A 210,131-nucleotide genomic window follows, 5' to 3' on the forward strand; every position below is an offset into this window, starting at 1 on the left:
TTCATACAGTAGTTGTCTACTGGTTGCTTCTAGAACATCCCATTATCTTAATGTGACAATAGCAGGATTTATGCCTCTATGCTCCTGCCTACCCCTCATGTTTCGGAGCCCTGGTGGCTTAGTGGTTAACCATTGGGTTGTTAACCTGGAAGTCGGCAGTTTGAAACCATCATCCGCTTCTTGGGAGTTAGCTGAGTTGCAGGCTCAGAAACGCACAGGGATGGCCAGTTCTACCTTGTGTCTATGAGGCAATTGGTGGTGGTGAGTGGTTGGTTTTGTTTTAACGCTCATGTCTCTACAGTTTTCCCTAGTCACTGCTATGTGATACTTCTAATCCTGCTTCCTTAAATTTCATTAAAGACTTCACTGTATCAGAAGCTCAAATTGAAATGCAGGGCCCCTCCATGACTCCCTTCTTGATCTAACACATGCAGTGTACCAGTAAAATTTGCTGGTGTTAACTATGAACATACCAGTAGGTCATGATTCTGACAACTTCGTGTGTTTCATTGCTACCTAGTCTAAGCGCACATTCATAGTGGCATCAGGGTGTGTTATTTCTCTCTTGTCCAAGCTGCTTCTCACACTTGCCATAGTTAAAGTAGGGAGCAGCAGACAGTTGGCTCCCATAACTGGAGCTCAACTAAACACAGGACGGGGAGGGTCTTGCATGGTCTTACTGTGCTGATCCAGACTGTAGGTTTGTCTTCTCTCACGCATTGTCTTCCAGCCGATACCAACTCAATGACTCAGCACAGAGCAGAACAAGGTTGTGACTATGTACAGGAATGGAAAGCAGTTTGAAACTCCTGCAGACTGCTGACCACGTAATCAACAGCTCTGCATATGACCCACTAGCCCACCAGGCTCTTTCTGAACCCATGCCCATGTGGAATTCCTGCTGCCGCACAAGTAGCAACCACCTGGTTTGTGAGATAGCATTGAAGATCTGTATGCAAAGCTCCGAGATGCACCCCCCAAACAGTGCAAAGAGCACAGGCTTTGGGACCAGATTGACCTGGGGTCACGTGCAAGGTGTTCTCTCTACTCTCCCTTAAGTTCCAGGCCCCTTGTTTATAAAACGGGCATAATGATAGTTATCTTGCATCATCCTTAACCTAAGAGTTCATGTAAAGTGTTAAAAAACCAACTTTTCATCGTTTCCAATTTATGGCAGCCCTGTATTGTAGAGACTGTGTTGTCTAAGGATTTTGTAGCTGTGACCTTTCACAAGCAGACTGCCAGGCCTTGCTCTACAGGTAAGCTCACTCTAGATGAGCTTAAACCACCAACTATGTGCTTCATTCCAAATATTGCTTTGAACAACGGTCCACGATTGCCTGTCTCGATCCAGTCCAAGACCATGTCGATTCAGGAAACTTTTAAATGTATCCTGAAGCAGGGCACAGAAGGAAACGGCCTTGCTACTTCCAAACTGCTTTGAAAATCCAGATAAAATCAAGGAAGTTACATACATAACTTCAACTATGTGACACAAGAAGCAGGTTTTCAGTTGATCCCCCTCTGATGATGCGGGATCTGATTTGATTTTCAACATTTTCTGTAATTTTGTCTTGTTCTTATTTGGGTGTATCTCAGGTGTTTTGTCATTGGAGCTTGCCCTCTTGAAGTTGTGTTATATATTGTTCTTTGTTTTGGTATATGAAACCCAGGATTGATGAACCTATAGGAACAGCAAGTAGAATAAGGTGTTTTTTGTTTTTTTTTTGGGGGGGGGTTGTTTAGGTAGTCAGAACAGGGACACTAGGGTGTCCACTGGTCACGCTCCAAAATTCAGGCTTCAAGCCAGGCAGGGGCAGTGCACCCAGGTGGGCAGTACACCTGAGTGGGCCCCAATCTGGGCCAGGTGAGCTTAATTCAGCCAATGGGGTCAACCAGTACAGTCAACCACGCCCCCAACCCAGGGCTGAAAAAGCCAGAATCCACGTGCAGGTGCGAAATGTCCTGAGGGTACCTATGTAAAACCTGAAACTTCTATCCTGTGTAAAACTCACTTGTATCACAAACCAGATTTCGGAGGAGTGAATCCTATCTCGCAGGAAGCCAAGGACCCAGGTATTTCCACCCGAGAAACCCAACAGGGGTGGTGGTCCAGTGGTGAAGGAGTGGGGGTAGCCAGGGAGATTATGTCCAGGAAGAAAAGAATGCTTGCAAACTGATGGCGGTAGCAATTGTGCAATTCTGCTTGCTGTGATTGAACTATGGAATGATATACGTATTAACTCCCAATTAATAGTAACTTGAAAGAAGACAAGAAATGCCTGATGTACACAGGGTAAAAACAGAAGCAGGTTTTGCATGATAATGGGGAAAAATAAGCAAGTTTTTAAAATAATCACAGGAAACAATTGATAACCTGTACTTTTCCGGGGGTTACAGATCTCTGTCCCTGGAAACCTTGTGTTCGATTGTAAGTCTAGATGGGGGATGCGTCCCACCTGACCACTTGTCTTAACTGGCTTTGCTTATCACCTTCCAGAGTTGGAACCACCCTACTGATGAGGCTTAAAAGGAATTTTTATTGAAAGTGGAAGGGGGCGGGGGAATGGAATATTTTGGACTTTCAACAATAATCTTAATTTATGTTCGTGGAATTTTGGTTAACAGTAGGCTAACTCGCCCACCTCCTCTCTCTCCCTGGTACATTCTAGATGCTGAGAATATTTTCTGATACTAGTATATGTGAACTTAGAGTTCTTCTGGCCTAATCTAATTTCACAAATAGGCCTTAACAACCCAAAGAAGTGCTATAAATTGAAGGCAGTTATTACACAACAAATAAAAACTAGAGCCAGAAGCGGACACCCTATGCCTAGTTCCCTTTTCACTAGCTAGCAGCAGGCAGCCCACCGGCAGTACTGTTGATGATCAGATACTGTCAACCTGCTTTTAACAGTATACAAGGCTTTCATGTTTGTTTCTGCAAAGTACTCAGTACTCTTCTAATCAACTCCTTTTCTATTTAAGCAGAGTTGGTTACTGTTATTTGCGATCAAAAACTTATATGTATGTATGTATGTATGTATATATATATATATATGAAATAAATTTGGGAACGAACCCACCTTTAGTACGGAGTTCATATGAAATGGTTTATTAATCATGCATAGGAGTGTGTGCTGCACAGCTCAACAGGTTCGTGCTCAGTTACACATCTGCACAGTATGCAAACACTTTCACATGTATCTATTGAGTAAACATGGTTCTTCTTTTTCATCTTTATTCATTTTTATTTCATATTTACTATATCACACCAGAAAGCATATCAACTGCATATTCAGGGAAGTCAGTTTACAGCAAAAGTGAACAAGGTAATATGTTTTCAGAAAAGTACCTCAGTAATTCAGTCAACCACTGATTCAGTGTTCATACTCCTTAGGTATTTCAGAAAACAGAAAATAAAAGTTCTTGGCTGTTCAGCAAGAAAAAATCAAGTTGAAAAGACTTAGGAGGGAAGAAAGAGGAGCTGATAGCAAGGGCTCAAGTAGAAATAAAATGTTTTGAAAATGATGCTGACAACATATGTACAAATGTGTTTGTTAGAATTGATGTATGGATTATTGTAAGAGCTGTAAGAGCCCCCAATCAAATGATTTATTAAACAACAACACCAACAAAACCACAAAGATGATGAATAGAAATCAGACACCAAGGATCTGCTTGGTAGGGATACACATTTACATTTATCGTCCCACGTATAGTCTTTGAAAATGAAAATCTGTACACACAGTAAGGCATCACCAAGAAGGAAGAGCCAAAGTGTCAGAAAGTGCTAAGGCCAGTAGGCCTGTAACCACTGGTAGAAATGTTACAGACAACTATTCACTGTGGACTAGAGTGTTGTAATTTTGAGGCGAAGGTAAACCCAACAAGAGTGAATACGTTGGTTTAAATGATATTTCACTTTTTTGTCACTATAACTGGTTGATTTTAAGCAAAACTCTAGAGATGATAAGGCATGTTCCCTTACGAATAATCTTTCCTTCCCCCTTTATCTTTAACCCGTTCTTCCCATTAGACATCATCCTTCTACAACTAACATCAGCTAAAGCCGTAGTAGCACGTTTCAAAATGAGTTACACTTGTGGCTGGCTAATAACCTTTCAGCTGTATTTTAGGGCGTGTTGTTTTCATTGTTGTGGTTAGGTGCCATGGAATTGATGCCAACTCATAGCTACCCTATGTACAGCAGAATGAAATGCTCCCCAGTCCTGTGCCATCCGCACAGTTGTCCTCTTGTTTGAGCCCGTCAATGCAGCCTCTGTGTCAATCCATCTCGACCAGAGTCTTCCTCTCTTTTGCGCCCTCTCTGCTTTGCCAAGCATGATGTCCTTATCCAAGGGCTAGTTTCTCCTGACAACATGCCCAAAGAACATAAGATGAAGTCTTGCCATCCTTGCTTCTAAAGAGCATTCCGGCTGTACGTCCAAGACAGATTTGTTCGTTGTTTGTTCTTTCTGAAATTCACAGTACTTTCAGTATTTACCACCACCACTGTAATTCAAATGTAATGATTCTTCTTCAGTCTTTTTCAATGCCCAACTTTCTCCTGCATATGAGGTAACTGAAAATTCTATGGCTTGGGTCATGCGTACCTTAGTTCTGAAAGTCAACTTCCTTGCTTCCCCCCATCCCGCAACAGTTTCATTGGCATATAACCAACATATCCAGTTAAATACTTCAATTACGTCAAGGAGATTTGTACAATCAGCACCAAAATCAGTTTTAGAGCATTTTCTTCATTATTGGACTCATTGTTATTAGTTCCCCGCTTCTCCTCAACCTCCCCTGCCATATGCCAAAGAACCATTACTCCAGTTAATATTTCTATAGATTTACCTATCTTGGATTTTAGATACAGGAAAACACTAAAAAAAAAAAAAAAAACCCTTACAATGACAAGGTAAAACATAAAAACCACAAATGAAAAGAAAGCAGAAATTATTAAAAACTAGGACAAATTTAAATGGATCATAAGCAAGAATAAGTGACAGTGTGCTAAATTTTAGCCTAACTGTATCTGCAACAATCCACTTCCCAGTGTGGACCTTCATCTCGTGGGCCTGTCCACGCACAGTCTGTCTGCCTTGGGGCTGGCTCTTCAAAATCTGAATACATACCCCACACCCTAACTAAATGCTGTTTTCATGTTTTTAAATACACCTTTCAAAATGTGCTTTATATACAAGGAAAGTGGCTCTTCGCCATAAATTCCCAGTTTGTACAATTAGGGGAACTTTCCTACACTAAACAATCAGACCAATTGCTGTGTTGTTGATCAACACAGCAAACCCCATGCGTGCCAGCGTGGACGCTGCTCCATGGGGATTTCACAGTGCAGACTGCCAAGCTTTTCTGCTGACACACTTCTAGGGGGGTTGCAATGCCAACTTTTCAGGTAGAAGTCAAGCTCAACCATTGGTGCCACACAGGGACTCGCGAACCCTGTGTATGGGGGTCTCGCGCGCAAATCTTTGTCGTAAAGTGCTGCCTCAGAGCACTCCTTTGTACAACAGAACAAAGCACTCCCAGTCCGGTGCTATCCTCGCAATTGTTGTGCTTGAACCTATTACTGTAGCTACTGTGTCGATCCATCTCCTCGATAGTCTTCCTCCTTTTTGCTGACTCCTGCATTAGCAAGCATAACATCCTTGCCTAGGGACCAGTCTCTCCTGATAGCATGTTCTAGTATGTGAGATGAAGTCTTGCCATCCTGGATGCTAAGGAGCACTCACCTGCACTTCCTTCAAGGCAGACGTTTTGTTCTGTGGCAGTCCATTTACCTTTTGGCGTTCTTCCCTAACTCCCATGCTTCCTCTGTGTTTCCCACTTTGGTCCTCAGTAATTCTCAATATATCTCAGTTGCATGAATCATTAATTTCAGACTGAGGAAGTTAATTGGGAGGTCCAGCCCCACATCCGGATGGGTCCTAAGGGGGCTGTTGTGTAATTGAGGAGTACATTAAAAAGACATGAGATGAGGCATACAAGGGCTCACCTCTTTCGATGGAGACTGGAACCAGAATGAGACAGCAATGTACTCTCTCATGAGCTTATATAATCTCGGGCATGCAAGTCATGGTAAGCACACATGTAAGAGGAAGGGATTGTATTAGAGGAATGCACATATCAGGAGGGGGACAAGCTAGGGGTGTACACATAACAGGAAGGGTTGGTACTAGAGGCATACACGTGACAGGAAGGTACGTACGTAACAAGATGGGCAGGGTCTAGAATCAAGATGGTAGTCTAACCTTCGTCGTCTCTGAGCTGGCTTGACCTTACGTGTCTTTGAACTCTTCTCCAGGGGAATAATCTATGATCCTTATCAGAAAAGAGTGGGCCAGACTTAGGGTTAGATGGTTTGGTTTCTTTGGATGGCAGGGAGTAGCCTTCAAGCACTTGACCTTCAAGGGTGTAGTAAACGATGGGGGCACCTTGTAGGGAATAATTTTTACTTAAGAGAATGTGACTGGGATGCATCTCCAACCCACCTATGTAAAGGTCTCCCTGACAGGAGCCCCGGACCCCCAGACTTCTTAATGAGTTAGTGTTGAGTTTGTGCACATCTGCTCTCCCCGGTTCTGTTTACCACAGTTAATAGAGTTCTTTAATTTTTCATCACTAGCTTTCATGCTTGGTGCGTACATGTGAACAACAGCAGATCTTCCTCGTAAGTACATAGCTACTGTCCTATCACGCACAGCGGTGTAGGTTTGGATAAGTCTTGAGACCTTCTTTTTGACAGTAAATGCTCTGCCAATCTGCTTGAGATTGTCTTTCCCAGCACAGTAAATCATGTGAGTGCCTCGTTCAGAATGGCCCGAACCAGTTCATTTCCGCTTACTTACAGCTAGCGTATGTATCTTTTTGGGTACATTTCATTTTTGACGGCTTCCAAGTTTCCTAGGTTCTAACTTCGTACGTTTCATGGTCTGATTAGTAATAGATGTCTGCAGTTGTTTCCTCTAATTTTGACACTCCACGGAAACCTGTCCCCCACGGGTGTCCCTGCGGCATGTGAAAGACCAGTGCCATCGTTTCCAGCACCACAGCAGCATGCAAGCCATCGCAGTGCAACGACCTGACCGATGTAGGGTAGTGTTCTCAGAGGATTGAAATGAAAAGAGATCGCTGAAAGAACTTATTCAGACAACTCTTCCCCATGGGGCAGAAAGAAATGTTTGGAAATACAGTCTTGGATGAAGGGAAGGAGAGAGAACAATCGTTTTGTCAGGATCCAGTACTTTGCTCATTTCACACAGCCCAAGGGTAGTTATTTTTATTCCCATTTTACAGAAAGGTTGACTTTGCTTTAGATAGACCAAGGAATTGCCTAAGATCACCTAGTGAAATAACAGTAAAACTTGCCAGGCTTGTCAGAGTCTGGTTCAGAGCCCATCGCTTGCATAACCAGGAGGAGGTAGGTCCCTCCCCTTCCCACAGAATCAGCTAAGAGGCAGCCTGCTCCCTGGCTTCTGCCCAGGGAGGTCCTTCTGGAACACTTATGTCTTCACCACTCTCCACACTCACCGCTCTGAAGAGACGGGGGAGCAAATAAACCGACTGCTGGGACCTTGATAACAAAGCCACCCTAGAGCGCGGTCCTGTGCCCACGGGACCAGCACGGTGTTCTGTTATGGCTCTAACAGTGTTAGGTTAACCAACGTGAAGGGAGAGTGTACACTTCCAGAGCGGGGAAACGACCCTTCTTGTTGGCCTGCAGGAGGATGGTGTACGCTCAGTTCGAATCACCTCTCTGCTGATAAACCTCACCATGATGGTGGCTTATTCCCATCAGAGTTCCCTAATGCAGTCAAAGTGACCTCTCTTCTGAGGGTTTCCCAGCAAATGCAGCAAAGATATAGAGACCCCGAGCCCAGGGGGGCCTTGAAACACCTCATTTTCATTTTTAAATTTAAGTGGGTGAGCGTGGTCGCCCAGATTGCTTCAACTGCCTACAGGTAGAGAAGTCTCAGGTAGCTTTCCAAGGCCACTGTTGCAGCAAGGGCACCAAGGAGAGAGTGATGGGAGCAGTCTGCCCTGGGAGCTTCTGCAGGTGGGAAATGGTGGCAGGGAAGTGAAGCCCAAGACTAAAACATTTGGTGTGCTTTTTATTATTACCAGGTGGTAACAATATCAATTATGACGCACACATCCCTACCAACACACACACACACACACACACACACATATATATATATGTATATGTATATATATATATATATATATATATATATATAGAGAGAGAGAGAGAGAGAGAGAGAGTAGAGAGAGAGAGAGAGAGAGAGAGAGAGAGAGAGAGAGAGAGAGAGAGAGAAGAGAAGAGAACTCATTGATACCCAGTTGATTCAGACTCATACTAACCACCCAGGACAGAGCAGAATTGCTCCTCTGGGTGTCCCAAGCCGTACATTTTCATAGGAGCAGGAAGTCTCTCCTGTGAGTTCAAACTGCTAACCCTGCGTTTAGCAGACCAGCATGTAACCTGCTGTGCCGCCAGGACTGCATCTTCTCCCTGTAAGGGGAAAAAAAATTAATCTGAGTTCTAATTTCAGGTTTAATTGCAGTGGTTACTGTTGAGTTTTAATAAATATATATTCAAGTAAGCACACTTTTGTTGTTTGTGGTGTTAGGTGCTATCAAGCAGGTTCTAACCCACCAAGGCCTCATGGACAACAGAATGATGCGCTGCTCACTTCTGACAGTCCTCCCAAGTTGTTGCTACTGTTGAGCCCATTGTTACAGCCACAGTGTTAGTCCAGCTGGTTGAGGGTCTTCCTCTTTTAATTGACTCTTTACTTAGTAGAAGGAGCCCTGGGGGTATAGGGCACTAAGCTTTGGGCTACTTACTGCAAAATCAGCAGTTTGAAACCACCAAATGCTCTTCAGGAGAAAGATGAGGCTTTCTACTCCTATAAATATGTACAGCCTTGGAAACCCACAGAGTCAGTTCTATCCTGTCCTAGAGGTTTGCTATGGGTCAGAATGGACTCATTGGTACTGAATTTCATTTTACTTACTAATCATGATGTTGTTTTCCAGGGACTGGTCCCTCCTGATATCATATTATGGTAGTTACAGAATCTGTTGTCAATTTGAGACTATTACAAGTGAAGGGGTGGATTTAGCCTGTCAATCAGGTTACAGCTGATGATCTCCTTTGGAGGTGCTAAGGAGGCGGGGCACACACTGGCTAACTGAGAGACATTACTGGTGATGGGTCTGATGGAGCTTCGTAGATACAGCCAGAGCCCTGGAGCTGAAGGAGCCATGTGGAGAGCCACGCCAGTGCTGAGATGTTTCCACCACCACTTGGTCCACAAGACTTTCTCCCCACTGACCTGTGATCTTCCTGCATTCAGCATCATTGCATGTGTTTCCTGAGTCTGAAGTGGAATTTATAGATTGGTATCAGACTTATGGGCTAATATCAGATATATGGACTTAATCTGGACTGGGCTGGGATGTTTTCTCAATATTCAATTGCTCTTGTATATAAAGTTCTTTTTTTTTTACAATAAGACCTTTTATTTGTCAACATTAAGTCTGAATTTTAAACAGATTCTTGAACTGGTGGCCCATAGCCATCATCTCGTTCCACGTTTGCACCTGTCTCATCTCCAGTAGTTTCTCCAGAACTTCCACCTTCACCTTGAAGCTCCACGAGTCTTCCCAAGTCAAACTTGGGCTTCTTCAGCATCCTTACCTTTCTGACAAACACATCATGGAGAGGAAAAAGAGACCTGTGAGCCTTTTCTGTGTCTTTCCCAATGCTGTCTGGAGTCCATATATTGACCACTTCTTTCAAGTTACTTGTCTGCACCTCTCGGGTCAGGATTTCCATAATTTTCTTTCTGATTTGGTGGACCTGCTGGTGCTGAGCACAAAAGTCTTCCGAATCTGATTATTGCGGGTTTGTTTTTTTTTTTTAGTAAAGCCAACACAGAACAGACGCAGCATACACCCATCGGTAGTCTTGACATCAACATGAGCCTCCATCACGGTCTGCCATTTTTGGACTGTGGAGCGCACCTTGTTCCGAGTAAGATCCACACCAGGGGAGTTGTCAGGCAGTGTTTGCCCTGAATGTCCTCAGTAATTAGCTTGAATTTTCTAAAGGCAACTTCATCATTTTGCAGATCAGCAAGGCCCACTTCAAAACTCGACCCTGGAGGCCATCAGATGCAATTGTGGTTCCTTGAGTCCTGGTGACTAGTGTTTTCCGAATATTTCTTACACTGAACATAGCGGGTGCCTTCACATCATACCAATCTTTCTTAGAAAATGGATTGACCACTTTCTTCTTAAGGCCTTGTGTTAGTCTGGGTACTTTAGAGAAACAAGTCTACAGAAACTCAGGTAGAAGAGAGAGTTTAAAGGTTAAGTGCACATCAAGAAAACATCCCAACCCAGTGCTGCCCAAGCCCGCAAGTCCAACACTAACCCATTAACCCATATGTCCGACAGCAATCCACAAAGTCTTCCTCCACCTCACAAAACACATGTAATGATGCCAACTGCAGGATGAAAGCCGAGTCAGTGAATGTGTAAGCATGTCACTGCTGACGGGTCTCTACACGGGTGATCCAGCACCCATGGCTGCATCAGGGTAGGTCCATGTGGCTTCTCCTCAGGGATGTCTTGTAGGAAGTGAACCTTGCCAGCTGAAGCAGGGAACTGGCTAAGGCAGCTGCACCCTGGCCCGACCATCAGAAAGTAATAGACCTGAGAACTAGAAAGGTGAGGCTCACTGAGCCATTTATTCCTCATCCTTCAATTAACCCCACATGTGTTTATCAGCCAGGTTGGCACAATAAACTAACTGCCTCACTCCTTTTTGGCCACCTTTTGTAAGGCTCTTGGTCTTGCTGACCGCCATGGTGCCGTGAAAGAGCCATAAGGGAAAGCTCTTTTTCATACACATATAAGTGTCTACGAATTTGTTTCTCTAGTCAGTCCAGGCTAACACACACACACACACACACACACACACACACACACACAAAGTATGTGAGATGAATTCTCACCATCTAAGAAGGCTCCCTGGTGGTGTAATGGCTTACACGTCGGGCTGATAGCCTCAAGGTCAGTAGTCTAAAACCACCAGCTGTGCTGCAGGCGAAAGAAGAGGTTTTCTGTTCTCATAAATATTGACATCCTTATAAACTCAAAAGGGGCAGTTCGACTTTGGCCCATAGAGTCACGATGAAGTTGGAACTAACTTGATGGTCAGGAGTTTGGCGCCTTGGTTTTGGAAGGAGCAACACAATCTGTTCATTCTTCTAGGTGTGCATTCTGTAGTGAATAGTCTTCACTCACACCAGCAGTCAAAGTCACGGACTCTTCTTTAGTCATTGTACAACCCACTGAAAAGAACATGGCCTGGGTCATCAGGGGCTCCTTAGTCTTCAAAGAGTGGCATCTTCAAAAGTGACATCTTTGCTCCTTAATACTTTAAAAAAGATCTTTCGCAGCTGACTTGCCCAATACAATATGTTGGCCGATTTCCCCTCTGCTGCTTCCAGAGGTCCTGAGTGGGAATCCAAGTACCTGCAATCCTGGACAGCCTTCACTTCTTCTCCATTGGGCATGACCTTCCTTATTGGTCCAGTTATGAGGATTCCTGTTTTCTGTACATTGAGTGAGATCCATACGGAAGGCTTTCTTCTTTGACTTCCATCAGTAGTGCTGTGAGCTCTCCTGACTTTCAGCAAAGAGGGTTGTGCCATCTGTCTGTTGCAGTTCGTTAGCGAGACTTCCTCTAATTCTGATGCCAAGCGCTTCTTCATATGAACTCAGTTTCTCAGATTATCCGCTCATCCTACAGGTTGAATGCAGATGGTGAAATGATACAACCCTGACACACGGGAATGAAAGGCGGGGAGATTTTCATTTCTTTCAGTCCGAGAAGTGCAGAGCATATGCTTCCCATTGGGTTTGCTAACTCCAGGTCTTGGTACGTTTCATGACTGTACACGCTTTGTGTTCTCGAACTGCCCTGTGAAATCGTCTCCCCAGTTCTTCAGCACTTCTTCCTTGCTCTTTGGAGACTCGATGTTCAGTGTTCTGTCCTCTTGAACACAGGGGTCAGTCAGTCAGAGCCGCCTCGACAGCGCCTAACAATAATACGTTCAGGGGCAAGTTTGGGGGGCTTTCCTGACATCTTCTTTCTCTCCTGTCTTTGCAATGACATATTGGTCTCTCTGTGGATGATCCCGATGTCATCCACAACTCCTCCGGTCTTCAGTCATAGTGCTCAGAAATGTGCCAAGCCTGTGTTTGAGATGATCTTTAAATTTGCTTCTCTCAAAGGCGTGTCTTAATTTTCTTCCAGTTCCCCTTGGGGATGCATATGAGCAATCGATAATCTGTTCCAAAGCTGGTCCTTGGCCTTGTTTTGACTGATAATATTGTGTTTCTCGACTGTGTAAGCAGGTGATTGTATTCCTGGGCAGTTCATCTGGTGTGGTCCACATGTATGGTCACAATGCAGAAAACTTACATCATCTATGGAAATAGAAATCAGGACAGTGCTTGCTTCCATGGCGGGAGATTAACTGGACAAGGCAAGCAAAGGTATTTCTCAGGTAATGAAAATGTTCGACATCTTTGCGGAGGTATTGGTTCATTTAAATGAACACTTAAAATCGATGCATTTTTCTGGAAGCAATTAGACTGCAATTAAACACGTTTAAGTGGAAATGATTCCTCCTACACCCGCATGTTCTTTGGAAGTGGTTCAGAGTTGCTCACATTCCCTCCTGACTCAGCTCTGGGGGTAGCATCTACTTCGGTATTAAAACAGTAGAGTAGAAAGAAATATTTGGAGCATGTGGTGCCGTGAGTTACTTGATATGGCTCCTCTAGCCCTGGTCTTTGTAACTCCCACAAAATGGCTTTTCCCTGATGGGTCGGGTAAGAGAAGGTGGAGGAAGATGCGGACATGTGATATGATTCAGGTGTGCAGAATTGTTAACAGGGTGGTGATTGTAAGCACTTAGAACTCTAGCAGGGGGATTTGCCAGTCTGTCATCCCACTGGATTTAAAATAGCCAGATCGGAAGTGGGGTGGGATGGGGAATCTCACCACCCTCAAGAAAGAAGAACCTGTAATGCAGTGTATCCTTAGGACCCAAGATCCTGGCACATGGAATCTTTTAAATTCAAGAACAGAAAGCTGTGACATCGGAGAAGTGGCAGAAATAGAACCACGAGCCAGGACATTTCACAGAGCAGTGGGCTTCCTGACCTACAGAGTGCGTCAAACTGAGGGCCTCTGGGCATGAGGCTGGCTTGTAGAGTGGAGCACACACACACAGCCTGAGGTAAAGATTTGTTGACACATAAAGCTAGAGAGGAGGGCCTTCGGGCTGAGGATGATGGCAAAGTGGCTAAAAGAGCATTATAATATTGTCCAGGCAGAGCAGAGGCCAAGAGGTCATGGGGACTGAGAGCCAAAGGCCAAAGGGAGGACTGTGTGGGCCTGGCTGGGAAGAGGCTGTCTTGACTGAAGATCCGTGTCTTGAGCATTTGGGATGCTGAATCGTTACCTGTTACCTTCCCTAATGAAGCCTGTAATTATAAGTCCTGTTAAAGTTCTGTGTGGCAATTTCAATGAACTCTGGAACCCTACTGAGAAATAGAGCATATTGTGGATGTGATAACTGGTATGAGAATTGGTAAGGAAGGGCAGAGCGTGGAGGAATGTCTTACCTCAACTTTATAAGAACTGGCCTTGGGCCGATGCTGATGCTGTTCCTCCTTGCCCTCTTGTGAATTCAGAGGGGGCCCAGCACCACTGCAGTGCAGGCTTATAAGAAAAGACACCGAACTGGAATGATTCAATTCTGGACTTTTACATGATTACTACGTGACATTAGTCATTACATGGTAGAATTATTGCTTTTTATGCAAGTGATCCAGGTTTGATTCTTGGCCACTTCATCTCACGAGCAGCTACCACCTGTGTGTCTGTGGTGGTTTGCGTGTTGTTATGACGCCAACTCTGTCTTGGGGGAAGGACAGCCAGAAGGTTCTTCAAAGGCAAGGACGGTGAGACTTGGTCTCCTGTGCTTTGGACATGTTGTCTGCAGAGACTGATCCTTGGAAAAGAACATCATGGGTCGCAAAGTAGCGGGGCAGCAACAAAGAGGGAGACCCTCAAGGAGGTGGTTTGGCGGCAGCAGCCACAGTGGGCTCCAGCAGAGGAGCAGCTGTGAGACTGGCCCCGGACTGAGCACGGCCACACTCTCTTGGACATAGGGTCCAGATGATTCAGAACCTCATGCTCTGTTCTGATAAAGGAAGAACAGCTATCTAAAACAAACATAACTAAAAGTGAACAGTCTTGGGTCCTCTACGGGAGAGATTGGAGAGTAGTGGTTTAATCCATGCAATAGGAAGGATCCTTGAAGACATTAATGACTGAGGTTGTCATGTCATATAATGATCATGTATGTTTGTCACAGCTTCATTTGTGTTTGGGGTTGGAGATAGGAAAAAAGGAAGTGTTTTGGGTGTGCAAAGGCATCTTAATGTGTTTGGGGTAGACAAAAGTAGACCTGTAAGATAAGGAGTGGAGAGAGAAATTACTCTGGTGGTGTGGTGGTTATGCATTGGGCTGCAATCTGCAATGTCACCAGTTTGAAACCACCAGCTGCTCAGAAGTCGAAAGATGGGGCTTTCTACTCCGGGAAACAGTTACAGCCTCAGAAACTCACAAGAGCAGTTCGACCCTGTCTTACAGAGCCACTATCACTCTGTGGTAGTTACATAATCTCATGTCAACTTGATGAATGGGGTAGAGTCTAGTCTTTAAATTAGGTCACAGCATGATGATGCCTCCTTGGAAGAATGATCTTCTCATGAGAATATTTGAAACTTCCACGCTTTCTCCCTGGAGGATGGTTCCACTCTCTGATTCACTTTCCAGTTGAGGAACCACATAGAGACCCTTGCCAGCGCTGAGACCACTGCCACTGGCTCCACAAGACTTTTCACCCACCAGCCTGTGATATTCCTGAATTTGCATCATTGTATGTGCTGCATGAGACTGAAGAGGAATTCATAGACTAGAATCAGACATATGGGCTAATATCAGACTTATGGACTTGATCTGGACTGGGCAAGGATGTTTTCTCAACATGCAATTGCTCTATGGTATAAAGCTCTCTCTTACACATACATGAGTGTCCCTGATTTTATTTCTCTAGTCAACCCAGACTAACACAAACTGACTGTCAGTGTGTTGAGTTAAGTTTGAGTTGAGAAATGGCAAGAGGCAGGGGAGAAGAAAAGTAATGTCTGATCCTGCAGCTGTATGGCAGGAGTATGGAGATTCCTGAGGAAAAGAGCCATGAAGAAGGGGCTATGATGTGAATGGCTGAAGGATTTTTGAGAACAACAATATGTCATATTTAAAGACAATGAGGATATGAATCTCTGATCACAGGTACTCCACCTACCTACATCCTTACAAATCTCCTTCACTCTAAAACTTAAAAAAAATTCTTTGAAATATTTAAAAGGCTTGCCATCATGGTGGCAATGATGCCATGCAAAGAAGAAAATCTCAAAAATAATGAGAGGGAAAAGTCCACTTATGCCAACTGGAACTCAACAGCAGATAGCAATTGTTAAACACATCTCATGTCTCTGGCTCTCTTAGTCTATGACTCTTTAAATAACCCAGTGTAGTGTCCTTCGGATTTTACAGAATGGAGAACTGGATCACAGAAAGATTGTGTTTCTTGGTGGAATCCGATTGGGCCCAGTCTGATTCTAGAGACTTACCATTTAAACAATGAGAGCAGATTTTCTTTTACATAAAAATATGAACAATGGCCTAGTACAGTCAAAGAAAATAAGTCAACCCAGAAATCACTACCCAACTAACAAGATTACTTGAATGAGATAAAGTTGTTTTCAGATAAGACACACAAGTGTTTACCAATCATGAGGTCCTGGTTGAGAACTATTAGAGTTACAAGATTTTGGATCCAACAAATCAGAAGGAGGATGAAAGGAGAAATGGAGATCCCCCCTCAAAAAATATCAGTAAATGTGGCTAAATTTAAATATTGAATGTAAGAAAAAAATTAGTGTGGAAAAATTTTTAAAATAATTTTATTAGGGACTCTTACAACTCTTATACATCTATTGTGTCAAGCACATTTGTGCATTTGTTGCTATCATCATTCTCAAAACATTTTCTTTCTACTTGAGCCCTTGGTATCAGCTCCTTATTTTTTTCCCTCCCTCCCCCACTCTCCCTGCCTGCTTCATTAACCCTTCATAATTTATACATTTCCCCCTGCCATGTCTTACACCAACTGCTGTCTCCCTTCACCCACTTTTCTGTTGTCCATCCCCCTAGGAAAGGGTTACATATAGATCATTGTGATCAGTTCCCTCTCTCTCCACCCCACCTTCCTTTTACCCTCTTGGTGTCTCTATTTTCATTGCTGGTCCTGAAGGGTTTATCTGTCCTGGATTCCCTGTGTTGTGAGGTCTTATTTGTAGCAGTGTACATGCTCTGGTCTTGTCAGATTTGTAAAGTAGAATTGAGGTTATGATGGGTCGGGGGAGCATTAAAGAACTAGAGGAAAGTTGTATGTTTCATTGGTGCTATATTGCACCCTGACTGGCTCGTCTCTTCCTTGTGAGCCTTCTGTAAGGGGATGTCCAATTATCTACAGATAAGCTTTGGGTCTCCACTCCTCACTTCCACTCATTCACAATGATATGATTTTTTGTTTTGGGTCTTTGATGTCTGATACCTGATCCCATCGACACCTCATGATCACACAGGCTTCTGTGCTTCTTCTATGTGGACATTGTTGCTTCTCAGCTAGATGGCTGCTTGTTTACCCTCAAGTTTTTAAGACCCCAGATTCTATATCTTTCGATAGCTGGGCACCATCAGCTTTCTTCACCACATTTGCTGATGTACCCGTTTTGTCTTCAGTGATTGTGTTGGGACAGTGAGCATCATGGAATGCCAGTTTAATAGAAAAAAGTGTTTGTGCATTGAGGGAGTATTTGAGTAGAAGCCCAATGTCCATCTGCTACCTTAATACTAAGCCTATAAATATATGCACATAGATCTATTTCTCCATTGTCATACATAAATATATTTACATATGTACATGCCTGGATTTAGACCTCTATAAGTTGCTTTGCCTCTAGTTCTTTCCTCTATTTCCTTTTACTTTCCTCTTGTCCTACTATCATGTTCAGCCTTCTTTTGGGTTTCAGTAATTCCTCTCGGTAGTGGGGACAACCTTCTGGTCCTCTCTGTGCATTGGATGCTCTGAGCAGGAATATCGTCCTCAGGGGCTTGGTGGGCCAGGATATGCTCCACTCTCTCTTCCTCCCCCTTCATTTGCTCCTGTGTGCTCTGATCAGACATGTCCCTCTCCCTGAATTGTAGTTTCAGTGCTGTCCTCTGATGTAAATTCTTCTGGGGTGGGTGGGAGTGGGGTGGGGTCCATGTAGTTGGGTTTGGGGCCTGCCCCTCAGACCTCTCCACTGGTTCACTGCTTCATGCTGGTATGTTGCATTCATATCTTGGAGCACCAGGTCGAAGTCTGGTCCTTCTTTCCATGTGGAGATATAAACAATACCCTCCCCTTGGGTGGGTTAGTGCCCTCTTTCCTCGCTACCCATGTCTTTTTTTTTCTTTTTCCCCTCTCCCTTTTAGTTGGCTACCATATGTATCCCTGGATTTGGTCTGTCACCTTCCATACTACCTGGACCTCACCCTAGGAATGTTTGTATACAGTAATTTCTTCCCTATGCCCCTTTGCATTTTTTAAAGCTTACCTCATGTTGTATTTATCTTTTTGTGCTTGGCTTACTTTGCTTAGCATAATTTCCTCCAGTTATTTCCATGTGGCAGTGTGCTTCATGCGTTCATCACTGCTTTTTAGGGATGCATAGTATTCCATTGCATGTATGTACCACAGTATTTTAATCCATTAATCTGTTGATGGAGATTTGGGTTGTTTTCAATTCCTTGCGGTTGTGAACTGTGCTGCAATGAACATTGGAGTAAAGGTATCTGGCCATGGTTTGTTTCTTGCCTCTTCTGGGTTTATGCCCAGTAGGGGGATTGCTGGTTCTTATGGCAGCTCAATTTCTATCTTTTTTAGATATCACCAAATTGATTTCCACAATAGCTGTACATAACCAAAGGTCCACCAGCAGTGGAGGAGAGTTCCTATCTCACCACAGCCCCTCCAACACTTGTTGCTTTCTGAGTTTTTCAATGGGACTATCTTTGAGAGTGTTAGGTGTTATCTCATTGTTGTTTTAATTTGCATTTCTCGTATGACTAATGATCACGAACATTTTCTCATATGTTTATTGGACATTCGGATTTCTGCCCTTGTGAAACTTTGGTTCAGGTCTTTTGCCCACCTCCTCAGTGGGCAATTCATTTTTTTTCTTTTTGGATGCTAGCAGAGTTTTCTGGATTTTAGTAATAAGGCCTTTGTCTGATGTGTCATTGCTAAAGATGTTTTCTCAGTTGGTGGGCTCTCTGATTACTCTCTTGGTGAATTCTTTCGATCTACACAGGTGTTTTATCTTCAGTATATCCCATTTGTCAATTTGTAACTCATGTGTATTTGTGTCCTTCCCTATTTCTGATAGTCTGTATACTCCCTGTGTCAAAGTTCTCAGGTTTGTCCCAATTCCCTCACTTATGGCCCTAATGGTTTGGCATTTTACCTGGAGGTCTGTGGTCCACCTTGAGTTTATCTTGTGCATGAAGTGAGATAAGGGTCTTGCCTCATTTTTCTGCAGCTAGATATCCATTTTTTTCCAGCACCACTTTTTGAAGAGGGCATCTGCTTCCCATTTGATATTTTTTTGGCCCTTATCAATAATCAGTTGTATGCTGATTATTTTATTTCTGGGTTTTCAGTTCTTTTCCATTGATCTGAGATCTGTCATTATAACAATACCATGTAGTTTTGACCACTGTGGCTGGTAAAGTCTGGTAAAGAAAGCTCCCCTACTGTGTCCTTCTTCTTGAGGAGTTTTCTGCTAATTCAGGGCTTCTTTTCTCTTCATATGAAGTTGGTAATCCGCTTTTCCATTTCTTTGAAGAAAGATGAGGGTAATTGTATCGGAATTGCATTAAACTTATATAGTGCCTTGGGCAGAACTGACATCTTGACTCTATTGAGTCTTCCAATCCACGAGCATGGGATATTCTTCCATTTGTTGAGGTCACTCTTGGTTTCTTGTAATAGTGTTCTGTAGTTTTCCTCACATGGATCTTTTGTTCTTTTAGCCAGGTGTATCCCTAGATATTTCAACTTGTGCTTGGCTACTGTGAAGGGTACCGACTTTTTAATCTGCTCTTTTATGGTCTTATCCAATGTGTATGGCAGTCCAATTGACTTCTGTTTGTTGATCTTGTATACTGCCACTCTGCCATAATCCACTATTGGTTCCAGTATTCATTTTGTGGAGCTTTTGGGATTTTCCATATATAAAATCATATCATCTGCAAATAACAATAGTTTTACCTCTACCTTACTCAGGTGAATACCTTTGCTGTCTCTTTTTTTGCCTTATGCTGTTAGCTAAAACCTCCAGCAGGATGTTAAATAAGAGTGGTGACAAGGCTGGGGTCTTAAAGGCTTGAAGGTGAACAAGCGACCATCTAGCTCAGAAGCAAAAAAGCCCACGTGGAAGAAGCACACCAGCCAGTGCGATCATGAGGTGCCAAGGGACCAGGTATAAAGCATCATGCAAAAAAAAAAAGATATATGTGTGTGTGTATGTATGTGTATATGTATATATATGCATATGTGTATGTATGTATATATATATATATATATATATACCATATTAAATGAAGGGGGAAGTGCAGAGTGCAGACCCAAAGTCCAAGTGTCGGCCAATGGAGATCCCCTCATAGAGGGGTTTAGGAGAGGAGATGGGTTAATTAGGGTGCGCGGTAGTACCGATGAAGAACGCAGCTTTCCCCCAGATCCTGGATACTTCCTCCCCCCAACTACCATGATCCGAAGTCTACCTTGCAGGGCTGGATGGGGCAGAGGGTGTACACTGGTACATATGAGGGCTGGAGGCACAGGGAATCCAGGGTGGATGATACCTTCAGGACCAAGGGTGTGAGGGGCGATGCTGGGAGAGTGGAAGGTGAGTGGGTTGGAAAGGGGGAACTGATTACAAGGATCCACATGTGACCTCTTCCCTGGGAGAGGGACAGCAGAGAAGGGGGGGAAGGGAGACTCCAGATAGGGCAAGATATGACAAAATAACGATGTATAAATTACCAAGGGCACATGAGGGAGGGGGGAAAGGGGAGGGAGGGAAAAAAAAAGAGGACCTGATGCAAGGGGCTTAAGTGGAGAGCAAATGCTTTGAGAATGATTGGGGCAGGGAATGTATGGATGTGCTTTATACAATTGATGTATGTATATGTATGGATTGTGATAAGAGTTGTATGAGCCCCTAATAAATTGTTAAAAAAACAAAAGAGTGGTGACAAGGAACATCCTTGTCTGGTACCCTTTTCAGTGGAATTGTGTTTGTCTTTTCTCCATTCTCACATTGACTGTTGGTTTTTCATATATAGCTTGTATTATCCTGAGGAAATTTCCTTCCATTCCTGTCTTCTTTAGTCTCTTAAACAGGAATTGGTTTGGATGTGGTTGAATGCTTTTTCCGCATCTATCAATATTATCATGTGGTTCTTATTGTTTTTCATGTCAATGTGGTAAATGACACTAATGGTCTTTCATATGTTGAACCATCCCTGCATCCCTGGTACGAATACCACTTGGTCATGGTGAATGATTTGTTTTATATACCTTTGTAGTCTATTGACCAGTATTTTGTTAAGGATTTTTTCATCGATGTTCTTTAGGGATATTAGTCAATAGGTCTCGATTCTTGTGGGATCCCTACCCGGTTTTGGTATCAGAGTTATACTAGCTTCATTAAAGGAGTTTGGGAGTTTGCCGTCTTTTTCTGTGTTCTGGAAGAGTTTGTGTAGCATTGGTGTTAGTTCTTCTCTGCATGCTTGGTAGAATTCTCCAGTGAAGCCATCTGGTCCAGGGGATTTTTGTTGGTAATTCCTGGATAACCTTGTCTATTTCTTTTATTCCTGTGGGTTTGTTGAGTTTCTTGGTATCCATTGGGGATAGTCTAGGGAGGGATTGTTTTTCTAAGAATTTGTCCATGTTTTCCAAGTACTGTGTAATTATCCTTTGAATTTCATTAGGGTCTGTTGTAATGTCCCCTCTTTTACCCACCACCTTGCTATTTAAATTTGTTCCTTTCTTTGGTTAGTTTGGCCAGAGGTCTATCAATTCTGTTTATCCTTTCAAAAAACCAACTCTTAGCTACATTTTTTCCCACAGTTTTCTTATTTTTCCTCTTCTGAATCTCAGCCTTGATTTTTATTATTTATTTTCTTTTGCTATTAGCAGGATTATCCTGCTGACTATGCTCTAGTTGCTATTCTGTTGATATTTAGTTGATATTTTGTGCCAGCATATCAATCATAAGTCTTTCTTCCTTTTTCATGCGTGCATGTATTGCTATGAAACTTCCTCTATAACCGCCTTTGCTCTGTCTCATAAGTTTTGGTACATTGTGTTCTCATTCGCGTTGGTTGCTAGAATTTTTCTAATTTTTTCTCTGATCTGGGCCAGTACACACTTCTTTTGCAATAGAGAGTTATTCATCCTCCAATTGTTTGATTTTGCTTTGTTCAATTTCCTTTTGTTGATTTCCAGCCTTATGGCACAGTGGTCAGAAAGAGAGGTCTGTATGATATCAATGTGCTTAAATTTGTGTAGATTCGCCTTATGCCCCAGCATGTGGTCTATCTTTGAATATGTGCCATGTGGGCTTGAAAAGAATGTGAACTTTTTTGTATTTGGGTGAAGAGCTCTGTAAATATATACCAGATCAAATTGTCTAATTGTAGTGCTTAGATCTCTAGCCTCCTTGTTGAGTTTCTTTCCATGTGATCTGTATTTCTCAAAGAGCAGTGTATTGAAGTCACCTACTATAATTGTTGACCCTGTGAGCATGTTCTGGGGGTTAATCAAAGACTAAAGCCTTGAGCCTGGCTTTACCTGAGGAATCTTGTGGTAAGAGCATTGGGGGCTCTGGCGTGCCAGGGGCAGGGCTGGGCGGGTCATGCCATGGGGGCAGGGGTGAGCATGTAGCCACCGCTGGCGGTGGCTGGGCTCTGAGGGGCAAGCCAGGTGGGGTGTGAGGGGCCACATGTGGGGGACATGGAGGAGGAGGGCAAGAAGGGGAAAAAGGTAAGAGTCGGTGGGCCCAGCACTGTGGGCCCATCCTCCAGGGGGCTGGGGTGGTGGAAGTGGAAAACCTGGGCAGGCGAGGGCTGGGGTCAGAGGATGGAAGAGGATTCTGGAGGCAGGGGCCCTGGAACCCCGACAGGGAGGCCGAGGGATGGGTGGGTTCCGAGGGCTGGGTTCGCGGTCTGATGCCCCCCAGAAGAGGCTCGGAGATGCTGGTGGCTTGGTGATGGGTCCGTTCATATGTTGGTGAGAACTTCATGGGTCTGTGCATATGATGGTGCACGTTGTCGAGTGGCTCCTGGGTTAGATGCACTGCCTGTCTGCACGGGAGGAGGCAACTACTGAGATGGTTCCCAGGCAAGCCTAGAACCGCCTTGGATTTTAGAGGTGCGGGGGGGGGGGGGATAACGTGGGGCTAGATGGCTCGAGGAAAGAGGAATGTATGACTCAGTTTCCAAAGAGTACGAAGAAATTCAGGAACCAGGGAGAACGGGCCCTGGACAATGGAATTCGGTGGGCCTGAGTTGAGGCGCACTTGGGGCAAGTTGCTAGATGGAAGAGAGAACGCCTTACCCCAAGCCCCAGTCAAGTTCTTGGGTTTGGTTTAAAAAATTTCTCCTTAAAACAGTAAATTACTCGCTTCTAAACCAAGGAATCTTAAACGACCTCAAAATGAACCCTGGTAAATAAATAGACAGGCAGCGTTGTCAATGACAGGCTGCAGGAAGGGGTTGTGTGACTGAAGGGACTGGGAAACAGAGATGGGAACAGTTAGTTCATGCCGCCCCCCTCCCCACCTCCACACTTGCTGATATTACCAGTTGAGTTACTCTAGTGATTTCCATTTTGGCTGTTAGATTTAGAACGTAGTTCAACAGGCTTGTCATGTAGATTTTAATATGTGTCTTAATTACAGGCCTAGAATAATCAATAAAGAAATACAGCTTTTAGAAGCAACTAAAGATATATGGGATAAAATATAATAGAATGCAAATTGATTTTTAATAAAATGTATCCTTTTCCAAAAAAAAAAAGAGAGCATTGGGAAGTTCAGAGGGAGTCCTGGGAAAATCAAATGCTTGATATGCCCAAAGTAAGTTATTAGGGCTACAATAAGCACCCTTGTCTTGTGTCACTTCAGCAATTTCCGCTCTTTGCCTGTGGCAGCAGGCCTGGATTCCGTGGTCTTGTCCCTTTTTAGAGAGGCGGCTTGTTTTCAAATCACCTGAGCAGTTGTGTAATGATGGAAACAGGGTGCAGTACATCATGCCCCAATTCAACCCTCATCTGGTAGAATACACACTCTTGGAGAGCTTGAACTGAAACAAGGCACAGGTGTGTCTCATAGAACGCGGGGAAGGCGGTGTTTTCTCAGACCACGCTGGTCCCTGGAACACACATGTGCCTGACTTATAATTCTACTATGGACTGAGGCAAGAAGGCAAAGAGGCGTAACCGAGTTTTAGGCCCATGCACTATCCAGCTGCTGTTTTGTATTTGCTGGTCTGTGAAATCAAGGCTGTGAATCCAAGCGTTTAGTATTAACATACAGTGCAGGGTGAGAGGCGGATGTCAAAAGTGAGGGACACAGGAGCCATGCTAGTAATACTCGGGGACGGCTGCGGAGTGAACCTTCCTTATGCTCCTGGTGTACAGCTGTTAGAAAGAGGTTTCATGTGTGACATCAGTCGTCTGTGAACATGTTATGAGGCCCCGAATTCTTGGGCAAGAAGAAAGGTGGAGAAAGGCCTGTTTTTAAGCCATTCTAGGTTGGAGGATGTGGTTCATGTCTCATCTTAAAATAACTTACCCTCTTTCCTCCCCCTCCTTCTCTTTTTGTTCCATTGGTTGACAAGGACCCTTCTGTTTGGCAAGCGCTTGGTCTCATCCATTGACCTGAAAGACTTGCTGAGTGTCTGTAATAAGCACTGAGTGACTCAAGTATATTTCATTAAATTCTCCTTCTTTAGTCCTAAAAAAATGTCGTGTATATCCGGTAAAGAACAGAGGAGCTCTGGTTTGAGGTCACGTTAACCTTTTCCACTTTTGGAAAAGAATTCAGACCTTGCCACATCGCCGAGCCTGAGGCTGCTGGATCCATTCCATGGTACTCTTGTAGCAATCATCTGCCCAGCAACCAGATTGACCTGGGACACAGGTGAGAACTAAGATATACAAATAGGACAGGTAACTAGGTAAGGTAGCTCTCAATCTCACAGGGAAACAAGGAAAAGAGATGCTCTTGTACTTACTCGACACATCATAAAAGTAGTTTCCTGATATCAACACATGCGGTGTTAAGCTGACCATGAAGTGACACCTCCACATGGAGATGTATCTGAACTTCAAATTTTCTGTTTCTTTTCTTCTCCTAGTCTTCTCTTTCTTCAACCTTGGGATGCAGGGCCTTGATTTTGTTCAGGGGTTGGTACTATACCTCATGGTTAATGCCATTGGATTAATGGAATCACTAATCATTAATGGAGTCAGCTTAGCTGGTGCGTGAGCCAGTTATAGAAGTAAAAAGTAATGCTTCCCTCCCCCCACTATCATGATCCCAATTCTTCCTCACAAGTCCATCTAGACCAGAGGATGTACACTCATACAGATAGGAGCTGGAAAAACAGGGAATCCAGGACAGATGAACCCCTCAGGACTAATAATGAGAGCAGCAATACCAGGAGGGTTAGGGGAAGGTGGGGGAGAAAGGAGTAACCGATCACAGGGATTACCCACCCCCCTCTCGGGGAGAGACAACAGAAAAGTGGGTGAAGGGAGATATCAGACAGTGTAAAACATGAGAATATAGTAATAATTTATAAATTATCATGGGTTCATGAGGAAGGGAGGAAGGGTGGGGGAGGGAGAGGAAAAATGAAGAACTGATCAGAGCACAAGGGAGCAAATGAAGGGAGAAGAAGAGAGAGTGGAGCGCATCCTGGCCCACAAAGCAAAAGCATTGAGCATGATATTCCCGCTCAGAGCAGCCAGTTCACAGAGAAGATCATATGGCCGGCCCCACGGCATCCCTCACTGACCCATAGCCCTACAGGAGACAACACTAGAGACACAGTGTGGGAATTCCGCCCTATCTGATCCCACCACACTGAGGCAAAACACTAAGGACGTGCAACACAACAGCAAGGGAACAGAGCAACGCAGTCCCCAGGGAATACCAAAAATAGACTTTGGGGCCAGGGCTTGGTGCCCTAACAGACTGGACTAGAAAACACTCCAAAAGGCCAAAAAATAGTCCTTGAACTTACTACAAGCTTTTCTTTCTTGTTATTTTGGTCATTGGTTTGTTGTTGTTTTGTTTTATTTTGTTGCTTGGTTTTGTTCTGTCTTGTTTTTGTTCATGTTATTATCTCCACAGATCTGTCTAAATAAGATAGGCTGGATGAACAATCTGGAGGAGAAAACAATGGGACTGACAGTTGCCAGGGGCATGGGAGAGGGGGAGGTGGGAGGAAAGGTAGTGGTGTTAAACCCAGGGACAAAGGAACAACAAGTGATCCAAATGGGTGGTGAGGAGAGTGTAGGAGGCATGGTAGGGCATGATCAAGGGTAATGGAACCAAGAGGAATTACTGAAACCCAAATGAAGGCTGAGCATGATAGTGGGACAAGAGGAAAGTAAAAGGAAATAGAGGAAAGAGCTAGGAGCCAAAGGCATTTATAGAGGTCTAAATAAAGTCATTTGCAAATGTAAATATATTTATATGAGGATAGGAAAATAGATCTATGTGCATATAGTCATAGGTTTAGTATTAAGGTAGTAGATGGATATTGGGCCTCCACTTAAGTACTCCCTCCATGCAAGAACACTTTGTTCTATTAAACTGGCATTCCATGATGCTCACCGTCCCGACACAATCGCTGAAGACAAAGTGGGTGCATAAGCAAATGTGAAGAAAGCTGATGGTGCCTGGCTAGCAAAAGATATAGCATCTGGGGTCTTAAATGCTTGAAGGTAAGCAAGCGGCCATCTAGCTCAGAAGCAACAAAGCCCACATGGAAGACGCACACCAGCCTGTGTGATCACGAGGTGCCAAAGGGATCAGTTACCAGGCATCAAAGAAAAAAAACTCATATCATTATGTGCTCACCTCCCTGATATGATCGCTGAAGACGAATGGGTCCATAAGCAAATGTGGTGAAGAAAGCTGATGGCGCCTCCTATCAAAAGATACAGCATCGTGGTGTGATTCTGTCCTGCGTTGCCGTGTATAGCGATGGCAGTGATCTACTTCCGTTTTCTGTCTCTCTCACCAAAGTGCGTGTCACCATCCCATGGAAGATTTGATGAATATGGACATGAGCCCCAACATGATCCTTTTGGTTGTGAACTAAAAGCTGATAAAGATTATTACTGTAAAGTGGATAATGATGAAAATGAGCACCAATTATCTTTAAGAACGGTCAGATTAGGTGCTGGTACAAAGGATGAATTACATATTGTTGAAGCAGAAGCAATGAATTGTGAAGGCAGCCCAATTAAAGTAACACTGGCCACTTTGAAAACGTCTGTACAGCCAACGGGCTCTCTTGGGGGCTTTGAAATTACACCGCCAGTGGTCTTACGGTTGAAGTGTGGCTCAGGGCCTGTGCACATTAGTGGACAGCATTTAGTAGCTGTGGAAGAAGATGCAGAGTCAGAGGATGAAGAGGAGGAGGAGGATGTGAAACTTTTAAGTAGATCAGGAAAGTGTCCTTCCCCTACAAGCGGGAACAAGGTTCCACAGAAAAAGGTAAAACTTGCTGCTGATGAGGAAGAAGAAGATGATGATGAAGATGAGGATGATTTTGATGATGATGAAACTGAAGAAAATGCTCCAGTGAAGAAATCTATACGGGATTCTCCAGCCCAAAATGCACAAAAATCAAACCAGAATGCAAAAGACTCAAAACCATCAACACCAAGATGCAAAGGTGAAAAATCCTTCAAAAAACAGGAAAAAACTCCCCAAACACTGAAAGGCCCTAGTTCTGTAAAAGACATTAAAGCAAAAATGCAAGCAAGTATAGAAAAGGGTGGTTCTCTTCCTACAGTGGAAGCCAAATTCATCAATGATGTGAAGAATTGCTTCCGGATGACTGACCAGGAGGCTATTCAAGATCTCTGGCCGTAGAGGAAGTCTCTTTAAGAAAATAGTTTGAACAGTTTGTTAAAATTTTCCATCTTGTTTCATTTCTGTTGCTATCTGGCCGTCCTTTTTTATAATGCAGAGTGAGAACTTTCCTTGCCGTGTCTGATAAGTGTCGTCCAGGTTCCTTTACCAAGAATGTGTTGTCTGAATGCCTGGTTAGTTTGTGAAGATGGCACTCTACTGTCTGCTGGGTTCTCAGTCTGAATGGAAGGTTATGATAGGACAGAGTAGGAGCAGTGTCAGACAAATGGAAATGGTGGGGAGACAAAAATATACATGTGAAATAAAACTCAGTATTTTAATAAAGTAAAAAAAAAGATATAGTGTCTGGGGTTTTAAAGTCTTGAAGGCAAATAAGCGACCATGTAGCTCAGAAGCAACAAAGGTGTCAAAGGGATCAGGGATCAGGCATCATCAGAAAAAAAAATCATATCATAGTGAATGAGGGGGAGTGTGGGGTGGAGACCCAAAGCCCATTTGTAGGCCACTGGTTATGATAGGACCCTTACAGAAGGGTCTCGGAGAGGAGATGAGCCAGTCAGGGTGCAATGTAGCAACGATGAAACAGAAGTTTCCTCTAGTTCATAAATGCTTCCTCCCCCCACTATCATGATCCCAATTCTACCTTACAAATCTGGCTAGACCAGAGGATGTACACTGGTACAGACAGGAACTGGAAACACAGGGAATCCAGGGCAGATAATCCCTTCAGGACCAGTAGTGTAGGTGGTGATACTAGGAGGGTGGAGGGAGGGTGGGTTGGGAAGGGGTAACCGATTACAAGGATCTACATATAACCTCCTCCCTGGGAGATGGACAGCAGAAAAGTGGGTGAAGGGAGATGTTGGACAGTGCAAGATATGACAAAATAAGAATTTATAAATTATCAAGGGTTCCTGAGGGAGGGGGGAATGGGAAGGGAGGGTAAAAATGAGGAACTGATGCCAGGGGCTTATGTGGAGAGCAAATTTTTTTAGAATGATGAGGGCAATGAATTTACAAATATGCTTTATACAATTGATGTATTTATGGATTGTGATGAGTTTTATGAGCCCCTAATAAAATATTTTTTAAAAAAAGAAAGAAAAATGAGTTGCTGATACCAAGGGCTCAAGCAGAAAGCAAATGTTTGAGCATGATGATGGCAACAAATGTACAAATATGCTTGACATAATATATATATGGATTGTTATAAGAGTTGTATGAGCTCCCAATAAAATAAGTTAAAATAAAATAAAATAACCCCTCCCATCCCCCACTCCCCAAAAGAGTAGAATCTTCAAGGGGCATTGTAGAAATGACCCAATTGCCATGAGATCTGGGTCTCATCAAGATGGATCCTGAGGTTCAGTAAAACACTGGAAGTTCAGGAGGTATCTCAGGATCTGAAGCATTAGTTTGGCTAGTGTAGGAGATTAAAGTACTGAGGAAAGAGCCAGTCAGTGGGAAAGATTCCCCTCAGGACTTGGCAGTCCACTTCCCCGGTCAAACGGCTACAGAGGAGAGCATCTGACAGGAGACTGAGAAAGATGCCCAGAAGATTTCGGTATGCCCAAATAGAGTAAAGTATGAATAAGCAGCCTTTTGTAAGGCTGGTACTTGAGTGATATTACTTTCTCTTGATTTCTCTCATTCCATGAGTTTTTAATGAAACTTTCTTTAAATATTCCTGATCTTGGCTAACTGCTGTTGTACCCTAATGCTAGGCTCCACCCTGTATCTGATTATTCAGTAAACAAGGCATTATAAGTTTTCTTACATGTACCAATCGTTAGTGAAATTTTTCTCCATCTCAAAGATTCTGCTTTAAAATATAGCTGGCAGCGGACTCTCTCAGCTCATAATATCTTTCTACAGAAGCAATGCCTCGTTTCAAATCGACGACTCCTGACAGGAACAGGATTCCCAGGAAGCAAAGTCAACCTGGCTGACTTGCTAATCTGTCATGAAGAGTTTTGCTTGACTTTCATCACCGCTGGGGCAGAAGCCACGTGGAAATGTCCCACAGGACAAGGAAGTCAGCACAAAGGAGGCCATGCTTACCTTGCTTGTTGTGCAAGCCATCCATGGTAACATCCATCTAGAGCAAGGGTGCCTTTGAGCTGTGTGCTGGACCAGTCCCGTGGATTAGCCGTGACCTTGGGAATCAAGAAAGGGGTCCCATGTCTGTGACTGGGCCAGAGTGTTCCAGGAGCAGGCCCCCTCTGCGAGATCCTGAAGGAAAGGGGATTCTTGTGCAGATGGAATTTAAGATAAAACTTCACAACTAGAGTACCTAGTTAGCCCTTAACCCCAGGGAAAGCTGAAGAAGATCTGAGGCAGCCAGAGCCTCAGTGGCAGTCACCTCTAGCTGACAGCCATATCCATTTATCCGCCTCTCCCCCAAACCCATTTTTAGTTGTCTTTGATTCATGGTGGTCTCATGGGTTACAAAGCACCACTGCTCTGTAGGATTTTCTTGGTTGCCATCTTTAGGCAAGCCAATCACCAGTCCTTTCTTCCACAGTGTGGGGTTTAGTGTTAAGAGTATAAATGTTTTGTTTCATCTTCCTATTTACATATTATCCTTGGAGATATGATTAATTTTTCAGTGTGCTGTGAGTTGAACTAGTTTAGAGGGCACTGGTATAAGGTATTCCTTGTCTACTCCAAACCTTGAATGATCTGGATTTAATTTCTTTAAGGAAACATATTAAAGTCACCCTTGGAATTGGGTATCTGAATTCTAGAATTCTTGCAGATTAACATCAGAAAATGAAAATAGGGTCAACACTAGAGACACTGTGGGGGGGACAGCACTAGAGACACTGTGCAGAAAGTGTGCCCGGTGTGCCCCCAACACAGCAGGGTGATACACGGAGGGAGTGACCCAAGACAGCAAGGGGAGCAAAGTAACAAAATCCCTGAGAAATCCTGAAAATAGACTTCTGACTCAGGGGACAGTGCTTGGCACCTTATCAGATGTGATTGGAAAACATTCATAAGGATTAGCAGGCAGACCTGGAACAATTTATAGGCATTTTTTGTTTTGTTTCCTTTTGCTCTAAATCTGTCTAAGATATAATAAGATGGGCAGGATAAACAATCCTGAGGAGAAAACAACAGAACCGGCAGTTCTGGGAGAACATGGGAGATGAAGGGGCAGGGAGGGGGACCTGGAAAACTTAGGGACAAGGGAAAAACAAGAGATCTAAAATGGATGGCCAGGAAGGCATAGAATGCCTGGTTGGTTTTGATCAAGTGCAATGTAGCCAAGAGGAATTACTGAGAGCCGAATGGAGTGCTAGCATGATAGTGGGACAGAAGGAAGGCGAAAAGAAAAAGAGAGAAGAACTAGGAGGCAAAAGGTATTTATAGAGATATAGGTATAGGCATATATATGTAAATATATTACTTTAATGATAGGGATATTGGTCAATGTACATATGTTAAGTATTAATATAGCAGGCAGACTTTGGGCCTCTACCCAAGCCCCCCAACCCCAAACACAAAAACACTTTGTTCTAATAACCTGGTACTCTTTGATACGCACCTTACCAACATGATTGCTGAAGATAAGACAGTTGCATAAGCAAATGTAGTGAAGAAAGTGGATGGTGCCTGGCTGTCAAAAGATATATCATCTGTGCTCTTAAAGGCTTGAAATTAAACAAGCAGTCATCTAGCAGGGAGACAACAAAGCCCACATGGAAGAAGCACTCCAGTCTGTGTCATCATGAGGTATCCACAGGATCAGGTATCAAAAGATCCAAATGAGGGAGGTCAGAATGGAGACTCAAAGCCCATCTGTAGACAATTGGACATCCCTCACAGAAGGGTCACAAGGAAAGGGTGATTCAACCAGAGTGCAATACAGCACTGAGGACACACAACTTTCCTCTAGTTCCTGAATGCTTCCTCCTTCCCACTATCATGATCCATTTCTAACTTGCAAATCTGGCCAAACCAGAGTACGTACATTGCTACAGAAAAGAGCTCTCGACACACAGAGTCATGACAGATAACCCCTCAGGAACAGTAGTGGGTGTTGTGATACCATGAGGGGTCGGTGGGGAGAGGGAGAAAGGGGGAACTGATCAAAGGTTGGATATATAAGTCCCCCCCACTCCCCACCAGGGGAATGAATAATAGAAATGTGCATGAAGAGAGACAAGGGATGGTGTAAGATGACACAAAATAACAATAATAATGTGTAACTGAGCAAGGATTCATGAGGGTGGGGGAGGGAGGGAAAAAAAGAGCTGTTACAAAGGGCTCAAGTAGAAAGAAAATGTTTGGGAAATGATGATGGCAACATATGTACAAATGTTCTTGATACAATTGATGTATGGATTGTTATAAGAGTTGTAAGAGCCCCCAATATAATGATTAATAATAATAATAATAAAACCTTAAAAAAATTAAAAAAAATGAAAGTGGGGAAACAGCTGCTAAAGTACCTTGAGTTAAAATGGTTTTCTCAGCCTGAGGGCTAGTGGATCGCAATGTGCTTGGATACAGGTGGCTGCAAGAGAAGAACCCTGGAGCGCTGGAGAGAATGCCTGCTTCTTAATTCAGAACTGAAAGTTCTAAATGTCTGTAGGTAAAATGAGACCACTTCTACTCTCTTCAGTTGGTAGTGTATGCCTAAAATACACCTCATGATTCATTGCATGACCGTCTCTTCCTTTATGCTCTTTTCATCACATTACTCCCTTGATTAAGTCAGTGCCTCCACCTGAAATTGAATCGTGTGTAGGCACACCAAGGCCGGAGGACGACGTCTCTGCTTGGAACTACTAAAGCACAGAGAGGATTGTAGGGTTGACAATAGCTCCTGACATGTTGCCCCCTTACTGGAGCATACTGCAGCAGAGGACAATACTGGGGACACAGCGCAGGGAGAAAGTGTGGTCTGAGTCCCTGCAGTGGGCCAAACGAAGAAGAGAACATAACAGATTAGCTATGGGAGCAAAGCCAAGCCACAAAACCCCTAAAGAGCCCCCCAAAATAGACCAGTTTAGGAGGGGCAGCTCCTGGAATTCCCAGGACCAGTGGGGAGATAGTCATAAAGGTCCGCAGGCAGAAGTATGCTTTTTTGTTTCATTCTTTCTTCTTGTCCTTTTCTTTTTTCTCAATTGTTTGTTTTCCATTTGTCTGGTGTGTGCCATTGTGGGTATGCCTACACATAAGACAGGCATGGGAAGCAAACTCAAGGAGAAAGCAATGGGACAATGGTCCTGGAGGGGCTTGGGGAGAGAAAGGTGCAGGAGAAGGGTGAGGTGGACAAACAATGCCACAGACAGGGGAACAACTAGGGAATAAAAATCAACCAGGAGGATATAGAGATCCTGGGGGTGCTGGCACAATTACAATCTAGCTGAGAGGAAGTACTATGAAACAGAAGTAGGGTGAGCATGATGGTGGGGCAGAAAGAAGGGAGGTAAAAGGAAACACAGGAAGGATCTAGGAAGCAAAGCTATGGATAGAGGTATAAGCATAGGTGTGTCCATATGTAAATACATTAATTCATAAAATAGAGGTATTGGCCTATGTACATATATTTATATGGTAATACACTGAGGGAGTAGATGGACTACGGGTCTCTGCTCATTCCATCCTCAATACAAGAACACTTTGTTCTAACAAATTGGGAATCCGTGATGCTCACCCTCCTGGCACAATAGCTGAAGACAAAGTAGATACAAAAGCAAATGTGGTGAAAAAGGCAGATGGTGATGGCTATTAACAGATATAGTAGGCTATTAACAGATATAGTATCTGGGTTCTTAAAGGTTTGAAGTGAAACAAGCCACCATCCAGCAGAGAAACAACAAGCCCACATGGAAGAAGCACACCAGCCTGGGAGATCATAAGGTGTCATCAGGACCAGGTAACAGGCATCAGAAGACCATTAATGAATAAACAAGCAAACAAACAAAACCATATGGTTGAGAATGAGGGGGATCAGAGCAGAGACCCAAAGCCCATCTGTACAATGGAATATCCCCCACAGAGGGATCACAGGGAAGGGGTGAGTCAACGAGAATGCAGTAAAGCACTGGTGAAACACACAATATGCCTCTGATTCCTTGAGGCTTCCTCACCCCCCCATTACCATGACCCCAATGATGCCTCTTACTTTGGACTAGACTGGAGCATGTACACAGGTGTAGATAAGAGATAGGAGCACATGATACATGCAACCCAGGAGCAGGAATGGGAATAGTGATACCAGATGAGTAGGGACAAGCAGGGGGAGAGGGGGGAAGAAGGGGGAACCAATCGTAATAATGGGCACACACCCCTCCAGGGGGAAGGACAATGGAAACCATGGGGGAAGGGAGACAGTGGTTGGTGTGAGATATGACAATAATAAGAATTTATAATCTATCAAGGGGTCATGAGGGTGGGGGGGAGAGGGTGAAAAGGGGAGTTGATACCAAGGGTTCAATAGAAAGTAATTGTCTAGAAAAAATGATGGCAACATATGGACAACTATGCCTCATACAATTGATGTATGATTGTAATATGAATTGTAAGAGCCCTCAGTAAAATGAAACAAAACAGTTTTTAAAAAATTGAATAATGTGCAATCTATACAACTTTATGCTAAATACTTTGATGTTCTTGATCGTGTATTGAAATTTTCTGCCTGGCCTGCAAAATCCCGCTGTGATCTGGTTTCAGGCTACCTGTATTTGTCCAAGGTGATGGTAGGAAGCAGATGATTTAATCAAAGGTTCAAAATTAGGAGAATTTAATGACTAGATGATTTACAGAACGGTGAGTCGGGTGAGCGAATCAACCAGATGGTGAAACACCCAGGCTTTGGCCACACAGAGCTGCAATTTCAACCCTGTTTGGAAATAGTGTCTTTGAAGATGTCATCAATGAACCTAAGTTCATACTGGAGTAAGAACAGTCTTAATTAACCCTATATGACTGGCGTCCTTGTAAAAGAAAAAAGTAGATTGAGACAGAAGAAGACTGCTGTTAGATGCTGCGGTTGTACACCAAGGAACACTTGTCGTTAGCAGGAGCTAGAGGAGAGGCATCGACAAGCTTCTCCCTCACACAACCAGAACATGGCTGACCCCTAATCTCAGACTGTGAGTCTGTAGAAGTGTGAGGCCATCCACTTCTCTTGTTTAAAGTCACGGGCGTGGTGGTCTTTGTGTTATAACACACTTGGGAAACTTGTGATGCCCAGGCCGGGGGTCTCCAAACTATAGCTCGTGGATAATTTCCAATACACTGTCTGTTTTGTTTTTGCGTTGTTTTACTAAGATAGAATTTTTGTTGCATAAAAATAATCTTAAAATCAATTTTTAAAAGTCATTTACATTTTATTTTAGTATTATTTTTGAAATCATTTTATTAGGAGCTCTTACAGATATAGCATTCCACAGTTCAATTACATCAAGTCATATTATACAATTGCTACCACAATCAGTTTCAAAACATTTTAGTTCTTGAACTCCGTGATATCAACTCCCTGTAAGCCATTGGATTTTAATATCCTTAAAATGTTGTCCAACAACTGTTATTTGTATGCTAGTATTTACCACTACCCCATTTGTAATGCTGTGATGGCTTATACCACTCACACGCCTTATATTCAACTTATATGCCACTCGTGTGTCAGTTTGTAATGCCCTGGATCGCAGTATTTCAAACCACACAGTATCCTCTTGTTCTGGTCACAAAACACTGCGGATCATAACAAACTATGAAAAACCTTGGGAAGCTTGAGAGTTTCTGAACTCTTCATTGTGGTCATGCGGAACCCGTACATGGATCAAGAGGCAACTGTGTGAACAGAGCAATGGACACTACATGGTTTAAAATCATGAAAAATGTGTGCAGACTTGCATCCTCTCACCATACTTATTCATCTGTAAGCTGAGCAGATAAGCACAGAAGCTGGCTTACATGATAAACATGTAATTAGAACATCAGGATTAGAGAAAGGCTTATTAACAACCTGCTGTACACAGCTGCCGTAACCTTGCTTGCCGAGAGTGAACAGGACTTAAAGCGCTTGCTCATAAAGATCCAGGATCGCCGCCTTTAGTAAGTATTGCAATTCAATGTTAAGAAAATAAAGTTCCTCACCACTGGACCAATAGAGAGCATCACATTAAAGAGAAAAGACTGAAGTTGTCAAGAATTTCATTGTGCATGCAGCCACAATCCACAGATTTGCACTGAGCAATATTTTGCACAAGACCTCTTTAAAGCATTGAAGAAGAAGGGTGTCACTGTAAGGACTAAAGTATACCGGACCCAGCCCATGGTATTTTCAATCACTTCCCATGAATGTGAAAGTTGGTCAATGAATAAGGAAGCTCGTGCAAGAATTAATGTATTTGCATTTTGGTGTTGGCAAAAATATGGAAAGTATATGAACTGCTAGCAAAACAAATCTGCCTGGGAAGAAATACAGTCAGCATGGTCCTTCAAGTTTCAGGTCAGCAAAAAAGAGCAAGACTCTCAATGAGATGGATTGACACGGTAGCTGTAACAACGGGCTCAAACAGAACAATTGTGCGGGTGGCCAGGGTTTCGCTGTACATAGTGGCACTATCAGCTGGCTCCTGCGCAAGGAAACCACGTCACCACCATGATTCCAGTATGCTCCTATCGCTCAAAAAAGAAACGCCAACCTTGCTAACAGCAACTCACAACTCCTCCTCTCTCCCTCATCCCTTGGAAACCAATAATCCACCTTCTGTCTCTCTGGAGCACCCCAATCGACCCGTCTCCAAGTTCTTTGCTTCTCTTTCTCTATCAGCTCCAATCTGCTGCTGTCCCCTCGCATGCATTTTTCACGTCAGTTATTAGACTTGGTTATTTATCATTTTTTTCTATCTTTTATTGATAGTCTATATTTTCTGAGCTATTTTCTCATGCTTTAATTTTTTTAGTTCTTTTGCTTTTTGAATTAATTTAAAAGAGCTGATTTAAAGTCTTTGTCCAGAAAGCCCAAAATCTGTACTTCCACAGCACTTTTTTTTTTTACTTTTCCCTTGTCTTTTATTTATTTTTTAAAGATCATTTTATTGGGGACTCTTACAACTCTTATAGCCTTGTATACATCAGTGGTAGCAGACATATCAGTACATAAATTGCCATCGTTCTTTTCTAGACATTTACTTTCTATTGAGCCCTTGGGATCAGCTCCTCTGTTTCCCCCTCCCTCCCCCTCGTGGCCCCTTGATAGCGTATAGATTATTATTTTCATATCAACACCGACTGCTGTCTCCCTTCCCCTCTGGTTTCTGTTGTTCTTCTCCTTGTGTGTGGTTATGTGTCATTCATTGAGATCGGTAGCCCCTTCCTCTCCACCTCTCCCCCCCTTCCCCCTACCCTTTTGGTATCGCTGTTCCCATTCCTGTTCCTGGGTTCCATGTGTCGTGAGCTTTATCTCCTGCCTATACCTATGAACATGCTTCCATCTAGTCCAGTGTGGGAAGCAGCACTGGGGTCACAAGCGTGGGGGGTGAGGAGGCCTCAAGGGATCAAAGGTATATTGCGTGACCCACTGCACCCTGATTGATTTGTCCCCTCCCTGCAACCCCTCTATGGGGGGATGTTCCACTGTCCACAGATGGGCTTTGGGTCTCTGCTTCAACCTCTCATTCTCATCAATGCGTTTTTGTTTGTTTGTTGTTTGTTATGAAACTTCTGATGTCTGTTGCCCAGTCCTGATGACACCACATGATTGCACCGGCTGGTGTGCTTCTTCCATGTGGGCTTGTTGCTTCATTGTTGGATGACCGCTTGCTTTGCTTCAAGCTTTTAAAACCCCAGATGCTATATCTGTTAATAGCAGGGCACCATCTGCTGTCTTCACCACATTTGCTTATGCACCCATTTTGTCATGTGTATGGGTAGGTGGTGGGGTAGGTGTGTGAGCATCACAAAATGCCATTTTGTTAGAACAAAGTGTTCTTGTATTGAGGGATGGTATAAGCTGAAGTCAAAGGCCTGTCTGCAGCTTCAATGTATTGCCTTATAAATATATGTACATAGGCCAAACCTCTATTTTTATGGATTCATGTATTTACATAAGTACACACCTCTGTTAATACCTCGATCTATGGCTTTGCTTCCTAGAGCTTTCCTGTTTCCTTTTGCCTCCTCCTGCCCTACCATCACTTCCCCCTTCTTCTACCTCTTAGTACTTCTTGTCAGCTAGAGTGGGGTTGCGCTAATACTCACAGGATCTCTACATCCTCCTAGATGTTGGTTTAAATTCCCTTGTTGTTTCACTGTTCATGGCGCCAACCCCTTGCTCTACCCTTCTCCCCGTGTCCTTCTTCCCACAAGACCCTCTGGGGCCATTGGTCCCATTGCTTTCTCCCCAGCTTCCCTCCCATGTCTGTTCCATGTAAGTAGGCAAACCAGCAATGTCCTGGTCTGAACAATAGGAAAACATAAAGTTGAAAAAAGAAAAGGGGAGAGAAAAACTCCAAACCTACATTAATCCAGGTCTGTGGTCCTGGAGGCGATCTTGGGACTCCCCCTCCCAGCCCGAAGTCCATTCTTGGTGCTCCTCAGGGGCTCTGCCACAGGCCCGTTTTTAAATTGATTTTCTTTCCTTCCCTGTGTATGGCCATCCTGTTTCTTTACATGTTTTGTAACTTTCTGTTGAAATCTGTACATTTTAATTAATTTATTTTATTTTTAAAATTTGCACATTTTTATTATTATGTGTCAACTCTGACAATCATATATATTTTTTTCCTTTAGATATGTTGCTGCTGATGATTTTTGAGGTTGGTTTTTTTTTTAATGACTTTTCTGAACTAATTTTTGGGTGGCCCCTGAAGTTTCATCAAGTTAGCTGTCAGCTAATAATTGGGCAAAGATTTCCTTAAATTCCTGGACCATCAACAATAAATATCTTATCTTTGTAGAGGGACTCTGTGTGCGTGTTGAGGCATGCCTTCCATACTTAGCCAGCTGCTTACAAATCTGTCCGAGCCTCTGTTTCCTGTTTTTGCAATTTCAAGGTCAACAGGAGGTGAAAACCTGGGGTCTTCTCGGGTCTTCTCTGAGTTGTGTATGCAGTCCTGAACGTGCTTGCAGCTTTGTAGATTCATAGGAATTATGTTGGAGCCTTCAAAGTCCTTATGAAAGACTGTTTCTCAAATTCTCCTCCCAAGAGTCTTGGCTCATTTTTTGTTTGCTTCAACTTTCATTCATCACCTCAGGCAGCTAATATCAACTTCTAAGTGTTTTCAATAAATGCTCCTCGGGAAGATGTTTTAAATGAGACAAAATAATGACACTGCTTTTGAGCTGGTCCTCTAGGAGCCATCAGTCTGGTTTGTGAATGAAATCAGTTTGGTTCCCTCCAACAGCAAACATGATGTTGTCAGCTGCCAAGGGCCAAGAGATAGCCTGTCATCATAGGCGAAATGGAGACCAGATTTATTCAAGAAATTCTGTGTTTATTTCTGCAAGCATCTACAGAAGGACACAGCCAGGTTTCTGCGTCGGAGCTGTTTCAATGACCCAGTGAGAATCAAATAAGTTATATACTGCACATGTGGCAGATTGGGGCTGAGGGTAGTTAAGTTCTGTAATCATCAAAGGACCTTCAAGCAATGGGACAAAAGTGAGCACGGTTCATGGGAAACAGTTTACATTTTGGCAAGGAATTATCAGAGTATTAATGGATACCTTCATCACTCCAGGAGGGGCCAGGCCTGTACCCACTAAGGTTTGGGGTTCATTGTTTATCCACATGGCCCTGCCTCCCCCTTCCTGATGTAGGAACATCCTGAACAATTCACAGGTTATCATGTTTTAAAAGAGATTTACTGTTACAACCCGGGTCCCTTTTCCCAAACGAAATCTCAACAAGCTATGTTATATTTCCAGTGTTGGGTTAACATCAGAATAACTCTTTCTCTATCAATGGGGCCTCTAATTTTGGTAGCTAATGCTCCACTTGACTACAGTAAAGGAAAATACAGAAACTAACTATTCTTACTGAAAACCAGCCATTGAAAAACAAACAAAAACAGTGCTGCCCGATGGCTACAAATCTTTAGCTAAGTTCCAGATTTTTTTTTATTGTTGTTGCCATTTTTGATGGAGTTCCTTACTTCACCCGTTAGTGGCTGTCACTAACAAGTCGATATTTTAAATAGGGTGTAAAGATAGATATCAGCAAAACATGCGCTGTTTGGTAAAGGCTTGATGAAGGTGAGGGATTTTATTTATACAGATGTCTGGGGGTGGAGGTGTGGGGGCAGGGGATATTCATGACAGAATGCTCAGGAAATAGTAATTGCCTGACCAGTGAGTCCGTTCGGTGTGATCAAGGAAGGCAGAGCAGCAGGGACAAAGCACGTGCGCAGAAGTGGGAGGAGATGAAAGCCCAGTGGAAACTCGGGACTTCTTGGAACGTTGTAAGGACTGTACTCGGAGGACAATGTGGTGACATGTAAAGAGTCGATGCAAAGGGGAGACCTCATCTGGCTTACGCCTTAACTAGGCTGTTTTAGCTAATCCGTTGAGAACAGACCAGGGCTTTGCACACTTTTTCTGTAAAGTGCCAGACAGTAAATATTTTTGGTTTTAGGAATGAATCTTTGTTTTTTGCTTGTTGCAGTTTGTTTGTTGCAGTTTTTGTTGCAACTGTTTAATCCTTCCCCTGTTGCACAATGGCATAGACAGTGCATAGCCAAATGGGCAGGGTTGTACTCCAATAAAACTTTCATTATGGACATTGGAATTCAAATTTAATTTTTTTTCTTACACTTAAAAATTTTACATTTCTACTATTTTTTATACTTTTAATGTTGAATTGGATGAAGGTTTGTTGAGTAGATCACCAGCTTTGCATTCAATGATTCATACACATTCTGTTTCTGAGGGGATACCCTGCCCAAAATGAAAATTTTTTCAAAGCTACTTATTTAAATTTTTTTAAACAAAAATTCCATTGTGCACCAATTTTATCAACATTTCCAGCTCTTCTAGAAGACGTCCAGAACAAGGTTTGTCATCAATTGCTATTTCACCTTTTTTTGAAACAGAAAAACCTCTCATACACTTGAGTTTTCCCCATCACACTATCCTTCTAAGCTGTGCTCAACATCACAACATTTCCTGCGGCATTTTCCCTGAACAGTAAACAAAATTTCACAGCCGCACCCTCTTCTCTTAAATTGGCCATCACAAAAAACGAGATTCTGGTTTTACAAAAAAAAAAAAAAATCACTGTGACCAGAGAGAACCTTCCCAGGTGACGACATTGGATGCACTTAACTCAGAGCAAGTTGATGGATATTGCCTAGCAGTATGAAAGCTCTGCACAGTGGGGGGGGGGGTTCGCCCAAATTTTTTGGTGGTGCCCCCCTTGTATTGTAATCTCATTCATTATAATACGCTCGAGGTAACATTACCCACCCTACCTCCTCTCTGTGCTTCCTGTCTGTTTGTCCTTCTTTCCTAACTCTTCTGAATTCTGTCCCCTGGTACCCAGTAGTCCCTTACTGGAAGATGAGTGGCCCTCACTAGAGTTCTTGTTCTCTCTACAGACCTGTCCATTGTCTAGCTGAAAATTGTGCCACAGAGGTGAGTTCAGTTCCAGGTCTGGAGGCATACCAAGGATCATACTCTTGGGGCTTCCAAGAATCTCTGCTTGGTCATTTTCAGGATTCCAAGTTTTTTTATCCTACCTTATAATGCGATCCCTTTGAGAGCAGTTGGTAATGATAGCTGGGCACCATCCAGTTCTTGTCTCAGGATTTTAGAGGCTGATGTTCACAGAGTCCATTAGTCCCCTGGATGAAGTGCGTCCATGAGCCTTTTATTTTTATCACTCTTCTTTTCTCTAGACAGGGTGTGGCAAGTAGTTGTACCTTAGGCTGCTCATGAGCTTTTAATGTTGCTATTTGCCAACGTGGAATTCAGAATGTTGTCTTAAAGACTGTTATGCCAATTGACCTTTGTATCCCCAAGACTATGACCCTGAGCACTCAGGCTCAGCAACATTCCCACAGTGTTTCGTTGAGTCTAAGAAGTTTTCATAACGTTGCCCCTATTCATGGATATGGTTGTAGTGAAGGTCAAATATCTTCTGCCAAACTTATACATTCATGGATATATATGTGTACATACATACATATACATATATATATATATATATTCTCACTCTCCAACCCCCTCCCCATCATTCAGCCTGTGTCTATACATGCATCTACTCGTAGACTGCCAAGTTTTCAGGACTATAGGTATGTAACAGTATTTTGCCTTTAACTCTTGTACTTCTCCTAGTGCCTCCGTCATTTTCTGCCAGTCCTCTCTTGTTGTAGATTGCCTTTACCGTCACCCAACTGCTTGAGTTCTACTTGACTTTCTTTCCATTTGGCATTTATGTAACTATAGGAGGCCTCATTTTTGCTTTGTAATTGTCTTCAGTACAAATTGATACCTCCGGTTCCAGATTTTCCGACTTGTAGGTTGGTTTTACTTTAGCGGGTTTTATATCTGCATTAAATCTGCATGAAGTTGTCATGTATGACAATCTCAGGTTGTTGCCAATGGTTGGCCTTTTGTCTGAAGAACATCTTTTAGTATTTATTGTAAAGTTGATCTGGTTTTTACACATTCATTTTCTGTTGCCATCCTAACTCTGCTGTTGTAGTCGAGAGCAGTTTTGCCGAGTTTGTGACCTCACCAGATGTCAAGCACAGGAATCAAATTGACTACATCTGCGGGAAGAAATGATGGAGAAGCTCAATCTCAGGGGCCAACCGTAAAATAGAACTTGCTCACATGCAAGTTCAGGTTGAAGCTGAAGAAAATGGGAGTAAGTCCATGAGAGACAAATCATGTCAAGAGCATATTTGATGCATTGGATTATAATGTTGAGTTGGGAGATGACATCAAGAATATGATACACGAAGAAAGCAAAAGGTCTTTAAAAAGACAAGAAAGAAAGAAAAGACCAAAGCACATGTCAGCAGAGCCTATAAAACTTGCTCAACCGAGGCCCAAGTGTCGGCCAATGGAGATCCCCTCACAGAGGGGTTTAGGAAAGGAGATGGGTCAGTCAGGGTGCGAGGTAGTACCGATGAAGAACACAACTTTCCCCCAGATCCTGGATGCTTCCTCCCCACAACTACCATGATCCGAATTCTACCTTGCAGGACTGGATAGGGCAGAGGTTGTACACTGGTGCATAGGGGAGCTGGAGGCACAGGGATCCAGGGTGGATGATACCTTCAGGACCAGGGGTGTGAGGGGCGATGAAAGGGGGAACTGATTACAAGGATCCACATGTGACCTCCTCCCTGGGAGATGGACGGTAGAGAAGGGGGCGGGGAAAGGGAGACTCCGGATAGGGCAAGATATGACAAAATAACAATCTGTGGATTATCAAGGGCTCATGAGGGAGGGAGGAGCGGAGAGGGAGGGGGGAAAAAGAAAAGAGGACCTGATGCAGAGGGCTTAAGTGGAGAGCAAATGCTTTGAGAGTGATTAGGGCAAAGAATGTACAAATGTGCTTTATACAATTGATGTATGTATGTGTGTGGATTGTGATAAGAGTTGTATGAGCCCCTAATAAAACGTAAAAAAAGAAAAGAAAATGATTAGGGCAAAGAATGTACAGATGTGCTTTATACAATTGATGTATGTATATGTATGGATTGTGATAAGAGCTGTATGAGCCCCTAATAAAATGTTTAAAAAAAAAACTTGCTCAAGAACGTAGAGTAGCGATAGTGATTGGAAAAATAATAAGGAAGTAAAAGAGCTGAACAGAAAATTCCAGAGTGCAGCTCAAGATAAAGCACTGAGATGAAATGCGTGAAGACTTGGAGGTAGAAAACTAAAAGTGAAGAACATATTCAGTATAACTCAAGCTCAAAGAACTGAAGCAAGAAATAGGCTTCGAGTTGCAAAATTGAAGGATTCCATGAGCAATATGTTTAATGATGCAGAAGCAATAAACGAAGATGGTGTGAATACATGGAGTCACTATACCCAAAAGAATAGGCTGACATTCAACGATTTCAAGATGTAACATAGCATATAATCAAGAACTGGTGTTACTGAAAGAAGAAGTCTAAGCTACATGAAGGCATTAGCAACAAATAAGGCTCAAGAAATAGGAGGAATATGAGCGGAAATATTTCAACAAACTGATGAAGTACTGGCCACACTCACTTGTCTATGACAAGAAATTTAGAATACAGTTACCTGGACAACTGATTGGAAGAGATCTATATTTATGCCCATTCCAAAGAAAGGTGACCCAACAGAATGAATAAATTATAAAACAATATTATGGTACCACATGCAAAACAAAAATTGCTACTGATAATTTAACAATGGTTCCAGCAGTTCATCGACAGGAAGCTGCCAGATATTGGAGCCAGATTCAAGAGAGGACATGGCATGTGAGATAGCACTTTTGACATCTCTTGGCTGAATGCAAAGAACACCATGCAGATGTTTACTGGTGTTTATTGACTATGCAAAGGTGTTCTACTGTGGAGGTCATAACAAATTCTGGGCAATGTGGAGGGGAACGGGAGTTCCAGAACCCTTGACTGTGCTCATGTAGAACTTGTCCACAGACCAAGACTCAGTGGTTTGAGCAGACACGTGAACGCTGCCCAGGTTACAATTAGGAATGGTAAATGTGAGCACTGTAGCCTTTCACCATACTTTGAAATCTAAACACTGAGCAAATAAGCTGAGAAACTGGACTACATGAAGCAGAACGCAGCATCTGGATTGGAGGAGGCTTGTTAACCTGTGATATGCAGATAACCCAACCTTGCTTTCGGAGAGTGAAACACACTTGAAACACTGATCAGCACCACAGTGCAGCCTCAACACGGGAAAACAACAATCTCCCCAAGTCGGCAAATAAATAGCATCAAGATAAACACAGAAAAAATTAGAATTGTCATACTTGAAGCCACAACAAATCCCCATGAAAGCAGGAGTCAAGAAGTCAAAGGACACATTGCACTGGGAAAATCTCCCCCAAAATATCTCTGCAACAGATTAAAAATGCAAAGATGTTACTTTGAAGACTTAGGTGTGCTTGACTCAGGTCATGTTATTTTCAATTGCTTCATGTACATGGGAAAGCTCGCAACGATTACGAAGGTTAAGAATCCATGTCCTTAAATTATGATGTTTGTTAAGAATATGAAATATACCATGAATTGCTGGACTAAAAAACAAATCTGTGTTGGACAAAAACTCCTTAGAATTGAAGTTGGTAAGAATTCGCTTCATCTACTTTGGACATGATGTCAGCAGGGACCAGTCCCTTGAAAAGAAAATTATGTTTGGCAAAATCTAGGGTTAGTGGAAAAGGTACCCTTAGTGAGACGAACTGACACACTCAGTGTAGGAATTGGTTCCTACATAGCAAGACTGTGAGGATGGTACAGGACTAGGCAGTGTATTCTTTTTTAGATAGGTTTGCTGTAGTTGTGGCTAACACAGTAGCATCTAACAAGTGCCGTGTTGTGCTTAGATTTTGAGTAAACCAACAAATTCAGCTGTGTCTTTCAATTATCCTTTAGATTAGGACAACTCTGAGCACATATAAAGTTATGATGCAGTCCAAGCACTCAATCCCCCTGACTGCTCAACAAAAGTTTGGAGGATTGAATCTACCCAGAGATGTCTTGCAAGAAAGGCCTGGTGATGTACTCCTGAAAAGTAAACTAATGAGAAATCCTACAAAGCACCATTCTACGCTGACAGGCATGGGATTGCAAGGAGTCCGGGTCCAAATGGCTGGAACTGCAGTGTTGTTGACGAGTCTGTAAGACCGCTTTTTGTGTCCGACAGAGTGGAAAATCACCGCAGGCAGGTCTGAGAATTTGGTGCACGCTTTAGAAAAAAGCGACAGATAATAGTAAGCACGTGTTCTAAGAGACAGCATGCATACAAACAGGAAATTGGTAGCCCTTACAATCATTTTTCAGATGATTGGGGCACATGATAACAAATCCCAGGCACATATTTGTTTATTCTATATTAGTAGCCCCTCTAATATAGAACATTGAACCAGTCCTACTACTATACTTTACCTATTGATCCAGTTGTGAGGATTTGGGTATTTTACATTGAGTTGTAATCCACAGGAGCCCTGGCGGAGTGGTTCTGAGTTGGGCTGCTAACTGAAAGGTCAGCAGTTTGAAACCACCAGCACTCTCCAAGGGGAAGGATGGGCCTCAATACTTCCATAAAGAGTTACAATCTTAGAGACCTCCAGGTCTACCCTGTCCTCTAGGGTCAGCTTGGTGCCGAGGGAAGGAGGGAGCGTAAGAGCGGCTGGGTGAGCAATCGAATGAGTGGGTGTGAATAATCCATCCTGAAGCCTGCGATCCTTGATCTTCATCAAGTTCTGGGAGTCCTCCTTGCTTTCAGCAAGCAAGGATGTGTCGTAGCATATTTCAGGTGGTTAATTATCCTTCCTCTAATCTTGATGCTGCATTCTTCTTCATATAAACCAGCTTCTCTGATTATTTGCTCAGCACACCGCTTCAATAAATATACGAGAGTATACAACCTTGACATATACCTTTAAACAATAATTTTCAGCTGTGCAGTGTGCTCTTATTCTATTTGCACAACTATCTCTTAATCCATGTACAGGTTCTGCACGAGCACCGTGCACTGTTCTAGAATTTCCCTTCTTCTCAAGGCTATCCATAGTTGGTTATGGTCCAGGCAATCAAATGCTTTTTGCATAGTCAATATAACACAAGTAAACATTTTCCTTGTATTCAAGAAAGATCGACATACTCTTTGTAATCAGGGGTTTCTCTCTTTCTCTGCTTTCAGCTAAGCGCCATCTGAGAGCAGGAATGTTATCCCTTGTTCCATGTCCACTTCCGAATCTGGCCTGAACCTCTAGTAGCTTTCCTTGTCAATGCACGGCTGTAACTGTTGTTGGAATGATCTTAAAATTTGAATTATGATGCTGGCAAAGAATTTTGAAAGCACCTTGGATTGCCAAAAGAACAAACAGATCTATCTTGGAAGACATACAACCAGAATTTTCATTATAGGCAAGATGCATGTGTTATCAGGAGAGACCTGTCCAGAGAAGGGCGTCATGCTTGGGACGGTAGAGAGGTAGGAATAGAGAGGAAGGCCCTTGACAAGATGGATGGACGCACGCTAAAGTGAGCCAAGGACATAGATAAATCAAGGATACATGAATGGATTTTCAGTTCTCACTTGATTGTAGCTCGAATGTAAGAACAACTAGTTCTTATGTCATGACTCTGCTCTGTACTTGCCCTCATGAGAGATCACTGAAGATGTGGGTGTTACAGCAAAATGTGCCGAAGAACTCAGATGGTGGGTACCTGGCTATCAGTAAGAAGAACATTGGGGTCTAAAAACTTGTCACAAAACAAGCAAGGAGGTTGATAGGTTCACAGGGAAGAAACCACCAGCCTGTGTGATCCAAGGATTGTAAAAAACTACATCTAAACCTGGAGGAAGGAACTGTATCAGAGCTTTAATTCCAAACACCTGGTTTTTGGATTGCTATGGATGATAGAGGAAGCCCCCAATCCATTGGCAGGGTTCCTACATCAGTCCCCTCTGAGCATATCATAGGGATGGGAATAGTCTTAATATCAGACAGAAAGCACTGTAAAGTGGATTTTAGCAGATGCAGTTAGGCTGGAATGCAGCATCTTGTCATTTGATCTCCCTTTTTGACACATTTTGAATTTATTCCATTTTTGTAATATTTTCTGCTTTCTTTTCAATTGAGGTTTTTCTCAGTTTCCTTTGGTCGTTTTGCCTGGTCAATTTTAGTTCCCTGTCTTTGTTTTTTTGTAGATCAAATTTAGGATGGGTGAATCTATGGGGACAATAACTGGATTGGTAATTACCTGAGGGCATGGAAGGAGAGGTGAGGGGGGGATGGGAAGTCAACATCAATTTGTACAAAAAGGAAGAAAATGTACTTCATTTGATTGCAGGGCTCCTCTTAATATGATTGAATTACTGAACTGTGTTTGCTAATTATATCCCAATAAAACTATTTAAAAAGATGGGTTGACACAGTGGCTATAACAATGGGCTCAAGCAGAGGAACAATTGTGAGCGTGGTGCAGGACCGGGCAGGGTTTCATTCTGTTGTACATAGGGTTGCTATGAGTCCGAACCAACTTGACGACACCTAACAACAAGTGCTCTTCTTGCTGTACTTGGCATCTTCTCACTGCTGACGTCTGTGATGATCATTCTTGAAAAGTGCCTGAAGAGAGCCTAGATATACCAGTACCAACCACCACTTGATAGTTCTTTTTGAGGCTGATATGATGGGCATGGAAGTCCACTTTCTACGGCCTGGAGGAGGATAATGGGTTACGGTAGAGGAGTGATCTAGAACTCGGGTAGCCTGAAGGGGAAGGTGTAAATTGAAGGCTCTTTAAATCGGAAGTCAGAGTGTGGCTGTAGGGTGAACCGGTTTGGAGGAATCCTTGGGTACATAACTAAGATGACCAGACGTCCCGCTTTTGGCGGGACAGTCCCGGTTTTTAACAATTTGTCCCGGGTCCTGCGGCGTTTTAAAAAAGTCCTGATTGGAAAGAAGGCACGACAAGCTAGGGAACGGCGGGAGAACCGGAAGGGAATATACGGTTTTCGGCTGCCATGCGGCTATTTCACCAGGATATGAGTTATATATTATTTTTGTTAATTTTATCATGCTAAACTTTAGTAATAACAAATAATTGTTGAGAACTGATTATCGAGAACTGCTTATCAACGTTCACATTGTTGATCAGTTGTTAAAATTCGACCACCATTGTTTGGACTTAATGAACAATGGCATTTTTTGGCATTGGCAACGACGAAAATATTTTGTAACTGTCTCGCAGACCATACGCATGTGACTGCGTGCTAGTGCCAGTTAAGCAAGTAATGTCAACACATCAGCTATTCAGATAATTTAGGTAAGCAATCTATTTATTTATTTCATAAATACATACATTTTCTTAAATTTAGCAGATAGTACTAGTACTCATATTATTTATATTTTATAGTGGCGGCAAAAAGTCTAGCACCGCCCTTGAAAGTGACATCTATGACTTACATTACTGCAAAATCAGAGAAAAAATAATACAAGTTAGTATTGTTATTATTTAGAAAGAAATATAGGATTAAAATTTAAATAACTTAAAATATAGTTACTTTATAACAATTACATTAATTTAATTTATGAACTAACAAAATATGTTCATGTAATTATGTACCTACTTGCTGTGTTTTTTAAGCAATATGTATATAATAATTTATAATATAATTTAAAAAATTTTTAAAAGATTTTTAACATAATGAGTAAGAAAAGAGGATGCAAATTCAACGATGATCTAAGAAATGAATTTCCTTTTATTAAAAAAAAACCCAAAGTGATTACATGGTAAAATCTGAGAAATGTAATGGTGAATTTTCTATTTTGCATGGCAGGGAGAATGATGTTTCAAAGTACTTGGAGACACGGAAATATAAAAGATATTTAAATACTGCTGCATCTTCCTCCACAATACAGGAATTTTTTTCAGAAAACAACTTGTGGAGACGAAGAAAGGAAATTAGCATTAGCAGAAGGACTTATGTCTTTCCATGCTATTAATCACAATCATTCCTTCAAAAAGTCAATGAACCAAAAATTTGTCTGTGCTAGAACAAAATCCGAGGCAATTGTATGTAATGTACTTTCTTCATATGCATTTTCAGAATTAAACAAAAATCTAGAAAAAATTAATTTTATATCCATATATTCTGATGCATCTAATCATAAGGATATAAAGTTATATCCAATCATTATTAGATGTTTTGATTCAGAAACTGGAATAAAAATTAGACTTTTAGATTTCGTTTCTGTGCCCGGTGAAACTTCTGAAATAATTTTCAATTCCATTAATAATATTTTGGGAAAAAAATAATTTGAAACATAAAATGATTGCATATTGTGCAGACAACACAAATGCAAATTTTGGAGGAAAAGCGAGAAGAGGTACAAATAATATTTTTAATAAATTAAACAAAAACCTTAATCAAAACATTATTGGTGTTGGTTGTGCAGTGCACATAATTCCATTTAAACAGCTGATGATTTGTTGCCCGTAGATGTGGAAAATATTGTTATTAAAATATATTCTTATTTCTATATATACACTATGCACGTTGAAATGCTTAAAGAATTTTGTGAAACTATGGAAGTGGAAGTATCAGAAGATACCTTGGATACAGTAAAACATGCTGATTAGCTCTTTTGCCAGCTGTCGAAAGAATTTTGAAACTATATGATTCTTTAAAATCCTACTTTCTATCACAGGATAGATGTCCTAGAATTTTAGAAGAGTTTTTTGAAAAAGAATCTTCAAAATTTTGGGTAGAGTTTGTACATAATCAAGCAGCTCTTTTTCAAAATGCTATACAACTTATTGAAGGTGACAAAATTTCGATAATTGAAGTAGCAAATGAAGTTAATAATTTAAAATTTCAGTGTCAAGAGCAGTTAGAAAATAATTTTCTTCCATTAACTATCTGTAATGGTATAAGCCAGCTAGAAGAACAAGGTGCAATAAATTGTGCAGATATCATGAATCATGTTAAAAGGTTCTCTAGTAATTGCAGAGATTATTTAGAAGCATGGACAGTACATTACAATGACATTGAGCGTTTTCATTGGGGTACATTAAAACAAGAACTTAATTGGAATGATGTGCAAAAGTCATTTGATCATATTACTCAAAATTTCCCATATGGTAATATTTTGGAAAATGATCTTTTTAATGAGGTATCATTATTAAAAATATATATTGATAAGGAAAAGGTTAAATCTTGGGCATCAGCAAAAAATCACACTAGAGAACAAATGGTTAGAAGTATTTCATCATTTTGAAACAAACCATGTTCCGTACAATAATGCACTAAAAATTGTGGAATACACGCCGTCCTTACCAGGAACTAATGCTATGACTGAACGCATTTTTTCTACAGTAAATAAAGTGTGGACATCAGAAAGATCACAATTAAGCTTTGAGACTTTGAAAGCCATTTTATGTGTGAAATATAATTTAACAAATTCTTGTGAAAAATTTCATGAACTTTTAAGCAACGACAGCAATCTACTAAAAATATTCACTCAAATAAGAAATATGCCAAAGAATAAAATAATACAATACATAATTTTAATGTATTATATTTGTAAATTGTACTTATGTTGAAAAATTTAAAATATTACAATACTATTTTTGCGTTCTATGAAAATGTTTGTTGCTCCATATAGACCAAATTTTTAATCAAGAACCCCCCCCGACATACACCCCCCCCCCGACCAATGGTGTCCCGCTTTACCAATGTTAAAATCTGGTCACGTTAACATAAGCTGATGTAAAAAGTCAAAGACTTAGGAGAAAATAACGTCTTTCATATATTGCTCCTGTAGATAGTTGGGCAACACCAATGAAAACGACACTGAGCAGTAGTTTGGGTGGCAGTGGTGTGTGTTCGTATTTTCCCTCTCACTAGAGCTAACTTTCAGATGTTGAAACCTGGAGTGATGTCAGACATCTCTTTCACCTGGGCCATGACCTCAGCTGGTCAGGCTAGCTCATTTCTCCGACATTTGTTGAAACTATTAATACTTTCCCTAGGACCCCCTCTGTCAGAGTGCTTAGGAGCACTGTGAGGAATCCGAGAAATATCTAAGTGAAAACACGGTGAGATAGTTTTTCATTATTAATAAATCATAGGTGTCCCACCAGTCTTTTGACTGTGCCTAAAATGTCCATTAGAATTCTAGAAGCTTGTCTAGAAGGCTTCATTTGATGTCTGGGAAACTAAGGTGTAATGAAATTAAATTTGTACCTAAGATTTGCTAAAAAGAAACAGGCATAACACTAGGCTTGCTTTTCGCACATTTCACCTCTTCCCTTTCTTATGGCCCTTGGTGAGAAACTTGGAAATCCTTCTAGAAAACTAAAGCTCTTTTGGACTTTTTTTTGCAATTCCTCTCCTGTTTTGAAAGAGAAAATGGAGTCACAGGAATAAGTGGGTTTGTCAAAATATTATCTGCCTAACAGGCAGATAGGAAGTGCTGGTTTTGATGGTTAGGTTTCTTACATGATTCTAATTCCATTGTGGTAAATGATTAGTACATGATTACATTGTTTCCAAACGGACCAGTGTGTTTCTAGGCAGCATCTTCTCTGCTCGGAGTGGTCCATCAACACGAGGCACGCGCTCCCATCTCTCAGATTGTCACCACATCCTTCATCTGTTGCTGGTGCCGTTCCTCTTAGTCGCGGTGCAGTTTGGTTTTGTCTCATTTGACACTTCTCCACCGCAGTGGAATTTGCCAGAAGACAATGGTAAACGCTGAGCGTCAGTCCACCCTATGGAGCTGGGACATCTTTTAAACTGCAGTGTAGTGCTGCTCAGAAGTGTATCTTGTCCCTTTAGCTCTTCTGAGCTCTTCGACTGTGGTACGGTTGTTATAACAGAGTTTTTTCCCCCCAAAGACTGCAAGCAATTATGACTATATGTTTTCTAATGGTTATGACTTTCAATTCTTTTGATTCACCGAACCCCCCTGCCCCCCTACTTTCATTGTGCTACCCGTAATTGGAGGCTTCTGCTGTGTCATGGCTATTATCCGTTAACCCGGGGTCCGTAAACTTTGGGGATATGTGGAGAGACACTCATTTGAGTACTGTGTGCATTTAGAAGTTTTAGGTTTTGAATTCTGTGCCACATATCGTGAGTAGCCCGAGGCTTTTAGTCCACAGTAACTTAGGTCCTCTTCAGAGCGGAGAGCTGCCGGATGAAGTGACCGTGGGAGGCTTTATAGATTCACTCCCTTTGGGAGGGCACTATTTAACCCCCTACTGTCACTACGAAGCAGTGCCTGGACAGTCTTTTCTTATGTTCCCTTTCTTTTACTTCTCACTGCCTGTCTAGGAATCATAATCCAATTCCCCTTAGAGTTCTCCCCCATAGAGATCATTTATAATCAACATAAAGTGATATGAATTGATCACTGATGATTCATTTGTTCATACGGCTTTATCAACAAATGTGTCTATTTTTTTTCCTGTCCTTACTTTTAATGCATATAACGGTAACCCTCCAAGAAATCCACAAAGTACAAAAAGCAAGACTCTGAGAATCAGGGCAAGCGTTTCATAGGGAGAAAATTTATTTCCTACCGCAAATGCAGTATGTTCCATTGGAGTTGCAATTCTGCTGAAATCACTCTTCCAGGACTCTGTTTCCAAAGCACTAGGTCAGCTATTCAGTATAAGAATACATTATTTATCTAGGCGAGACATTTCAGTGTCACAGGTGAGAAAGACACCCCAAAGGTAACATGCTTGGTTAAACTGTTAGGTACAAGTGAGCTGATGGCTAAATCACGGTTTTAGGTGTGTATGATACCTGGAGCAACATGTGCACATCTCAGTGATAACTGGGAGCAGGCACATCTCTGCAGAGATACCGGGTGAGTCGCAGGAGACCCCATCTGGGGGCCCATTTGGCTCATTAACCTGGATCCACCACTTGAACAATAAAGGGATTTCATTTCCTAGTGAAGTTCACTGAGAAGTAGTGCTTGGGGATTCTTTTCTAGCAGGAAAGAAAAGGGCTTGTCTTTCTGGAAAAAGGAAACTGGTGGTGCAGGGGTGAAAGCACTCGGCCACTAACTGGGAAGGCCGTGTCTGTTCTTCGGGGAAAGGTATGGCAGCTTGCTTCCATAAAGATTTACAGTTTTAGAAACCCTATAGAGCAGGTCTCGTCTGTCCTATAGGGCTGCTCTGACTTAGAATGGATTTGACAACAATGAGTTTGGTTTGGGGTTTTCTGTGCAGATCATCAGGAGAATATATCTATAGCTATAGATCCAGCCTGTTTGACACAGAGCAAGATTAACGGGGAATACAGGATCTATGTTCAGTGGTCAGCAGGGCTTGAAAAGGCTGAATGGCGCCACAGAGAAGAAGCCACTCTTGAATAGTGTTGTGAGATGGAAGGAGGCAAGATCCTTGAAGACAAATCTATGGAAGTGACGCTGGACAGCACAGCAGTAACTCTAAATAACGACATTTGCAAAACTAACTTGAATTCTATTATATGAGTAACAACTCGTGTTGGTGTCTGTGTTGTGCCTGGTAATTATAGGTTTATAAACTAGTACTTGACGAGCGATTCAGATCCAATACAACATGGTCACGCAATTGAATTTTTGGCTCAGACATTATAACCACAGAAACAGGAAAAAATTCTTGGGGGCTTCAAAACATATGTGGAAAAATTCCAGTTTCTCCAGAACTTCGTAATGTTTCCTCACATCTAGGTTCCAAAGAGACCAAGAAGTTCTATAAGATGGAAAAAACACATTCAACTCCCTGATTGCTTTTCTTTCTCAGTGTCCTATGTTCTGAGCGAAAGGAATAGTCTTGGAGTAGTAAAGCTGAAGGAGCCATTGAATCCCTTCACTTGCACAGAATTCTGCTGCCCAGAGATAGATTGATCTGTCCAAGGCCCCAGGGTAAACTCCTGTGCAGACTACTAATCAATGGATTATGCAGTGTTCTCTGCCCATAACTCACACTCGTTGCTACTTAGAAATACTTTCTAGAGTTCATGTCCTTTGTGCGATGGGTCTAGCCAAGAAGAACAATCCTTAGTTCGCTAGGCCACGTAAGCTGAAATCCTGTCTGCTTTTCCAGCCAACAAATAATAGTGGGACCGCTTCAGGTAGATTCTTGTGAAGAGATAATTACACGTTTCAAAGAGTTAGAAAAACAAAAACAAGCACTCAAAACTAAGACCTTCCCTTCCTTCCTGTCTCATAATAACTCTTCCTTGTTCGATGTCGGATTGCGTTGCTTGGCTTTTCAGTTTCAAGCTACTTCAAACTCTCTTTGGATCATGACGTTGACCCGAACCAAGACGGGCTCTCTTCTATCTTGTAGTCACCAACAAACTTTGTAGCACTTGTCATTCGCAGCAGCCGTAGGGTCAAATGCTGTGTAAAGCCGAACAGCTTGTTGTTGCTATGGCTCAGTTGCTATTTACTGAACATCTCACACGGCGTCGTCTCTGGATGTAGTCACTAAACAAACCTTCCAGAGCATCAGTTTTGATAGCATCATGCTTCAGGTATGTTGGTAGCACATTCTCCTTCTCCAAGGTGATTATGAGAAGAACACAAGTCACTTTCTAGAGAGAGCCCTGGTCCCATGAAATCTCTGCCCAGGGTTAGGTTGGTTCAGCCATGCATTGTTTGCATCCTTGGAACGTACGCTCAAGAAACCAGTCTTTTGTTAAGTCCCCCTACTACGGCAAGTTGTGTAGGGCCAGCCTACAAAACTGTTTGCTTATACTCTTCTGAGATTTGGTTCTGCTTATTTGTTTGGTGGGAGTTTTCAATCAGTTCATAGTCGTCCTGCATGTTGGGCAGGCTCTGTCTCATGTCCTGGATAGCCTTTTGGACTTGAATACCAGGGCCGTCCTTTGGAGAAACTCTCTGGCCCCTGTATGCTTGAGCCTGGCGTTTACAGATGCCAAACTTGCTGAGCAGGATGAAGACGTCCCTCTGGAAGGCCTTGGTGAAAATCGCATAGAGGAATGGATTGGCACAGGAGTTCAGTGGATAGAAGAGAACCAGCAGTATTTTGGAATTGGTCACCGTGATGAGAGGCTTGTTCATAAGAGCTGACAGAGCATAGAATGAGATTGGGGCCATGCACATGAAGTCCGTGAAGATCAACACAGCCATCCTCTTGGCAATCTTAGTATCTTGATCCACTGGGTTGTACTGGGGGTTTCGGACTGTCATGTAGATCTTCACGTAACAAAAGCACACGATGATGAAAGCAACTATGTTGAGTAAGAGAACGAGGACAATGTAGGCCAGAGCAAGGGGAGTCTCCGTGTCCATGGGCAGGCAGATGCTGACCTTGGCATAACTACTTATTCCCACCAAAGGCAGCAGGGCCAGCAGGAAGCAGCAAACCCAGCCGCCAACCATGATGGCATATGCGTGTCTGAGGCGGAGCTTCCGGTCCAGGCGCATGGCAAAGGTGATGGCGTACCAGCGCTCCAGGGTGATGACCGTCAGTGTGTACACTGACAACTCACTGGCGAAGACGGTAAAAAACCCAGCTGTGTTGCACCCGGGGCCTGTCTGCCAGTCGATGGCGTGGTTGTAGTACTCAGAGTGCGTGTAGAGGTCGACAGAGGCAATCAGGAGCAGGTACACGCCCATGCAGAAGTCCGCAAAGGCCAAGTTGCACATCAGAAAGCGCGGAACTGTCATTTTGTAGTGGCTGGTGAGGAGGATGAAGAGGACAAAGACGTTGCCCAGAAGGGCCAGCAGACTCACAAACCACACCACGATTCTCAGGAACTTGTAGCCCATTATGTCTTCGCAGGGGTTGAACTCATCTGACTTGGGGGTACACACCATGTCCTCATTGCCCCCACACACGATATAGTCGTAATGGCTGTCAAAGGCCTGAAGGGTCTCTTCTTGGGGGTTTTTGAGCTCCTGCCCAAAACCAATCATCTCATCCTCTTGGTCCTCAAAGAAGACATAGTAATGGGAGTTGCTGGATGCATCCTGGAGCTTGGTGTGTTCCTTGTACCCAGCCCTGCTGTCACCTGGGTCCTCCTCGTATTCCTGGTAAAAGGGGCCAGTCAAGGCGTTCACCGATTTCTTCTGACGCGGGCTCCGAATACTGCTCTCGTTGCACATTAAGGACTCAAGGATCCTGCAAGGCAACAGAAACAAGTTACTCTCTGCTTCATAAAGCCTGTCAGCGGTCCTGGTAGCACCTAGAAAAATATGCAAACTCCTGATGATGGTCTGTAGGATTCTCTACCATCCGATCATGTCTGCCTCTCTTACTTTACCTCCAGCGATTCCCCTCTCTACAGTGAGCCAATGACATCAGCCTCGTTTTTCATCTGCAAGGACTTTGAGAACAGCGGCGATCCTTTTAAAAGTGTGGCTGTGGAGTCTGCCCACTTACCTTAGCAACTGGCTCTGCTGTTTCCTAGCCGTTACAGTTCAGCAGGAGTGATGGGGTGGTACCAGCAGTTAAGTATTCAACACCTAGCTCAAGGACAGAAGATAGGCCTGGTGACCTGCTTCCCAAAGGTCACATCTTTGAAAGCCCTATGAAGCAATTCTACTCTGCACACATGGGGTTGCTATGGGTCAGAGTTGACTCCTAAAAATAACAACAACCATTTTTTCATTTGTAAAGTGGAAACATGAACCTATCTATTTCACACACGGAGATGCTGGTGGAGAAGATAGGTTTATATTGTAAGTTCTTTCAACAGCACCTGGTGCATGTGAGCACCATATAGAAGCCGGCTACTATTGTTATTCCAATTCAGGCCTTTGGAATGCCATGATCCCTTTGTCTGAAAAACTCATGGTCACTTCTGTTCATATTTAGTTCTAATTTCAAATCCTCCTCCTTAGGGCTGCCTTTCCTGACCCGCTTAAAGAAATTATCTTATTTTCCTGTTCATTTCCTATATACCACTTCTGATATTTTCTCATTTGCTTATTTGCCTTCTGATTTCCCCATTAGGATGTAAACTCCATAAGAGAGGTGTTTCTATCTATCCTGTTAATTGTAGTTGCTATCCACAGTGCCAGAATAGTCAGACATATAGTAGGTGCTCAATAAGGATTTGATTAAAAAATGGATAAATGGGCACACTTGGACAGACATGCTGATGGAAAAAGACTTTTTCCTAGTCTAGCAGACCCACAACCAGTGAAATCTTTAACTTGTTTCTGTTACTGAGCAGATTTGGTTCCCTTACTAGGTTCTGGTAAAATGCCCATTGGACCGGCTATTCCAACCTCTTCGGCAGGCAAGCACAAGTATGGGTTCTGTCCGAGAGGCCACCTTATCCTCCCACCCAGCCCCTGTTCCTCTTCTGCTCTCTGCCACAAGTCATCAGGATAGATTCTACTATCACCATCCCCACTACTATATCTTTTTAATAGAGACTTTTGCTCATATTGACCTCCTTCCCACAGTTCAACTATCTTGTTTGCTTCTGCTTTTACCAAGTCACAATTCATGGCTCATTGGAACTACGTGCACAGAAAGTCAATCGGCAAACACTCAAACCTAAGTTAAGAGGGAGGGAGTGGACAAGAGACGCATGAAGGTGGAGCTGGGAGAATGGGAGGAGGTGTGCATGAGACATAAAGAGGCGAGAGGCCATTCTTCCTTCACAGTCTTGCAAGCAACCTAGCAGGAAAATAACGCATTTGTAATGAATAGTTACAGAGAACGTATAATATTCTAGGCATTATGCTTTGCCGGTTGTCCTCGAGCCACTTCTGACTCATGGTGACCCCATGTGTGACAGAGCAAAACTGGGCTCCACAAAGTTCTTGGGAGCTGATTTTGTAGCAGGTTGACAGGCCTATCTTGCAAGGCCCTTCTGAATGTACTTGAATCATTAATCTTGGTTAGCAGCCCAGCCCATGAACTGCTTCCACCACCCAGCGACTCTGGCATTGTGACAGGTATTGTCTATTCATTTTCTCATCAAATGTCCTCAAAATCCTTATGAATCCTCCATTCTCAGTGGATCAGGGAAGTTATATAACTTGGATAGGACAACACAGCTAAGGAGCGAAAGAGCTGGGGCCCAAACCCAGCTGATTCCCAAGTCCACGTGCCAATAACCCGAAACCCACATTGTCAGGTCTGAATGGATCAGATTCTCAGGTGGAGTGCTTGGGTCCTTTGTAAGCTTGTCCAATGATTGTGTCATATACTTGTCTAATATGTGTTGTAGCTCAAAACTCACTGCCATCGAGTGGATTCCAACTCATAGTGACCCTATAAGACAGGGCATAACTGCTCCTGTGGGTTGCTGAAACTCTAATTGTTTATGGGAGTAGAAAGCCTTATCTTTCTTCCGAGGAACAGCCAATGATTTTGAACTGCTGACCATGTGGTTAGCAGTCCAATATGTAACCCACTACACTACCAGAACTCTTGTATGTGTCATAGCTGGAGACCAGAGATGTAACTTGCAAGTCGCAGGTCATAACTGCCCCACGGATTGCCTGTTTCTGTGGATGCTCTGATTCTTGTCTACCTCACTGTCATACCACAAAGCTTTTCCCCAAACCCAGAGATTAATTCAACTTTCAGCAAGGCCTTTGTCATTTATACCAGACCTACGGCACTTACCCTCGGATTTTCTTCTGATTCTTAAAAGCGCAGCAATGACTGGGATAAGAAAGGTCAGCCCGAGTGAGGTGCAGGAAACTCATGGAAAGTGGGAGTTTCTTTAAAGCCCAAGTGTTTCTTGCTATCAATTCCTTCAGGGGCTCTAGGCCTTTGGATGGCAGGGCCGTGACACTGGTATAGGAGACATCCCTGCAAGGGAGAGAGCAAACCAAACAGGCAGGGGATGAGCATGCAGGGACTTAAACTCCCAGTCCGAGCGTATGGGGAGACAGCTTATTCTTTTCACTATTGAATGTGTGCTCTGAGTTCTTAACGTACAGTCTCCGATCTAAGGATGAGTCATGGGGGGAGCACAGATAGGAGATAAAGACTCCGCTTCTCTCAGGAAGGGGTGAAAGCGTTTGTTGCCATAGTTTGAAGCGACCACAGTGACTTAAATGGGGCAGCTATCAGTGAGGTCCCTAGATGGTGAACAACGTACAACTCGTTACTCTGTAAATTAGTGTTTTGGGTCTAGAGATAACCCTGGCACATCTTCCAAATCCGCTGCCATACAGATCCCTAAGCCATACACCAAACCCAGACCCAGGTGTCCTTGGGGTGACTCATGCGGTGGTGGGGGTTGTTAGGTGCCATGGAGTGGGGTCTGACCCATAGGGACTTTGTGCCCCAACGGAACGAAAGACTGCCCGGTCCCGCACCATCCTCACAGTGGTTCCTATGCCTGAGCCATGGTTGCAGCCGCTGCGTCTGTCTGTCTCCTTGAAGGCCTTCCTCTTCCTCGCCGCCCCTCTACTCTACCAAACACGACATCCTTCTCCAGGGACTGCTCTCTCCTGACAGCACATCCAACGTGTACAAGAGAAAGTCCCCAAACCCTTGTCTCCAAGGAGCACTCTGGCCGTATTTCTTCCAAGACAGACTTGTTTAACCTTTTGGCAGTCCCTGGGACTCTCAGTATTCTTTGCCAGCACCATGATTCAAACGTCCCTATTCCTCTTTGGTCTTCCTTAGTCAATGCCCGACATTCACGTGTATATGAGGCATAGTCCTCAAGGTAACACTCTTGCTTTTCAATACTCTAAAGTAGCCGTTCTCAACCTGTGGGTCGTGACCCCTTGGGGTGGGGGTGGGGTCAAATGACCCCTTCACAGGGGTCACTTAATACCTCCTGCATATCAGATATTTGTATTATGATTCATAACAGTAGCAAAATGACAGCGATGAAGTAGCAACGAAAATAATTGTATGCTTGGGGCCGTCACCGTAGCATGAGGAACTGTTTTAAAGGGTCCGTGCATTCGGTAGGTTGAGAACCACTGGTCTAAAGAGATCTTGTGAAGCAGAGTTACTTTAGACCTCTTGACTTAGGCCTCCATGAGCATTGATTGTGGAGCCAAGCAAGACAAGTTCCCCTTTCCCCCATGTCTCCTCATGCTCCCTGTTGGTCCAGTCTTAAGGATTTGGGCGATGCTCACTTTCAGGAAGGGCGGTTGCATGATCGGTGTATCACAGGTAGTTGATAAGCCTTCCTCCAATCCTGATGCTGCATTGTTCTTCACAAAATCCAAATCCAGTGATTCTTTTGCCCAACATACAGATTGAAGAAGTATGGTGAGAGGATACAACCCTGAGGCACACCTTTCCTGATTTAAACCATGTGGTGTTCCCGTGTTCAGTTTGGACAGCCAACTCTAGACCCAGGTGCCAGGCACGAGTTCCGCAGGAGCACAGTGCAGGGTCATGAGCTGCCCATCGGTGTCAGAGGGGAATGTGCTCCAGGGCATTTTCAGTGGTTGAATTTTTGGGAAGTGATTGCCAGGATTTCTTCTAAAGCGTTTCTGGGGGGACTTATCATTAGCAGTGAGTGAGCAGGTTAGCTATTTGCCCCACTCAGGGCCTCCTAACTACACCCAGACTTCCTGACTTCTAATCTCTGGTGATGGGAGCCTGGGAGAGATGAGCTGGTCCCACGGTTTGTCTGAATGTCTTCAAAGAGGATGTGCCAGGCGGTCTCTAGATGAACTGGGAGGATGCTTGGGCAGGCATGTGGAAAGTAGGTGTTAGAAACTTGTGTGGACCTTAAACAGCTGTCACAGAATGGGTGCTTGGCATGTATCAAGTGCCCAAAGTAAGTACATATCCTCGTTGCCCCAGTTTGGAGTATATGTGACCTTTAACTAAAAGCAAAGCCCCTGAGAATTACAGCTACGGCCCCTCTCTTGACTTGCATATCCACCTGCTTCTTTGGCTGCCTGCCAGGCATCTCCAACTTAGCAGGTACATCCAACACTAAGGTTTTATTTCCTCATTCCAACCTATTTCTCTTCTCCTCCCCTCAATATTTCTATCCACCCAGTTGCTCAAATTAGAAACCTGGGAGTCACTACCACACTGGATTCTCTTTGTTCCCTTTGCACTGCCAGTGTTCCATCGAGCTAAAGATGAGTGGATTTGAACTTCAAAATTCATGTATTTTCATATCTAATGTAAGTGTCCTTATTCAAACTAACACCATCTTTTGGTTTAATAGCCCTTTTAAAAATTAAGTTTTTATTTTTAATTTATTTTAAAAATCTTTTTTGGGGGGCCTTAATAGCCCCTTTTGTCTACAATTATTAGCATATACAACTGTGCTAATCCTAGATACATATTTGTCAAGTGCCGAAACATATGACACATCTTCTAACGGTAAAGTTGTTGGCGAAAGAAGCCCAGGTCGAAAGAAATCACGAGACCAGAGAGGATAACTTCAAGCTATTTGAACTGTGCCTTCTCTCACGCACTCAAATTTTTATTTGACCACTTTGATTCCAGGATGTTCTTTTCTAAGAAATACCTTCCAAATATAGTTGTTTATTTTTTTCCCGACTGAAAAGAGTAGAGAAAGTTGCCATCAGTGTTTAAGGGACCCCATTCTTCTATGGACCCCGCCATAGGCATGGGAGTTGACACACTGGATGACCGTCCTTCCTGTGGATGACCCTGATGTTCTCCTCAAAGAGCTCCTCAAACGACGGGCACTGGACTTCACGACCATTTGTCCCTACACAATGGACGTAGGTGTGGATTGTGATGAGAGTTGCACTAGCCCCAATAAAATGATCGAAAGAATATTTGTCTCTAACAATATTTACTCACAAAAGAAAATGTAGCTACGCTGGGTCCGGGCAGACCATTTGCAGTCTAATTGGCAAGGTGGGGGAAACCTCAGGTTAAGTGTCTAAGGAAAGTTAAAGGGCCTTGGGGAGAGCGAGTCCTGTCGCGCTATATACGGGGCGGGAAGATCAACTTTTCTGACGCCAGCAAAGAGCCTACGAGCAGTTGAAGTTGTAGGAAAAGCAAATTGCTCCTCAGAAGAGGATTGCACGGCTCTCCTTCCTATGACTACACTATTGAATGACAGGCTTTTGAATGGTATGCCAATCAAACTTTTTAAAAAATGCAATGTGAAAAGAAAGAAGCAGCAGCAATTGTGAGCCATTGGAACAAGGTTCATTTTTGTGAGCTATTTTGATCTGATCATCAGTTAACACAAACTTTTTAAAAAACCGTTTTATTAGGGGCTCATACAACTCTTATCACAATCCATACATACAGCAATTGTGTAAAGCACATCTGTACATTCATTGCCCTCATCATTTTCAAAGCATTTGCTCTCCACTTAAGCCCTTGGCATCTGGCCCTCTTTTTTTCCCTTCCCTCCCTGCTCCCCCCTCCCTCATGAGCCCTTGATAATTTATAAATTATTATTTTGTCATATCTTGCCCTGTATGACGTCTCCCTTCACCCCTTTTCTGTTGTCCATCCCCAAGGGAGGAGGTCACATGTAGACCCTTGTAATCAGTTCCCTCTTAACATTAACTTTTGATGAATGCAATCGCAAATTAAGTCAACACTAGTTGGCTTGCCCATGTTGAAAGTCTCCTTTCTGTTTGCTTGTAATAAAGGCGGGTTTTCTAAAGATCAATTATGCCAATGTGTTGTCATTATCGAGGTGCAATCATATCAATAAATTGGTACATAGATGCATCTAAGAGTAGAGAGATTTGTTTCCTAGTTATAAGTCTATTTAATTAATTTGTTAATACCAAACTAAAAATAATTTAAGGGCTTAGGAAATGGGAATTTCAAGAGCATGAACCTTTCTAATAATTTATGTCTATTTAAATATATGTTCATGCAACAGATATTTTTTGATTGCCTACTAGGCTTGGGTACAGCCCTGGGTGCCGGAGCTACATAAAACAGGCCAACATGTCTGATTTTCTGTTGGTTACATCCGAATAGAGAGAGAGGTATAATTAAAAAACAAGAAAAGCCCAAGGCATATAGTATGTCAGTACTGTGCGGAAGAATAGTCAGAAAGAGGGAAAAGATAAACTCAGAAGTAGAGTCACAACTAGAGATCGAGACGGCTTCAGTGTGGAAATAGTTCAGCAGCAAACTGCACGAGGCGAGAGAAAGCGCCATTGGATAGCTAGAGCAAGCACTCTGCAGTTGAAGGGGCCTGACCTCTGTAGGTATGGATGCTTCTCATGTGTCTGGGGGATCAAGGAGACTGCTGTGACTGGAGCTGACAGAGTGAGAAATGTTGGATAGATAATTTGGAGTCAATGTCATGTATGGTCTTGTAGGTCATTGAAAGAATTTTTTTTAATCAAAGCAAGGTCAAAAGTCTTCAGAGCAATCATATAATCTGATTTATATTTTAAAATGATCGATCTGACTACTGGTTTGAAAGTTGACCAGAGGCAGCAAAGGGAGAGCAGAAATAATTCTGAGAAGATGGCTTGGACCAAAGTGGTAATGATGAAGATGCTGAAGATGTTTGCTGTTTGGATAAAAGGTGTGGCCAATAGGCCTTTCTGATAGATTAGATACAGGGTCTGAGAGAAAATGGAATCAAGAATGATTCCAAGATATCTGGCATGCAATGAAAAGAATTGCCCTGTCTTGAATTTGTTACTGAAAATAAGGTAGGTTTGGAGGGAAGGATCAGGGGCTTCATTTGATTTATATTTTAAAAAATAATATTTTTTACCTTACTGTTTTTTACAGCAGTATTTTTATTATTTATTTTTCCAAAGCCATTTTCTAGGGAGTTAATAAAGATAACATATTGTTCCACAATTCAATCACTTCAAGCAGCATTGTACAATTGCTACAATAATCAGTTTCAAAACATTCTCTTCCTTCTTGAATTCCTTGACATCCACTCGTCCCAACCCCTCCCTCACTGTACCCCCAGGAGCCCTAATTCTACTTGCTGTCTCTATAGGGTCATCAATCCTGGGCTTCATATACCGAAAAACAGAAAAGCATAAAGCAAACATTCAAGAGGGTTATCCCCAATGACAAAATATATCTGAGATAAGTCCCAATATGGAACACCCCTCCTCTAAACCCGCCCCCCCAAAAAACAAAGCAAAACAACACAGAACATTGGAAGCCAGATCAGGCTCAACATACATGAGAGGTGGGATCCAACTGACAAGCTTTTAACGTTCAAGTCAGGTTTATCATTTTGGTAATCAATTTCGTCCCATCTCTCTCTTATGGATTGAGGCAAATAATTTTTGACTTATCAAGTTTGAGATGTATAAGAGACATCCAAGTGGAGAGGTCAAGTAGGCAGAAGGTTAGGGTTGTCTGACATGGAGACATTTAAAGTTACACGAGTAACTATGAACGAACATAGAGATAACTAAAAGACTGAAGATAGGGCCCAGGGCCCTCTGATACAAGAAGAACCATAGAGGAAGAAAAGGAAGAGCCATAAACACAGCCTTGGAAGGAGTGGTCAGTGGGGTAGACAGAGAGAGAGAGAGAGAGAGAGAGAGAGAGAGAGAGAGAGAGAGAGAGACAGAGAGAGAGAGAGAGAGCGAGAGAGAGAGACACCAAATGAACTTCTGAAATAGAAACTGAAAGTGTGCATTTCACTAAGCAACTATGAAAGTCCTGTGATTTTAAAGAGAGTGGTGTCAGTGGAATAAGAGGAGGTGAAATCCTGACTGGGGAGGAATTAGAGACGATGTAGCCAAAAATTTTAAAAGTCGTGCTTTACACCAGCCTGTCCCGAATTGATCGCTGAGGACAAAGTGGGTGCATAAGCAAAAGTTGTGAAGAAAGCTGATGGTGCCCGGTTATCAAATGATATAGCATCTGGGGTCTTAAAGACAATCAGATGGCCATCTAGCTAAGAAACAACAAAACCCACACGGAAGAAGCAAACCAGCCTACCCTAACAAGAACGCTGAAGACAAAGCAGGTACATATGCAAATGTAGTGAAGAAAGCTGATGGTGTCCAGTTGCCAAAATATATAGAATCTGGGGTCCCATAGGCTGGAAGATAAACAAGGAGCCATCTTATTGAGAAACAACAAAGCCCACATGGAAAATGCACACCAGCCTGTGAGATGACAAGGCATCGAAGGGATCAGGTATCAGGCATCAAAGAAAAAAAACAACAACAAAACAGCATTGTGAATGAGGGGGTGTGCAGAGTGGGGACCCAGGGCCCATCTGGGGGAAATTGGACATCCCCTTGCAGAAGGGCTGTGGGGAGGTGATGAGCCAGTCAGAGTGCAGTGTAGCAGCGATGAAACATAATTTTCTAGTTCTTAAATGCTTCCTCCCCCCAATTATCATGATCCCAATTCTACCTTACATATCTGGCTAGACTGGAAAATGTACACTGGCACAGATAAGAACTGGGAATACAGGGAATACATTACAGATGAACCCCTCAGGATCAGTGGTGAGAGTGGCAATATCGGGAGGGAGGAGGGAGGGTGAGGGAGAAAGGGGGAACAGATGACAAGGTCTACATATAACCTCCTCCCTGGAGGATGGACAGCGGAGAACTGGGTGAGGAAGACATTGGAGGGTATAAGATAGGATAAAATAATTATTTATAAATTATCAAGGGTTCAGGGGGAGGGGAGAGCAGGGAGAGAGGGGAAAAATGAGGAGTTGATACCAAGGGCTCAAGTAGAAAGCAGGTATTTTGAAAATGATTATGGCAACATATGTACGAATGTGCTGGACACAAATGATATATGTACGGATTGTGAAAAGAGTTGTATGAGCCTCTAATAAAATGATTTAAAAAATAAAATGTCAATATAACTTAAAAAAAAAGTCTTGCTCTATAGGGGTATAAATAAACAGGCCAGGAGATAGACATGAGTATGGAGTTGAATGAACATGTAAAAATTATGAATATTTTACTAGTTATTTTTAAGAGAGAATAAAGATTTTAAAATATAGCATCTAAAAGTGTTTTCAAATGTCAACAAATATTTAATCAGCATTTTAAGAAGCATAAAATAGTTAGGATCCAGGCAGACCAACATATGGTAGGTAGGTAATATATCTCTTATTGCTGGTAGCCGTAGAGTGGGCTTTGAGTCACAGTGACTTTATGTAGAAGTGAGTGAAATGTTTCCTGGTTCTGCAGCATCTTCATGACCCTTAAACTTACTATTTTGGCGACTGTGTCAATCCAGCTCATGGAGGATTTTCCTTGCTTTCCCTAATGCTCTACTTTAACAACTGTGATGAACATTTCTATTGATTGGTCTTTCCTGATCATGTGTCCAAAGTCAGAGAGTCAAGATCTCATCATTGTTGCTTCAAAGGAACCAATGTGTTTTAATCTATAGGTTCAAGAAAAATTGTTTTAAGGAGGGAGTAGCGACAGCATGTTTAAACATTGATGGGACTAATCCAGTAGACAATGAAACATGGCTGATGCATGGTTGAAGGGGTAGTAATACCCTTGAGTTGTGGGGGAAGGTGATGGTCTTAAAGGGATTTAAAAATACAGCAGGTGGGACATAGAATGTGGACACAGATGCTGGAAAATGAGAATATGAGGAATTTTCTTCTGATTGATTTTCTTCTCAATGAAATATATATCAAGGTAATCAATTGGCCATAGGAATGGTGGAAAGAAATAGAGGATTGAGGAATAGGGGGGAAAGTATGGTGCCGGCATCTGGAGGAGAGAGAGTGAGTCGGGAAATGAAATGTGATGGCCGTGCTGTATTAGGGTTGATTTGTGTGAATGATTTAAAGCGAAACATGCCAGGTTCGGTGGAGTGTTGGATTTAACCAGGCTGGATTTTGCCAGGCAGGAATGACTGATGAGGACAAGGCAATTGGTTGGTTGTGTGTATCAGTCAGTAATTGTAATGATGGAGTGTTGGATTTCAGCTGCATAAGAGAGTGAAGACAAGGCATTTCCTCATAAGGCCACAAGGTTGAAGAAATCCATCATCGGTGGGAAGGAAAAACCAAAGAAAGCCAGTTGGATATGTGAGGTTGAGTTTTGGAGCATCTCTGGTCATTGGTCTGACAAGACGATCATAGAAGTGAACTTGGAGGATGAACAGAAAGAAAGTTTACTCGAGGTGAGCAGAGAAGAGGGTAGAGTGTAGGAAAGATCTATCTGGATCGTGAAATAACCAAGAAGTTTGAGAACAGTGGTACCAGCGGCAAGAGTCATAACGAGCTAGGTGTTTAAACCTTCACAAAATGAAGCACAGTGGCTTGGAGCTCATGCGCAACAACAAACCTGGCGTTGTGTACTAAGTCTGATTGCCTGGGAGTCAAAGTTGGAGAGATATTCGGAAGGAGGCGGGGCCAGTGACCCGAGGGCAGCAGTGAGGAAAGAGCACGTCAACCGAACTCCGTTCTATAGAAACTGTCCGTGCTCCTCCACGGAGAGCCAATAATGAGCATATTTCAAAAGGATACATTCGACTTGAAAAGCTGTTGATGCCCACCAGATCAAGGAAGTGTCTTCACTTTGCGCAAATGGAGATGGAATCGCAGCATGAATTTGTGTTGCTCGTCTTTGTTCCTTAGCTGCCATGCACTTGTTTTCAGAGAACCCATAAGGAGAGATTCTTTTTCTAACTTTAATGGCAACACAAACAGCCGATGAACAGCAGAGGAAGACTGTTCTTGCTCCGCTCATTGCTTTGGCTTGAAATCATTCACCACTCAACTCTTTACTGAGTTTCTGCTCGGTGTGAGGCAGTGTTCCAGGCACTGGGATTACAGTAGTGGGGAAAAATGGGGAAAAATCCCTCCTCTCATTGCATTGATATATTATTGGAGGGAGACAGAGGATAAACAAGTAAGGAGATTTCTAGAATGGCAGGTGGTCTCTACCATCTTGGAGAAAATTAAAGGGAGGAGCGGGATGACGAGTGACTGAGCACATTGCAAAATTTTGAATACAGCATTCAGGGTAGACCTCAATGAGAAGCTTATACTTAAGCAAAGACGTGAACGAGGTGAAGGAGCAACCTCATGGATAGCCACCTTCTTGGCAGAGGGACCGCTTCTGCAAGATGATGGACATGTCTGGGGTGCCCTGTTCTGTGAGGCTAGAGTAAGTGATGAAGGAAGAAGGGGACCAATAGCACAGGACTTTGAAGGATATTTGCGATGGCTTTGTTTTATTCTGTGCTAAGATTTTAAACATCATCTTAAGAACATGATCAACAAAAGTTAGAGAATGACAGTACCTATAAGGATAATAATATGTAGAAAAATGAGGCGCTGATGCCAGGGGCTTACGTGGAGAGCAAATGTTTTGAGAATGATGAGGGCAATGAATGTAAAAATGTGCTTTATACAATTGATGGATGTATGGATTGTGATAAAAGTTGCATGAACCCCCAATAAAATGATTAAAAATAATAATATGTAAAAGGAATTGATTTGACTGTATTTATATCTGTACTGCCTCTATCTATGGTCAAATGAATTTGGGTGACTTACCTAATATCTCTACACTGAAGTTTTCTCATTTATAAAATAGGGGTAATAATAGGAATTATAACACTTACTATTTAATACCAACAATCATGAAGATGGCAGAGGACTACACAATATATCATTCTGTTATACATCAGATCACTGTGAGTCCAGACCAACTTGAGGGTAACGAAGAACAACTGGAAATTAAAGTCTCAAGAAGATACACTGTTTGTGAAGAACTTAGCATATGGCTGAGGTTTAAAAAATAGCTGCTATTGTTCATTTAAAAAATACTTTCTGAAGATGTAGAAGATCACAAAGTACTAAGCTTCTCTCAAAGTCTTTGATAGAATGATAAGGAAATTGCTTTTGTTTTGCTCAAATATCACTGTTCTCTTTTCTTCCCTCTGAGCGTCTGCCATTACGTTTCATAGAAGTCGAGAGCATCCATGGGCTACATCATCCCAAGGAGCTATTGTTTCAGCTGGACACCTGCTGCGACGAGAAACTGTCCGTGCACTGGAAGCGCGCGACAGCACCGCGACAGGATGAAATGCTGGCAACTCTCTGCCCACAGCCACATACCGAAACACAGACACACAACATGTCCTTCTCACTACGGATTCCCTTCTCTCTCCACCCGAACAAATACAAACGGACCATCTCCAGCAGCAATAGGCTCGAATTCCTCCCCACCTATGAAAAAAACAAGCCCACTTTCTCTAAAGGTGCATGACTTCTTTTAGATTCAGAGACAAAACATAATTAGCCAAATGTATTCTAGAGGCTTGGTAAAGATAGTCTGTTAGAAGAATTCAGTACCCAGGCATGTTTATGTGAGCTCTAATTGTCTACTTCAAAAACAGCTGTGCATAGACTTCAGGCTCAGGGGCCAGGGCTTGGCCCTGAACCAGACCCACTCTGAAAGCATTCACAAGGGTCATCAGACAGACCTGGAGCTATTCATAAGTTATTTATTGTTTTTCTTCTCTTTTCTTTTTCATGTCTATGTATATAAGAGAGGCAGGATAAAAAATCCTGAGGAGAAAACAATGGGACCGACAGCTCCAAGGGACAGGGAAGAGGAGGAGGTGGGGAAACAGAAAGGGGCAGCCAACACACCCATGGACAAGGGCACAACAAGAGATCTAAAATCAATGATGAAGAAGGCATAGAATTCCTGGTGGGGTTTAATCAAGTGCAATGTATCCCAGAGGAAGTACAGAGAGCTAAATGAAGGTTGAACATGATCGTGGGATAGGAGGAAAGTAAAAGGAAATAGAGGAAAGAACTAGGAGGCAAAAGGCATTTATAAAAGTATAAGCATAGTCATGTACATATGTAAATGTATTAATATATAGCTATAGGGATATAGGTCTATGTACATATGTTTGTAGGTTAAGTATTATGGTAGCAGATGGACATTGGGTTTCTAATCAAGTACTCCCTCAACGCAAGAACACTTTGTTCTAATTGCCTGGCATTCTGTGATGCTCAACCTCCCAACACGATCACAGAAGACAAAATGGGTGCATAAGCTAATGTGAAGAAAGCTGATGGTGCCTGCCTATTACAAGATATAGCACCTGCGGTCTTAAAGGCTTGAAGTTAAGCAAGCGGCCATCTAACAGGGAAACAAAAAAGCCCACACGGAAGAAGGAAGCACATCAACAGGTGTGAGCACAAGGTATCGACAGGATCAGGTATCAGAAGACCCAAAACCACCATTTTGTTGTTAATGAAGAGAGTCAGAATGGAGACCCCAAACCCATATATAGACAATTGGACATCCCTCACAGAAGGGTCACAAGGAAGGTACGAACCAGTCATAGTGCAGTAACACCGATGAAACACACAACATTCCTCTAGTTCTGTAATGCTTCCTTGCCCCCTTACCCCCCCCCCCCCACATATACTATTAAGATCCCAGTTCTCTTACAAATCTGGCTAGACCAGAGCATGTACATTGGTACGGATAAGAGCTCTTGACATAGAGAATCCAGGACAGATAAACCCCTCAGGACCAATAATGCAAGTAGCGATACCATCAGGATATGGGGGAAGGTTGGGGGACAAGAGGGAGAAAGGGGAAACTGATCACAATGATCGACATACAGCCCCCTCCCCAGGGGAATGAACAATAGAAATGTGGGTGAAGGGGAGACAGCAGACAGTATAAAATATAAAAACAGAAATAATTTATAAATCATCAAGGATTCACGAGGATGGGAGGGTGGGAGAGGGAGGGGAAAAAAGTGGAGCTGGTACCAAGGGTTCAAGTAGAAAGAAAATGTTTTAGAAATGATGTTGGCAACATAAGTACAAATATGCTTGATCAATTGATGTATGGAGTGTCATAAGAGCTGTAAGAGCCCCCAAATGAAATGATTGTTTTTTAAAAAGCTGTATGTTTTTGTTTATGGATTATGTATTGGAAAATGTAATCCCAGGGTGATGTATCCCTATCATCAGTTAGGGATAGTCCCAGTATGGCCTAATGAATTGTAAACTCATGAGTAAATCTTGCCACAAAATTCCTCCTTCATCATTTACTCCAGCGTCACAGAACAGGTCACCCCAGATGTGTTCAACATCTTGTAGCAGAGATCTACCAAGAAGGTAGCTATCCACGAGGCTTGTTCCTTCACCTCCTTCAAGTCTTCGCTTCAGTGCAAGCTTCTCATCGAGGTCTACCCTGAATGCCCTATTTAAATTTGCAATGTGCCCAATCATTCTTTATCCTACTTCCCCCTTTAATCTTCTCCAAGATGGTTACAACCATCTGGCATTCTAGATATGTATTTACTTGTTTACTCAATACATGGTAGATTTATTTATACCATGTTACAAAAGAGGAATAGTTAAAAAAAAGGTTCTTATTTGATATTTGCTTTTAAGAATTGTTTAGGGGTCTGGGCTAAATAGTGATAATTAGCTAATAAAAATATTTAGAAAACCCTCCAAGCTTTGTCAACCATACAGTCCAAATTCAGCAACTATCCTTTTATGTTCTCTCAGTTGATCCAGGTAGACACCCTCACTTAAACAATGAGTTAATATTAGCAAAAACCCCAAACTCGCTGACACTGAGTTGATCCTAACATGCCACAATCTTATATACGGTATCTGGAAGCTACAGGTCTCTTTGAAAGCAGATAGCCTCCTCGTGTTCAGTAGGAGCAGTTAGTGGGTTCGAACTGTGGACTTCAAGGTGAGCAGTTCAATGCTTACCCAATGGTACTCTCGGGGCTCTTAACTTTAGCAAACTTATGCCAAAATAAACAGTCAATGGATTTGTGAATTCTTTCTTTCTTTTTTTTTCTTTTGTGTGAATTCTTTCTTAAAGAAGAAAAGTCATACTCTTTGGCATGGTATAATTATGAAAACATCTGTTCAGATAGAATCTCTTGATATAAATTAAAATGAATTGTCTTTGAAGACAGTATATTCTCTTGCTTTGGAAAGCTAATAATATTAATTATTATTATTAGTTTATTAACTGCAGTTAGGTGCTGTCTAGTTGGTTCCAGCTCATAGCGACCCTATGTACAACAATGGTAGCATTTGTCCATGACTAAGAAATAAAAGGGTTTGCATGACTTTGAGGCCCTTTACAATAATCCTATCAAGTCTCTTCCACTGAGAGCCAGCCAACTACGTGGGTACTATGAATTATCTCTCAATATGTGTAGACCCCGGCTTAAAAGTATTGGTCTTCGCCAACTTATGAAGTTATGATGTGTTCAGTTATAGCTATCTGCCTTCTTTTAAAAATTTTTGGAAAACTTATCACTAGTAATATAGACTACACACATTGTTGTAGTGTGTAATTGGTTAATATTATCATTTTCAGGTGTTAAAAGATTGGACTTATAAAGATATTGATAATAAAAGGCAATATTAATTAAAACTAGAAATACAAAGGAGATATTGGATTTAGATCAGAACTGATTTACAACAGAGGCACCAGAAAAGAAGCCCATCATAAATTGAGGACAATCAGCAGTTCTAAGAAGTCGATTCTATTATTATAACTCTCTTGCAAGAGACTCTGCTAGTAAGAAATGCTACTAATCAATACATTAGAACATCTTGAAAAAAATGTTTCCTAAGTTGTTAACAAATCTTCTCTGGTTTAAAGAGTTTTAGGCCTGGTGTAGCCAACCACCGTGTTCTTGGCAGGATGCCAACATGTACATAATCCTGGAAGGGTAACGTCACCTCTTTCTCTTCAAATTCTTCAGTTACCTCCCTTCAAGCCTTTGCCCACTCCACCAGGGGATTGCAGGCTCTCCTTGGCTGTGCGTATGTGGTATGTGTGCCTGACGGGGGAGGGACGGACCACTTCAGCTGCTTCCTCAACAACTTGGCTCTCTTCCCATGGGTCTGGCGTGGTGCCCAAGCTGGAACTGAAACAGTCTATTTGTCTAGTTGAAATGTATTTCACAGTCAGTAAGCAGATCAGTCAAGCAAATGGAAGTCTTCTGGCTTTGCCCTCTGGGAGGTGCCCTTTCTCCCCCAAAATTGCAGATTCAAGGCTTACACTTGACCGACACTGAAAGGGAAACAAGCATCTTTGGGCTGCTTAGGTCTTTGGAGTTCAATTTTCCTCCCCTTTTGAGGGAGGTCCAGGGCCTACCACATAGCCAGGATGTGTAGATGGGCATCTGGACAGTATATCCAGCACTAACGTAGTCAGAGCTGGGGGTTGATAGAAGCAAAGGGAAGAAGGTATGAAAGCTTGGTGATGAATTAAAGACAACCTTTAACTGCAATGGGATACACAATGCACCAGCTTTACCTGCTAAGTCAGATCCAAACATTCCCTACAAAATGATTTACAACACCTTTCAAATAACTCCCTTATCGCTGGACTCCATTACACATCTCTCAGTGGTATCATACTGCGTGGTTTACATAGTGCTGTGATGCTGGAAGCGATGCCACTGGTATTTCAAATGCCAGCAGGATCACCCAGGGCAAACAGGTTTCAGTAGCGCTTCCATACTAAGACAGACCAGAAAAAGGAAGCGGTACTCCACTTCCGAAACTTTGCTATGAATATCTGCTGAACGTTGCTGGGTAGATGAAGCCCTTTCGTTGGAAGGGACTGAAAATGTGACTAGGGAAGAGCTCCCTCCTCAAAATAGAGCTGACCTTCATCACGCGGAGAGCGTAACGCGTCTCGAACCTTCATTTGTGGACGGGCATGGTTTAAAACAAGAAGAAACTCTACCAGGCGTGACAGACTGTCAAAGAAAACACACTCACTGTCAAAAAAGCATATTTCAAGATCTATCCTGGTGGTGGGGGGGGGGGGGAAGGAGGGAAAAAAGAGGAGCTAATACCAAGGGCTCAAGTAGGAAGTAAATGTTTAGAAAATGATGATGGCAACTCATGCAAGAATATGCTTGATACAATTGATGTATTGATTGTTATAAGAGTTGTAAGAGCCCCCCGAAATGATCTTAAAAAAGATATCCTGAAGTATAGTGCTGTCAGTGATAGGATAATACAAATATGCCAAAAGGAAGATAAATCAATAGACTATTCTAAAATTTTATGCACTAAACCCTACTGCCAAAGATGAAGAAATGGAAGATTTGTACCAACTTGTAAAATCTGAAATTGATTAAATATACAATCGCAGTGCATTGGTAATCACTGGCAACTGGAATGTAAAGGTTGGAAACAAAGAAAAGGTGTTGATAGTTGGGTAGTATCTCTTTGGTGACAGAAACAACACCAGAGATTGTATGAGAAATTCTGCCAGGTCAACTGACTCATTGAGAACACATTTCAAAAAATTAAATCAACAATTATACAGATGGACCTTCTTAGGTGGAATACACACAAATCCGTTCAACTACATCTGTGAGAAAAAACAAAGGTGAAGGTCAATATCACCAGTCAGAACAAGGTCAAGGCTAATTGTGGAACAGACCATCCATTGCTCATATGCATGTTCAGGCTGAAAGATGTACAACACTAACATAAATGAATGAGAACCAAATCATGACCTTGAGTATATATTACCTGAATTTAGAAACAGGATCCAGAAAAAGATGCGGGACAAGGAATGTGATCTCAAGAGTAAAGTTGTAGCGAAGACTGACTAAAAGTCAGAAAAGCCGTGAGATGACACCAAAGACATCCTACCTGAACAAATAAAAAGGGCATTCAAAGATGAGGAAAAGAAGGCCAACGTGGCTGTCAGAAGAAACTTGTTCTTAAATAGGGCGTGGCTACAGTGAGAGGAAGAAATGGTGACGTGAAAGGACTGAACAGCGATTTCCAAGGGAAGCTTGAGAAGACAAAGTAAAGAGTTTAGAATGATCATTTCAAAGACCTGGAGTTAAAAACCAAGAAAGAAGCTTCCAGGTGTGGCATTTTCCAATATGAAAGAACTTTAGAAAAAAACGTAAGCCTCAAGTTGCGTTCGTGAAGGTTTCCATGGACAAATGTTGTTTACAGGAAGCATCAAAAGATGTAAAAAATCCAGTCACTGGATCCAAAAAAATTATTTGAAGTTCAATTGTTTCAGGAGGTAGCAAATAATCACGCGCTGATGGTATTGAAGGATGAAGCGCATGGAAGACATAAGCAACAACAACGACAAGTTCCAGGGATCGACCGAGTACTGATCGAGATGTTTCAACAAATGGATGTAATGCGTCCAAGGCCTCGCTTGTCTGTGCCAGCGTTTCCGAAAGTGGATGATATCACACTCCGCAGGCACCAAACTCTCTAAGGGGCTGCAAAAGCACATACCTACACCTTCCCCTGGATTAGAAGCTAGAGTACAAACTTAAAAAACTCTTAAAAAATCATTTTATTGGGGACTCATACAACTCATAACAATCCATACATAAATTGACCCCGGAACATTTGTATATATGTTGTCATCATTTTCATAACGTTTTCTTTCTACTAGAGAGTTTGGTATCAGCTCCTCTTTTCACCCCTCCCTTGCCCACCCTTCCACCCTCGTGAACATTTGATAAATTATAAATTATTAGTACAAACGTTTTTTTCCCCAGGGGAATGGTTTTTCTCTGAAAAATGTTGTGGGAGGCCAAATAAATTTGTTAACCTATGGTCTATGCCAAGAAACTTGGTAGACAGCTACTTGGCCAACTGACAAGAAGAGACCCATAAAAATAATCTAAAAATAAAAAACAGATTCATAAATGTGCCTTTTCCAAAGAAGGATGAATCAACAGATTGCACAACTTATTGCTCAATATCACTAATATTTCATGCACATAAAACTTTGCTAAAGATAATTTTTAAATGGTTGTTGTTATTACATTGACATTGATGGTATTGAAGGACTGCCAGATATTCTAGCAAGATTCAAAGAAAGTGGTTACTAAATAGAGGGCATTGGAGAGATGAGTATAGAAGACCAAAGGCATCTATCTGCTTTGAACAGTTAAAACTTTGCCCTCTGATACATGCTGGGCCTGATCTGGTTTTCAACATTTTCTGTATTTTGTTTTGTGTTTGTACGTTCATATTAGGGTATATCTCAGAAGTGTTATGTCCTTCGAGGTCACCCTCTTGAAGTTGTTATATGTTTTCCCCCCTGTTTTTTGGTATATGAAACCCAGGATTAAAGAACCTATAGGGACAGCAAGTAGACTAAGGGTTTTGGGAGTTGGGGGTACAGTAATACTGTGGGGGGGTAAATGGGAGACAATGTCAAAGAGTCCAGGAAGAAAAGAGTGTTTGGCAGCTGACTATGATAGCAACTGTATAATTATGCTTCATGTGATTGAACTATTGAGTAAGATGAAATATGTATTAACTCCCCATTAATGATACTTAAAAAGAAAAGAGGATGGTGAGGTCTTTTCTCACCCATTTTTGACATGTTATCAGGAGGGACAAGTCGTTGAAGAAGTAGAGGGTTAGTAACACAGACGATCAACCAAAAAGCGGGAGATCGTCAACTAGATGGGTGGACACAGTGGTGCAAGACTGGGCTCCAGCACAGAGCGTTGATGAGGGTGACAGGACCGGGCAGGTGCGTTCTGTTGGATGTAGGGTCTCTCAAAGTTGCAGGAACTTCATAGCACCTAACAACAGCAGTATCCTTCGGAACTCAATGATTTTTTTTCAGTTTTCTGAACCCATCTTTTCTCTCTCTGTCAGTGCTCTATCCAAAGCCCCCCTCAAATACTACAACCTTTAAGAAGACCTTTGAGGATCCCATTATTTAGAAATGTTAACTTGAGTCTCCGAATCTCCCTTATATTTAAATGTATAATTACGTATTTCTATTTCTCTTGAATTGACTGCAGCTCCTTTACAAGCAGAGCCCACCCCTTTTTCATCCTTATAACCTTCACGGAGCTCTGGAGACGCTCCATCAAATGCTGACTGAATGGATGAGTCAGTGAGCACCTCGCACGCGTGTTTTGGACGAGTTCTTTCTCCTTAGGAATGGAAGGGAGGAGGGAAGGGGAGGGTAAACTTTGGGCAGTCGAGTGTGGCAACCAGTTTCCATCCAGTTGATTCCAAGTCATGGCAACATCCCGGTGTCAGAGCAGCACTGTGCCCCGAGGGCTTCCAGATGGCCACGTCTTTCCTCCAGGCAGCTGCCGATGAACTCTAACCTCTGGTTTCCCTTTAAGAGTGAAGCATGTTAACCCTGGCACTACCAAGGGACTCAGGGAGGGTGGCAGTTGGGACTGAATCAATTTTTGTTTGGGTCAAAATTTTGTCTAGTAATCAAAAGATAGAAAATCCAATTTTTAAAATGAGCAAATAGTAGAGCTGCCCAAAAAGACTTGTATGGGTTCCCCAAAGTACATGTGCATCCAGTAAACATGAAAAGATGCTCAACGTTGTTACTTGTCAGAGAACTACAAGTTGAAGTCACAAAGCACCCAGGAGAATCAGTGAGATCCCAGAGGGCTGGTCAGAATGACACGCTGCTCTTTTGCCCCTGGGCATATGAAAGAGAATAACCACCTTTGGAAAACCAGTTCGGAGAGATGTAAGCTTACACACATGACTACCCTAGGACCAAGGCTCGTATATTTCTGTTCAAGACTAAAGTCAAAGTCTGTGGTGGCTGAGGCTGGGAGTGGGGCATGAGAACTTTCCAGGCGGATTAAAGTGCACTTAAGTTTCGACAGTAGTGGTGTGACAGTTTTGTCAAGCCTTACCAAACTGTATACTAAAAATTGGGATATATGACTGTATATAAGTTATACCTCCATACAAAAATATTTTTGTCCAGGAGTTACCTAAGAAAAATCACATACCCAACATTCCTGTGGACTCCAGGCCTGCTGTACAGAATCGGCCATAATTTCTCGGCCATAACACAATGGGTTAAACTGCTGGCGTTAACCTGGGTGAAGTGGAAGGTAGCAATCCCCAAGGGGCAGAGGAGAAACCAAAGGGTGGGCGAAGGGCAACTCCTGGGAGGGTGGTTAGTCATTTTAGTTGTTGAATATAAAGTTGAAGATTTGAAATATAACCCCCTACTGAATTTGCACTAAAAATTGTTAGTAAAATGAAAAATTATGGTCTTCTGAGAATAATGAAAAGTCAAAAAGAAAAATGTAAAAGGCTTATTTTCTCTTAACCGAGATGGCAGTGCCAGGAGCTTGGGATTTATGAAGGATTAATTGGATCAGCTAATAAAAACAACAGTTTATTTTTGAACTTTATTTGCTGCTCATTGTAAACAAAGAGTCAATGACATGACCACAGAGATTTTCCTTTTTAGGAGAAACGCGTAATAATCAGTGGGACTATTACAATACATGTGTTCTCAGCAGGAAGCTACCTGCTTACAAAATGGGTTATGTAATTCAGACCCTAGCGACCGTCTGTTGTCACGAAGGCATTGCATTTCTGTGGGGTTTTTTTCCTTTGGGATTACAGAACCAAGCGCTTCTCTTTCCAAATGAGATGAAAATAAAACAAGGTAATCAAAAATGGAAAGTATAAAGATGGAAACTGAGATCGTATATCTTGATTAAAATGTTACTGAGTAAGATATGTTATTAAACAAAAATTTAAAAGGTTTTGTTTGGCTTCTTTTTAAAGTAGATTAGGAAACTGATCTTCTTAGACATTGCACTTGCTTTAAATTAGATTCTGTTTTGAGAAATGACCTTGAAGCAAGGTAGTAAACTAAGTGGGCAAGGCAAAGGACATCCTTTAGACTTGGGATCCCTGAGCTGAGAAACTCTTCAACTGAGGGGAAGGTTGGTGACGAGACCATTCACCAGAGTCGCCTGGCACAGAGAGAACGCCACCCGGAGCTGGCACCTTGAATGTGGACGGGTAGCCCCCTCCTACATGACGGGAGAATACATTTCTGCTGGCTAAAGACGCCCATTAGTGGTATTTCCTTATGGCAGCACCAGATAACTGATATGAATGTTTAGTGTTGAAGTTCCTATGATATACTTTCCATAATAGGAATTCCTGAAAGTTCCTATTATATAATAAAATCTATTCCATCTCACAGTCGTGCACAAACCTCCACTGACAGAGCAGTAGTGGCTGTACATGACGTATCTGTAATTTTTCCACAAGAGGGACTCTACAACAGACGAGGGGGTGTCTGATAAGGCATCGAGATGACATATTCGCATAGGGATTTCTGAGTCTAAAAGATTATGGACATTCTTCCAAGGAGCAGCCTATACAGTTGGGCAGAAAAGCATCAGAAAGAGTTTTTACTTAAGACAACAATATCTCCTACCACAAACATTAGCTGCTTCTTTTAATTTGCAGGGCCTTTCCATATCAAAGACAAATATTCTCTTGTGGTCTTACTCACAGCAAGGTTGGTCCACTGTGTACTCCTCCAAAGGCATCCTTGTCAATGACTGTCAGATGTTTATTCTTGTTTAAGTAACTAAAGGAAGAAAGGTGGGGGTGGGGGGAGGAAGGTAGGGAAGACACAGAAAAAAGAATCCAACAGAGAGAAAGACACACACACAGAAAGAGACGATGAATGAGCTGAGGTTAAGCAATCACGCCAAGTTAATACAAATGCCAAAATAATTTAACCAAGTGTCTGTAGCTCTGAATTGATTAAAAAAATTTGGAAAATGCCTTATTTCTTTTGCCTGAAGCATTCGCAAGTCTGGATTTCAATCGTAAGAGATCTGTATGCATTAATTTTGGCAGAGGCTTTGAAAATTGAGCGTATTTATGGTCTTGTTTGCATATCTAGATTTCATCAAAGTGCCTAGATTCCCTATTCACATGACCAAAAGAACTGTATTTTTCAATCCTAACTAGTATCAACTAATTTAATTTTTCAGCATCGAATTAATATTCTAATCTCTTCTTGATGACCCGTTTTAAATCAGGAAAATGCAATGAAGGTAGTCAGGGTGGTAAGTGGTGATTAGGACTGTGAGAGACTAAGATTTTCCCTTTTAGGCTAGGGATGGTAGATTTAGCATCCAAGAAGTGTTCATAGTTAAATTTCAGATACATAATGAATAGTTTGAATATTTTAGTATCACTATGCCCCATCCATACTTTTGAGACATTCTATGAGAGTTATTAAGGTTGTGTGTCAACTTGGCTGGGCCACAATTCTCAGTGGTTTGTCTATTATAATGTAATCATCTTCCACAGTGAGATCTAATATATGGTAATCATCTATATAATGACATCTGATATGAGCAGCCAGTACATTGAAATGGACCTTCCTCTGAGATGTGCCCTGCTTCCAGATACTCTGGAAAACCATACATTTTTTTTTTCTGAATCTGGATCCCACATCTGGGTCATCTTCTGACCTCTGGTTCTTTAGCCCAGAGTCAGTGCATGCCCTGATCCTGAAGTCATTAGCCTCTGCAGCCTGTCAGTCAACTTCTTGCCACCTAACCTATTCACTGTGCATCCAGTCACTTCTGCACCCACCAGGCTTTCATCTGACCTGCTGATTTTGGCTTCATCAGTCCCTGTAGTTCCATGACCAGAAGAAGCCTCCAGCCTGATATCAGAAGCATGGCTTTGGAATTTGCCAGCTTCGGTAATTTCATAAGCTGTTTTCTTGAGATAAATCCATCTGTGCTTTGCTGGTTTTGTTTCTTTCGAGGACCCCGTCTAAAGCACATTTCTATATGAAAATTTATGTACTAGGAAAACATCCTAATACTAAAAAGATTTTTGTTGTATTTCATTTGGTGAACTTATTTTGCAGGATTTAGGTAGGTATGACTATAGACTCTACCTTTGGTGAAAGAAAGTTGATGGTCCCCTGGATCTTTCCATTCTGAAAATACACTGGGTATATGGGGGTGACATATTTTGGAAGTAATTTAAATCGCAGAATGGTTTTGAAACATAAAATTTCCTCCAAATGGATAAAGCTTCCAAAGATTGTGAAACTTGTTTTTGCTTTCTAGCTTTTTTAAAGGAGAAAAAGTATCTGAAAAGATAAGCCCCTGTTATGAATTATTCTAACGTATACATTGTTGTTGTTATGGCTAATTCCCAGGTGATGAATTCCAACCCCTAGAGCTCCCTGAGGTGCAGAGTAGAGCTGCTTCATAGGACTTTCCAGGCTGTGACGTTTTGGAAGCAGACTGCCAGGTCTGTGTTCCAAGGAACCTCTGAGTGGATTTGAACTGCCAATTTGTGGTTAGTAGTCCAGCCTTTAGCCATTTATGTCACACAGGCACTTCATACGTGTGTTTTTTTCTAGTCTATTTCAGAGTTAATGAGTAGACACCAATTGGTAAAAATGAATACAATGGTTGTCCTAGGTGACGACTTGGGATCAGGATTCCTTCTTCAGGAACCCCACACAGCATTTTCTTCACACTGCTCATCACAGTTTGACATTATTTTATTTACTGGTTTACTGTCTGCCTCTCAACTAGAAGAAAAGCTACATGTCTTATTTATGGCTGTGTCCTCAGGGCCTGAAGTCAATGCTTCCTTAACTATGAAAGTCAGCTCATCAATACATTTGTCCTTCAAGAGAGTGAGGGGGGTTATAGCAAGTGCTAAGTTGATCCACATGATTGCTTTAAAGAAAAATAAATTGAGAAAGGAAGAAGACTCAGCATATAAGGTCAACTGGCCTTCTTGACAGTGATAGGAAGTTGGCTTACAAATACCCATAATGCTCCATTTAGGTAGTGGTTGCATATAGAGCTTCCAGGGCTTTGATAGGTCTGATATGGAGAAGGTCAAGGAAGCGCCCATATGTACACAGACCCAAGTCACTAGCTGGTACAAATGGTTAATATGCTTGGCTGCCAGCAGGTTGGCAACAAGCCAAAGGCACCTTGGGAGAAAGGCCTGTTGATCTATTGCAAAACAAACAAACACTGGGAAAACCCTAGTGTTCTACTCGGCCATGCATGGGTTTTGTCATGCAATATTCTCCATCGGAGACTCCACTTGACCACTGTTGGACTCTCTTTCAACCAATGATGTCCCCTGAGTTCCTTAATCAGTAGTAGCTGGAGTCTGGCAGCGCTGCCATCCCTGGTGGTGGAGTGGGTTATGCATTGGGCTACTGACCTCAAGATCAGTAGTTTGGAACCATCGGCTGCTCTGAGGGACAAAGATAAGGATGTCTACTCTCACTAAAATTTAGTCGCCGGAACCCCCAGGGGACAGTTCTACTTTGTCCTATAGGGTCACTATGAGTCAGAATTGACTGTGGCAGTGGGCTTGGGTTTTTGGTTTGCAGAAAACAACAACTGGAGAGAAGATCTTGAACAAAATGATTTTGTAAAAAGATAGCTAAACTAAGCTCCAGCATAACTGCTGCTTTGGCCTGTATCTCTTTGTGTTCTTTGGACAGTTCAGTTTGCAGATCAAATCATGTTCCCAGACTGTTGGAAATCAAGGAAGAGCTGGTGACCTCATCTCGATTTTTCGTCTTCATCTCTGTCCGCTGCACTCAAAATCCCGGCTCGCTCTTATTGCTAGAAATTATTATAAAACTAAATAATTGCTCGTCCAATTCTGAAATGTTTTCATCGGATATTTAATACGTCCCTGAGGATAAGGAGGTTGATAAGCATTGTGGTGTACCCCAAAACACTGCTGGAGACTTCAAGCTGGAAAAGCCAGCCAGAGTCCAGGAGGAGAGAGGGGGATGCAGGGAGGTGCCACCAGATTGAATGGAGATGAACTGGACCCTGGGAGGGGTACAGTCTCTAAAACCAACACCTGACCTCGTAGAGATAATTAGGTGCTTAAAATGAAACTGTCAACCCCCACCTTAGCAGTTAGGAGGGCTGGGTGACTACTGAGCTTCTTAACCTTCGGTGCTTATAGATTGCTGCTCCTGTGTTTGCTCTGAATCCACCAAGGTCGGGTGAGGTTAGCTGCCCTTGCGTTGGCTCCAACTCAGAGCAACCCATGAGCGCAGAGGAGCCCTCTTCCGTAGGGCTGCCAGCTCTGTGGTCTTTGGGAAGCAGATTGCCAAACGGTCTTCCTAGGTCCTTTTAGGTGGGTTCAAGCCAGCAAGTTTTTGGTTGGTAGCTGAGTGAACTGTTCACACTCCCTTACTGTCCAGGTAGAAAGTGCTTCTTTCCATCAACCCCATTTATCACAATTTCTGGGAACGCCAGTCTAGCTAAATTTACGTCTTTGTCATAATAATGCTGACTGGTCTGGCATCCCCATCCATTAAATAAAGTTTGGCTGAATACAAGTCATGATAAGCCCTCTAGGTACCTATTCCAACACAACCACAATGAAAGAAAACCCTAACTCACTGCCAGAATCCTACAGCGACCCTATAGGACAGAGCAGAACTGCCCCTGTGAGTTTCCAAGACTGTTCCTTTTACAGGAGTAGAAAGGCCTGTCTTCCTCCTAACCTACTCCAGGCAGTGATTATTTAACAAGAAAAGGGTCCATGTGTGTCAAAGTAGAACTGTTTCCATAGGGTTTTCACTGGTGATTTGGGGGGAAGTAGGTGTTTTCCAAGGAGCCACTGGGAAGAATTGAACTGCCAGCCTTTTACTTAGCAGCTAAGTGTGCTAATCAGTCACGTCAACCAGGGAGTTGACTGTTTCATAGACTATTGTAATCTGTCTCTTGCAAAGACAAATGAAATACCATAAAACCCAGAGTAGAAAGGGTTGGAACCAAGATGAAAGTGTGGACTTCTTGAAGACCAGGATTCCTCAATACAAGAACTCTTCCCTTCTCGAAAAAGAAGGCAGATTCAGCTCTTCACTAATTGGGGTTTGTATCTATTTGAAAACTTAGAAGCAATGACAAATTTTCTAGAAAAAAATGTTAGATTTTTGTGTAGGGAGGTGCTAGGATACTGTCCTTTGATTGAAGTGCTGCATGGAGGTAAGTATTGCTACTAGATTTCAGTTCATACCTACATGGGTTTATACCAAACAAAATGTACTTAAATATTTCAATCAATCAATGGGTGACTACAGACAGGCACTCTCAATCATACACTTGTCTTAGATTCCAGGGAATCCTTAGAAAAAATCCCAATAAAAATAATGACTTCCAAGGAGATCTGCTGAGGAGTTAAATTCAAGGCAGAGTGGTTAGCTCAGAGGACTTTGGCATTTGTGGGGTTTTTGTTGTTGTTTTTAATTCCAAGGGGGTAATCTCGATAGACCCACTAGAAGCACACAAGACCAGCCTAGGAACTTTTTAGGAAAAAGTTTTAAGGATATTTAAACTGCATGGATGGAATCAGGCCACGCAAATGGCATCAGGGAACCCCTCTCCCCAACCCCATCATTCCAAAGCTACATGCTCATTCTTTGTGGCCAGCAAGGGATTTCCTGTGAGAACTTTGTTGGGAAGTCGTCTTCTAACCCTAATATTGACCCATCAGACTTCTTGTTCTCTGAGCTCAAAGATCAAATCAAACCTACAGCCATTGAGTTGATTCCAGCCCACAGCAATCATACACACACACACACACACACACACACACACACACACACGGTATACATATAAATATAGTTTATGAGGCTGTAAAACTTTACAGCAGTATATCATCTCATCTTTTTCCCCCCAAAAGGACAAATTGTGGGTTTGAACCACCAATCTTGCAGTGAGCAACCCAACTAACTTGTATTGCTTACCTAAAGATACCACCTGGGCTTCTTCTCAAAACACTAAGATTGAAGCATGTTGAATTCTTTGGGGAAGAGCTGTTATTAGGTGCCATCGAGTCAGTTTGAACTCATAGCAACCCTATGTACAATAGAAGGGAACACTGCCTAATCTGCTCATTTCCAGCCATTGCTGTGTTGGAGCCCGTTGCTCCAGCCACGGTGTCAGTGCAACTCAAGGAGGATCTCTCTCTTGGTGCCCCCGAGAGCATGTCCAAAGTCTCACTTCTAAGAAGCATTCTAGCTATAATTCCTTCAAGACAGATTTCCTTGTTTTTCTGATAATCCACAGTGTATCCAGCTTTCTTTGCGACAAACATAATTTAAATGTATCAATTCTTCAATCTTCCTTTTTCAGTGTCTACTCTTTGTCATATGAGACCAATGAAAATACCACGGTATGGGCCAATGAAATCTTTGCTCTTTGCATTTTAATGAGGTATTTTCCAGCAGATTTGCTCAATATAAAACATTGTCTGATTTCATTTTGAACAGTTTTATTGGCATATAATTCACATCATTGTTTTATTTTTTTTACTGTTGTTTAGAAAGGGTTAGAAAGCTGGAAATAGCATCTTCAGAAGTGTTTTCACCAAGATGGTAGATATGAAGGAAAATAATAGTTTCACATTTTGATTTTTTTATTTAATGAAAGTGTTTAGGATTTGCTAGCAATACTTTCAGACATACCCTTATGTCTCTCATAGTGAACTCTGTGAGTACAGACTGCCCGCTCTACGTGAGAAAAGACGTCTCCTTCTGTAAACAGTTACAGGCTGAGCGACCATGTGGGGGAGGTCTATTCTGCCTTACGGAACCTATATGACTTGGAATTGATTCGATGGCAATGGATTTTGTTTGTATGTTTTGTTTTGTTTTATTGGGGCAGGCATATCTCATAGTCACGGGAGAATCATGCCGTCGGAAAAGAAAGGTGGTCATGATCGAGCAGTAAAAGAATGCCCAATTGGCAATCTCTAGGCGGGGAGTGGCTAGCACCCCTTATGATGACACCTGGGTGCTTGTTACTTTCTCTGTGCCCTTAGCAAGAAGCACATATCTCCATTATTATACTACCACCGAGTATACACAGTGCAGTTCACACTGATCCCCACTGGACTCACTCTTGGAACATAGACGTCATTCCAAAAAGGCCTGTTGAATGAATAGATGAAAGACCAGTGACTGGCATCTCTAGAGAGAGGCCCTCTCTGTATGATGTGTAGGTAGGAAAGTGATCTATGTTAAAGTATGTCAGAGGGCAAGTGTTGCATTGAGGCAAGGAACCCTGCAATTGTTTGTGTGCTTTGCACTCCAGGGAGTGCTTGGGCCAGGTTGGCCTAAGGCAGCCCCTTGGACCAGCTTCTCCAGAAGACAAATGACCTGGCTGAATTTCAAGGCACCTGTCTTCAGTGTTTGACAGAGCTTACCTCCCTGAACAGAACACAGCCCCCCTCTCTCTAGCATTGTTTCCTAAGAACAAGATGACCTCCCCGGACTGAACACAGTCCCCCTCTCCCTAGCATTGTTTCCTAAGAACAAGATGACCTCCCTGGACTGAACACAGTCCCCGTCTCCCTAGCATTGTTTCCTGGGAACAACATGATTTACTAACAAAATGTCACTTGGACCGAAACTTGTAACCGCAGCACAAAGAACCTCCCTTCCCCTTACCGGCTCATATGCCTTTAAGCTCATGCCCTATATAAGTCCCATTGCCTCACTGCCAGGTGCGACTTCCCTGACCTAACTCTTTGGGTTGCGGAACCTGCCCGGGGGCTCAAGATGTCCCGTCTCTTTCTCTGCTTTCTCTTCCCTCCCAGTAGTTCTTTCCCTGCCTCAATAAAATCTTTCTCAACTTCACATTCCTGGCTAAATGCTATCTGTTCTGTGCCTCCATCTCCAACCTTTCAGGGAGTTTGGCGATACATTTCCGTCTGAGATGGCATTTGGACATAAGAGCTTTACAGTTCCGCCAGAAGGAACCTGAGTTGGCACCAGTTGCGAGGCTCACGTGGAAGCACTCAGGTGGGATGCTTGCTGTATGGGAATCTTTTTGGTATCAGACATCAGGAGGCCTGTTGACAAATGGCCATGGGTGAGAAAATGCTCAAGCTTTCAATAGGTAAAGGTGAAAACCAACCTTGGAAAAGAGTCTTCAAACCCTTAGCCCACGAGAAGCAATAGTCTGCTTAACCTATAATCTTCTCTTATTCTTTCTCAGTGCTCCAAGATGTGGGGTGTTATTTCTGATCAGCTCATGTGTGATGATAATTAGCACATTAATTTTGTTGACTTTTCTATTCAGAATGATTAGTGTCTTGGTAGGTTTTTAGCATATTAATATGCGATCTTTTTCCTGCTTAATTATTCCCTCTTAGATAGCAGTAATTTACAAAATGCTGACAATATGAAACACAGCGGAGAGCATTAGGCAGCCCACAAAAAGCCGAAGTGGAGGAGGGAGCAAAGGGCAGTATTTATCCCAGACATAAGTCCCAGGTGGGCCCAGGATAAGGCACAGAAAGGCATTCTGAGGCACCACAAATTTAAAAGGTGCCTGACTGAGGCAGCAGAGAAGAGGAACGGTGTTTTGACTGATGCTGCTGTGTAGTCATTGTTCTTTGGAAACTGGGGAGGGGTGGTGGTGGTGCAGTTTAGAGATTGCACCTGGGCACTTGGTTGTCTCTCTCTGCTATGCCCTGGCAAGAACAGCAGGTCCCCAAGCCAGCTTGTGTGGAAAGAGACTCCAACAAGGTTTGGACCATGTGACTTAACTTGAGACTGCCTGAGTAAAGTTCAACTTCCATTGAGCAAGTGAAGTGATGCTTGCCTTATTATAAACTTCCCATCTGAGTAAGGACGACGTGTTTGGTTTTCGCCATCTGCTACACTTTTTCATGAACGTCTCCTGGCTTCAACAGCTATGGAAGCATCATGGCTTATTCTCAATGTGGAATTTGTCCCAAGTAGTTGCAAATATATTCTTCAGTTAAGCTTTAAAAAATGAGTGCAAATAAGGCCAAATCTGCCAGTTTTGGCAAATTGGCATTAGGCTGATGATGGAGGGGTGGGTAATAGTTTTTTAAAGAATTTTTTATGATATACTCAGATATCTCAGACCCTAAAGATATTTGACCACTCTTCTAGAGAATTTACCAAATTGTTGAAATGCCACGTGAAATCCCTGAACACTATTAAGATCATTATAAAAGTTTGATGCATTTATTTTCATGTATATTCACACTCAATCCTGCTGTGTTTATGGTATTTTACATTCTCAGATGCAGCAGTCCTACATTATCAACCCAACACAAATGCTCTTTTATTATGACTGACACATTTTGACCTCGGATTACTCTCCACGGCAGCTCAAGTTTTGTTCTCCTCCTTGATTCCATAAGGGGTCATCATCTTGAGTTTACCTTGGACTTACAATACATTTCACTGAAGGCTGAAATCCTGAAAAACGGAGTCTCCATCAACTAGGAACCATAAACTTAAAAGAGATTAAGGAATAGATTGAGCATTACTTTAGAATAAGAATAGAATTCCAACACTGGATGCAAACTCTTACTTGGGTGGGGGCAGGGGGTGCGGGGGAGGGGGAGGCTTTGTTTTCAATTGTGATCCGATCTGAACTTTCTAAGCCTAAAATATTTTTCTGCAAATGCTATCTGGCACTTCAGACAATTTTTTTTTTGCTGATCTCTGAGCTGCACTATTAAGAATGAAGAAACAAATGATCTTTTTTTCCTACGTCTTTTTATTGGGGCGTAAGTTGACAGAGTGAACTGGCTTTCCATTCAACAATTCTTATGCATTGTGTTTTCTGATGCTGAACTGATCGCAGTTCCCACAGGGTGCCAGCACTCTTCCCATTTCCATCCTGGGTTTCCCGTTTACTTCCCTTTGCCCTTCTTTGTCACTCCTCCTGCCCTCTGAGTGTTCTCTCTGGACAAATGCAGATTTCTGCATTTGATGATATGTGCTCCTTCTAAGGACTGTGTCCTTCCCGGTGCTGGGGTTCACCTTAGAGACCTAGAATTTGGATGCAAGGTAAACCCTGGGGGTGAATTCAGTTCCAGGACTACAGGTTGGCTAAAGGTGGTCTACAGGTCTTGTTTCCCCCAGTCTATCAGACACGGTCTTTTGTTGTTATTTCACGTTTTGGTCCAAAGACTAATGATTTCCTTATGTCTTTGCCTTTTTTCATCCTTCTTGGCTCCAGACAAGGAGAGGTGATAATTGCACTTTAGATAGCTTTCACGACCTTTCGACCCCAGTCACTAGGTTATAGAGCATTGTCATTGTGGGGACTGTAGTATGCCACTTGACCTTGGTGTCCTCTGAGACCTGAGACTAGCATTCCAAGTCCCCAGGCCCAGTCAATTATTCCTTCAAAGTTTATGGTTACAGTTAACAAATTTTTATAATGTTGCCTCTTGTATGTTCCAATATATTTATGGATACATCTGCAACACATCTAAAGACATGTGTAGAAATAGCCTCTGTCCAGCCGGTATGATAGATTCCAAAGTTTAGAAATCTGCAGTTAAAAGATAATGGAGCTTTTCTACCATTTCTTTGAAGTGCCCTGCATATTTGTGAGCACTGTCCTATTTGCCTTCTTACCTCCCTTTAACTTGAGTGTCAATCTATGTATCCACTTGTAGATTATTGCTATGATTGGTATTGGAGGATTGGGTTTATGCTAATGGTTACCTTTGTTGTGTTTAACTCTTGTCATCACCGAATATTTTCCTTTGTTTTGATGTTTTGTGTTGACCTTCCCTTATTGTGTTTTGACTTTTCCTTGACCCAAAGAAATAAATGTCTATTCTGCAGTTAGTTATTTACCCTCCCGTCACCTTCTACCCCTGGTAACATTCACAAAATGATTTTTTTCGGTCACTGTAAACCCTTTCTTGACTGTTTACAACAGTAGTATTATACTGTATTTTCTCACTGATTCCATTCAGCACTATGTCATCTACATGAATACTTTTATGAGCGGTCTTGAAGATTCATTGTTCTTCACTAACATTGTGTAGTCTTCCCTGTGTGCATGACCAGGGTTTGTTTATTCATTCATCTGTTGGCATTTTTTTGTTCTTGGGACGAATGTTGCCATGAACATGGTTGTGTATAATATCTGTTGGTGTTAAAGTGCTTATTTATCTAGGATACATACCTAGTAGTGGAATTTCTGAATCATACAGTATTTCTATTTCCAATTTTAAGGTAAGACCAGGCCATTTTACTGTCCCATCAGCAGAGGATGACCATTCCAGTCTGTCCACACTTTGACCAGCTGTTTTGTTTCTATTTGTGGGTTTGACTTTGCTGCCAGCACTGGGGTAAGAGGACATCTCATTCTGATTTTCACCTTCCTAATGGCCAAGGAAGCACTTAATGACGAAGCTCAAGGACTCCGCCTTCCTTATGGATTCTAACTCATTCCGAAACCATGACTGCTGGATTCATAGACAAGAAACAAACAAACAAACCCCACACTGCCAGTGAGTTGATTCTGAGTCATAGTGACTCTATAGGACAGAGTAGAGCTGCTCTTGTGGGTTTCCAAGGCTGTAACTGATTGGGGAGTAGACAGCCTCATCTTTCTTTCACGGAGTGGCCAAAGGTTTCGAGCTGCTGACCTTGTGATTAGCAGTTCAATTTGTCACTCACCACATCGCTAAGGCAATTTGAAAGCGACTTTAAAAATCAACTACATTTGCGAAAGGAAATGGGAAGGGTGCTGTCACATGGTGGAAATAAATCATGCAAATGTTTTAGGCTTCGTTTCGCTCACATGTAAAATGTGGCGCTTGGACAGGAAGACCGGTCAGTACTCCACAGCAGGGGTTCTGCCTTTACTCTATGTTAGACTCACCGGGGGAGTCTTAAAAATCTTCATGGTTTGGTCACAAGCAGTCCAATTAAACGTGAATGTTTGGGTTAACGTAGGCATTGGTATTTACAAACCTAATACAGTTTGTAGTCAACATTGCCGTCTTCTGCAGGAACACACAAGAAAAAGAAACAAGATTGCAAGCAGAGATCCTAATTTTAGGCTCAAAAACCCTTTGCTTGTTAAAAGGCTAAAGTTTTAGGGAGGAACTCCCTTATCCAAGGTTCTGGTCTTTCTTATTCAGCATTCTGGAAAGGCAGCTCGGCTTTCAGCAAGAGTCAGCTGGACAGCTGAGGTTAGGAAGTCATAGGATCAATTTTTCTCTCCCTGATTGAAGGTTTCTTCACCACTCCCACCTATGCCCCTGCCTGGGCTACTTATGTGGTTCACGGAGCCCTGGTGGCTAGTGAGTGGTTACGCATTGGCCAGCTAACCACAAGGACAGCAGTTCAAAACTCCAGCCCGAAACCACCAGAGGCTCTGTGGGAGAAAGATTATCTAAAGCTTGGGAAAATCATGATTACATCATCAAGCAAAAAAGCTAATGGTATTTCCAATCCGAGATGTATATTTTGGGCTGAGTTGGAATACTTGCTTTCTCTCTAAATGCACTAGAGCGTTTGATATCACAGCAAAACCCACACCCCAAACTCATTGCCATCTATTCCAGTCAGACACACTGTGACCTGAGAGGCCAGTGAAGAACAGCCCCCGTGGGTATCCCAGGCCTCGCTGAAGATCTACCGGACCATATTCTGCCTCTTAACGAGATCCCTCTAGTGGCTTGCAATGTTCAGTAAGTTTGAGAAATGTTAAGGCCTTCAGATTTATTAAATTATAAAATAATTACGTCTGAATTATTGGGGAAAAAAGGGCTTGCAAGAATAATCATGCAACAAAACACTATAAAAAATGACCAGGCAAGTTAGGAAAAGAAAAACCAAAAAAGGTCCCCCCACCCCCACCCCCAGCTAAACAAACAAATATACACACACACATCCCAAATTAACTTCTGGAAGTAAAACATGTAATTATTAAAATATGTGTTGTTATCGCAGCTGACTTTTACACATGGTCTGTTCTTTTGTTTGATTTTCTTTTCTTTTCCACGTGTGATCTTTGATTGTGATCTTAATTTGCAAAATAAAAACCTGGGCACTTGCACTGGTATTCTTTTTTTTGTAAAGGATTTGTATTGATTTCTGCCAGAAATCAGTAGATGCTATTAGTACGAGATCATTCCATCCTTGGGCCAGATTTCCTGGCTCAATGCAGGTGTCTCAGGTTCACATCACCCTCAACTGCCACGTGCCAAGTGCCCAGTTTCCTGGCACTACTGACGCTGGTACTTGCCCATAAGGAAACTCCTCCCTTTGGGAATTTACGGCCTGAGTTTTAGATCCTGGCTTGTTCATTTGTTTCATTTCCCTCTCTTGGAACTATGTAATAACAAGCATATTTTCTCTATGCTCTAATTATTTTGTAGTGGGAGTACCTTAAGAATCAACTAGTCTACTGTATGCGAGAAGAAGACACTGTAACATGCTATTTTTCATCCTCTGGCTATTAGAAAAAAGGGTAAACCACTCTGGTTTAGCCAGTCAACATGCTCACAGACCCAAAGTTTAAACTGGCACCGACATTGGGACCAGAAAGACCTGAAATAAAAGTATAGCCACCCCAGAAACCCAGGCCAATGGCTATCTTTTTATGGCCAGCATTCCTTTCTGGGCATTGTTTATTTTTTGAAAGGACAAAAGTTGTCTTTTCAGCTGGTTCTGAGTTAATCACATATCCATGACACCTTTCTGGAAAACGTGTCAGCTAAGACTTAAAAAGATACCCAGCATTTTGAGTAGCTTTGGACTAAATTAAAAACACTCCTCCGTTCACGTACCCTTTTAACATGGACCTACACACACACCCAGACACCCATTTCTACAAGATGGTTGCAGATGACACCATGGCTCTTCTCTGGATTGAGGCGAAAGCCCTGTGCTGTTTGTCTATGAACGCCGGTTTCTTGCCAAATTCCTTGGCCCCGTTTTCAGCTGTTGCTTACACTAATTCTGGGCATGGACAAGAGGTAGAACCCCGCCCTTCACCTCTAGTTGCCTGAGATCAGCTTGTGTGAAAGGCTCCCTCTGTGGTCTGTCCTGGAAAGCATCCGGGTATCTCCTGAAATCTGCAGGCAAGTCATCATTGCATCACCTTCGGGATGGGGAGTTGCAGGGCCGAATACCTCCTTTCCCTGGACTACCCAAACCAACCGTGCAGAGGTTCTTCCCCATTTGCTTGTCCCCGTGTGCTGTAACCCCACTTTTAGTGCCTAAAACGGTGAAGGTTTTTCACTGTCTGACATTTTGTGGGTATTTCCCATACTCTGTCTACTTAAGTTTGTCTTCTCATACCGAATTTATTTCACAAAAGCTTTACCAGCATCGTTTTAGAAAAGAAAGACTCAATTCTGACCATCCCTCTTTGAGCGAAGGAGGCCGGCAGCTTCTGTAACTACCCATGACTTACACCGCATCCAGCTTTGTCCCATTGAAAGCATGTCCCTGGATTGAAGTGAAGCCATTGTTGTAAAGTTTCCTGTAACCAACAGAGAAAGGCAACACAGTGACCTAGGAGGAGTGGTTCTGGGCCCTGCTGGTAGGGTTAGGCTTCATTTCTTAGGATCAGCAATGTATGAAGGTTCTCAGGGCTCATATACAAATTCTACAGGAAAATGGTAAGTCTTGTATAAATGAACATTTCATAGTTAGAATGCCCGCTCTTCAGAATTAGCTCAGAGTAGTGCTATAGGATGAGTGTTGGGCTGCTAACCTCCAGGTCAGTGGTTCAAAACCAGCTGCTCCATCGGAGACAGATGAGGTTGCCTACTCTCGTAAAGATGTACAGTCTGAGAAGCCCGTTATCGGGTTGCTGTGAGTCCAAATCGACGGAGTTGGTTTGGTTTCTGAACAATTAAGCTATTTCTCAAAACTGGATTCACACCGTAGACTAAAGGTTTCTAATATTAAAGATTATTTCAAAACGTCCCATCTGTATTTGCAAGCAGGGATTTCAGGCAAGAGTTAATTAGCTCAATGTTAACGCCTGAAGTATTCATAGGTCTTTCAGGACTGATCGCACAGTGGAGATCTGGCGAGATAGGTTCTGCTCAACTTTGAAGCTATGTGAGCAGCTCCCTTCCTTGTATTGAAGGAAAACTGATCAAAGACAGAGGTCACACCTTTAAATGCCTACAAGCATCAACAAGGTCATCTAAGTGGGCAAGCAGACTGTCTATAAAAGACAACAAGAAACAGCATGAACTATGGCTAGGAGAAGTCCAAGAATAAAATGTAAGAACGAAAAGAGGACAGTGTAACCTAGGTAGAGATCATGAACTTCAACAACTATGCGCGTGCCTTTTTTAAAGAATGTAAAAGCAATCTCCTAGAAATGATAGTGGAGAACTCATGCTAACTCTCTATTTCTGATCTGAGGTTCTCTTCCTTAGATGCCTATGGATTGCCGACTAGGCATTGTGCGAGTGTGTGGCACAATAAGCGGGTGTCTAGTGAGAAGAATGCTGAGGACGTGGGATCCTCCATTGGAGGAGAATGCTGAAAGAGACGTAACATCCTGTAAAGAGATTGAACATGTAGAATTTATGGATTTACCCACGGTGGGTGCTAGATGGCATAATGAAAACTATCTCGAGGAGGTAAAAAGTTTGGGACCGAGCAGGGTAAGATCCAGGGCATTGCTTTGCTGTCAGAAAAGAAACAGTGTCACGAAGGAGACCCCTTTCTTTTCAAGAGAACTCTCCTCTTGCTGCAAGAAGAATTAGCTGGAATGTTTTACCAGGATAGAGTCCAAGAAATTGATGTGAATTCATAGGGGCTAGACTGTTAGACTTGGAGTTGCTTAGAAAACAGTCCCTGGAAGGGCTATGTGAAATCTTGGATTGTTTTTATGGGGGTTATTTCTAAATAATCTGATAAAGAACCATTACCAGCAGTGTGACCAAAGAAAGAGAGGCAGAGTGAAAATCCATAGTCCACTGGCCCGAGCTTAGGCTGTGCCCAGTTCCTACAGAAGTATCCTTGCCTTGACTTGTGGTTAATTTAACGAGAGGACTTTTCTACTAATTTGGAAAGCTGACTTATCTTTTATACTTCTATTAGATCATCTTTACTAGATAATTTCATGAATTTCTATCATTACTTGGGTAGAAAACATCTTGTTTGGAACAACTAAAAAGTAGAACTCTTTCAAGCTGTGAAATCAACACTATCGTTGATTCAGTATCATCCTCACAGAGGTTTATACTAGTTTGTGATGACTGGGTTAACATGTAAATACAGAGCATGTGTAAAGGACAAAATAGCACCATTTTCTTAAAGAGTTTGAGAAAACCATGTAATCCTCAGGTTATTTCTCTATTGAAAGAAATTCTAGACAAAAGAAGGCGATATTAAAAAAGCCTGCAGCTCACATCTGGCCTACTGCCTGGTATTGTAAATAAATTGGGATCGGAACTGGTCATACTCATCCATTTAAATATTGTGTATGGCGGCTTTGACTCTATAGTGTCGGAGTTGCTTTAGAGCCTGTGTGGTCTATAAAGCCTAACTGGCTTATTACAGGGAGGAAAAGTGTCAACCACTCCCACAAGAGAATCCACTACCACCAACCATTGTCATTGAGTTGATTCCAAGTGATGAGGACCCCATGGTTTCAAAGAAAAATGAGCGCCATAGGGTTTCTAATGCCAGTTTTCAGAAGTAGATAGCTACGTAATTCTTCCAAGCTACCCCAAGGTTGTTTCGAACGACCAACCTTTTGGTTACCATCCAGGTGCCCAACCATTTGCACTACTCAGAGATGTCTTTGCTTTTCTACCTGAAGCCTTTGTGTAGTCTATATAGTAGACGGCACTACTCTTATTTAGATATGAAACCCCTTGATAAACTATAGGGTCCATAGTATAAGTTAGTATGGTTCATGGAAATTCCTCCTAAAAAACCCACTGGAGCTTTTCTATTCCTCCCAAATTTACCATCTTGGAAACCCACAGGGGTAGTTCTATGCTGTCCCACAGGGCCCCCACGAGTCGGAATTGACTCCATGACAGGGAGTTCGAGTTTTTGATCAAGTTGATTCTGATTCATATATGTTTTCTAAGACTGTACGTCTTTATGGGAGTAGACAGCTTTACGCTCCTCTCGTGGGTTGGCTGGTGGTTATGAACTGGCACCGACCTTGTGGTGAGCAACTCAATGCCTACCCCACAATGGCACTATAGTTGTGGGATGGCCTGTGAGAATGTCACCGTAACAGAAACAAGCATACAACGGTTGGCTCGCGGGCCACTGGCAATACTTACAGTGTCAAGGTTTCATTGCTCAGTCCCCGAAAAGCGTTCACAGGAACTGAAGTCATGTAAGGATTGTCTGTGATTTCACTGCAAGAGAAAGCAACATACATATTTGGAGAAAACAATACTTTATCCAGTGTAGGTCTCTTCTTGAATGTATGCACTTAGATAGTTAGCCATACACAGTCTCTAAAACGTCTTATCTCTTTTCAAGATTCGCCCAACTTCCTAGCCACCGGGGTCTCAGAAGTCCAATGGAGTGGTGCCATCCATTAGCCTCAGAGGTAGATCCTCAGGGCCCCCATTGTGCCACAAGTGAGTGAGACGTGGATGTGGGCTGACGTGCCTGTCTTAGTCCTTATCTACAACAGGAGCAGGTGGGCCTCGGAAGCCTCTGAATTTGCAGTACACACACACACACACACACACACACTATAGCAACGCGAGTATTCTAAGCATAGGAGAGCTGTATGAAGGTTCAAAACTAGGGATGGATGGATTTTATTTCAAGAGCGTGGCTTAAAAGTCCTCTACTTGCGCAGGCAGATGCTGCTGCAGAAGGTTTCTGTCCTGGTTTAGTTTCTGGAGAACAGTCTATGTTTTGAGTCGAGCACTTCTGTAGCAAAGAAGTGTGATGCCTTTTTGTTCTGGCATAAACTCCAGAGTTTGTATTTTTCCCCAACCCTCCGCTAACTCTGCAGTGCTAACTACACCTGCGATTCTCTCTGAGAATGTCTTTTCTGTATGATTAAACCAAAAAAGCAAACTCACTGCAATGGAGTCGATTCCAACTCATGAAACCAAGTCAGACTCAATTTCATCGAGTCCATGCTGACCCACAGCAAACCCATAGGCAGGGAAGAACTGCCCCCATGGGACTGTAACTCTTTACAGGACTAGAAAGCCCCCTCCTTCTCCACAGAGAGGCTGGTGGTTTTGAACTGCGCACCTTGTGGATCAATGGCCAAGTCTAGCCATTATGCCACCACGGCTCCGTCTTCCAACTCACAGGGACCCTGGAGGTGTGACTGAGTAGGACAGTTCGTCTGTGTTAACAGATTTGGTGAAGAACACGTGGCTTTCAGTCAGAAACCACAGCTGGTAGTTTGAGCATCACTACTGAGTGCTCCTTGGGATTGTGCTGTCTTCTTCTTTGTCAGATGGAAAAGGTATCCTTCATTTTTGACTATCATGTGGTTGGGAGAAGCGACTGTGATAAGGCATGTGAATATGTTTCCGATGCTATTAAAGGTCATATGAAAAATATGTACTAATCATTCTCATCATTACATTTTCCATCTATTCAATCACTTCCACCAGCAAACACACATGCCCTAATTTCTCTGATTAAAAACTCACAAACACTTCTCCTCCAGAGTCAAACTACTGAGACCTTTTCTGCTCCCCTTTTATAATAACCTTCTCAAGTGTTTGCTAGGGTCACTCTCTAGAATGTTCTCCTGCAATTGTCTCGGGAGCCTCGGCCAACCAGGCTCCTGTACCCCCAGCACTCTGCTGTCACTTTCCTCTCAGAGCCACCAACGCTCCTCACTCCTCAGTCCAAGTTTCCTTTCTCAATCTTTGCCTTCCTTCATCCATCAGGGTGTTTGTCGTGACTGAGCACACCTTCCTCCTCGAAACATCTGCCTACTTGGCTTCTACTAACCCTCGTGGCCACACCCTCGTACTTGTCAATGACCCAAATAAACAGAGAACCACTGCCAACACAGAATGCGTATCTACTTACAGTATAAAGAAGACGTCCGTGGAATACACTTTGGTCAGGTCAGGAAACACTTTAAGTCCAGTGTTGAAAATGCCACTAAATGACAGGGGAAAAAAGAAGGGAAAAGGACACAGTTTAGGAAATCAATATGGAAAATGTAAGTCATAGCTGTGAGTATGGGTTCTGAAGTTGGATTGGAGTAGCAGTCAGCAGATTCTAACTGTTGGGTGAGACAGCATTTCCCCAAAGACAAGGGTACAATCCAGCCTACCAGTGTCAACACATCCACTCTGCTTACTGGGATCTGGGGATTCTTTACCAAATGAGAGTAGAAGGAGAAGTAAGCATTTACATTTCTTTCTCTGTGTGCACGTTTGTGAGTATGACTTTAATAGGATAGTGCTGTGTGAAGAGGGAGAAGAAGAAGATGGGGTAAGAGGGCAATGTGATGATTGGTTAGCATCCAGGTGTTTAACTCTTTATAGTACCCAGAGAATGTCTTTGACTTATTAACTGAAACCCTTTGGTAGTCTATAAAGCATAAGGAATACTCTTATTTAGATGTGAGGCTTCCCCTTTCACATCCTACATTATATTGTGTTCAATATTGTGCAAAGAATGGCCTCTCCACCTGGGAGATCTGTGGCAGCAGTACCAATTGAAGCATAACACATATTTAGAGAAAGAAGGATTTCATTTAAAGACAATAGCTTAACTCTACATTTGTGCCAACCAGAGCAAACTATTAAGATTAAAAAAATACTTAAACAGAAGTACAAAACTCTCAGGTTCGTAATGCCTCCTGCATTCAGTTGGTCCTACATATGTTGCAGCTATTAGAAGGTTGTCAGTGACTATTTTGAGAGGGATGGTGCACAATAGGGCGAGTTCTAGGCACCCAGGAAAGCTGTCAGTAGCAACCTGTCATTCTACGGAGGTGTCTCATACGACAGGTGGAAGACTTCACTCCTTGCAGAGGGGTGCGCAGAGAGTTTGAAGAGGAAATGGGAACCAGGTTCTCAAAATGAGAAATGGAACATTCTAGATAATAAAGGGGAGGGTAAAATTCTGGGAGATATATTTGAGGAACAGCAAACTAATTAATTCAACTGAACTGGTGTTCATGTGTCAGGGTTGGGGGTTGGGGGTGGGGAGACAGGCCTAACTGGTCAGTGGAGTATAGAGAGCGAAGGTCTGGGAATGCCCGATGGGGGAACTTGGACCAGAAACTCTATTTTTCAAAACCTAAGAAAGTCTTCTTTAAAAAAAAAATTAGTATATTGAGCTATAATTACCACATCATTCAATAGTTTAATCACTCTACAAAGGTTTTTGCATCAAGCTTAGAACATATTTTTTCCTTCTTGCACTCAAAGGTGTTGACTTCCCCTTTCTCCCTCTCCCCCAGGTAATTATTATTTCAGTGACTGTCTTTTTTTTTTTGATCACTCGTTTAATTTCCCAAGGAGCCCTGGTGGCACACTGGCTCCATGCCTGGCTGCTAACTGAAAAGTCAACCACTTAAATGGACTACCTACTCCATGGGAGCCAATTCCTGGAGGTCCAAGCCCATAAAGAATACAGCCTGGGGAACTTCGTGGGGTAATTTTCCTCGGTCCTATAGAATCACTGTGAGTTAGAATCAACTGGGCAGCACACACAACATCAATTTCTACCTAGAGCACCAAACACTGTAGGGGTTCCTCACTGGTTCCTTATCATTAGTCTCCTATAACAGAAGATCTCTTGCTTTTTCTAGGCACTAGTCTATAAAGCGCCTTGAAGGCGGGGAAAATGTTCTCATCTTGTGTATTTCCCACAGAGCCTTGCAAATGACAGACTACCAGAGAGTAGTTATTGGATGATTGAGATCCTAAGTCCATAGGAGCGGTGATCACTTTGTGCCCTCACGAATTCTTATCACCCTCTCAGAGGTCCTCTTTGGTATCTCTCACCAGTCGCCTTCTCAACCCACCCACATCTCCCAGTCACACCTCAATACGAAACTGCTTGTAGTTTTGCAAATAAGCCATCTAATTCCTTATTGCTTTATCTTGTTTATGTGATTTTATCCACCTGGATTGCCCTCTACATTTCCATTTCTACCCACCACTTAGTTTCCTGAATAACATCTTTTCATTCTTAAAGATTTATTTCACAAACTTCCATCATCTTTCAATTTTATTATCTGAAAATAGAATTCTGAAGACCCCTCACAAATGGAATATATATATATATCCATCCCAAAAGAGAGAGAGAGAGAGAGAGAGAGAGAGAGAGAGAGAGAGAGAGAGAGAGAGAAAGAGAGAGAGAGAGAATTATTTTACCTGATTTTGGGAGGACCTGAGATCATACACAGCCATTTAACACATTTTTATTCAGCACCTACTCTGTGCTAGCAGCAAAGATGGAACAGAAGGCTAGAAAGTGGAGCTCCCTGCTCCTGTGGAGTTGCTGTCAGCTCATAAGGGGCCACCAAAGCAAAAAACACCCTGGGAGTTGTCCCTCCCTGTTTCCTCTTCTCTTCTCTTTCCCCCCTCTCTCTCCCCACCCTCTCATACACACACACACACAGATTATATTTTATCCTTTGTGACTTCTTCTAATTAACAGTTATTCTAATACCAATTTGATACTCATTTCCCCTAGTCATATAAGAACATTGGGGCTCTGTGGGCTTTTTGCATATTCATTGTTCTGGCTTATTCCATTTGATGGCTAACTAGATTCCATTACCTATCAATTCCATTTTCCCACTAATCTTCTGAAGTGCTCCAACCCCTTCAAGGCCAGATTTTGGATTTTCTCCCTCATGCCTCTTGGTGCTCTCAGCCCACTGCTGACTGTAAAAATGCTTATAAAACCTGTCACCGGATGTTTTTCCTTTGAGTGACAACAAAAGTGGGAGATAAGTCATAGGGTATGAATTGACTCTGGCCATTTAATAATCAAAGGACCCTGGATCACAACTTCCGGGAAGACAAAAACCAAGCCAAACCTGTTGCTGCCAAGTCGATTCTGTCTCATGGCAACCTCATGGGTTACAAAGGAGAACTGAGCACAGTTTCCGAGCTGTGAGTGTTACAGAAGGCATTCACTGGAAGGGTTGGAACTGCCAACCTTTAGGTTAGGCGTCAATGCCCTGGCAGACAACAGCATTATAATTCTAAAAAAAGAAAGAGTTGGATGACAGAGGAGTTAATACTTTACTTACAGGAACTTCAGGAGGGGGAGCTCTTTGAGGGCCTCAGGGTCTATGTAAGTTAAGCTTCTGGTATTCCGAATCTCTCTGTAAACGATAACAAGATCACATTAACGATGACACATATCTCTCTTCTTCTTCTTTGAATTCAAGATACAATGACATCAAATAGGCTTCACTGTACATTTGCATGATATCCCTGAGACCGTAACCGGCGGAGACTCAATCTCATAAACTCCAGCTCCCCAGAGAGCGACAGTGATAAGCCAGCCCTATTGTGTCACTTTGTCTTAATTGGATCAATGAAGAGCCGTTTTCTCCCTTTTAGACGTAGACAGAAAAGAAGGACCCGCCCAATGGATTGTTGATGACAGTCGCAAGTGTCCGGCCAAGGAAAGCGGTTCTGGAGTGGAAGATGGAGGGGGTTATATGATGGCTGGAAGCACAGCAATGATGGCGGGGATTTTTGTCCGGTGCTACGTCAGATGCAGTGAGTCTTCACAGTTCACTTGGGCTTATTTTGCAGTGTCATTAATTTGAGTTTTATAGTTATCCCATATGCAGTGGGATAACCTGTGTGTCCATACATGGGTTTAGATACAGGCTGCTGTTTCTGTTAGGTGCCATAATGCCGGTTCCAAATCACTAGCCATGCTAGGAACAGAGTGGAAACCCTGCCTGGGCCTGGCCATTCCCACAATGGATCTTGGGTTTGAGTCCATTGTTACAGACACAAAGTCGTTCCATCTTTTGCCAGTTCTCCTCTTTTTCGCTGCAAGATCACTATACATTCCATTCCATCTGATTGAAATTCCACTTCCAACTTTCCTAGATGCACACTTTATACATTCCACATTTTGATTATTAATATATGCTCACAGTTGTTTGTTCTCATCCCGAGTCATGTTCATCAGCAGTCTTCAAAACTTTACCCACATCATTTTTGTCAGCTTTACTTTGAGAAGGTAGATTTCCCTCGGGCATATTTTGAATGTCTTCTGACCTGAGGGGCTTATCTTTTCATACTACATCTGACAATGTTTTGCTACTATTCATAAATACCCATTAAGCTTGGCATTTTGACTTACGAAGTTGAGTCTGGAATAGACCTTAGGCAGAGGGAGGGAAAACAAAGGATAGATTCAATTGAGAATTGAAATAATCTCATAGCAACCCTATGGGGCAGGGTAAAACTGCTCCTTTGGGACTCCAAAGCTTTTAACCTTTTTAGGAGTTTGAGAGTTTTATCTTTCTCCCGAGGAGCTGTTGGTGGGTTCGAACCACTGACCTTGAGGCTAGCAGCTAAATGAGCAGCCCACTGCCTCTAGGGTTGCTATTAGTTGGAATTGACTAGATGGCAGGGAGCTTATTTTATTTTTTGGAGAAATTCTATTGCCATACATCTTACTGTCTACATTGATATAGACTCTATTCCATTGTCTCCATCAGCATAATTTAGTATTCCAGGAGACTATTGAAAATAACTTTATTATTCTTTATTGGACTTTCTCAAAAGATCCATCAAAGCTTACATAGAAAGTATCAACCTTTGACATCTCAATCCTTTAAACCCTTCCACTCAAAATCCTTGCCTCATGGTGTCTGCTATAGTATTATATCACAATCTTTAGGAATAGGATTTTTCCTTAGACAGATGCTCTCTACACCAAAGTCTTAACTGTGTCCTGTTTATAAGCTGAAAGCCCCACAGCCCTCTGCCCTGAGTATAGTTCACAACGATTCTGCCTTGCACCTCCGAGCAACTTCCGCTTGCTCGAATGCTGCTTGCTTTCTCTGTGGTGGGCAACGCGCTCCTTCCCAGAATTTTCTATTTGGGGAAGAGAGTTCTAGTTACTGTTAGAAACAACCAAATATAAATTAGCCAGTAGAGTTCAGAAATCCTCTGAATGGAATTTGCATTCGGGAAAGTTTCTCCACAACAGAGAATCGTTGGACCAGCAAACCTGGGTCATTGGCCCCAAAGAATATCACAAGCAAAGACTGCAGCCCCGTGGGGTCAGCTTCAAAGGGACACAGAATACTGCTGTGGGTCACAGCGGCCCCAGTGAGGCTGGCAGCCTGGGGTCATGGCAGCAAGGACAGAGGGGGAGACACACCAGAAGAGAGCACTTTGTGGAGGGAAAGGAAGAAGAAGAAACAGAGAGAAAGATGCACAAGAGATACCACAAAAGAACATTTCTTTCTTTTGCTATTGCAGTTGCTATTGCGTTGATTCTGACTCATGGCAACCTTAGAAGCTAACTCCTTGAGCTTTTATGGGGCGGTCCTCTACTACCCCTTGGAAGCAAAGTCTGTTTCCCGTGGAGCGTCTTGTGCATTTGCAACATTGACCTCTCAGTTGGCAGCCAAAGCACTTAAATAGTGCACTTCCAGGGTCTCTTCTCAATTGCCTTACAAGTACCTGAAAAACCAATCTGCCGAGTGAAAGAAGATTGGCAGGGGAAAGTGGGCTGCCAGTAGTTTTCTTCAATGAAGATAAATGCAGATGGTATAACTGCTTCCAAAAAGCAAGCAAGGAGTCGTGGAGCTAAGGAACCAGGAGTTCTGGTATAAGAAAATAAAAGAAAAAAGAAAAAGACAGAACAGTTGCCACCAAGTTGACTCTGACTCACGGCGACTCCCTGTATGTCAGAGTAGAACCATGCTCCATAGGAGTCTGTCAGAGGGAGAGTGGCAGGTCTTTCTTCCGAGGGGCTTCTAGGTGGACTCCACTGCCCACCTTTGGGTTAGAAGCTAGCATCACCCCACGGGCTCTTCTGTAAAGAGAAGGTGGAGAGAGGAGTCCAAGTTTGAAGGAAGGTCAAGCATATCTGGGTGAATGAATTTAAATCACACCATCTTGGGTTAACACTTGTTTACAGTCCAGCACTCAGGAGGTTAGGTTTACTTGCAAGAAGCTAAAGAGCCTAGAGAGAGCAGACCTGTACACCACTGTGGCTCAGCAGGCCGGCAGGGAGAAGCCTTCCAAGAGAACCTCAGGGAAGAGCTGGGGATGGTGGCGCCTTCAGCAACTTGGACCCTGGAGTCACGGCATGAAGGAGGGCCACCTATCCTGTTCTACTTAGCAAGAAATAATCTGTAGTTAGGTTGGAATATTTTGTCTCTTTCTTTTAATAAATAGTTTTTTTTCAAATAATAAGAGACATATTAAACATTATGTGTATGTGCCATGAAGTACATTTCAGCTCATAAGTTCTCTATAGGACAGAGCAGAATGACCTCACAGGGGTTTCTAGGCTGAAACCTTAGGGGAACAGATCACCAGATATTTTCTCTATGAAATCTCTGGTAGATTTGAACCTCTGACCTTTCTGTTAGCAGCTGAATAAATGTGATTAATCACTGTGCCACCAAGGCTCCTGGTCCAAACTCTCCAAATGAGAAACATATTCTTCACCATGATAAGTTCTCGTAGATAGGTTTGGAGCAAAGAAAGGGAGACATTTCAATTTTCATTAAATATTCTTCAAAAGAAAAAAATGTAACAAGATGCAGTGTACAATGCCAAATGGAAAAAAGCTAAGTGGCACCTAATTTATATAAAACAATTTTTTAAAGTGCAGCACCAGATTTGGTTGAGATTAGTTGGCTATATTAAGGAAATGTTCAAAGATCTTAAAGGTTATTGATTGGAAATGCTCCACTCGGGAAGGTTAAAGGATAAAAAGGGCCCAAGTACACTACTTGATCCGGGACAGCTCCACAAGGGAGGAAGTGAGTGAGCCAGCTAGGGGAGGCAGCCATGAGCCCCCACCTTGGACTTTTGATACCAAGTATAGCTCTTCTTTCTTTTTCTCAGTGATATTGAAAAGAGATCCAAATCCGTTGCCTCTGAGTGGACCCTGACTCACAGCGACTCTTGTGGCCGAGCCAAACTGCCCTCACAGGGTTTCCAAGACTGTTTGGTGTGAACAGCAAGCTACTTTCCTTTCTTTCTTCCATGCCACAACCGGTGGGTTCGAACCGCAAACCTTACAGTCAGCAGCTGGCCTTAACCAGTGCCCATTGGGGCTCCTTCCAGAAATAACATAAATACCCATTATTGTTTGATCCCCTTCACTGGGTTTCAAATAGCACGACTCTTTAGAGGAGAATCGTGCCCATCATGCCCAGCATGTGGAGTTGGCTTCACCAGGATGAGTTGGCAAACAAATCGCAGGGGTCAGGGGGTCGTTTTCCTTGGACCCATGACAGTTAGAGTTCGTGGAAGAGGGCATACTGTATGGAGGCAATCTGCACATGACCTTTTTTCAAATGTCAAAAGCAAAGACTCACTTTGAGGACTAAGGCGCACTGACACGGCATGGTGTTCTCAATCACCTCACATGGGAAAGCTGAAACTGGACCAAGAAGACCAGGGGAGAATCGATGCGTTTGAATTACGATGTTGGCAAAGAATATTGAAAGTGCAAGAACTGCCAGAAGGCCCAATAGATCTGTCTTGAAAAGAGTAAAGAATTGTGAGAAACAGAGGACTGGGAAAAGAGTGTATGTGGATGAATTCTGTGTTCTCATATGGAAAGAAGGCTGGGAGGCCAGGATTCTGGGTGGAGGGAGGCCTTCACACTTGTGAGTTAGAGATGAGTCCCAATCATAGTCTCGTAATTAAGATTAATCCCCACAATATCCTCCCATAATAGTGCCACCTTAAAGTAGCCATCCGACCAGCAGTTTGTCTATCAGAGTAGGCATGTTGCTATTGCTCTCAGTGCTCAGGGGATGGCCACTCCCCTTGCTTCCCCCCAGCACAGGGGTTAGGGTTTGGGACAGGCCGCTTTGTTATGTACGTGGTTCCCTGTGATTAGAGGGGCCTGCACGCCTCCAGAGTACATAAGGCGATGTTGAGAATACACTCTCTCTCTGCTCAGACCTGGAGCCATGCCGGAGGCGAACATGCCACAACTTTTGTCTGTCTTTTACTTTTTTCCCTTCAGTTACACACTAGTTCCTCGCGAGGCGGGGTCTCACAGAGACTAACTCCTTAGAAGTGAGGCTAGCAAGACTTCATCTCCCGTAGTTTGGATACGTGATCAGAAGAGACAAGCCCCTGGAGAAGCGCATCATGTTTGGTAACGCAGAGGGCCAGGGAAGAAGAAGAAAGGCCCCTAGGAGTTGGACTGACACCGTGTCTCCAACACTGGGCTCAAGCCTAACAGTAATTGTGAGGATGGTCGAGATGAAGTAACGCTCAATTCTTTTGTATGTAGGTTCGCTGTGAGTTGGAACCAACTGAAAGCACCTAACGACAACATTTAATTACAGCTATCTGGTGTACATTCTGCACAGCTTTTAATTGGGTGACACATGGCCTTGGAAAGAAACACAATTGGGTTCAAATTCTAACTCAAATTTGTTAGCTGAGTAAATTTGGGCAAGAAGATTCATTCCAACATAGCCATTCGCTAGATTCAATTTTAATTTCAAATCGTGCATCAATTTGTTTTAAATCATGTGTGTGTGCTTTTAAGTGTCTACAATGTAGAAAGAACAATTACTTTGACTAGCTCTGTTTGCTCTAGTGAACAGAGAGAAATCCCTTGCTTTTCGGTAACTTTCTACAGCATAGGATCTCAGATGTATTTGGCTCACAGCCCCCTTTTCAGAAGAAAAAAAAAAAGCATTACTCCCTGCAATTAAAAACATGTGGTCTTCGGTCCCTCTTGATAACGCGTCCAAAGTATATGAGGTACAGTCTCGCCATCCTTGCTTTAAAGGAGCATTTGCGCCTGGAAGTGGGTGCTAAAGCGCGAGGCCTACATCTGTTCGCGTGAGACTGCTGAGAAAGATGACATAGGGGAAGAATGTCGAGCGAGGGGAAAAGAGGACACAGGACTGCGCTGTGCGGGAGCCCAGCATTTAGGAGCAAGGAGGGTTAATACAGCGCACAGGAAAGCAGTAAAAGTAAGCGTGCCCGGTGTGCAAGGAGGACCATCAGGAATGTGGTGTCGCAGAGGCTAACGGAAGACACATGGATAAGAACGGAGTGGCCCATGCTTTTGAAGTCTCGGTATGACTTCGTAAAATGCCCAGCATCAAACGGCCTGTGGACTCTCAGGGCTTGTGGCTTTCTCGGAGGCGCAGGGAGCTGTGCGTCTTCAGAAGGCCAGCTCTGGATGGCTACCAGAAACAATTTCAACGCCTGTTTCCTACCACCCCAGTTTATATCACGGGACCGTGGAAAACATGACCGGGAAGCCATCCCAGAGGAAACAGCTAGGTTTTCGCAGCAAGTTGCAAAGGCGTTGGTCTGATGGATAGTGGAACTGTGGCCCACAGGTTCCTCAGGAGCCTCACTGCCAGGCCCGAAAGGAACAGAGAGGAGAGCTGAGGAAGCAAAGATAGCTAAGAAGCAGAGCACTGATGTTTCTTTGGAGACTTCCCTATAATTACATAATCATAAAATGTGCCGACATTGACAGGAAGTACTCTTTAATACCTACCCTCTACATCAACAGAACATGGTCAAGATCTCTCGTTCCTGCATAAAAAACAACAAAGCCAAACCAAACCATTGGCATCATGTTGAATTCTGCTTAGTTGACACTAGGTGTTACTGAGTAAAACGCTCCACCAGCTTTTCCTGGCTGTAATCTTTCTAGAAAGGCACCCCGAGGCTAGGCTGGTCACAGTAAGGCATGTCCAAGAGCAAAAGAAAAAGACTTGGGGTAGGCTCCTTGAAAGCTTAGAAACAAAAAACCAAACCTTACTGCCAACGAGTGGATGCCAACTCAGGGCGATCTTTTTATTTATTTACTTTTAATCGTTTTCTTAGGGGCTTATATAGCTCTTATCGCAATCCATACATCAATTGTGTAAAGCACATTTGTACATTCATTACCCTCATCATTCTCAAAACATTTGCTCTCCACCTAAGCCCCTGGCATCAGCTCCTCATTTTTGCCCTCCCTCCCCGCTCCCCCTTCCCTCATGAACCCTTGATAATTTATAAATAATTATTTTGTCATATCTTGCAGGGCAATCTTAAAGGGCAGGATAGAACTAACTGCCCCTTATGAGTTTCTAAGACTGTAATAGTTTCCATGAGCAAAAAGTCCTGCCTTTCTGCAGCAGAGTGGAGGGTGGCTTCAAACTGCTGACCTGCTCTTTGATAGGAAACCCTGTGGGCCAGCTCTATGTCCTCCAAGGTCTCTACTGAGCTGGAATCAATTTGAAAGCATACGACAAGGTATAGAGCAGCGGGTCTCCACCTTCCTAATGCTAGGACCCTTTCATACAGGTCCTTATGTGGTGGTGACCCCCCAAACAGAAACATATTTTCATTGCTACTTCATCACTGTCACTTTGCTCCTGTGAAAGGGTCATTCGACACCCAGGTTGGGAACCGCTGGTGTAGAGGCTGATCATCAGTTCTTCCAGGGCTGCTGGGGGCACTCCAATGGCCAACATTTGGTTAATTAAACGCAAAACATTTGTGCTACCCTGAACAAAGCACAGGGCTTTAATCTTACCCCCAGGATTCTAGGAAAGGGTGGCCAGCGGTTTGGTGTGTCGATTAAACAAGAACTCTTATATTGATATTTGGCTCCATGCCTTATTTCTACAAAATGATTCTCAATTCTTGAGGGCAGGAGAATGACTTTTCTGTTGCTTGTATCATGCAAGGAGTGCAGTGAATTGTTTTAGGCTGTTGTTGATTTAGTGGGATAGGCTGCTCACCCCCAGGTTGGTGATTCAAACCCAGTGGCTGCCTGAAGGAGAAAGATGAGGCTGCCTGCTCCTATAAACTTTCAAAAGCTCAGAAACCCTGGGTAACCATTCTGTTCGGCCCTGTAGAATTGCTACATGTCAGAATGGACTCCAGGGCCGTGGGTTTAAATAAATGCAGTAAACATGGAAGTGGCACCCACTTCAAATTTCTCATTTGCCCTTTACACAGAGAAGAAATTATTTTTCAAAGAATTGCATCCAGTACACAAGTGGGTTTCCAATAGTTCCTGGATAAATTCCCTTATCTTTTAAATCTGCTTTTTAATGAAAAATTTGAAGGCCCTTGTGTATTATTAACATTTGAAGAATGGCAGATGTTTCATTCTCCTATTTTTTTTTACAGCAAAACAAAAGCAAACCAACATCAGGAACTTAAATAGTTAGAAAGTATAACTAGAGCGGAAGAATAAGTCTGACATTAGAAACCACGTAAGGAATCCCCCGAGGGGGTGCACCGCTCCCGGAGGTACTGCAATACCAGGTCGATGCGTGGAGTGGACGGAGCAAGCTCCTAGTCCAACTCCCTGCTCCAAAAATCCATTTAATATATTGCCCTCGGATAGAGGACGTATCAGATATTAAACTGATAAGAACAGATACTACACTTGATCTTAGCCAAAAGGCAGAGAAGCGATCATTCTCCTATTTTATAAGACTTTAGGTACCTAATAACTCAAATATGAAGCATATATCCTTTTAAAGATTCATCTCTATGCATCTTTTAGTTATGGTATTTAATAAGTTCTTTTGCTCTAGAAAACTAATACTTTGGCTCAAAGAGAAATTTTATATTTATAAGAGGACTGCTATCAGTGGGAACCATTCCGAGGAAGATGACGACCATGAGATGAAAGAGCTGCCTTCAAGAGCGACAGGTTGATGAAGGGCGTTCTTACAAATGGGCAGCTGGCAGTCTGGGGTGCGTGAGCATCGTAGCAGAGTAGTCTGAGTTAGGAGTTAGGTGACTTGGTTTTGAATTTGTATAACTTCACTGTGATCTACCATTTAGTTTTCTGGGGCTTCGGTATTTTCCTACTTTCTTTGGTCTTAATTTACTGTTCTTTTTATAAATTATTATGGAAGGATTATTGAAAGATAGGTAAATACTCTCTTTTTCAGCTTTCTGATCTGCCTTTTTCCGACCATACTTTCTGAGTGTGAAACCTCAGAAACATTATGGTTTTAAAACATTATATTTTAATTTTATTTTTCTTACTTTTATTGAGGCTCTTACATCTCTTATCACAATCCACACATTCATCCAGTGTGTCAAGCATATTTGCACATATGCTGCCCTCATCATTTTCAAAGCATTCTCTTCCCACTTGAGCCCCTGATATCAGTTCTCCATTTCTTCCCTTCCCTGCCCTCCTTCTCGAACCCTTGATAAGTTATAGATTATTATTTTCATATCTTACATCATCTCCATCACCCCTCATCTATTCATCTCCCTGGGAGGGGGTTCTAGATTGATCCTTGTGAATGATTCTCCCTTTCTCCCCTGCCCTCCTCTAAGCCTCCTGGTATCTCTATTCTCATTGTTGGCCCTGAGGGGTTTATCTATCCTGGATTCCCTGTGTTTCGGACTCTTGTCTGCAGCAGTGTGCATGCTCTGGTCTAATCTGACTTGTAAGATAGAATTGAGGTCATGATAGTAGAGGGAAGGAAGCACCAAAGAACTAGAGGAAAGTTTTGTGTTTCATCGGTGCTATACTGCACCCTGACTGGCTCATCAATTCCCTGTGACCCCTCTATGAGGGGATTATATTTTTATTTAGTTTAAATACCTAATATAATTTCTTTTTTGACTCGCAGTTACTTAGTCAAGTATGCTGGTCAATCAATATGTTCTAATGTTTGTAAGCTATTGACACTTGATTTTGTGGCTCTATATAAATCAGTTTTACTTATCTATGTACACATCCATCTATTATTTATTCGTTCTTTTATCATTCAGTTTTATTGACATATCATAAAGTTTAATAGTTAGTCATATCAAGAAGAGTTGTACCATTACCACCACAGCCAGTTTTAGAACATTTTCTTCATTCTTCTACTCATTGTTCTCAGCTCCCCTCTTCCCCTCAACCTCCCCTGTCTTATCTCCCAGGAACCATTAATCCAGATACTGTATCTGTAGATTTACCTATCCTGTATTTCACATAAAGAAAAACATGCAATCAACTGAAAAGAATAACAAAGTAAAACCGATAAAACATCAATCAAAAGAAAGCAGAAAATATTCAAAACTAGAACACATTTAAATGGCTCATAAGGGAGATCAAATGGTGGGGTGCTCAAGGCTAACCTCACTGCACCTGTAAGAGTCCCCTGTGCCCTGCATTCTGCAAGGTCACTCCCATCCCCGGTCCAAGGTCAGAGGGAGTTCACCAGGGGCTGAATTCACATGCATTGCCCTTTACTGTTGTTTTACAAAAGGAAACAGCTTTGAAATAGGTCCAAAGGGAGATCAAGTGACATGATGTTACATCTGCCTGTAAAGTCAATTTTAATAAATATTCCATGTAAGTATACAAAGGATGCATTCTCCTGCTGAATGCACTGTTTTATACATCATTAAGTTATTTGTAAACTATTTTTTAGATATTCAATCTTTATTAGTTTCTTGTCAATAGTATTATTTACTTTTTGCTATGCTTATTTTGTAGGTATTGATTAAGATATATGAATACAAGCTTTCACTACTGGTTGTGGATTTGCCTATATTTTCATGCTTATAATAATTTCTGCTTTTCATTATTTGAAGCTATATTCTTAGTATATTCACATTTATAATCATTTTATCATTTGGGTGATATAATTTTTCTATCATGAATACTCCCGGTTTATAGATGGTGAAGCTTTCTGTGTTAATGTATATTGGTATAATCATCTCAACTCTGTTTTGGTTACTGCTTGCATGTTATATATTTTATCCTTTCACCTTTGACCTTTCTATATAATTACATTTACATTATATCTCCTGTAAACAGTATACAGTGAATTTTTTAAATGAACGAATCTGACAATCTTTGTATTTTAATTGAGGCATCCCATCCTTGCACATTTAAAGTAACTGATACAAATGATAAATCTACTCTTTATGCCAGCCTTTCTTGATTTCTTATCTTTCTTTGGATTAACTTATGTTTATTATCCCACGTCCGTTTCCAGAAGACTTAGTAGTTATCTATTCTTTTACGATTATTTTGGAGAGGCCCTGGTGGTGCAGTTGTGAAGCATTTGCCTGCTACCCAGAAAGCCTGGTGGATAAAACCCATCAGCCACTCCATGAGGACAAGACATGGAAATCTGTTTCCATAAAGCTGATATAGCCTTGTAAACCTCATGGGCAGTTCTGCTCATTTCTTGTCTTTTTATTTTTTCCTGGTCTTTAAATATATATATATATATATATATATATATATATATATATATATATATATATATATATATATATATATATATATATATATATATATATATATAAAAATATATTATTCTATTCACCTTTTGATTAGTTTGGTAGTTTTCTATTCTATTACAAATTCTCTTTGTTGTTACCTGATGGATTAAAGCATTTAGTCATGATTTATGAGGTTTAATATAAATGACCACCTCTGCCACTTCTCAGACAATTTAAAGACCTTAGACCACGCTTTCTCCCCTGTACTTTGAATTTTCACATGATGTCCTTGAATTCCATGTATCCAGAACTCCTAGTGGTAAGTGCTGTTACTAAAAGGTCAGCAGTTTGAACTCATCACCACGATGTGGTGGCTTGCTTCTGTGAAGATTACAACCTTGGCAACCGATGGGTCAGTTCTCCCCACCACCGGGCCACCAGGACTTGGAATTGACTTGATGGCAATGGTTTTATGCAGGAAGTCTCTGTTGACATAGTTCCAAATGCATGGCCTTCAATTACTATAGTGTAGTTACATAGGAACAGTCTCCCCACACTATGTTCATGTTGCACTTACCACAGTGTATTACCTTAACTTTGCTGGCAGCTTGTCAGCCCACAAATCTTGATGTAAACATCAGATACTCATCCTGATAGGTGACCAATCACACCACCTCCTTCAGAGTCATCGGTGATTGATCACTGTGCATTGGTTATTTGGCTCATTCACAGACAGCAAAGCAAGCAGTTGTGTTGCCTCTGACTCCCAGTGATGAAATCATGGGCATATTTTAAAAATGGATTACTTAGAGAAGGAATTGGCCAACAAAGGTGAAAGTAGCAAATGTGGAATGTGATAGTGCTGGAAGGGAAGTTTGGATCAAATGTAAATGAGACTTTAGAGAAATAGCTGCTTATGGGAATGCTAACACGGCCACTGTGTGTAAGACTCTGGTTACACAATCAGAGAACTGTCAGGAAGGCAGCTGCTAATTGAGAAAAATGGTTATTAAGTGGCTTCTTAAAAGTAGGAAACTTGATTTTATTCTTTATAAGCTGTGATATACTAGGGAAATCAGCAGTTATTTCTAAAGCGTATTGTCTCCTGTACCTGTCATAGAGCTACATGTTTATATGCTCTGTCTCAGTGAGTATTTTAATGATCATGTGAAGTTGGAACACTTGTTCTTTATATTAAAAAAATGATAACACAGAAGAAAGGAACGATCACATCATTTGTCCAAGAGACAGAAGGCTGGGGTTTGAATTGAATGAGAACCAACTCTGACCAAACTCCTCACCACCGTGGAGTCGATGCAGTCAGGGATCAAGGACACCTTGCTGTGGGTCAATCTGCTGCACACGGCCTCCTTAGAGTGTGGAAAAGTAAGGAACTTACTTTGAAGACTCAGGTGCAGCTGACCCAAACATGGTATTTTCAAGTGCCTCATAGGCATGTGAAAGTTGGACATTAAATCAGGAAGGTCGGAGAAGAATCATGCATTTGAATGGGGAGAATCTTGAAAGGACCATCGACCGCCAACAGAACAAAACTGAAAACAAATCTGTTTTGGAAGAAGTACAGCCAAATGCTCTTTAGAGGCAAGGAGGGAAAGACTTCATCTCACGTACTTTGGACCTGTTCTAAGAGAGACCAGTCCCTGGAGAAGAGTATCGGGCTTGGTTGAACAGAGGGGCAGCAGGAAAGAGGCAAGCCCTGAACGAGATGGCCGGACACAGTGACTGCAGCAATGGGCTCAAACATAAGAACAATTATGAGGATGGGGCAGGGTTTTTTTTTTTAATTAAAAGATCATTTTATTGGGGGTTCTTACAGGTCATATAACAATCCATACATCAATTTTATCAGGTATATTTATATATATTGCCATCATTGTTTTCTAAACATTTACTTTCTATTTGAGTCTTTGGTATCAGCTTCCCCTTCCCCCCTCCCTCCCCCTTCTCCTCATGACCCCTTGATAAATTATAAATGTTTCATATCTTATACTGACCTCTGTCTTCCTTCCCCCATGGTTTCTGTTGTTCACCCCCTTGGCTGTGTGTGTGTCTGTGTGGTTGTGTCGATCATTGCCATCGTTCCTCATTTCCTTCCTCCTCTCCCCACCTCCCTGCTACCTTCCCGGAATCGCTATTTCCATTCTTGTTCCTGGATTCCATGTGTCCTGGGCTCTTATCTCTTATCTGTACCTGTGTACATGCTCTGGTCTAGCCCACAGTGAAAGGCAAGACTGGGGTCGTGATGCGGGTGGGTGGGTGAGGAAGTATCAAGGTACCAGAGGAATATTGTGTGTTTCATCGGTTGTTTCATTGGGGGTATACTGCGCCCTGGTTGACTCATCCCTTTCTTGTGACTGTGTCGGGATGTCCCATTGTCGACAGATGGGTTTTCGGTCTCCACTCCTACCTCCCTCATTCACATCGATATGATTGTTTTGGGTCTTCTGATGCCCGGCACCTGATCCCATGGACACCTCATGATCACACAAGCTGGTGTGCTTCTTCCATGTGGGCTTTGTTGCTTCTCATCTAGATGGCCTCTTGCTTAATTTCAAGCCTTTAAGACCCCAGACACTAAATCTGTTGATAGCCAGGAACCATCAGCTTTCTTCACCACATTTGCTTATGCACCCACTTTGTCTTCAGCAATTGTGTTGGGAAGGTGAGCATCACGAAATGCCAGGTTGTTAGAACAAAGTATTCTTGCGTTGAGGCTGGGCTTGAGCAGAGGCCCAAAGTCCGTCTGCTACCTCAGTGTATTGCCATCTGTATATAGGCTAATGCCTCTATTTTGACGAATGAATGAATGTACACACCGTATGTTTCTACCTCTATCCATAGTTTTGTTTCCTAGACCTTTCCTCTGTGTCCTCTTCCTTCCTCTGGGGCAGGGTTTTATGCTGTTGTAATGAGGGTTGCTGAGAGTTAGAACTGGCTCGGCACCTAACAGACATGGACCAACTCCAGAACCACTGTTCCTAAGCACTTTCCTATTCTAACCTCACTAAATTCCAATCTTTCCTAATTAATGGGAAAAATGGTTTGTAGTTATCTCAGAATCTTGCCTATTCTCTGGCATCGTATTGGTAGTCAGTAAATATTTATTGATTCACCGGCATATATAAGAATAAATTTACAGACAAGATAGTAATAGAATAAAACAGCTCAAGAGGAGAACATCTTCTCATGGTGTCTTTCAGTTTCCAATCATGGAACTGAGAAGTAATTAGGACGAATGAACAAAAATTTTGGAATGAGGAAGATTTAGAATTTAATTATAAACAGATATCTTGACCCATGGTTTAAAAACCAGCTCTCATTGCCATTCAGAGACCCCAGATCATCAATGGTGATGGCCATCACTGGAGCCCCTGCTTCCCTGATAATGGTACTTACATGTGAGTCATTTTACTCAGATTGTAGAAGGATCGAGATTCCAGACGTTGCAGAGTTGTGTCTATTGATAAGTAGCTGAATGTCACAAAAAATATAAGACAAAGTAGGAAGTCAGTAGGGTTATGAATGTCAAACATACTATTAATTATGGTGTCATTTCTTTGTCAGGGGCTTTCCAGATGGGGCAACATCCATAATGCTCATGGTGTCTCCTTAAGTTAAAATTAGCTACTCCTATGTTTTTATCCCATGACACCTGATGATTCCCACACAGTAAGTCACATGTATCCTCCAGATATTGTTCAGATATCACTTCCATCAGATAGTCTCTTAAGTCAGATCCCCTTAATATATTCTCTCCGTACCACAAGTTGCTCCTCTCACTAATCATAACCGTGTGCTTGATTGTCCAGTGGTTTATCAGTGGTCTTTGATTTATGTTGTATCACTCACTACTTCTCTGAAATGAACTCCTTCTATTTTTGCTGGCCATTGAACTCTAAAAATAAGTGTTAAGTAAATGTATAAATGAATGAATAGATGAGTTATTTAAAAAGCAAAAAATGCTAGGGACAGCAGAGAAGGGGGGAAGGGAGACTCCGGATAGGGCAAGATATGACAAAATAACGATGTATAAATTACCAAGGGCACATGAGGGAGGGGGGAAAGGGGAGGGAGGGAAAAAAAAAAAAGAGGACCTGATGCAAGGGGCTTAAGTGGAGAGCAAATTCCTTGAGAATGATTGGGGCAGGGAATGTATGGATGTGCTTTATACAATTGATGTATGTATATGTATGGATTGTGATAAGAGTTGTATGAGTCCCTAATAAAATGTAAAAAAAGAAAAGAGGAGAAAAAAATGATTAGGGCAAAGACTGTACAGATGTGCTTTATACAATTGATGTATGTATATGTATGAACTGTGATAAGAATTGTATGAGCCCCAATAAATTATTTAAAAAAATGATTAGGGCAAAGAATGTACAGATGTGCTTTATACAATTGATGTATGTATATGTGTAGATTGTGATAAGAGTTGTATGAGCCCCTAATAAAATGTTTTAAAAAAATTGTAAAAAACTAACAAGAGAAAAAAATGCAGAGCTTTTGAAAAGAACATAAAAATTAATAAGAAGGCATCTCTAACAGAGCACCTCATAATGGCATGAGGTTAGAAATATGGTTTCGGAAAGGATGAAGAAAAACCCAAGACTGTTACACGGAGCATTCCAAGGAATGGCAAGTGCATGTTCCTCTGAGACTTTCCTTGAGTTGGAATAATGCTAAAAGTATGATTCACCTTGAATTTTGTAAGCAAAAGATAATTCAAGTAAAAGCTTTCAGTACTGGAAAAGAGAAAAGAATAAGGAATACAGCCTGTCAAGAATATATAAGGGTCGAAGTTTCAAATAGCCTCCTCAAATTCCATCTTGTACTGAGAATGACTAATCCTATCAAAGCAATGACCTTTTTTCCTCTTTGACATTTGGGGAAAGTAATGATCAACAGATGGTCTCCACTAGTAGACATAGCAGCGATTCATGATCAGTCCTGGCCACACACTTGAAAAATCCATGGAGCTTTTCAAACATACTGATATCAAAGGTTCAGTCCAGGATAATTAAATCAGAGTTTATGAGGTATGGGAAAAATAATATTCATTTTAATAGCTTCCAAGATGATTCTATATGCAGACAGGGTGGGTTGAGCACCACTGATCTAGAGCTTGAATTGATTCTGCAAGCAAAATATTTTCACTGATATAATGTGTAAAAGAGGAGCAATTAGGACAATTCCAAACGGACTTGTTTTTCTGTTTTGCATTACCTGTTTTCTAAATAATTATCCCTTGATGTGTCAGACTTTCTAAACTTCTAAGGTCTAGTGGATAACAGCATTATCTAAACTATTTTAATCCAAGCACGGTGCCTCCAATGTAGAGAATACTGCAGAAGTCATTGACAAGAGTTGCTTTGTTGCATGGAGACGGAAGGTGTATGAAAGAGATGCAGCGGTGTCATCTGAAGAGCGAGATTCCTTCTGAAGGCGGTCAAGTTGTTTTCCTAACTTTGCATAGTCTTTGCTCCACAATTGCCTGACTTTCCCGGTTTAGAAGACTTAGCATTTCTCTGGGTCTCAGTGGAACGGTCATTAGCTCATATTATAAGGGCGGGAGATCCACTTTCTCCAGACTAATGGCACCTCCTTAGAGGGGTGCTACAGCATGGCTGTAGAAACAATATGTTACAGCCATTAAGTCAATGCTGACTCATAGCGACCCGTGTAGAACTTCCTGTGAGTATCTGAGATGGTCTCTGCTTATGGGAGTAGACGCCTTATCTTTCTCCCTTGTGGATCAGCTGGTGGCTTCTAATAGCTGATATTGCAAATTGCAGCCAAACGTGTAACCACTACACCACCAGGGCTCCCATAAATAAGTGTCATATACCTGCTCAAAATCAGACAATGGCTCCACATTGTTCTTAGGAAAGAGTTCAGATTCCTTCACATCACTCTAAAGATCTGGGCTTACCACAAATTTTATTATTTTTTTTGCTGTGACCTCCCTCTCCCATACTCAACTCCAGCCTTAACAAAGTGAATGCAGTTTCTCAAAGAGCCCAGACATTGCTCCTGCTTGGAACTTTTAATTTTAACCAGTTTTTAAATTGATCAGGCAGATCTCAATCTATGTGTCATTTGATTTCCCAAAGCTCCCTGTAGCTTCTCCCATCACCACTCCCTTAGGAAGGAAACTCGGGTTTCCATGAGTGTTCTCTGTTGTCTGTGGAGCACCTAGCCAAGTGCTAAGCACAGCATTGCTCAGCAATGTTTTGTCGAATAACGCAATGGCAAGCTACTAGTGTCCACGTGGAGACACTAACTAGGCAGGTGTATAAGAGAGATGAAGGACGGGGAGGAGAACTAAACAGTGGTGTTGTTAAAAGGAGAAGGAAAATTAATTTAGGAGGAAGGTGATGTATTATTTTAGATACTCTGTATTTGAAGTGCCAGTTGACCCACCAAAGTGGTGATGTTCAGAAAAAAGTTTATAATACAGGCCTGAGTTGTAGGAATGAATATTTATTTTGTGAATCAACTGCCTTAGGTAAAAGCTCATCCAAAATAGAGGAAAGGAGGGGGGAGCGGGGAGGAAGGGGGGAAAACGAGGAGCCGATTCCAGGGCCTTACGTGGAGAGCAAATGTTTTGAGAATAATGAGAGCAACGAATGTACAAGTGTGCTTTATACACTTGATGTATGTATGGATTGTGATAGGAGTTGTATGAGCCCCCAATAAAGTGATTTAAAGAAATAGAGGAAAGAACTAGGAGGAAAAAGACATTTATAGAGGTATAAGTATAGGCATATATATATGTATATAGATTAATATATAACGATAGGGATATAAGTTTATGTACATATATCTATGTTAAATATCAAGGTAGCAGATGGACATTGGGCCTATACTTAAGTCCTCCCTCAATACAAGAGCACTTTGTTCTAATAACCTGGCATTCTGTGATGCTCAGCTTCCCAACACGATTGCTGAAGTCAAAATGGGTGCATAAGCAAATGTGGTGAAGAAAGCTGATGGTGCCCGACTATCAAAAGATATAGCGTCTAGGGTCTTATGGCTTAAAGTTAAACAAGCAACTATCTAGCATATCTAGCAGGGAAGCATCAAAGCCCACATGGAAGAAGCACACCAGCCTGTGTGATCAGGAGGTGTCAATGGGATCAGGTGTCAGGTATCAGAAGACCCAAAACAAACAATCATATCAAGGCGAATGAGGAGAGCTGGGAGGGGAGATGTAAAGCCCATCTGTAGACAGTGGGACATCCCCTTACAGAAGGACTACAAGGAAGGGACAAGCCAGCCAGGGTGCAGTAACATTGATGACACATACACATTCCTCTGGTTCTTTAATGCTTCCTTCCCTCCCCCACTCCCACTATCATGACACCAATTCTGCCTTACAAACCTGGCTAGACTGGAACATGTGCACTGGTACAGATAAGAGCCCTCAACACAGGGAATCCAGGACAGATACATTCCTCAGGGACAGTAATGGGAGTAGCAATACGATGAGAGAAGGAGGAAGATAGGGGTGCCGGGGGGAGAAAGGAGGAACTAATGAACAATGTATAACACTGCCCACCCCAAGGGGGATGAACAACAGAATCATGGGTGAAGGGAGCACGGATGGCGCAAGATATGAAAATAATAATAATTTCTAATTTATCAAGGAGTCATGAGGGTGGTAGGGTGGGGTAGAGAGGGAAAAAGAGGAGCTGATACCAAAGGCTCAAGGAGAAAGAAAATGTTTTCAAAATGATGATGGCAACATATATACAAATGTGCTTGCTACAATTGATGTATGGATTGTTATAAGAGCTGTAAGAGCCCCAATAAAATTATTTAAAAAAATAAAAGATCACCCAATAGGAGTAGAGTATATAGGAATTAGGACACTAACAAATAAAGGACTGGTACTTAAGGAATTTATAAAAATAAGGTAAAATGACATAAAATGGGAAGTGAAGAAGGAGGCTGCGGAGCAGACCCAGTGTAAGATGTTAAGAAGATGGATGAGAGGGTAATTAGAAGCAGGCTGGAATTTAAAACTAAGGCAGCATCAAAAACTGCAAAGCGATTCAGTTAGAGAGATTTCTCAACCTTGCACTATTGACAGATTGGACTGGAAAACCTTTGCCTTGGGGAGGACTGTCATATGCATGGTGTCCTCGACTAACTGAATATCAGTGGTACCTTCTCCAGTGGTGACAACCAAAAGTAGCTGCAGACATTGCCAAATGCTTGGGGTGGGGGTACACACTCATGCTTGGTTGAAAAGCACTGAGACGACATAATAGAAACCCCATAAAATGGTCATGAAATGAATAACGTTCCCTAGAAACTGCCTAGGCTGCTCCTGGTTTTGTGGTGACTTGGTGTGTCTGAATGTACTTGATTGCCTGTTTGGAAGTTACATAATCGCCTGTCAACTTGAGCAAAGGGGTGGAGTCTTGCCTGTCAATCAGGTCGCAACTTGATGACCTCATTTGGAGGCCAGACCCAGTCTCTCTGCCTTCCCTTTCCTGCTGTTGAGGCACTCTGAAAGCTGCATTCGGCAGGCATCATTGTGTGTGTTATGTACGTCTCAAGAGGAATTTATGGACTGGTATCAGACATAGAGGCTAATATCAGACTTATGGACTTGATCTGGACTGGGTTGGATGTTTTCTCAATATACCATTGTTCTTTGATATAAAGCTCTTTCTTATACACATATAAGTGTCCCTGGATTTATTTCTCTAGTCAACCTGGACTAACACTGCCTGACATGGGGAATTAAATGAAATTGAGACCTAATTCACTTCATAGTTAGATGTTCTCTGTCAGCCCAACAGACAAATCCTTTTCTGCTCATTGAGAGTAGAGAGCAATTCACTTTTTGAAGGTTTAGGATTATTCCTAATTATTTCATTTATTCCCTTTCTCTTTATGAGCAAGGTTGGAAATCATTGACCACTTCTGTGACACATTTAAATGTTTGTATTAGTAGTGAAAGCTATACTAAAGGTTGCCTGCATTAGAATAGATACGTTGGAGATAAGTATATAAATCTGTCTCGAGAAGAAATTCCCAGCTAAGGTTTACATCCTAAGAAACATTAAAATACAGCAAGAATCATAAAATTCTCCAGACTAAATGAATTCAAATTTTCTTTATGTTTAAAAAATAATTTAGGACTTATAGAGTGGAAATGTAGCAGAATCAAGTAAATATATTTTTATATTTCATATACACTAAGGTTACATGCCATTGACTTATAGTGAGTACAAACAACATAAAATAAAACATTTTATTATACAGCACATGCCTCAATTATAAAATCACATGTTATAATTGCAAATTATCTTCAAAAGAATTACTTACATCCTGGAAATATTGGGCAGATTTGAAAATGCATGACTGGGAATGGTCTTCAAATGGGTCTCTGTAAGTTTTCTATTGAGAAAAACAGAAAGAGTTACACAACTAGAGTTTTAGTCAGAAAAACTCACCTTAATTACAAAGAACAGAGTACAAAACTCAACAGTCCTTGAAACATAGATTTCATCATACACAATCAGTCGACATAATAGTCTATGAAAACACACATTATTTTCCTCAAGAAGACAAATATTCAATCCCAAAAGTAAACCTTCCAATCTGCTCTTTAAGTTAGTAAACAGCATACCTTACCTAGTCTTTCTAATATCCATTCCATTTGTTAACTGAAGAGTAGCACACTTTATTCCCACAGGACAGCATGACTGCAGGATTTTTATCATACACTTGCCAATGAACGTGTCTTAGAATCTCAACAAAATGGATGTTAAGCACAATGGAGAGGAAAGAACTACAATCCTTTTGCCCAAACAAAGATCTCTTCAGTCATCACTTTGCTCTCCGTATCCACTTGTTCATGGCTAACCAACGAGGAACATTCGCAGGTTCTCACATCATGGACAGAGATGAGGCATCAAGTTTGCGGTCTCTCTTTCAGTCTGTTGGTTGTATTTTGTTTCTGATATAATTCAGAAAAGCTGAGATTCTTTTCCTCATAACCCAAGAGCCAACTTGATGCATTCTTTCTATCTCAGATATTGACTGTGTGGTACCCCTTCCCTATTCACTATTGGATAGAATTCTAGAAGATAAAAGGTCTGCACCTGTCCTAACTCACTTTGCCAATAGAGTGATGTCCCACCATGCTACCATCTTCCCCAGGAATCTGTTTTTACCATTTAAATACCTATAGTCACCTATCTTCCATTTAAAATCTTATTTACAGATATTAGAGTAAAATTGAGAGTCTCTTCTTGTCTACAGGGTTAGTTTTCAACCACCTATTTTTCTTGAGTTAGATTCTTTCTTACTCATTCCAGCCAAGAAAACCCTCTGTGACCCTTATATAAGGGGACTTCAAACACTGTGTGAAGTGCAACTATCTTTTTGTTCCATTTTCCATGAACTTTTTGAAACCCCCTTGTACTTTGTCATAGGCAGCTGCTGCGACTTGAAATTGACCAGGCAGTCCCTAACAGCAACTACTGGTGCTACCTTGGGTTACTCATTGTTATAGAGATGGAAATGAGTCTGTAGCTCGTCTAATTAATGCCTCAGTGGGGCATCTTAGTTTATGAAAGGATCTGGTAACTTCGAGCAGTGAGGAAGACAAGTGAACGACAAAGGGTAGCTTGCCAATTCTTGGCAAGCCCTGGTGTTTTGCTATGAAATCCAACGTTGCCTCAATATGATAACAGAAATTTAGTTTCCATAAATTGTTCCTGTTCTCCTTTCCATGTATATTTCCTTGGTTGGGTTGATTAAAAGTCCTGTCTGTCCAGATCCAGGATTGTGAAGTTTAAAAGATGTGAAGAGAGTAAGGTGTACTAACATCCCTGTAAAATTGGGTCACGCCAAAGGAAAACAAAGGGTAAGATAAACACCTGTTGGGTATTATCCACAAACAAGATAGTCGATGCTGCCAGAGTCTCACCAAAGAAACCTCACCGGTGCACACAGGCCAATAAGGATTACGTCTCTCAGAGCAGCTGCCTGGTAGTACTAACAATATGATATGCATGATAAACTAAGCAAAAAAAGGAAGGAGGCAGCCTAAATTGCCAGAAGTTCTAGCCTGAAATTAAAATGAATGATCTGTTTGCTGAGTGAAATGAGTTAGGATCATAGTAATTATAATACAATTTGGGACAGAAGACAACTTTAAGTAATTCTAAATGAATGAGCTATGAGCTAACGGAATGTCAAGCTTTCATATAAATCAACCAACTTTAATCCTAATATAGCGGCTCATCTATTTAGTCCTGGATATATCTAATAGTAATGCAAGCATAATCTAGGAAAAAATTAAACTTATTGTTGAATTTATTATTATTCTAAATGTCATGATTACATTTGGTATAACTTACCTTGACTGTCTCTCTAACATCCCCAAGATAGCTTAGTCTTTACTCTTTCCTGTCTTTCAAAATGTCATAGACCTTATTATAACATTAATAATCAGCATTATGAAAACATTTAGAAAAATTTTCATTCTAAGACATCTATTGCTCTTTAAATGAAAACAAAACTAATCAGCTAGGATATGGGGCCTTGCTAATTAAATATGGAAAATGCCATACTTATTGGCAGAGTCTTTGCTCAATTCCCCCCCTAGTTTCCACAGCACTCTAGGATGAATATCATATTATGTGATTTCTTGCTGACATGAGCTGGCCCTTGGAGTCAATAGCTGCTTAAGCAATAATGCTTATTGGAGATTTTCTGGTTGGTTGTTTTGCAACAATGTTGAGGTTCAGAGTGTTTGTGATCCACCTGATTTGCTTTCTCTTCCTCCCATCTAGTGGGAAACAGCTGGGTGTTCCTTCTGTTTTCCACATTTTCAAGAGTTTACTTGCATTCTTTACAGTGAAAGGAATTTGTGGTTTAATAAAAAGTCTCTTATGACATTGTAATTACTGCTTTAAAAGCAGGGGCCATAAGGAAAGCAAGGGAATGAGATTATATACCCCAATGTCTTATTTCTGTTTCAGAATACTTAAAAAGATGCTGTGGTTCATAGACACAGGAAAACATAGGTCAGTTCACCCATTTCTATATATACACAAATCGGAGACACTGATTACATTCCTTCAAGAGTTCCCATCCATACCTTCTTTTTCCAGGTAGCTCCTTCCCTACTTTTGAGGAGTCGTGGAAAAGGAAATGTACACACCTTAGCATAAACTCTTCTGCCAAAAATATACGAAAGGCTTCACGGTGTTATACTACTAGCCTAAATTAGCATCGAAATAGTATTTGCTTTATGTAGAAATACACTAGGAACTGAAGAGGCTGTGTTTTGTGGCTCAGAATAAGAAAGTAATGATTATTCTCTCTAAAATATAATAAAAACACACAAAATATGCCTTACACAAATAGTACAAGTATTTATTATTAGTGAGTAAGACACCATAAAATCCATCAGGAACAATGTGCACAGTTATATAGCTTCCTATCAGAGGTGGAGAACACATTTATTTATTTATTTATTTATTTTATTTTGGCTTTCCTTATTCATTTTCTAGATTTTTTTACATTTTATTAGGGGCTCATACAACTCTTATCACAATCTACACATATACATACATCAACTGTATAAAGCACATCCATACATTCTCTGCCCTAATCATTTTCAAAGCATTTGCTCTCCACTTAAGCCCTTTGCATCAGGTCCTCTTTTTTCCTCCCTCCCTCCCCTTTCCCTCCTCCCTCATGAGCCCTTGATAATTTATAGATTGTTATTTTGTCATATCTTGCCCTATCCGGAGTCTACCTTCCCCCCCTTCTCTGCCGTCCATCTCCCAGGGGGTAGGTCACATGTGGATTCTTGTAATCAGTTCCCCCTTTCCAACCCACTCACCCTCCACTCTCCCAGCATCGCCCCTCACCCCACTGGTCCTGAAGTTATCCTCCACCCTGGATTCCCTGTGCTTCCAGCTCCCATATGCACCAGTGTACAACCTTTGCCCTATCCAGTCCTGCAAGGTAGAATTCGGATCATGGTAGTTGGGGGGAGGAAGCATCCAGGATCTAGGGGAAAGCTGGATTTTAATAGTTAACTTGAAGTTCTAACAGGAAAGTATGGTGTGGAAGTTACATGAGGCTATTTAACTTGTGGTAAAAAGGTTATTTTTTTTACCATGATCTACTTGAAGCAAGAATGATCAATGAAGATTTGACTTCATATAATTTTTTTAACCTCACTGAGATTTATGTTTTACAGATGTCTCCATTTGGAAGATATAAAGTAGAAATGGCATAGTTGCATATAAAACGTCACTGATTGACTCATGGATATTGCAAATGAAAAAAAACGATTCGATGTGAAGTACCTTCTTTTTTGGTCTTGCAGTAACAATAGGAGAGGATGATCTCGTGGATGCCAGTAAAGAGAGTAAATAATTTTCTTATTTTCAAAAAGTAACAGTCAGAGCAACTTAATTTTCACACTCATATTCCACGATCATTGGCTGATTGCAGTGCAATTTTATCATGTATTTCTGGTTTTCACTCAACAATATGTTTAACAAGGTTTTGAAAGTTATAGACATATAGCTTGCAAATGTGTATGGCCATGTATGGGTAGGTTTTAATTTTTATTTTATTTTTAATTTTAAAAATAATTTTATTGGCACATAAACCACATATAATACAATTTAATGATTCAATCATATTAAGAAGAATTGTGAAGTCATCACAATTTCAAACATTTTCTTCTTGTACTCATTGTTTTTTTTTCTTTTCTTTCTTTCTCATTTTAAATCATTTTACTAGGGGTTCATACAACTCTTATCACAATCCATACATACATCAATTATGTAAAGCACATTTGTACATTCATTGCCCTCATTAGGCTCAAAACATTTGCTCTCCACTTAAGCCCCTGGCATCAGGTCCTCATTTCTTTCCCCTCTCTCCCTGCTCCCTCCTCCCTCATGAACCCTTGATAATTTATAAATTATTATTTTGTCATATCTTGCCCAGTCTGACGTCTCCCTTCACCCACTTTTCTGTTGTCCGTCCCCCAGGGAGGAGGTCACATGTAGATCCTTGTGATCAGTTTCCCCTTTCCAACCCGTCCTCCCTCTACCCTTCCAGTATCGCCATTCATGCCACTGGTCCTGAAGGTATCATCTGCCCTGTATTTCCCGTGTTTCTAGTTCCTATATGTACCAGTGTACATCCTGTGGTCTAGCCAGACTTGCAAGGTAGAATTCGGATCATGATAGTGGGCGGGGAGAAAGCATTTAGGAACTAGAGGAAAGTTGTATATATCATCATTGCTACATTGCAACCTGACTGGCTTGACTCCTCTCAGAGACCCTTCTATAAGGGGATGTCCAGTGGCCTACAAATGGGCTTTGGGTCTCCACTCAGCACTCCCCCCCCTCATTCACTATGGTAAGATTTTTTGGTTCTGATGATGCCTTATAACTGATCCCTTCGACACCTCGTGATCACATGGGCTAGCTGGTGTGCTTCTTCCATGTGGGCTTTGTTGCTTCTAAGCTAGATGGGCACTTGTTTACCTCCAAGCCTTTAAGATGCCAGATGCTATATATTTTGATAGCCGGGCACCATCAGCTTTCTCCACCACATTTGCTTATTCACCCGTTTTGTTTTCAGCGGTTGTGTCGGGAAGGTGAGCATCACAGAATGCAATTTAATAGAAGAAAGTATTCTTGCATTGAGGGAGTACTTCAGTGGCAGTCCAATGTCCTTCTGTTACCTTAATACTACACCTGTAAATATATGCACATAAATCTATTTCTCCATCCTCATATATAAATATATTTGCATATGTACATGTCTTTATCTAGACCTCTATAAATGCCCTTTTCCTCCCAGCTCTTTCCTCTATTTCTCTTGACTTTCCTTCCATCCTACTATCATGCTCAGTCCCCACCAGGGTTTCAGCAATTCCTCTTGGTTACATTGCTCTTGATCATGCCCTAACAGGCCTCTCACACCTTCCTCACCACCAATTTGGGTCATTTGTTGTTCCCTTGCCCCTGGGTTTGTTAGCACCACTACCTTTCCCCCCACTTCCCCCTCTCCCATGTCCCCCAGGAACTGTTGGTCCCATTGTTTTCTCCTCCAGATTGTTCATCCAGCCTATCTTATTTAGACAGACCTGCAGAGATAATAACATGCACAAAAACAAGACAGAGCAAAACCAAGCAACAATATACAACAAAACAACAATAACATACCCATGGCAAAAAAAAAAAAAAAACCACAACAAGAAAAGAACGCTTGTAGTTTAGTTCAAGGATAGTTTGTTGGCCTTTAGGAGTGTTTTCCAGTCCAGTCTGTTGGGATACCACGCCCTGGCCCCAAAGTCCACCTTCAGCATACCCTGGGGACGTCGCCGCTCCATTCCCTTGTTTTTCCGTTGCTCCCCCTTAGTCTTTTGCCTCGGTGTGGCGGGATCACATCGGGTGCAATTCCCACATTGTGTCTCCAGTGTTGTCCCTTGTAGGGTTATGAGTCAGTGAGGCGTGTCATGTCTCCTAGTGGGGCCGGCCATGTGGTCCTCTCTGTGGACTGGCTGCTCTAATTGGGAGCATCGTCCTTATGGCCTGGTGGGCTAGGGTGTGCTCCACTCTCTCCTCCTCCCCCTTCATCTACTCCCATGTGCTCTGATCAGATATGTGCCCCTCCCAGAGCTGCAGATTCAATGGCGTCCTTTGAAATAAATTCTTCTGTGGGAAGTGGCAGGTGTCACTTAGTAGTTGGGATTGGGGGCCAGCCCCCCAGACCTCTCCACTGGTTCCCTACTCCACGCCAGAATGTTGCATTTACATCTTGGAGCACTGAGTTGAAGTCTGGTCCCTCTTTCCCTGGGGAGATATATACAATACCCTCCCCTTGGGTGGGTTAGTGCCCTGTGCCCCTGTTACCCATTTCTTTTTTATTATTTTTTTTTTCCTTTCCTCACCTCCTTTTTAGTTGTCTACCATGTGGATCCCTGTATTTGGTCTGGTCCCTACCATATTACCTGGTCCTCACCCCAGGAATGTTTGTATACAGTAGCTTTTTCCATATGCCCCTTTTGCATTTTTTTAAAAGCTTACTTGTCCTTTTGTGCTTGACTTACTTCGCTTAGCATGATTTCCTCCAATTCTTCCCATACAGCGATGTGCTTCATACGCTCATCACTGCTTTTTAGCGACGCACAGTACTCCATTGTATGTATATACCACAGCTTTTTAATCCACTCGTCAGTTGATGGAAACTTGGGTTGCTTCCAACTCCTTGCAATTGTGAACTGTGCCGCAGTGAACATTGGAGCACAGATGTCTGGCCTTGGTTTGTTTCTTGCCTCTTCTTCGTATATGCACAGTAGGGGGATTGCTGGGTCTTATAGTAACTCGATTTCCATCTGTTTTAGATATCGCCAGATCGATTTCCATAGTGGCTGTACATACAAGTCCATCAGCAGTGGATGAGTGTTCCTGTGTCCCCATAGCCCCTCCAACATTTGTTGCTTTCTGATTTTTTGAATTGGGCTACCTTTGAGGGTGTTAGGTGGTACCTCATTGCTGTTTTAATTTGCATTTCTCTTATGGCTAAAGATTGAGAACATTTTCTCATATGTTTGTTGGCCATTGGGATTTCTGCCCCTGTGAAACTTCTGTTCAAGTCCTTTGCCCACCTCTCAAGTGGGCAGTGTGGGTAGGTTTTAAATGCTCAAGGTTGCATGTTCCCACAACCACTTCTATTTGATAAGCAGTTGTTACTGATGAGCCTGTATGACTGTCCTCAGCTGAGAAGCTTGGCTCATCTGGTTTACCACAGCTAAGCTTGTGGTCCAGAAATACCAAACTTCCCAGGTGTGGGTTGTTATCCTGGCAATCAGGCTGAGGAATCATTTGTGATTCTGCTTCAAGTTTGTTTGTTTCATGTTGGTGCTATCTGCATTTTGAAGGGCCTCGTTTGTATTTGATACCTGATCCAATGAATCAATTGGTATTTTATTAGGATGTGCCAGTGATTGAAACAGGATTAATCACCATGAAGTCAGAAAGTACCTGTGTTAGTCTGGGTACTTTAGAGAAACAAATCCACAGAAACTCATGTATAAGAGAGAGTTTTACATAAAGGGTAAGTGCACATCAAGAAAACATCCCAACCTAGTGCTGCCCAAAACCACAAGCCCAACATTAACCCATTAGCCCATATGTCCAACACCACTCCACAAAATCCTCCTCCATCTCAAAAAATAGACACAATGATGCCTACTGCAGGAGGAAAGCCAAATCAGTGAAAGTGTCATCATCTCAGCGCTGGCAGGAGTATCCACTCAGCAGCTCCAGCACCAGGGCTGCATCGGGGTAGGTCCATGTGGCTTCCCCTCAGGGATTTCTTGCAGGAAGTGAGCCTTGCCAGCTGAAGTAGGAACTGGTTAAGGCAGCTGCACCCTGGTCCGACCATCGCAAAGCAAGAGACCGTAGAACTCGAAAGGCGAGGCTCATAGAGCCATTTATCCTTCTGCCCTTCAATTAACACTACATGTGTTTATTGGCTAGGTTGACACAGTAAACAAACTACCTCAGTACCTGTAGTATATTTTTGTGTTATTGAGTTGGTTCTGGCTCATATTGACCCTCTGTGTATGACAGGACACAACACTGCCCAGTCCTGAACCATTCTTCCGATTGTAATATTTGAGCCCATTGTTGCCACCACTATGTCAATCCATCTCACTGAAGGCCCAGAGAAATAGGGCAAAGTCTTGCTATCCTCCTTCTATGAAACATTCTGACTGTACTTCTTTCAAGGCAGATTTGTTGGTTTTTCCAGCAGTTGATGCTATATTCAATATTTTTGCCAACATCATAATTCAGAGACATTCATTCTCTGGTCTTCTGTGTTTAGCATGCTGCTCTCACAGACACAGGGGGGTACTAAAAATACTGTGGCTCAAGTCAAGTGCACAGTAGTCCTCCAAATAACAGCTTTGCTCCGTAATACATTGAAGAGGTCTTGCGAAGCAGATTGGCCCAATGTAACATGTCATTTGATGTCATGACTGCTGCTTCTATGAACACTGATTGTGGATCCAAGTAACATGAAATCCTTGATAACTTTGCTCTTTTCTCCATTTATTATGATGTTGTCTTTGGATCTAGTTGTGAGGATTTTTTTTCTTTTTTACATTGAGTTGTAGAGCATTGGAAAACCTAACAAAATTAAAGAGTCGGATTTCTTCACACTAAAGTAAAAATAGTCAAATAGGCAAATAGTTAATATGTCAGATTCTAGTTATACTTATTACTTATTTTCTAACCTACAACTTCACAATATGTAAATTATGCATAATTTGTACAAACTCCCTCTTTGTGTACTACCTGTGAATGTTAGCTAAACCAGGGGAGTGCACAGACACCACGGGGCTTAAAATCGGGGATGGAGACCTCCAGGCATCATTCTATCAAGCACCTGGGATTTTCAGCATCTAAACAGCAATTGGACATATATTTAATGGGACATGAAAACAATATTAAGAACTGTATAATGTTGTTTTGTTTAATTTTGACTGGTTGAGTTAGAAAAGAGCTTGGAATTTTAAATACTATTTCTGTGGAATTATTTCAAAAAGTACTGTGAGATATCAATAGTGAAAGATATCAAATTATCGCTGAGATATAATTACATACCACCCAAAGGCCAAATGCCCCGTGAATTATCATTTGGGGACACATGGCATTTGAGTTTGGGCTTTAGTTCTTCTGTGTGACTTGAGTCTTAAAAATCCAAGAAAAAGTTTGACAAATTTGGAAATTGTCCGGTGTAGACTGATGTTCATGTGGTTGGTTCATTAGTCCATTGGACTAATTGCATATTCAATTGGCTTTTGACAGGGAGAGATGAATAATTGTACCTTAGATGGCCAACTAGTTTTTTTAAGGGCTCTTATAATTCCTATCACAATCCATACATCCATCCATTATGTCAAGCACATTTTTACATATGTTGCTATCATAATTTTTAAAACTTTTTTTGAGCCCTTGGTATCAGCTCATATCCCCCCTCCCCTATCCTCCATCCCTCATGAACCCTTAATAATTTATAAGTTACTATTTTTTTCATGTCTCCTGAGCATTGTGATCAGTTCTCCCTTGCTCCCCCTCCCTCACCTTCCCCTTCCCCTCCTGGTGTCACTACTCTTATTATTGGTCCTGAGGGGTTTATCTGTCCTGGATTCCCTGTGTTGTGAGCTCTTATCTGTACCCGTGTAAATGCTCTGGTGTAGCCGGATTTGTAAGGTAGAATTGGGGTCATGATAGTGGGAGGGAGGAAGCATTGAAGACCTAGAGGAGTGTGTGTTGGCCAACTAGCTTTTAAGTCTTCAGTTGTTACTCATTAAAGTAGGAGGTTCTGACAATTAACCTTGCTGTCCGTCCACTGAGACTAAGGCCCCATAGGCCCAGCAGCTCACTCCCTACAGGAGTTTGGTTATGTCTACGATGCTTTCATAACTTGTGCCCTGGATGCTTAACTACGTTCATGGACACAGTTGTACCAAAAGTAAATGTGGTTGTTAGATGCCATAGACTTGGTTCCAAAACTGCCTGGTCTGTACCTTTCTCACAATTGCTTTGCTGAAGCTCATTGTATAGTTATTGTACCAATCCATCTTTTCTGCTTTTTCCCTGATCCTCAACTTCATCAAGCAAGATGTCCATTTCTAGAGACTGGTCTCTTCTGAGAACTTCTAATATTTCATAGTTCACCTATTTATAAGTGTTCTTATACAACTCTCCCATATTTAAGTCAACTGTACTCTTTTTAATAGACTCTTTTTGCAAGGCAGAATTGGGATCATGATAGTTGGGGGGGAGGATGCATTTAAGAACTAGAGGAAGGCTGTGAGTTTCATTATTGCTACACTGAACCCTGAGTGACTCATCTCCTCCCCACTACCCCTCTGCAAGGGATGTCCAGTTGTCTACAGATGGGCATTGGGTCCCCATCATGCACTCCCCTCATTCACGATGATATGATCCCCACCACCCTGCCTTTGTGTTTTGAAACCTGGTCTCCTCAGCCCTTCATGATCACACATGTTGGTGTGCTGCTTCCATGTGGGCTTTGTTGCTTCTGGGCTAGATGGCCGCTTGTTTACTTTCAAGCCTTTAAGTCCCCAGACGCTACAGCTCTCAATGACTGGGCACCATCAGCCTTCTTCACCACACTTACTTATGCACACATTCGTCTTCAGTGTTTATGTGGGGAAGGTGATCACACAATGATGGTTTTTATTCTTTGGCGTCTGCTACCTGATCCCTTCAACACCTCGTGTCCACTTAGGCTTGTGTGCTTCTTCTCTGTGGACTTTGTTGCTTCTGAGCTAGATGGTTGCTTGTTTGCCTTCAAGCCTTTAAGACCCCAGATGCTGTATCTTTTTGATAGCCGGGCACCATCAGCTTTCTTCACCATGTTTGCTTATGCACATGTCTGTCTTCAGTGATCATGTCAGGAAGGTGGGTATCATGGAATTACCGTTTAGCTAAGCAAGGTGCTATTGTATTGAGGTAGTGTGCACGAGGAGGCCCAGTGTCCACCTGCTACCCTACTACTAAACCTATACATCTATGCACATAGATCTATTTCCCTCATAATAATAAATATATTTACATATGTACATGTCTGTATTTAGACCAGAGGATGCACAGCGCTACAGTTGGGATCAAGAAACACAGGGAATCTAGGACAGATGAACCCCCCTCAGGACCAGCAGTGAGACTGGCCATACCGGGATGGAAGAGGGGGTAGAAAGGGGGAACCGACCTTGGGGATCTACATATAACCTCCTCTCTGGGGCATGTGCAACAGGAAAGTGGGTGAAGGGAGATGCCGGGCAGTGTAAGATAAGATAAAATAATAATTTATAAATTATTAAGGGTTCATGAGGGAGGGTGGAGCAGAGGGAGGGGGAGGGAAAAAATGAAAATGAGCTGATTCTGGGAACCCAAGTGGAAGGCAAATTTTGAGAATGATGAGGGCAATGGATATATAAGGCTGCTTTACTTAATTGATGTATGTATGGATTGTGATAATAGTTGTATGAGCCCCAATAAAGTGATTTTTTAAAAAAGAGGTGCAACAACTCAGAAAAAAAGAAATTAAAATTCTAAAGACAAGAAAAAATAGACTCTTTTTACCTTGTATTAGATTATATTACATTACACTATACTGTATTGTATTATATTATTTTTCCATGGCTCTTCAGCATAAGTTTTAGTAGCAGAATAATATTACATCTAATGGATGTTTTTAGCCAATTCTTTGTCACTTATCCATATTCTTTTGCTATGAGTAATGAGCCTGTACTTTAGATTTGTTTTGTTCGGGTTTGGAGTGAAAGAGCAGGAAATGATTTTACAGGAAATCCAAGGAGTAGGGGATTTGTTTGCAAATTTCAGCCAACAAAATAATAGTCTTTTGGTTTACATAGGTACTTTAGAGTGTTCTACTGAGCCTGCATAAAGGATACACAGAGATGTATCAGAGAAGTGATGAAGATGTCTAAAGTTTGAGTACTTTTGAAATGCTCTTTCAGCTTCTGAGAGAAAATAATTATAGTCCTTCCTTTTATCAGAGTAGATATTAGGAAAGAAAATAAAACAGACCAAAAATATCTTCTTTCTTATAGATTTTTTCATATGCTTTAATAAAAACATAAACCCACCCCCTCCCTGGGAGACAGACAACAGAAAAATGGGTGGAGGGACACTTTGGTCAGTGTAAGACTTAAGAAAATTAGAATAATCTATAAATTATCAAGGGCTCTCGAGGGAGGGAGAGAAGGTGGGGAGGGAGGGGAAAATGAGGTTGGTGCTTTGTAGTATCATGCATGTCCATCATTTGCACCCCTCAGGATCTCGCATTATTGAACAGGTTAGGTATTTTACCTAATGATCTTCCTCACCAGAGCCCTGGTGGCAGAGTGCGCTGTGCTTTGTGCTGTTAATCACAAAGTCAGAGATGGAAAACACTAGCCGCTCTGCAGGAGATGGAGGTTTGCAATCTCAGAGAATCCTAGGGGCAAGTCTTCTTTGTCCTTTTACAGAGTCCATGAGCCAGAATCAACTTGTTGGCGATGGGTTTGTTTTTTTTGGTGGCTAAGAGAGAAAAGATTTTGTGTGTTTTCAAGCCTATGGCTTGTAGTAGGGCAAGGGAGCAAAGGTATAGAAGCAGTAAAAAGGAAATGTGAGGATTGGGGAGGGAGGGGCGGAGAGGAAAGTGAAATTAACCATATTCCCCTGCCTCTAGGAAATTATGATGGACTAAAGGTTGCAGGAGCTCTGGTGGGAGAGTGGTTATGCACTGCGGCCTGCAAGTCTGGCAGTTTGAAAACACCAGCCAGCCTCAAGAGAAAGATGGGTCTTTCTGCTTCTGTAAGGAGTTAAGGTCTTAGAAACCCACAGGGACAGTGCTTACTCTATCCTGTAATCGTGTCGCTATGAGTTGGCATCTACTTGATGGCAATGAGTGTAAGTCTGGTGACTGACTTGTCGAATAATCGAGGTATCAATTCTACCTTGGACTCAATAAGCATTGATGAATTGCATCAACAGCTCTGCTATTGGGGGAAGACAGTTGTAACCTGGAAGCATTTTGGATCAATTAATTCCTTTTGCTACTTTTCTGGCAACTTTTCGAAAACCCTTCGCACACCTTTAAACATGTGAAGGGTACATTATGAATCATGATAAAGATGTGTTAGCCTGGGTTATCTTCCTGCATTCTGCATCACTGCACGTGACTGCTTGAGACTGAAGAGGGGCTTACGGACTGGTCTTGGACTTATCAACTTGAGTTGAACTGGGCTGGGATGTGTTCTCAATTACTCCTTGATACAAAGCTCTTTCTTAGTCATATATGAGAGTCACTGGATTTGTTTCTCTAGTCAACCCGGCCTAATAGGGTGAGGAATGCCTAATACATAGGCTTGCCAGGAGTTACAATCAATTCAATGGCAGTGGTATTTTGTTGTTGTTTTGTTAACTATGATTATGATAATCAGTGAAATTATATGTAACTTAACTTAGAAATTTAAAATAAATCGATGGAGAAGAAACGCACACTAACCTAGGTCCTTTTATATATATTTTCTGTAAATTAAAAAATTATCTGAACCAATTGGTGGATATGAGTGTGGCCCATCTGGCAAACTGTTCTAAGTTGAGCTACATGGTGATCCAAAGATTTGACATTTTTCTAAAGAGGACAAAATAGTACCAATATCTTGGGAGATAAATGAGCATATATCTTCCCTCAGGGACCCATCGTTCCTGCTAGTTGTCTGTTACTTTCTTTGTTTAGACTACCCAACATTGAAATATCCAAGCCTTTATTCCATAAAAATAACTTGCTAGAATTGCCTACAAATAATTTTACGGTGTACAAATACTTAACCCTGTACTTTCGACTATAGTACAGGGTGAGTGTGCTGGCTATGCTGATTTAGCAAGCAGCCTCCATATGCCTCAGTTGTCAGGAAGAGCAGTCTCTGAATGTTTAAGAAATGATGCTCACTGGTCTTAGAAGCTTAGTACCTACAATTACTGAAGCATGTTGATTGCAACAGAGAGGACAGTGGAGGGCGGCTCAGACCAACCCAAGCAATAGGTCATGGCATTCCAATGTGAACCTTCAAGAGCCCTTTAAAAAAGAACAAAGCACGCTTACAAGAAACTCAATTGCCTGCTCTCTGAAGCCTATACAGAGTAGACGGATTTCTAACCCCTTCCCCCACCCACCTTAGCTAGTCTAAAAGACCACAGAGAGCCTATCTTTCACTTCATTTCAAGAACAAAATAACTACCTGGTGCAGGGTCTTCTTTTGTATTTCAGAGCCCAAGCCTTGCTCTTTGTTCCTATTGTAAAAGTACCATTGACAATAGTTAAGACGTCTTGAGGCCAGGGTGAGGTGCTCAAGGGTATCTATGTTCTGTCCGGATTGTCTGAGTAACTGCCCATGTCACTCTTAATCTGCTTGAGTTCAGTTAGGGTCAAAGGCTTATGAACTGTCCAAGGACTTTGAAGGGGGGCTTTATAGGGTCTTTGGTACGTTTGGAACAGGAGTCTTTACAGAGGGAAAATGCTTGATCATAAGGGACCTCCGCCCATTCTCCTATCCTTCACACGTTAGATTCTGGCTGTATTAGGGGAGAGAGGGAAAGTGTGCTAAGCTTTGGTCAGGATTCCGCATCACCTAGCAAGGCTGGGACTAGAAGGAGTTGCAGAAGAACTCTAGTTTCTGCTTCGTTAGCATCTGTGGGTCAAATCTAGACCAGTAGACAGGATGCAACATGAAGGGGTTGTCCTGAGGGACAGACTCCTGGTTGCCTATCTAGAAAGCACACAACCAAAAGGTTAGATTGCCCTGCATCTCGGGGTCGTACCTAAAGGTCCAAACCTCTGGGACCTGGGGTCGCAGATGGATACCTCCTTCATCCACGGCTGGGTCAGGACCCCGCCTTAATTGGCTGATTTGGTCCTGACTGTTCTCTAGCCAGCAAACCATACAGTAAGGTACCACTGGCTAATGAGTGGCATTTCGGAACCTATGGAGGGGGTCACTGGCTTGAGTGACCCACCAGGAACCTCCAAAGGTAATGGGGGACCTGTCTAATGGGGTAATCTGAATGCAGTCACTCTTACAAAATTGGAATCCTTGACTGCACATATATTAACCTAGGGGATTGTACCAAGGAGGTGAATAGCCCGGTGGATGGGCCTGTCCTTTGTGCGGAGGCTGCAGGCAGGAGATAGCTGTGCTTAAAAGCCTCTAGAGTGATCTTGGAAACAACAGGGCTGACAATTGTTCAGTGACCTTGCTTTCAAATGCCTCTTGCCAAAGCTTTCCCAAAGGGAACAAAAACAATCTGACAGAAAAACAAAGACCCAAACCCCAAACCAAACCAAAGCTGTTCGTTTGTAAACTGGAGAAAATAGGTTTGGAGTAACCAGGGAGAACCCACACCACACCCCCCACAAACACACCTTTAGAGGAACCAGGGGATCTACAAACAGGGAGGGATCTACCGTGGGAACTGGGGGGATTGGGGCACTATCAGGAAAACCGAAAGGGGGCTGGGAAGCCAGACCATGAGGGACCAGAAGGGTTGGCTAGCCAGGAAGTCCCCACCCTGTGACCTTCTGGTTGGAGCAAGAGATGCCATCTTGGTAAGGTCAGCAGAACATCAAGTATTCAGCTATCCTGCAGGGGGAAAAATGATAGAAGGGGGGCTGGTGAGGGGGGACTGAGGGAGAAAGCATGGGGAGTGGGGATCCTGCAGAGAGACCAACTGATTTAAACAATACTGCAGGACAATAGCACAGGTGAGTAGCAGGTGGGGGTTTACCAGGGAGGCAGCAACCCAGAGTGAACTGTGCCCGAAAGGCAAGGGAAGGTGGAAGGGATCTCAGGAGCAGAGTGCAGAGCCAGCGGGCATCAATCTCCGGGCTGCACTGTGGGGAAACAATGCATTAGAAGGGTTTGACCTGGAGGCAGGGATCCACAGGAGAGCAGGGAGGCAGACATGCAGGGGGATGGGGGAAGGAGGTCCAGCAGTTACTTCCCAGAGCACGTTTTACCAATAACCACACGTGGTGCTGGGAAAACTGGGCTGCAGGGCAGCTTCCACTCTCGGCAGCTCAGGGGGCAGGATCGGATCCTGTCGGGTGTGCAGCCAAGTCCGAGATACAGTCCCATCTCCCTCCCACAAAGGCTGGCAGTTTCAAACTGCCGGTCTCAAAGTTTAAGTCTAACACTTAGGAAGTTCCTGGGCCACCAGAGGTTCTCAAAGGTGGTGAAGTGAAGTCCAAATCGAAAAGTGCACTGAAAGAGTGGAGTAGAGGTCCGTGCCCCTGGCTCCAGGAACAGGGAATTTGTCCTGAGCTGCTTAGCTCAAAGATGGAGTCCACATTGTGTATCCGAGTCACGGAACCAACTATGTTAGATTCCTGGATTGAGGTACCCTCAGTTCTTCACTGTGCTGAACAAAATCACGCAGAAGTACTTTCGTAATCCAAGTGAGTTCATATGAAGAAAAGGGAATGTTTCTGTTATTAGAGTCTCAAAAAGTTACACTCTATTTTTGGAAAGCATGACAGGCCGTGAAGAAAGCACGCTGGGATTCACGACTGTGCACGAGAAACCATGTGGAAAGAACACCTGAGTGGGAGCATGAAACCCATATGTGTGGAACTGGGGAGTCCTTGGCAGCCAAGAGGGGTGCCCTGCGGTGGAGAGACGACCACCCTCCGCCGGCAGCATGCACCTGAGCAAGAGCACAGTAAAAATGAGACTGCAGGCCTGCAGCCTCTCTATTTAAGCCCCCTGGCTGGAGAGGTGTGGCTGAAGGTATGGGTTGATTTTATGGGCTGAGCTTAGGCCCACCTGTGTGGTGTCATATGGCTGGGCCTAGTCTGTGCACACTCAGTTTGGAGTTCCCATAGGTGCCTAATGGCTGCCTGATGTCTTTCCAGCCCCTTTGCGGTGACCCTTTGCAGGCATTGGAGAGACAACCCCCAGTAGTCCCTAATCTAGCTCCTAATGTTCCCTAACCTAAAAAGGCCGACAGGAAAGCCACACTATCATTGCAAACCATCTGGCCACTGACAGCGCTCTGTCCTATGCGGCCACTCAAGAGGAGAGCGGTCTGCTGGCCACTCTGCAACTGCTAACTGGCCTGGAGCAGCCCAGCCGGATGGTCCAGCAGCGAAGGATTGCTGCCACTGCTCTGGAATGCCGGTTGTGCTTGGATGTGGCAGGTGGGCCAATATATATATATTTTTTCTTACTTGGGCTGTCTATTATCACCTAACCTCCTTCCTCAGACTCCAAGGAGTAGCTGCCTCCACTGTCCCTGGAGATGGCAATCCTCAGGGAAAGAAGAGAGAATTAACCAACACTTGAAATTAACCCTCAGGAAACTGACACAAGAAACTCAGAAGAAGTGGAAAGATGCACCTCAATAGCCCTCTGACCTCTCGGAATTGCCCCACAGCAACCTACATGCTTAAGCCCCTATGGAGTTTTATATGGGAAACCTTTCCTTGTAACAGATTCTGAAGTGTCCTTGACACAACAATACGCTATAAGCGTAGCCCAATGCCAGGTGGCACTCCCTCAGTATGGGCGCATCCAGGCCCAAGAGGAGGTAGAGCTACGCCCCCGGTCCCCCTTGTGCTTTCCTGGAGACCTACAAGGAGGGGTCCCCCAATTCCTGCCTCCAGCCAGTCTGGAAGGGTCCATTCCCAGTAATTCTTTCTATCCCCACTGCCTTTAAAGTTCCAGGAACTTTACACCATTCTTGGGTAAAATTGTAGCAGCCCTTGTGACCGGCTCGCCCAGACAGATCCATGAGGAAAGACAGATACATGTGTGAACCACTGGATGGTTAAGATGGTGCTTCCTTGGCACCCCAAGACAGATAGTGCTCTACAGAAAACCTCACCACACACCCACAACAGTCGTTACGCTACTAGATGCTTTCACAAAGTCCCCGCGTCTAAAGGAAACTTGCACCGATGCCTGTCAGTCCAGGGTCAGTAGCTCCTGAGATTTTTTGAAGTCTTTCAGTGAAACTAATCCACACTTCCACGGGCACTGGTAGCCCATAGCCTTGACCTTAGCCGCACCTAAACTGTTGACCTGTTGTGTTTCTTCCAGGAGCCAGGAGGTTACTAATGGCATTGGGCCAAGATTGCCAACCCCGTCCTCACCCACCATGGGCCCCCACCCCCTGCTCATAAGGAGGAAGGGTGTGAACTAACCCCCCTGCCCCCTTCCCACACACATCATGTCCATTTTGACAGCAGAAAGCCAGAGATGGTGGTGGCCCAGTTTCCTCCAAAATTTGGGTCCATAATTCCTTCAGCAGTGGGGAACATAGCTGAGCGACAAATGGGGGTTGTGTCTTCAATGCCTGCAAAGGGCCACAGCAATGAGGTAGGAACGAAATCAGGCAGCCATTGGACACCTAAGGGGAAATCCAGAGTGGGCATATGCAGACTAAGCCCCCAGTACAGGTGAAACTTAAGCCTAAAGCTACAACTCGGCACCTACCTGTGCCTAACCCAGCCAACGAAGTCAGTTAACTCCTTCAACCACGCCTCCCCAGCCAGAGAGGTAAATGCACAGGCCTACAGTCTCTCTTTGACTCTGTTCTTGCTCAGATGCATGCTGTAAGTGGAGGGTGAGGTTCCTCCTGTTTGCGGGGGCAGGCATGTGCCTGAGTGCCCCACCCAGGGCCAGCTCAGGGGCCTGCATGTCCTCTCTTGGCTCCTTTGGGTTTGGGCTCCAATTCCTGTACAATTCCCATGTGTTTTTTTGTGGTTCCCATGCAGTCTTGCATGTTTACCAGAAAAGACATGTATTTTTGAGACTGAAATACCTGAAACTACCCTTCTCCTCATAAGTCACTTGGATTATAACATGTGCTTCTGCTGCATGTGTTCTTTAAGCACTGTAAAGCAAAGAACCAAGGTACTCCAATCCAGGAACCTAATACTTGGAGCCCACCCAGAGGTGCCTTGGAAGAAAGGGCTGGCAATCTGCTTTTAAAACTCAGTCATTAAAAACCTATGGAGCACCGTGTTACTCTGATATACAGGAGTTCCATCTATGTTGGAACTGACTGAATGCAGCTAGTCATCTTGTTATGTTCGATGTAGCTGTCCCTGCTCCAGGCGCATACAACTACATGTGCTAGCCCCTGAACTATCTTATACTTTGGACATGTCAGGAGAGAGAGACCAGTCCCTAGAGAAGGACATGCTTCATAATGTAGAGGGTCAGAAAAAGATAAAAAGGAAGGCTCTCAACAAGATGGATTGACACTGTGGCTGCAGCAAGGAGCTCAAACCTAAGAACTATTGTGAGGCTGGCAGAGGACTGGGCTGTTTTGTTCTATTGCACAAGGGCCTCTGGCGCTGGAGCCAATTCAGCAGTGCCTAACAAGCAGGCAGCAGGCACTCAACTAACACTTCCTACATACCGATTGTATTTCATCTCATGACATTTCTATGAAGTTTGTCCTTTTAATCTTCTCTTTATCTCCAGAAAACAAAAAACAGATCCAGGATGGAGATCTTCCTAAGCTCCACTCCATTGCCCATGACTCAATGCCAACTCATAGCACCCTGATACAGAGTTTCCAGACTGCAGATATTTAGGGAGAAGACAGTCCCATCTTTCTGCCATGAAGATATGGCTGGAACGGGAGCTCTCAAAAAGGAAATCTGTTAAATAAATAGATAAACCAAGATATCATTGACCTTAAAGTCCATGCTGTTACATTCAATCAATCAAAATTTGTTTGAGCAACGATCGAAACTCATTGAGTAGGTATCTGAGATTGTTTCTGGGCCAGTCTATTTTGACGTAATATGAAATAATTAAAAATAGAAATAAATTAGTCTGCTCCTCAGATTCAACCTATATCCTATGGTGGAATGAAATGAAGATTTCTTTCTCTTTTTTTTAAAGGAAGATTTCATTCTTGCTTGCTTTTCCATTTCTGTCACTCCATCTCTCTATCCCTCTGCCCCTCTGTTCACTTGTCCACTCACCTTCCTGCCTCTCCCTAATCTGTCTGAGTTGTTTTCATGACATGGTAAACCCAAAAAGAGCTCTGGGAGATTTTCAAAAGACTTACATTGTTACAACAGTTACATAGTTACAATTACCAGGTAAGTGCTTTCAGCTGTACTATTACAAGCTTCCTCTCAAACATACCAGCCACTTATTCTCAGTAATATCCATATTCTTGAGTCATTTTCATTGGCAGAAAGCTGGTAGGAAGAAAAGCAGCCCTGTTATTCAATCACTTCCAGTGCGGAGGGTAGCTTTACATTTTATTTCAAATATGACTTTAAAAATAAGTCTTTCAAGCACACCAGCCTGTGTGATCATGAGATGTCGAAGGGATCAGGTATCAGGCATCAAAGAACAAAAAATCATATCATTGAGAATGAGGGGCAGTGTGGACATCTGTAGACAACTGGACATCCCCTTACAGAAGGGTTGCCGGGAGGAGACGAGCCAGTCAGGGTGCAGGTTAGCAATGATGAAACATACATTTTACCTCTAGTTCTTAAATGCTTCCTCCCCCTAACTATCATGATCCCAATTCCACCTTACAAATCTGGCTAGACCAGAGGATGTACACTGGTACAGATGGGAACTGGAAACACAGGGAATCCAGGACGGATGATCCCTTCAGGACCAGTGGTGTGAGTAGCGATATTGGGAGGGTAGGGAGTGGGTGGGTTGGAAAGGGGGAACCGATTACAAGGATCTACATGTGACTTCCTTCCTGGGGACAGACAACAGAAAAGTGGGTGAAGGGAGACTTCGGACAGGGCAAAATATGACAAAATAATAATTTATAAATTATCAAGGGCTCATGAGGGAGTAGAGAACAGGGAGGGAAGGGAAAAATGGATGCCAGGGGCTTAGGTGGAGAGTGGATGTTTTGAGAATGATGAGAGCAATGAATGTACAAATGTGCTTTATACAATTGATTTATGTATGGATTGTGATAAAAGTTGTATGAGCCCTAATAAAGCGATCTTTTAAAAAAGAGGTTTATATACAAGAGAAATTGAATATTTGAGAAACCATTCCATCCCAGTCCAGATCAAGTCCATAAATCCGATGTTAACCTTTACGTCTGATATCAATCTATAAGGTCCTCTTCAGACTCACAAAACACGAGCAATGATGCCGAATGCAGGAAGATCACAGGCCAGTGGGTGGAAAGTCTTGTGGATCCAGTGGCCGTGTAAGCATCTTGGCACAGGCAGGGGTCTCCACATGGTTCCTCCAGTTCCCGGGGCACAGGGTCTATCCGTGTAGTGCCATGTGTCTTGTCACTGGAGTGTCTCTCAGAGAGTGAGCCAAGAGAGTTTCCCACCTCCAAGGAGGAAAAAGTATTCCCAGAATCCTCAAGGGAAGGCCATGTCCACACAGAGGCCTCATTGGCTATGCAGTGATTGACAGGCTAGACTCCATCCATTCGCTTGTAATTCTCTCAAATTGACAATAGACTACATCACTACCACAAATATAAAGAAAAAAATTAAAGTTTCTGCTTGCAATATTGAAGGATTCTATGGGAAAATATTGATGTAACAACAATAGAAAAACCAAAACTCACTAACATTGAGTCATTTCTTCTTCAAATTGACCCTACGTAGGATTTCCAAGGCTGCAAATCTTTTACAGGAGTAAAAGCATTAGATGGTGTGGATCATCACAAACTATAATTGACATTTAAAAGAATGAGTATTTAGGAAGACTTAATTGTGTTCTCATGGAATCTGTGCATAGAACAAGTGGCAGTCATTTGAAGAAAACAAGGAAACACTGCATGGTTTAAAATCCGGAAAGCTATGCATCGAAGTTGTATTTTTTCACCACACTTACTCACTCTGTATGCTGAGCAAATGATCTGAGAAGATGGCCTATGTGAAAAATAACACAGCTTCAGGTTGGGAGGAAGGCATATTCACTACCTGCTCTGTGCAGAGGACACACCCTTATTTGCTGAAGGCAAGGTGAACTTGAAACCTTTACTGACGAAAATCAGACTGCAGCCTTCATCATGAATTGCAACTCGGTATTAAAAAACCCAGTATCCTCACAACTGGACCACTAGATTACATCACGAGAAATGGAAAATAGATTGAAGTTGTCAAAGATTTCAATTCACTTGGGTCCATAACCAACATACATGGAAGTAGTAGTCAGGCAATCAAACACATTGTATTGGGCAAATCTGCTGTACAAGACCTCTTTAAAGTGTTGAAGAGCAAAGATGTCACCTGATCCAAGACATGGAATTTTCAATCTGCTCATATTAATGTGCAATCTGCGCCATAACTAAGGAAGGCTTCAGTAGAATGGATACATTTGAAATATGGTGTTTGCGAAGAACATGGAAAGTGCTAGGAGAGAGCAGTTGCAGAAAAAGGACATCATACTTGTAAAGTTGAGAGAGAAAAGACGAAGACAAGATGGATCGACACAGTGGCTGCCGCAACGGGCTCAAGCATAACAAAGATTATGAGGATGGTGGAGGACTGAGGCGTGTTTCGTTCCTTTGTACCCAAGGAGGAGCATTTTCGTCAGAGGCAACCATAAATGGCAAGGACTGAAGTCAAAGCAAATGATAGCATTGTCAGGGAAGTTCAGTGAGCTGAGCAAAGGTGTGGTAGTTACACAATCTCAAGTCAACTTGGAGGATAGTAAGAGTGAAGGGGTGGAGTCTAGCCTGTCACTCAGGCTACAACCTGATGATGCCTCCTTGTGGGCATGGCCTTCTCATGAGGATCCTGGGAACTTACTCTTTCTCTCTGGAGCCAGGTCACATTCTCTCTGCTTCACTGTCCTGTTGAGATGCCACAGTAAGAGAGTTGGAGGAGCCATGTGGAGACCCTAGAAAGAGTCCTGGAGATGCGTCCACTGTAATTGGATCCACCAGATTTTCACCCACCAGCCTGTGATCTTTCAGCATCACATGCTGTGTGAGTCTAAAAAGTAATTTCTGGACTAGTATTGACTAACAAGGGCTAATATCAGACGTGTGGACTTGATTTGGAGCGTACTGGGATGTTTTCTCAATATTCAATTGCTCTTTGATATAAAGCTCTCTCTTATCCTCACATGAATGTTTCTGGATTTGTTTCTCTAGTCAACTTGGACTAACACAACAGGCTACAAGGTAGGATGCAAGAAGGGAGATGGAGAGAGATTGAAACTTGCCCAAGGTGGACAAGTCTATCCCAGTAAGTGGCATGTTGTCTGTGCACTCAGCATTTTGTAATTCTTTACTTTTTATTTTTATAATTAATTTAAAAATATTTTATTGCACTTTCAGTGATGGTTTACATAGAAGTTTAGGTTTCCATTAAAATGATGAAAAATACAACTTTCCTCTAGTTCCTAAATGCCTCCTCGTCCCCCCCCCCCCCAACCGTCATGATCCGAATCCTACCTTGCAAGTCTGACTAGACCAGAGGATGTACACTGGTACAGATGGGAACTGGAAACACAGGGAAGCCAGGGTGGATGATCCCCTCAGGACCAGTGGTGAGAGTGGCGATACTGGGAGGGTGAACGGAGGGTGGGTTGGAAAGGGGGAACCGATTACAAGGATCTACATGTGACCTCCTCCCTGGGGGACATACAACAGAAAAGTGGGTGAAGGGAGACATGGGACAGAGCAAGATATGACAAAATAATAATTTATAAATTATCAAGGGTTCATGAGGGAGTGGGGAGTGGGGAAGGAAGGGGGAAAAAGAGGACCTGATGCCAGGGGCTTAAGTGGAGAGCAAATGTTTTGAGAATGATGAGGGCAACGAATGTGCAAATGTGCTTTACATAATTGATATATGTATGGATGTGATAGGAGTTGTATGAGCCCCTAATAAAATGATTTCAAAAAAAAATTAGGAGCTGATACCAAGGGCTCAAGTAGAAAGCAAATGTTTTGAGAATAATGATGGCAACAAATATACAAATGTGCTTGATACATGAATGTATATATAGATTGTGATAAGAGTTGTACGAGCCCCCAATAAAATGTTTGGAAAAAATGTTTAGGAAAAAAAATGACCACAAATTGCTTGGTGACATTGGTTACGTCCTTTTCAATGCCTGAACATTCTCATGACTTCAGCTTGGTTGTTCCATGTCTTTCCTTCACTTCTAAGCCAGTCAGTCCCAAAGAATTCTCAGTAGCTCCTAAAGCAACTGTAGAAGGGATATTGACTAAATGCTTATGGAGGTCTGAGCAGTGACCAGTGTGCAAATTACTCTCTAACTTATTGTTTTCTATCTACCCTTGACTTACTCTTCAGTGCCAAGGTTCAAAGTCCAGGGCACTTGAGGCTACTTGTTTGAAATGCATCCCTATTCTTCAGTGTCCACCCATTTGGAGTGTCCCTGGGAAGTAAGGCTTTTCACAGACCCACCGATAATTTGGATGCATGTGGTCCTGGGGCCACCCTTTGAGAAATACATCCTGGTGTCCCAGAAAAGGCTATCTTTAGCTTAAATTGTAAAGGGTGCTAGGTTTTACAAAATGTACCACATTCCCTCCTCCCCATTTCTGGTGTCTATGGGCTGTCCTGGGGTTACTTAAAGTTTCACTGGGGCTCCTCTGACCCTGGTGCTAAGTCATGTTCTTCCATGATCCAAATGTACCATCCCAGAATGCTTGCAGAATATCAGAACTAGGTGACACTGGTAATGGGAGTGAAAGTGGGGCATTGTTCAAAGTCAAGACCCTTGGCTATGGATTGAAGCGTATCCATCAAAATGATATGTTGAAAGAGCTTTTGGCGTTAACATGAGATCTTACGGGAATCCCACTACCAACCGGTTGTAAGGACTCCAACCCACGGTGACCTAAGTGTGTCAGAGGAGAAATGTGCACCATAGAGTTTTCAATGGTTGAGTTTTTTAAAGTAGATTTCTAGATCTTTCTTTATAGCTACTTCAAGGTGGACTCAAATAGCCAACCTTTCAGTTAGCCTCCAATTACCAATTACAAAAAATGTGCAAAAGACGGGTTCACCCTATACACGGGTCAGTGGTACCCCAGCCAGATGTAACATCTCGTGGGTGATTGCCGTTCCTCCACTGTTCATTCAAAGCCCCGCTGACACTGCAGGGCTTTGAATGTTTGTTTACTCACATCTAACCAATCAGAGCCGTCCTATGATGTGATCGGCTCCAATTTGCAGAAGCACCCTTAGTGATTCACTTATGCCAGCAGCTGAGCAGGTAAGGATGTGTCTGTGGCTGCGCTCCGTCTCTCCCCTCTGGTCTCTGTGTTAATTCACATCCTGCATTTCCCACCCTAGGCTTATACTTGAGTCAGTCAGTTTTTCTGGTTTCCCAGGTAATAATTAGGTCCCTCGGCTTATACTTGGGTCGGCTTATATTCGAGTATGTACGGTACTTTAATTGTTTAGATCACCCAGGTAGTATGTACAGAGACGGAGAAGCCACATCTTAGTCTTAAGGTGTGACTCCTTATAAAAGAGAAGACACAGAGTATGGATGTCAGGTGACAGTGTAGCTGAAAACCAAGAAACTCCTTGAGGTACTAGGAGTTAGGAGAGAGCAATGGATCAGATTCTGCCTCAAAGTCCCAGAAGAAACCACATGACTGATTTTTGATGTTGAATTTAAACACTCCCAAACATTTCTGTTCTTAAAATTCATGCTGTTTCTGGTGTTTTCTTCTGGCAACCCTAGGATACTAATACGCCTTCCTTTCTTACCTGTGTAACCAAGGGGCCCTTGCCAATCCACTTACTGTGTGTTGAAGCCTGTGGCTTCCTTTCCTATCTCCTGCTGTTTCCATCTCATCTGCTTTTGAAATATGAAGTGATAGTCACATGCTGGTTTCCAACACACATCAAGCACTGTAACTAGTCTGGACAAAACGAACCAAAGCCCTTGCCAGTTTAAAAAACTGTACACTTGAAATTTAATATAAATTTTAAATTGACAATAATTACTGAACTCTCCTTTTGTTCCTCTTGCCAAAGCACAGCAATTTCTCCATCATTTCCCCCTCCAACTGTCCAATGTATGTGCCAGCCTCAGGTTTTCAGAGCTCCGCCCCCCCTTTCCATTGAGCTTTCTAGATAAAGTATAGAACTTCATGGGGGAAAAATCCAACGCTTATTTAAAGTTTCTGAAACAAAAGGATTTAGCTTGTTTGCAGAGTATAATTCCTAGTCTTAAAAAAAGTGATTTAGAGAGGTTTTTAGTTTATATGGAAAGGCTCCTCATGATCCTAATACTCAAAACCAGACCATTTCTGTGTACATTTCACATCAAAGGACTCAAAAAACTCCAGCCTCAACACTGAAGTAGCCAGTCAATGGAACTGAAATGAAAATTAGGATCAGGTGAAGGTTTATTTTTAAGGATGATTTGATCCGAAACATGATTAAACTTGAAGTATAAATTCACTTCTTGTTAGTTTCTTGCTATCATGAAAGTTGTCCAGAATTGTCTATGCGAAGAACCAGGCCTTTGGAAAGCATTTAGGAAATTACTTTTTGAGATTGGGTTCAACTAACACACCATGACTAATGGCTGAAGGAAATGTGATGTGTCCAAGTCATTTTATGCCTCCTACTCCGAGTGGGAATTAAACCCAGGACAGTCTGCTAGAGTCAGTTTGGTTGCCAGCTCTGCTCCCACCCACTGAGATTGGGTAGTCAGCGCATGTTGAAGAGTCTAGTTGCATTGACCATCCATGCTTTTAAAGATGTGCATGGATGAGTCCAGAAGAGCTGGGAAGGATTGAGCTAAAGAGGAGGTTGTGGAGAAAGAACCAATTTGAAGACTATTTCCCAGCATTCTCCCTGGCATTGCCACATACATGATTTTATATCCCACCAGATATAAACTCCACACCACTCACAATTCTGACACCCAAGAGACAAATATTTGTTATGTGGCATCATGTAATGTAGAATGGTCTTCCCTGGGTATCTACAAATCAGCCAAAAGGCCTCAAAAGTCAGGGATTGGCTGCTGATGCCTATTTACTACTCTTTCGAGTCTGACTCCTAGACTCAGCCATTTACTTATCTTCTTGGGAAACCTCTCTGCAGAAGATCAGTCTGACATTGAGTTCACTCCTCCCCACTGAGAGTAAATGAAAAACAGCTCCACCTCACAAAAGGACTAGGGAACTTTGACAGAGAACAGGTCTCCAACCAGATTTTGGACGGAAAGAACTGAACCAACGAGATATTTTATGAGTGTTTACTTGTTGCAATTTAAAAATAAACGATGGATTTCGAATAACCATCTCTCATGGGTATATCCATTTTAAGCCTAAATTGAGGATTGGTCTACATTTCTCTCCCCACCCCCCAACAAATCACTACAAATAATCCCACAAATATCATCATCCGTAAGGTTAATTCATGGCGATCCTTTCATCAAGAACTAGAATTCTATTCCATCCCACATCATTCAAGTCAATATAAATGATGCCAGACCACTAAATAATGTGTTCCTGGACACTAAAAACAACCCAAACCTACTGCAGCCCAATGGATTCTGACTCCTAATTACCCCATAGAACGGGGTAAAACTGCCCCGTAGGGTGTCCAGGGCTCTCAATCTTTATGAAGTAGATTGCCACATCTCTGTCCCATGGAGTGGCTGGTGGGCTTGGACTGCTGACCTTCTAGTAAGCAGCCGAGTGCTTAACCACAGTGCCACTAGGGCTCCCTAAAGGTGGGAGTAAATATCAAGCCGTCAGCCACGTATGTGGTCTGGTCTAAAGAGCGAGTTTGGAGGGTGGCATCCAGGCGCCGGAGCTCACCAGCTGCAGCGCTCAGGAAAAGCACGTATTCTCTGAGGGTGCAGTTCCCAGTGCGGCGACAGCCTGATTAATACAGTCCCTGACTCAGACTATACAGACAATGACGAGTGGCAGTGCATTGTCATTGACTTAAAAACTCCTCTGGACAGAGTGTATTTGTGCACCTTGGTAGCCCAGTGTTGAGTACCGTCGCCCGTATCTAGCAAGTCCTTTATGAACGTGTGTTCATCAGAAAAGAAACATCTAAGTACACCCAAATCATGCGTAGCTAATAAAATTCTTCTCTTGAGGCAAATGGGAAAAGAAATCTTAATTCACATTTTCAGGGAAATTTTAATGTTGAACTACAAAAATGAATTTTCCTCCTAGGAGTTAAGAAACTCCACTGGCATTGTAGGTTAGGCATTGTGCTGTGAATCCCAATGTCAGTGGTTCGAACCAGCACACTAGGAGAAAGATGAAGCTGTCTGCTCCCGTAAGTAGTCTCATGGACCTTGATAAGGTTGATGTGGGTCAGAATCCACTCGATGGCAGTGGGTTTGGAATTATTTTGATTGAAGTTACACCATATGACTAAAGGTTGTGATTGATATTCCTTTAGGACATCAATATTATCTATCATCTTTGTATTAGCAAGTTATTTGAATGAACTAATAAACAAACATCTAATAAAAATAATCAGAAAGAAGGGAGAAAGCACAATATATAACTATATCAGGAATTCAAAAAAGGCCATAATTATAAATACTGTTTCAAAAAGGGAAAATAGCTTGACTATGAATAACATTTCCTCATAATCATTAAATAATAAATGAAATTGATATCTCTAAAATATATGTACCTAAGTATAAGTATCTTGACTAGACAAACAAATGAATTACCTCTATCTTCTATTAGTACAGTGGTTCTCAACCTTCCTAATGCTGTGATCCTTTAATACAATTCCTCAAGTTGTGGTGACCCCCAATCATACAATTATTTTTGTTGCTACTTTATAACTGTAATTTTGCTACTGTTATGAATCATAATATAAATATCTGAGATGCAGGATGTATTTTCATTGTTACAAATTGAACATAATTAAACCTAATTAAAGCATAGTGATTAATCATAAAACAATATGTAATTATATATCGTGAAATATTTATGTGTTTTCCAACGGTCTTAGGAGACCCCTGTGAAAAGGTCACTGTTGAAAACCTGTATATAATAATATCTGAATTAGTATATCTCTCTATCTCCATCCATCCCTCCATCCTTCCATGCATCCATGAATCACCTCTTAGATGGCCCCAGATACAATGGATTTACAATTTACCAAGCCATCAAGAAATTGATAATCCCGCCTTCTAAAACAATTTCAGAAAATCAAAGGGAGAGAAAAAAAGAAAGAAAAGTTTTCCAAGTCATTTTATGAAGCTAGGATAATCTCTAAACCAAAACGATACCTGGACAGGACAAGAATGGAAAAAGCCAACACAGTCACACTTAGTTCCCAGCTTCTGTTGGCTGCAAGCGCTCATCTGGGACTGGGACTTTGAAGAGTAATGAAACTGATGGAAAGCCAGCTCATTCTTCCTGGAAGTTATGTCAGTGCGAGGGTAATGGAGCCCGTGCTGGCGGCCAAGTGGCAGTGGTCGTGTAATGGTATCCTCAGCATCTTTCTGATGGAAAAGATTCGCACGATTACAGCTTAATCTCTGAGTTTCTGTTACTTCCAACTCCCAGCCGCCATGGATACTCCATATAAGCATCACCTATCGAAACATGGTAAATATCTACTAGAGAAACTAGGATTATTATCATGCAGGGTAAGAAGACAATGGTATCACTGTTAATCATTGTTTGGAATTCCTAATCAATAAAAAATGATCTAGTCAATGCTGACCCCCTGTAGGTTTCTGACACTGTAACTGTTTACAGAAATAGAAAACCCAGTCTTTCTCCCAAGGAACTGCTGGTGGTTTTGAACTGCCAACTATGCAGAACGCAGCCCAACACATAACCATGACTCTGACAGGGCTCAGGGAAGTTAACAGGTGACCACAAATCAGAATAGTAAGCTGTTAGGGATACAGGCTTGGTCTACCACAGTGGCTCTCCTCGGCTAACAGCAAGTCTCTCTCTGGTTTCTCCGACTCTCAGTCACACGGATCCTTGGCCTCTCCCTTGTTCTGTGAGCTAGGACAGCCATCGGCTGTCCTGCCTCACATTCTCATGGTCTTAGTGCTGCTCTTCTCTGTCTCAGGGTCTCCTTGTCTCAACCTCTGAGGCGTCTGCTCTAGGTCTCTTCCGTTTGGGGAGGATCTTGAACATGCTCCAATGGTGACTCTTCTTCCTTGATGGCCCTAGGCTTTCCTCTGCTTCTGAGATGGCTCTCTTATACATAGAAGAATGGCTTTGATGGATCTGTTGTTTTTGTCTTGTATCAGACCACATCCCCAAGGAAACAAAGGGTAGTAACAACTCACATCTTCTAAAGGTGGAGACTCAGAACATATTCCACCTTAAATTTGTCCATCACAGAGAAATCTCTCCCAAATGGGATTATAACCACTAGCCTAGAGGCTACAGTTTACATAAGAGTTATATAATGAAATTTCTCTTCACCCAGTTTTTAAAAAATAAATGCATATTAATTCAGTGGGTAAAATATTAAATTCAATTAAAAACTATCAACTAAAATAAATGAATAAGTAAACAATGAGCAGATAGTTTCTAATTTGGTCTAATCTCACCAAATTGAGTTGAAAATTACGAATAATTAAAACCACAACATAATTTTAAATGGTAATTGGCAAGAGGATTCTTAAAATTCAGGTAAATTTTTAAAAGCTTTATTGTGAATTGGGTGAAGGTTAACCGAGATCCTCAGTTTAACAGTCAACAATTCATGCACATTTTGCGTTAACTCATCCGTTGCCATTCCCTCCCAGTACCCTAATTTATCTCACTTTCTCCGTGTTAGTCTGGGTACTTCAGAGAAACAAATCCACAGAAACTCATATGTATCATAGAGAGTTCTATATAAAGGTTGAGTGCACATCAAGAAAACATCCCAGCCAGTGCTGCCCAAGCCCACAAGTCCAACATTAGCCCATATGTCTGACACCAATCCACAAAGTCCTCCTCCATCTCACAAAACACACACTATCACGCTGACTGCAGGAGGAAAGCCGAGTAAGTGAATGGGTAAGCATCTCAGTGCTGGCAAGGGTCTCCACACGGCTGCTCCAGCACCCAGGGCTGCATCGGGGTAGTTCCATGTGACTTCTCCTTGGGGATGTCTTGAAGGAAGTGAGCCTTGCCAACTGAAGCAGGAAGTGGCTAAGGCAGCTGCACCCTGGTCCGACCATCACAAAGCAAGAGACTTGAGAACTAGAAAGGCGAGGCTCACCGAGCCATTTATCTCTCTGTCCTTCAATTAACCCCACATGTGTTTATCGGCCAGGTTGGCACAATAAACTAACTATCTCACTCCCATTTCCCGTTCTGTTTCCATTTCCCCTTCTTTCCTAACCCCCTGAACTTTGCCCTTGGGTAAATGCTGCCCTTTTGATCTTAAAGGGTTGATTATTCTAACAAAGGGGCGAGTTTCGTACCAGATCTTCAGGGTGCCTAGGGACCATAGTCCTAGAAGTTCTGCCGTCTTTATCTGACTAGCAAACTAGATCTCTTTTATGATTTTGAATTTTATTCTACTTTTTTTCTCCCATTCTATCCAGGACCTGATAGTGTGATCCTTTCCAGAGCATTCGGTAGCGATAGCCAGGCACCACCTCATTCTTCTGGTCTCGTGTTGTGGAGAATGATGTTTGCATGACCCATCAATTCTTTTTTTTTTTCTCCTTCTTTTGAGCATTTTATCGTTCTTTAGGTGAAAGTTTAGCCAGCACATTAGTTTTCCATTCAGTTTATACAGAGATTGTTCCATGACATTGATTGCGGTCTTTGCAATGTTAGCACTCTTCCCATTTCTACCTGGGGCTCCCTATTCCTCTGGTTCCCCCACCCCTACCGACATGACCCAATAATTCATTTTTTCCATGTGCCTTTTGATTTTTGTCACACTTTTGTCCTCTGGACCAGGAGAGGCAAATAGTTGTATCTTGCATGGCTGTGCAAATTATCCTCTACTTAACCAAACATGACTTGAGGCAAAGTCCTGCCATCTTCATTTCTAAGGAGCGTTCTGTCTGTACTTCTTCCGAAACACATTCATTTGTTATTTTGACAGTTCATGTATATTCACTATTCTTCAAAAATACATCATAAATAAAATACAGCAATTCTCCAGTCTTCTTCATTCACTGTCCAGCTTCACACACATATGAAGCAACGGAAAGCCATAGTTTGGGTCAGATGTACCTTACACCCCTAACTGGTATCTGTAATCTTCAGCACATGGAAGTGGTCTTGTGCAGCAGATTTGCTCGGTGTAATACATTGTTTGAGGTTTTGACTGCTGCTACCATGAACATTGACTGTGAACCCAAGTAAAATTAAATCCTTGAAAAAAAAATTAAATCCTCGATAACTTCAATCTTTTCTCAGTTTATCATGATGTTGTTCTCTGTTGGTCCAATCAGGAAGATTTAAGTTTTAATTACAATGAGTTGTAATTAATACTGAAGAATGTGGTCTTTCATCTTTAACAATAAGTGCTTTTAGTCATCTTGGCTTTCAGCAAACAACAGTGTCATCTGCATAACACAGGTTGTCAATGAGTCTTTTCCTAATCCTGCTGCTATGTTCTTCTTCAAATGGTCTAAATTCTCAAATTATTTGCTCAGCACACACACTGAATAAGTATGGTGAAAGAATGTAATCCTGATGCACATCTTTCCTGATTTGAGACCTTCAATATCCCTTTGTTTTATATGAATGCTTGTCTCTTGGTTCTGCCTTGTTTTCCATAGTTTATCATTCACACAGCCAAATGCCTTTGCCTACTCAATAAAACACAAGTGGAACACTTTTCTGATATTCTCTGCTTTCCTCCAAGATCCTATAATGGGATGTCAGCAGTAAAATTCCTCATTCCAAGTCTTCGTCTATATCTGGCTTCAAGTTCTGTTAGCTACCGTTTGATGTGCTGCTACAACTGTTTTCTAATTATTTTCATCAAAAATTTACTTGCATATGATATTACTTGCATGTGATATTGTTTGATAGTTTCCATATGCTGTTGGATCAACTTTCTATAGAATGGGCATCAATATGAATTTCTTCCAGGTGGTTGGTCAGGTCACTATTTCCAAATGTCTGGGTATAGATGAGAGAATGCTGTCAGAACTACACTTGTTAAAACATTTCAACTGGTAATTTTCCAATCCCTGGAGTCCCCTTTTGTTGCCAATGCTTTTATTGAAACTTGGACTTCTTCCTTTGATAGAATCTTGATCATATGCTACCTCTTGAAATGGTTGAATAGCAACCACCTCTTCTTGGTACATTAATTTGGTGATAATTACTAATCATTTTCTTAGAGGTCAGTGTTTGGGATGCTTATGAAAATACCTTGTCTATCTTTATGAATTTAAAGCATTCCATGATAGAGTATCTGCATAGAATATATCCAATATGTGGATACATGTGACCTTCAAGTCAAATACCCTTTGAAAAATCATTTAATAACATAAAAACCTAAGAATAAAGTTACATATTTCCTACCCCCCAAATTACAAGTTTAAAGCAATTAAACTGATAATTGTTTTAATAATCTGAAACAAATAAATATAAGCCATCACTCTGAACTGACATTGTAGAGCTCTCAAAAATATATATTTTTTCACATAATCATATTTAGCTATAGGTCATATACTTGTAATTATATAAAACTATATATTTAAATTTTTGATTTTAATTAATCTGTCAGCAGTAAAATTATCTATCTACTGCTTGAGGATGCCTTTTGGATAAAATGCAACTCCATACTATATGGGTACATTGCTCTATGCCATGGTTCTCAACCTTCCTCATGCCGCATCCCTTTCCCACAGTTCCACAGGTTGTGATGCCCCCTCCCAAACATAAAAATGTTTTTCATTGCTACTTCATCACTGTAATTTGCTACTGTTATGAATTGGGCAACCCCTGTGAAAGGGTTGTTTGACCCCAAAGGGGTCGTGACCCACAGCTTGAGAACTGCTGCCCCATAGTATAGATGAGTATGCTTCTGTAGTCATTTAAAGTGGCTGCAGCAATGGGACTGGCAGAGGAACAACTGTGAGGATGGCGCACGACCGGGCAGTGTTCTCTTCTGTTTTATAGAGGGTCGCTATGGGTCAGAATGGACTCGATGGCACCTCACAACAACAACAACCACAACCACTTCAGAAAGGAAATCCACTTAAAGAACAACCAATTAGTGTTCTGGTAACTTGAAGAGGAAGTTCATTACTTATAAAGTAATTGGAGCTTTCAAGTATCTTTTAAACATTTAAACCTGACATAGGAAATAAGATCCCAAAGCAAACTCCCCAAACCCAGTGCTGCTGAGTTGGTCCTGTCTCATAGCAACTCTAATAAGTCACACACAGAACAATCAGCAATCCTTTGCCTTCTCAGATTAGTTCTTTGTGATGAAGACTAGAGGTCTTTGTTGCCACTCAACACTGATTTCTTTTCTCCTCATTTTACATCTTCAGGCGGGTGGCATTTCTGCGCATGTATTATACTCAGGAATAAAAGTAAAACACATAGAGCTGACATTCAAGGTAAAATTTGCGTTACATTTTACTTTACCTTTTAGTTTTAGGGAAAAGTGCCGGGCTGCTTGTGCTTTGTCAGATATAAATAATCAGCAATCAACATAACTATTGAGTACTGAAAATGGAAGCAGTAAATTGCTTTCAATTCTTTGTCATCAATGGGGGCGGGGGTGGGGGAAAGATCCCCACAAGCCTCCAGCAGTGATCCTGAATACAGAGTAAGTGGTCTGCGCAAGTTTGAACAGTATTACCAAGCCAACTTGCATGACATCACTGCGCATTAACAATGTTAGTTTTTCGGTAGTCTCTCAGTTCAGGGTGAGCATCAAGGTTGTTAAAATTATAGGCTTGGTTTGATCCTATGCAATCTTGCTTTTACTCTGTTCTATGCATTCAGGCTATGTCTTTGTATCAGAACAGTACTTCTCATTGATGCGGAAAAACAAACTCAAAGTCTTTTAGTAAATAATGAGTCCACCCCTTTGGTTTTACAAACAATAAATGTAAAGTTTATAACTCTTCAGTGGTTAGATGAGGTGTGCACAATGCCTTCCTCCCAAAGATAATGGTGTGCAAAGGTGGAGGGGCAAGAGTGACTTTAAAGCAGAGAAGCTTGGCAAACACTATCTCAGCCAGGTGATCAAGGTTAACACCAGTAATATCAGGTCATGTGAATACTATATATCTTTAATGTAGTATGATGAGAATAGTCAATTACGTCTATAGTCTTCCTCCCCAAAACTCATGCCTCAGCCTAAATATGAGAACACGTCAGACAAATCACAATCGAATGGCACTCTACAAAATAACTGACTAGTATATCCCACAAACTGTCAAGGTCACCAAACACAAGGAAGATCTTGAGAGACTATCACAGTGAAGAGGAGTCTTCAGAAACTTGATGACTAAATGCAATGTTGTTTATTGAATGGGATTCCAGAACAGGAAAAAAATTAGGTAAAAACTAATGAAATCTGAATAAAGTGTGGAATTTTTTTTTGCTAAAAATAGCATATCGTCCTTAGTTCATTGATTATGTATGGCCGAATGTACCATACTAAAGCAAGATACTAATAGTAAGGGTAAATGGGTATGAGGTATAATGGGAACTCTCAGTACTATCTCCACAACTTTTCTGTGAAATCTAAATGTTTCAATATGGAAAGTTGATTTGAAAAAGCAAAGTACAAAGAGGTGGAGCAAGGCAGTATATGGATCAAAAGACTCCAGGTGAAGCTGGGTATACCCTTTCCTCTGTGGTGAAATTATTAACCCTTCACCATCCTTTGCTGTTTTGTAAAATGAAGACGGTGATGTCTGCTTTGCTTATCACAGAGCTACGATGCCATCTGTAGAATTAATACATGCAAAAACGATTTAATCAAAGGAGTTATTACTAAGTGTTTTCCCCAAAGTCCCACAGCTATTTTAGGCAAAGGTCAAATTACTAAGAATTCATTTCTGTTCTTAATCCAGGTGGTTTGCCAGTCATTCCTAGCTGACTCCAAGTTCAAAGACTTGTAACTAAGTCTTATTATAACCTGTCGGTTCCTCTGAAGGCTATTACTTGATGCTTTCATGTCAATTCTGAGTCAAAGCGGACAAAATAGAAATAGGTGCCTTAGGGTTTTTGAGAGTAAATATTGATAGGAGTTGACAACTTCATCATTCTCCTGCTGAGTGGCTGGTTGATTTGAGCTACAGATCTTTCGGTTAGCCCTCAACGGCTGACTTACTGCTCCATTAGAACTCCGTCTATTACGACAGCATCTTAAAACTTCAAAGAGTTGCCTGTGGCAGAGTGCAGCATGTGGCTCACCACCACATCTTGACAAGCAACTCTATCAACAATGTTGCGGGACAATCCATATTATTTTGGCATATGAAGGAAATATGCTGTCGATTTGTCAACAATGAAGAAAAAGACATGAACAACAATATCCTAGGCATTAGTGAGCTGAAGTGGACTAGTGTTGGTCATTTTGAGTTGGACAATACTATGGTTTACTCTACTGAGAAGGACACTTTCAAAAGGAATGATCTCACATTTATCATAGAAACAAACAAATCAAGATCTGTCTTGCAATACAGGATTTTATTCTTTCACCATGCTTATTTAATCTTTGGCCCAACAATAGGCAGGTCTAAAAGGTGAATGGTAACGATAAGAGCTCAGGACACATGGAATTCAGGACAGAAAAACCCCTCAGGAACAATAATGGAAGTAACGATGCCATGAGGGTAAGGGAAAGGTCGGGGTAGGAAGGGGGAACTGATTGTAATGTTTGATGTATAACTCTCCCACCTCAGGGTGACAACAGAAACAAGGGTGAAAGGAGACAGTGGTCAGTAAGTTATGAAAATAATTATAATTTATAGTTTATTGAGGGTTTTGGGGGGTGGGGGAAGAAAAGAAAAACTTTTTTTAAAGGTGAACCATAAAAGCACGGAATTATGCAGTCTTTCAGGAGATGGATGAAGCTTTCCATTTCAATAAAGAGTCACCATCTTGGAAATCCACAGGGCAGTGGTTCTCAACCTGTGGGTTGCGACCCCTTTGGGGGAGTTGAACGACCCTTTCACAGGAGCCACCCGATCCATAACAATAGCACAATGACAGTTAGGAAGTATCAACAAAAATAATTTTATGGTTGGGTGTCACGACCACATGAGAAACTGTATGAAGGGGTCGCGGGATTAGGAAGGTTGGGAACCACTGCCTTAGGGGCAGTTCTACCTTGTCCTGTAGAGTTGCTATGGATCTGAATGGACTGGCTGACAGTGAGCTTGGTTTTGGACCCACTTTCCTCTTTAGAACAATCAACTATTTGCCAAAAGATGAGAGAGAGAAGATAGGAAAGAGAGTAAAGAAAGACAAACAGAAATGAGAAACAGGGAGGAAGTGGGAGGAAGGCTCTTATATTGAGCGGATTGGTATCCAATGGCATGAAACAAAATGTCTACGAGTTGTTGGAAGGAAACATGATTTGAGGATGGAAATATCCTTAGTCAGAAGGCTAAGTAGTTTTAAAACCTGCAGCCTACCTCACTCAGATATCTCTTTCTTCTAGTTGGCCAACAAACCTTGACTAGACTTCCAGTACCTCTGAGTCAAAACAAATTAGAGAAAAGGGAGATACCAGCATCTGTAGTTAGAGAATTATGAGCGAGCTGGAAAGAACAGCATGAACTTTTGCTAAGATCACTCTAATCAGGAAACAGAGCAATAAAAGAGACATATGAACTGGGACCAGTACCGTGATTACTCATTTGTCTCTGGTAAAAAAATAGATTTTTAAATATCATGCTAAAAGTAGACATTTACCTGGTAAGAGAGTTGTGAAGATATCCCAAACAAGAAGCACAGCATGTGCATAACTGTGACATATGAAGCCTGGGAATCAATCGTAAGTGCTATCACGACAAAGGCCACGGGTATCTGGCCCACCGCTGTCTGCCACACGCATATCGGTTGCCATCAAGTCATCTTCTACTCATGGCGACCCTGTGTGTGTCAAAGGCGAACAGTGTATCCTAGGATTTTCAATAGCTGATTTTGGGGGGCACGTAGATGTCTGATCCTTTCTTTTGAGGCAACTCTGGGTATCGAACATTTTGGGGTAGCAGCTGGGCACATAAAGCCTTTGTACTACTCAATGACTCCTCACGTACATAAACTTATTTAAATCTTCATCAAAACCTTGATGTCACAGTAAAGCACCAATGAGGCACACAGTACTCCTCTGGTTCCTTGAGAATTCCTCACCCCCTACTATCATGATCCCAGTACTGCCTTCACTAGGAGCTAGACTGGAGCATGTGCACAGGTACAGCTAAGAGATAAGAACCCATGACACACGGGATCCAGGAACAGGAATGGGACTAGTGATACTAGAAGGGAAGGGACAAGGTTGGGAGAAGAGGGAAGGAAGGGAAAACCAATCATGATCACCGACACATAACCATACCCACCCTATCCCCTTCCAGGGGATGACCAATAGAAACCAAAGGGGAAGGGAGACAGTGGTCAGTGTAAGATAAAGAAATATTAATAATTTATAATTTATCAAGGGTTAATGAGGGTGGGAGTGGGGAGGAAGGGAACAGTGGAGGAAGGGAACAAAGAGAAGCTGATACCAAAGGCTTAACAGAAAGTAAATGTTTAGAAAATAATGATGGCTTAAGAGCTGTGACAGTCCCCAATAAAATGATCTTTAAATTAAAAAACCCTAGATGTCTGTACTGTTATTATCCTCATTTTACAAAAGGAAAACAGGCAGAGAGAGGTTAAATCATTTAAGTAAAGTCACAGAATTTGTGTCTAAGACAGCATTTGAATCCAGGATGGGTAACCAGAGTCCATGCCCTATATCTCCACACATTGCTGGGAAGAGGAAGATGAAGGGAAATATAGAATGAACTGCCATCATCTTTTTTGCCTAGAAATTTTGGAGGCCAGGTGTAGGAGGGTGCTTCCCAAAGTTCATAGAAAACTTCACTATCTTTTAACGCCATTTTCCCAGAACTTTTTTTGAAGACCCTACTTTTAGATTGAGAACTTCCAGATTTTAGAGAGGTACTATATACGTATGTGTTATTACACAGAGGCAGGACTTGAAATTAAATCTCCCAAACAGTCACATTGATAATGGCTGGTTTGGGAAGTAAATGGTTTGGGAAGGACTGTACATAACTTCAGGTCATTTCCAGCCAAGTGCTGATGCCACGAGCACGATGGGAAACCTGCCCATGCTCAGCACTTTTTAGCTAAAAGACCTCTCTCTACCTCTGCAGGGGCTGAATGTGCCTTCAGAGGGGAAGAGGAGGAACAGGTGATGGATTGGGTTAACTTAGAGAAAAATGCGGAAAACTTGTTCCTTTTTGAAGGAAGAAGAGGGGAAGAGGAAGATGAACAAAGTTAGATTCCAGCTCTTTATTCTCAGCTCCCACAGAAGCTCAGTGCTGTGGTCAGATGCCATCATAGTTCAGCTAGCAGACCCTCCTTACTTCCTTTTTCTAGAGGTCTAGAGTGGCCTGTCTTGGCTTTTACTCTGAGCTTTGATGTAGTTCACTTGACCCACTAGTAGCATCTGTGGGAAATTTTGCCTCTCCCTGAACAAGTATAAATAAGACAGACAATGAGGAGAGAGATTGAGGGGACAGAGGAAGAATTAATTATTTGTTCCCTATTTGCCTTTGGCAAGTATAAAACTAGCCTCTTTTTAGCTACCAGATGGAGTGAGGAGGTGGGGAAATCCCGTGGAAATCTGTGCAAAGTTTGGGTGGTTCTTAAGGGATAAGTGAAGCAGAATTTAAAATTTTCATTGTGATATCCAGAAAAAGAGAGGGTTGAGGGAAGAGACACATGAATCAATTGGATGAAAATTTGAGCCCCAGCATAACCAGTGAAGACTGAGAAGTATACCTCAAAGGTATGGCAAATCCAATGAGAATACATGGTATGTATCCCCTTTCCAGCACGTCTATAGCATCTTTCACTGACTGCACTTCAGCTTCTCAACCACCGCCAGGCTCAAGTCACAAGGAAACCTAGATGTCTTTGTTCAACTGACTTGAGAGGAGGAATTCGTGTTTCAATTCAATAGACGAAGGGAAATACAAGTGTTCCTGATGTTCCCAGGCGGATTCTGATTCTACTGATCCAGTTAAACATGGCTGAACATAGTGTTGAAATCTAGGATATTTCTTTTTTTGTTTTTCTATATAAATCATTTTATTGGGGGCTCTTACAGCTCTTGTAACAATCCAACCACCAATCATATCAAGCATATTTATACATATGTTGCCAAGGTCATTTTTTTCAAAAATAATTTTATTGGGGGCTTGTATAACTCTTATCACAATCCATAGATCAATTGTATCAAACACATTTGTACATATGTTGCCAACGTCATTTTCAAAACATTTCTTTCTACTTGAGGTCTTGGTCTCAGCTCCTCTTTTTTTCCCCTTTCTCCCCCACCCTCTGTCCCTTTTTAACACTTGATAAATTATAAATTTAGAATATTTCTTGTATTTCATATTCTTTAGGAACAAGTTGAGAACCCAAAACTCCATTCTGATACACAGTCAATTTCTCAAGTGGTATTACAAATGTCAGATATCTTTGGGGTTAAAATGTCTTTGGTAGGCTGACCTGAAAATGTAAGACTTATGGAAAGTGAAGCCCAAATAACTGATTTCTGAAATACAACCATATAAATTTAGGACAGCCTGTTTTTACCTTCTCTTTGCCAAAGTTCCTAAACTTAGAGGCAAAACAGAAACCAAAGCATCATGTATTCTTGTGACTCAACAGCGTGGCAGTATCTTCAAAACCAAAGCTTAATTTTAGAGTCAATATTATTTTATTTGGAATTATCTAGACCAAAAGAGAATAAGGTGCCAAACCACCCAATATGTCGTGGAAATGGAGAAATTCTCCTTTTGTCTTTACAGCTCGAAGAACCCTGTGGCATGCTGATCAAAATCCACTCAGGTTGCAAATCTTACAAGATGGACTTGGGTTGTTTAGCCTAATGGAGAAAGAAAAAAAATGGCCAGTGGTAGGAAGTTGGAGAATTGTTACATAGACGTGATATTCCATCTGATTGATCTGTGGAGCTCTAATGGACACATATAAGAACAATGGAAGATAGATTTCCTCCAGCAAGGAAAAAACCAATGAAATTCTTCCAAATGAGAGCGCAAGTTCCCTTTTCCCATATGCATTCAAAGGATAAACACCATGAATTGGGAATGGGAGAGTCTTTCATCGGGCCCAAGGCTAAAGTAGATGGTCTCCAAGTCCCTCATCCAACTCTAATGCTCTTTAAATCCCTGAAAATCATAACAACGACTTCCTCTTTCCCTCCCAAGCAATACGATATCCTCACAATTAGACGCCAGTGAGAAAATTCCAGTTGATGCTGAGACCCCAGTTGGTCACTGAAATGTGTAATCAAGTTTGAAGTGTTCTGATGAAACCAGACAACGTGGGGCTGCCCATTCCGTTAGTTATGGGGATATACTTTTGGAAACCAAAGTCTGTTATAGGCAAAATGGGGTCCAAGTCATGTGGCTTTCCAACAGGCTATGATTACAAAAGAGGCAAAGCTATGCGAGCTCAGAAGTGGAAAAGTCAGCAGGCTCCATTATCCTTTGAAAACTCGTCCTTGACCCTTGCTTCTCCCCTGCAGCATGCACTGTTTCTTGGTCTGTCAGTGGTCAGTGAGGTCAAGAGAGCATGATTTATCACTCATTTTAGCGAGAGTGAGGCCAAAATGAGCTGTTCTTGTTTCCTTTTAGACTAGTTCCTATGTAAGAAACTCAAGGGTGTTTGGGTTGTTGTTGCAATCATTTGGAGTTCTTGAGTGTGCCGTGGGAGCTTCTGCCTGTATTTTGATCATTGTAGGGTGCTCATGTAGATGTCTTGTTTTCCTCTTTCTGACATCCTCCAAATTTGAGATTCTACAATTGATGTTTGCTTTCCATCTATCATGTGATTTTGAGAAGAGTGCAGATAACTTATTTTTTTAATTTAGTGTTCTATTTACAGCACCAAACACAGTGTGTGGCTGGTTGCCAGTGGATTCGAATGTGTGTATTACAGATTTGGAGGGCTCTACAGGGTTTCCCTAAGGTGCCCTGGGGTCATAGTAGGCTATATATTGGGATGCTAACCACAAAGCCAGCAGTTTGAGATCCTCAGTCGCTCTTTTGAAGAAAGATGAGACTGTCTACTCACTTACAGATTTATAGTGTCAGACACCAGTTCCACTCTGTCTTGCAGGGTCCCTCTGAGTAAGAAGCAACTGGATGCCAGTGGGTTTTAGTTTAGTTTTTTTTTTTTTGGGGGGGTGGTATAGGAATTTCTTAGAAGTAGCCTTCATGGAGCCTTGGTAGCACTGTGTCTGAACACTGCTAACCAGAAGGTCAGGGGTTCAAACCCATCAGTAACTCCATGGGAGAAAAGACTTGGCAATATGCTCCCATAAAGATGACAGTCCATGAAACTGTATAGAGAAGTTTTTTTGTGTGTGTGACTAAGTCTTTATGAGTCAATTGACTCAGTATAACACATAGGATTTCTTAATAGAAGCAGAGGGACAGGTTTATTGTTCTTGGTATGGTTAAGTGGATTCAAACCACCAAGCTTTAGGTTTAGAGTTCAAGGTAAACTAGTTGTATCACCTATCAAAATGTTACCAGAAAGCTTATTTTCAAGTCCATTCCAATTCATAGTTGACCTATACGACTAGGCAGAACTGCTTTATACAGTTTCTGAAGCTGTGTATCTTTAGCGAAGGAGATTGCCTCCTCTTTCTTTCTCAGAGCATAGCAAAGTTTGAACTGCTGAGCTTTGGGTAGCAGCTGAGCCCTTTACCCAACAGGACTCCAGCACCATGTTCCAAAAGTGAATGAACAAACAAACAAAACCCAGTCCCACTGCCATTGAATCCATGCTAACTCATAGCGACCCTAAAGGACAGTGTAAAATGGCCCCTCTGGGTTTCAGAGACTGTAACTCTTTATGAGAGTAGAACGCCTCATCTTTCTTCTCAAGCAGTTGGTGGATTCAAACTGCTGACCTTGTGGGTAGTAGCCCAGTGGGTAACCACTGCACCACCAGCACAGAGTTAGCACTGAATAAATATTGAATTGAATGAATAAAATCTAACAAGGGAATGAAGGCCTACCCACTCAATCCCAATGCTCATAGATTATTTCATCTTTCACTCACTTTCTTTTGGGGACAGTATCTTAAAAGAATAAGAATAACTTTCCTTTTGGTTTAGAAAATGGCTTAAAGCCACAACCCTGGATGCAGAAGGTGAGGTTTCAACCCAAACAAAAAGCACTATAGTCGTTTCCTCAGAGTCTAGAGGTTGAGGATGCAGGCAGAGATCTCAGCCACCGAGAGCTCCAATCAATACGGAGACCCTACTGAACCTTCTGGTCCTCTTGTCTTGGATTAGCGATCCTGTTCCTTTAACACAACTTCATTTATCCACATGTTCAACTCAAATGGACATGGGTAGAGTTTGCGGTCACAAAATGATAGATAGTTCATGAGGCTTTCAAGTCCTACCTCCAAAGTACAGCAAAGCTGCCCTCAACGAGAGTTATCTTCCCTAGGTAAGTAAATATCACCAATAACCAGTCCCCTGGTGAAGTTTAAATAAATATGCAGGGATCTCCAGCCCCTTAAATACCTTGGAATGCTTCTCCTCACAACATTCCTCCCCAACAAGCAGGACAAAGGCAGCATTTGCTGCCTGAGGATTGGGAAGTGGAGAGAGAAATACAATTAGACTTTAATCTCTCCTGTTTGTCCAATCCTCCCAGAAGCTACACCCAGCCTATTTTCTAATCCAGGAAACTCCTAATAAGAGAAGGATCTTGGTTTGTGTATTGATTAGCCATCATTCATTCAGGTGTCAATTTGCTGTTTGCTGGTAGCTTGCTGAAAGCTATGCCACCAGAGTTTCACATACCAGCATGTAAGGTTTCAACAGAGCTTCCAGATTAAGCTAGATTAGGAAGAAAGATCTGGTGCTCTATGATCAAAACTGAGCCAACGAAAACCCTATGAATTATAAGAGAACCTTGTCTAATTCACTTGCTTTAGACACATATTCAGAAGGGACCAATCGCCAGAGGAGGGCTTCATGTGTGGTGAAGTAGGGGTCAGTGAGGGTGATAGAGACCGTCAGAGAGATGGCTTGACCCAGGAGCCACAATGATGGGCTTGATCATGCTGGCAATCTTTTTAAAAACATTTTATTAGAGGCTCATACAACTTTTATCACAATCCATGTATACATCTACTGTGTAAAGCACATCCATACATTCTTTACCCTCGTCATTTTCAAAGCATTTGCTCTCCACTTAAGCCCTTTGCATCAGGTCCTCTTTTTGCCCCCCTCCCTCCTTGCTCCCCCCTCCCTCATGAGCCCTTGATAATTTATAAATTATTATTTTGTCATATCTTGCTCTGTCCAACGTCTCCCTTCACCCCCTTTTCTGTTGTCCGTCCCCCAGGCAGGAGGTCACATGTAGATCCTTGTAATTGGTTTCCTCTTTCCAACACCCTCTCCCTCTGCCCTCCCAGTATCGCCACTCACACCCCTGGTCCTGAAGGTATCATCCGCCCTGGATTCCCTGTGCTTCCCATGCTGGCAATCTTTAGGAGGCTGCAGGACCTGACAACATTGCGCTTTGCATACAAGATCCCCATGCATTCAAGTCAATGGGAAGGCAGCCGTTCATAGTGTTCACTTGTTCCATCAGCCCCCACTTGTGTTATTTCATTTGAGCTCTGTAATAACAATGTGAGGCAATGGTTGTACACACGAATGATTATCCATGTTCTTCTCATCCACCTTGCAGATGCAAAACGCTCAGGGTTTTAAATGACCATCTGAGGATCCAAGGGCTAGTTAGAGGCAGAGCTGGGCAAGAGCCGTGTGGTGCTGCAAGCACGACGGAAAACCCTGCCACCCCCACACTCCAGTTATTATCGATGTGGCATCAGAGCAACCTTTGCACGGATTGCGCTTTAGTTTCCTTAGCAATTACAAAAAACCAAGGCAAAGGAGATGGATGTGAACCATTGTCCTGTCTGAAGGCTAAGGTGCTTTGAAGGTATAACTGTAAGATGGTATTACTCTTCTTACTCTCCAAACACGTGAAGTCGTGGGGCTTTGGAATCAGAGAGGTTTCCTTCAAGTCTTACTTAGTGCCACTGATTTCTAATTGTGATGCCCTGGTTAACCCCTTCACTTCCCTAGGCCAGTTGCCTTACCCATGAAATGGGAATAATAAAATCGCCTTCGTGCAGTGCCCGCCTACCACTACCAACTGCTCTGGGAAGGGTCCCCTCAGAAGAAGACGGGGTGCCAGAAACCGAAGACACATGTAGGACAAAACACAAAGTCCTAAAAGAGTCCATGTTTATTAGTTGGATAAAGACGGACAGAACCCCTTCCCCATCCCTCAGGCCTGGATCCCAACACACCCGTGTTAAAATGATCATCCATCTGAGAAGAAAGGGCAGTTCTGATCCGAGGACAAAGTTTGGGGGTGAGGAAAGGAGGAGGAATGGAACCAGAAAACAAGGGGGGAGGGGGAGACGTGAGGTAAGGGATTGTCATGGATGCGTGACAACAAAATGCATGAATTGTTGAATGTGTGATGATGTGATCTACAAACCTTTACCTAAGTCCCAATAAAGAGTTAAAAAGAAAAGCCAAAGGCTGCTTCACAGAGCTCCTGTGAATGACAGGACATTAAGTGGAACCAGAGCACCAGCGAGAATGTAGGAGTAAGCACCAATGATTAAGTAGCTGGCTAGTAACCAAAAGATATCTTTTTACAGCAGTATAGAAACTGAGATTCAGAGGCTTCAGGATTTGATCTCACACTACTTGGAGAGCAGAGCTGCACAAGCACCATGAACAGGTGCTGTCTTGGACTTGTCCCGGGAGATTTGGTGTGAGAAGCTGAGAACAAGAAGAGATGTCTTGCTTTTCTTCACCATTGCACCGCTTCTACCTAATTTAGTCCACGGGCTCGGTTCCTTTTGCAGTGTGGGAAAATAGGGGCCATGGCTGGCTTAGGGGTTACAAGTTGGAGTGCTAACTGCACCAGCCACTCTTTGGGAGAAAGACAGAACTTTCTACTCCCATAAAGAGTTACAGTCTCAGAAACTCACGGGGTCAGGTTTACCCTGCCCCAAAGGATTGCTATGTGTTGGTATTGACCCGAGGACAGTGAGCTTGGTTTTGTTTTTTGGTGGCCCAAAGAACTGGTACAAAACGAAACTTCTCTCTTCCTTCAAAAATGCCAAGCAATCCAATGTGAAAGTTTAAATTCCTAGTGGGGGTATCACTTAAAGCTCATGTCTCCATATCACTAGAACAAAGGGTCTTGGGAGGACAAGATCTGGATTTGTGCGAGCTTTTTTGGCCAATGTAGGTAAAAGGAAGCATGCCTCTGAGATAAAGCTAGTCTGTCTCTTGGTGCTCCCTCTGCTGGTTGACTGACAGCTTAATAAAGCAAAGTGACTCTAAAATTTTGTATAATAAACCATGCAGAATTGATTTAAGAGTTCAGAGAGGAAAAGTTTTCAAGAAAATGTAAATCATGGGACTATGTGGCATAGTCAAACTCCAAGTTCAGTGCCAACAAGTTGATTCTGACTCTTAGAGACCCTGTAGGGCAGGATGGAATTGCCCTGTGGCTTTCCAAGACAGGAACTGTTTACAGGAATAGAAATCCTCAGCTTTCTCCTTCAGTGGTTGGTTGGTGGTTTTGAACTGCCGACCCTGCGGTTAGCAGCTGAATAAGTAACCACTATATTATCAGGGCATCTCTGTGGCATATAATAATCCATTTAATTAAATTAATTTAATGAAATCTGGGGCATGGTGTATAAGAGGTAGGATAAAATATTGATAAAGCAGAGTATCTACAAATTAAAACATGGTTTCTGGTTATATGTTTTGATTTGGGGGTTTAATTAAGGTTTAACAAATAGGAATTATTGACCTGGTTCATGCTCTTACATTTATAAAAATTCTCATATGCACAGAACACCAGAGAATTGCTATTTTATAAAATCTATTATCTTTCTAAGGATATGCCATCTATTTTTAAGACACTCAACCTCCAAAAAAAATCAATACCATTGAGCTGATACAGGCTCATACACAGATAGAAAAATTAGATAAAAATCACATAGGGTCAACAGGAAACTTAACTTTTAAAAGTGAAATTTTAAAGAAACAGCTTAGAAAACACACGTATATAAAATTCAGGCAATCACTTAATTGTATTTAGCGCAAAAATCCTAACTGCTTTTGCCTACATGGGGAACAGGAAACAGGAAAGTTTAGATAAATATGGAGATAATTTGGAACAAAAAGCATGTGCATTTGAGACCAGTCAGACCCAATTTGACACCAGTCACCTGTTGTTGAGTTGCTTCCAATTTGTGGCACCCCTGGGTGTATCGGAGTAGAACTGTGCACCATGGGGTTTTCAATGACTGAGATTTTGGGAAATATGTTGCCATGTCATTCTTCCACAGTGTCGATGAGTGCTGCATTTGGAGGGACTCAAACGTCCAGCCTTTCTATTCAGAACGGAGTTTGTTAACTCATTTGCACCACTCGAGGACTCTTGAATGTGAGCCAGAACCTCATGACTTGCTAGCCCGTGCTCTCTAAAGCAGAGCCGCCATGACGATCCACTGGGGGCACAGCCATAAAGTGCATTAACCCTTTTATTTCTAACCTCACAACTTTTGCCTTTCTAATTTGGTGAGCATGTACGTTTGCTTTAAATAAAATGCACCCATTAGAACAGGAGTATAGTATGGCATTGATAAATGAGCATGTGTGTTTGGACTGTATAGTTAAAAGACAAAAAGAAGCCAAAATTACGATTCAAAAACTACTACACACAGCGATTTTGACATCTGGCAAGATGGCGCCCAGGAAAGGGGGAGAGAGACCAGACCTCAATCCAGTGCACGAAGCCTTGAGGGCAACACACTGGCATGGAGCAGAACATTAACAGAGAGGACTATGGGCCAGCCCCAAGCTGAGCTATGTTGACTCCATCCCTAGAAGAGTGTACCACAGAGGACAGCTCTGAAGATACAGGGTGGGGAGAGTGGCAGGTCTGTTCTGACCACATAGGAACAAATTAAGAAGGAGAGCATGAGAGAGAGAGAGAGAGAGAGAGAGAGAGAGAGAGAGAGAGAGAGAGAGAGAGAGAGAGAGAGAGAGAGAGAGAACCTCATTGTGGCCTACCAAGCCTCAAGGATGACATTCCTACTCAGAGCAGCCAATGCAGAGAGGACCGTAGGGCCAGCACGGCATACACGACATCCTCTCACTGGCCCACACTGTTATGAGGACAACCCTGGAGACACAGTCTAGGAAGTGAGTCTGGTCTTAACACTCCTCCTCGCACCCCCACCCCAGGGCAAAACACGATGGGAGCACAACAGAGTAGAAAGGGAAGCAAAGTCACAGAGTCCCTGAGGAATGTTGAAAATAGATTTCTGTGCGGGGTGGTGGTGGTGTGTCTCAGAGCTTGGCACCTCATCAGACCTGGTTGGAAGACATTCATAAAAGTGAGCAGAGAGACCTGGAACTATTTATCATCTTTTCCTCCTTTCCTTTTTATATGTCTTCCTATATAAGATGGGCAGGATAAACAATCCTGAGGAGAAAGCAATGGGACTGATGGTTCTGGGAGGGCATGGGAGAGGAGGAGACAGGGGTCAGGAGCAGGGAGCCAACAAACTCAGGGACCAGGGAACAACAAGGGATCTAAAATCAATGCCTAGGAGGGTGTAGAATGCTTGGTGGGGCTTGATCGATTGTAATGTAGCCAAGAGGAAATACTGAGAACTGAAGGAAGGCTAAACATGATAGTGGGGTAGAAGGAAAATAAAAGGAAACAGAGGAAAGAACTAGGAGGCAAAAGCCATATATAGAGGTATAGATAGAGTCATGTATATATTTAAATATCTATGTACATATATTTATATGTTACATTATTAAGGTTATCAGCTGGACTTTGGGCCTCTACTTCAGTCTTTCCTCAACATAAGAACACGTTGTTCTAATAACCTGGTACTTTGTAATACTCATCTTTCCAACATGATCGCTGAAGACAAAATGGGTGCATAAGGAAATGTGATGAAAAAAGCTGATCGTGCCGGGCTTTTAAAAGATACATTGTCTGGGGTCTTAAAGGCTTGAAGTGAAACAAAAGGCCATGTAGCATGGAAGCAACAAAGCCCATATGGAAGAAGAAGCCAGCCTGTGTAATCACAAGGTTGCAATGGGATCAGGTATCAGAAGATCAAAAACAAACAAATCAATGTGAAGGAGAGGGATCAGAGTGGAGACAAATGGACATTCCCTCACAGAAGGGTCACAAGGAAGGGATGATTTAGCCAGGGTACAGTATAGCACCGAGGAAACACACAACATTTTCCTGGTTCTTCAATGCTTCCTCCCTGCCCACTATCATGACCCAGTTTTATGGCATAAATCCTGCTAGAACAGAATATGTACATTGGTACAGATAAGAGCTTTCAAAACACGGAAGCCATGGCAGATAAAGCCCTCAGAAACAGTAATGCGAATAGCAATACCATGAGAGGAGGGGTAGAGGGGAAGGGAAGAAAGGGGGAACCGATAGTAATGATGGATGTATAAAAATACCACCCCCAGGGGGGCAAATAACAGAAACATGGGTAAAGTGATATAGTAGATGGTATAAGATATGAATAATAAATATATTATATATATCAAGGGTTCCAGAGGGTGGGAGGGTGGAGGAGGTAAGGAAAAAAGAGGAGCTGATAAAGGCTCAAGTAGATAATGTTTTGAAAATGATGATGGCAACATATGTACAAGTTTGCTTGATATAATTGATTGTTATAATATCTGTAAGAGCCCCAATAAAATGATTAAAAGAAAGAAATTTGGAGATGATCTATCTAGAAGATTGGATCAATAATAAACAGAACAGTGCAGAGTAGGGATATAAAAGCCAGTTGCCATTGAGTTGATTGAATTTGGGCGCAGGACAATTTCATTTGCGTCAAAGTGGCGCTGTGCTCTGTTGGATTCTCAGTGGCTGAATTTGGGGCGGTAGATTGCCAAGCCTTTCTTCCAAGGCCCACCTCTGTGGACTCCAATGTCCCCTTTCAGTTCACAGTCAAGCATATTGACTGTCGACACCACCAGGGCTTCCAGAGTAGATAAGCACTCATAATTAAATCGTTCCATTTCTCTTAGTATCAATCTGTGAACAATATTTAGTGAATATGGATTTTGTGCCAATCCTATGCCAGCCTGGCGACATGTTTATTCTGCAGGCATCACTCTTGTGTTTGCAAGCCTAGATGACTTGATCTCGCTACCATTGCTAACAGCAGTGACATTCAGAACATTCCTTCCTACCCTGAATCTACGCTGACATAGGCCAGTCCACTCGCTCTGGGAGTACAATCTTTACTGGTCTAAGGAGCAGCAACAAATAGCCTTTAAGTAACTGAAGACAGCTATGTTTAATTTTTCTAGTCTCACTTACATCTATGTTTAATTTTTCTATTCTCTGGGGTCTTCAACTGTGTCTACTGGAGCGTGAGGTTTTGCCTATTCCTTTGAATGGCAGTCGCCTGAATTGACTTTTAACAGGTGGCTAGACTCTAGATTGCAGAGATTATCATGCCCCCTTGATTCACATGCCATGCTGTTATTCATGTAAATTAATGCTAATATTTTTAGAATGATCACCTGCCTCTAGGCTCTTCGCACAGTTAGCTAAAGCTCCCAGGTTTTTTACTGTCACTTTAGGTTAGGAGTTTACTGTCTTATAACTGTCCAATTTGCGTGTGTATTTTTTTAGCTACATGTAGAGTTTATATCGACTCAAGTTAAATATTGTCCTACATGTTTTAATTTATAGCACAGCCTGATGAAATCATCTTTTAATCTTGCTTCATTCAGCAAACATTTATTATGTGCTCACTAAAGGCTGGCCGGCCACTGTTTTGGGTCAGATGTAAAAATAAATCACCGCCTCTCTTATTGAGTAACTCACATTCGAGTGGGGAAATTGTTCATGCACTTCAACATCCTGCAACATATTGCAGGCTAGGACAGAAGTATGTGCAAAGGGCAATGGAAATACAAAATATTAAGGACTTTAAATAAACACTGGCATGTGTATATTGATTTAGAATTTTCTGTTTGCAGGTATATTTTATTTTGTTGTATTCTCAAAGCAGCTGTAATGAATGAAGAGACCCAGTTATCACCTGTCAGTTTGTCACACTACGATGGCTTTCATGTTGCTAGGATGGTGATACTTCACCTCATGTATTTTGGGCATGTTATTCAGAGAGACCAGTCCCTGGGAAAGTAGAGGGTCAGGGAAAAAGAGAAACACGCCCAATGAGATAGATTTATTGACACAGTGGCTGCAAAAATGGGCTCAAACATAACAATTGTGAGCTGGTGCAGGATTTCCTTCTATTGTCCATAGGGTGACTCTGAAACAGAAGTTACTTGATGGCACTCAACAACAACAACAACAACAACAACAACAACAACATGATGCTGGTATTTCACATACCAGCAGGATTACCAATGGTGAACAAGTTTCAGCAGACCTTCCAGACTCGGAAGAAAGACCTGGTGATTTTCTTCTGAAATTCGGTAATGAAAACCCCACGGAGCCCATACAATACAGTGCAGGAAGGTGATCCCCCTCGACTGAGGCACTAAAAATACACAGAGACCACCATGCTGACCTTGAGCACACCCATGATGGTGGAGATGCAGTTGAACTAGGCCACATTCTCTTGTGCTCGCTGTGGCCTGGCCAGAGTTGATGTCGACTCCAAAGCAATAACAAGGAGTTCCCAATTTATAGAAGAAGAGTCTGAGACTCCATGGAATAAAGTAACCCAACTCTAATAAGAATCCTGGAAAGGCCTGAGCCTACATATTCCAAGTTCAGACCCAGTCTGCTTCCTTCCACATCCTATGTAGAGGTTAGTGAGATAGTTAAAAGTTAATTGAAGGGCGGGGAGATAAATGGCTCAGTGAGCCCTGCCTTTGTAGTTCTCAGGTCTCTTGCTTTGTGATGGTTGGACCAGGGTGCAGCTGCCTTAGCCACTTCCCTGCTTCAGCTGGCAAGTTTCACTTCTTGCAAGACATTCCTGAGGAGGAGTCACATGGACCTACCCTGATGCAGCCGTGGGTGCTGGAGCAGCCATGTGGAGACCCCTGCCAGCACTGAGATGCTTACACATTCACTGATTTGGCTTTCCTCCTGCAGTCACCATCATTGTATGTGTTTTGTGAGACAGAGGAGGACTTTGTGGATCGGTTTCAGACATATGGACTAATGTTGGACTTGTGGGCTTGGGCAGCACTAGGTTGGGAGGTTTTCTTGATGTGCACTTAGTCTTTATATAAAGCTCTCTCTTATACATATGAGTTTCTATGGATTTGTTTCTCTAATGTACCCAGATGAACACAGTTAGTATACCTCTTTTCTCTTGTTCTCCCATTCAGTCATTCTAAGAGCAGCAAGTGAGGGGGCTTCTCCATCGTCTAACAAGGAAAGCATCCTCTATCATCAGCTTTCACCGATTGAATGGATAATTATAGAAAAATGACTTGTTGCCTGACTGAAAGCTGAAAAGCATGAATCAGAGAAAAAAGTTTAAAAAAATTTTTTCCCATCAAGAAGGTTTTCTGGCGTCTGTGCAATGATGTTGGTGTAGTTAGGTACCATAGAGTGCATTGAGTCATAGCAACACCGTGTATGACAGAATGAGACACAGCTCTGTCCTGCAGGTGCCACCCTTCCAAGTTAATGTGTGAGGCGTTGTGGCAGCCGTTGTGTCGGTCCATCTTGTTGAAGGTTTTCCTCTTGTTTTTCCAACCTTCTACTTTACCAAGTATGATAGACTTTTCTAGAGACTGGTCTCCCTTGATCACATGTCTAAAGTACAGGAGATGAAGCGTAGCTATCTAGTTTCTAAGAAGCTTTCTGGCCGCACTTCCTCCAAGACAGATCTGGGTGTTCTTCTGGCAGCCCATGGTCCATCCTTTCAATATGTCCCACTATTACACAGATAATAAATTTTAAACTAGATGTAATCTTTTGTACAGATTAAGATTTTTATGTATGTTCTGGTCTATAGTGTGTCTCATCTCTGAGGAAAAAATTATGAAGACTAAAATGCACAAATCTGGAATGTTTAATTCTGTTAGGTGCTGAAATACACACACCCAGGCAACTCATGGCCCTAACCTTATCCTACAAGCTAGTGATTTATTAAATAGGAAATGAAGTTCACTTGGTTGGCAATATTTATTAATAAATTTATTAATTCTCACTCCTACCTTAAGTTTTTGCTGAAAGTTTCCAAAGCATCTCCTTGGTAACTTTTACTATAATTTTATAATGGAACAGATGGAGATCAGCAGTTTTCATTTCTAGGATCAACATTACCTCCTATTTAAAATATCTTATTTTTTTATTCAATTCTCATTTTTCAAGATCTACCAGAAATCCCATGTGGTGTCCAAGGAGGTATGATTGAACCATGTTAGCACCAGGGATGTAATCCCCATGGGTTTGTTAGTGTGAATTAATTTAAAACAACTATTTCACCTATGGTAAGCTGATCTTGGTCTTCAATACTCTTTTATTTGCTTTACAATTTGAAGTTTGAGGGCTATGAAACAAACTTCCCTGTCTTTTCATTTGCCAACTATTGTAATCTGCTAATTTTCTAGTGTACCCTGGCAGCTGGCTCCTCCTATAATTACGCAGTCTCAATTCTGTACACCGCTTTAAGAAGTTCCCATTTGGGTTGAAAATTATCTTCATTTCCCAGACGTCTTTCTTTCTCTCTTCTAATATCTGAAAAAAATTCAATAAAATCTGGAAAGAGTGATCATGTTAATAATAAAATGAAGCAAAATCCTTGGCCCTGTCACTGTTAATTGCTTTCAAAGTTTAGACTTTCTTTAGAAATTTTGTTTCTCTATTCCCTCTCTGAAAACAAACCAGGCTTGTTGAATGTCTGGGCTAGAATTTCTGCTTAAGAACAATATTCAGAGCCCTTTGAACTGTATCCAAATTCTCAAGTTTGGGGGTGGGGGAGGGTTTGGTTGTTGTTGTTGTTGTAAGTAGGTAAAACCACTTGTTTAAAAAAAAAAGAATTCTTTCCTACACTTGAATGTGTCCTGTCACATGCACTGTGAGCAACTTTGATTGAGATTATGCATTCCATATGAGGTAGAGAATGAATGACAGGTTAAAAGGCTGGACCCTGTTGCCCTCTGTTGAGTCCTCTAATGGAAAAAGAAGTTTGTCGTTTCGTGAAGTTAGGATCTTACCACATGGGAATATGCTCATTTTCAAACCCCATGAATTTTCAACTTGTTCTCAGTTAAGGAGATGAACAATCAGACCTTGGCCCATCTGTATTTTAATCTTCTATTCACGAGTCTCACTCTTCAGTTGACTATATGATTGTAAAGTTATTGCTGGATTAAGCCTCTCTCCTGAACAAAGCTGCTACCAATTTCACGTCCCCAGCATTGATATGCTTAAAAAATGAATGAAGTATCAATTGCAAAAGGTTTAGCTTCTGGGTTATTTACTGGACCCACCTTGGGTTCTTGGTCTTCCACTCTAGACTCCACTGAGAAGTCTCCCAACAAGGCTTGCAATCTGACTCCCATGTTAGAGCTAGGTGACACAGTTAGCATGACTGGGGAGTCAACTTCACTTGGGGGGAAACAGAGGGTGAGCAGGAGTGGGTAAGGCTACCCTCTCTTAATAAACTGCTCCAAGATAGGGTTCCCAGAAACCTCGCCAAGCTGTGCAGGTGCACTTGCTACGTGATCTGCCTTGTTTCCCGGCCACCCATGTTTAACTTCTTTCTTTATACTGTCACCAGCACATAACTCCCTTTCCCCCCCCAGGGAACCAAGGCTGTTGGTTGAACATTAAATTACCCCAGATGATTTTTGTGGGCCGAGAATATGCAACCCACTATAAAAACCCAAACAATATAGCTGTAACCCAGGTGGGGATGGAGCCTGGTAGTAGGGCAGGAGGAAAGTCAAGGGAGATGGAGGAAAGAGCTAGGAGTCAACGGGCATTTCTAGAGGTCTAGACAAAGACATGTACATGCAAATATATATATGAGGATGGGGAAATAGATCTATGTGTCTATATTTATAGGTTTAGTATTAAGGTGGCAGAAGGACCTTGGGCCTCTACTCAAGTACTCCCTCAATGCATGAATACTTTCTTTTATTAAATTGGCACTCTACGATGCTCACCCTCCCAATAAAACTGCTGAAGCCAAAGTGGGTGAACAAGTAAATATGGTGAAGAAAGCTGATGGTGCCCAGCTACCAAAAGAGATAGTGTCTGGGGTCTTAAAGGCTTGAAGATAAACAAGTGGCCATCTAGCTTAGAAGCAACAAAGCCAACATGGAAGAATCCACCATCCTGTGTGATCACATGGTCCCGAAGGGATCAGTTATCAGGCATCAAAGAACAAAAAAATCATATCATTGGGTGCACACCTCCATGATACGATCGCCGAAGACAAATGGGTACATAAGCAAAGGTGGCGAAGAAAGCTGATGGTGCCCGGCTATCGAAAGAGATAGTGTCTGGGGTCTTAAAGGCTTGAAGGTGAACAAGCGGCCATCTAGTTCAGAAGCAATAAAGCCCACATGGAAGAAGCACACCAGCCTGTGCGATCACGAGGTGCCAAAGGGACCAGGTATAAGGCATCATGTCGGCCACTGGAGATCCCCTCATAGGGGGGTTTAGGAGAGGAGATGGGTCAGTCAGGGTGCGATGTAGTACCGATGAAGAACACAGCTTTCCCCCAGATCCTGGATGCTTCCTCCCCCCCAATTACCATGATCCAAATTCTACCTTGCAGGACTGGATAGGGCAGAGGTTGTACACTGGTGCATATGGGAGCTGGAGTTACAGGGAATCCAGGGTGGATGATACCTTCAGCACCAGGGGTGTGAGGGGCGATACTGGGAGAGTAGAGGGTGAGTGGGTTGGAAAGGGGGAACTGATTACAAGGATCCACATGTGACCTTCTCCCTGGGAGATGGACGGCAGAGAAGGGGGGGAAGGGAGACTCCGGATAGGGCAAGATATGACAAAATAACAATCTATAAATTATCAAGGGCTCGTGAGGGAGGGGGGAGCGGGGAGGGAGGGAAAAAAAAAGAGGACCTGATGCAAAAGGCTTAAGTGGCGAGCAAATGCTTTGAAATGATTAGGGCAAAGAATGTACGGATGTGCTTTATACAATTGATGTATGTATATGTGTGGATTGTGATAAGAGTTGTATGAGCCCCTAATAAAATGTAAAAAACAAAACAAACTCACTGCCACGGTGTCGATGCTCCTCATAGGGACTCTTTAGGACAGGGTAGAGCTGTCGCTACGAGGTTCCAAGACGGAACAGCTAGGGGAGAAGACAGCTCAGTCTTTCTCCCTCTGAGAGGCTTGTGGCTTTGAACTGCAGATCATGCAGATTGCAGCCCAACGCATAACCAGTAAGCCACCAGGACTATTTGGTAACCCACTAGACTGGGCATGGAAAGGGAGGCAAAGATGAATCCAATTCAAACCTTGATCTTAGGCACTAATGACCTAGAAGAGGAAACAGAAACAATGCATCATTCTGGAGTGGAAGGCAGAAGAGCAAGCTTTTGTGTGGGCTGGCTGGACACTGGTTTGATTTTGCTTTTGTTAGCTGTCATGGTGGAGTTGACCTTGCTTCATAGTGACCCCCTGCACAAAAAAACAAAGGGCTCCCCAGTTCTACCCAATCCTCTGACTGGTTAGGGATCAGAGCATTGTGGTTCAGGGTGTTTCATTGGCTGATTTTCAGAAATAGATCAGCAGCCTTTCTTCCTGGTTCACCTTAGTGTAGACGCTCTGATGAACCAAGTTCATCAAACCTTAACTGCTACTGGCCATGACTGACACTGAATTCTGAGCAAGACATTTAATCTCTTGGAGCTTCTGTTGACTCGGCTCCTTAGCTGTAAAATCTGGGTTATCTTAGATAACCTTTGCATGCGCACCTCACATCTACACCCTGTGGTTTTATCAATTTCAACTAGCAGAAGAACCATTGTAACCAGCTCTCTAGGAGAGGTTCAGTCCTGTGGGGACTCAGAGGTATGGGGGGATTTTGGAAGCTTTTGTGAAGAATGAAGTATATGAACTGAGTCCTGCAGGACTTCGAGGGTTTTGACAGGTAGCTAAGGGGAAGATCATGAGCCCAGGTAGCATGGTAGTTAACTACTGGACTGCTGACGGAAAGGTTGGAAGTTTCAATCCACCAGCTGCTCCATGGGGCGAAAGATGAGGCTGTCTGCTTCCATAAGGATTTCAGCCTTGGAAACACCATGGCAGTGATTCTCAACCTGTGGGTCATGACCCCTTTGGGGGTTGGACGATTCTTTCACAGGGGTTGCCTAATTCATCACAGTAGCAAAATTACAGTGATGAAGTAGCAATTAAAATAATGGTATGGTTGAGGGGGTGGGGGCTCCACAATATGAGGAGCTGTAGGAAAGGGTGGCGGCATGAAGACGGTTGAGAACCATGCTCTAAGGGGCTGTTCTACTCTGGCCTATCACACAGCTGTGAGTAGAACTTGACCTGACCACACCAGCTTGGGTTCAATGGGTAAACAGGGCAGATAGACATTCCAAGCAAGAAGAAGAAATACACATGCAACAACAAAAGGAAACGGCTAAAGAACTTATTTATTTACCTTAAAAACAAAACAAACCAGCTTTATTGACGTGTAATGCACACACCATACAACCCAATGGTTTGAACTTATTAAAAACGAGTTGTCCAATCATCACCAGATAAAGTACCTGGAGGGAGATGATGACTCGTTCAGTCTGGTTGAGGCACAGTGCAGATGCAGGGACTCAAGAGTAGAGAGCTGGTAAAACAGACGATGGAAGATCTTGCTTGTCAAGTTTAAAAGTTTATCCTGTGTTCATTGTCTCCCTTTATCTACGCAGCACCTACTATGTATCAGAGAGTGAGCTAGGTGCTGAGAATACAGAAATAAACAAGCTATAGGTCCTGCCCTCAAGAAGGTTCTTGGCAGTGGGCAGACTTACAAGGGAACCCAGCATAAGAAGTTCTGAAGCAGAAATAAAACTGGAGTGGACAGGAGAGAGTTATAAAATGTCCCAGTGTGCCGTATGTCTTAGGAAAAGAATGCAACGGAGGACGAAAAGGACGGTAGCAACGAGAGCATGATGAGCAGTCTTGTTGATTGCAAAATGAGTTTGCTTCCGTATGACATCTGAGGTGCTCCCAGACAGAAATGTCTAACAAGGTGAAATGTATTTTTCCAATCCTAGATTGAGATGTTGGCGCAAGAGGTTGAGATATGAGTGTCTTCATGAGTGGCTCATAGGTGTGGGCAGACTTCAAGCAAGAAATTACACACAAAGGCAAGAAAATTAGAGACATTGGAAAACCAGTCTAAAGTGTGCCAAAGGGGGAAAGGATGTCAAGGAAGATAGGGGAGCTGCATCAGGCCAGATACTCCCAAGCTCAGTGGAGCCTCTGCATTGGATGCAGTAAAACATGTACTCAAAGGATGCTCTGGTGCGTGGTGCTTCTCTTTGCTGTTGTGTGTGGTGTCTACTTGATTCCCACTCTCCGTGACCCGCTATGGCGGAGGAGAACTGCCCAGGGCGCTTATGAGGCTACGATCTTTATGAGAGCAGAGATCGCCATGCCCTTTCCCTTGGAGAGTGGTTGGTGAGTTCAAGCCACTGATTTTTCAGTTAGCCGCTGAGCGCTTCACTGTTTCTGTCACCAGGCTCCCTGGTGGTTTCCTTGGGAAAGGAGGTAAGGGAAAAATCATTGCTCAGAACTTCTTTAAAGTGTTGAAAACAAGGAGGGTACTTTGATGACTAACGTGAGCCTGACACGTGACCAGGTATTTTTTCCCCTCTCCATCACTCATGTATTATACATCTTGGTTTGGATAAGTGATTCTCCTGGACATCAATTCATCGTGACATGGTATTTTTCAATCACTTCCTATGCATTTACAAGCTGGACACTGAATAAGAAGGCTGAAGAAGAATCCATGCATTTGAATGGGGGTGCTGGCGGGGAATCCGGGGGGTACCACAACTGCTAAGGGAACAACCAGATCTGTCTTGGAGGAAGCACAATCGGATGGATGTTCCTTAGAGGCTGGGATGGAGAGGCTTCGTCTCATGTACTTTGGACACATTGTCAGGAGAAACCAGACCCTGGGAAAGGACATCATGCTCGGGAAAACAAAGGGACAGTGAACCAAACAGGAAGTCCCTCAATAAGATGGATCGACACGGTGGCTGCATCGTTGGATTCCGGCAAAGGATCCACTGTGAGTTTGACACGGCAGGCAGGCAGTGTTTCCTTCTGTTGTACATAGGGTCGCTATGGGTCAGTACTGCCTCTTTGGCACCCAACCAAAACAACAACCAAACCTAGGCATGCAAAAGTGGGATGATGAATAAGGAAGACTGGAGAAGAAATGATGGGTTTGAATTATATTGTTGACAAATAATACTGAAGAAGCCATAGACTAGTGCAAGATCAAACATTTGTCTTGGAAGAAGTACACTCAGAAAGGTCCTCAGAAGGGAGGATGGTGAGATTGTCTCATGGGCTTTGGACGTGTGACAAGAGGGCAAAGAACATCATGCTCGGTAAAGTGGAGAATCAGAACAAACAGGATGGATCCTCAATGGAATGGACTGACAGTGACTCAAACAAAGGATGGTGTGGGAAATACTTTTATTCTGTCGTACATAGGGGGCTCTGAGTTGGAGCTGGCGGGATGGTAGCTATCAACAGAGGAAAGGGGGTGGAGCCCCAGTGGCACAGCGGTTAAAGTACTTTGATACAAACTGAAAGGCCGGCAGTGTGAAACCACCAGCTGCTCCAGCGGAGACTCGGCAGTTGCCTTCGGTAAACAGGACAGGTTCAGAGCCCTTCTGGAGCAGGGCTACGCAATACTATGGAGTCACGATGAGTCGGATACACTTGACAGCCATGGGCTTGTTAAGGGAAGGTGGAACATGACTCATTGTTAACACTTCCTATTTAGCATTACCTATATTATATTAATACATCCACCATATGCATGCTTTGCCTAATTGAATAATGAAATTGAACTTCAGATCTCCCATCTCTACTCCAGAGTGAAAAAAGCCCTCTCACTGCCATTGAGTTGAGTCTGACTCATAGTGAACCTACAGTGCAGAGTAGAAGGGCCCTTTTGGGCTCCCAGGGCTGTTCATCTTGACCTGGTGCTGTCAATTGGCGGACCTCATGGTTAGCAATCCAGCATGTAATCCACGATGCCACTGGGCCTCCTTCCTACGGAGGGCGCACACTCAGGAACAGGGCCTAGGAATCCTATTTCGAAGATGTTTCTCAGTCAATCCTCGTCTACAGCCAAATTTGAATATCCTGAGAGTAGGGAGACATTTAGTAGGGCTTTGAATTCTTAGAATAAATGTACTTATCAGGAAACAAGAAAGAAAGTATTTTTAGATGTCAGAAATCATTAAGAATCTGACAGTTCGCTTTCTACAGTGGCTGTAGGGATGGATCTACAACACCATCAGCTGTGAATGAGAGTCCCTGTCTCAATACACCCCCTCCAACGTTTGTTGCTTTCTGTTTTTTTGAATTGGGCTATCTTTGCCGGTGTTAGGTGGTATCTCCCAATTGTTTTCATTTCATCTGCTTTATGTCAGCATCACTGTTAGTTTTGTGACTATATGTTTATTTATTTACTTTTTTTCTTCTTGGCATTTATCTATACAAGACAGGGAGGATAGGCAACCTTACAGAGACAGCAACTGGTCTGACAGTTCCTGGAGGCATGGGGGTGAGGGTGGGGGGAAGGTGAGTTGGGAGCCAACAATGACAGGTACAAGGGAACGCTAATTGTTTTAAAATTGATGGCGAGGAGGGTGTGGCTTTTCTGGTTGAGTTTAATCAATCAAATTGTATCTGAGAGGAATTACTGAGAGGTGAATCATAGATAAACGTAATAGTGGGGTAGGAGGAAAGCAAAAAATATACATAAATATATGTTTGTTTGTTTATGTATGTATATATATATATATATATGCAAATACAAGGAAGCAGATGGACTTTGGTCCTCTACTCAAATCTTAACTACAGCTTAACAATTTTTTTATAATGGGGCATTGTATGATACTCATCTTCCTGACACAATCACTAAAGCCAAAATGTGTACATAGGCAAATGTGAAGAAAGTTGATGGTGCCCAGCTATTAAAATATAGTGTCTGGGGTTTTAAAAGCTTGTAGTTAAACAAGCGGCCATCTAGCAGGGAAGCAACAAAACCCACAAGGAAGAAGCACACCACTCTGTGTGAACCTGAGGTGTGGACAAGAAGTATCAGAAGTTCAAAAACAAGCAACCAAGTTGATGTGAAAGGGGTGGATGTAGTGGAGACCCAAAACCCACCTGTTAGATGGTTGGACAGTCCCTCTCAGAAGAGCTGATAAATCCAGGGTGTAGTATAGCACTGATGAAGCACACAACTGCCCTCTAGTTCTTTAATGTTTCCTCCCCTTACTATTATCGTTTTGTTTTACCTCATTAATCATATTAGATTTTTGTATGTTAATTTATATATTTATGATAGCTCAGTACATGAAAGCCAAGATAGATAGTTCTTCAGAAATAGTAACAGGAATAATGGTTCCCTGGGGGTATAGGAAGAGAGGGGAGGGAAAGGAGAGAAGGGTAAAGGGGAAACTGATAGCACTGATGACTGTATAACCCCATTTGATGGGAGTGAACAACAGAACTGTATGTGGACAGAGATACTGGATCCTGTAAGATATGGAGGGGGAGGAAACTATTATAGGGAAAATAATAATAAGGATTCTTGGGAGGTAGAGTGGGAGAGACGAGGGGGTAATGGGGAACTGATATCAAGAAGTTCAAGAAGAAAATGTTATTGCTTGATGTGATTGAACTATGGATTGCTATGATAATCTGTAAGAGCTCCCAATAAATTGATTTAAAAAAAAGAATATGATAAAGATTTTTAAAAGCCCTTGTACACGTGAGATAACACGTTTTGACAGAAGGAGGTAGGCAGAAGTCTGTCTGAAAAGAGCTGAGGAACCAAAGAGGAGGCTGAAAGAGTGGCTGTGAGGAATAGGAATGTTAAAGTCTGTATTAGCCATGTGAAGCACAAAGTTTAATACTGACAGTCAGAAACTCGGGTACTGATCTGCCATCTACCAGGAGGGGGCAATAGAGAGCTTCCAGAAGTGAGAGACCTGGCAGAGAACTGTAGGTGAAACGTCAATGTCGATCAACTATGAAACGGAATAAAAAGTTTTTCAATGTCAAATGCAACCAGGCACTTGAGCCAGAATTAAAACGTAATCCCACGTAAGAAGACTGAGTTTTGTTGAAGTATCCACAATGAAATAATGCAAGCACAGGATAGAGGGAGTCCTCAGGAGGTAGGTGAATTAGGCAGGACTCAGAAATGCATACCCCCTGTGGCCACTAGCTGCATCTAGGAACGACCAAGGTGGCTTGGCTTGGCTTCTAAGAGCACTTTAGGAGGTGCAGGCATGCTAGATTGAATAACACGGGACAGAACAAGGAAGACAGAGGGCTACTGTGAAGGAGAGCAGTGCTCGGGACGATCTTACTGACTTGTTTTGCTTTGTTTTAAAGGATAGAGAAGGTTTCTGCAAATCATAGGCAGAGAGGAAAGCCCCTGAGAGAAAGGAGAGGTTGACAGTGCAAGAATTATGGGGAAAATAATAGACTCATACTTTGAAAAGGCAAGCTGTTTGAAGTTTATTGTTGTGGTGAAGTACCATTGAGTCAGCTCTGTCTCATGGCAACCCGGTGTACCACTGAAGAAACACTGCCCAGTCCTGGGCCAGCCTCCCAATTGGTGTGCTGAAGCCCATTGATTTTTTGTTTTTAAATTGAATTTGTTGGTCACTACAGGCTCCAAGACCTTTTTTTAAACCACTCAGACTAATATTTAGGTTTGAGGGATAAGGATCCTGGAGGGTTTTTTGGGTTTTTTTAGGGGGCGACATTAAAAAAAGCACCCGGTATCTATTTACACAGCCCATCCCAAGAAACGAAAGCAAGCACAACATCTCGTTACACTCTTCATAAATATGGTCCTCTTTCTTCTCCCTCCTCCCGCATCCCTCTCCCCTCCTTTCTCAATAACCTCTCCCTGCTTCTCCCTATTCCCCCACCCCGTCTCTGACCTCCTAGACACCAAAGTCTTGTCTGTTAGTGTATAACCCACATCTTTTTCTTTGCTTTTCCTTCTAATAATGATATTATTAAGTATTTATCTTTGTCAGCCAGGCTAAGTTGTTTGTTATTGATGCATCATATCCTGTTGCATGAATGTACCAGAATTTGTTTATCCATTCCTCTATAATTTAGGTTTGGGGTGGTTTCCATGTTTTTTGCTATTATATAGGAAATTGCTGCAATAAACACAGATGTGCATAGATCTGTTGTGTTGTATTCTTTATTTCTTTAGGGAATGTACCAAGTGGAGATACTACTGCATTATGAGGTATTTGTATATATTTAAGGAAGTGTCGTACTGATTTCCATAGTGAGTGTACAATTCTACAGTCCCGTGAGCAATGTGGAAGCATTCTGACCTCCCTGCATCCTCTCCAGAATTTATTATTTTCTGTTTTATTCAATTTGCTAAAAGTGTCCGTGTGAGGTATTTTAATTTGCTGTTTCAATTTGTATTTCTCTTATTGCTAATGAACTGGCACAGTTCTTCATGTGATTGTTGTCCACCTGGATGTCATCTTTGGTATGTCTCTATTCATACTTGATGCCCAATCATTGTTTGGGTTCTTTGTATTTTTCTTCATAAGTTTTCTGTAGATTTTAGAAATTAGCACTTTTTCGGAAGTCTTATTACTGAATACTTTTTCCCAATCTGTGAGTTCTTTGTTAAGTCTTTTTCTGAATCCCAAATCATGTGAGACAAAGCCTCCTCCTTTCTGTTCTAAGGAGCATTCTAACGATATACTTCTTCCAAGATAGATTTGTTTGTTCTGCCATTGTATGGTACAGTCAATATTCCTTACCAGCACCATAATTCTTATTGAATGTCCAACTTTTGCATTCACAGTTCACTGCCATCAAGTCAATGCTGAGTTACAGCAACCCTGTAGGACAGAGGAGAACTGCCCTTGTGGGTTTCCTAAACTGTAACTCTCTATGGAACTAGAGAGTTTCTCCCATGGAGCTTTCTCCCATGGAGCTGCAGGTGGTTTTGAACTACCAACCTTACAGATTGCAGCCTAACAAGTAACCACTAAACTCCTTGGGCATATGAACCCAAACAACCAAACTCACTGCCTTCGAGTTCATACTGACTCATAGCGACCCTTTAGGACAGGGTAGAACTGCCGCTGTAAGTTTCTGAGATAGTAACTCTTTACAGGAGTAGAAAGATGAGTCTTTCTCCCACATGCATTAAAAATGCCAAGGCTTGGGTCAGGTGCACCTTCGTCCTCCAAGTGACATCCTTGTTCTTCAACACTTAAAGAGTTCCGGAGTAGCAGTTTGCCCAGTGCTATTTATCTTTTGATTTCCTGATGGATGCTTCCATGAGCACAAATTGTGGATTCAAAGAAAATGAGATCTTTGACCCCTTTAAACTTTTCTCTGCTTATCATGATGCTGTCTGTTGGGCCAGTTGAGAGAATTTTGGTTTTCTTTACATTGAGTTATAAGCCATACTGAAGACTGCAGTCTGATCTTGGTCAGTAAGTGTGTCAAGTCTACATCACTTTCAGCAAGCAAGGTTGTATGATCTGTATATCACAGGTTGTTAATAAGCCTTCTTTGAATCCCGATGTCTCATTCTTTTTCATATAGTCCACCTGTTTGGATAATTTGTTCAGCATATAGATATGATTAAGAATGTTGAAATGATACAACCCTGATGCACACCTTTCCTAATTTTAAATCACGTGGTATTTACTTGCTCTTTTCAAATGAGTGCTTCTTGATCTGCACACAGATTCCACATGAGCCCAATGAACTGTTCTGGGATTCCATTCTTCTTAGTGTTGCTCATTATTTGTGATGTTGCACATGATTGAGTGACTGTTTATAGTTAGTAAAACACAGGGAAGCACCTTTCTTATATGCTCTGCTTTCAGGCAAGATCCATCAGATATAAGCAATGATACCCTTTATTCTACAGCCTCTTCTGAATTTGTTTTGAATTTATGGAAATTTCCTGTTGATGTACTGCTGCAGTCATTTTTGAATTCCTTTCAGCATAATTTTACTTGCATAAAATATTGACAATATTGCACATTTCTTTATAATCGTGAGCTGCCCTTGGAAAACAGTTTAGTTCTTTTACTTCATCATTGTCCCCTTTGCTTTAATCATAATTCCTAACCACAGAGACAGATAGAAAGGAAAGGGCCATTACCATGATATACATTGGCTGTATCAAGTAGCACACAATTCAGAAAGGGGCTGGCCCTACAGAGTAGTAGGGTGGGCTGCTGAATGTGTAACTAAGTGTCAGTTTAGCGATGCGCTGACGTGATGAACTGCTATTGTCCAAGTTACACACTGAACCACAAACCTGTATCTGGTTGTTGGGAGCCTACAAGGAAACTCTATGAGCCTGGGAACCCAAACGTAGAAGCAGGAGGGGCCTCACTTGCCATTACACCCAATAACCTACTGGAGGACTTTCAGTTTCGAATCCCACACGTCTAGGCTCTGCCTGGATATTTAGAACTCTTTGTGCCGATGAGTCAAAAGACCAAAGGAGGAGTGATTATTTTGGTAGGGATAATTGACCTTGACTAGGAAGAGGGGGTCAGGCTGTTACACAATGAAAGAGGATGTCCTCCACATGGGATCCGGTGATACCCTTCGGAATTTCTTGATACTGCTCACATGTGACTGTAAAGAGTTAAGTGCTTCAGTCCTAACCTAAAAAGATTGTGCTTCTAGAGGGGCAGAGCCACCAGAAGTGAGACCATACCCCCAGCCAAGACAGAGGTGCAAGTTTAGGATCAGAGGGGCTAGTGAAGGAGGGCGACAACACGTGCCAATTCTGGATCGAAGGCCAACTGAAGCGGCAAAGGCTGGAGTTCATCCCTCAAGCCTCCCTCTCCTAAAGTTCCTTCTAGGAAGCAGGTCCACGGGATTCCCGGAAGACCTGTTCCCCAGATGTGTTGGGAGAAGTGCCTGGAAGCAGTGCACGGGGTGGCCCGTAGCAGTCATGCAGGCAAGCGTGCATTCGAAAATAACCCTGCTGTCCAACTGCACGCAAGGTGGTTGGCCCTCCTCACTCCATTCAATGTCTCACCATCTCGGCCTCTTCAGTCATTCTGGAGCAGCAGCCTCATCTCCCGCTGAGTAGAAGACCCACAACAAGGCACTAGACAACCGAAAGGTAGGACGGCGGCGAGAAAACGAAGGGAGGAAGGCAGAAGTGGCAAAAGCTGCTAAGGGTTCAAGCAAGGGAATAATCTATAAATAGTCGTTGGGTTTTGCAACATAGGTTGTAATTTACTTTGGTGAGAGCTTTGTCAGTTGAGAAACAGGGTCAGAAGTTAGACTGCACAAAGCTAACGATGGAACTCTAAACTATGAAAAGAAGAAGTTGAGAAAAACCCTATAAGTGGTCAGTGGTCAAGGGAAGGAAAGAGGCAGCTATGTAGCTGGATTGCAATATGAGAGGACGAAGTGAGTTGTTAGGAAATTTTTTTTAGATGGAAAGGACTTACATGCAGTTAGATGCCAGTGGAAGGGATCTGGGCGTGGAGAGATTTTCAAACAAATAGAGAAGTCCAAGTAAGAGGAGAGGAAAGAGCAGGGCATCTGAATGCTGGGGAGGCTCTCCTCCTGCACTGCTGTCAGAGTGGAAGAGAAAGGACGGCTGCACGTGAGTTTTGTATGGTGCATCCACTTGGCTCTAATTCACAGCCACCCTGAGCACAACAGAATAAAACACGGCCTGTGTATGCTGTGGCAACTTCACACTTGTTAGTACGTGTGAACCCGCTGCGGCAGCCACCGTGTCAATGCACCCTCTCGAGGGTCTCATTCTTTGACGCTGACTCCTGCCTGAAGCATTTGTTCATGAGCATCAAAGAATGCAGCCTTCGGTTTGTAGCGCCACTCCAGGTAACGGAAACAAGCCTCTCAGCTGGCACGACAGACAACATCTGATAAACAGAGAAATGAGGCACGGTGGCGAGGATGTAATATTCCTTGGACACCCAGTCGGTTCTTAAAGAAGCAGCAGTCAAGAAGTCAAAAGATCTTGCATTGGGAAAATCTACGGCACAAGACCTGTGTAAGTGCCGAAGAGCAAAGATGTCCCTTTGGCGAACAGGGTGCCCCAACCCAAGAGATGGTATTTTCAATCATCCCATATGGATGTGAAAGTTGGAACTGAATAAGGAAGACTCAAGAAGAATCGATGCATTTGAACAATGGTGTTGGCAAATGTATTGACAGTATGATGGACCAAACAGATCTGTCTTAGAAGAAGTTCAACGAGAATGTTCCCAAGGAGTGAGGATAGGGAGACTTGGTCTCATGTACTTTGGACATGTTGTCAGGACAGACCAATCCCTGGAAAAGGACGCCATACTTAGTAAAATTCATTGAGGGTCAATGAAAAAGAAGAAGAACCTCAAGGAGGCGGATCGACAAAGGGCTGTAACAATAGCCGCGAACATAACATTTGTGAGGCTGGAGTGAGCAGGACCGAGTCAACGGCACCTAACAACAACAAGAACAACTGCTGTACCAAGTATGATGTCCTTCTCCAGAGACTTATTTCATCCGACAGCGTTTCAAAAGCACATAGACAAAGCCTCACCATAGGCTTGTAAAGAGCACTTGGGATGTGCTTCTTCCAAGACAGATTTGTTTGTTCTTCTAGTAGTCCATGGTGCTTTCCACAATTCTTCACAAACTCCCGAATTCAGATGCATCGGTTCTTCCGAGGTCTTCTTTATTAATTGTGCAGCTTTGTACGCACAAGAGGCCATTGAGAATACCATGACTTGAGTCAAGCATACTTTAGTCTTCAAAGTGACAATGAAGAGGGATGGAAGGGTGGAGATGCCTTTAAATTAAGTATTTAACTTTTGTCCAATTTCTCAAAACCCCTTTATGATAAATATGTGTCTGATTTGGCTAGTAACCAATCGATTTGATAAATTATAATAGGACATTTTCTAGTGATGCTGGGTGAGAAAGATTGCACATAATGAAGAGCTCCTTCTACACTTGAGCAATTAGTTCCTTGATCTTCCCACCTGTTCTCTGAAGTAGACAGAGTCATACTATGGTTTTCACTTAACAGAGACAACAAGAGAGACACAGAAGAATTTGTTGTTGTTAGGTGCCATCAAGTTGGCTCCGATCCATAGTCACAACAGAATGAAACACTGCCACCCTCACAATTGTTTCCATGCCTGAGCCCATTGTTGCAGCCACTGTGTCAATACATCTGGCTAAAGGCCTTCCTCTTTTTTGCTGCCCCAAGTTTGGTGTTTTTCTCCAGGGACTAAACTCTCCTGTGAATATGTCCAAAGTATGTAAGATGAAGTCTTGTCATCCTTGCGTCTAAGGAGCACTCTGGCCCTACTTCTTCCAAGACAGATCAGTTTGACCTTTTTTTTCAGTCCATGGTACTTTCAAGATTCTCCAGCCCCACATTTCCAAGGCATCGCTTCTTCTACGGTCTTCCTTATTTAATGTCCGACTTTCATAGGCCTTGGAGGTGATTGAAAATTCCACAACTTGAGTCAGGTGTACCTTAGTCCTCAAAGTAACACTTTTGCTTCTCCTGGAAGGATTAGAGGATTCCATGCCTTGTTCAAATGGTTTATGGAAAGTTGTTCAATCTCCATTTCTATTTCCCACCTTTACAATAGAAATAAACAATCCGCTCACATAGTCATACAATAATTTCCCTAGCAGGTGGGAGCCTTCAGTCCTTTGTTATTCGCCATGACTTTTAGTGGACATAGCTCCATTCAACATACTTCCCCTCCTTATTTTGTGGTTGAAAATGAAGCTATTGGATCTAAAATCAAAAGAAAACAGAACCCGCCACGCCTTCTATTGGTGGCACAAAGCTCCCTGCTAACCCAAGTTCATCAGTTTGACCCGATGGACAGCTCCGTGGGAGAAGAATGTGAGTTTCTGTAACGATACACAGCCTCGGACACTTACATGGCGGTTTCGGTCTCTCATACAGGGTCATAGGAGTTGGAAGCAACTCCATGTTAGTGGTTGTTTTGCTTGTCTATTTATTTTCTTTCTTTTAATAAAACACTGTTTGTGATGTGCATCAATCCTTTTATTGTCACACAGAACTGAATCAGACAGAACTTTAATGAAGGCTTTCATGCTTCACAGAATGCATTTGAGAGCTTCTGGCTTTGTTGTTTTAGATTGCGGGGATTGAGATTGGTTGTGAAATGGCAACTTGGTTATGCTACGTACAAAGACTAGCCAAGCATTAAGTCCTGGCATCTGGAGAGTGGGAAATACCAACAGATTTTTCAGCTAAACTCTCATGGAGCAGACAAATCCTTCTTACAGACTTTTGGGTCCTATTGGGTCAGAGACCCCCTTCCTGCTTTCATACACACAGTCCCAATGAGAGTTTCGGTCACTTGACCCCTTCTAACAGAAACACCCCAAGGGTGACCATCTCAAGACATAGACAGGGTGTCTTGAAAATCTGTTTTAATGCCCCTTTTGCAAAGTGGGCAAGCGCTTGCATTTCCTAATAAATCTGCACAACGCTGAAGCCAAACAACTGCTGAACAGTCTCCACGTGGAAGCCAGTCTACAAATGGATGTAACACTCACACCAAGGGTTATAGCAGGCCAGACTTCAGGTTCTCAGAGCTGGCACTGCCTTCACGATGCACAACGTTCTAGTTCACAGGTCTTTCATGGCTGTGCCACAGGCGTGAGGTCACCTGTCTCTCAGAGGCACGCAATGCTGTGGGTAGAGCGGACGCTATGATATTACTCCCCCACCTGAGCTGAGCAAACAGACTCTCCCACAGAGGGAGTGCTGGAGAGAATGGAGACTTAGACACAGTCGTCTGCCTCCATCCAAAGAAGGTCGAGGAGAGGAGGTCTGACATGTATGTTTTGGTACACATAGCAGGGAGGAATAATCTACTCTTGCATCATCTTTAAAAACATTTCCCCCCCATTTTTAGCACATTTTCTTTGTTGGCACAGAATTTTAAAAATCGAGATATACTCTATATACTCTAGTATAAGCCGACCCGTAAATCAGCTGAGGCTCCTAATTTTACCACAAAAACTGCATTAAAAATGTGCTGAAACGCTCGCCTTATACTTGAGTATATACGGTAATATAAAATATAAAAGCCAAGATGATAAGAGGCACCACTGGACATGGGATTTTTTGCGCTGCTCCTCAGCTACTCTCTAGCAAAAGGGAAAGCCCCGAGCAAGGCGGTCACTTTCAGGAGGGAGAAAGGGTGACAGAGAGCAGCTGGTGCATGGCTGTAAGGGCAGCTCTTTCTAGGAGTGTTAGCTAAGGCTGGGGTGGGGTCCAGAAAAGACAGATGTGTGGTATGCCCAAAAGGGGCAACTGGCTAGAAACACTTGCCTCCACAAAATAGGTACACTTGAACCACTAAGATGTGGGAAAGTAAGTTTGTAGCTCTGTGTCTTCAAGCTCACATGCGGGAATTTCTGGAGTTCAGATTATCAGAGGCAAGGAAAAAAAAAAAGGTATGTTCTTGAAGTCTGGAAGAGGGTGGCTTTGTAAAGTGTGCGTTAGAAATGAAAGACTTGCTGAGAAAGCTGCTCTCAGACTGGAAAAAAAGGAGCTATTTGGATTTCTGAATTTTGAAATAGCAGTTTGTGACTGAAGCTAGAAAAATCTGGAGCCATAAAGCCATAAAGTAAAGAGAGCCTACAGGCAGCCTGAAAAGCTTGCTAGGTGACCACCTGGATCCACTTGTTGAGTGGAAGCAGGAGAAAAGTAGCAATAGAGAGTTGGGTTGAGTCTGGTCACTGACACCCATGAACCTGGTTCACAGGGACTAGAGGAGAAGACGAGAGCTGGTTGGCTAGTCTGAAGCTTAAAGATGTGTGCAGAACTTGAGCTGACGGCATGACTTAGCCCTTGTGAAAGGGTCGTTTGACTCCCAAAGGGGGCATGACCCACAGGTTGAGAACCACTGTGCTAGAAGGATCTTATTATTTGACTGTAACTCAAGAGGTAAGGTACTTTGGGAGTTATTAGCTTTGAAGAAAGCATTCCCTTCATCTCACCCTTCCTTCCCAACTCTCTTCTTGTTCTTCAGAGGTGCCAGTCCCCTCATCCTTCTAAAATCAGACCCTTCACAACTGTGGTCACTAGCCACGGGCACACTTATTTTACCAATGTCTTCCTTAAAAGGTGGTACTCAGAATTGAACTCAACTAACTAGCCATTCAGATGAGGCTTAACTAATGTGGTATATAGGACTCCCGTGGCATTTATTAATGTAGATGGAATAAGTCTTGTAAATAACCATGATTTATTTTGGACTTCCGTTGAATTTATAAGTCATTAGGAATTTCTTCAGAACGGATTGCTAATAAACTATGTCTTTCTATTGCTACTCCCTTCCAGGCTGGATCTTTCGTTATTCCCTCCAAGCTCACTCTTTACCCTTGATCACCAGCTTTGTGCCCCAATAGCCTGAGCATATGAAAGCCGTGAATCAGCAATCTTATTCTTGTTGGCTTCTGCCAGTGGAACTTACTAGGAGGAGATGAGAGGAAAAGAGAATGAAGCTTGATGTGTATCCATCTTGGTGGCTGCAGGCCAGCCCAGTTGTCATGGTTTGGCTGTGTCCCTGTCTACAAAAGGCTATTGACCCTATGTTTATCAGGCAGGCTTCAATACCTTCTGTCTCCCCAGCTCTCAGACCTACTCATGATAAACATCTGCCTCACAGAGCCACACCAAGTGCCGAAATATTGAATGTGAAAATATATACAGTAGAGCCGGGCACATAATTGCCACACATTACATAAATGAACAAAAGAAAACAACCAGCAGTGAAAATTGGGTTACTAAAACCCAATGGGTTTCCAAAGTCATTAGATGCACAAAACTCATTTAATTCATATTATAGCTGATGCCATTAAAAAGTAATAAAAGAAATTAAGCTAATCAATTTGTGATAGATAAAGAATATGGCAATTGTGGAGCCACACACTTTGAGTAACTGGACCATTTGTAATTTTAATTTACTCTTCATTTAACTGGCACTGAAGTCTCAATTGAGACCTAATGCTACAGGAAACTCGTTACTCTAGCTACATCAAAACAAAAGAGTTGCCATAGTCTTTCAATTTAAGATGTTCTTAAAAAGGAAAACCAAACAGAATTTGCTAAGCATTTCTGAGGCCAGTGATTGACACGGATGCTGGATCACTCTGAGGAAGCCTGCACAATCCTGTGTGGCTAATAGTCCCTTTATCCTTCCCCCAAGGGGACCTTTGGTCACTTGGCAGAGAAGCTGTAAACTGTTAAAGAGGAATTCTAGACCCTATTAGGCTGATTAGATACAGAGTTGGAGCTGACAGCGATGGTACTACATGCTAGGAAGAATGACAATATTAATATTAACATCAAAGGGGGCAGGAGGGTGGCCCTTCACAGTCACATTCTTTTCCCCTGGTTTCGCGCTGTAAAACACAGCAACGCAAGCAAAACGGAGGAGCAAATCCCCCAAACAGATGTACTGTAGTAGATGACAACAGAAAATGTACAGATAGTTTGAATTACGGTTGCTGTGTTATTCTATCGTGTGTGAGTGTGCGCGCGCGCGCATGTGCAGGGGAGACCTGGTAAGCCTAATGGTTATGCTTTGGGCAGCTAACCTCAAGGCCAGCAGTTCAAAACTACCAGCCATCCTGTTGCAGTCACAGAAACTCACAGGGGCAGGTCTACTCAGGCCAATAGGGCCTCCATGAATCAGCATTGACTTGAAGGCAGTAAGGTTTGTTTTGTTTTTGGTTAAAGGTGCAGGGGTGCAGGGAGTGCAATAGATTATGATCTCATTCAGAAAAATAGAATTCAACGACTGAAAATGCCTTTAAAGGGATCTACAAAGTGTAACATACTCTGTACGATACCTGCTCTGGCCTTATTCCCTGCTACCCTCTCGTCCAGCCACATTTCTCTCCACCTCTTTCTCCAATGACTAGGCGTGCTCCCTCCGTGTGTCTCCTGCCCCTGGGTCTGTGCATTTATTTACTCAGACACTCATTCTCTCAAATATCAGCCCGTCACTCACTGCCATCTGGTTTACGTAAAATTCTTTTGGTGGGTGAAGGGAGACAATGGACAGTGTAAGATACGAAACAATAAACAACAATATATAATTGATCAAGGATTCATGAAGGTGGGATATTGGGGGAGGGAAGGGAAAAAAGAGGAGCTTATACCAAGGGCCCAAGTAGAAAATGTTTTGGAAATGATGATGGCAACAGATATACAAATATGCTTCATACAACTGATGTATGGTATGTTATAAGAGCCCCCAATAAAATGATTTTTTTAACCACTTTCAAGTTTTTATTCAAATGTAGCCTTCTCACTGAGGTCTCCTGGGCCTTTTAAACGCCCTCTTCCAACATCCCCTTCTCTTCCTTACCTCCATTCATTTTTTCCCATGATATTTACCACCATCTGACATTCCATGTGGGGGAGCCCTGATGGAGTACTGGTTATGCACTGAGTTTCGATCCTCAAGGTCAGCAGTAGGAAACCACCAGCTGCTCCATTTAACTGGCACCAGCTTCTTCATTTAACTGGCTCCGTGGGAGATAGACAGGGGGCTCTCCCATAAACAGTTACAGTCTCAGAAACCCCAGAGCAGTTCTACCCTGTCCTATTGGGTTGCTATGAGTCGCCATCAACTCGATGGCAGTGAGTTTGGTTTTGGTTTGACACTCTCTGTGTCTTATTTATTTATTTTCCTGATTGTGTTCATCCTGCCTTGCTGAAGGGAAGACCAATACCATGCAGACATTTTATATGTCTGACGATTAGAAGAGAGCTAGCATATGAAACGTGGCCAATAACTATTTATTTTAAAAATAAAATGAGGGAAACACATAAGCAGTGAAAAGGGAAAGAGGGAGAGAGGAGGGAGATGAAAGAGAAGAGGGGAAAAGAAAAAAAGGACAAGAGGAAAAAAATTGGGGTGATCAATGCTACTTCCTGGGTCTAAGATTTCTGGTAATCTCATATCTTTGGATTATGGTCACAAACCCAGCAATCAATGCAGAAGGTGCTGAGATGGGAACATTAAAGCCACAAAACCCATGTCTCATCGGCCGGACCCTCATTATGTCCTCCATCAGAGCCTGTTTATTCTCATAGGCAGATCCTTGTCTCAAAATTAGTCTTCCACCTTCCTAGTTTACAGGAAGATTGAAATAACAAAATCTAAAGTGACAGTACCTGGCAGGGGGAAAAAAAAGAGAGGTGATTTGAATCTCCTCTCAAGAGCTGAGTAACTATGATAATACTGGATGGAGTATGGGTAAAATTAAGCCAAGGTTAGCAAAATGTAAGCCCAAAGCTTCATGTGTCACATAAATATTAAGATTATGTTTCTGAAAGAAAAATTGGGACACAGAGAGCTCTTCCCAGGTGCAAAGGGAGTGTGGGACATTTCATTTAAGGTAATAATGAAATATTAGAATATTCTAATAGCAAGATATTTTCTTTTTAAAAATCATTTTATTGAGGGTTCATATAACAATCCATACATACATCAGTTGTATAAAGCACATTTGCACATTTGTTACCATCATCATTCTCAAAACATTTGCTTTCCACTTAAGCCCCTAGCATCAGCTCCTCATTTTTTCCTCTCCCTCCTCGCTTCCCCCTCCCTCATGAACCCTTGGATAATTTAGAAATTATTATTTTGTCATATCTTACACTGTCCGACATCTCCCTTCATCCATTTTTCTGTTTGTCTGTCCCCCAGGGAGGAGGTTATATGTAGATCCCTGGAATCAGTTCCTCCTTTCCACCCCACCTTCCCTCCACCCTCCCAGTATTGCCACTCTCACCACTGGTCCTCAAGGGATCATCTGTTCTGAATTCCCTGTTTCCAGTTCCTATCTGTACCTAGCCAGATTTGTAAGGTAAAAATCTGGTCTAGCCAGATTTGTAAGGTAGAATTTTAAGGTAGAATTCTTATATAATTCTTCTTGTCTCAAAATTAGTGGGGAGAGGGGAAAAAGCATTTAGGAACTAGAGGACATTTGTATGTTTCATCGTTGCTACACTGCATGCAGATTGGCTCATCTCCTCCCCACAATTCTTCTGTAAGGGGATGTCCAGTTGCCTACAGATGGGCTTTGGGTCCCCACTCCACACTCCCCCTCTTAAGACTCCAGACACTATCTATCTCTTTTGATAGCCGGGCACCATCAGCTTTCTTGACTACATTTGCTTATGCACCTGTTTTGCCTTCAGCGATCATGTCGGGAAGGTGAGCATCATGGAATGCCAGCTAATAGAACAAAGTATTCTTGCATTGAGGGAGTACTTGAGTGGAGGCCCAATGTCCACCTGCTACCTTAATACTAAACCTATAAATATATACACATAGATCTATTTCCCCATCCTCATATGTAAATAGATTTACATATGTATATGCCTTTATTTAGACCTCTATTAGTGCCCTTTACCTCCTAGTTCTTTCCTCTATTTCCTTTGACTTTCTTCTTGTCCTACTGTCATGCTCAGCCTTCATTTGGGTTACAGTAATTCCTCTCGGTTACATTACTTTTGACCACACCCTACCAGGCCTCCTATACCCTCCTCACCACTGATTTGGATCACTTGTTGTTCCCTTGTCCCTGGGTTTGTTAACACCACTACCTTACCCCCCGCCTCCCTCTCTCCCATGTCCCCCTGGAACTGTTGGTCCCATTGTTTTCTCCTCCAGATTGTTTATCCAGCCTATCTTATTTAGACAGACCTGTGGAGATAATAACATGCACAAAAACAAGACAGAGAAAAACCAAGCAACAAAAGAAAACAAAACAACAACAACAAAAGCCAATGACCAAACAAAACAAAACAAGCACAACACAACAACAACAAAGAAAAGCCTGTAGTTAGTTTGAGGACTGTCTTTTGGCTTTTAGGAGTGTTTTCTGCCTGAGGTCTGATAGAGTGCCAAGACCTGGCCCCAAAGTCTATTTTTGGTATTCCCTGGGGACTTCGTTGCTCTCTTTCCCTTGCTGTTCTGTTGCACGCCTTTAATGTTTTGCCTCCGTGTGGTGGGATCAGATCGGACACAAGTCCCACATTGTGTCTCCAGTGTTGGCCCCTGTAGGGCTAGGGGTCAGTTAGGGATGTCATGTCTCATAGTGGGGCCAGCCCTATGGTCTTCTCTGTTGATTGGCTGCTCTGAGCAGGAATATCATCCACAAGGCTTGGTGGGCCAGGATGCGCTCCATTCTCTCTTCCTCTCCCTTCATTTGCTCCCGTGTGCTCTGATCAGACATGTCTCACTCCCTGAGCTGCAGCTTCAGTGCTATCCTCTGAAATAAATTTTTCTGGGGGGAGGGGCATAGCAAGATATTTTCAATAGGGCCATATCAGCAAAATACAGATCATTGATAGTCACCACATTGAAGAGCATGCTAACCGGAGAAAGATAACACCTCCGAAAGCCTGCCTTGGGTCACTAAGAGTTAGAATGAACTGGATGACGTGAGGTGATATTTTGGGAGTTGGGGACATGTGAAGTGAAGAGCCTGCTCAAGGGACAGGCTATAAGGGAGTGGAAAGAAAGCCTCATCATACTTTGTAAGTAACAGGTTCAAAAGAACCAACTCAAGAGTACACAATACAGCAGTTTGGGTACTTGAGAGAGAAAACGAAACAAAGCAGACAGACAAAACAACTGAAGAGCAACAAAAATAACTCTTAACTTTATGGAAATTATATTTTAGTATGAAAAGGCATGAATTATTAAAAACAAAATGTGGATTTTATGTTAGAAAATGGTATTAATCTTTTTTTTTTCTCTTCTTAAGTGTCAGGTGTGTTCAATTTGGGAGTGAATAGGAAAACAAAAATGAGAAGGGAATATTTGAGCCAAAGCTTTCCAGAGGTGAAGAAAGTGTCTGGCAGAATAATACGCACTGGCAGAGAGAAGGACATCATGTGGGAGGGTCAGCAAGGAAGCAACTCGGGTGAGAGCCGAATCCATGAGAGGGGGTAGAAATAAGAAACAGAGTGGGGAAGATAAAGAAGGTCCGGCCACGTAGGAACTCTTGAGCCTCTGGAAGAGCTTTATTTTTTATTTTGAGAGTACTGCAAAGTCAGCAGAGAGTTCTGTTTGGACAGTGATTTAAAAGAACCCCTCCAACTGCCGAGTCTACAATAGATGTCTAGGGCCAGGGGACATCTAAGTCAGAAGGAAAGACATTCTAAGTATCTTAAGAGTCAAGGAAAATTCAACAGAAACAGTGTAGAAGAGTCCTACCATCTAAGTGGAGATGCAAATTTTGAATCTGCACTGAGAAACCATTCCTCTTCTTATATGGGCTCAAGCTATGGTGCCTATCGAGAAGGCTTACCTATCCTGGCATGTCACATCCGTTTCTGGACTTTTTGGCCTGTCAGGAAGGTCTAGTGGTAATTTATTCTCTAAAGGGTACCCCTTTGAGAGTCAGTGAGGTGCTATTTATTCTACGAGACCTATCGGTACAAGGGAAGGCTTCTTACAGATAAGACAGGCAAGGAAACCATGGATGACTCCATTAAGTTCTTTAGAAGAGTGACAACTTGCTTAATACATACTTACCTTTTTCCTCAGAAAATTTGAGAAATGGGAATCTCAATCAGACCCACAGCATTTATTTGGTTGTATTGGAGTTTTAGATATATTTAATATACATTTAGTATTTTGAGAACTTGACTTTGGGGAGCATCGATAGCCATGGTGGCCAAGTGGGTTCCTGTCGAGTTCCTAACTGCAAGGCCAGCCATTCCAAGCCGCTAGCAGAATCTGCAGGGGAAAGGTGAGGCTCGCCGCTCTTGGAAAGCTTGACAAGTTCAGAATCCATAAGGAGCTCTTCTATTCTATTACTTCTACAGGGTCACTATCAGTTGAAATTAGTGAGTCTTTTTGCTTTAAAAAAAATGGATTTTCCTTACTATTCCAATTTAAAATTAAGTGATTTATTTTAAGAATACAAGAAATTCTCATTTTTACTCAGTATTCTTTGATAGTGCTTACAGAGAGCCAGTAATTGATCTAAGAATTTTGTACACACTTTAAGGGTAGAAATTGCAATCAAGTTACGTACTATGGCTTTTCTATCCACAGTCTTTGTAACTCCCACCAATTCACTGAGTGGGAACATGAAAACGAGATATAGAGGACTCTAACTTGGGGATTGGTCAGCTTTGCCAATTCTACTAGGTATATAAGTGAGCCATCTCAGCAGCAGAAACAGAGAATCCTAAGACCATCAAGAAAGAAGAGCCATTAGCAGAACACACAAGATCCCTGCCTGAAGTGGCAGTGGAGACACCAAAGGCCATAGTATTGAGACCATGAGACAGGGTAGAATAACCACACCAGGAGCATGAGGCAGAGTGGTGGGCTTCCTGGCCACAAACTGAGGAAGGCTGAGTGCCTTTGGGCAGGAGGCTGGCTGACAGAGTGAGGTGCGCTTTGGGCAGTTATCAGCACTAACAGTGCTTTGTAATATTTGCTCACACAGGGCAGAGGCCCAGGGACCATGTTACTCAGAGGCTGAGAATCAGAACGTGGCTGAGAAGAGGCATTATGGACAGAAGGACTGTATCCTGAACATGATGGAGGTTATTAATTTCCATGATCACCCCCATAATCGTGAATACTATAGATGAGTTCTATATAGTCATCCCAATGAATTATTGAATTCAGCAGAAAAGTCGAGTTTTGTGGTGTTAGAGCAGGAAAGAAGGATGGTGTGTGGGGGCATGTCCGACCTTTGCCTCATAGGAATCATCTGTGGGCAGAAGTGGAGCTGGGCTCTCTTTCCTTTGTATTTAGCTGCAGGAGGCCAGTCCTGGCCCTTACAGTATTTCCTCAGAAAAATGATGCAATGGAAAATAACCCATTGAGTTATTTTCCATCTTCCAGTTTCCTAATTATAATTCTATGAAGCTACTCTACAACTATTTAAGTTTTAGATTACGTCTCACAAGGAATCATTGAGTATGTTTGTGGAAAGAGATGATGAAAACGTTCAGTCTCATCAGTCAGAACAAGGCCAGAGGTCACTGTGGAGCAGGCCATCAATTGCTCCTGTGCAAGTTCAACTTGAAGAAACATTGTAAAGTTCACAAGAGCCAAACTGCTACTTGAGTATATCCCAACTGAATTTAGAGACTCTCCCAAGAATAGATTTGACGCACTTAATACTAATAACCAAAGATTAGACAAATTGTGGGGTGACATCAAGGATAGCCTACATAAAGAAAGCAATAGGAAGTTTTTAAAATCAGGAAAGAAAGAAAAGACATAAAAGGATAGCAGAAGGAACTCTGATACATGCTCTTGAATGCAGAATGGCTACAATGTACCGAAGAAATGATGTAATAAAGAGCAGAACAAAAAAATTTCAAAGTTTGGCTTAAGAAGACAAAATAAAATATTGTAATAAAATGTTCAAATGCCTGGTGAGAAAAACAGGGAAGAACATACTTGGCATTTCTCCAACTAAAAGCACGAAAGAAAAAAATTGAAGCCTTGAATTGCAATATTGAAGGTGTCCAGGGGCAAAAATTGAATGCTGCAAGAAGGATGGAAAGAAGATGGAAGAAATACACAGACCCACTGTGCCCTGGAAAATGGACCGATACCCAACCATTTAATGAGATAGCATATGATCAAAATCCAATTATATTGAAGGAAGACACGGAAGGCATTATCAAAAACAGCCTCCAGGAATTGATGGGAATATCAATTGAGATCTTCCTCGTTTGCAACATTGGAGGCACTCACTCTGTGCCAAGAAATTTGGAAGACAGCCACTTGGCCAAATGACTGGAAGAGATCCATCTATGTGCCAACCCAAGTAAAAGTGGCCCAGTAGATTGCAGAAATTATCAACGTTGCAAGTAAATAACACATGCAAGTAAAATGATGCTGAAGATAAATTAAAAATGGTTGCAGCAGTACATTGGCAGGGTACTACCAGAAGCACCAGCTAAATTGAGAAGCTATGGAATGAGGAATATCATTGCTGGAATCAGATGGATATTGACTAAAAGCACAGAAGACCAAAAATAGGTTTACCTGCATTTTATTAACTATGCACAGGGATTCAGCTGTGTGGATCATAATAAACTGTACATAACATTATAATGATGGGGAATTTTGGGGTACTTAATTATGCTCATATTGATTTTGTACATAGAACAAAAAGCATTGTTTAAACAGGACCAGGGCATACTGTAGAGTTTAAAATCAGGAAAGATGTGTGTCAGGATTGTATTCTTTTACCATACCTATTCAATCTGTATGCTGAGCAAATAATTCAAGAAGCTGAACCATATGAAAAGAATATGACCTCACGATTGGGAGAGGAATCACTCACAACCTATAGTAAACACTACTTTGTTTACTGAAAATGAAGAAGATTTGATGTGCATACTGATGGAGATCACAGATTACAATTTTCATGTAGATTACCCTTTAGCAAGTGATCCAAAATGGTGGTGAGGAGGGTGTGGGAGGCCTGGTAGGGCATGATCAAGGGTAATGTATCAAAGAGGAATTGCTGAAACCCTGGTGGGGACCGAGCATGATAGTGGGACAGGAGGAAAGTCAAGGGAAATAGAGGAAAGAGCTGGGAGGCGAAGGGTATTTATAGAGATCTAGATAAAGACATGTACATATGCAAATATATTTATATATGAGGATGGGGAAATAGATCTATGTGCATATATTTATAGGTTTAGTATTAAGGTAGCAGAAGGATATTGGGCCTCCACTCAAGTACTCCCTCAATGCAAAAAGACTTTCTTCTATTAAATTGACATTCTATAATGCTCACCTTCCCGACACAACCACTGAAGACAAAGCAGGTGCACAAGCAAATGTGGTGAAGAAAGTTGATGGTGCCCAGCTATCAAAAGATATAGCATCTGGGGTCTTAAAGGCTTGAAGGTAAACAAGTGGCCATCTAGCTCAGAAGCAACAAAACCCACGAGGATGAAGCACACCAGCCTGTGTGATCACAAGGTGCCGAAGGGATCAGTTATCAGGCATCAAAGAACCAAAAATCATATTGTGTGCTCACCTCCATGACACGATCACTGAAGACAAATGGGTGCATAAGCAAATGTGGTGAAGAAAGCTGATGGTGCCCGGCTATCAAAAGAGATAGTATCTGGGGTCTTAAAGGCTTGAAGGTCAACAAGCAGCCATCTAGCTCAGAAGCAACAAAGCCACATAGAAGAAGCATACCAGCCTGTGCGATCACGAGGTGTTGGAAGGGATCAGGTATCAGGCATCATCAGAACAAAAAATCTTATCATAGTGAATGAGCGGGGGAGTGCGGAGTGGAGACCCAAAGCCCATTTGTAGGTCACTGGAGATCCCCTTGCAGAGGGGTCTTGGGGAGGAGAAGAGCCAGACAGGGTGCGATGTAGCAAAGATGAAAAATACAACTTTCCTCTAGTTCCTAAATGCTTCCTCTTTCCCCCACTATCAAGATCGAAATTTTCCCTTGCAAGTCTGGCTAGACCAGAGGATGGACACTAGTACAGGTAGGAACCAGAAACAAAGGGAAGTCAGGGCAGATGATCCCTTCAGGACCAGTGGTGTCAGTGGCGATATTGGGAACATAGAGGGAGGGTCGGTTGGAAGGGGCGAACCGATTACAAGGATCTACATGTGACCTCCTTCCTGGGGGACAGACAACAGAAAAGTGGGTGAAGGGAGACGTGGGACAGAACAACATATGACAAAATAATAATTTATAAATTATCAAGGGTTCCTGACGGAGGGGGGAAGCAGGGAGGGAGGGGGAAAAATGAGGACCTGATGCCAGGGGCTTAAGTGGAGAGCAAACATTTTGAGAATGATGAGGGCAATGAATGTACAAATGTGCTTTACACAATTGATGTATGTATGGATTATGATAAGAGTTGTATGAGCCCATAATAAAATGATTAAAAAAAGATTATCCTTTAGCATAAAGAAACAGAAATCCTCACAAATGAGCCAATAACCACCATCATGATAAATGGAGATAAGTTTGATATTGTCAAGGATTTAATTTTACTTCAATCCACAGTCACCAATCACAGACCAGCAGTCACAAAATTTAAAAAAACAAACATATTGCATTGTGTAAAAATGATACAGAAAGTCATCTTTAAAGTATTAAAAAGCCAAGAAGTCACTTTGGGGAATAAAATGTGCCCAACCCAAGTCATGATATTTTTATGTACCCAAAAGCTGGATAAAGAATAAGGATGATGGAAAAGAATGGGTACCTTTGAATTAATGGCACTGATGGGGAATAATGAGTGTGCCAGGGACTATCAGAAGAACACGTTGTTTTCAAAGAGGTTCCTTAAAAGCGAGACTTTGTCTCAGGTATTTGGGACATTACTAGGAGGACCAGTCCCTGGAGAATGACATCCTGTTTGGTCCTCCAAAAAGAGGAAGGTGCTTATCAGGAATTGACATAATGATGGCAACACGGAACACAAACATTCGATTGTGGGAATGATGCGTGGTGCATAGTTTCATTCTGTTGGACACAGGGTCCCGTTGAGTCAGAACAGACACAGTGGCATCTAACATTAATAACATGTTGTTTTACTATTATTCTTTTACTGTTCTTTCTATTCCCTTTTTACCATTAAAAAAAGCACTCCCGCCAGACCCGACACAAGTACTCTTTAAATGTTCACCGATTCAAATTTCTCTTGAAGAATAGACATAGAAAACTTATTTTAAACCAAGTTCCCAATTGCTACCATTTAACATGCAGATAAAAGATGTCGTTCCTGAAATGTTATTTCTTTATGCCTATGTCAGGTGTATAATTCAAGGGCTTTCTGAATACACCGTATCAACAGTTCTCACTTGAGCCATTCCACACCTTACTATGGGATCGATTTCAGAAGGGAAAATACATGTAGGTAATTTTTCATAACCCAACGTAAGTTCCAAGTTTCACGAGGTCAGTCTTGAACGATCATAACTGTTTTAATATGTGATGCTTAAATAAGACTCAGGCAGGGTTAAGAGAAGAGAAACATGCAAGCTCGCATTTTCCTCTGGTTGCCTTTTCCTGTGTTATGAGAAGTTCTCAGCAATGCCACCAAGTTTAGTACTTGAGTTCTCTCCTGGCACCGCACCCCCCCCCCCGCCCCCCGCCCCCAGCTGTTTTTGCAAACTCCTTGCACTTTCCCAGCGGCGTTTGGCCGGGGCTCCTGTGCGCTCCTCCCCGGGGTACTCACAGAGTCTGTGTACCGGGCGGAAGGCTGGGGATGGCGTAGATGTCTTTGCAGGTGACTCTGAAGTCGTCTTCTTGATGACAGTCGCAGGGAGGAGACGGACACTCCTTTCCCCCCAGGCTCCGGGGCAGGACGAGCAGGAGCAGCAGCGGCAACACGGGCTTCGGCATCCTTTCCCAGGGAGCCCCCGGCTACCTCTCCATCCTCCGGACAGCCTTCTTCCCAGCTCCCCGGGGCTGCGGGAGACGCGTTTGGGGAGCGGCTCCAGAAGGAGGGCGCTGGAGGGGGCTGTGACCTCACCACAGAGGCAGCTGGGGAGGGCGAAGAGGAGCCTCTTCAGAGGTCGGCTGCCCTAGGCAACTCGCCACCCAAACAAGCCCGCACTCTGCTCCCTGACCCTCACCCCTGGTCCGGACCGGTCTCGCTGCTTCCCGAAGTTACCGCTCTATCTCTCAGCGACCCTTTCCCCAGTTCCCGCCCAAACCTCGTTCCGACTCCTCCGTGCTTTCTTTCTACCAAATCCCCCAAATCCACCTTTCCAATCGCTCATCCTTAAAAGCGCGGGGCGTCCCGGACCTACCCGAGCGCACGCTGGATCCAAAGTCGCCGCCGACTGGGAGCGGACAGTCCCAAGTGTAGCGGTGCCTGCACAACGCCAGCTCCAGCTGACGAAGACACTTCTGGGAGAGGGAGGAAGCAGGAGCCAACCCCCGGTTGTCCCCTGGCAGCTGTGAAGCCGCAGCCGAGCCGCGCTCCCCCCAAACTTCAGCGCTGTGGAAGGATCATTCCGAGCCACAGGGAATCTGCGCTGGGAGCCTCCTGGTGGCACTGAGCGCAACAAGTGGGTCACCGCTGGCAGGCACTGGCCTGTGGGGACATCTGCCGTCCGCGAAGGGGAACGACAGAAGTTCCCGGTGCCTGGGGTGGAATTCTGCATCTATCATTCTATCTAGCTGTGCCATAGGGGTGGACGCCAGTGTGAGATTATTCGAGGGCGGGGGAGTCACATTGAGCCAATTTTCCCAGAACTTGGAAAGAAAGGGAATTCATAGGCAGCACGCCATCATCAACCCACTGTTCCTCTCATAGGAAGGCAAAACGCGGACCCAAAGGAGAAATCACGTGCTGCCAATTTCCCTCTGAAGAGCCTTCAAATGCCTCCTGGTCCTCTTGGGGTAGACGGTCAACTCCGCACATACAGCGGGGTTCCCAGTATGTGAACTTCCAGAGCAAAGGTGATGTTAATTCAGAATAACAGATGGGGAGGCCAGGAGACTATAGGGTTATGAAAGTGTTCTCCCTCTTAACTGGGGTGGCAGGATGTATATACATTTCTTTAAACTCATTGAAAAGTCCATGTTCGTTGTTAGTTGTTGTTCGTTGTCTTGGGGTGAGCTCCAGCTCAATATTCGGAAACCCATCCTGCCCGGTCATCATGATGGCTGGCAAGGGTCAACCCCTTGCTGTCACCACGGTGTAGAGTTTTCCAGAGCGGAGGCTGCTTTTCCCAACACTGTGCTGAACCGGCCCTTTGGTTGGGCTCCCTAGGACTGTCCTATCTAATATTTGGAAGTGGATGACTAAGTCTGTCTGTCTTAGACTGGATATTGCACTGGCTCATGTCCATCGTGGATGACCTGCCTGTTCCTTGAAATGCCAGTGACTTCCAGCATCATAGCAACACATAAGTTACCACTGGATGACAAACTGACAGGGGCTAGATTCCAATATTCATAGTAGTTTTATTTTAAACTGCCCCAAGCAACACAAATCTGATGTCCCCCCCCAACCATATGGTGAAACACTGCTCAATTGAAAAAGAAAGAACTGCTGGTACACCCAACACCAATGAATCTTGAATGTAAAGTGAAAGACATCAAACTTTAAAGATTACATAGTATATGATTGCATTCCTATGGCATTCTTGAGAAGGCAAAACCGTGGGGAGAGTAAACTGGGATTAAAGACTGGGAGTTGGAGTTGTGTACAAGGGGAGGGGGATTTACCGAGGAGTGGCCTGTTCTAAACCTCGGTGGTTCTATGACTTTGAGTCTGTCCAAACTCACAGAACTACGTAATACAAAGTGTCAATTAAAAAAATCATTTTATTGGGGGCTTGTACAATTCTTATCACTATCCATCCATACATCCATTGTGTCAAGCGCATATGTACATTTGTTGCCATAATCATTCTCAAAACATTTGCCTTCCTCTTGGGCCCTTAATATCAGCTGCTCGTTTTCCCACTCTCCCTACCTCATGAACCCTTCATCATTCATAAATTATTATTATTTTGTCATATGTTACACTGTCCAGCGTTTCCCCCTGCCCTCTTCTCTGCTGTCCACCCCCCAGGGAGAAGGCTATACGTAGATTTTTGCAATCAGTTCCCCCTTTCTATCCCACGTCCCCTCCACCCTCCAGGCATCGCCACTTTCACCACTGATCCTGGAGGAGTCATCTGTCCTGGATTCCCTGTGTTTCCAGTTGCTATCTGTACCAATGTACATCCTCTGGTCTAGCCAGATTTGTAAGGTAGAATTGGGATCATGATAGTTGGGGGGGGGGGGAGTATTTAAGAACTAGAGGAAAGTTATGTTTCTTCATTGCTACCCTGCACCCTGACTGGCTCATCTCCCCACAACCCTTCAGTAAGGGGTGTCCAGTTGGCTGCCCATGGACTTTGAATCTCCACTCTGCACTCACCCATTACATATGGGCTTTGAGTCTCCACTCTGCACTCACACGTTTACAATGATAATATTTTTTGTTCCTTGATGCTTGATACCTGGTCCCTTCAACAGCTCATGGTCACATAGGCTGTTGTGTTTCTTCCAGGTGAGTTTGTTGCTTCTGAACTAGATGGCCACTTGTTTATCTTTGAGCCTCCAAGACCCCAGACGCTATATCTTTTGATAGCCGGAACCTATCAGCTTTCTTCACCGCATTTGCTAATGCACACGTTTGTCTTCAGTGATCATATTAGGAAGGTGGGCACCCACTGATATGATTTTTAGTTCTTTGATGTCTGATAACTGGTCCCTTCTACACCTCGTGGTCAGACAGGCTGGTGTGCTTCTTCCATGTGGGCTTTTATTCTCAGCTAGATGGCTGCTTGTTTATCTTCAAGCCAAAGGGTCAATTTTACTGTATGGAAATGACATCCCAGCAAAAATAAATAAATATGTGCACTTTTATCACATGTAAATGATACTCCAATCAAAAAAGAAAATGATGTATATATTTTTAAACTGTGAATTCGGTGAAGATTTCTGGGGGTAGATACATTTTCCATTCATCAATTTATACTGTTTTGTTTTATGTCACTGATTGCAGTCTCTGTATTATACTACCACTGTCCTCTCCTATGTACCCATTTTCCTTTTTTCCTCTCTGAACCCTTCTGAGCTTGGTAAGACCTTGGGTAGATACTGCCGCCTTTCAACGCCAATGCTTTGTATGCTAAAGATTTCATGCCTTCCTGGTGTTATAGTTCCCCCTGTTACATATGCAAATGTTTAGCCAAACACTGAGCAGTAGGAGTGGGTTTATTTCCATATCTGAAAGATGACTAAGGGCCATAGTCTCTGTGGGTCCACCAATCTCTATCTGCTTACTGATGATTTTGAGTCTTTAAAAAATCATTTTATTAGGGTCTTGTACACTGTTATCATAATCCATCCATCCATCCGTTGTGTCAAGCACATTTGTACATTTGTTTCCATCATCATTCTCAAAACATTTTCTTTCTACTTGGATCCTTGGTATCAGCTCCTCATTTTTCCCCCTCCCTGCCCACTCCCCCCTCCGTCAGGAACCCTTGATAATTTATAAATTATTATTATTTTGTCATATCTTACACTGTCCAATGTCTCCCTTCACCCACTTTTCTGTTGGCCATCCCCCAGAGAGGAGGTTATATGTAGATCCTTGTAATCAGCTCCCCCTTTCCACCCCACCTTCCTCTACCCGCCTGGTATCACCACTCTCACCACTGGTCCTGAAGGGATCATCTGTCCTGGATTTTGAGTCTTGTTGCCCATTTTCTTTCTCCAAACCTTCCAATGAGATCTCTCTGAGAGCAATTGGGAGCGGTAGCCGGAACTACAGGTAGTTAGTTCTTGTGGTTCTCAGGGTTGTGAAGACCGATGCTCATAAAGTCCACTAGTCTCCTTGACTAATTGCTTTTTTTGTCTTCATTTTTTGTCACTCTTTTTCCCCCTTGACAGCGAATGACCATAAGATACACCTGAGATGGCTGGTCATGAGCCTTTAGACTCAATCACTGTTCACCGAAGTAGGAGGCGGAACACTGCCTTCGCGCACTATGATACATACCAATTTACCTTTGTGTCCCCCTGAGCATATGGTCCTGAGCCCCCAGGCCCAGCAATTTCTAGTGTTCGATTATGTGTATGAAGTTTTCAAAATGTTGTTCCCTGAATGCTCCACTACATTCATGGATAATTTGCACCCAAGGTAAAATCCTCACAAATAGCCTCTCTTTAAGTATCCTCTAAATTTATGTATTCATGGTTATGTCCCCTCTCTCCTTTATACACCTCTTCAATCACATACCTCTTCCACCTACCCATGCATTGTGTCTTTCCCAGCATCTGCTATAGATTTAAGGCCTGTGTGTATAATAATATTTACTTATCTTGCTTTTAATACTTACACTTCTCCTAGTGTCTTCCCCTGGCGCCGTGTTCTGGT

General features: G+C 42.5%; 1 protein-coding gene, 1 non-coding gene and 2 pseudogenes across 2 annotated transcripts; 1 reads left to right on the forward strand and 3 right to left on the reverse strand.

The window, feature by feature from the left end:
• Window positions 1-9,577: 9,577 nt before the first annotated feature.
• LOC142426437 (small ribosomal subunit protein eS1-like) lies at window positions 9,578-10,903 on the reverse strand (annotated as a pseudogene).
• Window positions 10,904-26,632: 15,729 nt separating this feature from the next.
• On the forward strand, window positions 26,633-27,471 carry LOC142426800 (nucleophosmin pseudogene; annotated as a pseudogene).
• Window positions 27,472-54,868: 27,397 nt separating this feature from the next.
• TSHR (thyroid stimulating hormone receptor) lies at window positions 54,869-205,585 on the reverse strand. The gene is made up of 10 exons (XM_075531653.1): window positions 205,419-205,585; window positions 121,363-121,434; window positions 115,420-115,494; window positions 100,860-100,934; window positions 97,667-97,741; window positions 95,929-96,006; window positions 93,075-93,143; window positions 79,334-79,411; window positions 58,746-58,934; window positions 54,869-56,279 (listed from the first exon to the last, which is right to left on the reverse strand). The coding sequence occupies exons 1-10, from the start codon at window positions 205,583-205,585 to the stop codon at window positions 54,869-54,871; spliced, it is 2,289 nt and encodes a 762-aa protein (XP_075387768.1).
• LOC142426925 (U2 spliceosomal RNA) lies at window positions 109,041-109,231 on the reverse strand. The gene has a single exon (XR_012779793.1). It is a non-coding gene; the product is annotated as a U2 spliceosomal RNA (small nuclear RNA).
• Window positions 205,586-210,131: the final 4,546 nt, after the last annotated feature.

This window comes from Tenrec ecaudatus, chromosome 14 (genome assembly GCF_050624435.1).
Source record: "Tenrec ecaudatus isolate mTenEca1 chromosome 14, mTenEca1.hap1, whole genome shotgun sequence".
NCBI lineage: Eukaryota > Metazoa > Chordata > Mammalia > Afrosoricida > Tenrecidae > Tenrec > Tenrec ecaudatus.

Bases quoted from the DNA above. Each gene is read 5' to 3' on its own strand.
- TSHR (XM_075531653.1), bottom strand. From the start codon at position 205,585: ATGCCGAAGCCCGTGTTGCCGCTGCTGCTCCTGCTCGTCCTGCCCCGG. The intron at 121,435-205,418 runs GTGAGTACCCCG...TTTTCTCAATAG, and splicing joins CCGCCCGGTACACAGACTCT to AAAACTTACAGAGACCCATT. The intron at 79,412-93,074 runs GTAAGTCATGGG...TTCTTCCTTTAG, and splicing joins GGGACAAAGCTGGATGCGGT to TTACTTAAACAAGAATAAAC.